This window comes from Carassius gibelio, chromosome B6 (assembly GCF_023724105.1).
Source record: "Carassius gibelio isolate Cgi1373 ecotype wild population from Czech Republic chromosome B6, carGib1.2-hapl.c, whole genome shotgun sequence".
NCBI lineage: Eukaryota > Metazoa > Chordata > Actinopteri > Cypriniformes > Cyprinidae > Carassius > Carassius gibelio.
In genome coordinates this window covers 5,690,920-5,979,277 of record NC_068401.1, presented here as the reverse complement: position 1 = coordinate 5,979,277, position 288,358 = coordinate 5,690,920, and the positions used below count along the sequence as shown (strand labels likewise).

Sequence of the window (288,358 nt, the reverse complement as noted above, 5' to 3'; positions counted from 1 at the left end):
TGGATAGCTTGAATGGTTTTGTCGTGGTGATTTTTGAAATAATAGTAAAAAAGGAACCAGTAAAAAAAAGTGCAGCTTCTAAACACTTCAAAAAAATGTACACATAGAAGACAAGTCATTCTGAGGAAATATGCATAGTTTCATGACTATACAACATTATATGGATGACAGAAAATTAAAAAACATACATCTGATGTCACTCTGTCCCTCTGTCACTGTGTGTGTGTGTTTGTGTGTGTTTTAAGTGAATTAGGTGTGAAACTATCAGTGAGCATTTAGTCTCCAGCGCCAACATTTTACAGAACTGCCACTTTCCTGGAGTCTCAGAATTACAATGTGTCAGGTTCTGAGAGATCTAAGATTCCAAAAAATTATTTAATTAGAATACCATGAAGTATTGTGAAATACTATATATTAAGACTTTATATATAGGCTTAATGAACAGATTAGAGTGACTCGTGAAGGACCAGCACCACCTTCTGTTGTCCGATGGTTTGAGGAATATATCTTCCAGAATCCGGGATTAAGATTTAGGAGCTCATTTTTATTCCACCTCCTTTCCTGAAAGTCTGTCTTGCAGAATTGACTAAAAATTAATCTTCACATTAATTCCTAATTATTTTGCAATTCTTTTTGTCAGTTCTTCTTGACCTGTTTTTCTCTTCCAGCTTTCCTGGACTATTGTATAGCACTCATAAATGATTAAATAAAAAATAATGGTAGTTATTAAGATTGATATGGTTTGGAATTGGTAAAATGTGCTTGGAAAAAAATCACAATAAAACAATATTTTAATGTTTAAGTTTGGAATATTAACTGACATGAATGAATGCTATATAAATATTGTTCATGTTAACATAATGTTTATAAATGAAATCTTATTGTAAAGTGTTACTAAAGTTATATATATATATATATATATATATATATATATATATATATATATATATATATATATATATATATATATATATTGTTCTGTGAATGTAATTTTAAAGTCTAGATGATTCGGATTAACCCTTTAACTGCCATATCAAGTTCAAGTTCTAGTTCAAGTTCAATTTATTTGTATAGCGCATTTACAACAGCCTCCTGGCTGACCAAAGTGCTTTAACATAAGAGCAAGAATATTACACATACATAAAAATAGACCAGACAAAAAATTTAAAACCACCCATTTCAAAATGTAGCATAACACAGTAGTCAGTACACTAAGGAAAATAAAAAAGTTTTTAGCAAAGATTTAAAAATAGACAAGGAAGGGGCCAGTCTGATCTCTAAAGGCAGGGTATTCCAGAGTCGTGGCCCAGCCACTGCAAATGCACGCTCCCCTCTACGCTCCCCTCTATCCTTTAAAACCTCACTGCCAGAGGGATATTGTGAATGCATGTGCCCGCTGGGCACAGTTTACCTGATGCCACCGGGGTGGTGATGGCATTGGTGGCTTGAGCCCGCCATCGCTGCTTGCAGCTATATTTATTTTTATTTTTTATTAAACCTTCCGGGGTGTTTTGGGGGCCTTAACATGCTCAAAAACTCTTGAAAATTGGCACACACATTGGAATCTGCGGCCATCAGGACGCCGCAGAGGCTGGGACCCGGGCGTGGCACAGGGGCTCTACAGCGCCCCCTGGAAGACAGTCAGAATTCTTGAACCATAGCTCACACACACTTGCATGTATTTATATCAAACTCGGTACACTTATAGATCTCATTGAGCCGAACAACTTTCACACTTTATGTGATAGGCTCCGCCCAACAGGAAGTCAGCTATTCAGGGCTGTTTAAAAAAAGCATGCTCTGGAATTTGAAATACTCCTCTGAGGTTTTCAACCCGTTCGCCACGAAACTCGGTGAACATGATCTCAAGACATTGAGGATGAAAAATTGCGAGGGGATTTTTGATATCTCGAACGGTTTGCCCGTGGCGAGGCATGGAACTTATGGCGAGAAATGAGAAACAGGAAATGTCTAATAACATCCACATACATTTCCTGAATTTGATCAAACTTCATGGGTTTGTTCGTTGTATGATACCGATTGTATATATGTGGCTATTAAGAGTCAACGTTATAGCGCCACCAACTGGCAGCAGGAAGTGTGTCATTTTCCAAATGCTTTGAATTCAGCATCTTATTTTTACTCGATTTACTTAAAACTTCATCAGAATAATGACAAAACACGGCCGATGTAAATCTGTTGTGGGGATATTGATATCTGATATAGTGTTGCCATGGCAACGTGTCAAACTTGAATGTTCTGTTATGGTGAGTTTGAGGCAGACAACAAGCTCAGATTTACATGAAACTCAAAACACATATCAGTATTCTTGATAGCTAGACAATGGCAAAAGCTTTTAAAAGGGCGTGAAGGAGGCACTCTATAGCGCCACCTTTTGTCAAAAGTGGGGGGGTTAGTTTCAGCTACAGACACCAAACTTGGTACATAAATTGTTCTTTTCAAGACGGACAACTTTCTAATTCACAGTCATCAGCTACGATCAACAGGAAGTCGGCTATTTTGATTTGAATGTGTATTTTTGAGATTTTACAGTTGTGAATTAATGAATACTCCTCACAGGGGAAGTACACTATACACACCAAACGTTGTCTACTTGAAGAAAAAACATCGAGGAACTTAAATTGCGAACAGATTTTGGTTAGCTTGAACGGTTTTGTCGTGGTGATTTTTTGAAATGACAGTAAAAAGTGAAACATTAATCGTCTTGTATTTTTAAATTGCAGCTTCCAAACCTTTAAAAAACATTTTTAATTTAGAAAACCAGTGATTCTGAGGAAATATGCATAGTTTCATGACTTTACAGCACTGTATGATTAAAAGAAAATTAAAAAACTGTCAGACATCTGATCTCACTCTGTCACTCTGTGTGCTGACTCTGTGTGTGTGTGTGTGAGTGTGAGTGGGGGAGGGGTGTGAGCTGAGTGGCAGACAGACAGAGAGAGAGAGAGAGAGAGAGAGAGAGAGAGACTTAAACATCTCTTTAATCACCAGAAAAAAAACTGTATTTTAAATAGTCATTTTTTTGTTGTTGTTGCTAATTGTGCTGTTATCATTACATCTTAAGAAATATCTTAGGCCTTATCCTTTTCTGACAGTTTCAGGGATTAAAAAAAATCCTAAAAAACCTTATTTGTGCTGCAAATAATAATTTCAAACTCATTTGATACTGACCTCTGTCACCCTGTGACATGACATTTATTTGAATTTACATAATCTCAAGGATGTAACAGTAAAACTGTTCAGCTCACAGATGAAGACTAAGCTTTAATGCAAGCAGAACTATTTCACAAATGCTTATAGGTTAATGAAATCATAACAAAACACTTTTAAATTATTTAAGGATTTGGTAACACTTTAAAATAATGTCTCAATTGTTAACATTAGTAAATGCATTGGTAACACTTCATAATAGCTGCAATTCTTAGCTAAGCATTAGTAAATAGTCAGTTCATGCTTTATATAGCCTTCTCCCAAAATTAATATTTTAGTAAGCATTTTATAAATCCAGCTATAATTAAATTGTTCATGGTTTATATGCACATTTATTTTGAGGAGATTAAAGGCTGTAATCTCCCTAAAAAAATGTAAAATAAAAAATAAAATAAATAAAATAAACAAACACAGAACTCATAAATATTTATTTCAAGATGCAATAAAAGAAAACTGTACACTTGAATTTATATATATATATATATATATATATATATATATATATATATATATATATATATATATATATATATATATATATATATATATATATATATATATATATATATATATACACACACACACAATTGCATAAGTTTATATTTAAAAATGTTTAGCAAGTGTACAGCTAATAATAATAATAATGCATTTTATTTAGTTTTAGCTACAGACACCAAACTCGGTACTTAAATTGTTCTTATCAAGACGGACAACTTTCTAATTCACAGTCATAAGCTACGATCAACAGGAAGTCAGCTATTTTGATTTGAATGTGTATTTTTGAGATTTTACAGTTGTGAATTAATGCATACTCCTCACATGGGAAGTACACTATACACACCAAACTTTGACTACATGAAGAAACAACATCGAGGAACTTAAATTGCGAACGGATTTTGGTTAGCTTGAACGGTTTTGACGTGGTGATTTTTTGAAATGACAGTAAGAAGGGAAACATTAATTGTATTGTATGTCTAAATTGCAGCTTCCAAACACTTCAAGGCATGTTTTCATACAGAGATCAAATCATTATGAGGAAATATGCATAGTTTCATGACTTTACAACACTGTATGGATAAAAGAAAAGAAAAAACTGTCAGACTTCTCAACTGACATGATCTCACTCTGGCCACTCCGTCTGTGTGAGGAAAGGGAGGGGGAGAGGGAGGGGGAGTGTGAGTGTGAGGGGGTTGGTGACTGTGAATCTTTGGTGACTGACAGTGTGTGTGGATTGTAGGGAGGGGCTGTCTGGCAGAGAGAGAGAGAGAGAGAGAGAGAGAGACCTAATCATTCCTTTAATAATCAGGAAAAAAAAATCTATATTTTAAATTGTTATTGTTTTTGTTGTTGCTAATGGTGGTGTTTTTTTCCTTTCATTACAGGTTAAGAAATCTCTTAGGCCTTATCCTTTTCTGACAGTTTTTGGGATTTAAAAACATCCTAAGAAGCCTTATTTGTGCTGCAAATTATAATTTCAAACTCATTTGATACTGACCTATGACAACCTGTGACATGACATGACATTTATTAATCTCATGGATGTAACAGTAAAACTCTTCAACTGACAGATTAAGCTGCAATGCAAGCAAAACTATTTCACAAATGCTTATAGGTCATTAAAATCATTACAAAACACTAATAAATTATTAAAGGGTTTGGTAACACTGTATAATAATGTCTAATTTGTTAACATTAGTAAATGCATTGGTAACACTTTATAATAACTGCACTCATTAGCTAAGCATTAGTAAATAGTTCATGATTATAAAGCCTTTTCCCTTAATAATAGTCATTATTAAGCAGGAATACATCTCTAATTACATTGTTCTTGGTTTAAAAGCACATATATTACAAAGGAGATTAAAGTTTCAGTTGTCTTATAAAATAAATCAATAAACACAACCCAGTTTGATTCAGAATTCAGAAATATTTATTTCAAGATGCAATAAAAGGAAACTGTACACTTGAAAAGGTTTTGAGCGATTCTTGAAGGACTAGCATCACCTTCACTTGTACGATGGTTTGAGGAATATATCTTCCAGATAGTACCGCCGCTCCCTATATGCAGAGTATGCAGTCTTCGTAGAGCACCAACTCCCAGAGGGGGCACCAGTTGCTCAAAAAAAACAAAACAAATATGCGCCATTCTCCCATCCGCGTTCGCGACCACTCAATAGCATTTGAGAAGAAAGACTTGTAGTCACAAAACAATTGTAATGTGTTCATATAGGTGTCAGCTACAATGCACACCTTATACATTTTTTATACATTTTAAAATAAAGTGTTACTAAAGTTATATATATTGTTCTGTGTATGTGATTTCAAAGTCTAGATTGGTCGGATTAACCCTTTAACTGCCACATCCCTTAAAACTTGATTGTCAGAGGGTTACTGTAAATGCTTATGCCCGCTGGGCACAGTTTTCCCGATGCCACCAGGGTGGCGTTGCACTGATGGCTTGAGCCCGACATCGCTGCTTGCAGCTATATTTATTATTTTTAGGGCTCAAGCCCAAAGGGCGAGAGGCCTATTGTTTTCCTTAGGATTATTTTTTATTATTATTATTATTATTATTATTATTATTATTATTTTTTTCCAACGTCTCGGGGGCTTTTGGGGCCCTTAACGTGCTTAAAAAGTCTTGAAAATTGGCACACAGATTGGAACCTGCGGCCATTAGGGCCGGGCAGAGACTGATACACGGGCGTGGCACAGGGGCTCTACAGCGCCCCCTGGAATATGGAGGGCCATATATCATACATTCTTGCTCGTAGACGTATGAAACTCGGTACACATATAAATCTCATCATTCCAAACAACTTTTGTATTGCATATCATAGGCTCCGCCCAACAGGAAGTTGGCTATTTAGGGTTTAGTATTCAAATTTTTCGTCAAAGTTGTGGGGGCTTTGGGGGTCCTTAACATACTCAAAAACTCTTGAAAATTTGCGCACACTTTGGAATCTGTGGCCTTTAGGAGCCTGCAGAGGCTGGGACCCGGGCGTGGCACAGGGGCTCTACGGCGCCCCCTGGAACACAGTCAGAAATGTTGATGTATAGCTCACACATACTTGCACATATTCATATGAAACTCAGTACACATATAGATCTCATCGTGCCGAACAACTTTCGTATTGCATGTCATAGGCTCCACCCAACAGGAAGTCAGCTATTTAGAGTTATGTAAAAAGCGCATGCTCTGGAATTTGAAATACTTGTCATAGGTTTTTTTCTCGATTGCTGCCAAACTCGGTCAACATGATCTCAAGACACTGGGGATGAAAAATTGCCAGGGGATTTTTGATATCTCGAACGGTTTGCTCGTGGCGAGGCGTTGAAATTATGGCGAGAAATGAGAAACAGGAAGTGTCTAATACCATCCACATACAGTTCCTGATTTTAATCAAACTTCATCAGATTATTCGTTGTATGATGTCGATCGCATATATGTGACTATTAGGAGTCAAAGTTATAGCGCCACCAACTGGCAGAAGGAAGTGTGTCATTTTCAAAATGATTTGAATTCAGCATCTTATTATTACTCGATTTGCTTCAAACTTCATCAGAATAATGTTAAAACACAGCCGATATAAATCTGCAAGGGGGATATTGATATCTAAAAAATTGGTTGGCGTGGCAACATGTCAAACTGGAATACTTCTCAGGTGATTTTGAGGCAAATACCATACTTAGAATTTCACAAAACTCTGAACACACATCAGTATTTCTGATAGGAACTTAAATTGTGAATGGATTTTGGATAGCTTGAATGGTTTTGCCGTGGTGATTTTTTGAAATTACCTTACAAAGGGAATCATTATTGTATTTTTAAAATGCAGCTTCCAAACACGTCAAAGAATTTTTTCATACAGATGAAAAAGTCATTCTGAGGAAATATGCATAGTTTCAAGACTTTACAACACTGTATGGATAACAGAAAATTAAAAAACTGTCAGACATCTCATCTCACTCTGTCCCTCTGTTTGAGTATGTGTGCTTCAGACTTCCATTGTCTGAGAGAAATAGCGCCCCTACAGGTTCAATTCCCGGACTTTTACTTTCACTTTTAAATCGGTTAAAAATACAAACAAATACTTAGATTTAATTCACACTGACAAGCTAAACCAACATATCTGATTATTACCGGTTCAGGGCTCATGGATAAATTATTTCTGGCCAGAGATACGTGAGAAATAGGAGAGATGAATCACCGCTGTGATCACGAGAGTCTGGAGTAAAGAGCTCAGAAAAAAACTAATTTATTCCTGTTTTATAATCAACCAATTAGAACACACCAAGAGCTAAATTCAGATGTTTTTGAACTGTTTGTGTGAAAATGAAATATTTGTGGCTGCCTATCTGAAATCACCGCCTCCGATCAGCGCGTACAGTGTCGAGCTCAAAACAAACGAATTTATTCTTGTTTAAGAGCTTTTTTAAATAAAACATTACCACAAATGCACACAATAAACCCATTGTAACACATCAAGAGCTAAATGCAGGTGTTTGTGAAACGTTTAAGTGTGCAAGACTATTTGAAAGCGCGACTGGCAGAATAACATATATCTCTCGAGCTGCAGGATTCTGGCTTTCGTCGTACGAACGAACACATCACGGTCAAGATTATTTCAAAACACATAATAGCTTGGCGAATATAAACGAAAACAGCCACGTGAACATAAACTGTTGAGAAATAAATCTGAAGTGGATCTACTGGATTTTAATATTAAGTGACCGCATATACCAGCTGCTTCTGTCTTCAATTTTAATCTATATAAAAAATTAAACTCATTCATCTTGGCTGCTTTTTTAATGTGTGTACGTATTTATTTATTTATTTATTTATTATTTTGCTCTAACAAGAATTAATCTATATTTAATTAAATCAATTACATTTTATTTTACATTTGATTTGTCCATATCTGCATCTAAACGCCTAAAAACATAAAACATGCTCTATTATACTATTGTTAGCAATTTCTTTATCGTCCAATTTATCTGGTGTACACACTTTTATTTTCATAATAAACTTGTTTGTTAGATTATACACAGTTACAGTGGTCTATAATAAATATTAACAGGTTTTTATTCAAGCTGTTTAGAATGATTGCAGTAGGCTAATTTTTTTTAATGTAAATCAAAAAAAAAAAAAAAAAAAAAAAACATTGGAAAACAATGACTGTTGTACTTTTTTATACATTTTGTATAATTTCATAGTTTATGCATTATAGTTATAAAACAAATAAATGTAGCCACTCACATAGAAATCTTAGGCCTTATCCTTTTCTGACAGTTTTAGGGATTTTTAAAAATCCTAAAAAACCCTAATTTGTGCTGCAAATAATAATTTCAAACTCAAAAAGTAAATAGTCAGTTCATGCTTTATAAAGCCTTGTCCCAATATTAATAGTCATTAGTAAGCAGTTTATAAATACAGCTATAAATAGCTTGTTTTTGGTTTATAAGCACATTTATTAAAAAGGAGAGTAAAGGATCAGTTATCTTCCTATGAAAAATAAAAAAATTAAAAATAAACAAACAACAACACAGATTGATACAGAACTCAGAAATTTTATTGTGGATTTATGATAAAATCAGCCTGTAAATGAATTCATACTCCTCCTCATACTACTCCATACTCCTTTTTCAACATGATGCCAATATACTGAGATGTTAAATTGTGAATGGGTTTAGGATAGCTTAAATGGTGTTGCCATAGAGATTTATTAATGTAACATAAAAAAATACAATAGTTATTTTACTATATCTTTAACATTTTTCATTCTAACTCTTCATAATTTTTTATATAAGTAGAAGTCCTCATTTGAAGGAAGCACAGTAAGTTTCATAGCTTTTTCATTTTCAAGAGCCAGCCTAAAATTAAAACTATCATAACTTATAAATCAAGCTTGCAATTCTTAGTACCAATAATGGTCACCAGAGGGAGCTATAGGATTACTTTTAAATAATTATTGTAGAAACGAGTATGATTTAAATCATTTATAGAAATCTTTCAAATAAAATAATATGTATTTTAGGAATTTTACTGATAAAATGACACTCACTTAATTAGAATAACAAGCTGAAGTATTGTGAACTGTATATTAAGAATAATTCTTTATAGGCTTTATGGACAGATACGTTTTGAGTGACTCTTGAAGGTTCAGCACCACATCCTCTTTTACCACTGTTTAAAGAATTAATCTTACAGAACAGGTGTGAATGAATTTTGGATAGCTTGAATGGTTTTGTCGTGGTGATTTTTTGAAATAATAGTAAAAAAGGAACCAGTAAATGTCTTTTTTATTTTTTTTAAAGTGCAGCTTCTAAACACTTAAAAAAAATGTACACATAAAAGACAAGTCATTCTGAGGCATATTTCCTCAGAATGACTGGTCTCATGACAATAGTTTCATGACTATACAACACTATATGGATGATAGAAAATAAAAAAACTATCATACATCTAATGTCACTCAGTCCCACTGTCACTGTGGGTAGTGTGTTTGTGTGTGTGTTAAGTGAATTAGGTGTGAAACTATCAGGGAGCATTTAGTCTCCAGCGCCAACATTTTACAGAACTGCCACTTTCCTGGAGTCTCCAGAATTACTCGGTGTCCAGCTCTGAGAGACTTAAGATCCCAAAAAAGTATTTAATTAGAATACCATGAAGTATTGTGAAATACTATATATTAAGGCTTTATATATAGGCTTTATGAACAGATTAGAGTGACTCGTGAAGGACCAGCACCACCTCCTCTTGTCCGATGGTTTGAGGAATATATCTTCCAGAATCCGGGATTAAGATTTAGGAGCTCATTTTTATTCCACCTCCTTTCCTGAAAAGTCTGTCTTGCAGAATTGACTAAAAATTAATCTTCACATTAATTCCTAATTATTTTGCAATTCTTTTTGTCAGTTCTTCTTGACCTGTTTTTCTTCTTCTTCTTTTCTGACCTCATGACCCAGTCAGCATTTTTTGTACAATGGTCAAGTCTTAACTTATCCATTTCTGTTATTGCATTTGTGTTTGATATTTCTCATGGGTATTTCATAATTTTCGACTTTACAGTTTGAGTTAAAACTCTTTTTTAGCGCATTTCATCTGTAAAAAAAAAACATGCCTAATAATTCTGCACATATGAATATAAGGAGTTTTTCTCTTCCAGCTTTCCTGGACTATTGTATAGCACTCATAAATGATTAAATAAAAAATAATGGTAGTTATTAAGATTGATATGGTTTGGAATTGGTAAAATGTGCTTGGAAAAAAATCACAATAAAACAACGTTTTAATGTTTAAGTTTGGAATATTAACTGACATGAATGAATGCTATATAAATATTGTTCATGTCAACATAATGTTTATAAATGGAATCTTATTGTAAAGTGTTACTAAAGTTATATATATATATATATATTGTTCTGTGAATGTGATTTTAAAGTCTAGATGATTCGGATTAACCCTTTAACTGCCATATCCCTTAAAACCTCACTGCCAAAGGGATATTGTGAATGCATGTGCCCGCTGGGCACAGCTTACCTGATGCCACCGGGGTGGCGATGGCATTGGTGGCTTGAGCCCGCCATCGCTGCTTGCAGCTATATTTAGGGCTCAAGCCTGGAGGGCGAGAGCCCTATTGTTTTCCTTAGGATTATTTTTTATTATTATTATTATTATTATTTTTTTCTAACGTTACGGGGGCTTTTGGGGTCCTTAACATGCTCGAAAACTCTTGAAAATTGGCACACAGATTGGAACCTGCGGCCATTAGGGTCGGGCAGAGACTGATACACGGGCGTGGCACAGGGGCTCTACAGCGCCCCCTGGAATACTGAGGGCCATATATCATACATACTTGCACGTAGACACATGAAACTCGGTACACATGTAGAGCTCATTAAACCAAACAACTTTCGTACTGCATGTCATAGGCTCCGCCCAACAGGAAGTTGGCTATTTAGGGTTTATTATTCATATTTTTGGTCAAAGTTGTGGGGGCTTTTGGGGTCCCTAACATACTCAAAAACTCTTGAAAATTTGCACACACTTTGGAATCTGTGCCCTTTAGGAGCCTGCGGAGGCTGGGACCCGGGCGTGGCACAGGGGCTCTACGGCGCCCCCTGGAACACAGTCATAAATGTTAATGCATAGCTCACACATACTTGCACATATTCATATGAAACTCAGTACACATATAGATCTCATTGTGCTGAACAATTTTCGTATTGCATGTCATTGGGCTCCGCCCAACAGGAAGTCAGCTATTTAGAGTTATGTAAAAAGCGCATGCTCTGGAATTTGATATACTTGTCATAGGTTTTTTACTCGTTTACCACCAAACTCGGTCAACATGATCTCAATACATTGAGGATGAAAAATTGCCAGGGGATTTTTGATATCTCGAACGGTTTGCTCGTGGCGAGGCGTTGAAATTATGGCGAGAATTGAGAAACAGGAAGTGTATAATACCATCCACATACATTTCCTGATTTCAATCAAACTTCATCAGATTATTCATTGTATGATGTCGATCACATATATGTGACTATTAGGAGTCAAAGTTATAGCGCCACCAACTGGCAGCAGGAAGTGTGTCATTTTCAAAATGCTTTGAATTCAGCATCTTATTTTTACTCGATTTGCTTCAAACTTCATCAGAATAATGTTAAAACACAGCCGATATGAATCTGCTGGGGGAAATTGGATATCTAAAAATATTGTTGCCGTGGCAACATGTCAAACTAGAATACTTCTCAGGTGATTTTGAGGCATATAACATGCTTAGAATTTCATCAAACTCAGAACACATATCAGTATTAGTGACAGCTAGACACTGGCAAAAGTTCATAAGAGGGCGTGGAAGAGGCACTCTATAGCGCCACCTTTTGTCAAAAGTGGGGGGGTTAGTTTTAGCTACAGACACCAAACTCAGTACAAAAATTGTTCTTATCAAGACGGACAACTTTCTAATTCACAGTCATCAGCTACAACCAACAGGAAGTCGGCTATTTTGATTTGAATGTGGATTGTTTTTTACATTTAGCTGTGAATTAATGCATACTGCTCAGAGGAGAGTAACACTATACACACCAAACTTTGTCTACATGATGCCAAAACATTTTAAACAACTTAAATTGCCAATGGATTTTGGATAGCTTAAACGGTTTTGTCGTGGTGATTTTTTTAAATGACAGTAAAGATGGAATTATTAATTTTCCTGCATTTTTAAATTCCAAACACTTCAAAACCTTTTTTCATACAGAAAAACAGTTATTCTGAGTAAATATGCATAGTTTCATGATTTTACAACACTGTATGGATAACAGAAAATTAAAAAAACTGTCAGACATCTCATCTCACTCTGTCCCTCTGTTTGAGTATATGTGCTTCAGACTTCCATTGTCTGAGAGAAATAGCGCCCCTACAGGTTCAATTCCCGGACTTTTACTTTCACTTTTAAATCGGTTAAAAATACAAATAAATACTTAGATTTAATTCACACTGACAAGCTAAACCAACATATCTGATTATTACCGGTTCAGGGCTCATGGATAAATTATTTCTGGCCAGAGATACGTGAGAAATAGGAGAGATGAATCACCGCTGTGATCACGAGCGTCTGGAGTAAAGAGCTCAGAAAAAACAAATTTATTCCTGTTTTAAAGCTTTTAAAAATAAATTATTACAGCGATATCACACAATCAACCAATTAGAACACACCAAGAGCTAAATTCAGATGTTTTTGAACTGTTTGTGTGAAAATGAAATATTTGCAGCTGCCTATCTGAAACCACCGCCTCCGATCAGCGCGTACAGTGTCGAGCTCAAAACAAACGAATTTATTCTTGTTTAAGAGCTTTTTTAAATAAAATATTACCACAAATGCACACAATAAACCCATTGTAACACTACAAGAGCTAAATGCAGGTGTTTGTGACCCGTTTAAGTGTGCAAGACTATTTGAAAGCGCGACTGGCAGAATAACATATATCTCTCGAGCTGCAGGATTCTGCCTTTCGTCGTACGAACGAACACATCACGGACAAGATTATTTCAAAATACATAATAGCTTGGCGACTATAAACGAAAACAGCCACGTGAACATAAACTGTTGAGAAATAAATCTGAAATGGATCTACTGGATTTTAATATTAAGTGACCGCATATACCAGCTGCTTCTGTCTTCAATTTTGATCCATATAAAAAATGAAACTCATTCATCTTGGCTGCTTTTTTTAATGTGTGTACGTATTTATTTATTTATTTATTTATTTATTTATTTATTTATTTATTATTTTGCTCTAACAAGAATTAATCTATATTTAATTAAATCAATTACATTTTATTTTACATTTGATTTGTCCATTTCTGCATCTAAACGCCTAAAAACCTAAAACATGCTCTATTATACTATTGTTAGCAATTTCTTTATCGTCCAATTTATCTGGTGTACACTTTTATTTTCATAATAAACTTGTTTGTTAGATTATACACAGTTACAGTGGTCTATAATAAATATTGACAGGTTTTATTCAAGCTGTTTAGAATGATTGCAGTAGGCTAATGTTTTGAAATGTAAATAAAATAAAAAAAATTTAAATAAATAAATAAATAAAAAACATTGGAAAAGAATAACTGTTGTACATTTTTATACATTTTGTATAATTTCATAGTTTATGCATTATAGTTATAAAAACAAATAAATTTAGCCACTCACATAAAATCTTATAGGCCTTATCCTTTTCTGACAGTTTTAGGGATTTTTAAAAATCCTAAAAAACCTTATTTGTGCTGCAAATAATAATTTCAAACTCAAACAGTAAATATTCAGTTCATGCTTTATAAAGCCTTGTCCCAATATTAATAGTCAGTAGTAAGCAGTTTATAAATACAGCTATAAAAAGCTTGTTCTTGGGTTATAAGCACATTTATTAAAAAGGAGAGTAAAGGGTCAGTTATCTTCCTATGAAAAAAAAAAAAAAAAAAAAAAAAAAACAAACAACAACACAGATTGATACAGAACTCAGAAATTTTATTGTGGATTTATGATAAAATCAGCCTGTAAATGAATTCATACTCCTCCAAGAAGACACAAGTTCACAGCAAACTTTTTTAACATGAAGCTAATATACTGAAGATGTTAAATTGCGAATGGGTTTAGGATAGCTTAAATGGTGTGGCCATAGCGATTTATTAAAGTAACATAAAAAAATACAATCGTTATTTTACTATATCTTTAAAATTTTTCATTCCAACTCTTCATAATTTTTTATGTACGTAGAAGTCATCATTTGAAGGAAGCACAGTAAGTTTCATAGCTTTATCATTTTCAAGAGCCAGCATAAAATTAAAACTATCATAACTTATAAATCAAGCTTGCAATTCTTAGTTCCAATAATGACCACCAGATGGAGCTATAGGATTACTTTTAAATAATTATTGTAAAACAAGTATGATTTAAATCATTTATAGAAATCTTTCAAAGAAAAATAATATGTATTTTATGTATTTTACTGATAAAATGACCCTCACTTAATTAGAATAACAAGCTGAAGTATTGTGAACTGTATATTAAGAATAATTCTTTATAAGCTTTATGGACAGATACGTTTTGAGTGACTCTTGAAGGTTCAGCACCACATCCTCTTTTACCACTGTTTAAAGAATGTATCTTACAGAACAGGTGTGAATGAATTTTGGATAGCTTGAATGATTTTGCGTGGTGATTTTTTGAAATAACAGTAAAAAAGTAACCAGTAAATGTCTTTTATTTTTTTAAAGTGCAGATTCTAAACACTTCAAAAAAATGTACACATAGCAGACAAGTCATTCTGAGGAAATATGCATAGTTCCATGACTATACAACATTATATGGATGATAGAAAATTAAAAAACTATCATACATCTGATGTCACTCTGTCCCTCTGTCACTGTGGTTAATGTGTGTGTGTGTGTGTGTGTGTTTGTGTGTGTGTTAAGTGAATTAGGTGTGAAACTATCAGGGAGCATTTAGTCTCCAGCGCCAACATTTTACAGAACTGCCACTTTCCTGGAGTCTCAGAATTACAATGTGCCAGGTTCTGAGAGATCTAAGATTCCAAAAAATTATTTAATTAGAATACTATGAAGTATTGTGAAATACTATATATTAAGACTTTATATATAGGCTTAATTAACAGATTAGAGTGACTCGTGAAGGACCAGCACCACCTCCTCTTGTCCGATGGTTTGAGGAATATATCTTCCAGAATCCGGGATTAAGATTTAGGAGCTCATTTTTATTCCACCTCCTTTCCTGAAAGTCTGTCTTGCAGAATTGACTAAAAATTAATCTTCACATTAATTCCTAATTATTTTGCAATTCTTTTTGTCAGTTCTTCTTGACCTGTTTTTCTCTTCCAGCTTTCCTGGACTATTGTATAGCACTCATAAATGATTAAATAAAAAATAATGGTAGTTATTAAGATTGATATGGTTTGGAATTGGTAAAATGTGCTTGGAAAAAAATCACAATAAAACAATGTTTTAATGTTTAATTTGGAATATTAACTGACATGAATGAATGCTATATAAATATTGTTCATGTTAACATAATGTTTATAAATGAAATCTTATTGTAAAGTGTTACTAAAGTTATATATATATATATTGTTCTGTGAATGTGATTTTAAAGTCTAGATGATTCGGATTAACCCTTTAACTGCCATATCATTTAAAACCTCACTGCCAGAGGGATATTGTGAATGCATGTGCCCGCTGGGCACAGTTTACCTGATGCCACCGGGGTGGCGATGGCATTGGTGGCTTGAGCCCGCCATCGCTGCTTGCAGCTATATTTTTTTTTTTTTTTCTTTATTCTTCTAATTTTTTTCCAAGGTTTCGGGGGCTTTTGGGGTCCTTAACATACTCAAAAACTCTTGAAAATTGGCACACACCTTGGAACCTGCGGCCATTAGGGCCGGGCAGAGTCTGATACACGGGCGTGGCACAGGGGCTCTACAGCGCCCCCTGTAGTACTGAGGGCCATATATCATGCATACTTGCACGTATACATATGAAACTTGGTACATATATATAACTCATCAAACCAAACAACTTTCACACTGCATGTCATAAGCTCCGCCCAACAGGAAGTTGGCTATTTAGGGTTTTATGAAAAACACATGCTCTGGAATTTGATATACTCCTCTGAGGAACTCCACCCGTTCACCACAAAACTCGGTGAACACGATCTCAAGACATTGGGGATGCTAAATTGCGAAGAGATTTTTGATATCTCGAACGGTTTGCCCGTGGCGAGGCGTTGAAATTATGGCGAGAAATGAGAAACAGGAAATGTCTAATAACATCCACATACATTTCCTGAATTTGATCAAACTTAATTTGTTTGTTCGTTGTATGATACCGATCGTATATATGTGACTATTAGGAGTCAAAGTTATAGCGCCACCAACTGGCAGCAGGAAGTGAATCATTTTCAAAACTCTTTGAATTCAGCATCTTATTTTTACTCGATTTGCTTCAAACTTCATCAGAATAATGACAAAACACGGCCGAAGAAAATCTGTTGTGGGGATATTGATATCTAATATAGTGTTGCCATGGCAACGTGTCAAACTTGAATGTTCTGTTCTGATGATTTTTAGGCAGACAACAAGCTCAGATTTACATGAAACTCGAAACAGATATCAGTATTAAAGATAGCTAAACCATGGCAAAAGCTTTGAAAAGGGCGTGGAAGAGGCACTCTATAGCGCCACCTTTTGTCAAAAGTGGGGGGGTTAGTTTTAGCTACAGACACCAAACTTGGTACATAAATTGTTCTTATCAAGACGGACAACTTTCTAATTCACAGTCATAAGCTACGATCAACAGGAAATCGGCTATTTTGATTTGAATGTGTATTTTTGAGATTTTACAGTTGTAAAATTAATGAATACTCCTCACAGGGGAAGTACACTATACACACAAAACTTTGTCTACATGAAGAAAAAACATCGAGGAACTTAAATTGCGAACAGATTTTGGTTAGCTTGAACGGTTTTGTCGTGGTGATTTTTTGAAATGACAGTAAAAAGTGAAACATTAATCGTCTTCTATTTTTAAATTGCAGCTTCCAAACCTTTAAAAAACATTTTTCATTTAGAAAACCAGTGATTCTGAGGAAATATGCATAGTTTCATGACTTTACAGCGCTGTATGATTAAAAGAAAATTAAAAAACTGTCAGACATCTGATCTCACTCTGTCACTCTGTTTGAGGAATGTATGAGGGCTGACTGTGTGTGTGTGTGAGTGGGGGAGGGGTGTGAGCTGAGTGGCAGACAGACAGAGAGAGAGAGAGAGAGAGAGAGACTTAAACATCTCTTTAATCACCAGAAGAAGAAAAAAACTGTTTTTTAAATTGTTATTTTTTTGTTGTTGTTGCTAATTGTGCTGTTTTCATTACAGCTTAAGAAATATCTTAGGCCTTATCCTTTTCTGACAGTTTCAGGGATTAAAAAAAATCCTAAAAAACCTTATTTGTGCTGCAAATAATAATTTCAAACTCATTTGATACTGACCTCTGACACCCTGTGACATGACATTTATTTGAATTTACATAATCTCAAGGATGTAACAGTAAAACTGTTCAGCTCACAGATGAAGACTAAGCTGTAATGCAAGCAGAACTATTTCACAAATGCTTATAGGTTAATGAAATCATAACAAAACACTTTTAAATTATTTAAGGATTTGGTAACACTTTAAAATAATGTCTCAATTGTTAACATTAGTAAATGCATTGGTAACACTTCATAATAGCTGCAATTCTTAGCTAAGCATTAGTAAATAGTCAGTTCATGCTTTATATAGCCTTCTCCCAAAATTAATATTTTAGTAAGCATTTTATAAATACAGCTATAATTTAATTGTTCATGGTTTATATGCACATTTATTTTGAGGAGATTAAAGGCTGTAATCTTCCTAAAAAAATGTAAAATAAAAAATAAAATAAATAAAATAAACAAACACAGAACTCATAATAAAAGAAAACTGTACACTTGAATTTATATATATATATATATATATATATATATATATATTAGGGGTGTAACGGTTCACAAAATTCACGGTTCGGTTCGATACGATACACTGATGTCACGGTTCGGTTCGGTTCGGTTCGATACGTTTTAGATACAGCAAAATGCAAAAACATCTCAACTTTTCAGAATGCCGCAAGCGCACCGCGGGTCATGTGACAAGAACTAACCAATCAGCTTCATCCTTTCCCATAACAACGTTGAAAACTCAGCCAAGATGAAGGAACAGCTGATTATAGTTGTATATGGATTGCAATTTTGAAATAAATTCAGTAGCAGAGCTACTGCAAGCGATTTTTAGAGCTGCAAATCCATTTATCCTTCGCTGAAATTTCCGCGTCTCATGGTGAGAGCACGTCATTGTTGCTTAGCAAAGACAGACGCCTCATGAGCGCTTCTGCCCGAGCGCTTTGGAAAGGAGGAGAAAGACGCGCTTAGCGTTTTCCACGCGTTTTTAGGAGCGATATGTGAACGGACCCTAAGGCGCTCGCTCACTCAGCACGCGCTGAAGGCTCATTGCAAAATGTCTAATGCATTTAACAGACCAGAAATATAAGATCCTAAAATAACCAACAGGTCTGGTGTTTGGGTGCACTTTGGATTCCCTGTAAGCTATAATACTGGTGTCTAAATGCTGCAGGCATAGTTTGTTGCGTGCATGTTTCTCCTTTTTTTCGTCTTTTCCCAGATACTGACACAATAAGGTGATGTCGGCGTAAATGAGTTGACATGTTTCAAGTATTCACGCTGGTGTTTTTTTTTTTTTTAAAGCAATGAAGCAACCGCGCGAAGCCCTCACTATATAGGATTTTAGAAAGAATGCAGAGCACTAGTGTAGTGTGCAAACTTACCACAGTGTGGATTTCAGAAAGTGTGCAAAGACTTCACGTGCACACTTACCATAACATGGATTTACAAATAATGTTCTAAGGAGGGGCTCTCATGTCACTTTGATCGAGCAGCTCATAGATGGAATCATGCATCTCAAACAATATGTTTGAGAGTCATCTTCTTTTTCTAGTCTGTTAAACGCATTGGCCATTTTGCAACGAGCCTTCAGCGCGTACTGAGTGAGCGAGCGCCTGCTGAGTAGCCTAACATAAACATATAAGATGGTGTTTTTTTCTTCTTCGGGAGTGTCAGGGGCGTTGCCTGTTACGTCGTTTGGGTTATTGGGCTACCTTGTTGAACGCATATCATTATATTTCTCTTTTTTTTTTCAAATATAATTAATTAGTCCAACGAACCGTTCGGTATGCATAATGCGTACCGCGTACCGAACCGAAAGCGTCGTACCGAACGGTTCAATACGAATACGCGTATCGTTACACCCCTAATATATATATATATATATATATATATATATATATATATATATATATATATATATATATATATATATATATATACACACACACACAATTGCATAAGTTTATATTGAACATTTTTTATCAAGTGTACAGCTAATAATAGTAATAATAATAATGCATTTTATTTAGTTTTAGCTACAGACACCAAACTTGGTACATAAATTGTTCTTATCAAGACGGACAACTTTCTAATTCACAGTCATAAGCTACAACCAACAGGAAGTCCACTATTTTGATTTGAATATGGATTTTTGGGAAGATTATTTTGTGAATTAATGAATGCTCCTCACACATGTTTTCTACATGAAGAAAAAACATTGAGGAACTTAAATTGCGAACAGATTTTGGTTAGCTTGAACTGTTTTGTCGTGGTGATTTTTTGAAATGACAGTAAAAAGGGAAACATTAATTGTCTTGTATGTTTAAATTGCAGCTTCCAAACACTTCAAACATTTGTTCATACAGAGATCAAATCATTCTGAGGAAATATGCATAGTTTCACGACTTTACAACACTGTATGGATAAAAGAAAATGTGAAAACTGTCAGACTTCTCAACTGACATGATCTCACTCTGGCCACTCTGTCTGTGTGAGGAAAGGGAGGGGGAGAGGGAGGGGGAGTGTGAGGGGGTTGGTGACTGTGAATTTTTGGTGATTGACAGTGTATGTGGACTGTAGGGAGGGGCTGTCTGGCAGAGAGAGAGAGAGAGAGAGAGAGAGAGAGAGACCTAATCATCCCTTTAATAATCAGGAAAAAAAATCTGTATTTTAAATTGTTATTGTTTTTGTTGTTGCTAATGGTGGCGTTTTTTTCCTTTCATTACAGGTTAAGAAATCTCTTAGGCCTTATCCTTTTCTGACAGTTTTAGGGATTTAAAAACATCCTAATAATCCTTATTTGTGCTGCAAATAATAATTTCAAACTCATTTGATACTGACCTATGACATTCTGTGACATGACATTTATTAATCTCATGGATGTAACAGTAAAACTCTTCAACTGACAGATAAAGCTGCAATGCAAGCAAAACTATTTCACAAATGCTTATAGGTAATTAAAATCATTACAAAACACTAATAAATTATTTAAGGATTTGGTAACACTGTAAAATAATGTCTAATTTGTTAACATTAGTAAATGCATTGGTAACACTTTATAATAACTGCACTCATTAGCTAAGCATTAGTAAATAGTTCATGATTATAAATCCTTTTCCCTTAATAATAGTCATTATTAAGCAGTAATACATCTATAAATAAATTGTTCTTGGTTTAATTAAAAGCACATATATTACAAAGGAGATTAAAGTCTCAGTTGTCTCATAAAATAAATAAATAAACCCAACCCAGTTTGATTCAGAATTCAGAAATATTTATTTCAAGATGCAATAAAATGAAACTGTACACTTAAATAGCTTTTGAGCGATTCTTGAAGGATTAGCATCACCTCCTCTTGTACGATGGTTTGAGGAATATATCTTCCAGATAGTACCACCACTCCCTATATGCAGAGTATGCAGTCTTCGTAGGGCACCAACTCCCAGAGGGGGCACCATCCCAGTTGCTTTAAAAAAAAAAAAAAAAAAAAAAAAAAAAAAAACATGCGCCATTCTCCCATCCGCGCTCGCGACCGCTCACACCTCATGTTTGCGGCTGAATGTTCGTAATTGATGGATGGACATCTATGCCTGGGTATAGGACATCAGCAATCCGACACAGAGAAAAGAAAACTAAAAAAAAAAAAAAAAAAAAAAGGCATAAAGCTGTCTTGACAGTGGACATTCAAGAGTCTCAAATTTAGGGACGGTCTCTAAAGTTACATGTGATATTGTTATACACTTTTCTAACGTCAGTAGCATTTGAAGAGAATTACTTACAAAAACAACTGTAATTGTTCATCTAGGTGACAGCTATAATGCACAATTAATTTGAATGTTTGATATTTATTACAACAAACTGTAAGTCATATGTAAATTTGCTACTTTTTCACATGGGCTCAAATGCAAATTTGAAGCTCAATAGCATTTGAGAAGAAAGACTTGCAGTCACAAAACAATTGTAATGTGTTCATATAGGTGTCAGCTATAATGCACACCTTATACATTTTTTTTAAATATAAAAATAATGTGTTACTAAAGTTATATAAATTGTTCTGTGTATGTGATTTCAAAGTCTAGATTGGTCGGATTAACCCTTTAACTGCCGCATTCCTTAAAACTTGATTGTCAGAGGGTTACTGTAAATGCTTATGCCCGCTGGGCACAGTTTTCCCGATGCCACCGGGGTGGCGTTGCACTGATGGCTTGAGCCCGACATCGCTGCTTGCAGCTATATTTTTTATTTTTTATTAAACCTTCCGGGGGGTTTTGGAGGCCTTAACATGCTCAAAAACTCTTGAAAATTGGCACACACATTGGAATCTGCGGCCATCAGGACGCCACAGAGACTGGGACCCGGGCGTGGCACAGGGGCTCTACAGCGCCCCCTGGAACACAGTCAGAAATCTTGAACCATAGCTCACACACACTTTCATGTATTTATATGAAACTCAGTACACTTATAGATCTCATTGAGCCGAACAACTTTCGCACTCTATGTCATAGGCTCCGCCCAACAGGAAGTCAGCTATTTAGGGCTGTTTATAAAAAGCATGCTCTGGAATTTGATATACTTGTCATAGGTCTTTTACTTGATTGCCACCAAACTCGGTCAACATGATCTCAAGACATTGGGGATGGAAAATTGCGAGGGGATTTTTGATATCTCGAACGGTTTGCCCGTGGCGAGGCGTTGAAATTATGGCGAGAAATGAGAAACAGGAAATGTCTAATAACATCCACATACATTTCCTGAATTTGATCCAACTTCATTGGTTTGTTCGTTGTATGATACTGATCGTATATATGTGACTATTAAGAGTCAACATTATAGCGCCACCAACTGGCAGCAGGAAGTGTGTCATTTTCCAAATGCTTTGAATTCAGCATCTTATTTTTACTCTATTTACTTAAAACTTCATCAGAATAATGACAAAACACGGCCGATGTAAATCTGTTGTGGGGATATTGATATCTGATATAGTGTTGCCATGGCAACGTGTCAAACTTGAATGTTCTGTTATGGTGAGTTTGAGGCAGACAACAAGCTCAGATTTACATAAAACTCAAAACACATATCAGTATTAGTGATAACTAGACAATGGCAAAAGCTTTTAAAAGGGCGTGAAGGAGGCACTCTATAGCGCCACCTTTTGTCAAAAGTGGGGGGGTTAGTTTTAGCTACAGACACCAAACTTGGTACATAAATTGTTCTTTTCAAGACGGACAACTTTCTAATTCACAGTCATCAGCTACGACCAACAGGAAGTCGGCTATTTTGATTTGAATATTTAAATTGAGCTCTGATTTAATGCATACTCCTCACAGGGGAAGTACACTATACACACCAAACTTTGTCTACATGAAGAAAAACCATTGAGGAACTTAAATTGCGAACGGATTTTGGTTAGCTTGAACGGTTTTGTCGTGGTGAATTTTTGAAATGACAGTAAAAAGGGAAACATTGATTGTCTTGTATGTTTAAATTGCAGCTTCCAAACACTTCAAAGCATTTTTTTATACAAAGATCAAATCATTCTGAGGAAATATGCATAGTTTCACGACTTTACAACACTGTATGGATAAAAGAAAATTAAAAAACTGTCAGACTTCTCAACTGACATGATCTCACTCTGGCCACCCTGTCTGTGTGAGGGAAGGGAGGGGGAGAGGGAGGGGGAGTGTGAGGGGGTTGGTGACTGTGACAGTGTGTGTGGACTGTAGGGAGGGGCTGTCTGGCAGAGAGAGAGAGACCTAATCATCTCTTTAATAATCAGGAAAAAAAAAATCTGTATTTTAAATTGTTTTTGTTTTTGTTGTTGCTAATGGTGGTGTTTTTTCCTTTCATTACAGGTTAAGAAATCTCTTAGGCCTTATCCTTTTCTGACAGTTTTAGGGATTTAAAAACTCTTTTTTTTAAAAATCCTAAGAACCCTAATTTGTGCTGCAAATAATAATTTCAAACTCATTTGATACTGACCTATGACAACCTGTGACGTGACATGACATTTATTAATCTCATGTATGTAACAGTAAAACTCTTCAACTGACAGATAAAGCTGCAATGCAAGCAAAACTATTTCACAAATGCTTATAGGTCATTAAAATAATTACAAAACACTAATACATTATTTAAGGATTTGGTAACACTGTAAAATAATGTCTAATTTGTTAACATTATGCAGTATAACATAGAATGCAGTCTTCGTAGGGCACCAACTCCCAGAGGGGGCACCATCCCAGTTGCTCAAAAAAAAAAAAACATGCGCCATTCTCCCATCCGCGCTCGCGACCGCTCACACCTCATGTTTGCGGCTGAATGTTCGTAATTGATGGATGGACATCTATGCCTGGGTATAGGACATCAGCAATCCGGCACAGAGAAAAGAAAACTAAAGAAAATAAAACAGGCATAAAGTTGTCTTGACATTGGACTTTCTAGAGTCTCAAATTTAGGGCCGGTCTCTAAAGTTACATGTGATATTGTTATACACTTTTCTAACGTCAGTAGCATTTGAAGAGAATGACTTACAGTCATAAAAACAACTGTAATTGTTCATCTAGGTGACAGCTATAATGCACAATTAAATTTAAATGTTTGATATTTATTACAACAAACTGTAAGTCATATGTAAATTATGCAACTTTTTCACATGGGCTCAAATGCAAATTTGAAGCTCAATAGCATTTGAGAAGAAAGACTTGCAGTCACAAAGCAATTGTAATGTGTTCATATAGGTGTAAGCTACAATGCACACCTTATACATTTTTTATAAATATTAAAATAAAGTGTTACTAAAGTTATATATATTGTTCTGTGTATGTGATTTCAAAGTCTAGATTGGTCGGATTAACCCTTTAACTGCCGCATCCCTTAAAACTGATTGTCAGAGGGTTACTGTAAATGCTGTAAATTTTATTGTGGATTTATGATCAAATCAGCCTGTAAATGAATCATACTCCTCCAAGAAGACACAAGTAGTTCACACCAAACTTTTTCAACATGATGCCAATATACTGAAGATGTTAAATTGCGAATGGGTTTAGGATACCTTAAATGGTGTGGCCATACCGATTTATTAAAGTAACATAAAAAAATACAATAGTTATTTTACTATATCTTTAACATTCTTTATTCCAACTCTTCATAATTTTTTATATACGTAGAAGTCATCATTTGAAAGAAGCACAGTAAGTTTCATAGCTTTATCATTTTCAAGAGCCAGCTTAAAATTAAAACTATCATAACATATAAATCAAGCTTGCAATTCTTAGTACCAATAATGGCCACCAGATGGCGCTATATGATTACTTTTAAATAATTATTGTAGAAACAAGTATGATTTAAATCATTTATAGAAATCTTTCAAAGAAAAATAATATGTATTTTACTGATAAAATGACCCTCACTTAATTAGAATAATATGCTGAAGTATTGTGAAATACTGTATATTAAGAATAATTCTTTATAGGCTTTATGGACAGATAAGTTTGGAGTGACTCTTGAAGGATCAGCACCACATTCTCTTTTACCACTGTTTAAAGAATTTATCTTACAGAACAGGTGCGAATGAATTTTGGATAGCTTGAATGGTTTTGTCATGGTGATTTTTTGAAATAACAGTAAAAAAGGAACCAGTAAATGTCTTTTATTTTTTTAAGTGCAGCTTCTAAACACTTCAACAAAATGTACACATAGAAGTCATGCTGAGGAAATATGCATAGTTTCATGACTATACAACACTATATGGATGATAGAAAATTAAAAAACTACCATACATCTGATGTCACTCTGTCCCTCTGTCACTGTGGGTAATGTGTGTGTGTGTGTGTGTGTGTGTTTGTGTGTTAAGTGTGTGTGTGTTAAGTGTGTGTGTGTTAAGTGTGTGTGCTGAGTTTGTGTGAATGTGTGGGAGAGGGGATGGGCTTGGTGTCAGAGAGAGAGAGAGAGAGAGAGAGAGAGAGAGGGAGGGAGACTTAATCATCTCTTTAATCACCAGCAGAAAAAAAAGCAATTTTGTGTTGTTGTTGTTTTTTCATCATTACAGCTTAAGAAATATCTTAGGCCTCAACATCAACTGTTGCTGCTTTATATAGCCTTCTCCCAAAATTTAAAGTCATTAGTAAGCATTTTATAAATACAGCTATAATTAAATTGTTCATGGTTTATATGCACATTTATTTTGAGGAGATTAAAGGCTGTAATCTTCCTAAAAAAAATAAAAAAATAAAAATAATAAAAATAAACAAACACAGAACTCAGAAACATTTATTTCAAGATGCAATAAAAGAAAACTGTACACTATATATACATATATATACAATTGCATAAATTTATATTTATTTTTTTTTATCAAGTGTAGAGCTAATAATAATAATAATAATAATAATAATAATAATAATAATAATGCATTTAATTTAAGGCGCCTTTCAAACCACTCAAGGTCACCGTACAACAAGTAACAACAGTAACAATATTAAAACAAAAAATAACAGCAAATAACAATGTCAATAAAAAACCACAATAATATTAGAATAGCACAACATATTGTGGAATACTATATTAAGACTTTATATATAGGCTTTATGAACAGATAGGTTTTGAGAGATGCTTGAAGTACTAGCATCACCTCCTCTTGTACGACGGTTTGAGGAATATATCTTCCAGATAGTACCGCCGCTCCCTATATGCAGAATACGCAGTCTTCGTAGGGCACCAACTCCCAGAGGGGGCACCATCCCAGTAGCTCAAAAAAAATAAAACATGCGCCATTCTCCCATCCGCGCTCGCGACCGCTCGGACATTTGCGGATGAATGTTCGTAATTGATGGATGGACATCTATGCCCGGGTAAAAGACATCAGCAATCCGGCACAGAGAAAAGAAAAATAAAGTAAAAAACAAAACAAAAACAGGCATAAAGTTGGCTTGACATTGGACATTCGAGAGTCTCAAATTTAGGGACCGTCTCTAAAGTTACATGTGATATTGTTATACACTTTTCTAACGTCAGTAGCATTTGAAGAGAATGACTTACAGTCATAAAAACAACTGTAATTGTTCATCTAGGTGACAGCTATAATGCACCATTAAATTGAATGTTTGATATTTATTAAAACAAACTGTAAGTCATATGTAAATTATGCTACTTTTTCACATGGGCTCAAAAGCAAATTTGAAGCTCAATAGCATTTGAGGAGAAAGACTTGCAGTCATAAACCAATTGTAATGTGTTCATTTAGGTGTCAGCTACGATGCACAACTTATACATTTTTTATATATATTAAAATAAAGTGTTACTAAAGTTATATATATTGTTCTGTGTATGTGATTTCAAAGTGTAGATGGGTCGGATTAACCCTTTAACTGCCATATCCCTTAAAATTTGATTGCCAGAGGGTTACTGTAAATGCTTATGCCCGCTGGACACAGTTTTCCCGATGCCACCGGGGTGGCGTTGCACTGACGGCTTGAGCCCGCCATCGCTGCTTGCAGCTATATTTACATTTAGGTTCTTGTGTAAAAGAGTAACACCATGAAACTAATAGAGTCGCTGTCACCATTTGACACGCACTTGGCAAATGGTGGATAAAAGTAAAGGTGAGGAATACTGCTCTTACAGCATTTCAGAAATGGCACGAGGTCTGGAGAAAAGCAGTAAGAGTTGGGATTACGGAACTTTCAATCCATTAATGGCATGCAGATACATGCAAGAAGATTTTGAACTTATAATAATTTAGTAAATTGATTGTTTAATTATGACTAGCAGCTATTTTAAATTGACTTTTCAATGGCAAATATCTAGCAATTTAGCTAAGTGAACCATGGCCACTATAATTTAAATGTATAAAATGAAAATATGAATGCACTAAATAGGATAGGATATTTTATTAAAGATCAATGACACTTTGATATATAACACAAAGACATTCAAATAAGTATAAAGGGCTGTATAAAGTGTCTGTGGGACACTGTATGACATAAAACAGCTTAAATATTATTATAATTAAAAGGTAAAGTAATATTTCCTTAAATAAATAATTCAACAAAAAAAAACATACTGTATGCTGAACTTAAAATAAATGTAATATGTACTAAACTAAATCAATAAATAATAAATACAATTATTTATCAAAATATTTTTAAATAGAAAAGGATGTAGGTAGGTTCTGAAACTAACACAATGGAGAGCTAATATTTCTATTTATCACCCAAGAAGGAATATAGCTATTGACCAATTATTTTAGGCATATCACCATTTATTCATTTAGAAGATAGTTTTACCCAAAGAAACTTGCAAATAAGAAATACAAATTATTTTCATCTTAAGGTGTCAGTAAGCCGTGAGTTTTGAGAGGTGCTGTAATACAAAGTTCTTAGAGACACTGTATACTCTTTAGCAATAGTGCTTAAATATACATTTTAAAATATATATCTTAGCCCTGGATTCTCCGTAGTTTATTCAGGGAGAATTCAACTTTTCACACTTCTGAGACTTTTATTACACCTGCCTGTCTGGGTGTTCTTCTTTTGTTTTGCTTTCAAGATGATAGCTTCAATATTTAGTTACTTTTCCCATCCATTAGAGAAGCATCCAAGGTCAGAAGCTTTCCTGAATAGCATTCGCATCACAGCATCTGACCTTATTGGAAAATGATGGAAGTAAAAAAAATGAAGGTGTGAAACATAAACGCATTGTTTATAAAGGCTGTGGTTTAATATTACAGTACGGTGGATTCTAGCCAGTCCAAAAGTCTCAAAGCTGATAAAATAAATGAAATTATCATATAATATCATAGCAAACATATATGCACAAATACTGCTGAAATGGACAACTTTAATAGCATTTTTTTTGTTATTTTAGAGCTTTGTTCAGTCTAATACCTCCATGAGCAGAAAAATCAGTGTTGGTTTTCCCACGTGTTCATTCATTCCGAGCACATCCTGCCTCTCACACAGTCATGTTTGCTCTAAATAGCATGTTGTCCCCACCCTCAAAGTGTCAGTAGTGTTTTATATCTCACATATGCACACGTACACACACAAACACATACACTCTCCTCTGAGCCTGCAAAACATGACTGACAGGGGAGATGTCATCACACATGCTGCCGTGGTAACAAACAACACCAATCAGCTTCCTGTGCTGTCGTCTACAGACTGAGGTGGAAAGGAAAAGCCCATGAACTGATATAAACAAACTCGATCCCATCCAGAAGGGTATCAAATATAGTGCATGATCCAAACATTACCTGGCCTTTACTAAATGATGATTTATTTGATTAAGTTTTCAAATGCAACTTTTTTTTTATTTTCGAAAGGATCTACACCTCCGAAGGCAATGCAAGTAAGGATGGTTCATCAAAAAAATAACATTTTAATTATTAAATCACCCATAACAAACACATAAAGTGTTACTTTTCCAAGGTCCGGATTAGATTGCCAACCAAAACCATCATAAAACATTCCATGACTATCTCGGACTCATTTAACTACGCCAATTCGGGTGAAGGTGAAATATTGCAAGTACTAATTGTTAATCGGCCAAATTACAATGAGTGTTGAGCAAAGCTGCCGACAGCCAGAGGTGAAATATTACAATGATGAATTCTTAATAGTCTAAATTACTTTAACTGAGGTCTGTTCAAGAGTCATTAACCTACTGTATAGTAGCTGCTGGTCATAATTAATTCACATTGAGAACACCGCATCGCTCCCCGACACTGAACATTTTGTTTTGCATAATTTAACCAGCATCTATTTTCTAGTAGCATCACTGGTCACTCTGGGTCAGCAGTCAGGAATTAGACTGCATGTAAGATATGAATGCTAAATGAATCACTGCAAAACTGATATGCGTCCAGTTGAGACGCATCCAGAAGCATGAGTTGAATTCTCAGTCTCAGACTTAACTATTGTCTCACTCAGGGACATCAAGACTGCAAGATGGAGAAAAAAAAAATTCAGGCAAACAGCACAACAATAATCACATGCAGTAATGCATGCTGGGAGCTTGCAGACCCTTAACCAATCAGTAGCACTGTTCAACAAGAAATTGTTCAGACTCTTTTTAGGCTTGTTGGGACACAATTTGAGGCAATACTGTTAGTCTAACATGTGCTATTATGTAGATTCATGGTAATTCACATTTCTAAGCAACTCTGACTCAAAAGGTTGCTGTATGCTGAATAAAATGTAATTGCAGTGTACAAGATGAGTCATCAATATTTTTGGTTCATTTCCTGGGAAGAAAAAGACATTTACAATTTAAATGGGCACTGTATATCTGCTCTATTTTAGGAGAACCCTCACATACAGATGTTCTCTGAACAAACTGAGAGGCTTATGGTGTAATTCTGCATCCAGGGGTTACAATTATTTAAGGCATATGAATAGAAATGTAACTTCATCAATACAGGACTATTAATGTAGCATCAACGCTGGAAATGTTTGCATTACAAACATAATTCATTTTTATCGTCGTGTCACATTGGTTGACATTGCTAAATGTGGAGCTGTTGAAAAACTGCCTTCTGAATTCAGTTGCCTCAATTGAAGTCAACATTATCGGCAACCAGAAAATAAAAGAAAATGTATTTAATCATATTGTTTTACTCACTAAAAACAAGAAACATTTCTTCTTTGACAAGGTGTACAGATGAATTATGTTCAATAAGACCAATAACTGCTGAGGCATTGCATGCTATAAACTGCCTACATGGACGACATTCAATTTCACTTGGGCCCAACTACCTATTGAGGGTAACTAGCAGAACTTTAACATGTTTGGGGTGAGGTGTAGTGGAAACTAATATAGAGAGGGAGGGAACCAACAACCCACAAATCCACAAACCCTTCGAAGCATCCCTCACAATAGATCTCTCGCCTCGTCTTCTTTAGTGAAGCATGCCTGCTCGTAAATGTCTTCCAGGATTGATATCATATTATTACTTGCACTTATTGAGTGGGTAGTTTCAAAGGGACAGTTATTAAAGCAAATATCTTTAATTTACGATCTGGGGCCATCAATCTGTTCTGGTAATAACAGCAAGGAATTCCTTATTAGAGTTGAGAGAGAAATATTGAGTTTCCTGACATATCCTCAGCTGGGTGAAAATATAACCATGCTCAAACCATGAAATGTGACTCTACTGGAGGTGTGCAAATGAACCGTGAGAAAAAAGAATAGTCTGCATTATCAGCGCCGCAGTTAACTGAGTGAAATCCAAAACTCTGATTGAATGTCATCATGCAAAGGTATTTGTGTGCATTCGAAATCAATTAAAGCGCTTGTTTCCTTGTTTAGCCTTACTATGGAATATTGCTTTCAATATGATCAATATTTCTGACATCTAGTAATAAAAACTGACAAGCTATATATTAAATGGTATACTAAAACTAAAGGTATATTACAAACACTCTTTAATAAAGAAAAAGAAAGCTTAAACCAACTTAAACTAAACTAAAAACCAAACAAAAAGAAAAATACTATAATTAAGAATGTACGATCCGTTTTACATTTACATATTGTATTTTTTTTTGTTGGACAAATCTTACTCAGGATCTTAAGTGAGCTTCTACGTAAATATATTGTATACTAATAATAAAAGCTAGACAGTCCAATAAAATATGTTTCATGCAAAGTGGGTCTTGCAAAGCAAACACAGACTTGGGTCTTCACCTTTAAGTAGAAATGCATGAGGCAATCTTGCATGAGATTCATCCCCCCAAAAAATCCAAAGCTGAGTTATTTACAGTAATTCAGCCAGAGGATGAATAAACCCCACCTGTCACACATATCGTCTCTAAATTGATGGCGAAAATTGCAGGGTCCTAGAACATATGAATGTGAGACTTTAGAAAAAAAATAAAACTGCAGTGAGTAATTTTAAAAGCTTCATGATGCCGATGTTAACACGCTGTTCTCGGCACTGCCCGCTAGACCGCTGTCAGCACTTCCCTGCTAATTGCCTCCATCAGTTAAAATCATTATGATCCCCTTTTATTCCAGACCAAAATAGAAAAAAATCATGTTGCTCGGAGTCACAGACTGACCGTCAGGGAGCCTCAATGGCTACTAATGAGATGCTACTCAAGGGTGAAGCCTTATGTATGAGCAGGGATTACTGTGTGAAAAGTCAGATGAGCTATAATGACAAGAAACTAGTGCTGGAGGAACACAAGCTCACTTACACAGACTATAAAAGGAAAAAAGGTAAAATTGTTAAAATAGTGCTTAATATGTTTCAATATGCTTGCTTTAGCTTATATACTTGATGTTTCAGTCCAGTTTGATCACACTTTGTCAAGCTTAACAATTACTATTTTCCATATTTAAAAAGTCATTTTTATATCAGCACTTTTTACAATGGACAGCATTCAACGCAGCTCTACAGAAAAAATACTGCTGTAATAACAACATGGAAGTTCATTATGTAGAGACCAAAAAATATCTACAGTATACTGTACTTCTGCTTCAAAAGTAGTCACTCTCTCCTCGCCTCTGCACAAATCTGGATGTTTTTTAAACTGCTGGCTACTTTTCCTTCACTTCTTTCACCTTGTCAGGCAACAGTCATCTACATTTATTACTTAAATGTCCCATCCAGTACTTGGGTCAAACCACTTTGAGTCAAACATTTATACCATGTCTGTCTGTCTGTCCTATATTATCTACTGCATTTTATAATATCTTTTAGCATCTGTTTATCTGTAAGTCTATCTATATATAATATCTATCCATATAATCTACAAGTGTTTAGTATCTATATTATTTATCTAAATACTAACCGTCTAATCTAAATTACCTTGCTAGCATATTTTACAGTATCTATTGTATCTTATAGAATACAATCTGTATCCATCCATCATCCATCTAATCTATTGTTTATTGTACATTATAGTATCTATTATATATCTACCTAATAGCACCATCTAAACTATAGTGTCTATTGTATCCTAACAGTATCTATCTATCTATCTATCTATCTATCTATCTATCTATCTATCTATCTATCTATCTATCTATCTATCTATCTATCCGTTGATCTGTTATCTATCTACAGTACAGTATCTATCCATCTTATCTATTGTATCTATCTTACATATATCTAATTTATTGAATCATACAGTATCTATCTATCTATCTATCTATCTATCTATCTATCTATCTATCTATCTATCTATCTTCACCACCTCCTCAAACATTACACATGTTTTTAGCCCAGTGCGCTGTGAAATGTGTTCCACGAGGAGGAAACACTGACCTGCCCTGCAGACACCAGAACGTCACAGTCCGAATGTCGAGATGTCTTCCTCCTCTCTTTCCCTATTACTAGTTATAGCACTGAGGCATGCATCATTTCCCTTGTAGACATGCGAGCCAACTCTAGGTTGAAATACAGCTGTCAGTGTCAAGCTAGGCAACATGTACGACAATATGGAAATTACTTTAAAGATGAGTCTTAAAAGTTAATTTAACTGAACAATGCTGGTAAGAAACCTTATGTAATTTATAATATCATAGAAGAAGACCTATAATACCTGCAGTGAGGTAATGTCAAGAACCTCTTGTGTAGGTACTTGATACTGTACTTGTTCTGGTGTAGTTATGAAATCTACCAGCAGGGGCTAATTGCATCACACGGAGAGACAAGCCTTGACGATTTAATGTCAACTATTATTTATTTAGACAAAGAAGGTAATTAAACAAATGCGAGCATTAACGTGTATGTGGGTATGTGCAAGTTAACCTTGCAGTGTGAAATATTCGGATGATCTCATAGCCTTTTTAATTCAATTCAGTTTGGAGCCATATTTCATCTTATCATCAACAGAACATTCTTCCAGAAACAGTTACATCTCTAACTTTATGACCTGCACAGTGTATCACTTCAAGCCCTGTATCTGAAGAAAAGAGACCAGCTGTCAGATTAAATCTGATAATCAGCTCTTGCAATGTGGTTTTCACGCCTCCATTATTCCAGCATGCGTTGCAGAATCTCCCCCTGCAGCTACTGACTAACAAATCAGAAAGTGCTTGATTGCTGTGTATTAATATAGAGACGCATCTATTTAAAGAGAAGAGGAGGGAAACATTCCATCTAATCAACAGTAAGAGATTATCTTATTGCTCTATGTTTTTATATAAAGAGATTTTACACGGATGCAATGGCTCCTTCAGATCACCCACATAGGACAAAAAAAAAATCATCTCAATTGTTTCTTCTAGACAGCACTGAGTTTACTTGATGAGCAAATGGAGTTTCCCATTCCCAACATGTTCTTTCAGGGCCAAATTATCAGAGCTATCATTTTTATAAATGCCAGTTTTACAGTTCTTAATGTACAGTTTTCAGTAGTATAACAGGTGCTCAACTGATTTCAAAATAGTGTTGCTTTTCCAATAAGAACTTACCCTTTCCAACAACTAGTATTTTTTGCCAAAAAGTGCACTGCACATTTGTTTTTTTTGTCTTGTACTTAAAATACACCTCACCAAATTGAGTGTCACCAAAAAATGACAATGGGTAAGAAAAAATGTAACGCATATTGTGTCATCTCAATATTGTGTGAAAAATAATGTAAACAAATTTTATGTACATTATTTATTTATTTGTGTTTATTTTGTTTTCAAGTTAATATATTTAAATGACTTAATAATTAAGAAAATTAAGAATATTACTTTGCAGTGCATTTTTTTAAGCAGCATCCACAATAAATATCTGAGACAAAAACAAAACAAAAAAAAACACCTTGAAAAGATCAACATTTTCAAAAAAAAAAAATAATAAATAAAAAAATTTAAAATCACAAATTGGCCATGTTTATAACAAGACCTCCAAACCAACAAGAACTTCAAGGCATTTCGGATAATTTTTAATTATAATTATTATTGTTTATTTTTTTTTGAAGTTGCCAGATTTTCATCTGCTGCCATATCTCTCCCAACCTTACCGAGTCTCTCTCTCTCTCCCTCTCATGACTACCTAATAAGTCCTGGCATTGCTGTTGTCCCTGTGGTGTTATTGGGCTGATCTGTGCTCTCTTAAGGGTGTGCTGAGAGGTTGACTCTCTAAAGCAGCAGGAGGCCCACACTCCTCTTAAACAGCAGGGCTAAAGAGGTTTGTTTACTGGGTAACACCTTGGCCTGACCTCCCCGAGCCGTTGGGAGTTACTCTGTGATTAGTTCTGTGCTAGCCTGGAGCCGAAGAACCGGCGTCGGGTGGAAAGCCACTCTCTTCCCACCACAGGGTGAATGAATGGCCAAATCACGCTGTAATCAATCACCCTTTCTACCTCCGACATACCGCACGTATACACATCCACCGGGAGAAGGATGGGGCCTCCTAAACTTGTTGCTATCTTTGTCACTGTGCCTGAAAAGCTGCATGATTTTATTTAGAGTCGGCCTTTGACTCGATAACAGGAGATTAATTGTCGCTGTTGCTTCGCTTTGTCCCCAATGGGTCTCTGTGGCTTTCGGCGCACAGAGAACGGATATACTCAGGTCTGTGTGTGTATGTGTTCAAGCATGACTTTCTCTTTTCACTCCTGGTTGCTACTGTTTGCCACTCGGCCCCTGTGGATGGGGGCTCATTATTGCGAAGTGTATTCACATCTTCCACCTTTTGCCCAGGGTTCTCCTTCTCTTTCACTTTGCTGCTTTCTACTTACAATAAGATTTCTGTGACAAGCCTAACACCTTCTCCTCTGGCGTCCCTGTTGGCCTGAAACTGGGCTTCACTGACCTAACTCTGCCCTACCATCAAGACAAGAGACTTCAGAAAGAAACATCACAAAATGTATTTTTACAGTACTTTTTACAGTGCTTTTATATTTCAGTGGTTTCTCCCAGACAAGAGTGATGGGGTTAAAAAGGAGATCTCTGCAATGGCTTAGGGCTGCATGATTAATCAAAATCCATAATTGTGATATGGCTTAATGCAATGATCAAATCACAAAGGCAGTGATTTAATTCAATAAACACATATGCTATAAAGAGAATCTTTAAGGGCTCCCGGTCTCTGCCAAAATAAAAGCATGATGTTTTTATGGTTTGAAAAAAGATTAAGTATTAAATATTAGTATTGTCATTTTTAAGTAACCTCATGTAACAATAGTAATATTTTTTATTTCATTTATTAATTTAATGATAATCATAGTACCGTAACTGTTTATCAGTTGTTGTTATTTTAAAAAAGGATTGATATTGTGCAGCCATACAAACAAGCACAGAAAACCTGTGAAGAAAAGTTTTTTTTTTATTTGAATGATTTTCTTTAACTGCAATTAAAATTAGATTTTTTTTTTCTCTAAATTATGCAGACCTTATTTACAATGTTTGTTACATTGTTTATATAGACTGCATGATTTTGAAAAATGATTTGTTAACACAATTATCACATTATCTTCTTTTTATAGCTTCATCTTGCTTTGTCAACCATTTGTGTCTCTTTTTAATTCTCTGGAGCTTAAAAAGAGCAGCATTTGGATATTCTGCAGATTCTTCCTGCATCTCCAACATGAGAAAACAAGTGCAGATCTTTTTGTTTGTTTTTATTCAAGGTAAAGCCACATGGAACATCATTTATCCACAAGGTCAGGTGGGTCGTTTTGAAAATGAGTGGCACAAGGTTTTTTTAAAACTCTAGTACAACAAACAGCAAATACTCTCTATGAATTTCCAGGTAAAAATGGACTTCAGAAACTGGAGGTCAAGCTCATTCAATGCTACACACAGCAGCCAAGTGGACAAAATCTCAGCTGATACCCTGTTTCCGCTAATGCTTCCTATTAAAGTTCATGTGTATATGTTTGCATGCAACTCACCAATATGGCTGCGATGTGTTGAGGCCAGACTCAACTGACCCCAGAGAGACAGCAGACAGATGCCCAACAGCAGCAATCTCCTGCCCACACGCTGCAGCTCCCGCTCCCGCATCCTACAAACACACACACACACACACAATACCTGTTTAAACTTAAGAGAAAAAATTAACATACGACTTAATGACATTTGGGAGAAAACAGTCAGTAAACAGCTAATTTATTTTGAATACACAATCAAACACATGGAAATAAGTACTGTGGTTTACTAATCCTATCAAATTGTAAAACTATAGTACTTGATATGATGGAAACTGGGGCTAGTTGTCACAAAGGCTGTAATCAGAGGGCAAGCAAATTATTAGAATTATTTTCTTTAAATCAAAGACAGTGCAAGTGATAAAATCAGATTTATGTGTCCAGACATAACCAACTTGTCAGCATGGGCTGCTTTGGTTATGATGCAGGTGCTCCCATATTTTTTAATGAGGCTTTCAAAACAGATGCATCATCATAATCTCCAAATAAGCACCCGTTGATTCACAAAACTCAGCGATGGAAGTGGCTGGGATATATTGTAATGTTCTGACTTCAGCTTCGTTTGAATCCAGTATGAATACTTCTGGCATTTCCGTCAGCGGTTTTGATGATATCATTGCGTGTTAAAAGTGTTGCAAAAGATGACTTGAAATCTGATTTGAGCAGCCAGAGCATCTAGAATGAGACACATATGTAAAATTCAGATTTAAATCCAAATGTAGTTAGAATCAGATTTGGAAAATTCATCTGGATATGAAAACAATAACAACAAAAAGACTGGATATTTTCTAAACATATTCAGGCAACAGTATAATACAGGTAGATTTTAACAAAACAATTTCATACAGTCTTAAATTTGGAAAAGTTGTCAGAAACATTTTTTTTATTATATAATTCATCATTCAATTTATTACTCACAATATTTGATAGCCAAAACAGTGGTTTGATATTTATGAATGTTACACTAACATTTTTATTGTTTCATCAATTGTATTACAGTCCAAAATGTAACTGAAAAACCTGTTATTGTCGCTGTGATAACTTCATATCATCTCATATCGTGTAGATTATCAGGGCATGTTGTATCAAAAGGTCATGAAATGGCAATTTTGATTTCTAGTTGACTTAAATGTAACACCATACAACTTTTCTGAAGGGAAACATTCTCATTTTACCCTATTTGCCAAACAAAACATTTTACAGTTTCCTCTAATTGGCACAAACACCCAGAAAATAGCCTATTTGCCATGTAAATGTCAGACCAAATATCCCACTTTATTCTGAAATACAGTCAGCATGGTCAAACGAACGACTCGGAAGCACAAAAAGATCCATAAATCCTCAAAAAGCGAGATCGTTTAGAACACTCCAGACACGATTCCAAACGGCCATTAATTTCCTCAAATATCAGCCATCCTTCAAATGCGTTAGCGAGTGACACCATCTCGCTCTTTGGCGGTGGTCCGCTCTTGTCTGGAAAACACAGTAATCTTGATATACTATCAGAGGCTGCAGGCCAGTAATTCCCTCTCTGTCTTTGAGGGGTCCGGAGAGACCAGAACACACAAAAGCAATCATCGCACCGCCACGCCAAGCTTGTGTTCTGATTGTGGAGGGAGGACAACAGCAGTATCACAGCCATCTTTTCATGTCTTTTGCCAGCATCCCTCCTCAAATTACAGCAAAGGCGGGCTTCATATGAGGGGCTGTGAGTCTCCGTCTTTGGCAGAGACTGTGCATATGTTCAGTATTCAGTCTGACTCTGGAGGTTTCTTTGTCCTTCATTGTTTTACGCTAAAAGAACACTGGTTTGGTTTTTGTGGCCACAGCAGAAGCATGTTAATAACCCAATTTGAGGATTTGATTAAGGCAGGGGTTTTATGAATCAGTACTATTGGATTTGAGGAATTCTGGTCTGCATTTTGCAAGCCAAAAAAAAAAAAGACTTTAAACATATTAATGAACAGTACATCAATATATATGTATATATATATATATATATATATATATATATATATATATATATATATATATATATATATATAGTAGAACTACAACAGACTCTAAACTTCTAAGAGAAACAAAAACAGTGAAGAACAAACACGCAAAAAATGAGCTTTTCCAAACTTGATTAGAAAACGCAAGTCTTTGCACACATTCAGAGCCTCATAAGCATCATTTATCAAGCCAACGTCTTTTCTTTCCATCTTTCCCTCGTGCTTTCTTCCTCCCGCCCAAACGCACAATTAGCCTCTCTGCCCGCAATAACCGCACAAAGCCGATGGGGTTCACAAGCTTATGAGGTCGTTGACAAGTCACTGGAGTTGAGGTATTGAAAACACACACTGTAAATAGCTGACGTCGCCCTGCATGCACCCAAAGGGCTTGCGCGTATTGATTGAAGAGAGACATGGGTAAATAGGAGCCAAAGAGGTCAGAATGTTTTTTTAACAAACCCAAGTGTGCAACAGCCCTTTCCTGAGTGGACATGTTATGGTTTAAGGGCAGAACAAACCTTCAATTGCATTTAATCGTGTTAAGAAAAAAACAATGTAGTCTTTGGCAAGCTCTCATGTCATCCAATCAAATCCTCTGCTTCAAAACACATGGTTTATAATGGGTATGATCGAGGTATCTTGTTATTCATTTGGTCAAATAAAATATTGTGCATGATATGCTGTAATGTGCATTATATACAATGCATAAACAATGAATGTTTACAATATTGTTGAAATGTTTGGGATCGGTAAGATTTTAATAAAAAAAAGTTTAAACTTTTATCTAGCAAGAATGCATGAAATTAATCAAAAGTGACAGCTAAGACAATACAAACTGTTACAAAAGATTTATTTCAAACAAACGCTGTCGTTTTCAACTTTCTAATCATCAAAGATTACACAAAAAATATGAAGCAGCGCAACTGTTTTCAACATTGATATAATACAAAATATGTCTTGACTAGCAAATCAGCATATTAGAATGATTTCTGAAGGATCATGTGACATTGAAGACTGGAGTGATGATGCAGAAAATACAGCTTAGCATCACATGAAAAAAAATTACATTCTAAAATATATTCAGATAGAAAATAACTATTTGAAATCATAATCATAATACACTACACAGACAAGTATAGTATACTTTTTAAATGATCCAAAATTCATTTTTCCTTTGTGGACCCACAATTCTCTGCTACCTCTAAGGTAGTATGACTCACTGTTAAAGCATATAAACATAAACCAGAGGGAGAAAAGAACCAACAAGTTATTAAGCGGCTTCTCCTCTGACTCATCATCTGTGTAAAATACTATACACCTAAGGGACACCAACAACAGCAGCTGATTGACAGCATTAAAGACACCAATGAAGGCATTTTATAAGATATTCAAAGAAGAACATGCATTAAGAGTAAAAGTGCAATTGCCAAACCACTCAAACGCAATAAAGCAAGTGAAGGAAAAAAAATAACTCCTCCACCTGTTTTCCCCAAGAAGAGCGAATCACTTTCAAACGAGCAATCCAGCCCACCACGGCTGGCTAATTAGTCCCTTTGGAATGCCCCTCGTGCAGATGGCAAGATGTCTGACATATTTATTTTGGTCCTTCACGTCAAATCTCTCCTTTCTCCAGTTCTCAAACTCACCCTCTTCGTCGGAACGGAGGCGGTAAATGCATTTAATCCTGCAGATGTAGAGTCATGCAAGTTCTCCAGACTCGCTTGACCTTGCTGCGTGGATGTAAGTGCGCTCATATGAAAGAAGCGAAGAGAAAACAAAATTACAGAGCCGCCCAGGTAGGCGCGTTTCCCCACAGGGCTCGAAGGAACCGGGCACGCGAGGCACACGTCTGCCAGCTTGCCAACCGCAGGAGTGCAACTTAAGATCTAGACATCTGTTGGGTGAAGTGGGGAATCAAAGAAGGAGAAGGTCTGAAAGGAAAGAGAGAGGGATAGAAGTGTACAGCGGAAGAAAGGAGGGCCTCAGGTGTATATATGGGTCCACAGCAGCATTGATGGGCCTTGACAAGCAAGAGCCAGGAGGGGAAAACAGACGTTTGGGCACTAGGCAATTTCCACAAATAGGATTCAAAATGGTACTGAATTAGTTTCCTTTTTCTACAAATGCTCACTCAAACGAGGTACTTAACATTAGCTGTTTTATTTTCTATGAGGGACCCTATGAGCTTGTTGTTCAATTTAGGACATTTGAATATAATTAAAGGGATAGTCATTCATCAAATTTAATTAATCCCATGGAAGTCAAAGGGATCCTAAAATGTATAAGTTACTAACATTCTTCAAAATATCTCCTTTTATGTTCAATAAAAGAAAGTAAGTCTTGCTTGCTCAGAACACCATGATGAAGAGTAACTGATGACATTTTAAATATTTGGTTGATTATGCCTTTAAATGGACTATATATATATAAGAATGGATAACATGGCTGCGAATTTGCCTAAATTAAGCTTTCACTTCATAGGAGCTAGTCTACTGTGAACCAAATGTTCTATTTTCTTGAAAGGATTTCAACAACAAATCATTTTTAAATACTAGATCTTTTGTTTCTTGATGCTCCAAACAAAAAACAAGTAAATGAATGTGGACAATACACAAATATATTTATCCAGAGAGCACAGACACTATTATTATCCTTGAATCAACAATACGACAAACAGCATTAAAAATGTGTTTGTCTTGAAGTTAATAGGACAACATATGGTGGGCAGAATGCATTTTCTGACACTGTCAAACATGTTAAACAAACCTTTTGGTTCAGTCGCTGTGAAAACTTCTGTAACAGCCAATATGGAAACTTCAAAGCACAGCGTTTGATGACAGTTGGTGAAATCAATTGCAATATGTGAACATTTTTACAAATGGATTCGACTGTATTTGAGTTCAAACCAATATGCAAAACAATAGCTTTCAGTTGTCATTGTTTTAAAGGAATTAAAGTGGTGCAATCTGTTCGGCTTAAATGTTCATATAGCATAGTTAGCTAAACATCTAATATAAAAACCTATAGATGACCCGACCTCTATTTTCACATAAAATGCATGACATGCAGAAACTAAGATTGTTCTCTTAGTTTGTACTCTGGTTCTGATTCAAAGGACGACTGATGCTGTATGGTTTTTACTGACTGCCAGGTATGCAATACTCTTGAGCAATTGGAGCAATTTGTTGTTAAAAAAAAGAGAGAAAAAAGGAGAGAGAATGCAATATAGATAGAAGGAAAAGAATTCTGCAATCTGCATGATTACACACCTGTATGAATGTCAGAGTTGAACATCATTTTCCTTGCAGCCTCAAGACAGGCTTTTCAAGAAGTGGTTGTTAAAATACAGGGAAAGCTAGTCGAAGTCTTGCATATTTCGTCAGTATGTCAAAGCGTAGACTGATAACCTTCTTGTATTTCACCGAGCTGAGAATACAAAGGGTTTCTTTGTTTTTCCGGGTGATCTTTCCACTTCATGGCACAGCAGAAACTCCTCACAAATACTCCTGTACTCTTCATTTCCAGATGAATGATTTCTGCACTGAACCACTGAAAATCTGTCTTTAGTCTGCCTGTGAATGTGGAATGATTTTCAAAGGTGATGTGGTCGTGTTGGTATGAAGTGGTGAAACTAAAGACATGTTAGCATCAAGTTGCCTTATCTTCATAAGCCAATATTGCTAAACCTAGGCTCAGTTGAACATGTCATGTAATTATAGGAGGGGTCTTATACTCAAAGTACAATGAAACAGTTTACATGCACACACACACACACACACACACACACATTTGTGTCAGACTGCACTGTGGACTCGTCTGACTCATTCTGCAAGTGTCTCGTATTTTCCAGGCCTCTCCTCAGAGGTCCTGCTGAGGAAGAGAGGTCACAGATTTTGGATTTTAAACTAGCACACAACTACAAAAAGAGAAAACAAGAGGAATATTTCAAATATGATGTCATATCAGAGGGCATTTTTTTCTATGGGTGAAAAATACAGTACAAAATATGTAGCCATAATTAGGTTAATTAATTAAATAAGAAATAGCAAAGTTGTTCATTCAGATTACATACTCAGAATTACATTTTAATTAGTTTTTTGTAATGCTGAAAAATGAAAATGGTAGATGGATTAAGAAAATAACCCTTTTATTATGTTCTGACCTGATTTTATTTTAAACCAAATATTACATAAAGTTAGCAGTTAATTATAGAGTTTAATCCTATTATTTCAATTATGTATCCCCCCATTTTTTAATTAGATTTTGCATTTACCAGTTTAACAACTGACCTTATCATGACATTTTCATAACAATTTACAATGGAAAAGGGAAAAAAAATGTATCATTAGGACATTTTGTTACAGTAACACTGTCCTATTTATTCCATTTGATTTTAAAGGTGATGTCATTTTTACAGTATTTGTGAAAAAACCCCACCTTTGTCTATGTCAGACCAAGACCAATGTTTTTAAAGGAAACAAATCAGTCTACAAACAGCCTACTTAACAGCGCTCTCTGCACGTGAACATATAGGATAAAAAAATAAATTACACGCCCATGTAAATTCAGATACGACCTGTCATCTTGTGCATTTTCCAAGCCAAAGTCTCTAGGACCTCAGCGTAGTGATTTCTGAATAATCAGTATGCAATCAGTATGCGACCCAGGCTTCTTTTAACTGTTTCTTTGATCTGAAAATTTGGCTCTGGCTTATTTTAAAAACCTTCCCACTTTCCCTGTTTGCAAACTACCAGTATTTTTCCCCTCATCAAAGCCCAGCCGCTCTCTCCTTCGCCGACCGAGATTTCACTCAAGCAGATGATTGCTAAATGCTAATGCTAAAGCACGAGGGGGAAATCTGACACAAATTGAAAGCATATTGAAGGCCAGAAGAGCCGTAATGCGATCAAAGGCATGCTGAGTGGATCTCCAGGCTTCCCCCTGTGCTTTTCAGCTGACACCGTGTCTGCCTGAGCAGAAAATTATGCTTCTGTTTTTGTCAGTCATAGGAAAATACTCCTCCTTCTAACTGTGAACCCTGGAGTCTGAAAGCTCTAATGCTGATGACAGAAACCCATAAATTGGCATGAGATAAGAGTTAAGAGGCATTAAAAGAAGTCTTGAATTGAAATTCTCGGCACAAAGTAAAGCTTTGCAGTAGAGCGTTATGTAGAAGGTAAAAAAAAACAAAAACAAAAAAACCCTTGCTAACAGAGTGACTGAGCATCACATGACATCATGCTGTTGTTCTTTGCAAGTGTCAATCACCTCACGGCTCACTCGTGGACTCAAACAGGAAACACTCTTTACTGTCAATTAACATCAGACCACTACGCTCTCCCATCACAAGCAGACCACCATAAAGCGTTGGAAACTGCAGAGTTTGTATCGGAGAAATGCCCAAAACAGAATGATGTACTGTGATATTTACTCTGTTACAGCGTGTTCCATCGATAATTGTGTTTTCTGTTGCTCTTGTCATCTGTACAGACAAAAACAGCAAGACATTTTTACTGTAAGCCACAAGAAGAAAGAATGATGCAATAAATGACATACAGTGTCTTAAAAACTGTTTTCGGCAACCTGGTTCCACATGTCTACATGTCTCTATATATTCGAATTAAACCTATGAAAAATACATAAGAATTAACAAGTAGGCCTAGCAGTTCACCAATATAGCAGACACACAAATCTACTGGCCAATGTCACTCCAATTATGCACTTTTTTTGCATCATTTTTGCATCATACGGATCAGATAGGCATTGCTTTCTAAGCTAAATAAAGCACATCACTTTTACAAACAAGCTTACATGTAGCAAGCTTTTTTATTATTATTATTATATAATAAATAAAAAGAAAACAAGTAAAAATAGAAAAAAGAATAGAGCAAGCTATTAGATGCTTTTTTTATAAATAAAAGAAAATAATAGAAAAGAATAGTGTGCAAGTTTTTTTAAAGAATAGAATTAGAATAGAGAGTGCTATAGCCAGAGGGTCAAGCAAAGATGGAGGAGATTTGTTTTTAGCTGATTCCTGATGGTGTCTAAGGACTCAACTGCTCGGATTGAGTTGGGCAGATCATTCCACAAACATTATATTATTATAGCTAACAAAAAATTAAACCATAAAAAAAAAACATTTTCGTTACTTGAAACCTTTATATACAAACACTAGTAAAAAAATCTTTAAAAAAATAAAGTGATAGTAACATAAATAAATAGTAACATAAATAAACACTATCACACTGGTTGTAAATCAACATTAATTTACAAAACCTTTTCACTTTTCATGTTTACTGTTTATATGAAGCCATTTGGATTACCATAGTGTATGAAATGTGCTATAAATAAACTAGTTTTGCCTAATATTATTTGACCTTTAAAAATTATCTTTACAATGAATTACCCAATTGTTACTATGACAGGAACATGCACATGTGCCGCATAGCATGACTGAAGTATAAATACTTATGAGCACTACACCAGTAATCTTGCTCTCCAGAAACTGGTGGACTGTTACTATCAGCTTGTGTTTTATTAAACACTAAGCTTTTAGTAAGTAAACAAATGTTTCACGTTAATGGGTTGAGAACAGCAGAGCTGAATCTAAGCGAAAGAGGGGAAGGCAAACCACGAACTCTCAGTCCTGCTTGGGCTGTGTTAATAGGCCTCTTTAAAACACCTGCTGTGAAGGTCTGCAGAGCCAGAATGCTGATCTAGAATCAGGAATCTTTCTCTCTTCACATTAGTCTTAGTCAGCAAGCGGAGAGAAGACGGTGTGCCCCTGGACCGGGGCTGCCTGGTGAACAGCCTCCTTGCATTATTCACAGTACCAGCAGACAGGTTTCGCTGCTCCATTTGCTGCCCTGCTGTCAAGAAGCAGCGAGCATGCAGTCTTACATTATTGACCAATGCAGCTTGCAAAGAGGAAGCAGGCAAAGGGAGGGAGAGAGAGCAGGAGAGTCCACAAAAGGGTTAGCAGGATAATCTGAGTTTAAAGAGGCGCTGTTTGCACCATTCTACCATGGGAAAAAAACACCACTTGATGAGTAAGCAGAAGGAATAATAGAACGACAAATAAAGCAGAAGAATTACAGCGGCCTACACTTTTGCCACCAAAGATTATTTGATTTCTGGCATCAGCAAGTCATTACACACTAACAATTTAAGTGAGAAAGGATTTTCTTTTTGTGTTTGTCCTGGTCAAGGTTTATATATATATATATATATATATATATATATATATATATATATATATATATATATATATATATATATATATATATATATATATATATATATATATATATATCCTAAAATGGTTTATGGACTCAAACATATTCAACCGACATGGTTTTCTAGAGCAGTACACTCAATCCACCTCGTTCTGCAGCCCACTCTCTTTTCTGGCGTAATCACTAAATAGAGTGCAATCAAAGTCCCCTCCTTTTTAACTAAAAATAAAATCACATTATTTAAAGTCGTGTATGCAATCCATGAACACTCAAGTCAAAATCAAAAAATTGTATCACCTTTCAGTGAAATGCGTGTTTTTCTGCATTACATTTTTTTTTCTGTTTTCCAGTTATATCTCGTATGTGTTATTTTGTCAATATTATAAAAATTACCCCCCCCCCCAAAAAAACACACATCCCTGTATTGTATGTTTGCATCACCAAATCCCTATTTAATCCTATACACTCTTAAAAATAAAGGTGCTTAAAATGTTCTTCACAGCAATGCCATGGAAGGACCATTTTTGGTTCCACAAAGAACCAGTCTTCAACATGTCATTGACTTTAGTCATTGACATATTCCCCCCCGCCCCCTAAGTCTTTTTTTTTACATGGTAATGCAATGTCTGATTTTTAAAGGGGTTTTAAAGGATGAATTTTGAGATTTTAAGTTTTCAGTTGATATATAATTTATGATGATTTCTAAAATGTGATGGAGAAAAAGGCAACGAAGAAGTTACCAAAACATTGGTAAAATATATATTTGGGAATCTTAGACCTTTCCAACGATATATAGTTTGTCAAGATTAGATTAGATTTCATTGTAATATAGTGAAGTAAATGTAGGCGTCCCGTATATGGGACGGGGTGACACTTAAAGGGTTAAAGGTGTAATCTGCCGATTGTCCTGCAGGTTGACCACATAAATCTGTCTTCTTACGATGCACTTAGGGCTTAACGATTACTCCAGAGCACCCGTAGATCTAAGATGATTTTCAAGTGCTACTTAAGTTACGGTGTTTTTGGGAAACAGACCGTAATATTAAGATCAGTCGCATGATCGTTTTTACGAACTTCTTAGGCTTACGAAGCTCTTTGGAAACTCAGCCCTGGATGGTTGCTTAAATCAAGTCAAAAGAATACAAACCCAAGTCTCTGGTTCGAATCTCTGGATTTTATTTATTTATTTACCCATTTTATCATCTAAGTCTGACCACTTAGAAAAGTAATAGCACACCTCTACACAACATGCCACATGAATTGAGGTAATATTCATGTCTGGAGCACAAATGGTGAAGGATGAGTTACACTTTCATTCCTTCGGTGGGACAAGTGTTTCGGTGCTTTATTGTTTTCTTTTCTAAGAAATGAGTAATAGCAATCGTGCTATGTTCCTTAGCAAGCAGCACTAATTTTCAAAGCCTCGGAAATGACATTAATTTGTACTGAATCGGCACAACATTTTTGCTTGTTTGCAAAATGTGAAATTCCTTTTAAGGGCAGCTAATAAAAACCGCTCCAGCTCTTAGCCTTGTGAGACGCTGCTGACATTAATTAGATATGTAATTGAGTTCCCTGGCATGTTTAGACAAGCTAATCCTCAGAGCAATTTTCAGCCTTTATTCCTTTATTTCAGTTGTTAAAGTTCCACAATCCTGAATTCTTTCAAATCATTACGCGGTTTTCACAGACCACTCCAGATGCATACGGATCAGCTCCTCAGCCAGACCAGCACAATAATGAAGCCATATACAGAGTCACTATATGTACCATATCAGAAATACAATCATTTATCCAAAACAGCAACAGAATACTTTAAGGCATAGTAGTATTTAAGGCATTTACTGTACGACCTTAAAAATGAAGGTTCCAAAAGTTTAGAGTCATGCCATAGAAGAACTATTTAGGGTTCCTCAAACTTTTCGGTGAACAGTTCATTTTGTCTTAAAGATTCAATTTAAAGAACCTTTTTCCATTATTAAGAAGCTTTTGTTCAGTGAAAAGATTCCATGGATGTTAAAGGTTCTTAATGGAATCACAGATGCCAATAAAGAACCTTTATTATGTGATCATGCATTTTTTTCAGAGTTGACCGTTCAAAGAAAAAAGCATGTTTGACTTCCTAACTGCAACTTTTCTTCTTTCTAAAGACCCTTTGTAAAGATTTTGGGTCTATCTTTCTATTTAAAGTCTTTTGCACTCAGGTTTTCCACCTTCATTTATGCACATAGTCCTGAATTTGATGCTATGCATATAGTTTAATATGTATTTTGCCTATAGCTGTCTTGCTGCACATTTACACTCCCCTGCAGCGCTATGGAAAAACATTACTGAATATCATCATAAATTAACGTGTTACATAAAGCTGTGTTTACCAGGGCTTCACTAAATTGGTTGTTGCCTTTTTGACACAAAATGTTTTGCTGTTATCACCATCATTCTGAAATAACTAAAGAAATAAACACTCTTTCAATATATTATTCATAATTTAAGACCGTAAGGCTTTATTTCAGCCGCGAGGAAACCACGTGCTAAATATAGATAAAAGTATATGTAGCAGATATGCAAATATATATGTTTGAACGTACAGCTGAATAGTACAGCCACAAATTAATATTCTGTCATAATTTACTCAATCTTGTGTTGTTGCAAATTGCGTTTCTGTCTAGTGTCGAATACAAAATATGACGAATAGACTAAAAAGCACCAGAAAAGTCCATATCACTTGCACACAATATTACAGTAGCTTTGTGGTGGGAGAGACTGTGCTTTATATAATTTTTCATTAAAAAGTTTCTCTCATTTCTGAAAATATGCACATATAAAATGCACATATTCAAGTTTTCCACATTGTGATTGGTTATGAAACTTTTAAGAACCAATGACATTAGGCACATTTTGACATACCATATTTGAATATATGCAAATTAGCAGCGCTGGAAAATGACTTCAATTTATATATTGTTCTTCTCGCACAAAATCTATTTCATGGTCTCAGAAAACCTGGAATATAATGTATAAGTCATAAGTTAAAAAAAGAAATGAAGTCACACAGGTACATACTGGAACAAGTAAATCAACGGGTGAGCTATTTGCCCAAAAATGCCACTGTAGTTTATATTCTGTAAATAACTATTTAGTCAATATGGATATTTAATCAATGCACATTCTTGTATGCAGATACCAACAGGAGTCACATTTAAAAAGGCATCACTATGCATTTCATTTTTACCAACAAACTGAACTTTGATGGACTTCAAAATGCTAATACGCCTTTAACAAATGTATTCCTTTTGAATATCAGAGAACAACTGAGGGAATCCGGGAAAGATTGTGCTGTCGGCAAGCCATCTGCATGAGCCTGTGCTTGCTTATGTGTAAAATGAACAGAGGGAAGAGCTGGGAGGGGAACAGCATTCTCATCGCTTGTGAATAGATGCTCTTGACATTGCATTAAACAGACATAATTGCCAGTTAACCCCTTGCAGGTAGCCTGGGGCAGGGCACTGCCTCCACAATTGCAGTTCCAAAGAGCGCAGAGTTCAGGGGCGTAGCCCAGGGGCCACCCAGGTGAGGGCCAAATGTCTATTTATTTCTGTTTACTCTTTTCCCCAATTATTTTTCCGCTTGTCAGTCCCCTTTTATTTATTCAATTTCAAACTCTCACTCTCTCTATCTTTCTAACTTCTCTGAACCAAGGATATACATAAACGACTGAACTAGTTTATCATGAAAAAACTGTTGAAGAATTTGTTCAGCATAAAATGAAAGTTCTGTCATCATTAACTCGCCCTCATGTCATTCCAAATCCATCTGAAGGTGAAAATATCCACCCACAAGATTTAAATTGGTGATTTAAGTCAGTATTCCTTTGTCTACAACAGTATAATTCAACTAAAGTATGGTTTATACCACTTACATATCCCATTTTTGTACAAAAAGAATTAAAATAGGTGCTTTTACACAAAGAAATTTACAGTGAAATTATTATGCTAATGCAAACATTGTTTCTAACCAATTTAGAGCATCACGTCCCTTTTATTTCTATTGTAAGTGCATTTAACAAACTAAAGGACAAAATGATCTGTGGTAATGTTACTAATAGAACTTAAGTTGAACCCAGAGCATTATTTTAAACTTAATATAGAACAATTATTAATATGTGTATGCAAAACACTGATTTACATAATTGTATCTACATAAATTATCTCTTCAAGGCAATACTGTTGCTGGAATACTTTCAGCACTCCAGATGCAAAAATGGGGCACAAGATCATGCCAAAAACAGAGAGAAAACATCAGAATTGTCCCTATTTATTTGCTCCATACAAATACATGAACGATTCACCAGCATTTCAAAGAGTAATCATAATCCTTCATTATTTTAAAATCATGTAATTTTATAATTATTCATTATAGTCCCTACACTCTGACCACCAGTCATGATCCAAATGATAAAAACAACTCATCAACCTACATTTTCTCCTCATTAAATTTCCTTTTTCACTTAGAAACATGTCATATTATGGGAGCAAAATGGGTTGCAATCATGTTTCACATTGACTTTAAAAAGTTACAGTGACCGGGACAATCAGAAAGCGAGCTACTACCGCTGACCTCTGAATGTTAAAATATAGTCCACTTAATCTGGGTCGAGATGGTAATAGTATGTCACACATTTGTGTCTACCGCAGCCACAATTAATGAGATGAGCTGGTCAAATATATCCCATGCTCTATTAGCTCGACTACAAGGCCCTGTCAACAGAGCCTCATTACTGCACTAAACACAAGTGCCTCCGGCAGACTGAAGAAAAGTATAAACCATTTGCAACCAATTCTATAATTCTGGGGAACGAGCTGCAACCAATTCTATAATTCTGGGGAACGAGCAGAGTCTAGACGTTAAGCACTTGATAATATGTAGTGCCTATTTAGGTTGCTGTCCGTGGTCCTGAAACATCTTCCTCACGTCCTCCATTCCTATTCTTTTCCCTCCAAGGCAGCTTTGACATCATTTTCAATATCACACAGACTTTAACATAGTGGCATTGAAATTTGCCCTTAGGAGTTTTCTAATATATCAGGACACTGAGGTTCAAGGCTTAGGTGTCTTGCATTGCCCTTAAATGCAAGTGAAACAGATAATGCATCTTCAAATGCCTTGTATTGTAAGCAGATTTAGTAAGAAAGTTACATATGGCCTGAAAACACAAGTATGCAAACAAAGATACAAATGTTTAATCCATGTGGTGGTAACAAACCTCATTACTAGAGGGACCACTAAAGTTACCTGTCAGCACTGTTGGGAACGTTACTTTAAAAAAGTAATTAGTTATAGTTACTCATTACTTGTTCCAAAAAGTAACTGAGTTAGTAACTGAATTACTCTATAATAAAAGTAACTCGTTACCAGGGAAAGTAACTATTTGTGTTACTGTAAAAAAAAAATTAAAAAGTTGCTATATATTAAAGATTTTTTTTTTTTTTTTGGAGCAGTTTTCCAAGTCGGTTAAAATGAGTAGAACAGACAGGTATTCGTACATAACTTTCAATATTTATTGCACGTCAACAGACAGCAGGAGTTTTATCCTGCACTTCCAAGTATTATCTTTGTAAGAAAAGTGTTTTTGGCCACTAGCTTTGTAGATACGTGTGTCACATATTACATTTACACATTACATGCACGTTCTTGCCTTTGACCACAATGAATTTGAATTAGTCCTTATATCTCCACCTTGAAAATGCCAACTTTTCATCGGAATACTCCTGACTCGCCATCTCTGCTGCTGCTGCGAATCTCGCGTGCGTGCGTGTGTGTTTGACGCCGCTGCTGTAAAAACACTGGCTCTGATTGGCTACCATGAAACACATGACTCTGTCTTAGCCAATCATAATCGCTTATCTCGTTATTAACTCACCTGCTCAGTTGTTGTGTGAGGCAGGGGTGCATTCGGATTACATAGTTTATTAAATCAATGCAAAGTAACGCACCGCATTTAACGTCCAGTAATGTTAACGGCTTTATAACGACGCGAAAAGTAATTAGTTAGATTACCCCGTTACTGAAAAAATAACGTTGTTACCTAACGCCGTTCTTTTAAACGGCATTATTCAATTCATTATTCCAATAAAGTAATAGTTCACCCAAAAACTATATCTGGCATCATTTAACTAGTCTAAGGTCATTCCAAAGGTCATTCATTTGATTGTATTTCTTCTGTGCAATACAAAAATAGATGCTGTGAAGAATGTTCAAGCTGCTCTTTACAATGAAAGTGGATGGAAACGGGCCAAAAAACACACCATTAAAGCTCAATAAATACTGTGACTTATGCACTATATTTTAAGACTTAAGGGATATAAGAGTTTTGCATAAAGAACAGGCACTGTTCACTGAAAATCCATAGTCAACACCAGTAGCTTTCATTGTGTGGAAAAGAGCAGCTTGGAATTGTGCTAAGAATAACACCTTTGTATTTAATCAGTCTTGTGCATCTAGAAGTGCTTGACTTCACAAAGAGTAAATATCAGGCCTAAAGAAATGCAAATGGCAAGTCATTTAATTTCCATCAGATATCCTGCCATGAAACAGTACAGCCATATATTTACTACAGTAAATGCTGAAGTAAATTCCTCTCTGTGCTGGCAGAAGCTGTAAAATTGTATTTTGAAAATCCATAAATATAATGTGCTCTCTACAGATTTATTTCCAGAGGGTTTATCTGATTTTATATTTAATGTGAAGCCGATAAGCCCTTCCATCCAAAAGATAAAGTAAATGAATTTCATTGAATGCCTGAATCATTTGTCGAGCAAATGCTCAAAATAGCACAAGATCATTCTTATTGACAAAGTAAGAACCTAGTTAAGATCCATAATCCCTGATAAACCGTGCCTGAAAACAAAACAAAACTGATGAGTAAAACCCCAAATCCTCCCTTCATTTAACTTTTTTACTATTATTACAAATGCAAGAATTAGACTAACCCTAAGCCAATTTACTGTACATGAACTCATGAACATTACCTCCTATACCCTTACATCGATGAGTTATTTTGTGTTATGCAAAGACATAGCTGTGTCTGTGATGTACAGCAGGCAAATATCCTTTTGAAAAAGTCCTTTTTTTTTACATTTGCAACACATTTATTCATGTTTTTGACTTATGTAAGATCAAGAGTAGACAAGATCAGAAATACTCTCCATAGTCCAAGCTAAGATATACATTGTGTGCATATTGGCAAAGTTTTAAATGATCAGCTGAACAGATTCTAAGATAACAGTACTAAATGTAAGAAAATATATAACGTAATAAAATAAAAAAATATTTCAACTAGGAAATAAAAATAGTAATTGCCCATGATAAATCCGCTAGCAAGACATTAAAATGATGTGGGTTGTTGCTAGTACACCGCAATGCAGTTCGCTTAACAGAAAATACATGTTCCAAAAATATGTTTTTTCACTGATGCAAGTCTATAGGATTTAACATTTTAATGTCAGCCATGAAAAAACCAAGTCTGATCACTTCAAGTAGAATAAAAGCATTTAAAAAAACAAAGGTATCATTCATGTCTGTGGCACAAAACAGCAAGTTAGGCTACTATGACAAAAAAATAATAGTGAGGGTTATCTTCACAAGATTCACTTAAAATAATACCATTTTAGGAGCATCTTGTGCTTTTTCATCAAGAAGATGATTCATCACGGTTATGATTACAGGGAAGACGTAATACACAAAAAGCCTGCATAGTCCTCTGTTGTGTGTGTGTCAGAAAAATGACAAGGACTTATAGTTTTATAGCAGCTTTCCTTGATTTATGGTGGCATTATTTAATTCAGTCGCATGGCAGCATGAACCTGTTGGACATCTTCATCCATTAGCCTTTCACATTGTATTCACATCTACCTTATCACCGTAAGAAAGCCAAGCTCTGAAAGGAACAGCCTGCGGTTTTCATTACTGTATTGTGGCCAGGCTCAGAGATAAGGTGAGGGAAACAGTTCAATGTGTGACCAACCGTTTTTCATTTCCTGACAGCAACAAACCCCATGCATATTAGCATACTAGCATTAGAATGTATCAGGCATTACATCTAACTCTTTGGAATTGGAGGCAGAACATTATGTTGCTTTGCACAGCAGCAAAATTCCCAACCTATTTTGGAGGGGGGTTTTTTCCTCCAGAACTGCATCTGCAAACAACAGGGGAAACTGATGGATCAAATAAACAAAAGACTGCAGCAAATTTAGCATTCTCCCGCCGTGAACAGTTTGTGTGCCATGGGTTCATTTTTAGCATAATTAGTATCTCTCTTGTATTTTGCAGCACTGTTGTTCAGAGAAAAATCCGCACATTTGTCATTTTGAGCAACTAATTCATCAGCAATTATCACATTTTAGAAAAGGAAGCTTGATTTGAACTTACAGGACATTATATAAAGATGGTTTATTACCAAAGAATACACTGCATCTGCTGATTCTTGCAATTTGAGAACAAAAAAGAAAACTTCTTAGAGGAATACCTGTAGTTTAGCCAAAATTTAATTTAATTTGTACTCTCCTTAAACCTGTATTACTTTCTTAGAAATGTCCCAAATTTACTTAAAAAAGAAAGAATATTAATGCAAGTCAGCTGCAGTAGTACAGAATTTGTTCAACTTGATAATATATTATATCATATATAAAGATGATAAATATCTTTACTCAGAAGAAAGAAAATTAGTGAGTAAAGGTTGACAGTTTACATTTTGGTCGAACAATTAAACTAAACTTAACTTACACTTTGGCTGAACAAATTAAATTAAATTAAATTAAATTAAATTAAATTAAATTAAATTAAATTAAATTAAATTAAATTAAATTAAATTAAGACAGAAACTGGTCAAATAAAATAACATTAAAGCATTATAATAAAGGAAAAATAATAAAGGAAAACAAAAAGGAAAAAATAGCATAAATTAAAATAAAAAAGACCAACTGGTAAAACAAGTTAGTACAAACATAAAGGATAAAAATTGACAAAAAAAAATTACAAAAAGAAAAGAAAAGAAAACACACGATTCTTCATCCACTGCTGAAGAAAGGCCTTTCTCAAGGCTTGCTTTTGACAGCCTTGAAGTTCAGGTGGTACCACGAGGGGTTCATCGAGGCTTACACCACAGGCACTGCTGAATATGTTTCTACAGGACAGGAACGCCCTGAGCCCCTCTCATTAGCTTGAAAGCAGATACTCCATCCTTGCAGGGAAACAATTTTTTTTTATTCTGAGTTAGGCTGTGACCTGCCAGGCTAGAACTGACGGTGAGCTGAATGTTAACCAGTGATGTGATGAAGGAGAGCTAGTCTAGATGATGCTGGAGGTTGGAAAAGGTTTGGAGGTGAGCTTTCTCAAGTTAGAAAAGGATCAATGACCTTTAATGATCCGATTCTTCTTTCAAGACACTGCGCTGCTGTACTCGGATATGAGATCAATGAACTTTGACATTCTTCTCAAAAGTTTGGCCGAAGATTAGACAGCACAAAGCTGGAACGAATAAAGCGGGCAGAACCAGCCTTCAGCCACGGTTTCTGCATGTTCCTGTCAAGCTTTCTGTGATGTCATACTTCTTTTTTGTTTCACATCAGAGGGTGCGAAAACAACGAATCTGCCAAACGAAGCTGTTAATCGGTTGGCAACGGTCCTCGCGGGCTTCCGCCAAGCGCGGGAAAAATACATCACAACGCAAGAAGCCCTAGCATCTGTTCTCTAATCCAGAAGACCCTGTGCTTTCTCGGTTTCTCCGGCTTTTATTTATTAGCTGTCATTTTGGCTTAGCTGTCTACGAGAAGAACGTGACATTTCTAATTATGAAAAGGCAATTCATTAGCGCAAAAACATGCCAGATGCCTGGGCAGGGGGTCAGAGAACGGAGAGTGTCACCGCACCACAATCTGTGTTCAGATGCCACAAAAACGAGAGGCTTTTATCTCTTGACACGACAGGAAGGCGAACATCAGCGCGACATTGTCGAGTCTTCAGCCGGAGCTGTGAAAGAGCCCAGGCCCAGCAGGGGAGACACAGGCGAGATGGCTTGATCTGCGGATGTCTCAGCTTTGGGGAAACGAAGCCGTTTCAATTCGACAGCGGAGAACACGAGCGAGACAGGCTCTCAAATGGATCAAACCTACAGGGAGGTGAGCGTCATCTCAACAAAAGCAAACTCTGTCATCCTACAGCTCCATTTTTACATCACAGGAAATGCTTTAGCCAGTCTACTGTGAGAATTCAGGGAAGTCTTAAAAACTTGAAAGGCCCTTAAAAGCTCAAGTCAAAAGCTACAGTTATCAAAGTAAAGCCACATACTTGTGTGTAGTACTCACTTATGAATCATAATTCTAAATGTCACTACCCAGGGTGTCTCTGTAATAGAGCCCATCTGCAGTTTGCTAGCATAGATATTGCTGCCGTTTTATAGTAGCAGCGTTTACCCTGTTATGATATCATTACTTTGGGAGCACATTTACTCATCCTCATGTCATTTCTTTCTTTAAAGATATTTTAAAGAATGTTTGTAATGGTAACCAAACAACATTTGATTTGTATGGCCAATTATTATTATTATTTTTTTTCAAAAGATAGACATTTTTCAAAATATCTTACAAATGATTACTATGTTAATTTTTGGGTGAACTATTCCTTTAATGTATTTACTGAATTTGACATTTTTAATCTGTAATGGATCTGAAAATCAATTCCAACAACAAATGTAAAATCAGTTTGTACAAACATCTGGTCTGTCCGGTGCATTTTATATAATATGTTCGTCCAGTACTTTCTGCAACATTATCCAAATTAATTGCCAAACTCAACACTTACATTATTTAGTTGTTGCTTAAAATATACCATAATACAGTAGTTTAATTTCATCAGTCACCCAAGGGCATTTATTACTTGGCAGAAGAACTAATACAATACTAAAGAACCAGAGGCCAAAAATTAGTATCAATGCAATCCTAAAAATAAATCCCAGGTTAAAAAAGTATGCTTCCATAATGTACTGCTAAATCTACTATTTGAATCACATGGTAAACCACTATAAAGCAAACCCCTACTATATTACATCTTCATCTCTACAAGGCCTTTGCTTTGCTACTAAATACATTTTTTCCTGCCAACAGAAAAAACAGGGTTTGAGCAACAAAATTGTAGAAAACATTTGGAAACTGTTTGGAGTGTATGTATACTCACATAGCCGCACACGCAGAGAGGAACCCTATAGTCAAGTACAGGTGGACTTTCAAACCAGCGCTTAGCTCAGTAAACAAAAGCTGTTGAATGGGCATTTTGTATGTTTCTAAGGAATAGAAAAGGAAATAAATGCAAGAAAAAAACTTGTGCTGTGCACATTCATAGAGTAATTCCTGTGGGAAAAGAAGACGGAGCCGGCCGAATCAAACCTTGCTTAGGATTTATTATTTTTAGCCTTGTTTACCGGGTGGCCTCTCCAGTGCTCTTCTTCTACAGTGCAGGAAAAAAAGCAAGAAAGTTGCTCGGTGGAATGAACACATCATTATACAATCTGATGCCACATCATTAAGATCAAATCAAGTCCCTAGACAGTGCTAAAATATAAGAAAAAACAACGGAGGAAATACAACCAAATAAAATAATGTTGCTGTGCGAATCCACACTATGCAAATGACTTCTCGGTAGATTACTGTATTTTTAGACGAGGTGATCAACAGTATATGATGCAGAATCATCTCAGTTCTGAACACGCTTGGCAATGCCTGCTAAAAATACCCAGAGATACCAGAACTCACAGGGTAAACGCTAGTGCTAATGAAACAGAAGTTAAATTAAGGGTCTGCGCTGTTAAATGTAATTTTGATGTTTTAGTACACTTACACACCAGATTTGAACATCCGAAGTATGTGTTATACTCATAATATTAAGCAAAAAATATATATAATGCTAGGTGAAAACAAATCTAAAATGTGCAGCTGACTGTCACAGCATACTTTCCACTTTGTACAAAATATATTTATCATCAAAAATCCCTTATACTGGGATGGTAAAATATTATACTGTGTGATGTATTTATGACCTAGCCCTACAAACCATCATAGAGTATGAGAGTATTATTATTTTACATGTAGGTGTGGATTAGCTGATTCAATATTTGTTGTGGCACGCAAATCAAATGCACCTCACTACTAATGCTGAGAATATTTGTTTATTTAGTGAACACTGCTCTATTACATATTCCCTACATAATTCATAAGACATGACAGTATTACAGTTTAAATGGACATAATATATTTATCGTGACACGTTGTCATTTGCAGTTTCAAATGTATAAGCCAAGAACATGTTCCAGTTTACACAAATGAGAGTCTGCGAAGATGAGCGGTAGAAAGTGTAGCGTCTACTGACAGACCACAAAGAGCATTTGTTCATTACATCATGCTTTCACACATCTCTCTCCTCACAGACATTCATTCAACAAACTATAGATCTTAGACGCAAAAGATGCCATGTTAAACAATGCTGTGAGGTATAAATGTAATTCTTTCTTGCTCAACAGCAAAAACGGTGCTAGAGTTGGAAAAATGTATCAATTCATTTCTGAAAATCTCATTCATCGCTAAATGATAAAGGGAGTCTACCTTCCTAAGTAAATAAATTAATTAATTCTACTTTTCCAGCACTTTAGATAAAAAACTAATATCGATTTGAAATATTAAATAAAATATTTAGATATCAAGATAAGCATCTCAAAATATGAATAAACCAAATATCTTGCAAAGAATGGAAAATACTGAGATCAGTTTAGCTTAACTGCTCAGATCTAGGGCTGCACGATTATGACAAAAATCATAATTGTCAATTATTTTCTTAAAAAATGTAATTGCGATTATTAACTATGATTATCACAATTTACTTTGAATGATGTTTATACTACTGTTTGATGCAACTGCATGCTGTATTTTTATATAAAAATAAACAAGCTGAAAACACAAACTGAAAAACCTTCATTGCTCTTCTAAAGTATTAAGCCTCAAATGTGTAATATACATCGTATTGGTTTCTTCTTTAAATTATAAAAACAAGTAAAAATATGAATGGTATTATAATGTTATACTAAAACTAAAACAATGGAAAAACCCTTAAGATAACATGTAGAATGAATAAACATATCTTAAGTGTGCAGAATAACATAAGTGGACTTTGAACAATTAATTGCCGCTTTGAACGATTACGTAATCATGGCTTCCATAATTGTAATCACAATTAGAAATTCTATTAATCTTGCAGCCCTACTTGTAAATGGTACTGTAACTCACATATCAAACTGTTTTCTACAGCAGTTTGATTCAAAAACAGCAGTAAGTCAATAAAAGAGTCACTCAATGGCACAAATTGACCGACTTAGCCTCTCTTTCTTTCACCTTTATCATTATCTCTGCATCAGCTGTCATGAACGCAAGCATACCCATATTTCAGCACTCAGAGATGTCATAACCAAAAATATGAATATTTCAAAGCTCACTGACATACTGGCTATTAAATCAAATAACAACCTTCACAAAAACACACACCGTATGATTTGAGTTTAAAGAGACCTCACTCAAACTTCACCCCTGAATCACTCAAAATAAAACCCCTACCACAGATGTGGGAGGACAAATTGTAGACTTCGGTGAAAATTAATCGTGAATGAATATCACCATTATGTTTGCACACACTAACTGTTTTGATTTATTACCTTAATGGCTGAAGAATTCACTGGTTAGTAGAAATGTTGATGGTTAGTGAACAAAAAAAACATTTTTTTAAGTTACAACTGTCACTTTAATCAGTCCGCCTCACTGTCTTTGACTGCATGAATGGTTCACCAGTCATGTATAAAAACTAAGGTCAAATTGAAATGTAGACAAAAATATTCAGCCCCCTGAGAACACAGTCAAGCCCTTGAGAACTAGTCGTGCTTTCCTGGTCTAATCCGATCACCTGATCTTCCCACTTGGTGTCTTTCTGTCCTCACAAACTCCCACTCGTTCTTTGACAGATTCATCCCTCCATCCTCTTCTTTCTTTCCTCTATTTGCAAGATTCTGTCACACGGTTACATCAGCCAAACCAAAGGGCCAGAAATGCAGGCAGAAAGGGATAAAAAAAGAGCGAGGGAGCATCAGACATACAGTTAGACAGACCCTGTGAAAATGGGAGGAGCCAGTCCATAAGACACACCTCCAAAATCATACATTCCGTCCACTCATCAGCTCTCCGTAGACCGTAAGTTAATGAGTTCATCTTGATGGATCCCAAGCATTCATCTGTCTCATTCTCCGTCCAGCTCGACAGCCCAAAGTAATTTCCAACAGCTCTACCGAAAGTGTAACAACCCAACAAAATGCTTATAAGCTCTCTGATAATTGCCAATGCTGTTAAAATGAAATTCTACAGAAACGGTATAATTCATTCCAAGGACGTACAGTAGGTTCTGCTTTAAGATCAGTAGATATATTATAAAAAACCAATGCAAAAATGCTTTCACTTACACAATGAAACTGCATGTTAAAGCAGATTAGTTCCAGTTGTTTAGAGTATGCTGTTCACTGCCTTTTATACACTGAATAATATCCACCAAAATGTTATATAGCTTACATTACATTACAAACAGCAAACAATTTTGAACTCCATTTCTTTGTTCTTCCAAGCAAAATTTGTTTTTATCTTGCTTTAACTTGGGACTGCTGAGCTTCTAGGTATACAGTAGATCAAAAGGTTTATGTGTGCTATAAAATAAATACTGAAGTTCTCTGAGGACATTTTACTACAGTTGATAACTGCTGCAAAAAAGCGATGCTGTGATATATGAATGCAATCTTGGTTTACTGAAAAAGAAATTATATTAGGGATAAATAATAAGCCCAAAACCTCCTGCACTCAAAGCATTTACCAAAAGATCAGACAAACTACTCTATCAAAGCTTTTAATCATTAATTGGGCATAATCTAAGCATTATTCATAAGATAAGCCATTTCATAATTTCACAAAAGAGTATGTCTATAAAATATCCACAACAAAAAAATGACACCCATGTATGTACTGCACTATATTGGCCATTCCGGAAAACCATTTCAGTCGACCACTGTCACTTGTATGTATGTTGATGATGTGCAAGAATTTGCTGTTCATATATGGTCAGAAAGAATGTTGACCTTCAGAGATGATAAAGTATCATTCACAAAAGATCTACATTAAACCTGGTCTTTTTTAAACTATGCAAACAGTCTTTGACAAATTAACTAGCCTAATTATTGCATAATTCACAACAGACATCTGCAACACCACACTGCAGGTACTGGACAGCTCATCCCATAATCCTCCAAACAAGCAAAAAATAAATAAAAACATTTAAAAAAAAATCACTCCAAACACAACTTAGACCATATTAGCATATGAATAAGCATTCCACTGCAATGAGAACGTAATACCCCAAATGACTCTAAAAATGACAAGAACAAAATTTCAGTTTAAATATACATTTAGAAAGTTTGTTTGTTTGTCACATTTTTGCACCTAAACCCTCCAAAAATTGGTCCCATCTACTACTAAGCAGCTATTAACTCAAGTTTTACTCACATTTTTTTATATCATCTTTTTTAATATTATCTTTGTAATATTTTGCATTACTATTTAATTATTTGTTATTTAAATTATTTAATATGTATTTATTTTTTAATTCACAGTGTCTAGCTATATAAGTTCATTCACTGACATCAACATTTTTATTGTAAAAATATGTAGTTCCCATCAGAAACTGATTGAGTAATGGCTTCTATAACATACTTTGAAGACAGGTTATCTCAATTTATATTATATAAGAAGACAACAATCATCTTTGGAATAATATGTGATGAATTGCTAATAAGACAAGAAACATGCATAAAGACACTAAATAGGATCAAGTTTGATTTTGCATTGACATGCATACTAGAATTGTTTTTTTTTTCTAAAATATAGTCACAGATAGTGGTCGACCAATATATCGGCAAGGCCGAAATATCGGCCGATATTTGACATTTTTTAAATATGTCTCACACTCTCTCTCTCGTTTACTGTTGATGTTAACAGTTCTGTCTAATATGAATAGAAGACTGTCTAATAATCATATAGAATGGTTAAACAAAGGAATTAATGTACACAAGAAGTATTATAATGATTGCTTTTATATTAATGGTTAGAGTGTTTGACTCCTAAACCTAAGGTTGTGGGTTCTGCAATATCACGACTGAGGTGCTCTTGAGCAAGGCACCAAACCCCCAACTGCTCCCTGGGCGCCGCAGCATAAATGGCTGCACACTGCTCTGGGTGTGTGTTCACGGTGTCTGTGTGTGTGTGTTAACTGCTGTGTGTGTGCACTTAAGATGGGTTAAATGCAGAGCACGGATTCTGAGTATGGGTCACCATACTTGGCTGTATGTCACTTCACTTTCATTATTAGTAATAGAAAGGCAAACATTATAATATTTTCTCGTTTGCAATCATCATTATGCAAATTTATATTTAATTTCACAACCCTTGCAAACTTCCAGCTGGGAGATCTTGTGAAGTGTGCATTTTTAAACAGCAAGATCGCATGTTCTTTGTGTGAAGGTCGGTCTGTGTGAATTTAATGCTGCGCTTTATGCATTCGCCCACTGTCATGTTCATGTCATTTTCTCTGTGTGCTGTATTTAAAATGAATGTTACCTTGGCTTTATTTGAAAAATACCCCAATGCACACAAACTTCCCAGAATACTGAGTGAGCTGTTGGTTACAGTGGTTACTTTTAAATTATATTTTTATATTTTACATTTATTTTTTAACCCATTGTCGAATGATTTCAAATTTCTTAAATATGAATAAAAATTGTATATGTATCATCTTTATATCGGCTATCGCCCCCGTGCTTTCCAAGATATCAGCATCAGCATCGGCTGTCAAAAAACCAATATCGGTCAACCACTAGTCAGAAATATCACTTTAAATTTTAAAACTTAACCCTCAGCCAAAGACAAGTAATGCTAAACATCACTTTCCATAAGTTATGATACAACATAACTAGTTTTATTTATCAGGACAAACAATAATGTAGTACATAACTTTTTAAAGGTAACTTTCTACAGTGCCATTCACATATGTCTATAGATGTGTTCCAGCATCTGTTTGGGTTTGAGCGGCTGCGGGTGGCTGTTAGATTCTTAATGTGTCTCGTGTAGTCGCATCTCCTCACTGCTTGCTCTCATTCTCTCTCTTTCATTATTTATTTCTCCTCCCAGCTTCACTTGGCAGTTATTTTGTCAGGCTGTGTGGGAGACAAAATAATTGCCTCTATATTTTCCGAATTGATTTTCTTGTGCAAGTTTAATACAGTTCTCACTGCAGAGTCTGCTGACAGCCATTGTGCTCTAGCCCTCGTTTTATGCCATTTACATACTTGCAGGTATTTACCAAGGCTTACGTAAGTCTAACTCTCATTATAGTGGCCTGATTGGAAGAGAACCAGGCGGCAAGGGAGATCATTTTGCTCTTGTGTTTATTTATTGTCATTTAGCAAATAATTGTGGAGAACAGCCGCGTTGTAAATGAACTATGGCACTGTACATTATACTTGTTTACAGATACAGATGTTATAATACAGCTCTTAATACAAAACCTTAGATGAAACATCATAAATAAAGTTTGGCAGATGCTAATTTGCAACCTATTGCAAACAGTAATCTATATTACTTGCAATTCACATTTATTCTTGCTCATTCCATATGTATGGTGTGAATTATAAGTGGCAGAATTGCTGCAGGAAGGAAATGTTATTTAAAGGCTATCAGCAAAATGTGCATACAACGGTCACTTCAAGAAAGTAATCGTGTGGTTTTTGATCACATGATCTCTGATGGCTCATCAGGGGTCGTTTATTAAGTGTTCACTCACTTTTTTAAAGTCATCTTCTTAACAGAGATGCTAATAATGAACATAAACCAAACCAATCAGATAAGGGATGAGTCACTATAATTCAACCTTTGATTTGAAGCTTAAAAGAAGAATGAACACCACTTGAAAAGAAAAAGGCACTAAACTATTTTATGAATGAACTATAGAAACAGTATCACGCGGGAAGGGTTTATATTAGGGGTGTAACGGTACGTGTATTCGTACCAGACCGTTTCGGTACAGGGCTTTCGGTACGGTGCACGTGTGTACCGAATGACCGAATGCAATATTTTGTATGCTGAACGTATTTTCATTGTCGTGTTTCCAAACTAACATATTAAGTGGCGGAAGTCTCCGCGTTCAGCGCAAATCACACCCTGCAGCTGATTCTAAGGCCGGTGACACACTGGATGAGTGGCGCAAGCGTTTCAGCTGCGTGGCGTGTCGGTTTTTAATTCGGCTCCCATGTTAACAGGTTAGAGCTTGCAGACTGCCTGCGTGAGACGCGCATCTCAGGCACGGCTCAAGCCGTGCGGAATACTCGTGCATGCTAGAAATAGAACCAACGCCTATTTTTCACGCAACTCGAAAGCGTGTTGCAGGCGTTTTCAGGCAAAATAGAATAGGAAAATATGTTTATATGTCATTTTGTACACAAATACATATTAATTCATGACATTTTGATGTTTGAAAGTCTATAGGTTGACATATATTCAGATATAAATGTAATTAAAAAAAAAATATTAATTTGTTTAATCAATTTAAATTGATTTTCAAATATTGCACCTGTCAAACATAGTCTATTTTGCTGTCAATACTGTTGACAGGTGCAGTATGCCAGTGTGTCACTGGCCTAATGTTTTCAATAGGCATCACGCGAGTGTGAACATCACTACAACTAAGAAAAAAATGACTAATTCAAACGCAGCTCGCGTCGGCATTTAAACACACCTTTGCTCTTAATTCTGATTGGTCCAACGCATTAACGAAATCTGAGCAGGTCTAAAAACTGAAACTGCTGATGCTGCACTTTACATTTTTTTAAGAGTTTTATATATATATATATATATATATATATATATATATATATATATATATATATATATATATATATATATATATATATATATATATATATATATATATATATTTCAAATATGAGCAGGCCTATAAGCTGGAATTGGTAATGCTGCACTGTAAACATAGTTATTTATTTATATTTTTCATAATATTTTATTATATGATAATGGTTTGAGACTGAGAGTATTTTATTTAGTGGAGAACTTTGCAGCAGTATTTTATTTCTTATTCTTTTTTAATTGATATACATTTTATTAAAAAGTATTTTTAAAAAGTTCATAGTAATAAACAACTGCAGTTTGCATTTCTTTTCCTTACTGTACCGAAAATGAACCGAACCGTGACTTTAAAACCGAGGTACGTACCGAACCGTGATTTTTGCGTAAGGTTACACCCCTAGTTTATATGCTCTGAGAACGGACACTGCACTAGTAATATAAATCAAACAGGTCTGTTCAAAGCCATACTTTTAATGGTTGCACTTTATTTTTCAGTATGTGTCCTAACATGTACTTATAGTGTACTTACAGTGTATTTATCTAAGAAAGTTCTGGTAATACAAGGTAACTACATTGGGTAGGGTTAGGTTTAGGGGTAGGTTCAGGGTTAGTACCTAGTTATTACAAAGTTATTGTAATTACTATAATAAGTACATAGTATGTACATGGGGAACAGGACCGTAAAATAAAGTGCTACCCTTTTAATACAGACACATTATTATTATGCTGGGCTACAGTACATTTTTTATGACTGCTGTATTCAGAAGTATTTTCCAAGGAAATGAAGTGTAAAATTACTGATTAACATGCCTGATAAAAGCAGTTCTGGGGTTTTTTTTACACCAACAATGTACAGTACTATAGGTGTACTACTTGCAGATTACAGATTTATCAAACCTGATGTGCTGTTGTGGTAGGCCAGCTTCAAATCTCATGTTTGGCACACTTTTTCTGGTCCTCACTCAATTTAAAGTGCTCCCACACAGCTGAGGTCTTCTGCATTTTTTGTCTTCTCTTCCAGATGAACTGAATCATGACGTTCACTCAGGGGCGATTCATATTCAAGGGCGAATGAGAACCGTTTTGCAGGGGATGCCAGGTGTTCGAAAAAATAAATAAATAAATAAGAATATTCAAATCTCAAAATTGAAAATTGAATGCCAACCCACAGACCGAATTCGAATAATCGAATATTCTCATCCAGCCCTAGGGAAATTGCTGCCAAACAATCTATGAACACACTCTTTAAGAAACTTAACAACCAAATAAAAAGTGCATTAAGATCACTACAGTATTCATGATGTTGCATAATTTTACTTTGCCATCAAAATCATCACGACTACATGATAAATATTTGATACAGGCTCAGCCCAGCTGCAAATGTATTAATATATTGGTATTATATCAACAATAAACCACCATGTGCTCTAGATTCTAGATCATTGAAAACCACATCAGTCCATCACTGCAAGATGGCAACTAAAGCTGGATTTCCACTTTGAATTTTTCTGTTTTATCAGCCTGCTGAATGTTGATTAAACCCAAGAATCTGAGAGAAACCTCAGCCCCACACCGTTGGCGGCCGAATATAGGCCCTGGCCCTGGAGAACCAGAAACCAGGACAGCCGGAGAAAAAGCTGGCTGAGAGCAGAGGGAAAATGAGAGGAGAAAAAAAATAGGCACAAATGAAAAAGAACAGCGGCTTTTTTATCCACTCGCCTGCCCACTCTCGTCCCTGCTCTTTCCACTTCATCCCTCCATCTCACATGGGCGGTGCTCCCTGGGACCCGAGAGAATGAAGGTAAAAAAGGAGGTAGGAAAAAAAGCCTGGGAAATTGTCTGTCGAACATCACACCTGTGTCAAAAAAACAGCTCTGTCCTGTCAGGGGAAGGCAAAGGCCGCTTACGGAGAAGAAAGAACAAGGTAAGAGAACGCATTAGAAAGGACTCATGCTCTCTCGCTACCATTAATGAGAAGCCAAAACGACATGTCCATCCACACACACTCTTGCCTTCATCGAACACACAAGCATCCACTCTTCCATTGTCTGAACTGAAAGCCTGCGATACAAGGCCATAAATAATTGAGAATAGTGCTTTTAAATGAATGCGTGTGTGTAGATGCATATGCAGCAGCTACTGCTGGGTATTTCCAGATTTATATATTTCAAATGTTCACCAGAAGATTAATTCTTGTTATCTTATATTGCAAACTATATGCTGAACTAAATTTAAGATAATTCATAGGGTAACGTTACTTAAAAATAAATATGGTTGTTAGAAAACCAAAAGCAACTCTAAAAGTAAGCTACTCCAGTAAACCTGTATTGCCAGCTGGTGTGTTAATGAGGAGAGAAAGTGAGGAGTGGTTAACAAATAAGCCAGATGCAAGGTGAACACACTGTCAAAGACGAATCATCTTATTCACGTGATACTGTTTCTCAAAATACCCTTCAAAACAACAGCGGTGTCACTGCATAGTGATTGCCTTCAATAGTAATACCATGTTTTGCTATGTACTATGGTAAAGAATGATTACCATTTACAGTCATTTTGTTCTTTAATAATTACAGTGTACTTTAAGTCGAAGGCATGCTATACAGAACCACAGTAACATTACATGTCTGAAAACATGAAGCATTTCGCATACTGTTTTGATCATTTTCAGATTTACCTTTGGAGAATGGCGCGTTCAGGTGTTGAACCTTCTTCATCGTTGGTAAACAAAACAATAATACATATTTCCAGGTTTAGTTTCCATGAATTGAAGGTATCTACTTTTGCGATATAAGTTCAAAATGTTTCTTATTTATGTTTTATGGAATGACAAACCGACTCAAACGACTTTTGGCGTGTCAGAGAGCTGGAATTCAAACTGAATCATGAACCGATTCCCATTTGGTCGAGTCATTGAAAAGAACATGCTCAAAAGGATTATTCGGTTACGAATGATAAAATCTTGTTCTGATTCTAAGCAGCTAAGACGCTAAACAGCAAACAACACTATAAAATTATGGTAAATTATTTTGTACCATTACATTTTTCTTGATACTGATTGATTTGGTTGGAAATATCGGGTATAACATATAATAAGATATGTTATTATTTTAAATAAGATAAAGAATATAGCCTGAGTAAACATTCACTTCGCTTGTTTAATCTCTGATGCTTAATCAATTGCGCGTTGTTTTATGGGATGAGTAACCGGAAACGATTCAGTGCGTAAGCGGACCAGAACCGATTCAAACAATGTTACTATGCCAATCAAATGTTTATTAATTTGATTCAGGTTTGCTGGCTGGGATTCTAAACTGCAAAATATCGGCAGGAAAAATAATGTAGTAGTGAGAAAAACTATTAACTTATATAGAAAAGTTTTCAAAGCAATATATTAAAATAATTCAAACTTTTCTCCAGAACCCGAACACTCCATCAGCCTGAGGGCCTTGAGCTTAAGACTGCGCATTAATGGGGCCCTGTCTTTCAATCCATCAGTAACACTCTATCTATATAGCCTAGGCTTGTCTGTCTTGCAGGCTGTAAGGTCTGTATAACCTTCAAATGTAAAGGCTTTTTAAAAAAATGTTTTGAATTTGAAGACTTTGTCAAGTCATATTCAGAGTTTTCCTTGACCAACTTTCCTTTCCTAGTTATCCAGTTTATTCAGTCACTGTCAGCAGATTCTCATTCGGCATACCTCATTTGGTTAGTTCGCTCACAAGCATCATGTCCTAGTTCGTTCAGTGCTGTCTCAAGTTATTCAGCCGCAAACACCAACTGGTTTAGTGTATATGGCATATTCATTCAGTATGTCCAACCAATTATATGTTCCTTCACAGCCCCTAACATAATGTGCTACAGTCAGTCTTTGAGGTGAGTTTGAGGCTAAAAACAGGCCTGTGCTTCACAAGAGACAGAGTTCAATGAACAAAATATAGTTAGAAGGGTTTGTTCAAGTAAAAATACCACCAACGCAAGTCATTTGGACACCAAGATGGTTTGGAAACCAAGCATCCTTTCAAAATTATATCAGTGATGTCAGTGAATATGGAGATGTGGGTTGTAGGTCAGAACCCTGTTTAAAAGTTAATTTAGCCCTAGAAAGATTTTTCTCACTAAAAACCCTCTAAGTGCCCTTTTATGCGGATCGTACAACTTTATGGCCAGATTTCTGTGAGACACATTCATCACTGTGGTCATTAAAGACAAGATTTTCTCAGTTTTATCTCTCTGCATTTTTAATGTTCCATAAAATCTGATAAAACATTATATGTAAAATAAAAGCCATGAGGTTTTCATTGTGATTTATGGATCATTCCAGCCTATTATTCAAAAGTTTGGAGATACAGTAAAGACAGTAAATTATATTTTAAAAGATATTCAAATAGAAAACTTTTAAATTGTAATAATATTTCACAATATTGCTGTTCTTACTGTGTTTAATAAATGCAACCTTAGTGAGCTTATAACACTTCTTTAAAAACTCCAACTCCAAACTTGTACATGGTAGTGTACAATTATTTGACATTTAATTGTGGCCCTCTTGGAAAGACATAATCTAGAAAGTTTTGTATAATGAGTTTTATGTAAGTTCAGGAGAACATGTTCAGTTGAAGACATGAATCAATAGCAACATCTGTCTGTTGTCAAAATTCAGAGTAATTTTGGAAGTGCAGAATTACTTTTACTGAAAGATCTGCATGTGTTCTTTGACATTTAATTATGTTTATGCCAGTGTTTCCAGCACAGCACCATTATGTTTTACCCAAGTTTGAATGGAATTTGATGGCATAGAAAAAAATAGTGTAGACAACACATCTTTCTATTGCATTTGCTTCACTAGCTGCATGCAAAAAAAAAGAATTTTTTTTTTTTTTTTTTTTTTTTTTTTAACCCTCTGCATGGAAGACTCTATTGAGAATAGTCTTTTAATAAATCAAACATGAAATCAAATTGCTCTGATGGTAGAAAAATTACTAATTTTGGCACTGCAGATACTCATCATGGTGCATTTTTTAAGTTTTTTTTTTTTATATATTAAATGCAACCAAATTAATGAGTTAAATTAATTGCATTTATAAATAAATGCATGTGGTTAGGATCAATTAAAAAGGTGTTGCACAGGTTTTTGCAACAAACAAAAAAACTATTTCTGCCGGAAACACTGTTTTGTGTGCATGCTTTACTTGATTGACAGGTCTTCTCCACTTGGCTGACATGCATTGAGAAAGTGGAAATACCGGCAGGGAGAGAGGGAACATCAGGGTTGGCGTCTCGAACACACACTCGCACGCAAGAAAAAAGATTGAGGGAGAGAAAGAGGGGGCGTTCATGTCCGTCTATGATTTGTCCACATTTTTTGAGAGGAAGTAAACACGAATCAGGCTGTCAAACAGACAGGAGGCCATAGAGAGGGAATAGAGAGCATGTCAGGTTCCAGCGATGTGGGCAGCTCTTCCTTCCTGTGAAAAGTAGAGCAGAGCCCATCCAATCTTGGCTTTGCCTCTTTCTCTCACACGTTATCATTTTTTCCCGCTGAACTCTAAGTGATGGTTCCGTAGCTTGGAGAAATTAGTCACCTCCACAGATGCAGAGGCACTGCAGATAAGCCATTGTCTTCTCTCTTCTTACATAATAATTCTTGACACTGTCTCAAAATGTTGCTTCAAAATCCAACCCACCGCAATGTCCTGAATCAAAAGTAAAACATGTGGGACTGTGCTTATAAACTGTTCTTGAAGCAAATCTGGAGAATGTAATGGCAGAAAAGTTTTTGCACAAAGTGACTATGACATAAATATTCAAGATGTCCAACCGTATGTGCCTAATGGGCCTAATTTGTAAAAAGCAGCATTTTTGGTTGCCTGGTGATCTATCAATGAGTGTCTAAAAAAATAAGAATCCAAATATTTCTGTGCATGCAGCAAGAACGTAATTTATAGAGACCAGAAAGCATGTGATAAAATGAAAGCATGTGACAGAACTAGTTTTTTTCTGGTGTTCATATTGCAGAACTCGACTTCATGATGTTAAGATACTGTATGTGGTTGCCAGGGGTTGCTTAGGTGTTATGAGTGTTTTTAGTGCATTGCTATACGGGCGTCTGGATGGTAGCTATGAAGATTTTTCAACAACTTATCCAACGCAAGATGAATATGAGTTTGATTGCTTTAAAAGCAATTTGGCTATAATACCTTTTCTCAATAAGTATTATGTATATTTCAGCACTGTCAGAAAAAAAGAAGAAAAAAAAAACAGTTCTTTTAGGGTTGCATGTGAGTGTGTGTTTTTAGAGTTTGATCTTTGGTTGATGCTGTTCTATAAGCTGCTTAGTTCCCTAGAAAATCACAATCAATGAGATGAATATGCGATTTAACTTTCAGGTTAAAAAGTGTAAAATTCCTTCAGGCTCATTTCCAGAAAACCTCATTTTAACTCAGACATTTAAATTAATATGCAAAGGGCACAAATGTCCTTCCATTACCTTGCATTCCTGTACTATGATAAAAAAGGTAATAGGGAGACAGAATGTTTTCAAATCACCATGAATTTTAAGTACGCACCACATCCAGACTTTGCTTATGTCCCTAACAGTAATAGCACAATATTTTAGCCAATACTGCAATTTACCAGTAGTGCGTGTTGTTACATCAATGCACCAGCGGATGGCGGCCAGTGAGTGTTGTTACATGATTTCACCAGTAGATGAAGACACGCAAAGAGTCTTTTTGAGTATTGTGAGCTATTTTTGCAAGCGTTAATATTTCTTTCTTCTTTTTTTAATCACTGAGGGAAATGGGCTCGGGATGGAAATGCCGTGAGAATTTGAAAACATTTAAAATTGTCGTATTGACTTTACATTGATTCATAAAACTTTAGCAAAAAGCATTACAGTATAGTTTTTCCAACCCACTTTATATTATTCCATCACAAGAGTTTTGAGAGAGAATGCAAAGTTTCTCAAGGGACAGCAAATGTTGTGCAAGAGAATGTAAAGTTTTGTGAGCTAACTCAGAGTTTCTCAGGGGAATGCAAAAGTTTTATAAGAGATTGCAAAGGCATTTAAATGAAAAAAAAATTATTTTAATATAATATTATTTTCCCATCACCACATCCCTTTAGGGACTTGATAAGAAATAGTGGTTAAGCATCAAAAATCTGACTTCTGCATCAAAGCAGATGTATTAATAATCCTCCATTTTGTTAACATAAACCCACTTTGGCTTGACTTTCCAGGCTTGACGTTTAGAGAAAAACAACAGTACACAGCCTAGACCAATGACTTACGAGTTTTAATAATGTCCTGAGATGGTGAAACGATTTACCAATTGTGCTCCAAACCATATTTGTTCCATTTTAGCACCCAAGCAAAAAAAAAAAAAAAAAAGAGTAAATGAAAGACCTGTAAATCACAGCACAGTGTTAGACTGCCATGATGGTCGTAAGAATGCCGAAAACAAGCCCATATTGTGTTTGACTGCTAAAACTGACAGGCTCGATTGGACCGTGAATGATTTGACTTTACTCCCCCGCAAAATGTGCCAGTGATATGGAATCTTTTTGTGATCGCTCGTTAGGTTTTCAAACGGCTCGATTTCAACAGACAAATTGCTTCGATCCTCTAATCTAGTCTTATATCCGCATGTAGCTATTGCGTATTGCTCTGACATATACATATGAGAGAAAACGGCTTGATAAAAATGTCATGTGCCCAAAGCTGCCCTTGAGCCAAGTCCAAGACGTGGGTGGGGTTCGGGACCGGGGGGCGGTGGGGTTGGGGTTGAGATAACAAAAGTGAATATTCCGATATCTGTTTCATATTCTTTGTCACAGATCAAGGCCAAGACAAGGCTGCGTGGAATGAATTTATGATCAGAGACCTCCTTTGAAGTTCTCGCTGTTCTTTCAAAGAATTGTCTGACGATGAGTAACTTGAAGACTTTCTGTGTTAGGTCAGAAGAAAGTGCCCTAGCAGGTGGTGAAAGCGAGAGAGTAAAAGAGAGCGAAATCTTTCCTCTGTCGATCTTTCGATCTCTGCTCTGCCAGCTTATTTATTAGACATGAGAGGGTCAAAAACTGCCAGGGGCGCCCATTTCAATCTGTCAACTCTTCACTGCTGCAGTTTGCACCCGGGGACTCCCGCCCCCAGCCCCGCCTGACAAGCGCAAAACGTGGAAACCTTTCACATAATTGTGCGCTTTATTGTCTCGTATTCCCCTAATTACAATCAGAGAGGGGTCGTTTCAGCCCCGACAAAGAAATAACAAGCATCAGAGAAAAATAACAACCGATTGCCGTAGCCTATAATTGCGATTTTCAGCCCCAAATTGAAGCCTAATGATTACAGGCGTGGGGCGGATCTGGCAGAGGTTGCTGGAATGAATGCATGAATTCAGCCTGAGCGAGAGAGAGAGAGAGAGAGACAAAGAGAGGAGTAGTTAAAAAATATTATAATGCATTTTTCTGTTTATTTAGAACTCATAAAATTATAATTATCCATAATATTAAATTATCCATAGCAAGACTAATTTTATTTCAAAAATATATAGAATGCCATTTCCATTGCTGTCATTTCCAGAAATAATGGTGATCTGAGATGTGGATGGAATTTTTTTTGGTGTACACTGCTGGACAAACAAACTTAGCAGAGAGTTTGAAAAGTGTTTTGAGGAAATTAATTTTCCACGGAGCAAAAGTGGCAATAGTTGAAGAAACACCCAATGACAACAACTTCTGTTCCGTCATAGAACGCAAGAGCAACTGCCGCTTTATCTGAAACCGTAAACCCAACCGAACGTTCAGCGCTGTGTCGAGAGCTGACAGTAAAGGCCTCAGGATGTTCTGCGGCATTGGAGATAATGGAGATTCGGGAAAACAGAAAGGGGAAGGAATAAAGGCTGCCAAACGCCGACACGCTACAACAAGCGTAGAATGGGTGTGTGGCAGGAGCGGGAACCCACAGAAGGGGAGGGCAAGTGGGACGACTCCAGCTTAGATGGCAGCCTCCGAGGCCGGTTCCAGCTCTGCCACGATTATGCTGTCAGGAACGTGGGCGGTACATCCGTGACTTGTAATGGTGGAGCAGAACTCTACAGCGTATGGTCTCCATTTGCAAACACCTCATGTCTCAATTATATGTAGTGCTCATTGTAAACATTATATCATTATAAATATAAATTATATCATTATAAATACGGTCTGTCTACTTGCATTAAATTAGCGCAGCAGAAAATCAGTTGTTCTACAGGTAGTTTAAGGACACAATTATCGTGCAAACCAAATTTTCTTCTCATATACAAATCCTAATTGTTGTTATGATAAAAAATATTGAGTAGAAAATCAGCATATACTGTAATAATGATTTCTGAAGGATCGTGTGACACTGAAGACTGGAGTAACGATTCTGAAAATTCAACTTTGCATTACAAAAATAAAATACATTTTAAAATATATTTAAATATAAAACCATTGTTTTAAACTGCAATAAAATTCATGTTTTTTACTGCATTTTTGTACTTTTTCATAAACACAACAAATCGTACAAACCCAAACTTTTGAATGGCAGTGTATACAGTATATACTTATGTGTGCTGGAAAATCAACCAAAGTTGTTTTATATCTTACAGAATCATGTTTTAACACTTATTGTCCAATAATCTAGTTAAATTCTGTTGATGAAATTTGCCCGGCAACAGAACACGCACACACATGCCAATAATATACTATAAGATTTAGGATTGTGTGTCCAGAATCGACAATCTCTTGTCACAAGGGTTAATCTGAATGACTGAAATGCATTTTTGATGTAAATAGATCTTGCAACCTTATCTAGCGTTTAATTAACAAAAAACGGTTCTGACCCCGGCTTTGAGAATAAAAATAAGCCACCTAGTAACACTGCTGTTAGACCCAGTGATTGAAACAACAGGGCTGTTCCAGAAACATCATTGCCACTTAAATGTCAGCCGTATCTCAATTTGTCCATCCGTGCTTTCCGAGAATGTAAGCGAAAGTAAACTAATGAGAGTGCGATCTGAAATCAGGTAGGAAGGAAAATTGAAAAAGTCACGCTAAGCTGATCATCAAAATTTCAGCCTGGGACGATATTTTTCCGCACAACCCTGCTATATTGAGAGAGCTTATGGTAATATGGTTTGCTTTGAGAGTGGCATATTGAAAATAAGTCCGGTGGGATCGAAAAGAGAGTGTGGAGAGAGGAATCCGGCCCTGAGCAATTTCACTGTGTTTACACAGCGCCTCACAACAAGACTGCCACATTAACTCAGCCTGATGGAGCCCAGGGCAACCGCTGGACATACACAGACCGGCGAGCAGACTGTAAGAATCACATTCAAGATAGAGAGAGCAACACATGCTATTGCAGTAAAACACAATTACTATAGCACATACACCGTTGCATTAAGGATATTTGTGTGTAAGAACAAAATCAGAAGGTGGAGATAGAACTATGTAGATATATAGGAAAACCAAATTTTAACTGTGATCTCCTTTTGAGATCAGTGCAATGAGATTAAATGAAGAACTAGACCCCGGTAGGCTCACATGTATCCACTAGTTTCAGGAGAGAAAGAAAAACAATGTCCCACTGCCTCAGATTTGCAAAGATAAAAAAGAAGAGATCGTAGTGTGAACTCAAATATTTCTCTTCGAATTGTGGAATTAAATTGAATTAACTGTATAGCTCTCTTGAGGGGGGGTTGGTGTGTTTATCTGTTTTATTTCTTTTTATTTCTTTAGGAAAAGCATTGGTCACACTTTATTTTAAGGTTAAATTTTCACTATTAACAAACCATTAACAACAACTTTTGTCTCAATAAACTACTAATTTGCTGCTTATTAATAAGGTAGTTGTTTAGTTTAGGTATTGGGTACTATTATGGAAGTAAAATATGGTCATGGAGAATATGTGCTTTATAAGTACTACTAATAAATAGTCAATAATATGCATGCTAATAAGCAACTAGTTAATAGTGAGAATTTGTCACTCTATTAAAGTGTTACCAAAACATCTGAGAAAAGCTGCTTCTGAGCAATAAAAATTCCCTTTGGAGAAATAAGCACATATGAAAACAAAAGTCCTACATTTAAACTTTTTAATATCTCAATATTTTTAAAAGGTTAGATGGAGATCAAATGTAGAATTATTAAATGTAATATACCGTACTGAAAAGAGTTTACTGGGGTCTTTACTTAGGAAAAAGTCAATTTAGTTACTGTAAAAAAGTGTGAGGTCAGAATTTTTTTAAGAAATAAAACTTTTACCCAGCAACGATGCGTTAAATTGATTTTGCCATTTTTTTAATTACTTTGCAATGTCATGAAATGTCATTTGCAATGTATTTTAATGCTAAATGCTGTTCTTCTGAACTGTATTTATAAAAGAATCCTGAAAAAACAATTTCTGCAAAAAATTATTAAACAGCAACTGTTTTTAATAAGTTTTAAACAGTTTTTAATAAGAAGAAATCAGCACTGTGTATTAAATTAAAATAAATTAAATGTATGCGACTTACAGTGCATCAATTTTTACATATCATGTGTTCCCTGGGAATCGAACCGCCAACCTTGCGCTTGTTAACGCAGTGCTCTACCAATTGAGCTACAGGATCACTATTAGAATTAAATAGTATTATTAGTATTAGAATGATTTCAGAAGGATCATGTGACACTGAAGACTTTGAATTATTTTTGAATTAATAAATGTGTATACTGAATAGGTTTTCACCAACAACTGGAATTTAAGAGGAAATATTTGAGACCGAACTTGGATGAAACATAACTGAGATCTCATGAGCCATGAAAAAGCGATCGCTGAGCAATAACTTTTTACCTTTGGGGATATAAGTTGGTAAAGAGACAAAAAAAAAAAAAGAGCCCAATCCAGACGCGATGGCCAAGAGAGAAAGAATGAGTCTGCGAGAGATGTATTTCCTGTTTTAATCTCAAAGGAACACACCGTGCAGGATGAGGGGATGTTCTTGCTCTGGTGGGAGGCGGCGATGGCACACTGACGACTTCTAGGCAACCAATTTGTTTGTTTATTGTCTTGGTGTATTGTCGCGGTTACAGTTCATTGCAGTCTGCCTCCACTCCAGCACGCTCTTTTAAATGGCATCTATAAAACATGCGGCCTCTTTCGCCTGTCTTCCTCATCCCTCTCTCGTTTTGTAACCCCTTTTCTTTCTCCATCTCTTTATCCCTTCCCTCTCCTTCCCTCCCTCTGTTTCTTTCAGTAACTGGTTTTCTTCCTCTCTCTTTGTCTCTCACTCCACACATCAGTCAAGCATTATGTGGCGGCACAGAAGCTTCCAGGATGCCCACTCACATTCTCTGCGCTCACAAAGCCGCCCTGCTCTCTGCTAAATCCAATCACACACGGAGCTGCATTCGACAAAGAGCACATCGGCACAGGGAATAATCGCTTGCAAAATATCCGCAAGGTTACGCTGTTGCATAATCAAGGTGAAATAAGTTTAGCGTAATGATATCCAACTTGCTCTTTATGTATGAACGATAAAACTCAGTTTTGCGGATGTTTCTGCTTAAAACATTTTAAAGGTGAAGTGACTTCTGCACCACTGGAGTCAAAATAATGACTGTTTTCAAACAGGTTCTCTAGATCATTCTAAATTCGTGTAATTGGTTTGAAATTGGTTGGTTACATTATTGGATCCGCGGATGTCTGGCTGCAAATGGTATAATGTTGTGAAAGCATCATACTTTTATGAGAATCAACCTATGGATAGTTTACTTATAATCTCTGCATTTTAAACTGGAATAGGAGAACATATTTTAACGGAGAAAGAAGAATCAAACCACCTTTAATTTCACAATATAGGTATAGAAATGAAACAAAGCAAAATAAGTACTATTACAATCAGCCCCCCCCAAGAGTTAACATTAATTTATAATTTTTAAAGTGAAAGTTTAATAACACTGGGATTTTAATTGCATTTTCAGTAACATTTGTTTAAATTACGGTAAGATTAGAATTAGTGTTTCAATACAAGGGTGTGCTTCCAAAAAAATATAAGAAGAAATTTAAGTTTAACACAATGATTGTGTTTGCTTGTTTGTTTTTTAATTTTAAACTATTGCTTTTTTAATTTATTTTCAAAATACTGTACAAAGTACAAAATCAGGAGAATAACTACAATTCGTTAGAATTCTTTAAAATATTTAATCTTAATATAAATACAAATATTAATAACCCTTTAATAAATATAATAAATAATAATTCATATTTATTTGTTGGAAATATGCATGTTAGTCTGCTACCAGCTTTAGCAATTGTTGTCTTGAACATATATATATATATGATAAAATAAATGAAACTACATACTGTTCAAAAGTTTGGGAACAGTAAGATTTAAAAAAAAATAAAATAAAAAATAATTCAAATTAGTTTCTTATCCTCACCAAGGTTGCTTTTTCAAAAATTAGAAATAGAGTAAAAACTATTTGCTGAAATATTAATAACATTTAAAAATACTTTTTTTATTTTATGTTAATATATTTAAAAAAATAAAATATATTTATTTATATACAAAATATACTAAGATTTATTCCTGTGACAGCGATATATTATTATTATAATATCTAATATTTCTTCTTATAATGTTGAAAAAAGTTGCACTGCTTAATATTATTGTGAAAACCGTGATGCATTTATTTATTATTTATTATTTGATGACTAGAAATTGGATAAACGCCTTTACTGTCACTTTAATATATTAATGTACCGTAATTTCTGAACTATAAGTCGCACTTTTTTTCATAGTTTAGCTGGTCCTGGGACTTATAGTCAGGTGCGACTTATTTATCAAATTAATTTGACATGAACTAAGAGAAATTAACCAAGAGAAATTAACCAAGAGAAAACATTACCGTCTCTAGCCGCGAGAGGGCGCTATATGCTGCTCAGTTCTCCTGAAGACATAGAGCACCCTCTCGCGGCAGTAGATGGTAATGTTTTATTTTGGTTCTTGGTTCTAAATAAATCCGACTTATAGTCGGGTACGACTTATAGTCTGAAAAAGTGTGTGTGTGTGTGTTCACTGCTCTGTGTGTGTGCATTTCGGATGGGTTAAATGCAGAGCACAAATTCTGAGTGTGGGTCACCATACTTGGCTGAATGTCACTTCACTTCACTTTTTTTTTTTTTAAATACGGTATATAATTCTGTGACCCCCTATATTAGTAATATTCTTCTGTACCTCACTATCTGTGCTGATACTTGACTGTTGTTGTTGCTGTTGTTTTGTTAAGGCTTTGTCATTGTTCTTGCACACACACACACACACACACACACACACAGTGAGATAAGCCCCGGCTCCTATGAGCCATCACAGCTTTCTCAATCGGCTACGCAACTGAGCTTTGGACACATTACGTAGAGAGTGACATCCATCTCAATGTGTGCTGTAGCTGCTATATTTGCAGATTCAGTAGTGGCTCTGAATTGGTAATTCAAGCATGCTGTTTTGAGACTGCTTTAGTACTTTTAATTACAAACCCAAAGATTAGGATTCGAAGGAAGAAAAATCCCCAACGCTGCTTCATTATCCATGCTAGCTCTGTAAGAATGTAAAAACCAGGTGGATGTGCTAAAATGAGTGAAAACACATGAAGCGAAGACAGTAAATAGGAAGATTGGAGCTAGTTGTTGCTAAAAAAATAAAAGGCTTTGGGCATGTTGTCACAATACATGAGGTAAACTGTCACAGTGGAATCTGCTATTAAAAGACTATTATAGGCTTTGCAGCTAAATTTAGAGAGTGAAACATTTAAGAGACACTAAACAATTCAAGAAATGTAAACAGTAACGTATAAAACATTCGTTTTTTGACTGAAAACCTCATAGTTCCTGAGCGTCTGCCTGCATTTCATTCGTTTCTTGCTAACAGAGGCCAGACTGGCTGCATGATTTTAATCTGACACAGCAACGGGGTGATTGCACTGAGCAGAGCCTCATTTCTGAGACAGGAAGACAATGGCGAATCCATCTGGCATCGGTTGCAGTTCCCTCTCGCAAGCATGCACAAGCAATATCTCCAAATTACAGCCTCTGGAATTCGACAGGCTAAAGCCAGAGGACACGACTAGAGCACTCTGTTCCTCAGGAAACAAAACAGGCTGGACGGGCCTCTCGCACCTCTGCCTCGCCTCCGCAATAAATCACCTGCCATCTCATGCATGTATAGTGATCTTAAACACCCCTCCCTCTAAAACAAATCTGCCCAAGTGATGATCTATGATTGGTCGGCGTGGCTTGAAGTATAAGTTGGAACGTTATGAGAGATGCAGAGCAGTGGCTCTCAACTGGTTTTATATAACAACGATAGATAGATTTGAATGGAATAGAAATTTGAGGCAATTGCTTATCTATTCAAATAATAATAGTGTGTGTGTGTGTGTGTGTGTGTGTGTGTATACAGAATGTATGTATTTATACATACTACTTATTGTATTTATTATATAGTCAACACTATATATTATATATTGATTATAATTGTTGTTCCAAATGAAAAATGCACACAAAATGTTATATATGCATTATATACAAATGTATATACTGTATGTAAATTAATGTATTAATTCAATTTTTTTTTTTATAATTTATTTTTAATATAATTTAATATTAAGTTGTTTATATTTTATATACAGTATATTTTGTGATATTTTATATAGCTGTTCATAACTGTGTAATATAACAATTTTAACTTTAACTTGTTGAAATTTGCATTTAGAATTCTTCTTCTTCTTCATTTCTACGCCAGTTGAGAACCACTGACGTAAGAATAAACAAAAAGGCTGCTAGACACCACCTGCTTACCGGAAACTTCTTTTCCTGAAATCATAGTGCAATAGCAGAAGTGATTCATGCACCTGCTTCTTACACATACTTAGGGCCTATACTTGCAGACAAAAGCTAAATGTGATAAAGATATGCTTCATGTGTAGTTCACCGATCCATTAGTCTTGTTCTAACGTTCCTGACCTTAAAAGCAAATGTTAAGTCCTGTATAATTGCTACTGCAAACGTCTGTAAAAAAGTATCTTGTCATCCTATTACCTCTAACGATTGCTGCATTGACCTGCCTTCCAGAGAAAGTCTGAGAGCTCCACCTACGTGCCAGAACGCCATCTATCTATATCTCACAGATCAGAAGGTCACACTCTCAAACGGATAGTACCTGAGCTTGACCACGGCTACAAATGAGGAACATCTGTTCATATCTAACTGGCTTTCACTATCTTGTCAGGTGAACCGCTTGCAAAAGCACTCTTCATTAAAATGGTGTCATTTTCAGTGTAAGATTAGAGGAAAAAACATTGCTCTGTGCAAGAGGAAGGATCTTGTCAAGAGCAATCTTCTGAAATATATGAAAGCAGTGTTTTGCCGCAACCTCTATTTAAAGGAATAGTTCACCTAAAAACCTCAAACCTAGAGTGACATGTCTTGATGTTCTAGAAATCTGAAAAAGATTTCAGTGAATGATAATTTAAATGTTGGTACTTGCGTCAACATATGGCGATTATAAGAATCAATGATTATAGGAGTATGTTTTACAAGAAAACACTACTTCAGTCTTTCTATGCAAAACTTTTACATTTAATTTAGTTTCTATGTAGTTATTTGTAACTATTTGAGTGAAAATATACTGTAATTAATTATAGCAGATTAAACTTTGTTGAGATAACTTAAGTATCCAACTTAACTTAACTAAAGTTACATTTTTAAGTCAAGCATGAATGGCTGAAAAATTATTCCGTATTATTGTAATGCTGCAATCATTTTTATATGCAAATGTAATATATGTACATTAAAAACAATTAAATTTCCACATATGACATAGTCATATGAACATACAGTATATGAAACCAATTAGAAACGAACAATTTAATATATTAATGTGGTGTCAAACAATTAATCGCATCCAAAATAAAAGTTTTTCTTTACATAATATATGTATGTGTACTGTGTATATTTATTATTTATATATAAATAATCACAGTACATATTTAGAAAATATTGACATTTATACATTTATATATTCATATTCTTATATTTGATATTATATATAAATACAGTATGTAATATATTAACATAACATATTTATATATAAATGCATGTGTTTGTATTTATATATCAATACAAGTTACATTTTATTTATAGAGCACAACTTTAACACAACCATCGTGATCCAAAGTGCTTTACAATAAAAGGTTAGATAAGAAGCAGCAGAGAACAAAATTACATTTTGATCAAAATTAAAAATAAAAATAAATAAAATCTAAATATGTATATATACACAAAAACAAACATCAAAAGTACCGTATAAAGCAACACTCAAATGCATGGGTGAAAAAAAAATAGTCTTTAAATTTGATTTAAAAACACAGAGTGATGGAGAGGCCCTGGTAATGAGGGGTAAACTGCTCCAGAGGATTTACAGAGAGAACGAGGGACAGATAAAATAAGCTGGTTACAAGATCTTAACGACCTAGAAGTTGTTTCACTTCGTCAAAACATGAGAAAAGATGCTGTAAATAACTATCATTTTCAAGTTTGATTGGAAGGTAAAGATGGAGGACATCAGTGTAGCAATTATTGTAAATATTATATTTCTGTAGAATGGAGCCTAGGGGAAACATGTACAGCAAGAACAATAAAGAGCCAAGAATAGAGCCCTGTGGAACACCATGAGGGATGGGTGCAGAAGGTGAGGTGAATGACCCGATATTCACTGAAAAAGTCCTACCATTTAAATAAGAGGTGAACCACTGTAATGCCGTGCCTTGAACCCCTACTACACATTTGAGTCGAGTCATGGACGATAGAGTCGAAGGCTGCACTCAAACATAATCAGTACACACACATATATTATGTAAACAAAACCTTTTATTTTGGATGCGATTAATCAAGATTAATCATTTGACAGCACTAATATTAAGTTATATATCTAGCCCTACAAATATGTATATGTGCTACGTTTTTTGTTATATATGTCATTCATCTTACAATTTGTCAATACAAGTTGATATGACATATAAAATATGTTTTTATTTCAAAAACATAAACACAGATTTCTGTATATATATATATAGTTGACACATGGTTGCTACATATAATACTATATACAAATCATCATATAGCTATTATAAACATCCAAATTTTACTATGGGGATTTTATATATTATATATAAATTATAAAATTATAATCTAGTAAGAAAATTACATATCACCTTATAGGTAACATATGACTCTTCATGATATAATATATTTACGTATGGGGACATTCTGCACAAGCTCATCATATGAATTCATACAGGTTTGCATGGTGAGTTAATAATGAATTGCAGAATTAGAATTTATGGGTGAACTAATCCTTTAATAAGAAAAATAACAAAATCTTTCCGTGGTGCTGCAGATAATGATCTGAAATGCCAATATGTGGGTGAAACCGAGCGTCTGTTTCAGTAATGCAATGTGATCTGTCATCAGACTGTCAAATGATGCTCTGAGACGTGAGACAGATTGTGATGCTGTGACCTTTGTTTGCGTGACCCAGAGAGCATAACCAATTTAAGTTGGCCAGCAGACACGTTGACTTAAACTAACAGATCAGCGCCGGGTTTCAGTAAAACAAACCAAAAAAAAAAAAAAACCCCGCTGCCCTTTGGTCCGTCTGTCAGCAATTCCCACAAATAACACAGCACAATAAAAACATCGCCCAACAGGCCCACAGGCGTTTTCAAAGGCTGCTGACGGCAATCTATAAAGCACAGTCATGGGTCACTTGTCATGGGGCGTGAAAGGGAAGATCTACGGCGGCTCTCCAGTCGCTCTCCCGGGAGCGCAATTAATCAAGGACGAATAGTATCAGCATGCAACAAAAGCCGTAAGGTTATTACAGCCACTATTCGGCTGGATGAAATGCGATGATAGTGCTAATTGCAAAAAACAGCTGACCGAACATGAGACGCCAAAAGCAAGATGAAGGGCAGATGACAAGAATGGAGACAAAAGAGGGGGATGTAAAAGGAGGAGAAGTTGTGTGAGAGTTGGTGAAGTTAGGGTCTACCCTGCTGACAAGATAAGCCGGGGTGTTCGCTTTCATTTCAGCTGCTGTACTTCTTGTTCATTTTTACACTTAGGATTCATTACAGACTATAAGTGAATATGCTATCGATCTTGATTACTAATATATAGGTTGTTCTCGAAACAAAGGCAGCCTGCTCACCTAAATGAACAGATATAATTGTTAATTTGGCGAGACCTCTTAAAGGGTTGTTTTGGACCCACTGACTTTCACTGAATAGTCCAAATATCTGTTATTTGTTGAAGAAGTAAAGCCATACAGGTTTGGTATGATGACAGAATATTCATTTTTGAGTGAACTAAAATCAGAAAATTATATATGGAGCTAACACTTGAGTTTGGAAAACACTTCAGTTTTACTTAGAGGCCTAAAGTGAGCGAAAATATGCGGTGCAGATGTTTTTTTTTTATCAAACTGAAGACACTTTGATTGCTTGTAATGTAAATCAATATTTTTATAACAGTATAGCAGACTACTAATACATACATAAGATGTTATCACTCTATGTCTTAGTTTTTTTTATCAAATCTCTGTGTAAAACATACAATGCATTGCAATAAAATAATGATGTATGGATGTATATAGATAATCAAAAAATCTTCGGTAAATGTTCATCACTTTAGTATATGCTCATCTTGAAATATTAATGCACAATTGTTTTTCTTGCAATTATGCCATTAAAAAAACATGAAAGGTCTTTTACTAAAGTATAAATGTATTATAAATCAGAAGGCAGAGGGCATGTAAAAGATGCCAAGTTTTGATCGCATTGATCTGGAAATGTTCTATCCAGTTTAAATTTGTAGGAATATGGGGTAATTTTGATGAAAAATAGCTAAAACCATGCCAGAAAATATTACTTGTTTATATGGTTTATGAGGATACAGGTGTTTGTGACGGAACTTAATTTCCCATCATTCTCTGTCGGCAGCATGTGAATGATAAAATCCTCACGGAAAACATCAGTTATGCTCCTTTGCTTTCCACTTTGCAATATCGCTAAAAAAAATTCCTAGAATCAGGATATGAAAAGAGCTCAAGTTATATGAAAGTGCCTAACTATGTCCATTTACTCCCAAACAATGAATCAAATCACTTGTGAATCATCATCACACGCATAAAAATCTCTCGTGAATCATCACAAACATCAGAATCACTTGTGAATCATCATATCATAATTCCGACTTCAAAACTCAACATTTCTTGGATGTCTTTGAATTCTGATGAACTAGAACAAATGTGCATGAGCTTTAGACAACCAAGTGAATATTTAATCACTGCCATGCTTAGAAGAAATACAATTCGAGATTAAAGGGGAAAAAATGAATTTATTAAATGTTTTGCTTTCAAGTGTTCCGTCAGATGCCACTTTTATACTTTGAACCAAGTGCTTAACTACACACACAGAATTGTGGGATTCATCGTCAGCGAAGGATAAATAGATAATGGCTTTAATAACCACTAGATGGTGCAATATCTGAAGATATAATTTTGAAATCAACACAAAATAATGTTCAAAATGCACATGCATTTTACTTCTGTAATGTGACGTACTTCCGGGTGAAACAGGATATTCACAGACAAAAGGGGGAGGGACTTAATTTGGGGAATTGGGAATTGTTGGGATTGTGAAAAGCTATGTCTGTTTGGTTTTTAGAGGAAGGAGTTAAGGAATGTCAGTCGAAACTTTACACAAACATTGGATGCCAACATACATCACTATATGGATAAGGCATTATTTTTGAAGATTTCGAACAGAGACGTTGAATTCATTCACTTGTGCTGTGGCCTGCAACAGATTGATCTGCAACCCCAACAGCAATCAGCAATGATTCGGTCCAAACAAGAGGATTTTCCTTTAAAACGCCCACCTACACTGAAGATTTGGCATCAGTCTGCTGGATGTTCCACCATATTAGGCAATGGCCAACTTTAGTGGGCACCATCATCTTTCTATTAACCACCCAATCCATCAACATCACCATCAGATCCGGTAGGATCACTACCATCTTCATCTTCATAATACCAGCTCTATATCATCTTTTTGTAACCGATGTTTCCCACAATTCATAAAAAAGACATAAATGTATATCTAGTACTGATACACTTTAAATCAAGCAAAGGTAGAACAACAGTCAATTATGTTCAAGATATGACCTATGATTATGACTGGAACAGTGTTATTTTAATAAAGTGTTACTGGTTTAGTGTTATATTATTAGTAATTCTATTTATATATATTCTATTTATAAATACATTTTCATTGATGTATTTTGTGTCTTTTAAATTTAGAACTAAATTTGTAAAAAAAAATCGATCTGTTTAAAATATGTATTAGAAAATGAATATGATCTCGAACACTAACACGTAGGCTACGTTTTATGCTTCGAGAGTAGCAAGATGTACAAAGCCTTTTTCTTATTTTACAGGCTAATTTATTATATGAAATAATCCAGGACTTACCTGTCGTTGAGCTGTCAATGAAAGTGAAGGGGTAACGCTCTCATTTGCTTTTCATTGTCAGAAGTAAAACCCCGGCAGAGCCAAAGACTGATAATTTCCCTTTGCACAAAAACGATCCCAGGAAAAGCATCACCTACAGATTCAAACAAGAACGCAAATGAAATGAAACCGATTCCTGCACCAGTTCAGAAAGTCTCAAATGAGTCTTCCAAACTCCCACTCTCTCCAAAGTTCCTTCAAATGCGTCTGAACTTTGCGCGCTAGAACGGATCTGAATGAGCGTGTGTGACGAGATCTTTTGTTGCAATTATTATAACGAAGGGTTCACACCTGCAAAATCCCTTTATCCATTATAGGCTTGCATGCGCTTCTGGAGTAAGGGGTTTTGGCTGCTGCAGTCCTGTGTTCGGGATGGCTGCTCTGCTCTCTGTGTTGTGTGGAGAGTGATGGTGAGGAGCTCGACTCGCCTCTCAAGTGTTCAGCTCTTCAGCATCCGCTCGGAACCCATGGGAGCGCTCCGCGCGCGCCGCGCTGTGGTCAGATGGCGCCCCCTGCAGGCTGATGACTCGCTGTGCGTGATCAATGAACGTCAGTGCCATTGCATTACAAAACATCTTACAAAATATATCCAGTGGAAACCATACACATATTAATTAAAAATCTTAATTTACTTAATTAACTTAAATACTATTTCATAATGAATAAGACTTATTAATTTTGATATTTAATATTTGAAATGATAAATGTTTATATATATATATAAACTTCTATTTATATTTATTTTACGATTTGGTTTATCTAAATAATAATAATAATAATACTTTTATGTATGTTTCTATTATTATTATTATTATTATTATTATTATTATTATTATTATTAAATGATTTCAGAAGCAGATGCATATTATTTTTTTTAAAGACAAAAGACTACTGAATAATAGTAATAACAAATAATTAGTATTTACATACTGTACATATTTATTTAACTTAAATGTGTTATCTTAAATGTATGATTTGGTTTATCGTACTCAAAATAATAATAGTAATGATACTTGTATTATTATTATGAGTAGGACAAACAAATAGAAAATTATTTTTATTATTTTATTAAATAATTCCACAATAAATCTAAATCATATTAATTTTTAAAGAGTAAAAGACAAAAGAATACTGAATAACAGGAATGACTCATATTAAATATAGCCTATATTTAATTTTTACAGATTTTATATTAGAGGTACAAATAATAAATAAAAAAATGGTTGAAATAATTATCGTCTAGAAAATAATCATTTATTTGCAGATGTCACTGCTTTGATAATCTGCATATAATGCAGTCATTTAAAGGCATTTTAAGTGTGGTTTAAAAATATAACAACCTGAGAGAAAATGATCATTGAGAACATGTTCATTCATAAAATCACATTGAAGGAAAAATGGAGGGGTGGGGGTCATTTCAGAAATTATTCAGAAGTGGTTATGTGAAAAATCTAGCATGATTTGTTTAAAGTTGCCACTTCATGTGGTATGTTGTGTGTAATGCAATGACATCAAGTGTGTGGCTTAAACTTGAATCAAATATGATGGGATTGAGTAATTGAAAACACATTTGTTAATGAACCCCAGATTGCACAGAACTTTGATCACTTATTATTCCTAATACACTTTGTTCAATCAATTCCAGCGTGATTTGCACTGAGAAGCTTTATTGCGACGAGTTTGATATTCCATGAATGAATCTATTTTGCAAAGATACCCGGAATGAAATGTTCATCTTTACATGTTTTTGAAGAGAATCTCTTAATCTCTAGGTCTCAATCATAAAAGGGTTCCATATAATTCCAGTACTATTATGACTTCATCAGATTGCTCTGGCTTCCCACTTCCATAAGAAGCAGATGGGAAGAATAATCAATGAGGTCAGTGATTGCTTTGGCTCAGGGATGATGCACAGTACATTAGTGGCACCTTTAATGACCAGACACTCTACTAGCATCATAAACAAACCCTCCCGCTGATGGGCCGTGGCCTGCACAAAACCCATCAATGCTTTTTGCTGCTGTTGTACCTTTTGTATTGTTTTGTATTGTTGGTCCATTTGAAAAACGTTTAAAATTATATATATTTTTTAAACAGATGAATGAATCAGAGCATTTCATGACCCAAATGCAGGCCGACATCAAGTAAAATATCCAATGGATAATGTTCAAAAATGAAGACAAAATATTTATTTACAATACATTTTTTATTTTTGCTTTGACATTATTTTCATGACAATTAAATACATTCTCAATACAATAATGTGTTTGCAATTCCCATTATTATCAATGGTGATTCTTGTTATTTATATAAAATACAATTTATTATTAGTAGTATTATTATTATTTAAACCTCCTTAAATTAATAGTACAATAATACCATTATGTTAAATATTTCAAATAAATAAATAAAAAATATTTTTCACTTTTTGTACTAATTAACAGCACATAAATAAATAAATACATAATAAAGTCATATATATTTAAAAGTTTATATATATATATATATATATATATATATATATATATATATATATATATATATATATATATATATATATATATATATATATATAAACTCTTAAATTTCATTGCATTGCATTGCAATCATTTATTTATTACTGTAGTGCAATAATAAATAATAAAAAGTCATGATCATTAGCTGCAGTACCCACAAACTTCAGTAGAGGGCACTCCACTCAGTACCATTCCACCCATCAACCACCCGATGTCACCATATCATCACTTGGACACTAGCACCTCTCATACTGTTGCACGCACCACACCCGGACTACATCTCCCATGAGTCTCTGCCTCACAATCACCTTGCCACACCTGCACCTCATTCAGCAGCCAATTTCCTTGCCACACTTGCACCTCATTTACACAAACATATAAGCACCACAATCACTCTCACTCTCACTCACGGCGAAGTCTTGTTTAGTCTGTCTGCCATTTCCGAGCGGTTTTCCTAGTGTTTGTTCTTCCTGTGTATGATCTTGGATTGTTTAAACTGACTCTGATTCTCTGCTGCCTTCCCTGATCTCTGCTCGTTACCGTTTAAGATTCTGGATATCCCTAACATACCTGACGCCATTCCTGATTTCTGCCTGTATGACCATTCTCTTAATAAAGTTTCTGCACATGGATCCGAAAGCCTCTGACTCCCAGTTACAGATATGAGGGAAGAATATGCTACTGAAGTGTCATAATGTAATGTACTGTCATAATGTAAAACAAAAATCTTTATGGTTCTAATATAGTCTTCGTTTTTCATATAGGCAATGCAAGATTATTTATATAGCACATTTCATATACAATGGTAATTCAAAGTGCTTTACATAAAAGAAAGTAAAATAATCATTTAGAAAATAATCACAACAATAAAACAAGGAATTAAAAAAAAATTAAATGATTTAAAAATAGAACTTAAAACCCCTAAAAACAAGTTTAAACAGAGTAAGTATATATAAACAAAATATGTTCTTGACAGGATTCTTTCCTTAATTCACCCAAATAGATGAGCATGTTAACTATATAAAATGATGAATTACAAAACTTTCAACATTTGCAGCCCTTATGAACAACACTGTTGTTTTATGCTATATGTTCTATATAAAATCAATGAGCAAAACCGATACAAAACTAGTAAACAGAAATGCAGTTTATCTAATATAAGCATCCTCAGCTGTGGTGGTGTAGCCCAGAGAAGATGAAGAACATAACGGAGCTGCATTGTGGAGTAATCTGTCCTCATTATCAGTGATGGATGTGTGTCTGTGGGTCTGTGTTATATAACCTTTCCACTGAAGATGCTTCATCTTCACTGGCCGTGTAATATTCCCAAAGAATTGATGGCAGTGCATCAAAACAATATTGAAGCAGAGCTCTGCTGTATCCAGGTTAGTGCAATGCATGACATGATTGTGAAATAACAGATGTGAATGTGTGCGATAACAACATGCACTGGGGGCATTCGCACAAATACTGAATTCAAATGGGTCACAAGGCACATGAGAACTAGTAACAAGTGACTCGCCGATGACTAAAGAATCATACCTGCATTATGCTGTGGATATGGACTCTGCTCACATTTGTTCTTATTTATTGGGAGCCAGGACTTGTGTATCTCATTAAGTCATTTGCTTAAGGGTGAAACTCAAGCCTCTAAGATGAAATGTATGTTACATGCTTCCTGAGATAGCTTTATTGTTTCAAGACCAAGCAGTCAATCACACTGCTTTGCTTTCTTAAAGTTTAAAGCACATTGAGTGTAGACTTCAACTGTTTGTTGAAGGCTGACTGGTGAATGCAGTATTTTTTGAGTGATATTGAATATGTAATTGTAGTCTTCGAAGAGTATATTTTAAAAAAACTGCATTTGTAGATAATGTAATAAAAAGAGGTACACTTCATGACTAACACACTTGTACACTTTTTAATCATTATGGTTTAATAATGTTTTGTCAAGTTTTTAAAAAGTACACCCATTTTGATGTGTTGAATAACGTACTAAAGCACATCTAAGATGCTTGATTATACCCTGTAAAAATATTGCAGCAATTAGTTATAACTTAATTTAACCAATTTAACTAAAAGAAAGTAAACTAAACATATTATTTTAAGTCACGCATGGACACTTACTTTTAAGTTGAAACAACACATTATTATTACTTATTCTAATGTTAATTTTAAGTTGTGTAACTGTGGTGTCCTTTGATAATAATATATTATATAATTATATGTAATATTTAACTGCAACATATTCATTGTAAATGTGTACAAATACATATAAAAATAATCAAAAGAAATTATATTTTAGTTTACCATGAATGCTTATCAGTTCAATTATTATATTTCTAAGTCAATCTAATTATGAGATTATATATAAAGACGTAAGTCCTGTTGAACATGGTCAAAGGGTGATCTTAAATTTAACCAACTGCATTTTACTACACATACATTTAATTTTAAATGACATGCAATTAAGTGTCTGAAAACAAATTTAGTTCTCAAACACTGTTTAAACTGTTTTAAAATAAAAACTATTATTAGATGTAAAATGTATATCTCTAGAAAAGTAGGTTGTTTCAAATATCAAATGTCTGACACCTAAAAATGTAAAACATTTTGATTAAAATAGCGATTTTGGTCTGTCCCACCTCAAAGGTATATAAATTAAGGTCTATATTAATCTGAATTTAACTTTTGTAGAAGCTGTATCAAACTTTTGTAGAAAATCCATTTTAATAAAACTTAAAATGTATTTTATTTTATTTTATGCAATGCAATGCAATCACACAACTATTGGTTTTTCAGTTTCAGTTTCAGTTTTTCAGTTTTATTTATACATATCCCAAGTCATGGAAACAGGGTTTTAGATATTGCAAACCTCATAGAAAATGAATTTAGTTTATTTAATTTGACCTCCTGATGTGGTCATTCAACATTTTCTAAAGGAGCTCATTTCATTAATTTCATGCATCATTCACACTTTTCTTAGGAAGTGCCTTTTAGAACAGGCAGTAAGCACAAAACCCCTAGACTTTTATTTTTTAAAGATTTTGCACATCCTCACATCCAGGAAGACAGAAGTGTACTGTAGTCTAACAGGGTACAGCTATATCCAATGAGTGTAAAATAAGAAAGCTTGACCACAACCCCAGTGTCCTTCGTTTGAACTTAAAAAGACTTGTCTGTGAATACGATGAGTCCAGCTTGTCATGTGCTCATAAAAAAAAGAAACCTGAAGGCTAATGTAGAGAGAGAATGAGGAAGTAATGGTTTCAGAGGAAAGCAGCAGTGAATCAATAATTCAGTGCGAGCTCCTGTTATTGCCAACATAATGCAACAGGTTCACAGCACACAAGCACTGAGACATATGTTCACATTATTGTGTGCTCGTTTACACTATAATCAAACGATTCTCATAAAAAAAACTGGCACCGGTCAGTATATGGTCGATCCAGTTCTGCACATTTGAATGTTTTCCAGTGGAAAAGAAAATATAACTATTTTAGTTGATAAAATTATATGTTTCATAATTAATGTTTTAACTGAATGAAAAATAATAATGTTTAATTATCAGTACAATAAGGTTTATAGTCTAATCCTGTATTTGTGGTTTGGATGTATGGAAAAGTAACTGCAATTGCATGTGAGAGCCAGAAGATGTCAGTCTTTAGCTTAGAATGAGAAAGTGTCCTGGAACACTTCAGTGATGTTCAGTGAAGATTTGATCGTTTTCTTTTCTTTTTGTTTGCAATGTAAATGTTGTGCTGTGTTAAAAGTACATTTGAAAGAAAAAAGTAAAGGAAAAGTAAACACTATGCATGACCTAGAATTAAGACCTAGATATTTTATAAAGCACTAAACTATCATAATGTACTACCATAAAACTCCATAAAAGTAGGGAAATATATTGTATGACTAAGACTCTTTAGTCTTTTGGAGTTTTGTAATAAAGTGCAGCAAACAAATTAAAAATGAATGAGTGATTCTCTTTCTATCTTTATTTGTTTATGTAAACTATTCCTTCGATATGCACATTCATTTTGCATCCTATGCAGCATTTCCTTAGCCAAAGCTAATATGATGAATGCACACAGAGATATAAGTGTATGTGATATGGCTGTGAAGAGGTTTGAGCTGCTCTCTGCATAGTCAGCCTGAATTAAGATGCCTGCTAGGCAACTAAATGTAAATTACTTTTATGGGCAATCAATGCAAAGATAATACTGATGATAACACTCAAAGATTATTGTTTTCAAGTAGCTGCTTCATTTTGTATTTTAAGAGTACCTGAGAGAGAGAGCGGGGGGGGGGGTGAATGGAGAGAAAGCAACAAATTAATAATACTGAATAACATACATGTAAATAACATTATTTTTATTATTATTATTATTATTATTATTATTATAGATTATGTATTCATTTATTTTTCTGTTGTAGTTTATGCCATAGCTCGGTTTATCCTCTGTCAAGCTGAAATGAAAGAGAACCATTGTGGCAAACCCTGACAGGTTCTCATGATAAAAGTATCAGACATTGAAATGTTTACCAGTGTCACATTAAACAGCAGGGCAGGCCGCGGCCGTATGTTGGGAGTCATGGATGCTTTATGGTCTCAGAACACAGAGAAGAGTGGAGAGAATCCTTCAGAAGCTGCACATCAAGCAACTGAAGACAACTTTGATTAAAGTTTTAGTTCACCCAGAAATTTTAATTAGACTGTGTTTTACTTACCCTCGAAGAATCCTGTATATCATATACACATATGATGCCTCGAAAGAGAGTAAAAAACAAGTTAATTTTCATTTTTGCATATTATACACTTATACACTTTAAGCATATTTCTCTTGTCTTTGATTGTGTTACTGAGAAAACAAAGCCATGGGGTTTCAAAGTTATTATTGCATTGTTTCTTTTCAAGTCATCTCATGGAAATCACTGCAGTCCAAGAGAGCTATTCAAAGACACCTTTGATTCTACATAGATGTTTAATGATGCTGAATCATGTGTTAATGTGTTACATGTGCTATCCACATCCAAGGGAGTGTATCAGGTATTTTGTCTTAAAGAGACAGTACGCTAAAAAACAAACCAACAAAAAAAATCTGGCATCGATTACTCTGCTTTCATTAGGCATCATTATAGGCCTTTATTTTTTCTTCTTATTCTTTTTTTTTACATTTTCAATCAATCAATCAGGCAGTCTGTCTCTCTTCAGTCCATCGGTCTGTCTATCTAAAATCTTTAATCCAGTCCCTTACAAAAGTAACATCCCTTTATACTTTAACACAATTTAAAGCAAGATACGCTTTATAGCCTGTTACTGCAGTAATAGAGGGTGTATCGTGTATTCTATCTTAAAGTAAAAAAAAAAAAAGTAAACAGACGCCTCTTATAAAGTACATATACAAGTTATATATACATATATTACAATACATTTTTTACATGTTTTTATTAATGGAAACTGCTTTCCATTAATGATAAATATTTCGATTTTTAAAGTGATTAATTTATACTGTTCTAATGATAATAATAATTATTATTATTATTAATATTATCCTTGAAAAGACAGAAACAAAAACATTAATTTCAAAATTAATAATTATGAAAATATTAATAATGTAAATATCAATAAAACATGTCAAACATGTTTTATATATATTACAAGAACAGAATGTTTTTGCATGATTTTATAAATGCAGTTTTATTTTATTAATGGTCCTTAATTTGTTTTATTAATATTTCAATGAAGAAATATAAAAATAATAATAATGTAAATATGAATCAAACATGTAAAACATATGTTGGTAGATTATCTAATAATATTATGTTGTTGCTGTTATTGTTATTATTATAAAAAATAATTGAAAAGACGAAAATCCTTTTAAAACAGTCGCCCCCCTGAAAGTGATGGTATAACTGAGTGGTCGCTGTGTACATTCACTGGATGGTCAGCGGAGAGTGCTATAGTACACAGCACTCCATCTTCCCTGCTATAGGCGGATATAAGCCTCTCGTGCGATGATACACACTCTGCAGGGAGAGGATTTTTCTCGATGAGGAAAACACTCTCTATCAAATCGTCACATGGGGTCAATCGCTTCCTGCATCGCGACTGAACCACTGTACGCGTTTGTGCGTTTTGTTTTAGCCGCTGGAGCTCGTATAGGCTCGCATCGTGAATAAGATAACCGTTTCTCGCGCGCCGCTGATGTTACATATTTTGTTGCGATGATAAGCAAAGTTAAAAATGCCATGTCCTCGTTTGTGGGCGGAATGATCCCGCACGGCCACCACCACCATCAGCAGCAGCACGGAGCCGCGCAGAACGGCGGCACGGACGGGCTGCCGCCGCGCTTCCCCTACACCAGACCCGAGTTTCTGGACCTGACACAGGAGCTGCTGCAGTACTCCACCGAGCACGCGTCCAGACCGGTCATCACGCTCAAGAGAGACAGCAGGCTGCCCTGGCGAACAGGATACGCGGAGTGAGTCGTGTGTTTTTGTCTAAGACGCGCTTAATAAATCGATTGCGGGTTAAAACTATACGGCTGGTGTGACGTCATTGCCCCGGAAGGTTACATGTCACGTCTAACCAAGGGCAATGGCTCATCATCCTCCTCCTCCAAGCGTTCTAGAGTCAGCTGGAATGTTGGAATGTTTTCACCGGGAAGCGTTATACCTGCACTGATGACGTAGCATAGGCTACAGTTTGCTGAGCTAATCATTACATCTAAACTGCATGTGCATGTGTCAGGTTATAGCCTACGCGTAGCTTATATCCGTATGAAACTGTAGCACTCATTGAATGCATCTTTACCATAGTACTGAAAGAAGAGTGTACCACAGTACAGTGCATTCCCACTGCCTGTGCAGCTGTGAGAACACACAGTGTAAAAAACCTGCAAATGTCTGATTCCAGGCCCAAAAGTAAATCTTGAATGGGAATTTCTTTAGTCGTATTGCATTACTCTGGTTATACTCAGCTTTAGGGCTTTGTCCCAGGTTCAACTGATGCATTGAGGCACTAAGGTCCTATATGACATTGCTGCATTCTGCTCATGATAAGCATACTTATTACAGTTGTAATTAAAAGGGGAATCGTAGGTCTTACATCTTTCCTAGTCATCGGAAAATAACTCAAATTTAAGATGGACGCAAACTGGCAGGCTACTGGTAAAAAAGAAGCAACTGAACCATATATTTATGTTATAAATGCTATAAAGCATTTACTTATTTATCAACTTATTATTTTTCTAGTTGTTTTATAAAAAAATCATACATTTTAGTATTTATAATTGTTGATATTTTATATAATAAAAATGTAAATATTAATTATTAAAGGTAAAAAATAAAACTATTTATTAAGACATGAGCAAAAACGTTACAGTAATGTTACGCGTTGATATACTGTAAAGTGAATATCATTAATGGGTGAAAAAGAACATTTTTCAAAAAATATTTTTGTAAAATTAGAACTGCATTATCAGTGGATACATTTTTTAAAACTGCATATTTTATTTTGTGATTTTGTGTTTGTATGTTATTTAAGTCATAGAAGTATTGAGTCAGAAAAGTCATGGTCAAAAGGGACGGGAACCCCAAGTTTGTTGAGTGAAGATCAAGGCCATACTTGCAAACGGTGGACAAGATCAAAGCCACGATGATGATGCAGTTTTGAGTCATGCCAGTAATGACTATAATGTTGGGATGTTCGGAAAAATGTTCATATTTATGTAACATAGACCTTCTCTGAGCCCAGTGTGTGGAGGAGCTATCTGAAGGAAGAGAGACGGAGAGAGAACAGGCCCTGACACTGAAATAAGCCCTGTTAGCCTCTGGTTATTTAATCTATTATTAACTGCAGTTCAAGAGGAGGACTTTGTTTGAGGCCTTGTGATGACAACATTTGAAATTGAGTGCTTTCTCTCAAGTGTCGAAACGAACAGACTTTGTAGCTGGTTCTTTAGCATGTGCTCACAGACACGCTATAGGGATAGGTAAATACAAAGGGTTTTAGTGGACATTAATTTAAAGCTGGAAGTTTAAATCCACATGAAACAAGTCGTCACAATCCTTTTTAGTTCTAATGTGATGTATTTCATAATAAAATATGCAACTAGAAAAACAAAAGATCGCATACTAGCCGTTTTCCATGTAATTTCAATGAAATGAGAACGGAAGCTGTAAAGAAGATGCAATAGCACCATAAAAGTATCATGGACATGTTCTATATATCTTCTGTGATATGTTTTGAAGACAGACTAAATGCACCGAAATACAGTCTTCATAGAACTTAATCAGGTTATATGCCTCATCGAATTTTACATGGATGAAAACGAGGCTATGAGGCCATTTTTACAATGGCACGCACTATACAAAGTTCCTCGATCCTGTCATTTTAACTCCCAAAACTTTATGGAGTATTGAAAGCTTTTTCTGAAAGACATGAACAAATCTTCATTATGTTGTTAAATAACGGTATCCACTGAATGCACTGGACTTCCGTTACTCACAGCCTCGTTTTCATGCCTGTCAAAAATGGAATATGGCTCTATACTGACAGAAGTCTATTGATAATCTTATCCTGTGATGAGTTGTTAACCAGATCATGGGTTGAGAGTCAGATCAGTTAGATCCAAAAATTACTCATTCAAAATGAATCAACTGCTTCTTCAGATTCAAAATAGTCTAAATAAAGTTTCCAGCGAATAACGTTTTAAATATCTGTTTCTCAACATGCTATTGTAAGACTACAGCACAAAATAAAATTTTATAATACCTTTATAGTGCTTTTGCACTCTTTTTGAAGTTTTATTGTAACTACAGCCAGCACAATTCTTCAGAATTAGGGTCCTGAAAAGAATTAAATTCCTACAGGTTTGTGATAACATGAGAGTGAAAAGTCCCTCTTAAATTCTGACAGACTCTTTAGATTTTAGATTAATGGCAGCACTAGACTCCTCAGATTGCCCAACTCTTGTCTCTCGCTATCTCACACATACGCACACGCATTTATTATCTATAAGATATTGCTGAGTCATCCACTGTAGATAAAGGAGATTGGCTTTCTATGAACGTGGTGTTGCCAAGCTGGCAAAGTTAAACAGATTCATGCTGCAGCGAGCACCCACGCCACAATACACGAGTTCCTGTCAACTGCAAGTGAATTATGAAGTTTAGTTTTCTGTAGGGATGGGTTGATACTAATCTTTCAGTCGCCCAACATCCAACTAGTCAAATAATGAGCTAGACTTGTTTATCTAGATTTTTCCCCTTCGTGTTTCAGTTTTGATATCTTAAGCGAAAGTGCTTTAATTAGCATCTCACACTGCTATTTGTTTAATGTGTATCGTAAAACCTAGTCATATTTGAAAACATGCACGTTTGCATTGAAGAATCCCCTTCAAAAATAATTTCAGTTTGACCAGAATAGTTTATGGCACATTGCTGTGGCTATTGAAGGTCAGTGCAAACACTATTAATTATCCAAATAATGGGATATACTTTAGTTTCCCTGCCTTTTAGATTTCTGAATCTACTTGACAACTAAGTCAGCAGGCACAACTCAAGATACACCGTGCCGTAAAAAGGAATTCATTTATTCTCTATTCTTAAACACAGTGGGTGGAGGTGAAGAATTGCTCATCAGGTTTGAGTTATACTGAAGCTGTATCCCTTTCCTGAGCTCATAGCTATGTGAAGATAAAACTATACACAATGATATGATGCGCAAACTTTAAAAATACAGAAAGTGATTATTGGGTTTGATTAAGAATACTCTACAGTCGTTTTTATCGCATCAAGAAGGATATTTGTTAAGCACACAGTTCCTGTTTGACAAAGATTATGCTAACTCAGTGTATGTGACTGATAAAATGGATGTTTGAATGTTGTTAAATGAAGACTTTTTGTTTATATAGTCTTGCCTGAAGATGCACTGCATTATCGAAACTCTTCTGAGAGTGTCAGACCAATGATGGGAAACATGATATTTTTCTCATTTGGTATTTACACACAATACCAGCTTAAGTTTTTTTAAACACCATGTAATGAATCACTCAGTAAAATCATAGTATGTTCACTAGCAAAACATCTTCCAAAATGTATGGTTTTAAATGTTTCTAGGAAATATTTCGTTTTTTCATAATATACGTCAATGAGAGAGTAGTTTTTTCCTGTAATTCTGCCATTCCCCCAGCAGGATAACTACGGAGCCCTGCACGTGATCTGCAAGAAAAAATGTATAAATCGTTTACACGTGATAACTATTTCTTTCCTTCGATTTACTAAATCGTTCCCTTGATTTGCTAATCGTGTGCACATTTTATAAATTAAGGGAACGAAATAGTAAATTGTGCACACGATTTAGCCTATGTGCTGGGTTCTGCAGATAACTGCTTCATGCAATCCAACCAAACCTTGAATTTTGATGTGAAGAAACGTGATATTGTTCTCAATTGGAATTTACTATTTAGTGCACAACATTCTGGGTTCAGTTTTTAAAATTCTATATAATTAATCACTCAGTAAAATCATAATATATTCACTAGCGAAAGAAAAAAATAATCAACCAAAATCTGCAAAATATAGAACTAGTTTTTAATTGCCGTCAATGGAGAGAAATTAATTTTCCTGTAGTTCTACCATTCCACGAGCAGGCCCATGCTAACCAACCAAACAAATATATATATATATATATATATATATATATAATTTTTTTTTTTTTTTGTGATGGGTTCACAAATCAATTTGCACTAAATGTGAGTTTCACAAACTGTTAACATCATGCTGACATGTTCATAAAAATGAACTTCAGCCCCTTTCTAATGTTAGAAATGGGGATCTTTTAGAAGACTTAGCACCAGGAATACTGAAAGAAACCATTGTCAGTAAACCAAAGTCACCCGAGACAGGAAATGCTAGTTTTTGACTGGTGTAAAAGCCTTGCTAATAAACGGTTCAGTCTGTGGCTTTAGCTCATTGCACTACTCTGTATTTTGCACAGACAGTGACTTTAGTTCTGCTTTCTTTGCAGTGCACGTATGGTTGTGCTTCTCTTGAAAATCATAATTTTCCATTTTAAGTGGTACTTTCATTTAAAGAAATTGCACTGTTTTGAAACCTTATGTGGCAGAAGTGAAGTAACTTCAGAAGAAGGAACTTGCTGCTAGGAGACATTTCCTCTTTTGAAAGGAGCTTATAGTGGGACTTTATCAGCTGAATCTGAACGTAAAAGCGTGTATCATAATTCAATTCAATGTGCATCTTTTTCTTCCACACTTTTTCCTTCCTCAACTTCCTGTTAACATGCTTGGATACAGCACTCTGTGAACTCTTGCTTATATGGCAATGAATGTTTTTGGCTTATCCTCCTTGTGAAGGGTGTCAGTGATTGTCTTCTGGACAACTGTCAGATCAGCAGTCTTCCCCATGATTGTGTAGCCTAGTGAACCAAACTGAGGGACCATTTTGAAGGCTCAGGAAACCTTTGCAGGTGTTTTGAGTTGATTTTGCTGATTGGCATGTCACCATATTCTAATTTGTTGAGATTGAATTGATGGGTTTTTGTTAAATGTGAGGCAAAATCATCACAATTAAAAGAACCAAAGAATAAAACTAACAGTCTGTGTGCACTGAATTTATTTAATTCACGAGTTTCACAATTGGAGTTGAATTACTAAAATAAATGAACTTTTCCACGAAATTCTAATTTATCGAGATGCACCTATATATATATATATAAAACAAATAGTTATAGTTATCCAAATTAGATAGATCCAGAAATATTATAAATTACTACATCCCTGTCAAATGAATTTCTTACCTTTTTATTTTTTTTGACGCATGGTTGTGTCAAACAGTGAAGGTCATTGTGTCGCTCACTGCATCATATGTTACCTAGTCTCTATGTAAAACCATAATCTTTTTTCATGCTTGCAACTGATGAGGCAAACTTTACATGTTTTTCTCATCATTACATAACATACACTCTTAATGCTACAATTTATGAGACTATACTGCGCAGAATTGCAGTGTAGCACTGATCACGAACCCTCTGACATCTTTTGTTCTTTTATACTTTTGTATAAAATCCATTAATCTCTCACTTTATGCATTCATATATGGATCATGTTTGCTAGCTCAGACCAGCTCTGTGTGGTGGGTCAGATCACTGCGTCATTCTGGGATACTCTTTTCCCTCTCTTCTCTGGTAAATTAAATCCTTACATTTTAAAGCTCCATACAATAGCATTATTTAGACTGTTTAAAGAGGATAATTTAGTATAATGAAAAATAATACATTTAAATAAATGCTGTTCTTTGGAACTTTCTATTCATCCAAAAAAAAAAGATACTTTAATTAATTAAAATTAAGCAGCACAACTTTTTACAACATTGATAATAATAAGAAATGTTTCTTGAGCAATATTTTAGACTGATTTCTAAAGGATCATGTGACACTGAAGACTGGAGTAATGATGCTGAAAATTCAGCTCTGCATCACAGGAATAAATTACATTTTAAAATATACTCAAATAGAAAGTAGTCACTTTAAGTTGTAATAATATTACATTTTTTTTAAATAAATGATGTATTGATTTGGTCTCTCGTTCAGGGTGATAAATGCTGGGAAGAGCATGCTGAATGAAGACCAGGCTTCCTGTGATCTGCTGTATATCAGGAAGATAAGTAGTAAGCAGCAGCGCTGCTCCATGCTACTGGAAGATGGTGGGGTAAGTAAGTTTTAGACACTACATCCTGTAAAGACCAGTGCTGAATGAATGTTGTTTGCATGAAAATATTGCAAACGCCAAACTCTTTTGAAATCAATGGTAATGTGAGTCTTCACTGCGCTTCAATTCTTGGTATGAATATTTATGAATCCACTGAAACATCTATAAAAAATCCCTAATCTACTTTTTAATGGAACTCTTGTGGATCAATTGAACTGAGCTCAGGTAAGATTATGAAAGATTTAGCTTGCTGACGGAGCACTGAACTCACTGATCCTGGAGATCCCATTAAGCTCAGGCATCTGTTGCTGAAACCTAATCTAAATTGAAGGAAAATCCCAATATACTTGGAAGGCCTGGCATTTTGAAACCACATTACAGAACAATAAAGGTCTTGAAATTGACCAAAGTTCAATTCTGAACCGAATCCCTTGGTGATCATTATGAAAGGTCAAATAGCTTTCAACAAGCATACTGACAATTCAGACTTCTCGTGATGCAAGTTTACATCTCACAATTATGACTTTTTTTTCAGAATTGAGTGATCTAAACTCATAGTTGTGAGTTACAAAGTCAGAATTGCATGTTATAAACTAGTATTTGTAAGAAAAAAGTCCCTTTTTGTTTTATTCCGTGGCAGAAACGGGCTTCCATAGAAATGCACCAATCCACCAGTAAACATCTGTTAACTCAGTTGCATAGTGGAGTTTATAGGTTATAAAATGTATATTTCTGGTTCTAGTTGCTGATTGGTCAGTACCCTGCTCGTAGCTATCATGGGAAACTCAATTATTTAAAACTATTTGAAAATATGGATCAGCATCTTGTGCTTCATTGCATAAGTGTTGATCTAGAATGATATAAATCAAGCTGAAGTTTCTAATACAAGCTGACATTCAAAAGGACTTTGTGTCTTATCAAGCATGTTGAAGTGAAACTTCTTTTTTTCCTTGTGAGAGTTTTGATCATGTGATGTGGTATAGGCAGTGTTTTCAACAATCCTGGACGTATGACTTTCAAAGTGTGTGGACATAAAACTGATCTTTCTGATCCTCATCTTCAATCTGAACCCTACGTCCATCTTACCCCATAATAACATGTAATCCTGTGCAAAAGTGGAAAACATCCTCTTAGATAATATTCCATTGACAATTGAATAAGGAGGATTTTGGCATCTGTTAAGAGCCTTTTGTATTTTGGGATCTGATGAAATCCTCCCTGTTACATTTCTCTCTCTTAAAAGGTTCCTATTATGCGTTTTCTCTTTTTTTTAAATGTTGCTGTTTGAGAATAAAATAGCTCTGCAATGTAACCAAGCTCAAAGTCCATTCAAAGAGATATTCTCTTAAACAGTAAACAAAAATTATGGCATTTGGAGCCAGAGTCTGCTCAGTGGTGATTCATTTGGCGTCTGACTCAGGAGCCGTGGTAGCAAAGTCCCGCCCACACTCCTGCAGACCCAATCGCAAACTCACAATCATGACACCACACCCCTTTTTTACACCATTAAATAACTAACAAAAATCAAACTGGTTAGAAAAATGAACACTTGAACTTATTATTTAGCATTTAGCATGACAAAAACCACCAAAAATGACCAAAAACCAAATTTGGTAAAAATTTAATTGAAGTGTAATTTGATGATTTAGTTTAGCTCACGTCCCATTGTTTTACATGGAGAGGGCGGGGTTTATGAGCTATGCTGCAGTCAGCAACTAGATGGCGATCAAGATGTTCTGGTTTTATTTTGCAGGTCATGAGCATCACATTTGGGTGTACGAAGCCCCACACGTGACATGCAGGGAAAAAAAGTAAATTGTATGCATGATTTACTAATTCTTTCCCTCGGTTTACTAATATGTTCCCTCAGTTTACTAAATCATGCACACAATTTTATATTTCGTTCCCTCAGTAAAGCATGTTCACAAAATAATTTGTTGGGATCACATATTTGCATGGAATCACTTTAAGTAAGAAGTATCTACATCAGTTTATGAGAATGCAGACAAGAAGTAATACAAATTATTATTTTATGCACACGATTTACTTAAAACAAGGAAAGAAAATTGTAAATTGTGTGCATGTTTTAGTAAATTGAGGGAACAAATTAGTAGATTGTGTGCATGATTTATGATTTTTCCCCTGCATGTCATGTGTGGTTCCATAAGGGTGCAACATTAACAGACCTCACTCAGAAATGGGCTGGTAATCTCCAGCAGTGTTTACTCATGCGAGGTTGTTAACCAGGACACTGACCTCTCTCCTCTCTTCCCTTCGCTTCTGCTTGCATCACGTGATGTTGCCCTCCCCCACTTAATACCCCTCTCAAAACTCCTCTAAATCAATTACATCATCCTGTCATTTGCTGCTGCCTGTATGCAAGAGTCTATATACAGACAAACGGGGCGTTAAAAGGATAGCAAGGCCACATATTCACTTGACCTGGAGCCCTTGCTCTTTAGAATCAGAGATCCAGCCACAGTCGTTTGCTGCTGCCATGGGCCTTCCCAGCTGGCTGTTGATCTTACATGACTGAGCGAGTGTAAGCTCTCGGAGTTAATCTCGTCAACAGGTAATGACAGGAAACTGAGATTGGAGAGGGTTTCTAGAAAAGCTATGGAATGGGTCCGGATGCCCCCATGTGGTTTTGAAAAGGCTTTACATGTTATTGTGCCACCTTGCTTTGCTTTTTTAAAACCCCTTAACGTTCACTCACAATTTTTAACATAGACTTTATAGTGCATGATTCAAACTTAAAATTTTATAATTCATGAATGAAAAGATTTTGTAACATGATATTGATGTACCATTTACATGGCAATGCAATGTCTGATTTTAAAATGGGTTTTAAAGGATGAATTTTGAGATTTTAAGTTTTCAGTTGATATATAATTTCTGATGATTTCTATACTTTTTAATACTTAAAGTTTTAATACTGATTGGTCGATTGTCAAAAAAAAACCCTGACATTTTCTAAATTACTACTAGCTACTACTAGTTTTGGCTATGGCAAATTAATAAAGGTGAAGTGTGTTTGTTTTTTTTTTTTTTTGAATACTTTGTCCTATTCCAGCTATAAGTAAACCACTGGTATTTTGAGCTCCTAAAGAGTGTTAACATTGTGGTTCATTCAAGACATCACGCTGTTTGTTTGATGCAAGAGGTCAAGGTTTAACTATTTAGCCTGATCCAATTAGCCCCCTAGAAATTGTAACTATCACATTATGAAACATATAAAATAAATGTATAAAATATATTTGTATTTTTTAATTATATATATATATATATATATATATATATATATATATTTTTTTTTTTTTTTTTTACTAATAATAATCAATTATATAAACAAACAATCAAATAAATAACTAAATAAATTTATTCATTATAGATAAATAATAATAGATAAATTATAGATAAATAATAAAATAATCAAATATTTAATATGTACCCAATTGCATAAGTTTAGGATAGGCTACCTGATATTAATTTACTTTTTCTAAATTAATTAATTTTATATATGTTTTTTATTTACATACATTTACTTTTATTATAATTTATATATTTTAATTATATATTATATAAATTGTTACTAACTACTGTAATAGATAAATAATCGAGCAATAAATGTATTAATCAATCAGGTAGACCAGTCCCAAACTTATTCAATTGGGTGTGTTATATTAAATTATATAAACTTTTTTACATTTTAATTTTTGTTGTTGTTTGTTTTGTTGTTACACTATTATTAATTTTTTTATGTAAAACCCAACTGCATTAGACAAGTCTAATTCCATTCCATTAATGGTGCAGAAATGACACAACTTGTCCTCTTTCTCATCCCTTTAGGAATCCTCAGGCATTCCCATACACTTCTGGGGAGTGTTTGATGGACACGCCGGCTCTGGTGCTGCTCTCATGGCATCCAAACTTCTCCATCGTATCATCCGTGATCGGCTTTGTGATGTTGCTCATCTCCTTGAAAATCAAAACAACTCTCCACCTATCTGCCTGGCTAAGAACGGGAACCCCTTCCAGGCTGAGGCGAAGAAAGGTGCCTGCCTAGATGGAGAGGAGCAGGATGGGCTCCTGGATGAGCCGCGGTTCCACATGGAGAAAGACATCAGTGTGGAGAGCCTGGTGATGGGGATCATAGAGACCGCCTTCATACAGATGGTGAGATGAACCTGTGGATGTTTTTAATGGACTAGGACTAGGTGTACCAATTCAAAATTAAATAATGAAATTAGCAGTTTATTCAAAAATAAATTTTTTAATAAATATTTTTTTTTTTTAAATAGCATGTGAAACAATTATTTAATTCATGTTTAAATGTAATTAAATGTAACAAATAATAAATTTATATATAATTATGCAACATTTATATTGTATTTAGTGCCATGAAAATAATTAAATAAATGATCAATGTATTATTTTTTTAAAATGCTCAGGTAAAAACTAAACATTGTTTAAAATGACAAATATTTAAAACAATTTATTAAATTATTATTTAGTAAAAAAAAAAAAATGAATTTATTGAATTCATGAAATCATATGATGCAGCAAATCATATATTAGTATATAATTTTAAGTGCAACATTTAAAGTGCATCTTTCTAAAGCAATTGCCAGCTATGTTTCTTTACCTCTTTGCCAGTTGAGTTAAACTAAAAGTTTGAATTTAACTAACATTTTAAACATGAATTCATGTCACATAGGTATTTTGGACCTAACATCTGTATAATACTGGCACAGATGTTTAAACATTAAGACTGGGCATTATACATAGAATGCTGAATGTTGTGCAGATGTGAGCAAACAGAAGAGAAAACCGAGTCTGTGTCTGTGTCTGTGTGTCCCACTCTACAGGACGACCTGATAGAGAAGGAGAAGGAATCTTACAGCATCTCTGGCGGCTGTTGTGCCTTGATTGCAATTCACTTGTTGGGGAAACTCTATGTAGCAAATGCTGGAGACAGCAGGTAGGAGGACAGCTATTAAATGTGCATGTTACATTATTTTTGTTAAAAAAAAAGACTTGTATTAAAGCTGCAGTCGGTAACTTTTGACGCTCTAGCGGTTAATAAACAGAACTGCTTGCGTCTTGCGGAAGAACATCGTAGCCGGAACTACTTCTCTCTGTTTATGTCTATGAAGAATCACAAAGGTACTGGGTTACTCCGCCGCAGTACCCCTGAAGCAATCTAAAATAGTCTGAATATAAACACTTATTATAGGTGCACCCTAGTGATTCAGGACAAGCCAAAAACACGGTTTGGAAAATGGATTCATGGTTTACTCGCTTATTATATAAATTTTGCTACATTTTGAACACAAAGTTACGGACCGCAGCTCTGATTGGTTGTTTCTTAACCGGGAGCGGATGAATTTCTGCAAATGGCAATAGGACCACTGGGAGGAGCCAGAGGAGCTTGATTTTTTCACAGATTGTCTGTCTCATATTCTACTGCCAGGACATAATGACAGGTTTAATAAATATGTAAAAATATATTTTTCCAAAGGTTACCTACTGCAGGTTTAAATTAGCCTCAGTAAACACTGAAATATCTGTCTAATGAAAAATGGAGGAAATTGTTGTTGCCTGAAATGAAGAGATGACATAAATATGTCTCTAAGGAGACGGTGTGTCTTCTGCTTTGCATTGCATTTCATGTTATTTTTGCAAAAATGTTGGCCATATGACTCAATTACTGTGATGGTTACCCATAATGATAATCTTGGGGATTTTAGCAATAAATGAGAAAATAACTGCAGTAGATACAGTACTTTAAATAGCATATATAACTGGCTATTGACTGTATCATCCATCATTTTATAAACTGCTGCTTAGAAACACACAATTCCCTATGTAATTTTTCCACAGAGCCATAATTGTCCGGAACAATGAGGTCATCCCAATGTCCAATGAATTCACACCAGAAAGTGAACGACAGCGGCTACAGTACCTGGTGAGTCATCTAGTGTTCTAGAGTTCCCATTCTATTTCTAACTTTATTCTAAACCCTGTTCACTAATTTACTGTGTCTGCTCCATTTCTATTAAATCTTCTATTCTGTAACCCTTCCATTGCGTTTGTGCTGTTTTTGTCTAGGGCTTCCTCAAACCGGAGCTGCTCGGGAATGAGTTTACTCATATTGAATTCCCCAGACGTATCCAACACAGTGAACTCGGCAAGAAGATGCTTTTTAGAGACCACACAATGACTGGCTGGTAATTCTAAAGCAGGCTTAATTTTATAACATCCAGTAAATGGTTATTTTATTTAAATATATATAAAAGTTTAAGTCTTTGCATTCATCATCATTAAATGTTATTATTTCAGGGCATATAAGACAATTGTAGAAGACGATCTCAAGTTCCCGCTGATTTATGGAGAGGGGAAAAAGGTAAGCGAATTACTTTGCTTCGTTTTAACTTCAAAAGGTCCAGATGCTGTAAATGGATTTTATTTAAAGCTGCATAGTGGTAATATTTGTTACAGACCTAGCAAATAATTTAATGAAGGTGTCTGAAGCTTTTTTCTGCACAGTTTTCAAGACTATTTATTACAAAGCAGGAGTATTGAGGTGTTGCGAATGGGAATTGCTAAAATGTTCTGCCAGTTGTGAGCCAGAATAATGTCTGTTTGTTAAAGTTTGAATTAATATAAAATAACCTTTTTTCACTAATGGCACAAGAATCTCTAGCTGTGAGTGTGTGTGTGTGTGTTTGTGTGCTCTTAGGCTCGAGTCATGGCTACAATTGGAGTAACGCGTGGTTTAGGAGATCACGACTTGAAAGTGTACAACTCCAACATTTATATCAAACCTTTCCTATCCTGCTGCCCAGAAGTGAGTATATTATTGGATATTTATATGCAAGGCCATGTATTTACTCATTCAAATAGTCATTTAGCTACTAGTTATTAGGTCACTTCTTGATTGAAATAGACAGTTCACCCAAGATGTTTTATTAGATGTTAAAAAGTAAAAGTATATGGCATATGAAGCATAACAGCATTAAAATAATATAATCTCATGCCCAGGTCAAGGTGTACAACATCTCTGAGCACAAACATGGGTGTGATGATGTCCTGATCATGGGTAGTGATGGACTATGGGACGTTACAGCTGACAGAGATGTTGCCGATGCAGTATCGACTTTCTTGTCTGGTCGTGAGCCTAATGATCCCTTGAGGTAAGTCCTTGATTGTTTAATCTAAACTGACCTGATCACATAATGAACAGCACACATTTTCCCCACACACTCACGAAAATGTTCTAAATGCAAATAATAAAATAAACAACACTAACTACCGTTCAAAAGTGTGAGTTCGGGAGATTTTTTTATCTTTATAGTCTCTTATACTTACCGAATTCAGCTTTTATTTGATCAAAAATATAGCAAAAAGAGTAATATCGTGAAATTTTATTGCAGTTTAAAATAATATTTCACATTTTGTTGTATTTTAATATTTAAGATTGTAAAAAGTAGCTTTATAAGTTATGGCAAAACATTATTTTATCAGTTTCGCACAATCATTTAGAAATAATTCTAATATGCTGATTTGTGCACAATTATTATCAATGCTGTTGTGCTTCTTAATATTTTTGTGAAGACCATGATCAATTGTTTTTGCATTTTAAATTTTACATTTTGATTTATTTATTCTTAATTGTTTTATATATATATATATATATATATATATATATATATATATATTCTTTGTTTATTTTTATGTCATTTTATATTTTATTAGATACAATATAATTGTATAATACAAAATTATAAGATGCAATAATTAAATATAAAGCCTATATACATATACATAATTAAACATAATTGAAATAGGAATCTTGTGTAACATTACAAATGTCTTTTCTGTCACTTCTGATCAATGCATTCTCGCTGAATAAAAGTATTCATTTCTTTAAAAATAACTTTTGAATGTTACTATGTTAGTTTGTATAATTATGCATAGTTAGGGTAGCTAAATAAATATCATTGGCGGAATCGAGTGTGCTGTAGTAGTTAGACCAGTAGATGTCAGTTTGCCATCACCAAGGCCCTCAACTGTTATTTTCCATTTACTTTAATGTTCAAATGCTGGTGGCGTTTGTCATTTTGTGTTTTTAAAGGTACACTTTAGCAGCACAAGACCTCCTGATGCGCTCACGTGGAGTCCTGAAGGAACGAGGCTGGCGCCTGCCCAATGAGAGACTTGGCTCTGGTGATGACATCACGGTGTTTGTCATTCCATTGGCCGGGGGAGAGTTAGAGACATGACCAGGTTGGTCCTCCTTCACTGGACAAGCACACCAGGACACGTCCCTGGCTCCATCCCAGAGAAAGGGCTAGGAAAACCAAGAAATCCATTTTCAATCCGTCAGATGGCTCGGATACGAGAGACGTTAAATGCAACTTCCCCTTGTCCTTCCTCTTCTCCTCCAAGTCATACCATGAATATCGTCAAAGCCCATGTCAGGTGTGAGGTGACATCATCAAGTGCCATTCCTCTTGCTCTCTATTTCCTTTCCGATTAGTCGAACGCACCTCTGCAAGTCAGTAAGAGACAGTAGGACTTGTAACCCATGAGTATTTGTTAACATTGGTGGGCCGTTTGAATCTCAGTCTTAGTGTGGCAAAAGGAATGAGCCAATACTTCAAAAAAAATCGAAGCCCTGATGGCCAGAGAAATAAAAACCGAAGCACTTTATATGTAGCAGAATCCATTTGAGCTGTAATTTAAACTGCTGATTTTATTTCTCTAACTGTTCTCTGACTGTCTCCAAAGAATGCTTCTTTCGACTGAGTTTAAGGTTTTCTATAGCAAGATGCAATCGAAAAACAAAAAACGATGGACATTTCCTGTGAATGCAGAGTTTTTTGTTTATTTTAGCTGTTTCGGGTTTAAACAGGCATCCTTTTACCTGGAGGCAATGCAAATGGCTATATTCTGGAACTAGTATTAAACATAGTTCTGTAGAGCTAGGCTCATTTTTCCTAGACCTTCAAAAAGCCATGTACAATTAACCCAAAACATCTAGTACAGTGTAAGTCACTGACGTGCACAAGGCTTTCCATTCACAACCGAGCTGATTGCTTGAACTGCTGTAGATTTAAACATCATAGCTTGAATGGCCTGTTTATTTTGCTGTAGATAAAACCTCATTTGATCTAAAACCGTGTCAGTAAATAATGTCAAATCCAACAGCCAATAGATCCTAACCTAAAACTGGAATTAGTTTAATCAATCATTGGTCTTTTTGTACACCTTGAATGTACACCTTGAATGTTCCTTTACTTGATGTCAGTGTTGTGTCTGTAAAGTATTAAGTAAATATATATTGATTTTCTTCCTTTTGAATGATGATTCATTGTCAAAGGATTACTCTTTACAAATGATGTGACTAATTCTAAATAAATCTATCCTTTTTATAATAACTTTGTTGTTATTTTTTGTGCTCCATTAATTTGCTCCATTGTGCATGAGAAATGAGTGTTACTGGTGCACAGTAGCTTGCATTTAGAATCAATTAATAGATACTTATTAAGACTATAATAAGGATTATGATATATGCTGTTCAATATAGTGATCCATCATATAAAAACATAACATATAAAAAGCTCTCTTAGAAAGAAAATTAATAAATAAATACAACCAGCTGTCACAACGGTGGTACCCTTTCAGAAGATACTTATATGTACTATTTTGTACTATTATGTATACTTTTGGTACTAATGTGTACCCGTAAGGTGCCAATATGCACCATTTAGGAGTAAATAAGTTACAAAATGTAGCCTACCTTTTGAAAAGATACTGCCCCAGGAACAGCATTTGTACTTTTTTGAGATGTGATGTATACATCTCAGTTTCAAGAATTTAACCCTTATGACTGGTTCTGTGGTCCAGGGTCACATACAGAAGAGGAACCAGGCTGAAGAGCAATAGAGCATTGTGATTTAGTGGCGTGTGGTGTGTATGGCTCTCCACAGCGATCAGAATGATGTCATTATTATCGGTGGCGGAGGGAGGGACCGCAGTGCTCCTACTTGGGAACCGCCTCCTCAACATTCAGCAGCGCAGCGGTCGACTGTGATTCCCAAAACAGCGGGCGGGTCTTCTGTGAGTCGAGCCTCGTCTTTTAGCAACAATCGCTTGAAATTCTCCACATTGCGCTTAAAACTCGAACACGAGATCGACTGGGAATTTGAACCCCGCGAGAAAATAAGGTATTTACGTTTCCATTTGCATACATGACATCTTATTTGACATGTCGGACTTCAGGAATGTTTCTAGAAAGCAAGTTTGCTTGGGCGGTGTGAGGAAAGTAACGTTAGGTGGTGGCTGTTAGTTCTCAAACGAGCTCGGTTATGTTTTTAATGACTCGAGTTATTTGTGAACTATGTCAGATTCATAGTTTAAACCGACCAGGCAGTGTGTGACAACAGTGAGAATTCACATTCACAGTTCTGTCGTGAGTTATAGAAGTATTCAAAATGATACAAAACACATTTGCGACGGTTAAAGCTCCGCGCGAGTTTTGGTTGTTCTTCGATATAGTGCGAACTAATTAATTGTTTGCTCGCTTTCGACGTGCCGTTTCTAATCGTGAGTAATCAGCTTCCTTCAGTCACGCAAGGGCGTTGCAGTCGACAGCGCTTCAGTTGTGTGCAAAACTTTTCCCCTAAACCCAGCCGAGTGATTAACTAACCTGTTGTTCCACCGAGTCTTTCTGTCAAAATGACATGTCGGCGTGTCTTATGGCACTGCCTTCTCAAAATGTGCCTTAGGCCAAAGCCTGTGTTCTGTGGCAACCAAATGCTTGGATAAGACTTAAGAAAGGCCTGATCTTTAATCCTTGGGGTGTTGTAGGCCATTTTACGCTCGTTCAGATAGCCTTGAGCGACATTTCATACACAGATTTCAGTATTTTATACAATACAAGGGAAAACTTGTATGCGTCAGAATTGACAGTATTCCCTTGATTCTGGAAAACCTAGAAATGTCAGGGAAAGTGACATCACTCACTCTAATTAACTTTTTAGCAACTTAAATAATTTGGACCGCTTCAAAATGTATGTTTATGACTTTTTGTAATTTAATGTTGTAGGACAAAAAGTAAAAATGTTATCAACACCTTAAATTAGAAATAAAATGAAAAATGCTATTCAAAAACCAAGAACAATTGGCTCAAAAATGTCTAATTCGTATCCAGGTTTTCTGACTACAAACAAAGCTGAAAAATGTAGTTTAAAATACTTTTAGACATGTACTGTAGGACAGATAAGAATGACATAATGTTTGCCACGAGTAGAATTGAAAGACTATTAACAAGGTTTGTCTGGAAATGAAGAGGACTGAGCGCTGCCTAAATCCAAAGCTCATTAACTGTTGGTTTGCACCTTCTGTTTGTTCATTGTTTTTCTGATTATTTAATGCATTTTATATTGGAAGCAATGATTAAGTTGGTGTCAAGACAGACAATTCATCATCCTGCTGATCTAATGACTGAAGACTAAATGACTGCAATAATAATCATACGTTTGAAAAAGCCTGCTCATGTAATAGTTTAGAGTCATGGTATAAATATATTATGCCCATGGTGCATTAACAACAGTCAGAGTCTGACCCCAGACTGAAATAAATGAGCTAATATGGATTGTAGGTTTGCTGAAAATGCCTCATTGACTGCTTTCAGACCAGCTCCGCATTACGAACTGCTCCCAGAATCCTCAGCCTGCTTCCTGTTTCAATAAGCTTCTGGCTGCCTTTGTCAACCTGCCATCTGGTGAACTTTGCCACACTAATGAAATATTTTCCTGGAGCAGAAATGCATTTTAAGGTCCACAACCCCTAAGGCACATACACCATTTTATTTTTTTAGTGACCATGTGGTGTCTTCGAGTCACAGGAGGACATACTGTCAAAACTTTTTTTGGGATAAGACATTAGTTAGTCCAAATCAAAATAGCACAGCACACAGCAGCCCCAAAGTCAATCAAAATATAGTTGAAATACATGAGAAAACCTGGCAGTGAATTAGAAGAGAGGTTCTCCTACACACACTGATGGATTCAAGGAAGGCAAACCTAGACAAACGTTATCACCGTTTACCTAAACCATATCTCTTTTGGATAGTTTATTATCTTCAGCATTGATGAGGTGTTCATGTGGTCGTTGTGTTACTCGCAGCATCATATATAGACCATCTGTCCCTCATGCCATAAAAAAGATGATATAATTTATCATATTTTTGTTGGTTTAATGCCATTTTTAATGTAAAGTTCTCTTGTTAAAGGGATGGTTCACCAAAAAATAAAGATGATGTCATTTAATTAAGCTATGATAATACTTTTTGTGTACAACTAACTATGCGGGGTCAGAAAGCTCTTGGATTTCATCAAAAAATTTCTTAATTTGTGTTATGGAGATGAACGAAGGACTCATGGGCTTGACATGAGGGTGAAAAATGTATGACAGAAATTTCATTTTGGGGTAAACTATCCCTATAAATGCAAGTTGTGACTGATGCTTTCTTGATGAGGTTTTGTCAATTTAACTCATCGTTTTACATCACTGTCATTCTTACAGTTCATCTTGAACGATAAAATGTTTCTAAAGTTGTCAGCCAACTGGTAAGTACAGGACTTTAGTTTCATCCAGTCACACATTAGTTTTGGACTTTGATTAGTAAGCTCCTACAAACAGTTTTTTTTTGGAGACATTTCAAGTGTTGGAGTTTGCATTTGAGCACTTTGCTCTGGTTGTGTAACCTTATAAACTTACTCTAGGTCATGGGCAGTATTTGTCTCTTAACTGCAATCATATATTATATTGCAAGTTGCTATGAAGTTTGAATGGAAAAATAGATATTTTTGGGATTGGTTGGACAGTCCTCTCGTCCTCAACTGGCAACTTGTTCTAGTTTTGTTACTAAAAATGATGTTTGTTTAAAATAACATTGGGACTTGTCCAGATGTGTCACAGGAAGCATATTTAAGCTGGCGCTGTGTTCACATGGATTTGAGTTTCTCTTTTATTCTCCAAAGAACTTCTTTAAAGAAGTCTTTAACAATAGTTTAAGGTACTTAGAGTTCCTTCAGTTTGCTTCTGTAACCTGAATTACCTGTATTTGTGTACTTATCTTTTGTCAATAGTTGTAAAGACATTTTTCAGATGACTCATCTGATTGTTTTGAACACATGAATCACTACATTATTTAAAGGCCTGTTTACAGGAAGATGGAAAACAGCAGGGAATTCCATGCGTTTCAGACTCTGCTACGTAAGCGATGTGATGCTTATAAGTCAACGGTCCGTGGACGTGACGTCCAAGACTGAGACTATTTTAGAAATGGCTTTCTCAGATCAAATGGTTCACACACTTTTTTAAAGTAGTGTTGTGTAACATTTAAAATAACGAAACCCTCTTGACAGAAAAGAGAAAGGTTAGGATTATTATTGGTGTTTAGATGTCAAAGTTACCATGTTAACTTCTTGTGATTAATCAAATATGATGTACAGAATTATATATTATAGTTTCATTAAATTTTGAAAAAATATTAAAATTTGATATAATGTATGAGATCAATTTATTTTTTAGAAATTAATTTGATACTTTAGAACACTGAAAAGGACAAATAGTCGAAGCACAAATATTTTTCCATACCCTGTTCTCATTTTTCCATGCATTTCCTGGAAATTACTTAAATTGATTTTCATATTTCTATGATTTTTAAATATTTATGGATCACGAAAGGTCCCCAAAATGGGACTCGAACTCGCACTCGAAACTTTGTCTATACAAGGGTATCAACCTCGACTGTTAGAAGATATTTAAATAAAAGTTATAATCATTCATTTTTAAACACTGCATATTTGTTCAGTGATAACTATGGAAAAAAACAAAGCTCCGCCTACTTCCGGTTTTATCTGAATACAGATAAAGATACAAATAATTTTGTGATTAAATACTATTTGTGATACAAATACTGATACAAATACTGGTTTCACTGCACACCCATAATATTTATTATTATTATATAATCAATAATTCTTGAGTTTTATTGAACTTAGTTTTTTTTCTCAATAAAATTATACTCAAAGAATGTTGACATTTATTTATTTTTTCTCCAGTAATTATTATATATTGAGCTTTTTATTCCTTTTATCATTTAGACAGGACAGTGGAGAGATGATAGGAAAGTATTGGGTAGAAAGAGGGGAGCGGGGCTGGCACAGGAATACGAGATGGGAATCAAACTCTGGTCGCTGTGAGTGCAGTTGTGGTGTATATATCGGCGCACTCCAGTAATTTCTTAAGTCTTCCCTGTGCTCTCTCTTTCAGTAGAAACTAAACCCCAGCGTTTCATGTGGGTGGATGAAGATTCATGTGAGACAGACAGAAACCCAGGCCATACTAAAAATAAAGTTCTTTCTGCTCCTAGGAAGCACAATCTGATGGAGCTCTGCTGATAAGTGTTAACATATGCCCAGACAGTGGAGAAGAGCGTGAGATTACTAAGGAAGGATAGATGAGTGTTGGGCCGCTTGGAAGGATATGCACAGCTGTGCTTTCCTACTGGCACACATTCATCATGGATGCGTGACAGATCTCCCTCATCGCCCACATAAAGACCCAAGCACGACCTCTCCCACTTCTTCCCAAGAATTATCACACTACCACTAGCTCCTATAAGCAAGCGAGTTAGCGTGGATATTGATGTTGGCGATCAAATGCATGACAGATTAATGCGATAATACATGCTTCTCAGCTAAGTTGATTATGAATAAATGCTTTCCTCTTCTGCCAAACTGACAACTTGAAATTTATAGTGTGAATTGATTTGACCTGTGTAATCAGAGTCTAAAATGAACACTCGCCAAATGGCAGATGTGACTAAAATTGGGTTTGTGGAGTTGAAATCTGACTTTAAGAACATTGTATCCGATTAAAATAAAAAATGATTGTCTGAAAGTTGTTGACAGGTTTGGTTGGGTTCAGAAGACTTTGCATGTATTTTGATGTGTGTTTTGTAGCCATGAGGAACATGTCTGCAGGGTGAGTTTGGTATCGTTTATGTTAAACAGATGTTCATATCATGTTTACTTACAAATGTTTTCCTCATCTGCTTTTGATTCAGCAGTGTTCATGTGCCTTCAGGTCTGTTTTCTGTTATGGTGCACAACATATGGCTGAATGACAAAGAAAAACATTGGGCTACAATAATAATAAAAAAAAAAAAGTTTCATTGAACGACCAATCAAAAGCCGATGTAGTTTTGTGTTTAATTTATGAAGAATTTCCTGCCCACTCTTATAAAGAATGAAAGTGAATCTATGAGATGTTCCTTGGAAAACACCATTAACGTATCCTAAAGTGATCCAAATATGACTTCTGAATAAATAAGATGGTTTGAAGTGACTAACAGATGGAAATTTCTTGATCATCTTTCATGAAAGTGAGGACTGATGCATGAAAGAATCATTTAGACTAGTTTTGTGAACTAATTCTTGGAAAAGATGCGAATCAAAAGAACAATTTGGTTGCAGTCTTTTTGGACTGGAACCTAACATGTTTTATATTTTACACTGAACTCTTTCAAATGTAAAAGTAAAAGAGTTTTTTATGACATGGAGCCATTTGTTGTTATAGCGAATCTTGTTTTTACCTCCCAGGTATGGCAGCAATCAGGAAAAAGCTGGTGATCGTGGGAGATGGAGCATGTGGGAAGACCTGTCTCCTTATAGTGTTCAGCAAAGACCAGTTTCCAGAAGTCTACGTGCCTACTGTGTTTGAGAACTACATTGCAGACATCGAAGTTGACAGCAAACAGGTTGGTATTGATTCTTGGTCACCTTCAACCCCCACAGCCTGTCTTTGTACAACTCTTCTCAACAATATTTCCAGTCCTTGAGGTTTGGGTTGGTTTTGAAAATCTCTGATTGTGAAAGCCAAGCTGAGATCTGTCCGCAAACTAGAACATGTTGCGAGTTATTTTCCTTAGTTTTACTGTCTTGTTCATTCTGAAACCAGCGAAGAATGTGTGACTGTTATTTTAGTGTGTATTTTATTTATCCTCTAGATCCATTGTCCAGATGTTTATTCAAACAATCAAACTAACAAGTGTAAAATAATAGTCATTGTTTCGGAAACATTGTTTTGTGTTGTTATTGTTAACTAGAACTATTAAAAACTATTTTCCGTTATTGAAAAAAAAATACTAAAATCTAAAAAACAATTAGTAATAAGTAAAAATTAGTAAAATGTAATAGTTTTGGAGCAGTGTTGAAATAGCCTGGAAATACCAAACTCTGCTACTTCGCTTTGCTTCGTAGTCTTGAAGGGCATAACTGACAAGCGTTTTCTTTCTCTTGGGGAGGGGGTGTTTGTCTGAAGTTTAAAATCATTGGTTACCCGTAAGCCAATCACACAATGTTTGGTTATGACGTGTGTTATGCGCCGACTCAGCTGCCTCGAACTTCTACTGTAAACTAGAATATGTATATAGAACTCGATATGCTGCGAAAAAAAAAACAAACATAAAGCGAGTTTCGCTGCCTCCTTAACCTGATCCTCCATGAGAGCAACCAAGGGGGACACAATCACAATTATCACCTTGCCGGACTTTGGCCTCCCCAGTTTCTCGCTGACGATCATTAACCGTTGATAAATTAAACTTTTTCCAAAACCTGTCGCGATTAGGGCCACAACATCACCTCCATTCAACATGTAAAACAAACGCTCTGCGAATAGCATCCCGTGTCTCCATGTCCGCTGTCGTTTTCGAATTCCCTAACCTAAACTACGATCTTACATTCGGTGCTTATCGTCCATGTCATGGCTCTCAGCCCACCCTCTGTTAGTTGATTGGCCGGCTGTTTTGAGGCTGGAGGAAAACTGGGAGATACGTCACTATCTCGCACTGAGTACAGAAAGGAACTGAAATTGAGAGGAAGTACGAAGGCTGACTTAGTCAGGCTAGTGTTGAACTTAAACTATTAAAAAAACGATCAAATCAGATTAATAAACAGTATGTAAATAGTATGATAAATAGTAAATAAATACTTTAATAGTATATAAATAATACAAGATGAAGACCATTAGCCCATAGTTCAGATTTTTGAAGTTTTGACCACTCTGAAATCTAAAGGGGACTTTGCAAAACAGGAAATGACTGTTCTCTCTGGTTTCCTGACTGGACTCAAGATATCCCGCCCCTTGTCGCTGTTAAGGAGCAGGATGGCATCTCTTTTAAACCCCCTTCGCTCTCTCAGTAGTGTTATGCTGCTTATTTTGTCAAAATATAGAAGCTTCCCAGTGTTGATGGAGCATAAATCTTTCCGTCCTTTGTGGGGAAAAAAGACATTCGTCTTCATAGTCTTTCTCCAAAATGTGGTCTACAATCGATTTGACGTTCATTTTTGGCTGATGCAATGCACATTTAGAAAAACTATGAGCCATCAAAAGCATTATAGGCTTGTTTATTCTTCACCTGAACAGATTATTATGCAGTAGAGCTTCAGAACAGTGCACACAGGAAAAAATATTCTGGTCTCTGAGTGAATTAAGGAAAGGTTGTGTAATGATGTGGCATCAGGCTCAACATATGACTCAGCAACGCTATAAAGCCGCATTGCTGAGCTTCAATCCTACAGTAGAGCAGAAGGGATGGAGTTTGATTCCCTCTAATCAGTCGTTCAACTAATTCAGTTCATTAGGCTTGTTGTGATTGGATAAGCCAATCCTTGCTGTGGCTCTGTACACATGTGAGTGAAGAGTGACATATGCAAAGGATTGATACTTCTAAATTCATTTGCATTGTCCTTAAGGATCTACAGAAATAGATCTTGAAGAAATAATATTTGAAATTTAAATATTACAAATATTTTAAATTTTGCTTGCTTTATTCATTTATTTAAATATGTATTTAAAATATATTTTAAATTGTACAACAAAATTGTACATGTACATTTCCAACTAGACATTTTAAGCCAGAACATTTTCTGTTACAAATGTGTAACGCTTATTTTGCCTCATTTCTTAGGTTTTACATAGCCTATTCAGACAATGTTTATATCATATTGAAATATATATTAAGTTCACTTCTGCTTTTGTGTAACTTGTTTTTTGATTGCAAATTAGTCATCATTTGCAGTCCAGCATGGTGTACAGATCATAGAAGGCTTTGACTAGCTGTCACAACTGAGCTTTGACTCCTTCTGTCCAATTATGATCCACAGGTGGAGCTGGCATTGTGGGACACAGCAGGACAGGAAGACTATGATCGTCTGAGGCCCTTGTCTTACCCAGACACAGATGTCATCCTCATGTGTTTCTCCATTGACAGTCCTGACAGTTTAGGTAATCCCATTTCCCGAAAACCCAGAAATCTTGTTCATATCTTTCATTTTGGCTTACCCTTTAGGTGAAGGCCTTTCTTACTGGAAAAAGGGATTCACTGGGTCATTACTGTATGCAGGAAGTTCCTGTTTTTGCCTAATAGTCGAGGCGCATCATGATATCTCTTGTGTCCATGACATCACTGTCTTTTATCTCCACCAGCTTCCCGAAAGAACATCCTTGTCCTCTTCTCTGTTTTCAATTTGTGTCTGGAAGCTTGAACAAATTAAAGTCATGCTAGCATTGTATAAAGGTTATTGCAGACAGTTCTGAGATTATGTGTCAGGATTCAGCCGCATGATTCAGCAGAGTTCATAAGATCATAATTACATAACAATTAATCCAACAGTGAAATGAGTGTTGGCATGGAACCACCATTATTCTTCCGAGACTCTAAACATGAGTTACTAATGAATAATAGGATTGGATTTGTTGGGGAAAATCGCTTCTTTCACTCATACTTTATTTGGGTCACACTCACATTACAAAACAACGTTCTGTAAGACCATACATAAGTATTATTTAACATTTTCATATTTTTGTGACCGATATTTTTCTTTTACAGTTTGGAACGTGGAAACACTTGATGTACAAATTTTCAATTATGTACATTTTATATCAATAGTCAACTTTTTTTTTTATACTAATGAAAATTTACTAATACTATACTAATTATAAACTATACTAAATAATATGTACATTTTCTGTTTGTATATATATATATATATATATACATATATTTATTTATTTATTTACAAGCTTGGAAACACCATCTTATGTAAATTTTTATTATTCTATTAATCTGTCTGTGTTATACTCTTTGTATAGCATTTCCAATGTGTTTTTTTTTTCTCATTTGATTTAAATCAATCTAACACGTGTGTGTGTGTGTGTGTATGTTCGTTCTCAGAAAACATTCCAGAAAAGTGGACACCGGAGGTGAAGCACTTCTGCCCCAACGTTCCCATAATCCTTGTGGGCAACAAGAAGGATCTGCGAAATGATGAACACACACGGAGAGAGCTGACTAAGATGAAGCAGGTGTGTTCCCTGGGCCGGCCATGCCTCCACCATGGGGAGTCCCATTAAAAAGCCAGAATTACTGCCACTCTAGAAGCCCTGATCGGTTATCATTTGTCAAACTCATTGCACAATCAGTCCAACCTCTAATAACCAATGACTGATGCCCCCGATATAATGCGTCAGCAATAGTGTTTGGTAATCTGGGCAGACAGCCTCTGTTAAATCGATCCATTTAGTTGGCAGAATTAACATCGTATGTCATAAGTCGGACAGACAGTGCTGCACAATTCTGACGTCCATCATTCAGTAACCGTAATTCGGTTTTAAATCATATTGCATGTAATGATTTAGTTCCCACTCCTCTGTTTTGCAGGAGCCAGTTAAACCGGAGGAGGGCAGGGACATGGCCAACCGCATTAGCGCCTTTGGCTACCTCGAATGCTCAGCTAAAACTAAGGATGGTGTGAGGGAAGTATTTGAAATGGCCACCAGGGCGGCACTCCAAGTCCGCAAGAGGCAGAAGAGGAGCGGGTGCTTGCTGTTGTGAGAGAACTTTCCGGTCTTTTCCAGAATGATCTCAATAATGAAAAAACTAAACACAAAAAAAGAAAGAAAGGTTTTTGACCAAACAACACAAATACACTGGACTGTATGTCACATTTCATGCATACAAACAGGTGGAAGATGGAGGAATGTGAATAAAATATGAATTAAATGGACAGAGGGTGAGCAGAAAGGCAGGTTAGATCAGTATATGATATGTCTTGATTTAGTTTTCCTTATGGCACAATGTTTCTTAGAACACACTTTTCTTTTATTTTTTTTCCCTTCAGTTTGTACTGTACGGATGATGTCAGTTGTAATGGTATTGTTTTTTTGCACATTTATCGATCGACTATTATAGCTAAGTCTGGTTTTCATATGATTGTAATCGTAATTAATATAACAATGTAGAATTATCTTAATAGCACAGAATTTGGTAATAAAATCAGTGCCTTCATCACCATTCCCTCCACAAAATTGAAAGTGCTAGTTTCGAGCTTCTCTGTGAGTTAACACACTTTTCTAGTAGTGAGAAACCATGAATTTAAATGTATTTAGGTAATATTGAGTATGTTTATATCTTTCAGTCCCCAAATAAATAGTAATTACATGCACTTAGAAGGCTCAGTCAGATTAATTAGGAATGTGACACATTTCATTTGAATGATCCTATTTGTCCTCCACACATGCATAAATATACATGCATGCACATGGAGCTCTAAACTGGTTTGACCCGCCTTGAATATCTGGGGTGAGCTCAAGCTGTCACATAATCTGACTATATGGTCCTCACGTTGAGTATTGTCAATGCGAACTTTACATTTTTTAAGTTTGAATCACTTATTCGGTTTCTAGCACTGCAAAACGTCAAATAAATACACCGATGATTGCTAGCAAATGTGTATTAGCTAGAAGAGGCCTTGAGTGCCTTTGCTTTTCCCACAGAATTGTGTGCATTTAGTTAGCTGTCATTAATGCGTTTTGTTTGAGATAAGTTTATTTGCATGCACAAGTTTTGTCACAAACAGTGTTGTAATGTTTCATGCCAGTAAAGTAAAGAGGTGTCCGGGCCATCTGGGAGAATAACCGTTGTGCATCTAGAAAAAGATCCGTAGCTTTTATTTGCTTGTGTAAAATCCATGTAACAATGACACTTCCACTGCTGTCCCCTACTGGTGCCGTGAGATGCCTGACATTAAGTAAATTAGCAACACTACATAACTCCACCCCCATGTTTCCTGTCTGTGTTGACTGTTTGAACGAGTGTTGAATTCAATAGCATGGATTGGCTTGGTTTCCCTCTTCTGCTAATGTCAAATAAGAGGGTGAAAGATAAAAAAAAAAATTTCAAGGTGTCCAGGGTCATATTTCAACCAAAAAAAAAATCTTCCTTGTTTAGGTCCACCAGAAGCACACAGAACATGAAACTAACCATCTGTATAATTCTTGAACACCTGGAACACTATGGCAATGATTTTGAAGTTATTAAACTGGGCATTATTAAAACACTGATTGTAATGCACTGACTGTGCACACGAATATCCCATTAGACCAAGTACAAACTAAACACTACCTGCTAATAAAAGAGGAAGATGTTCTTTAGCTTTTTTTTTTTCAATGTACTGATTTGTGAAATCCTCTATGCAGATGTGAGAACAGACTCATGACCGTTGTGAAGTCATCGTCTGCATGAGTAAATGACTACAGCGTCCAGCTTTAGCATACAGAGCTCCACTCCGGACTCTGAGATCAATCTGCTGTGTTCATATGGTCTCTTCCTTTTTTCTGGAAGTATTAAATATGATTTAATAATCCAGATTTTTATGAGCGCTCATAGTAACAATGCTTTGTAAATGAGACTAGCAGTAATTGTTTGAATGAAGTGAAACCAACCCATGTTAATAATAAACTATTTTTTCAAAACAAAACAATGTTGCACTTTTTTCCTTTTGTGTGAAATTAAATGCAATGAGAACTCATCGATTTTACAAATACTGGACCATTTACTGTTAAAAATAATTAATTTTGCTAAATTTTCAAAGTCTTTTCTGCTTAGATTTGAAGTACAACATACAAAACAATACCACCATAGGCATAAAGTCATGCATTCTAATATTCAAAATATAACACCAAATATATATATATATAATTCTAGAAAGTTAATCAAAAAATAAAATAATTTGCATTGACAATTTTTTTTATTTCTTTATTTTTTTTATTTTAATAGCCATTTAAAATAAAAAAAGCCCCTTTACTTGCAAGAAACATTTTAATTAGGGCTAAAAGGCATTTGAAATAAGTAAATCTGCATTTTCAGTGATAAAGAAAAATAAAACCGATTTATGTATTAAATTAAAGAAATTAAGCATTCATAAAAATTAAATAGTGTTGGCTAATGAAAGCAATAATGTGACTGTGATCTATAATCTACATCAAGTTGCACAAGTGCTACAATCTCTCCAGTTTTAACTCAGTAGTGTATAAATGGACTATTTTGCTGCATTACCAATTGAATCATTCATCTGCCTTGTTTTACTGGCAGAAATCAACAATAAAATGAGTCTGTCAATACTGCTTTACTGATAAAAATACATCAAATTCCCATTTGCTCTGGATGTAAGCTGATGTAAGTCTCATTTGATTGTTGTAAATCTGGTCCTCACTGCTCAGATCCCCACTCTGGATGTGCATGCTGCTGTAGTGGGCTTTCGTCTATATCTAGACACAAACGCGCAATGAGTCATACGATCACATAATATAGTTACACTTCAGGTCTGAAAGTATTACATAAGGCTGCGTACCATCAGAGCTGATTTTTAAAGATGCCAGCCGGCTGACCACATCCTCTTCTCCTTCTGCATCCTTGTAGTCGAAGCCAGTGTAGCCCTGCTCGAGCTCACAGTAACGGATAAACCTACACAAACAAATACACATTCATGAACTAGTCCATACAGACTATCAGTGAGACAACCATTTCCTGGAATGAAACCGAACTCGTTCCACTTTCAAATCCACAAACAAAGAAAATCGAGTATCAATCAAACAGTCCAAAACTGGTGTGTAAGTGCTTCTAAATATAACTGGAAGAAAAACAGGGAGATTTTTTTCTTGGGCATGTGGCCAGTGTAAAGCGAGGTCATTGTTTTGCATAAGAAATGCTAATATGGCATGTTAGAAAAGATGTTGGCAGCCAATCAGATGGTTTGTAAATTCAAAATGGGTTGTACGTGGCCTGCGGGCGTTAAGACTATTTGCCATTGGGTCGGTGGCAGGTTAAGCTTAGAGGAACATACTTTACCTCTGCCAAGTAGGATCCTTGTTTAGGATGACTGGGTTTCCCACCACAATGAGCAAGGCTTTGGCTCTGGTCATGGCCACATTAAACCTCTGTGGGCAACAGAAGAGCTTTACTACAGGGTGGATTCATTTCTCTAATCGAAATCCAAACAGACCTCCACTGCTCTGATTATGAGCTTCTGTGATTCTTGTAGTTAAAACAACTGCTATTCGATTCCACAAATGCCAACCAGTAGCCCTTGTTCAGACTTTTGAACAGTAGTATGTATATATACTTGATTTACTGCATTACAAACGGCAGTAAGATGGTTAAAGGGTGGGTGAAATGCTCGTTTTCACTCAATATCCTGTTAATCTTGAGTACCTATAGAGTAGTACTGCATCCTTCATATCTCCAAAAAGTCTTTAGTTTTATTATATTTATAAGAGAAAAATAGTCTGTGCCGATTTTTTCCGGAAAAACACGAGTCGCTGGAGGCGTGACGTGTGGGCGGAGCTAAAGAATCACGAGCACGAGTAGGCTTTTTGCGTTGAGAGCGTTTGGAAGCTGTGACATTACAGTGTGGAAAAAAACATCATCCAAAACAAACCATGGCTTACAGTCAGATTCAGCCATTTATTTATGATCCAGAATCAGATCCCGAGGCTGAAACTGAACGAGAGCATGTACATGTTATGTGACCCCTCTCTCCCGGGTCCTTTCTTGACGCTCCTCGCACTCGCTCCGAGCGGGGACAAAAATACTCCTTCACACTTACAACTTAATTTTTTTAACTTTGTCCATGTTTAGCATGGGAATCCAACTCTTTAACAGTGTAAAAAACTCAGTATGCATGAAATAGCATTTCACCCCCCCTTTAACCAACTTATCCAATAGAAATGAACTACAGACCTTCTCATTTGAGAGGAAGCCAATGTTGAAGTCTTGGTCCATCTTGACATAGTTGACGCTACTACGGACAGTCGAGACTATGATGACTTTTCTCTCTTGCCCCTGAAACTCTTCCACTGACCCCACCTACAAGAACCCAAAAAATGTAAAGTACAACAGCAAAAACGATGAGCTCGGAGAGAGAGAAAAAAGTTAATAAATAAATCAAAATCACAGGCCAACCTTGATGTCTTTCCAATTGTTCAACTCTGCCACAGTGTTCAGAGCTTTCCGAATTTTTTCCACCTAAAATGAATTTTAAAAAAAAATTGTTAAATAGTATAGAAGGGTATTTATTTCTAATATTTTTTAAATAACATTTTTTAATTCAATAAAATAGCTATAAAAAGAGTTTAATCAAATGTTAAGACTTCAAATTATACATTTTATTCATTACTCATCATAAGCAGATTTTACAACACAAAGTAAAAGGATCCATTCTCAGTCTTGCCTGTTTCCTGTAAGGAGTGATAATGCCAATGTCACTGGTGCTGAGTTTTGGCAGACCCTTCTTGCCCTGCGATTGAATGAGCTTGTTGAGGTAGCTGACGATGACCTCGATCTCAGTCACGTTGAAGAATGAAGGACTGTTGGACTCCCTTTCGTCTTTCCCCATCACTCCATGAAACACGACAGGAAATCCCTGTTCATTACAGAAACAAGAAAAGTGCTTTTTTCATTCATTCTCCAACATTCGCACCTTCCACACATCCTTTGACACAAATATAATACCTAGATAACTCAACTAGACTCTTAAAAATAAAGGTTCTTTAATGGCATCTATGGTTCCATGAAAAACATACATGAAACCTTTCAAGATTCTTTACATTTAAAAACTTCACTTAAAGGTTTCCTTAGGGAACTAAAAATGCAACCTTTATTTTTAAGAATGTAGAAACAAGATCTTACACAGTCACAGTGTGTTCAGTATATTTTCTTATTGGCTCTGATTCTGTTTAAACATTCAGTTATCTACAAAACCAGCACAGGTTTTTGTGTTGTGGTCTGGTACCTTGTTAGGGAGATGCTCCCAGAGACAGAAGGCCTCCCGCTCCATCTGGTTTGCAAACACCTGCAGCTCATTCTCATAGAAGAGCTCGTTGGGGATCTTGAGGATGGCGGGATGAGATCTGTGATGGAGCGGGATGTACTTGACAATAAGTGATCCGTCATCACTTTAGACATTGAAAATGGATGAGAGATAAGATTAGAACCTGTAGTTGCGCAGAAGTTTGGTGACGAAGCGAGTGTCAAATCCAGAATGACCATCCTGGCTCTTCTGATAGAGCGCATTCTGTTTCATTAGCCTCTCCAGGAGGGACAGCCCTGTTTCATATGAGACGGTATTAAAAATACAATTTTATGACTTAACTACAGCTCAAGAAGTTCAAGAAGAAGAAATAAATGAAAAATACAATGGAAGTCATGAGACATCTTTGAGTACCCAGTCCATGTAGTTGTGCCAGTGGAGATCTCAGAACGGGGCCCAACTGCTTCGGGTCTCCGGCCAAAACCAGCTGGCCCTTCTCAGGGTCGAGCAAACCTTGGGCAGAGAGTGTAGAAATGAACAATCTGTTCTTCTAATCGGAGTTCTCCATCTCCTCTCCCAACCTTTCCTCATTTACCCGCGATCCCGATGATACACTCAGGCTCCATGGCTTGTCCGGCCTCATCTATGAAGATGTGTGTGAAGTGACCCTTACCAACACCTCCCGTCACGAGTCTGAAGGGCAGAAAATTAGATATTCATTTTTAGCCAGCATAGCAGAAAATCCCAGCTAGCACAAAGTAAATTGACAGAGAATATGACAGGATTATTGTGGTACTGCACACAGCCAGAATGGACAGAGTTTCAAGTGTTATATCAGTGTTACGACTGCTGTACCTTCCTGCGGTGACCAGAGTAACAACAATGACACTGTAGTCCATCAGAGCTTGTCTAGATGGGAGCAGGAAGCTGTCTTGAGCTTCATTCCAGTTACTGTGTTTCTGTAGGGAATGGATATAATCTATAATCATGTCATTTAAATAAAACATATATATATCAGTACAGTAAATTAATATATTGTGGAATACATAAATCTATTGTGCAATATATATTAGGTAAATGTGAGTGAACTTTATTTATTCTATGTTCTATGTTAATATAGGTAAAGTATATTTTAGTATAGTAAATTAAATAAATACGCACATTTGATTTCATTTCACATATTTAAATAGTATTATCACTTTTAGTGAATTGAGTTAACAGATAGACAGATGGATGGATGGATGGATAGATGTTACATATAAAAAAATTACATTACATTTATATAATATAGTGCATTCATGATATTTACATATATAATATAAATTATCACACATTTTTGTTTTATATATGTAAATATTATTATTCATATAATATTATAACAAAAGGTCAAGCTGAGTGCAGTGGGGTAGAGTATTCTGCGCAGTGTGCTGGTGTTTCCATATGCATATTCCATGCATCCTTTTGTAATCTAAACTACATACAAACAATAAGAGTAATGGTAGTATGTCATTATGTCCAGACACTCCTCATGTATATGATATCTCACCAGCAGTTTCTGCGGTAAAGTGCGTGGGTCTCTACTGGGGGCACAGAGTCGGTAGAGGCGATGGCCATCCACATATCCTAACAACCTCTCACACAGAAGGTCACAGGCACTGTTTGAGGGAGCGCAGGCCAGGATATGGGTTGTAGCCTTGGATTTATTCACCTGGAAGCAATAAACAAGCACAAAGTCATGCGTCACATGGCTGTTTAACGCTGTAATAAACACATGAATGAAGAAGTCCTTATGATTGCCTTTACCTGCTTTATGGCTTCCACCACTGTGACAGTTTTGCCTGTGCCAGGGGGTCCAAAGATCAGGTAAGGTGCTGGTTTGGATGCGCCCGACAGGATGTGCTGCACTGCTGCCTTCTGCTCAGGGTTGTTCTCTAAATCTTTATTGAACATGCTAGAGGATAAGCACCAAAAGGTTTGATAAAAAACACACGGGAAAACATACAACTCAGGTTAGAGTATCTTTGTGTTCCTATCATCATCATCTCAGAGGACATTCCTAATATATGTGCATGTGCGCGGATGTACTGTAGATGTCCATGAACAGATGTGTGTGAGTGTGTGTGCATTCAGACCTGAGGTCTGGTAGTGCAGTGTGTCCAGTGCCCTTATCAGAGGGGAACAGCACATCTCCCAGTCCGTGCTGACCAGCGAGCTCCACTGCCCTGTGCTGAAGCCTTATGGGGAAGCGATTGATGTTGAACTCGACATCGAACTTCATGTTGCTGACAAACTTCTGGAGAAGCCTACAAACACAGAGCCAAAGACATTCGATCATGTCCTTAAAGAAGGTTTATAATTATTATAGGCCTATACTTATTATTAAGTAGTATTTCTTTAAGTCTCTTATGCTTACAAAGACTCCATTTATTCATGTTAATGTTACATAACTACTTTAAAATGTAATTTATTCCAATGTAATGTTTTCCTGTATCCAGCATCATTACTCCAGTTTTCAGTGTCACATGATCCTTAAGAAATCGTTCTAATATACTGATTTGATGCTCATAATTACCAATGTTGAAAACAGTTGTGATGCTTAATAGTTTTGTGGAAACAGTGATTCTTTAAAGTATAGAATGTAAAAAGAACACCATTATTTGAAACTGAAATCTTTTGTAGCCTTATTAAAGTCTTTACTGTCACGTATTAGTGTCTTTAAAATAAGTAAATAAATAAATAAACATCTCGCTGACCCCAAACTTTTAGACAGTAGTGTATATATAAAATTAGGTAGTCAGAACAAAAACGTGTTAAAAACATGTTACAGTGAGGTTACTATCCATGAAAGCTATGTATCGCGTTATCACTGTTTGTAATATTTCACATTTCTTACTTCTTGGAGAAGCCAAGTTTAACTTTGTCAAGCTCTACACGATGGACGTAGCCTTGATAGACAGTGATGGGCTGGTTCCTGTCCTCTGACAAACAGAAGTTCAGTGTATCTCCTCGTAGTACGGACGGTCTGTTCTCTGCCACCCCTGGTACCTGAGTTAAAGACAAGAGACAAAGTTGACAGAAAAATATAAATTTCAGTCCATCTGGCATGAATAAGAACACATCTGTGTTAGATAATTGTGCTTCTCACTCACTTTGAGAATGAGCAACTTTTTGTTTGATTTGTCGAGGGTCATGGTCTTGCCGTAGAGATCGTACTTCTTGATGTCCACCTCCATCTGAATCTCCTCCAGGTGTAGGAGGAGGTGAAAGCGCTCGGTGTAGTTCTTCATGCATAGCTGGCTGTCCAGAACTTGCCTGAGAACATACAGATACATACTCATAGAGAGCTGTGTGGCTAACTTTAAACATCAGTACATCAGTTCAACACAGTTTCCTTGCTCTAAGAAAGTCCATGCTTGCTTGCCTGACTCTGGGAAGCTGCTGTCTTACTGGGGGTGAAAGGCGCTCAGAGTCCTCCAGCTTGTGTTTGGCCAACTCTTTCAAGTAGGCTGGGTACTTATATTGATTCAACTTCACCATAATCCTCAGAGTGTGTGTGATGAAACTATACAGAGGGAGAAATACTGATTCAACAATATTGAACACAGTAGACAGACGGAAGGACGGATGGATGGACAGACAGACAGACAGATAAAAAGTAGACAGATGGATCGATAGATAGGCAGACAGACAGATAGATAACAGACAGACAGACAGACAGACAGATACAAATTGACAGATGGATCGATAGCTAGACAGACAGATAGATAACAGACAGACAGACAGACAGACAGACAGATAAAAATTGACAGATGGATCGATACATCGATGGAAAGATGGACGGATAGACAGATAGATAGTAGGGGTGCTTTGATCACGATCGGCCAATCATTATGCGCATCTCGTAAGTAAAGCCGGTTCTCTAATCAGCGGTAAATTCCCTCAGGTGCGTGATTTCTCATAGAGCCCGCTGTTAACTGAGAAGATGCGCAAATAAACGCTGAAAAGGAACGTGGATTTGCGCATCTTCTCAGTTAACAACGGCTCTGTGTTGTTTCTTTGAGAAATCACCGAATCAGCCAATCGTGATCGGAGCACCCCCCTAATAGATAGACAGACAGACAGACAGATAGATGGACGGACAGACAGACAGACAGACAGACAGACAGACAGACAGACAGATAGACAGATAGATAGATAGATAGATAGATAGATAGATAGATAGATAGATAGATAGATAGATAGATAGATAACCTCTCGGGGGGGACCCCTTCTTCCACGATCCTGTTCTCCGGCCGGAGTCTCCTGCTCTGTTTGGGGTTATATGGACTCTCTGGGCCCAGTGTCTCAGCAAGCCCAGATTGAACCACTGCCTCCAGTTCCCGGACTATACAGAAGGGCTTAGCAGAACCTGGTGGATCTGCCTCTGGACAGAACTCAAAGTACATGGTGGCTGGAAAGTGTCCGTGGTGGTGGACTTTATAATGCACTTCAACGGCATAACTCTCACCTAGCAGAGAGACATCAATCTGACAATGTTGTGAGCATCCTAATTTCATTTGAACATCTATCTATTTATCTATCTATCTATCTATCTATCTATCTATCAGATGACAGTCCCTTTTTCTCACCTGGACAGAGCAGAAGAGGAGAAACACGGTTCACTCTCCTCTCATCTACGAGAGTGAAGCAGCGCATTTTGTGCAGAGCTGTGTAGTATGTGAAGTGCACACAGTTCTCGCCCCGATTTACGATATGAAACGTCACCACAAACACCTTCCCCTGCTCCTTGATGATGAACATAACTTTCCCTTTGGTGGCCTTGGGGTCAGAGGTTATTTCAACATCTCCTTTGTCCTTGATGAGTTCATCTCTGAAAGAGAAACATTTGACAAAAAGTTTTTAAAAGTAAAATGTGCCACTGGGAAGTGATGCCTGTGATCACACTCATATTATACATTTTTCACACATTTAAAGGCGATTTTGTTCAAACAAGCTGAATTATATCTCTGATGATCACCGTTTCGTTCTGAGTTTGTTGAGGATTTCTGAAGCAAGCTTCCTCTTTGGGGTCAGGACAGGTTTGGGGGAAGAAGATGCTGGGACAGTTTCTGGGGCTGATGTGCTGGTGTTCTGCTGTGTGAAGGACTTCCATTGATCGCAGTAGTACACACGCACCTGTCAGAGGAGGGGAGTGATGAAATGAAAACATGCAATATGAGTTTCTTGACAAATGGACTTAAAAATACAATATATGTTCATTTATGTTGATTTCACCTTTGGTTTTCCATGAAATATAACTTTTCCAGACCTTATACTGGCTTTATTAAACATTTTTAAGGCATAGATCACATTGGAAAATTTGGGTTCTTGGCTTCCATCCCTGAAAAAAAAAAAGAAAGAAAGAAAAGAAAAAGAAAAGGGAAATAATGACATGCTATTTAAGCTATAGCATCAATGCAGATCCTGGACAGTGATATCACACAACACTTGCATGCAAATGCCACAATGTTTTATTCAAAACTTTGTAGATAAAAAGACAAAATAAAGCAAAACTTGTCATGAATGAATTGTGTAAAACAGACGTGCCAGATACTGAGTGGATGACTCTGAGTCATAATAACGTTAGTGGCAAACCTTTTAAACTCAGAGTTGTAAATATCCCGAAGCTCGTTTCTGTCTGTTTTCGAGATCCTCTGCCCCAGAAACTCCATAAAATCAAGCCCTACTTCGTATGATTTTTTGAGAAAAGGCATTGTGCTGTTGTTTATATGTCAGTAGTTTAGGACGTTTAGGACGTCATCTGCACTAAGCGATTCCGGAATCGAAACTGACTGAACGCAGTCTAATGGTGACCAAGCAGGGGTAGGCTACATCAGTAAATTATCGCATTGGCTCTCAAACGAATGAGCCCTGGCCATTTTTTTCACTAACGTTACTTATATAAATTACTTGACTGTTTGAATGCTGAATTCTTAAAACAATGCCAGTGTATAAACAACTTAAATATCAAAATGAGGCAATGCTTTGCAAACATTGCGCAGTTACCGGTCATAACATTTTATTATGAGAAAGTCTCTTTAGTGACACTCCCTAAATCTGTTGCGTTACACAATATGCATAGAGGAGATAACGCTTTTTATCTGGATGGGGTTATTTAATTAAAAATCTAAAACTTAGAAACTAGACATCTCTTTTTCCGTCAAATCGTAACCAAATATGGCCTGATTTAGTTTTTATTAAGTAGAATATATTAGGAAATGTATGCATTAAATATGAACAGTTAAAGTTAAATAAATATACTAAATAAAAATAACTAAATAAAATAAATCGAAATAAATATATGGTATATCATACTTATAGGGAGAGGCTTTATTATATTTTGTATTGAGAGCAAGAAACATTATATAGCTAATAGAAATTCAATAGCATAAATAAGATACAAAATATATATTATATCCCTGGATAATAGTGTAAAGATGATATATTTTGATACAAAGCCTTTGCAACATGAATGACAACTTTTTAAGTTATAAACATTTACTGAATCAAAATATGTAAAGAGAAAAGAGGCCAGTGGGAGAGCTCATATGGTGTACAAAGTGTAAAAAACATTTCAGTGGCAAAATATAACGTTAAGTATGTAAATATGTAATTTTGAACTCTTTTGTCAAGTTCCTGATTGTTTTCCCGTGATGCAATTCGACAGGGCAGGTCCAGTTGAGCCAAGATGGCGGACTTTGAGGAACAGCTTTCCGAAGAAGATAAGGTATGTGATTATCAATTCAGGCTTCCTGGTGTATCTTCCCTCTTTTGTTACCGGGACATGTACGACTTATATATTTTCATGAACGTGTCATAAGTGTTATTACGCGCATTGGATGTTTTACAGTTTACAAAATCCGCGATGAACAGGGTGCTAAGGAAGCTAGCAAGCTAACTGAAACTCGATCTAATCGATCGCACTCCTCACAGACGCTAGACTATGTAGATATTACGGGACTGAGATTGCAGATGAATATTAATACTTACATACTCTATGTAGAAAATGTATTTTATTAGATAATATTCATGTTTTCACGTGAACATTGGAAGTATTATTGAGTTCACGGACTATTAGAAGAGGTTCGGACGTGTGCATAGGAATCAGGAAAAATCACTTCATCAAAATGATCAACTTAATTAAGACAACATCATAAAATATGTTCGTTTATATTTGCGTCATTTTTCACATAACTTAGTATATTATTACAGTTAGTTTGAATACAAAAACTTATTTAAGATCGTTTTCCCGTGATAATATATATTTTTCGAATAGTATCCAATATATAAATAACTACATTTAATTATCGTATTAGACTCATTTAATGAGATCAAGGGGAAGTGTTTTTCTTGCACTTAAACGGGCGCAACCTCGGCTCTGGTCTTGTTTGTATTCTCAGCTGAGTTAGTGTCGCTGACCCAGCCCTCTTTCTGCATGCTCTTACATGCGAGCGGCTCTTCCGTTCTCACGCTCCCACCCCCTGCCGCTGAGCTTATGCGAGTCAAAGGCTGTTCTAATAAGTGGGCTCGCCCCTCCGCCTCTGCAAAGTCGAAACAGTCGTGTTGAGGCCAGTTGAAGGAGGGAAGAAGCATTTCAGAAATGCTTACATATGGAAAGTGTGTTGCAGCTGCAAACTGCTCAAGATTGGCTAGATGTGATCTTTAGATTCCACTGTTATATTATTCAGCTCTCCAGTGGGAGATAAAAATAAAAACTTGGCTTTTGCTTCAGCGCAGAGGTTTTCCATGATTAAAACAAAAACACAAAAAAATGATTAGTCGTGCAGGATAAAATACGAAATGTATCATAATATTGAGCAAAAGTGTTAAATACGCTAATTAGTATTTAGATGTTTTGTCATATTAAGCAGAAAGCTGTTGTTAAAAATTAATTGAAATAATAAAATAATACTTCAATTAAAAGTTGTTATATGATGTGTCAGTAGTGACACATTTTCTTAAGATCTTACAGTTTGATTTAAACCATTATGTTGCATTTCCATTGTGATTTCTTTCTTTATCTTACAGCTTGACTATAGTTGTTTGTGGTCAGAATGCTCTACAGGTGGTCTTGACTGTTGTTGTTTGTTGTCAGTCTGTTTCTGTTACTGAAGACAGACCCTGTACAGGTTTCCACATTCAGAAGAGCTGGAATGGGTCCAGAATGGGAAACATCCGCAGAGCCAGAGCTGGACTCAGTGTCACGGCCCTTAATGCGTACATGTGCACTGCTAAGAAAAGCCTCAATTCTGCAGCCATCTAAGGAGTGGCACAGAGAGGGGCCCAGTGTCATCTCAGGAAGCATTTGACCTGGTTTCAAAGGAAGCGCAAAGATATACCAGCTTCCTTTAGTTGATATGTGTTCTTTAAGTTGCTTTTGGCAAATAGTCTCTGGAAATATGTGACCGTGGCATTAGCCTGTGGTTCATAAGAATCGCTTGTATGTGCAGAACACCCCATTCCACCTGTTCTTGGACCTGACAGGTTTTCTTGGGTATTTTTGAGATATTAGATGTTTTCTGCATGGCTTTGAATAATCACTGACACCTCAGTTGTGAGTTTTGCATGTGCAAACATCTCTCTTGTTTTCTTCATAAGTGCTTTTGTTTTTCCTCAGGTCCGCATTGCTGCAAATTTTGTCATCCATGCTCCACCTGGAGAGTTCAACGAAGTCTTCAATGGTAAAATATTCATGCATCATATGTACAGGCATTAAAAAAATCAAACAATTACTTATTGAGACAAGATTTTTTTATTGTTACTATATAATAATGTGCTCTTATGCTCTCCAAGGTTGCATTTATTTGATTGAAAATACAGTAAGAGCAATAATATTGTGAAATACTGTTACAATTGAACAGTTTTGTTTTCATATATTTAAAAATGTAATGTATTCCTATATATATATATATATATATATATATATATATATATATATAAGTCTGCATGAATGTCTTAATTTTCACTTTGCATCCTACTGAATAAAGTTTAATTTTCTTTAAAAAAAAAAAATCTTTCAGACCCTAGGTTTTTGAACAGTAGTATATTGTATGTTAGTAGGATGTATGTATTATGTTTTTTTTTTTTTTAAGAATGTTCTCATATCATCACATGACGTCTTTTCTTTGGTTTCAGATGTGCGGCTACTGCTCAATAATGACAATCTGCTCAGGGAAGGGGCGGCTCAGTGAGTAGTCTGTATTTATTACAGTATATGAATGCGTATTATATTACTATCCTCCCTGCCGGTTTTCTGCTAGCAAAATAGATAAATCGAGATTCTCTTCAAGAGATGCCATGAGTACGCAACCCGTTTTCAGTGTCTCTTTCAGTTTAGATTCCCCTTCACAATATGAATAGTTATATGGAGAAGTGGTATATTTAGTTCCGTGGCTGTATCAAAAGCCCTTTGTTTAAATTGAATCAAATTCTGTGAATCATTAATCAGGGTTGAACTGATGATGTTGCTAATTTTGAATACATTACACTAAAAACTTTGTTTCCTGTTTGTAACAGTGCCTTTGCCCAGTACAACATGGATCAGTTCACACCTGCTAAACTTGAAGGAAGTGAAGATCAGGTGATTATAACAAGTGCTTTTGAACTGAAAATAAACCCCAAATAATTTCTTAACATACATTCACATAGTCAGTTTGTGCAAGATGTAACAGTGCACATTATTCCAAAGAAACTAAACCTTCTTGTCAGAAACATGTTCACCCTCTCAAATAATGTTAGTAGGAAAGAAGAGTCTATTGACTGAATTGACTTAAACTGCTTCCAATCTGCAGGTTTTGATCACAGAGCATGGAGACCTTGGCCATGGACGGTTTTTTGACCCTCGTAAGAAACAGTCATTTAAGTTTGACCACCTGAGGAAAGAGGCGACTGACCCAAAGTCTCACGAGGGTGAGGCGGCCCTCAGGCCGTGGAGGGATGCTTGTGACGAAGCTCTGAGGGCGTACGTCAAGGATCATTACCCCACTGGAGTCTGCACTGTGAGTTCACTAGATCTCGTTTTCTAAAGGAAAGGCTCATTTAATAAAGCGAGTTCTTTGTGTTTTTTGCAACATTTTTGTTGTTGTTGTTTAGGTTTATGGGAAAACCATCGATGGACAGCAAACGATCATTGCTTGTATCGAGGGTCATCAGTTTCAGCCCAAGAATTTCTGGTACTTTCTTTATCCTTCTCTGTTTAATGGTATGACTTGAGCTTTAAATCGCATATCAGAGTAGTGGTGCTCACGAAGGTGCCTCAGGTTTGAGACTGACCTGCAACATCTACCAATATCATTCCTCACCTCCTCCATTCCCTGTCCCTCTTTGATCTTTCTGATAAAAAATCAATCAATAACTTCTAATAATAATAAGAACAAGCACATACTCCTAAACTGCTTTCAAAATGATGCACTTATGCACATGTAGAGTATGAAGGATATTTTGTCATTAAAGGGTTAGTTCACCCCAAAATGAAGATGATGTCATTAATTACCCACCCTCATGTCCAAATTCGTAAGATCCTTTGTAAATCTTTGGAACACAAAGATATAAGAATGGATGAGTAAATTGTTTTTGGTTTTTGCGCTAAAAGAGTTCCGATAGCATCACAAAACTGAAGTTGGGCCACTGATGTCTCCTGAACTGTTTTATTGATGTTTTTGCTACATTTCTTGACCTGGGAACATTTCAGTTGTGTTGGTGTCTATGGAGGGTCAGATGGCACTCTGATTTCTTCAAAAATATCTTGCTTTGTGTTCCGAAGATGAACAAAGGTATTAGGTGTTTAGAACGACATGAGAAATAAACACCTAAGTAAATCATTTTCATTTTGCATGCTTTTTAATCCTTTAATCATCGGAGTCTGATAGCCCCTCCCCCTTCATGATGTGATTAAACATGCGACGGTTGAGTGCATGAAATGCTAAACATTCCAAACTTTGTTTTTAAAAGTTATTTAAGTGGGTATTTAAAGTGTACTTTTTCTTTTTGGAAATGTCATCAGGAATGCACTACTCGCACTATTTATGCTACATATCATCAATAAATAGTGCATACTGTAAGACTGCGATTTGGGATGCTCCTCTAGTAAAAAAGTTTGGATACTGCAAAAAACAAAACAAAAAACACTCATGATTCAATGTATTTGTTTTAATACATTTTTAATAAACCACATAAAAATGATGCCCTATTCAGACGGGAATCGTTTCTCATGCAGGCATCTGTTCAAATATTTGCATGGCTCCTCAGGGCTAAAACTGATATGTTTAGATGATCTTCTGAAGAGCTAGTTTTGGGATCCTGATTTCTGACATGTTCAGTCACAACACAAGCGGTGGATGGATATCATTAATTTTAAAATGTAAAAAGTTAATGCATTTAATACAGTTACCGGCTTTGTACCAAGTATGATATATGATCTTTAGGTGTGGGGAATGAGCTCTGCCCCCACACAGATCATGACCCTACTGTATGTAGAGACTGTTATGTGTCTTTGAATGGAGAACAGGTGCACCAGACTGCAAAGATCACCTACTTGTAGCACTGACAATCTAGTTTCGCTCTTCCACACATACAGATAACAAAACACATGGCTTAGTTGCACAAAAGAACATCATCTTTAAGCAATGTGCACAAACACTAAGATGTCATGTTATATCCCTGACAATGAATGGGTTTTGCATACTATAGTAATTATGATGGATTGCATGCAACACTGGCTTTCGTCGTACAATATAGCTACTAGAAATGCCATCAGTCTCGTTCTTCTTGTCCGTAAGACCTCCTCCATTTGTCTGCATACAGGAACGGCCGCTGCCGATCAGAATGGAAGTTCACCATTTCTCAGGCCACTGCTCAGGTGGTGGGAGTGCTGAAGATCCAGGTTCATTACTATGAGGATGGCAACGTGCAGCTGGTCAGCCACAAGGATGTGCAAGAGTCTCTGGTCATCTCTGTAAGTTATTTGAGCCCGAGCTGCTTGGGTTTTGGAGTGAGTATGCTTCCTGTTAATGAGTCAGTACAACACAAACAACCTGCCTGATAAAGGATCAGCCGACTGCCCTGTGAATGACTTCTCTAGTGACAGTGGGTGTGGTGCTGTCTTGATAGATGAAGCACGTGATGCCTTTTTGGTACATCTGTTTCCTGGACTTTGAATTGTTGCTGCCTGGCATGGCAGAATGATATTTACTAGTTAAGTTTAGACTACCATTCAAAGGGTTTGGTGTCAGTTTTTATTTTTTATTTGTATATTTCTTGTGTGGATGTACAGTTTGGCTTACCAGAACTTACTCTTCATCTAGTCAGCCTGCTGGCTCAACCTTTGACAACAAATCTCTTTTCCCAATATCCCAATGCTCGCTTATGACAGCATGAGAATGATGCATTAGAAAAAGCATCAGTTAAACACCTGATGTTCTTCCTTTTAGTTTTGTTGAACTAACACCATATGCTGCTGCTTTGAGAGAAAAGGAATATGAAATTGAAATTAAAATCCATTTAATTCTGACCACAATAAAAATGTATACACAAAAAGGACCAATCACTGTTTAAAACTTCTTTTTAGGAATTATGAGTGCACAAAATATCCACTTTTGGTAGTTAAGTGATTATTATTATTTTTTTCGACAGAATGAGGTACAGACTGCCAAGGAGTTTGTCAAAATCATTGAAAATGCTGAGAATGAATATCAGGTTTGTTGATTTTGATTGGTTAGTCATTATTTTACAGGACTGCGATTGCAGGTTAGTCTTGAAGTATTTTATAGCACCTGATCATATCTACGATGTGTGAAAAGTCATAGAGTGCGATTTCCCCTGCCGTTTGCCTTCCAGACGGCCATCAGTGAGAACTACCAGACCATGTCTGACACCACCTTCAAGGCCTTACGCCGGCAGCTTCCCGTCACCCGTACCAAGATCGACTGGAACAAGATCCTCAGCTACAAGATCGGCAAAGAGATGCAAAACGCTTAGACACACGGCATGCCTCCGCTCCTGCTCGCGTCACAAGCAAAGAGACAAGCTACGAGGGGCCCATATCTAAACCTGAACCTACACCTGAATCCAGGGTGGGGCCAAGGCGAGAGGGTCCTTCAAGAAGTGTGCTAAAAATGTGTCTGTCCTTTTTTTTGTTCGTTTGTTTTCCAGAAGCCACGGTTTGACCTCAGCTGAAGAGACTGCCTCCTTTTCTGTATTGTAGGAGGGCGGCAAGCTTGTTTTAATGGGTTTAGCAAAAGTTTTTGCTGTTGAACAAATACCTCCCATGACACCAGTGTACAGCGTCATTAATGCCCCCCTTAAATCCCTTACACCTCCTCTAGATCAGCGTTCCCAATGCTTGACACACTGAACTTTTTATTGCACTCAGCCCATATGATCAATTGAGACCATTTTGTTTACTTTTTTAACAACTCGACAAAGTTTTACTTCATGTTGAGTCGTAAAATAAGATACGTAGCCCTAGCTGGTTATAAAGAATGTCTTGACAGCAGTTATCATCACTGTGTTGTTTTCCAACGTAAAGATTGGTTTTTTTAAAGCGTTGTAGGTGCCATCATCTGAATGTTCAGTCAATTGATCACAGAGAGGGTTGTGCCAAAGTGAGCCTTGTATTTGTACAGGAAGTCATTTCAGGTTACTGTTCTGTGTGGAAATGGTCCCATCGTCGTACTCTGGTGTCTAAGAATGGTATATATACTGTATGCAGTTACACAAAATATTTGTCAGCCTCCTACCCTAGCTTTTATTGCTAACTATTTTTTACAAATTGTAAGAACAAATATGATCCCAGAGGAATAAATGATTTGCACCAAACTGACTTCATTACTATTATTTTTAATGTATTGGAACATCATTTAATGCCATATTACATATATATAATATTAAAAAGCCGTTTTACTTAAAATGAGGGGTGTACATTTTCAAATTTAGCTCTGAATCAGTTTAACATTAGTTGCTTTGGTGTCAAAATTATTCTTATTTTTTAAATTACTGAGCTGTGTTTTTATGGTGTATTATTATTATTTCAAATAACAAATTCCGTAACTGGTACATTATAAATTAATTGTTAAACTGGTGCATTTAAACACCCCTATTTAAATTGCTAGGATATTTGTTTGGTTCTTGCTAGAAAAATAATTTTAAAAGATTAAATAATATACTATACCTATAAACATAAGCCTCAGAAATTACCTTTAATTGCATTTTTATTTCATGTTATTTTCCAATTAAATTTTATTTGCCAGATGGTGATTTTTTTTTTTTCAATCTGAATGGATTTTAAGTTTAAATTTGAATATTTAAATGTTTTTTTTTTCTGTTTTATGTTTTTTTCTATTTATTTTATTGTTTAAATTATTTTTCTAACACCTGAATATCCATTAATTAGGTTCACAACAGAAGATTTTCAATTAAGTTTTTTTGTGTGTGTGTATAAAATTGTAGTATGTTAACGGCCTAGTTTCACTTTTAAAAAAAAGTATACAGTATATACTGCATTATGCTGTTCTGTAATTCGTATAGGTTTGAGACAGTTGAGTATATATATATATATATATATATATATATATATATATATATATATATATATATATATATATCAAATGAACGAGAGCTGCGCCCTCTGATGGAGAGCGTCGTTACTGCACTCTCTCCTCCACTATCCCACAATTCTAATGTTTACGGCTAGTCGGTGAAAGATGGCGGACAGCAGTGGCCGTAATCCTCAATCACCCGGTTTCACGGATAAATTAAAATCGTGGCTGTGCTGGTCGTGGACGTACATATGTGCGCTTTGGTTCGCCATGGTCTTAACGATGGTTTACGTGCTGAGGAGCCCTCTGAAGCTGCAGGAGACCGTCAACGCAGGTGTGTGTTTATGTTCAGCTGTGTGGATGTATCCAGCTCAACACAAGATATCTTTCTGTCCGTTTAAGGAAAAGTTCACACAAATACACTAATTCTCTCGTCTCCATGTAAACCTGTGTGAGTTTAATTTGATGTGGAATATGAAAGGAGTAATTCTGAAGTGAGTGCTGCTCGGAGTTTTCAATGCAATGTCAATGAATGGTGACTGAAGATGTTAAGTGTCCAACATGACTCTAAATTGCTGTTAAAGATCATAACAACACTCGAGTCGTGCAGTTGTTTGAAGCATTGTGAGAGAAACAGAACTGCATTTAAATTCATTACTGAATCATTGAATTTTAACGATTACTTTAGATAAAAGCAGCTGTCAAATGCAAGTCTAAGAAATGTTATGTTTTGTACATTTAACATAATTCTGAAATCAGTGCACTTAAGCTGCACTCTTATGTCTCATATTTGTTTATCCACAAATGTTTAAACTTGTACATAGTGCAGTGTGCATGTGGTGTTTGTGTAGTAGCATTATTCAGAGAAGTAATTTACTTAGTGTGCTATGACAGTAAACAAATGAAAATATGTTGAGGTTTTATCATCAATATTTTCTATATTAAATGTATGCATTTAGCAGACGCTTTTATCCAAACCGACTTACAGTAGATTCGGGCTATCAATTTTTACCTATCATGTGTTCCCAGGGAATCGAACCCCCAATAAGCTACTTCATTTTTCAGTTAAAAAGTTTAAAATATAATATATAAAACGTATATAAAATGTTTAATGTTTTATAAGTGCAGTGTGCATGTAATGTTTGAGTAGAAGCATTATTCAGCAGTTAACAAAAAAATTGATTTTAGTATAAATTGTAAAATTGTAATTGTTATTTACGCAGGATAAGAGCGTAATCATTATTTCTGTACATTTGTTTAAAAGACAATACATTTCTGGCCATTTTTTTAATTATTATATATTTAAAATCTATAAATACATTTCCACTATATATATATATATATATATATATATATATATATATATATATATATATATATATATATATAGCTATTTTGCATTGCTTTAAGCTAGTGCTGTCAAATGATTAATCGTGATTAATCGCATCCGAAAGAAACATTTATGTTTACATAATATATGTGTGTTTATTATGTATATATAAATACAAACATACAGTATAGATTTAGAAAATACTTAAATGAATTTACATGTATATATTTATATTAATATATTTTATATTATATATAAATATTTATTATATAAACAGCATATTTGACTGAAATATATACATGCATGATAACCATAATTAATGTACACAGTACACGCGCACATTATGTAAACAAACACTTATTTTGGATGCTATTAATTGTGATTAGTCGCGATTAATCGCTTGACAGCACTAAGCGTTTTTCAAGATTGACAGGTGTTACAGTTTTTTCTTAATATGAGTAAAAATGTCTATATTGTTATACATCCACAGCATCTGTGTTTTTAAACACTCTTACGCCTAAATTCTATGTTGCGCTGACTGGAACCTCCTCGCTCATCTCGGGCCTTATATTGGTGAGAATTTTTCTTGGCTTTGGTAAATTGGTTGTCAGATAACTTAATACTAACTTCAGTTTCAAAGCTGTTTAAAATCACAATCTTTGCGTTTATCTTCAGATATTTGAGTGGTGGTACTTCAGGAAGTACGGCACGTCCTTCATAGAGCAGGTGTCTGTCAGTCACTTGCGCCCCCTACTGGGAGGAGTGGAGAACAGCAGCTCTGTGGGCCTCTTCTCTTCTGTAAACGGCGATGCCGAGCCGAGAACCAACGTTGCAGGTTTTTGAAAGTTACTACATGTTTATCTTTCTAAATATTATAAAGTGAATGGAATATACAGCTCTTATTTTATTTTTCTTTCAGAATGTAAAGTGTGGAGGAACCCACTGAACCTATTCAGAGGCGCAGAGTACAGCAGGTATATTGTTGGACGTTTCTAAAGGTTTAATTTAATTTGAATATTTGATTTTTTTTTAAATATGACAGTTTTCTGTTATTTAAAAAAATCCTATTCATTCATGATCCTGTCATTCTAGGTACACTTGGGTGACAGGAAAAGAGCCCCTGACATACTATGACATGAATTTATCAGCACAAGATCATCAAACCTTCTTCTTGGGAGACACTCAGCAACTTAGACCAGAGGACTCTGGTTAGTCTCATGCTCCTCCACTTAAAAGAAATACCTAAATCTAATCAGAATTGATGTTTAATCATGATTGTTATCCCTCTTGTTTGTTCTGCAGTAATGCAGAAGGCCTGGAGGGAGAGGAACCCGCAGGCACGAATTCGAGCAGCTTACCAGGCAATTGAACTGAACCGCGAGTGAGTTCCATCCATCCTTGTGATTTTATTCAATTATAGCCACAGATGTCTCATCCAGTCAGACTTTACAGCTGAAATGGTCAATTAAAAAAAATGCATAAACGAGGGATGCACAAAATGTTGGTACCATTTTACGTATTTGCTTATTTTAATTTTATTTTATCAGTCAATATAAGATAATTAGTAATGCATGCTCTTACTTTTACAATTAGTCATTTAAATTTAATTGTATTTTTCATAATGTGGATTATAACGATGACGCCTGAATTGACTTGTAAATTGTCATTTTAAAATGATCTATTTAAAATTTTTGTTATATTTTAAATTATTTAAATATACAACAGCTATATAAGACATGTATCGTTATTTAATGACTCGCTTTCTGTTTCAGCCAGATGTGAACATGGATTTTATTTTTTTATTTTTGATTCTATTTATATCTATTTCATCGTATTAGATATTTAATTATGTATGTTATTTTCTGTCACTTAAAGCTAACCTTAACACATAACAATCACATAATCGTAAAAAAAATTATAGCACTATTTCATGTAATATTTTCGAAATTAATGTATACTGTACTAATTTTTCACACTGTGCATTATAATGTTGATGCCTACTTTTTTATTATTTTAATACACAACAGTATCTTATTGTAACATAAGCCATATATTGTTATTGAACATAACATAAGTGGAGTATTTACTGGCTTTTCTGTGTCGGCAGAATTTAATCATCAGTGCATCTCTACTGTTGGCATCAAATTGACTTCTTCTGACTCTCAAGCATATGACTCATTCTTTGCAGATGTGCTGCAGCATATGTGCTCCTGGCCGAGGAGGAAGCCACAACCATCACAGAGGCTGAACGGCTTTTCAAACAAGCACTTAAGAGTGGTATGAAACTTTCACACTGTCACACATGTATGCTCAGCATACAGTAACTCACACTGTTGCTTATTCTCGTTGCTTTCACAGCCGGAAAAGACACCAATCTTGTGGTCTACATCAAGCGCAGACTGGCCATGTGTGCAAGAAAACTGGGTCGCATCAAAGAAGCTGTAAAGATGATGAGAGATGTAAGAGGAGCAATATACCACTTACCATGTTTAGGTGTTGTGGCTGTAAAAAGTGGGTGTTTTGGTGATTTATGTTATGGGACTTATCCCTTGCCACATAGACTTTTAAAGAAATAATTTTACAGTAAATTAGGTTTAAAGCTGCAGTAGGTAACTTTTGTAAAAAATATATTATATATTATATTATATATATATATACATTATGTCCTGACAGTAAAATATGAGACAGATAATCTGTGAAAAAATCAAGCTCCTCTGGCTTCTCCCAGTGGTGCTATTGCCATTTGCAGAAATTCATCCGCTCCCGGCAAGAAACAACCAATCAGAGCTGCGGTCCGTAACTTTGTTTGTGTTCAAAATGTAGAAAAATATATACAATAAGCGAGTACACCATGAATCCATTTTCCAAAATGGATCCGTGTTTTTAGCTTGTCCTGAATCACTAGGGTGCACCTATAATAAGTGTTTATATTCGGACTATTTTAGATTGCTTCGGGGGTACCGCGGCGGAGTAACCCAGTACCTTTGTGATTCTTCATAGACATAAACAGAGAGAAGTAGTTCCGGCTACAATGTTCTTCCGCAAGACCCAAGCAGTTCTGTTTATTAACCGCTAAAGCGTCAAAGGTTCCCTACCGCAGCTTTAAGTTTTAGATTTTTGAGGATCTAAATTACTTTCTGTGGTTTTCCACAACTTGATTGAACATAACTATAACTTTAGTGCAGATATAAATAAAATTCAGCCTTTCTTTATAAATGATAAAACTCTGGTCACATGACTCTAAAACGTGTTGTCACTCCATGTCTATAGATATCCTCAGGGCAAGTTTACATTCAACATTTACCTGAACATACCTTAATATTTTCTTTGATACTGATACTTTTTTACTGAAAGAGAAACTTAGAATTTGAACAATAGATGTAAAAATGTCAAATCATATATTGCATCTTTTATGCCCAAAATGTTTATGTTCTGTAATCATCAGAGAGTAATTTCTGGTATAATAATTGAACACTTACAATTGTTTATGAATAAATTGGAGCTCAGCCTTTACTTGAAATTCACATTTTCATTTTATTTTATTTTAAAGTTCATTATTTTATTTCATTTTGTTTTATTTTTGTGGTATCTTGCACCTGAAGTATGCTCTGTTGCGTAATATTGTCATTTTCTTGATTCCTTGCACAGTTAATGAAAGAATTCCCCTTACTGGGAATGTTAAACATTCACGAGAACCTTTTAGAAGCATTATTAGAGCTGCAGGCCTACGCTGATGTACAAGCAGTCCTTGCTAAATATGACGGTAAGCTCATTCATCTCTCAGTGTCACTGTACATTTCATAGACGACAGGAAGAGATGCTAGTATCCTTTATATCAACTGTCTGATGTTTTTCCCTTCAGATATCAGCTTGCCAAAATCAGCTACTATATGCTACACATCTGCCTTACTGAAAGCCAGAGCAGTGTCAGATAAGTAAGTCTTCAGCATCCTGGAAATGTCTAATATTCAATAGCATATTACGTATCATAGCATAGGTGATGTTTATGGATTATAGTTTGCTGAATGAATCTGTGTGTGTGTTGTATGGCAGGTTTTCGCCTGAAGCAGCGTCTAGACGAGGTCTCAGCACAGCAGAGATGAACGCAGTAGAGGCCATACACAGAGCCGTGGAGTTCAACCCACACGTACCAAAGGTTTGAATGATTTGTTTCTTATACACTACTATTCAGAAATTTTGGGTCAGTAAGATTGCTTTTAATGTTGGCAAGGGAGGTCTTTCATGCCCACCAAGGCTGTGTTTTTTCCATTAAAACAGTAATATAGGGAAATATGATTACAATTGAAAATTGAAAATTGAAAATCTGAGTTTTCAGCATCATTACTCTAGTCTTCACGGTCACATGGTCCTTCAGAAATCATTCTAATATGCTGATTTGCTAAACAACAAACATTTCTTTTTGTTATAAATTTTGGAAACAGTTGTGCTGCTTAATATATGTTGAAACCTTGAAACTTTTTTTTTTGCTTTCTTTGATGAATATAAAGTGCAAAAGAACAGCATTTATTTAAAATGTAAATGTTTGTTACATTATACATGTAATTACTCATACATTATACATGTAATTACTTTCCATTTTAATAAATTTAATTGAGCCTTGCTGAATAAAAGCATCAGTTAATAAAAAAAAAAAAAAGAAGAACTTTTGACCGACAGTCTATATGCAGTAGCATTTATACAATCGCTATTGTGTCACCACACGGAGTTCTGGAATTGCAACAGTAAAATGAAACTTTTTATCGAAATTTCTGAAACTAAATTTTGATTGGATTTGCTAACATCCAATAATATAAAAAAAAATAGCAATTTCAAGTGATCTTACCCTAGTAAAAAAGTAATATATTTAAAATATATTTATTTCATACCAAGTATAGTTCAAATCTATTAACATACTTACTGAAATCGCTTTAGACTTACTGATATAAAAGGTCTAATTCAACTTTATTTGGAGTACTACTTGTGCACAATGCACATTTCTTAATATTAAGCTTAAAATGTGTTTTAATGTCACTTGATCAGGATTGTATGATCTTTTAATAATATCAGTCTTTGCATGCAAGATATTTAAAGTGTAACTGAAGCATATTTGCAAATGTTCCACTTTAGCACAATCAAACATACTTCAGTATATTTTTAGAGTAAACTAAAGTGCTTAAAGTACAAAATTACTTGTTCCAATTTAGCAGATTTTAATCATACCAGATTAGTATACTTATAGTACAATTGGAGGATATTTTTATTTAGTACATAAATATATAAATGGATTTGTATTATATCTAGCATGAAATAAATGTATTTCAAATACATTTAAGTATATTTATTTTTTACTAGGGTATCATGATGTATAATGCAATTTTTTTAAGTTACTTGCCCACACATCAGCATTATCCCACTGATATTCGTGTGTGCGGAGACACATTGTCATGACCAGGAGGTGATGCTGTTGAAGCACACTGCAGTCCTCTTCACTAAACAGAAACTTTTCTAATATTCACATCAGAAGTGCATCGTTCAAAGTTTTACATTAAAACACATAATTGCAAGTGGGCTTGTCGACCCATGAATCCCGTGCATAGATTTTAGTAAACCGTGTTTAGGGCAAAAGTTGTATCACCTTTGATTTCCTTTTTGCTCTTTAAAGATGTTTTGACTCTCATCAGCTATTTCTTTCTTTGTACCTGGTTCCAACTTGCAACATTTCAAAACACTAGATCGGACTTCAAAGCGCTTAACTTTTTCACACCCAAACATACCGTCTCAGTATTTACGCACATGCATGCAACTCAGACGTGCTGTATCAGACTACAAAGTGCACCTGTTTGAGATGTGCAGCAAATATCAACACACATACACCTGGTCTTTCATTTGCCAGATCTGCCCCTAGAGCAAAAAAGACTCTCCAGAATGAACAAAGAGTGTGTTGGATGTCAGTAGTATTACTATTACATTTGTGTGATCATTTCAAACAATGACTTGTCTGTCCTAAGGTTATACCGCCAACATTATGTATTGAATATTAAAGATGTGGACTTGTAGTATTTGGGCAATGCAGTAATATTTTATGCTAATATTAAACAAGCAATAAGATACAAGAGACCCAAATCTCTGTCCTTTATATTTTTATTATGTATAACAGTTTAATAAAAGTGAAAGGCACTTGATTATTTGCTCAAATTCATGGTCTCTCCTACTTTTTGCTTATGTCGGTGGTTTTCAAACTTTTTGATGGAAATTTCCCCCAAATGTTATCCCTCTTGATAAAATATATAATCAGCTGCAAAGCGAACTTTACAACAAACTTTGATATTCTAAAAAGATGCTTCATAAATACTTTGTCATTGTACTGAAGCCAATGAAATTTACTAAACTATTCTGTATGGTTTATAAGCGTTTTAAAAAATGGGGACATGGGTTATGTCCTCATAAGTCACCCTCTCCTTGTAATACCTGTGTCATACCCATGTCATTATACAGAGTTGTGTCCTGATATGTCACAAAAACACGCGCCCACACACAAACACACACACTCATTGGCCACTTTACTTTCAGCTGCACATCCATGAAGCCAATCTCCCATTCCACCACATCCTAAAGCTGCTCTGTTGGATTGAGATCTGGTGACTGTGGAGGCCATTTGAGTAAAGTGAACTCATTGTGTGGCATTTAAACGATGCTCATTTGGTACTAAGGGGCCCAAAGTGTGCCAAGAAAATATCCCCCACACCATTACAACACCACCACCAGCCTGAACTATTGAGACAGGATGGATTCATACTTTCATGTTCTTTACACCAAATTCTGACCTAACCCTCTGAAAGTTGCAGCAAAAATCGAGACTCATCAGACCAGGCAACGTTTTTCCAGTCTTCTATTGTCCAATTTTGGTGAGCCATGCCTTGTCTTGCCTTCTTAGCTGATAGGAGCAGCTCCGGGTATGGTCTTCTGCTGCTGTAGCCCATCAGCTTCAGGGTTCGACGTGTTGTGCATTCAGAGATGTATTCTGCAGACCTTGGTTGAAACAAGTGGTTATTTGAGTTACTGTTGCCTTTCTATCATCTCTAACCAGTCTGCCCATTCTCCTCTGAACTCTGACATGAACATGGCATTTTCATTCCCACAGCTGCCGCTCACTGGATATTTTCTCTTTTTTTGGACCATTCTCTGTAAACCCTAGAGATGGTTGTTCGTGAAAATCCCAGTAGATCAGTAGCTTTTGAAATACTCAGACCAGCCCGTCTTGCACCAACAACCATTCCATGAGACTTAAATCTCCTTTCTTCCCCGTTCTGATGCTCGGTTTGAACTTCAGCAAGTCGTCTTCACCACATCTAGATGCCTAAATGAATTGAGTTGCTGCCATGTGATTGGCTGATTAGCAATTTGTGTTACCAAGCAATTGAACAGATGTACCTAATAAAGTGACCTGTGTGTGTGTGTGTGTGTATGTATATATCTATATATATCAGTCACTTGAGATCAATTTAGTGCAACCTTGCTCTATAAAATCTAAAAAATAAAAAAAATTGCCCCAATTTTTGAACAGTAATGTATCTTTTTTAACAGTGCAACAGTGGTAATATTAGTTTTATGGTATAAACATATCATCTTAAATGTTAACTTTGATATCCTAGAAAAATTATAATGCATGATGTCATCTGTCAGTACCTCGCCTTTGCATCTCCAAGACCACCACAGTGTAATGTCATCGTACAGGGTCTGTACGGTCAAGTGAAAAGAGATACTAGACAGACTGAGACATGGGCTTATGGGAGTTCAGCAGGAGCTTAGGAGGAACCTCCACATAAAAGAGACCCATCACTGACACTTGATCCGCCATTAAAAGAGGTGACCGTGATTGTGTGCGGGCGTGTTGTGTAGAACAGCTGCCTGTCGAATGTCAGCCTGATCATAAAGCTAAATTACCCATGTCATGCGCGCATATGACATATCCAACATTGTGATTGTTACTGAAATATGTTTGGATATTTGCTCATAATTCAGAAGGTGCACTTGACACGTTGCAGAGGGAATCTGTCGAATTTAGCTGTAATGTACCATAATCACAGCCAGGGGCATTTGGGTAGGTTATCCTCTGGATAATACCATTTAATCCTGTTGTATTGCCCTCAACAACATTCACCCCGGGGCCCAGAGCAGGGGAGAATTTAAGTATACAGGCTCAGTGTGAGTATAAAGCTCTCATATGTACACTTAACAAAATAAAAAAAATAATGTATAGTGTTATTATGAAATATTTTTTATATATATTTTTTACAGATGTTATACCAGTATTATTTTTTATTATTATTATTGTTTTTTATTTTTTGAAAGATCTATTTCTGTGTTTTGCCTTTTATTATGATAAAAAGCAGACAGGAAGCGAAGTGTGAGAGAAAAGGGGGGTGGGATTGGGAAAGGTCCTCAAGTAGGGATTCGAACTCGGGACGCCTGCACTTGCACACTGAGCTATCTGCGCCAACATTTTACCAGTATTTCGATTTATGCATTGCATTTTGTAGTGTTATATGGTCGAATGTCTGGAAAATGTACTAGTAATTTTCTGCCAGGAAGTTTTTATTTTTATTTTTATTTTTTACCGTGTATGTGTAAATATCTGAGTCACACTTCACCCCAATATTACAGGGGAAAACAATACCTTATATTTTGCATTAAGAAAATTAAGAATAATTTTGCATTTTTTTAAAGACCATTAATATTTTTGCCATTGTAACATTATTTTCATGACACATAATTGCCTTATTAATTGGCCATAATTGCCTGCATGCATTAGTTTTGATAGTTTTTATGTATGTATTTAAATACTTTACCACATTAATAATGTAATATTATACATAATTTATTTATATTTTGAAAGTAATTGTTTCTATAATAACTTTCTGCGTTATGGTAATAAGAATTGAGAAGGCTTAATTTATTTTTTTTTGTTTTAATGAGTTAATGTAATTAAAATAGGTTTGTTTTGTGTGTCGTTGCAGTATTTATTAGAAATGAAGAGTCTGATTTTGCCACCTGAGCATATTCTGAAGAGGGGAGACAGTGAGGCGGTGGCGTACGCTTTCTTTCACCTGCAGCACTGGAAACGGGCAGAGGGGGCGCTCAACCTGCTACACTGTACCTGGGAAGGCAGTATGTACAGTGCACATCTGTTCTTTTTTACATTATATCATATTCATGTATATATAATATGATGAATACCATACTCATTTACCATGAAAATTACAAGGTACTTCAGAAGTACTTAAAAGCATGGCATGCTATTATCACCATGTTGTATCTGAAAAAACAAATGTAATTTTTGTAAGCTGTTTACTGTAAACAAAATGTAAATCATCTCACTTGATATCAGTTGACACCTTTTGACTCTTGTAGCTTTCCGGATTATTCCATACCCCCTGGAAAAGGGTCATCTCTTCTATCCTTACCCAGGATGCACAGAAACTGCAGACAGAGAGCTTCTGCCTTGTAAGTATACACTATATAGTTTTATATATCTGTCGTTATGTTGTTAATGTGCTGTGACTGTCTTATTAGGGTGATTTAAAAAAGAATTGTACATGCAAAAAAAAAGGGCTATTGTCAGTAGTGTAGAGAAGAAGCAGTGCTCACACAGAGGTCACTTTCAAACAAAGCAGCTTCCTGTTGGTCAGTGTGGCAAATTCACAACCTGACACAAGTTTTGCATGCTTTGCAAACTCTAAATTGTATAGATTCTCATTGGAATAACAGGATTTCGCCCCTGAAATTTCCCTGAGCAATGCTAAATGTGACCATACCTTTTGCATAAGGATAGAGTGTAAAATGATTAAAAATAAGAATAAAATAGGGTACTTACTGACCTGTTATAAGATAAATAAATGTCTTTATCTCTCTCTTCCAGCATTTCATGAGGTTTCAGTGTATCCGAAGAAGGAGCTTCCTTTCTTCATCCTCTTCACAGCGGGCCTGTGCTCCTTCTGTGCTATGTTGGCCATGCTCACACACCAGTTTCCAGAGCTCATGGGGGTCTTCGTCAAAGCCGTGAGTATCTGCATGCCTCACCGAGCCCAAAAGTGTGTGTGGGTTTTATTTTTTTATTTTTTGGTTTTCCTCTTGTCCCCCTGTGCCCTTATTTATTTCTTTTTTTGTTTAGAAGAGAAAGTACACAATCACTGAACTCCCAAGATAAACATTTCTTTGTGTTGCAATATAATAATGAAGTCTGTCAATGGCATCCTAGATGGTACAAAGTGCAGCTCGTTATGAGACCACATATATATATATATATATATATACACATCTTCTCATTCAAATAGTTTTCTTTATTTTCATGACTATGAAAATTGTAGATTCAAACTGAAGTCATCAAAACTATGAATTAACACATGTGGAATTATATATGGAATTATATACATAACAAAAAAGTGTGAAACAACTGAAAATATGTCATATTCTAGGTTCTTCAAAGTAGCCACCTTTTGCTTTGATGACTGCTTTGCACACTCTTGGCATTCTCTTGATGAGCTTCAAGAGGTAGTCACCTGAAATGGTCTTCCAACATCTTGAAGGAGTTCCCCGAGAGATGCTTAGGACTTGTTGGCCCTTTTGCCTTCTGTCTACAGTCCAGCTCACCCCTAAACCATCTCGATTGGGTTCAGGTCCGGTGCATCATGAATCCATTTCCCAAACTGTGTTTTTGGCATGTCCTGAATTAATCCGCTACACCTTAGTTTTTATATTCTGAATATTTCTGGTAGGAACCGCTGTGGAGTGGCCCAGTACCTGCGTGATTCGCCATAAGCAGAGAGAAGTAGCTTCGGCTACTGTGTCCTTCCACAAGTAGACGAATGCAGTTCTGTTTTGTTAACTGCTAGAGCGACAAACAAATGTAAACTAGTTTAAAGGATTTTATATTTTGTTATTTTTAATTTGTATATAGATTAACTTACAATACTTTGCACAGTAACTTATTTACAGTTCTTAGTCAATGAGGTAGGGAGCAGAATGGAGAAGGGAAATTAAGGAGCAGAAGAGAAGCTAAGCCAAGCGGGCCTTTGAACTGTTCGTACAACAACATTTAGCCTCTCCGAAGGCCAGGATGCCCTTTTCTGTGGCGGTGCGTTCTTCTCTTATCGTTGTTTACATTCATTTGGGTGAATTAAAAGCGAGTGATTGATTTCAGAGCAAGTTTGAGTTGTTGCACTAGACGCCACGGAAGGGCCTCGCGTCTGACTTGCATTCGAAGTCGCTCTTTTTCCATTATACTCCCTCGCTTGCCCGCGCACATCCACACAAGCTTTGTTCCCCGTCCACTCCAAACATCTTGTTTTCCTTGGGGAACAATGCCCTGATTTGTAATTGCAATAAACTCCTGAATGTGAAGACATGCAGCCTCATTGGTCTTTATCTTTTTATCAACCTCGTTTGTCATGTTACAACATGTATTTATGCTAGCACTATCTATTTCCTGGATCTGGGTTAAAATGGATGATACCTCTCCAGCCTCCACTCTTCCCGTCTTCCTCCCTCTGCGACACACGGCCCCGGGCTTCCTTTCCCATATTCCGTCATAAACATCTGTTCATCCGTGAAATGTATCGCTTCATAAACACATTTGAGGCTTGTTTATGGTGGATTGAATCGTGGAGGTTTCAGTGTTTTTCAAAGGGACTGATTCTCGCCAGTTTTATAGTCCTGAAGTTGGTTGCCATCCAGAGTTTTTTTTCTCCTTTTGTTTGTGTCTGTCAGGACCTCCATGTAGTATTCCAGAGGGACAAGCTCTATCATACTTATGTCTAGCACTTCAGGCACTTTAAAGGCAACTTTCTGACAGCATGTGGCTCAGTCAAACACTGAATAGTCTATGAGTGAGGTAGATAAGATGAGCAAAAGCACTGCTTTCATTTTTTTTTCTTCAGGTTGGACATGCATTTCTCATAGATTTCCTAATTTCAACATCAGCTTAAAGCGGCAAGTTTAGGACTGAAATTCATTAATTTCACAAAATTGTTGTTTGGTAAAAAGGTGTTTACTGTACTATAACACCAAACTACTGTACAGTCGCTACCAGAGATTGGAAATTAAATATCAAATATTTAATATTCAGTTAATAATAAATTTAAAACTATAATTTTTTTCTGTATGTTTTTCTTAATAATCAAAATCCCAGTTTACTTTAGATTTTATTATGAAATTTTTATATTTCTAAATAAATCCTAAATACAAAGTTATCATTTTAAATGTATAATTGTAAATCCAAATGTATGCTTAAGTCTATGTATACATATGCATATTTGCATTGCAGATATATATTTAAATATGTCAGTGTTAATCATGACTATATGGATGTAAATCTGGATAAATGCAGTTTAATTAATCTGAAAATATGATTGTGAATCCATATATGTATATGTTTATTTATTCAGAATTAAAACAGTTTTTATTCTGTATAGATTAATGTAAAATCCTGAATATATATATATACACACACAGAATGTAAATTTTATATTTTAAATATAAAAAAATGTTTGCTTTCCACTCCAACATTTGTTTGGCAAAGTACACCCATTTATTTTAGAAATGTAAAAGTCTGTTTCTTCAATATTTTGCATGGAATTTAAAGGGTTACTCCACCCCAGAATGAAAATGTTGTCATTAATCCCTTACCCCATGTTTGTTCCAAACCCATAAAAGCTCTGTTCATCTTCAGAACACAATTTAAGATATTTTAGATGAAAACCTGGAGGCTTAGACTCCATATCACTGTGCTGTGTATACTCTTCTGTGTCCTCCGTGCCACAAGGATGCACTGTTTTATTTCAAATCAAAGCTTAATACACGTAGTAACAGCGCCTCCTCGTGGTGCAGAAGACACAGAAGAGCGTACGCAGCACATTGATATGGAGTGACACAGAGGAGACCGTTGACAAAAGAATTATTGAATAAAGTCATTATTTCTGTTTTCTTCGCTTACAAAAAGTGTTCCCGTCACTTCATATACACTTCATATTGCTCGTTTGATGGCAGATGGAGTGTCTGACCAAGACTTTTCATACCTTTTATGGACCTTGACACTGTTATTTACTTGACAGTCTATGGGACAGTCTCAAGCCTCCAGGTTTTCATCCAAAATATCTTAAATTGTTTTCCAAACAGAGCTTTTACAGGTTTGGAACGACATGGGGGTAAGTGATTAATCACAAGATTTTCATTTTAGGGTGAAGTATCCCTTTAAGATGTTTGTGATTATTAATTCCGATCCATCTGACTGTTTCTCTCTCTCTCTCTCTCTCTGCAGTTCTTCAGCACCCTCTTTGCGCCACTGGGCTTTTTTGCAGACAAGATGGAGAGTTTTATGCCCTCCTGCCTGTGGCATCAACTAGCAAACGTCTGACGTACACACACAGCTCAGACAAACTTGCACTTGAAAACACTACTGTACATGTGTAACGTGCCCGTTAGCCACCTGTACTGACAATAAAAATGTTATGGCTCTTTGACGCACTTTGCCTTCTCTTTTCCTGTAGTAATTAATGCCTTCTGACATGGTTGAGTAGAACAGTAGAAGTCAATCTGAACATGTTGATGAAATGGCCGATTCTCAACCTCTGCGCCGTGACTGGCTCTAATCCCGCTTAAATATGCCTGCTATGGCCGCAGGGCAGGTTGCCACAGTGATATAGTGCTGATGCAATCACTGAAGAAAAAGACGGGCCTTGTGTACCCTGAAGATTCGGCAGTAAATCATGTGTCTGTTTTTAGAGGACCTCACTTAACAAAAGTTCAGATCCACAGCATGAGGTTGAGTTGGTTGCACAGATGAAACTGTGTGTTCATATAATACTATTATAGTCTTATAGTCATGCATTGCGGTTGTGGTCATGAATATCTATCGGTTTATATATGATGGTATGTTGTTCTACAAATGGGCCAGATTTGGATGATGTTTAAGGACAGTTCACACTATGATAACTATATAACAATGAAGATAAAGGTTTAAAAACCATTATGTTAGAAAGCTTTTAATAATCCATCCTGCTTTAAAGAGCTCAAGTATTTAAAGCGGGAGACTGCAAACCTTCAGTACTTTAATAATTAACAACATTATTGTGCGTTAAAGTAGACACTAATGTAGTTACACTATTGTTATAGTTCTCTTTATAGTTATAGTTCTTGGTTTTAATGGGCAATCTGTTCTGGAGACAGTTGATGAATTCATGTTGCATATGTTCACATAATTGGCCGGCAGAAAAGACTTATCAGAATGTTTCATCAAAATACTGTTAAAAACATGAGCAGGACATGCCAATCACACTTATAAAAAGACTTGCACTATAGGAAAGTAACCAAAAGAATAACAAAGTGCAGTTAAATTGTTTGCGCTACAAACCAGTGTGTTCATAAATAAGACAGTACATTAAAATATGAAGAAGGAATTTGCAATATCAAGCAGCGAAACTAGCTGTTTTTGGTAAATCTATAAATAGCTGGAGACCAGAAGCCTGACCCATAAAATGTACAAATGGCTGTGCCCATATTACGTGAAAAATAAAATGGTTAAGTAATTCTTGACTATTATATTATATGTATCATCTTTTTATAATGAAAATCCGCTTCAATGAGATAAAGTCATAATTTAATTTTACAATCTTTTATGCAGGAATCATGTTATTTGTATTCCTAAATGTTTTTTTTTTTTAAGATGTATACAAGGTAGGTTTGTTGGCGGGTTTTGTTTTCAAGGTGGCAAATGTACAGTATGTTACGCGTGGGGTGGGAGGCATGTGATGCAGAAGGTAGGTCAGTACAAAACATTCAAATAAATAACGTGTTACACTTATGTTTAATTTTTTTTATTCTGTATATATGGCTACTGTAAATAGTAATCATCACTAAGTGGGTTTTACCAACCTGCAAATAAACACTCTTCTCCTTTAGTTCCTGTCCTGCTGTGAGCACTATCACCTCTGATGTGGGGATGGATTCATGTAATTGGGTAATTACATAATCCTTTCTGCATATTGTACAGTAGGCATATACACTCAATATGGCATATGCATATATATATATTTCAGAAAAGCAGGGCAAAGAGCAAATAACAATAAGAAAGATTTCTTGAGCATATTTTATCATCTGCATCAGCAGAATTATTTCTGAAAACTTAAGAAATAATACAGAAAATTAAGCTTTGCCATCACAGGAATATATTAGTTTTTAAAATATAAACTAGTTAAAAAATGTTTTAATAATATTTAACAACATTACAGTTTTACTCATAAAAAAACAAAATAACAGTTTTTATTAGCCTAGATGTTATTAGCCGAATGAAATCACATCGCTTCATACTAATTTTATACAACAGTATATATATATATATATATATATATATATATATATATATATATATATATATATATATATATATATATATATATATATATATATATATGCTCAAGAAATCTTTCTTATTGTTATCAATGTTAAAAACTGTTCTAATGCAAAATAACAAAAATAGAAATACATGTAGTTTTGTTTTTGTTTTTTAACATTAGTTTTATATTTTCTTAAAGTTATGTGTATTATTGTTATGTTCCTGTAGCTCAAGGGGTAGGTCATTGCATTAGCAAGCGTAAGGTTTGGGTTTCGAATACCAGGGAACACATGTTAGGAGAAAACTGTTAGCTTGAATGCAATGCATGTCGTTTGGATAAAAGCGTCTGCTAAATTCATACATTTTATTGCCAAATATGGCTGCTGAAGTTACACGCTGTTGTTCATAATCCAGTTTTTGCTCCAGTGTCTTTAAAGCACAACTATTCCCTTTCAACATATTTGGCATGGACATGGATGTTCACAGCTACATATGAGACGAATGCATAGTGTCTGATCATCAAAGGTCCCGATACCACCTGCTTTCTTTGGCAGTCATCCATACAACGGTCAGACGGGGTCATGCAGGGTCTGTATGAAGCTCCATAAGGTACTGCATGTAGAGTAGAAAAGAGCCAAAAAGACTGGTGATGTTTATCCAGTGTTTATAATGTTTATTCAGTGATATATTTACAAAAAACACTGAAGATGTTAATTGAAAATGTTAATGTACCAGAAAAACAACCTGGCGAATGCCTGTGAAGGATGAGGGCATGCTTTGCTTGATATCATCACAGGTCTTGACAGAGCTGGTGGCCTACCGCTGGATTAAGTGTATTTGGGGCTGTCTTAACTGGCGCTCTCCAGGGGTCTGGATTTGTTCAGGTTGGCAGTTTACTGAAGGTTTAAGCCTCCGAATGTAACGAAAGATAGTGACAGCCAAGCAAATAGTGTTTGCAGCAGATACTGTCGCATCTGCAAGTCTTTGCTGTATTAAAGCTGTGTCTGTATTACAGCATATCATGCCTCTCTTATATTGCCTTAGTGCTCACTAAGGGGGCGTTTACACGACACAACTGAAATTTAAAACTTGTGTTTTAGACATTCATTTACACAACAACTGCATTTTTGGGGAAAACAATAGCGCAAACGTTTAAAAACTGGTTTGAAAGTGCAACTTTTTGAAAACTATACCATTATTGCTTGTCTACAAAAATCCTAATTTGTGAAAACAGTGTCATCATGCATGTGTGTATTATGTGTTCAGTCAAGTACTTGAAGAATGCATTTGTGTTTCTTTAAAGGGGTCATATGACACTGGCAAAAAGAACATTATTTGGTGTAGTGTAGGTTTAAGGTAAAAAAAAACACTATTTTCTACATAGCATGCATTATTGTTGCTCCTCTTTGCCCTGCCTTTCTGAAATGCATGGATTTTTACAAAGCTCATTGTTCTGAAAAGCGAGGTGTTTGCTGTTTGGCCAAATATCCAGTGCATTGTAATTGGCTGAATATCTCAAGCGGATGATGAAAATGTTACGCATCTTACCGTACTGTGATGCTCTGTCCTGGTGCGATGAGACAAAACCAATAAAGGCATTTGATGCATCCAGTGGGGACATAATTATGGATTATAATGACTAATACTGTGTTTTTAGGCGTTGCGTTATGTATCGCGTCATGTAAACATAAAACCATGTCTCCATTTGTGATCGGAGAAACAACAAACAACAAGCGCTACTCTACAATGATCAAAACTCACATTTGGATGAGCAGTGGCAAATTCTTTAATTATGAAAATGTACTTACAGGCTGTCAGTCAGAAGCACCAGACTGTGCAAAGTTGGAATTGCCCCGCTTTATAGAAACAACAGCTTTGTAGGCAGGAAACAGTCCACCGTAAAATGCGCTGCAAACATCTGAATATTTGGGTTGAACTGTTCTGGAACAGTGTTGTAAATACAACTTAACCACTGATTTCTAGTTGCATCCTCCTTTAGAAGACCAAACAAAGGGAAGTCATGGCCTAGTGGTTAGAGATTTTTCTCCTAACCCTAAAGTTGTTGGTTTGAGTCTCAGACCTGCAATACCACGACTTAGCTCCCAGGGTGTCGCAGCATAAATGGCTGCCCACTGCTACGGTTATGTGTGTGTGTGTTCACTGCTGTGTGTGTGCATGAATTCTGAGTATGGGCCACCATACTTGGCTGTATGTCACATCACTTCACAAGTAGTTTTGCTTTCATAACGAAACACAGCATCTCCACGACATGGCGGTGGCAGCAGCAACAATACTAAAGTAAGATCAAAGTTACGCCTTGTTTCTTTGTGTGAACATTCGGGCGGTGTTAAGTAAATCTTCTTGCACAGTGACGTGGGCTTGTTTAAATGAGGCGTTTTAGGAGGGCGTGGATGAGTCTTAATTTTATAAAGGATATCTCTTTGGGTTTGAGACAAGTTTAGGAATCTTATCTATGCACAAACAGATTGTAACAATCCAAAGTATAAGGAAACATTGAAATTGCATCATATTGACATTGCCAGTTACAGCATTTTTAGTCATTTTTGCAATGATCATTTTGACAGTGTTGCCATCTGTTTGTCAAAATTTTCAAAAAAAAACTTCCACCACAAGTTTTTTTCCCCAGTAAAATTCTTAGGGTATCTGATTTTAACAGTAGCCTAGTTAAGTATTTTATTCATACTTAATGTAAGGTCAACTGTGCACAAGTCCTTAAACACCTCAAACTTGCAATAAATCAAGGTCGACACAGCTTCTTAAACTCTGGAGTCTCGGTTAAGCTCAAGTACTTAAATGGGTCATCGGATGCAAAATTAAATATATTAAATATTATATGATGTTTTATTATCAAATTTCGGGAGCAGCATGAACCGATAATCAGTCCTGTCAATTCCCTATCAGTAATCACATCATCTTTCCAACCACCATGAGAGAGAACCACTATAAACAATAGAAGCAACCTTACCTTCATTCTCTCTAGTCATTCAGCATCCCTCCACCACCCCGACGCCTAACCGTCGACCCATTACTATGGTGGGGAGCATTCTGCATTCTGGGCACTTGCCGAGTTTGGAGCTCTCTTGCCGGACAGCACGCCAAATACGCATACCATTCTTTCATGCTTTATTATCTGCAAGGCGAACTCATGAAATGTTGTTTGAACTGAAATGTGTCTTGGCAGTGTGTGTACATAACCATCCTAAAATGATAAAAATCCCAATAAATCATAAGTCTCAGATCAAATCATTCACATATTCTTGGCAGAGTGACATCACACAGACCCAGGCCACTCCCACAATTGTTGAGTGACACTGGTGTTTAAGCATAGACCCACCCATAGACCCACCCTAAATGAGCTGTCAACAGTCTGCCATTGTTTCTACGCCAGAGCAGGTGTAGAGAAGAATGTCTCCTAAGCAATGGAGGTGTTTTGTTGTAGGATGTAATAATGAACATAGCAGTCAGTATTTAACTCTCGACATCTGAGCCACTGAAGATGCAGTGGATTTCTTTTGCTTTTGAGGGTAATGCACCCCCATTCTACTTAATTAAGTCTATGTTCACATGAATCATTTGTGATCCAGCTTTATCTACAGAAGCAGTGAGTATAAGATTCTCTTAAATGAATCTTTGCAAGTCGCCTTTCCTAGTAATGTGCTAGTTAGCCAGTTCCATGAGAAATGCAGCTAAAGTATACAGTCTCATGAGAACGCCTGGTCACCCCAAGGAAGAAAAGGGTGGGGTGAGCAGAGCTCATTAGCATTGAAAGGGACATGCACCGAAATGGGTCGCTGTGAAAAGAAAGCTTTTGAAAGTATCCTTCCAAAAGCTCTCAGCCATGTCCTCATCTCATACTGTATGAAATACATGTGTTTCAGCAACTACCTGGTAATGCACTAGCATTCACGTAAAGTAGCCTTATTGACCAGTTTGGGTCAGTAAAGGCAAAACACAAGATGTAATACCTCCAATGCTGTATAGATGGCGATATCACTAGTTTGTAGCAGAAATACATTGTTGCAGAAATAGTTAGGCACTATTTAAAATGTTACTCATCACAAGTGTATTGGTGTAAAGAGTACATCAAAAATCAAGTCAAGTAGACAGTAAAAGTGGTGTATATTTTTAATTATCAGTAAAACTACAAAGTAGCCAGAATATTGAATATTGAGAACTAGAATACTGTAGACACTATGGATGGGCCTGTCATCTTGTAACTGCATAGCAACTCCCTGACAACTACCCACAACACCCTAGTATCTATGTTTGGGTAGTTGCTAAAATGTTGCTTGCTATTCCAAAAGCATATAATTAGCTATGGTCGTTAGTTCTGTTGAACTTAATTGGTAATGATGGAACTTGCAACCATAGTTCCTTTCGGTTAACACACCACTGGCTGGTTGCTAGAGTACTGCTATTAGGAGTATTTGCAGTTGCTAAGGCGTTTCTCATATCTCTTCACAGATCTCCATCTCAAAACGCCTTTAACAAAAATAAAGAGCTCTGTATTTACTCCCTGTAGTGCTGCTGTGCCTCTGTTTTGGAAGTTTTGGAAGAGCTACATTCTTGCCAGCTGACTCACAAGATAAGAGTTTTTATGTGTTAATCCAACGCCGCCGGCCTGTAAGCTCCGTCTGACAGCAAGCGTGCTAACGCTTCCAACCACCCGCTTCTGCAAGCCAAGCCACACTCGTCCCCAAAGGTCACGTATATATAACGCTTATCTCCCCTATAAATCTTCTCTCAAGACCAAACACTTGCTGCGAATCTGTGGGCTAAAGCATGCAGTGGGAAGTACACCATTCCCAATGCGGCTTTTTCCTGTATGAGCAAGAGTATTCGTAAGGACGCAAAAATATTTCCAAAATGGTGTAGTAGTTACCAGTTCTTGGTTTGGAGAATTGTGAGGATAAGAAACTAAAATAATACTTGCTTATAAAAAATCGAGTGAATGTCATATTTAGTATTGTTTACCATATGAAAATTTTAATTAAAATTGCTTAGAAATGTAATAGCACACCTCGACTGAATTCGCTCATTCGCTACTCTATTTTTCATCTAAATTGCTTCATTTAATTTTTACCTCAATATTTTAAAATCCAGTTGTTCACGTTTTTTTTTTTTTTTTTTCATTTATCTATCTCTGAAACAGCTGGTTTATTATTTTTAGCATAACAAGATCAGTATCTTAGACAATTGACTGAAAATGAATCCAGTTGTAAAGACCACACACATATTGGGCTCTGAGGACATGATCACGTGACTCAACGAATATACACAAAGTCTTCGCCAAAGAACAAAAGTTTTGAATGCTATGTTAGCTTTCAGCGCCTTGACTCTATCAATACGTCCTTGTACGGATTAGTGCGCTAATTAAAATGTTAGCCGATTCTGTTTAGGAACATACATAAATTTCAACACTAACCACAAAGTGGCTAGTGTTGCCAAGGGGGTAATTTTACAATGTTCAAAAGTAAACATACTCTGACATGTTTTCCACAAGTCTTTCTCAACACAAGTTTTTCTGGCAAAGATGAGGTGTGAGGTGGAACAACGGAAAACATAATCAGACTAGCTGTGGGAAATTTCTGACATTCCACAATTGGAAATATGTATCTTTGGATGAGATGCTGAAAATGAAGCAACAATAGAGAGTTATTGGCGCCCTTTGAGACTTCAATCTTGATATAAGAATTACAGAGGTGAAAGCAAATCCGGTCAAACAGCTACAAGCAGCTCTGTCTTACAACGTGACACAAATTAGAATGGCTCGAGATCAGAATTGCTTGTGCGCAGGGGCCAAAATTAACACTCATCGAAGGCCAAAAAGGAGTAAACATTGGCTTTGGCGAATTAATAAATCTAAACAGGTTGGGGTTTTGTTTTTTAGGAACTGCAACATAGTACATGGCTGTGATACATAATACATCATCTGAATTTTGAATATGGCAGGGTTTTTTTCTTCAGTTCTAATAATCAATAATATACAGTAAACTAATGATTTAGAAAATTCTTTGGAAGTTCATATATATATATATATATATATATATATATATATATATATATATGCTGTTTGGATATTGTTTATATAGCAATGGCTTTCCTTTTGGGCCTCTTTCGTCAATTGCAATTTGTACAATGACAAAATGAACTTCCACAGTCTTTACCTGACAAAGTTTCAGGTTGCTTTTGATTAATGGTGCCACCATTTTGGACATGCATTACTGACCATTGTGACCACTCAAGCGCTTCATTCACTCATCCATCATAACAGCAAATTTAGAAACAACCATGTTGTCAAACCAAGGTGCTTCATTCAGTGCAGCAAAATGAATGGGGAAGAATGCCAGTCATGCTTACCTGACTATTTTTGCTGCTCAATCTCAGTAAGCTGCTGTCTTATTTTAGCAATGATTTGACATTTAGTGTGGGTTTTACACAAGGACATATATGAATATACAATATATATGAACACATATATGAAGCAAGCAGTAAAACTTTCAGAGAGGCCATTTAGCTTCAGAGTTTTTTTTTTTTAATGGTTGTTATTTATTTGAACGCATTTAGAAGATATGGTTTATAGTTGCTACTAACTACCTCAGCCTAAACGCAAAGCATTTCAGAGATTTTAAGCAACACGTATTGAAAACCGTTTCATTCAACAAGTTTGTTGTTGCAAATTTATGCCTTTTTTATTCTCAGAAACTGCACAGGATCTATCAGATTTTAGTATGCAATTTTGTATGTTGTGTGCAAAAGTTCATCTAACTGTGTGCAAACAGTCTGTGGTCATGGTATCTGATGGTTTGGATTCTTTATTTAAATAAACATCAAATGTCAACGAAAAATCCATCAGGGAAAATATTGAGATACTGATCATAGACAAGTTTTTGGAACCAAACTTTACCAAACCAACAAAAAAGTGCTCATATTCAAAGGGATGTTTAAGTGCTTAGATATTTTAAAAGATAACATGAAAGATATATTTCTCTGATATACAATGACAATGGGATGTTACAATAGACACTTTTGCGTCACATAGTTCTATTGAACTTTGTTCTAGGAACAAGCCAGCATGGTGGTTCCTAGAGAGCCAATTTTTCCCTCGGGCCGTTTTCCTGGTTGCATTTGCACCAGCAGCAGGAATTCTGAAGTGGCCAACAGTGACGTCCTTATTCATGGTAATTTACAAACATCAACAACTGGTGAATGGACGATGAAGTGTTCGGAGCTGTGTTGTGGATTGCGGGTTTTGTGATAACAGAGATGGAATGTAAACGCACAGTTTACGCAATTAAAAATGCATGAAAATCTGACCAAATCTCCTATGAAAACATGCAGTGTTAATCATTGAGGCTGAGAAAATAACTCTGCAGACAACAGGTAAACGACGTTATGGCTGTTTTCCTGAATATTTTCCAAGGCTTTTTAAAAATGTCAGGTAGCCTGTGTTTTGTATGTTTGGCCAAAGTTCCTGAAACAACGTACGTTCTAGTTCCTGTGATGTGAACACACCAAAAACCGGGAACTTCCACCAGTAGTTCTAGGAACTATGAAAAGGTTATTCTGGTGCGAAAGCACCTAATAAATTGATCATTGATCAAATTCTTTCATGCATAAGTTGTGTATCAAAATGATGGTCCATGAAGTAAATGAGAAGTACAGTTATCACATTTTTACAGCACCCTTCAAAGTATTATTTTGGACCATGAAGTGGAATTGTTCTTGTAGTGAAATGCGACTAAATGTGACTCGCTATGTTCTTTGGGAATTTTGAACTGATGCTGTATATTGTTCTTTCCCTAAAACTCTATGCATTTATCAAAGCTGTCCAAAAACATAATTTGATGTATATAGACACAGATATTATCAGCCAAATGTGTTTACAGTTTGAAAACAGTTCACAGTTGGTTCTATTAAACACCAGACAATATCCATTGTGTGATTTCCCATGACACCAACCGTCTACCAGTGCTCCAGACTGGCCTGTAATCTCTGTACTTGCATCATTGAAGGCGGGTAAAGTTCAGGGTTCTGCAAGTGGAGATCAGAGCGTTACAGTCAGAAACTACACATTCCACAATGCGTTGGCCCACTTCAAAAACCTGAGAACGGAAAAGCACCAGTAGCTGCTGATTGGTCATGGTCATGGCAGTCAGGTCAAATCAAGCCAGTCGGGTTTCTTATGTGGTTTACAGGTGTGGACGTCCACAGTTTCCTCACAGTCCCTGCACTCCACAGCGCAGCACCACTTGAACTTGCACTCGCATTTGCTCACATGGTTTACACGCGTGGTGTCATACCCACGGCCGCAGCACATGACCTCGCAGCCGTCCATGCCTCTGGAGGACTTGTTACACACCCGTCCTGCTGTACCCAGGGAACCTGAAATATAGATGCAGAAATTTAATAAATCAGGGTCATTATTTTACATTAAACTAAAATGGTTCCATTGTGAGTCAATAGGCCATTCACTTATTCAGATCAAGATCTTTTGCTTTAGAAAAGTATTTCAAGGTAACTATAGTTTTTCCATGGGGCAACTGGGTATTTTCAAGTCTGGGCCATATAGTTGTTCACCTCAAAACCAAAAAAGACACAAATGAATGATAATAAAATAAAAATATAAATTGTATTTATTTTTAATAAACATGAACATTTTTGAAGCAAACAAATGAAGCACATTTTACTTACTATTATAAAAGTTTTTTTTTTCATGATGATTAAGCACGTGTCTTGCGTAGTTGCGCAGTTAATGTGTGCTTTATCTTGGATATTTAATTATCTATGTGTATTTCAATAATCTGGTGGTTCTCATTACTCTCATAATTGTAATAATTTTCATTATTACTGTATTACAAAAAATATACTTGAAGGCAATTAGTTTTATCTAAATTGCCATCAGTTATTGGCAAATACTACGATGTATAAATACTTTAGAATTTAATGCATCTTTTTATTGCACTGCATTAAACTGCGTTGTAGTAGTAATAAATTATTTGAGAAATGTGTTTAATTTTCATGAAATGTAACAATGCAAAATCTAAATAGTACTTACATAAGTTTTCTATTCTTTAAAATGCAATATACAATTTCCTATTTCTGTCTTGGGACTACGGGGTGAATATGTCTCAGATATTTTCTTTGGCAGAATTTTGCCCAATTACTTTTTGATATCCCAACTATCATGGTATGAAAACATTTAGCATGCTCTTTATTCCTTACCTGCCAAACGGTCCATTAGACAATAGTCTGGAGAGTTCTCAATGTATACTAGATCATTTTTGGTCGTTCTCTTGTAATTTCGGTCAGCAACCATGAAGCCTGAACCGTCCTGGTTCATGGTGACCTCCACAGCAGTATTGTACTTCTTTCTCAAGTAGTCCCCTGTTTGCCGGAAATCAGACATAGCCAGCCAGCATGTCCTGAGAGCACATGACCCACTTACTCCATGACACTTGCATTCAGTCTTCATAAAACGCTTTACAGCCTAAAGGAAACAGAATTCAACCCATGACCTATGAACCACTCAATAACATGCTTACCTGTTAGGGTGTATTTTGCAACGATCAAATGTGATCATCTTGACCCTTACCATTCTCCCACAGCGGTTGTTGTGCAGATTCATCAGTGCTCTGGCATCTTTGACCATCCTCTCTCTGGCATCCACAAAAGCTTTGGCAAACTTGATACCATAGTTGATGTTGTCACTACAGCCACCCCAATCAAAGTCGCCTTCTTCATCGCTCGCCCGGCCTCTCCTGTTGATGTCGCAGCCACAGATCTTCAGCTCTCCTTGACTGCACGCTCTGGTGATGGCATAAACCACCCCGGCAGAGGAGATCGCATAAACAAATGCTGCTTCACGGCTACCTGATGAAAGAAAAGTGGGAGATTTTTCATAATAGCGTGTTAATTTCTGGGTTAAGCACAGGGTTTTATGTTGACTTTAGCATCAGCCAAAGAATGGCTTGCTTGCAGTTGTCAGAAAATGTTTTAACTTTAAAAACTTTGCTTTTTAGTAGTTTAATAGAGCCAAGCAAGTTGATGAGGCGTTAGGCTGTTACTATGGTGTTAAATCCACTGTGCTTTTGTTATATCAACTCTTTAACATCATCCCTAGGTTTAAGCCCCTTGGCTGGCCTAAGTGCGGGAGGCCACCCTAGAGCTTTCAGACATTCGACTGATTCAGGCTGACACCCCTTCACCTTTAGTTTCTTTGGTCGATTGCACTCATAGCCTTGAGGTGTGTTTTTTTGACCAAAGTAGTGCAAAATGACCCCTATTTTGCTCATTTTCCTCCTCCAGCTCGCGCACTGAGCCAGAACAGAGGGTGATATGTCAAAAAGAGCAGCTTTGTCTGTCTGCCAGAGTCATCTGCACAAATATTTACATCTCCTATTACTGTTTATACATCAGCCTGTAGCGAACCCCCCTCCCGACTGGCCACTTGTATTTGGAGAATATCCACTCTCTGTCAGACTTTCGCCCATTCTTGGGAAGTGGAGACTTAAAAGCACTTTTTCCCTGATATCTATCCAACAGACATATTGACGGCATTGTTGTCTTGACTTAATGCTTTACACCGATTTTGTTCTTGCAGCAAGTAAAGCTGTAATGTTGCACCTTTTACTGTACAGTTATATGCCAGCACCTCAAGCTGATTGACTAAAGCATAACCTTATAGGCAAATATGCATGAAAACATAATGTTTCCACAATGGACAAAAAGGCTATTTTAGGACATTTTTGGTCAAAATTCTGATTATTATTATTATTATTTTTTTAAAGATTTTGTTTGTTTGATTGTTTTAATGTGTTTTTGTTTTTTCCATTATTCTCAATTCTAGTTCACATTGAACTTCCATTTAAATATTACTTCATTACAATATTTTTATATTTAAATCAGTGCGTAAACAACCAATATTACCATTCCAGTACTAGTGTAAAATATTTAGCCATTTAAATAGTATATTTCATATAACTTTTGTATAATATTATATATTTATTATATATTTTTGTTACAATACTGTACTTAAATTGGCTTTTTCTTTGTGCAAAATATGCTTCCTCATGTCTTTCTTTTTGGCGGTGGTTCTACTAGCTTTGGTGGCTTATAAAATAAGATTTTTTACATGATACAAGGTTGCATGCTGTATAATTTTGATGTCAGCCATTGTCAGGAATAAAGTGTAACACAAACACTTACTGCGCAACATGACGCGGCCAAAAACAGTATGGTCTCGCTCCAGCGTGCTGCAGTTCCAGCGATGGTGTCGGAACTGGTGCTGGCATTCTCGGATCCACTCTTTGGCTCCTTCTCCGATGGACTGCATGAGATCTGGGTGTCTCTGACAGAGCTGCCTCTGCTTGTTCACCAGCCCTGGAATGTTGTCACATATGACCCGTGCACCTAAAGCACCAATGTACCTGCAGAAACAGACACATTATTTGACCTAGCATTTGCTAAATTAATAAATGTAATACATAAATATACATTACTGTTGCAGTAGTTGCCCAATGTCTTGTGATTATAACTCAATTGAATGCATAATTATCAAATCAAACACGCTGAACATGAGAAACCCACTTTATAGTTGATCCAGTCTGCCTTCTCTTCTGGGTCCATCTCTTTTAGAGGCTGAACCTTCAAAGTTCATGTCAGCCAAACTTTAATACACATTTTTCTGGAATGCTTGATTCAGTCTTGTCAATCATTCTGTGGTATAAATATTTTTGCATAGCGACCACTAAACTGAATAATTGCCCATCTTCCCAGCCAGTTGATTTCCTTTAGCTGTGCTAGTTCCATGTCTCTGTCTGTTTCTTCACGCATAATAAAATAATTTCAACTTAAATCAATTTCGTGTCCCTTAATTTTTGATATTTCGCAATAAATGATAGCCCTTTCATACTTTACTGTGTCAGCAAAAACTAGTTTGTAAATACATAGTTCGCCCAAAAATGAAACTTCCAACCCAATCTCATGAGAAAACATAAAACTTTTACAAGACGGCCATTTCATATGAATTTGTATGATATGATTCATGAAGAAGTGTACGATTTTTAGACCAAGGTCCACCCCAACTTCATTTCATTAAACTGTCAGTGGAGCAAAAACATGTGAACAAACAGTTCGTACAAATTTATGAAACATAAAATAGTTGCAAATTTCCATGAGGTCGCATTGGAAAATTCTTTCATCACAAACTCAGGTCATTCAAAACCTGTGTGACTTACTTTCTCCTGTAGAACACAAAATAATGTATTCTGAAAAATGTATTTTTCAAAAGATGCAATGAGGTCCAGTGTTGTTTTTGTGTTCAAGAAATGAATAAAAAGTCATACAGGCTTAGAACTCTAAGAAAGGGAGTAAATGATGACATAAATTTCATTTTGAGACAAACTATCCCTTTAAGAGCTACTTATTTCTCCATAATTTAGATACACCCCAATTTGTCCTACATCCCATGGTTCTCTGATGACAAATATCTACAAGAGTGCAGCAACAATTGACAATCTTGCATTAATATCTGTCATTATGTTGCAGGTTTCTTGTTAATTAGGCTGACAAAAACCTGGTGGACCCTGTCTGTTCAAGCGCACCACACAGACACCCTGGGTGAGGTTTACACTGTGCTCACACGCCGTTGTCTCCTTCCCGGATCTCATTATCCAGTCAGTCGTGTCTGGGTTTGTGCGACAGCACTCCGTACAAACCTACCAGACAATTTCCACTCCTCTTATGGCTGTCTCTATTGCTCTATCTCTCTCTCTCACACACACACACACACACTGACACACTAGTGCAAACATACAGCCCAGCGAAAGACTTATTCCTCTCGCTATAAAGCATCCATGGGAGGGCCTGCTGTTGCCGGCTTTGCACGGTTGCCCTGTTGATCCCTGACACACAGAAACACAATCTCGCTCTCCCTCTCTGTTCCAGAACACTTATCAGCTGTATGCGGCTGGGACTGGGAATGGCCACTGCACGTGAGCCAGAAAACCGCTATGCGTGAATTGATTGCAACGATGACAACAATCCCCATAACTGTATAAATTACCGTAGGAACTTAGAGATATTTATCACCACTGGCTCACACGGTTTTGGGCATGCCGCCACGGCTGTCTTGCGGACTCACGCCGTCGAATCCCCGCTGCCTTATGGAGAGCAAAAGGGGCCATACGTATAGTTATTTCAACATAGATGATACAAACGATAACCCTTCTTTCCCCATTCATGAAATACGGTATTATTGTCCATCCTGAGAGAAACCCAGCATTCATTTTAATTGAAAGTATCAAAAAATAGCATGGTCTGAGATTATGCTGTTTACTCAGCTGTGGGGCACTAGGCAGTGCGCTGACTATGTTGATATTGCTACCTCTGAGACGTGATGGGGAACTTATGAATGCTGCAATTAGAGACATTTTTAAAGGCGAAGGCTGCCATTGTGTCATCATGTCTGGTGTTATGCAGTGAAGAAATGGAGATGAAAAGCAATAACTTCAGAACTAAGTCACTTCAAATCTCTATCACCCTAGCAAGTGTGTTTATATGGTGCGTTCAGCACACAAGTAGGTCTGCTGATCCAGCCAAGACCTGTCATAGAACAGTCTAGAATGTGTTGATCAATGTCACTTTAAGACATCAGACTTCTCTGTCTTTACTAACAATTGTCCTGAGAAATGATTAAACGTGGTTTATGGATTTCTGCCATCACCTGCCATCTAGAGCTATTTTTTTCTTTCTGATTGTATCATTTTATCTTTTTTTTCAGTAATATTGGTCTGATTATACTTATCTTTTTGCTATTTATTACAATTTATTTGCTATTTTAGTACTTTTCATCTGTGTCATACTTCACTAACTGTAAAATACTAACTGCTATTCCTTTTATCGTGCTTTGTAACAAATTAGTCTATAAATGAAAAAAAAAATATATTTAAAGAGGACTGAATTACATGACACACACACACACACACACACATATATATATATACATATACATATACATATATATATATATATATATATATATATATATATATATATATATATATGTATATGCTGCACAATACACACACATTATATACTGTACCTTTTCCATGTTAAAGTCAATTTAGAATCTCAAATGTATATTTATATTTGCTGAAAATTTGTAATAATATTATTTTGACATAGGCTTTTTTTTCCCAAACTTTTAATCCATTATTTCTCTACTGTAGTCTGAAATGCTTTTTTTATTTTGTATTCTACTTTTCTAGATGATCAAATGCTTGATCCTCCTGCCAGAAAAAATATATCATAATCACATAATTAAAGGGGACCTGAGTCATATCTATAGTGATGGACAAAAGTTGGAATTAGTTTATTCAGCCGTGCCATATACTGCATTAAGGAAAAATACGTGTTTCCCACCCTTGTACAAAAGTGAATGTATGTAGGTTTACTATATAAACTAAATTCAAATAAAAAAAAAAATTATATGGTTTCGTCCCAAAAAACTTTGCTTTTCTAGTTACAGTCATAAGAAATTATCTGATCTGCAGTCATAATTTGGAACCATACCTGAATTAAACGAGCTATTACACTGAAATCTCTTTTTTTTTGTGTTTTATTTGATTCGAAATTAATTATTACCATTAATCACATGATTAGTCACATATTGGACACAAATTAAATGCGCGTAGGCTACTTGTTATTGGGAACAGTTCTGTTAGTTTAATTTAAGTCTGTATGCACCTAAATTCGATTTCTAAAAGAAAATGAAAATGAGCCAATGAGTAAAACACTTTAGAAACACCTACCACCAGGACGAGTCCACACTGGGAGTGAACGTGAGCAGTAAGATGAAGGGCAGGTAGATCCTGGGAGCAGAGCCGCTAGGTTCACGGCGTGACTGAACTCCAGCAAAGCCTCGCATGATTTACTCGGTCAGTATATAAACACATACAATTAAAAAAAAAATTAAAAGAAAGGAAAAGAATAGAAAAAGTCACAGGTTCATAACAGCTCTTGAGATACTTTATCCTTCATAATTCAAATAGTTTATCTTTCCACGATATAATCGATTAAATCACTCAGAATGAAAACAGACGCATCCATATAAAATACTGAGCATTCATGCGTATCCAAATTGAGTTCCTTTAGGTCGAATCTGAATGTGGTGGTTTATAGTCCAGTGAGTGAGGTACAGTATCTGTCCCGCAGAATTAGATCCAGAGGCAGGTCTCTGATTGGTGGGGGAGTCTGCGCGCTCATTGGCTGAAGTCAGCACGAGGAGACGAGATGAATGAGCGGCGCGCGCGATGCTGTCACAGATCAAATCTGCGCTTCTCAACACGCATTACTCTGACAGCTTACAAAGAAGTAAACCATCGTTCTAACACGATGGTAATACCATGTTTATTGTAGTACCTTAGATTAACATAAAAAAAATATATAATTTTATGTCTATTTTAGTGAGGTAATTGTTCTCTACCCTGGTATGCAGTGACTTATGCCTCCGACAGGCTAACGTTAACTGTCCCAAAGTATATTTAGACACTTTAGAGTTTTAGGTTCATAAAAAATATCAAAACAGGTTTCATTTACTTTTAAGACAGCATAAGTACAATTTTAAGCCAAAAATTGATGGTTGGATAGGTTTTAAATGATAAAACGACATATACAAGGCTAAAATGGAGGCAAAAGTACAAAAGCCTACAAATAGGCTATCTATCTATCTATCTATCTATCTATCTATCTATCTATCTATCTATCTATCTATCTATCTATCTATCTATCTATCTATCTATCTATCTATCTATCTATCTATCTATCTATCACATGCTTGATTATAATATAATACCAGGCCAGATGTCCAGTGTTTGTTTAGGTATCAACATGCCAGACTGGTGTATGCTAGTCTATGTATAACTCAATGAATACCTTCTAAACAAAGATAGAAGCCATTGCTCATATATTTTGGGACGTGACATTGTCAATGTACATAATCACCCCAGCTTGCTCATAAAATATAGACCACTGGTATTGGACGGAGGGGGGACTGCTTTTCACACAGTAATACAAAGTAAACAACAAAGAGCTCCAGAAAGAATGTATCTGGCCACTTTGACTCACACTCTGTCCTTTAGCTTCCTGCCAAAGATCATTAAAGGAGGAAATACGCGCATTAGGGAGATAAGATGTCGGAGAATCCACTTTGTTTGCTTGCCATTTATTTACTCATATTGAATTAATATAATAATGAATTTAGAGTCTTGAAAACAGACACACACATATATATACTCTCTCTCTCTCTCTCTGTTACTCTTTGTTTATTTATTTATTGTTTATTAATAGTTAGTAAGGTAGTTGTTAAGTTTAGTTATTGGGTAGAATTAGGGATGTAGAATATGGTCAGGCAGAATAAGTGCTTAATAGTAATACTGATTCATGCCTTAGCAACCATTACTAAACACGAAAAAATGCCAAATCTAACCACCACTGGGGCTCATACAGTGGAGAGCATCACCTTTTGTTGTCTCTAAACAGTGTGTGACTAGAATACTTAACCCATTGGCACCAATAATTAGTGAAGTGTCCATTCTGTACTTTGAGGTCAGTGCCCTCCCCTCCCCTGATTTAGAGGAGCTGGTGATTATAGCAGTGTGTGGGAGACAGATTTCACCAGGCCAGGCATGCGTCCCTGTCGGCCTCGCAACCTCGACCTACTGTCCCAAACAGGAATGTTAATTAGCAGCATCCACCAGAGGGGGTGACCATCCACTGACACACAGGACATCTACAGATAAACCAGTGTAGTCAGCAGAAATAGCAGCACTGATATTTTAGGGGACATTAAATGAGTAGTTCACAAAAAATTTAAATACATAATTATTATATACAAATAATAAAATGGATTAAAGTTCATGAATATATTATTATATGAAAAGGTTTATATATTATAGCAATATCAATATACTAATATTGCTCTTGTGGTATTGCTTATCATATGATATAAATTGTGACAAAAACTCATAGGGGCATTTTTTGACCCAATATTTTGAATTTAAGGAACATAATGTATGTTCTGTATAATGTACATTTCATAATATATAATTTTTCATAACAAATTGTTAAACACTAGCCCTAATTATTCCACTTGTTGTATCAGACTTTGCTGTGAATTTTCAGTACATGTAAATAATGACAGAATTTTCATTTTTCTATTTTATATATATATATAAAATAATTAAAATTTTTAAGTAATTTGTTTTTAATGTTATATTTAATTTATATTATTTTAATTTAATTTATAATTTTTTTAAAGATTCTAATGGATTTTTCAAGTGAAGTCCAGCTCTAGACTGTGTAAGCTGTGAGTTTGCGCTTGATTGGAACCTGGTAAGACCATTGTGACCGGGGGGCAGAGTGGCACATACTTCATGCGTGTTTGCCTCTCTGTTTCCCGGGCCACACACACTCACACACATATACACACACATAAAGAAGGGATTTAGGATTTAGGGAGAGGCTCCTGGCTGGTTAAACTGTGATCCCCGCTCCTGTTAGTCTCACATGGATGCTTGTGATGCACACACATTTTTCAAACACTTTCCCCCGAGTTTGAGACAGCAGATGCTTTAAGATCTAAGCGTCGGTTGTGCTTTCATTTGTAACATCAAAATGAGAATCATACATTGACTAATTTTTGTGCTTTTGAGCTTGTAGTTAGGGTTTAATGTTATCTGTTCATTAAAGGTTAAAACTTTATAATAACATTCATTACTAGACATCTTGATTCTGATTGGTCAGTTTAATGTTAAAATTAATACTGCAATGCAATAATGACATTTTTAGTGTGATAAATAAATAGGTATCTGAATTTTTTTTTTTTACATAACCACCATTTTTTGAGCAGACTATCACAAAACTACCACATTTATACACAGAAATTGATTATATCTCAAAATAACTTTATTTCACATACTATTTTTAAAATGCAGGGTATACTGTGCAGTAAGCTAGTCTACTAGTATTCCTTTCCAAAAATATAGCCTATGAATGGCTGAGGATGGGTGATACTATGCCCTCTGCTGGCTGGATTTAGGCAGTACAAATATTCAAATCTTTTGCCCATGTCTACAAGTGTATCAAAAAAATTAAAAATTATACTGGTTATAAAAATAACATTCATATCAGATCACAAAAAGAATACAAACTTAAAAGATAAACAAAACAGAACATTATAATGTGATACAAACATTTGTAATATGATTCTGAGCGAGATGTAAATATTAGGCTAAATATCCAATACATTTAGATATACAAAACAAACTGCTATGTGAGAAAGCAAAGGATTATTCGCACATGAAATTTGTTAAATATATAATTCAGTGTAAAAACTAGATGACGGTAAAATGTTCAGTTACACAATCATGTGAACTATTGTTCAAGATTTTGGGGTTGGTAAAAAATTTTTCATGTCTTTTATGCTCACCATGGCTGCATTTATTATATTATTAACAATACAGTGAAACAGCATTATTGTAAACTATTTTTACAATTTAAAATAACTGAAATCTATTTTTTTTTTACTGTACAGACCCCAAACTTTTGAATGGCAGTTTTTATATAAATATTTGTCTGAATAACAGTATATAAAACTATTTATAGAAGCTGGTGATTGTCAGTGATAAACATGAAAAATGAGTTTTCTCATGGTAAAATACAGAATACATAATGTATTCATGCACACAATCAACATGCATCTGACTGAAATATGGTAACATTGCAAAATTACTTAGAAAAGATGTTTCAAAACTTCTAAAATTATTTAAAAAACCTGAAATGTCCCTCACAAAAAAATTCAACAGTGTTTGACACGATCAAGTTCATTATTTGTGCTTGCTAGCCGCTAGAAGACAGCACCAGGTCTGGTTCTTTGCCGTTCTCGGAGTTGCTGCTGCGTCCGCAACTGGCCACCGTTTGAGCCAAGCGAGCAGCTCGGAGTGTGGCTGGTGAAGGCGGCGTGTCGGCGAGGCCTGGTTTCTTGGGTGGGATGGGAGGTGGGTTCCCTCTGTCGACTCTGGGAATAGTTGGAGACCTGAGAGTGGGAGAAAGCATCCCAGAGTGGGCCAATGTGTGGTAATCTGTGCCGAAAGAGGAACTGTTGGGAGAAGTTGGTTTGCTGGGACTTTGCGGAGAGCTGAGACGATTCAGGGCTTGTGTGACAGTGCTGCGGGGTGCTTGTTTAGAAATGCTGTCTAGTGGAACCACATGGGCTGCACAGGGTGAGAGGTCACATGGAGAATTTGGAGGAGAAGAGACGGTCTGAGAATCTTGGTCAAAAGTGCCTTGGAACTTGTGACGGGCTGCATGGAAGCGCTGGTTGATGCCAGCCTGGTACGCCGCTTGTATACTGGGTATGTCGAGTGAATTATTGCTGCTTGTAGGGCTATGAGCTTGTGGATTGGTCTGAGAGCTCCCATTGGTTAACAAGCCTTGCTTCTCAACGTTTTCATCTTCCTCCGCAGGAATGTGGTGTCCGTTTATTTGGGTCTTGTTTGAGTCCTCCTCTGCTTTGTTCTTCTCTCTCCTCAGTTTCTCCAGTTCTTCCTGTAGTGCTCTACAACGTGCTTCCTCCTTTCGTAATCTCAGCCCAAGCTGCTCCCGTTCAGTGTCAAACTCAGCCAGCAGCTCCTCTCGCCTCGCCTCCATTTGCATAGCCCGCTTCTTTTCCTCCTCGATCTCCGCTCTCAGAGCCTGATTTGAAGCTCGTTCACGATCGAGGCGGTGGCTGAGTTCGCCGGCACGCTGGGACTCCTCGTGTGCGCGCGTGCTGGAGCGTTTGCATTCCCGTCTCAGCGCCGTCATGAGCTGTTTATGCTGGGTTCGCTGCTCTTCTAACTGATCATTCAGTCGTTTGTTCTCCCTCTCTATTCGGGACGCCTTTGCCTTCTCAAACTCCAACTAAACACAAGTATAAAATATACACAAATTAGTAAGAAATACACTGATAGACTGATAGACATTTTTTTTCTAAAATGTTTGATTTGGAAGTTTGGAGTTGTTTTTAAGTATTTTATGCACCCCAAGGATGCATTTATTTGTTCTTTGCTTTGTTATAATAACAAAGCAAACACTAATTTTGATTAAGACAATACAAACTGTAGCCCGTTCCCCTATAGTACCTCAAATTAAGATCACTATAATATTTTCAGTTCTTTATACCTGATGCAGGAGGCGCTCTCTCTCCTTCTCCAGAATGTAAGTGACATCATCTCCTTCTGCAGTATCCTCAGCATGCTTCCTCTTCTCCTCCTCCAGATCAGCAATGACCTGAAACCACCACAAAGGGGCGACAGAATGAGATAAAGATTAGCCTATAAACCAATCCAATCTCAGCTTGACCTGATAAATCCAATTTAAATGATATGATGCTCGCATCAGTATCGATGTAAGTGGCTTTCAGTTGTTATACAGCATAAACTCACCCTCCTGTGTCTGTTCTCAGCAGCTGCTAGCTGTTTCAGCATCTTCTCCTGCATCCTCCTGCAGTGTCCGACCACCAGTTTCAGCACCGTCAAAGGATCCGAGCGAGCTGTGGCCCCACAGACCCCCTCTCGTCTCTGGGAGGAACTTCCTCCATCGCCCCTGGTCTGGCCGGAGCTCTGGAGGACCTCACTGTCTCTCTGCAGGGCCAGGAATGGGTCGCTCAGGTTGTATTTGCCATATCGCTCCAACATGTAGGAATCTCTACGCTGGGCCTGTAGAAAGACAGGGATTTATTGGATTATTTTATATGGATTTCTGCACATTTCACTCTAAACAATTAAATCTAATTTTGCATAATTTTGATTAGTGCTGTCAAAATAAGTGTGTTAACACAGGGACGGAGCTAGGGTTGGCTGATGTGATGTCTGTAAATCACAGAACAAAAGAAAAAAGAGGAAATCAGTAACTTTTGTAGCTTTAAGGATTCATCTATATTTAATTTAGAATTTAATGTTTGATAAAGCTTATTCAATTTTTTAATATTTCCTACTTGCTGAAGGGCAAAGGTAAATATGACATTTAATATAATGGTTTTATGTGAAGATTGTTTTAAGTTAATTTAAATGAGAACAATTTTTTTTTTTAATTGATAGCTCACAATTATACTGTAATGATAAATGAGTATAATTGTATAATGAAAAAAATAACAATTTCCTAGAGACATCAGTAGTATCGGTATCGGTGATATTGGCCTTCAGTCATAAAAAAGATGCCTTTAAACAAATACTACAATTATACTGTCTTTATGTTGTTTCTACATTAATTTGAAGATTGAATGTGAAATTAATGTTCATAATTCAATATTTTTTTATTGTCTTGGTAGTTTGCGACTCATTTTTGTAGCTTCTATTCAAAACATCTCTGCAAGCCGCTCTGCAAGCGGCCTCCACTTTTCTCTTTCACAGACACACTCACTACATACTTGCTTTCTAAACAGGAAATGAGATGATACAGAGCACATGACCCTGCCAAAAGCAACATAAACCATCCTCTTAGGCTCTGTGTGTATGTGTGTGTGTGTGTGTGTGTGTGTGTGTTCGTGTTCAGCTCCTGGTGTTTGTTGTTTTAAGTAGGAGGTCACGCAAGGGTTGCATATAGAGGTGAAACAATCGCTACAGTTTAGGTAGGGTCAATGCAGCGAATAGGACACCAAAAAAAGTTCCAGCTGGAGTAATTTAATAACTCCTGAAATGACTCCTGAAATGACTAAAAGAGCTCATTTGACCCAGAAAAAAACCCCACAAGGATAAGGAACCGAACGGAACTGTTGAACAGTGAAGAGAGAGTAGCTGATTGCTAAAGACAGTCTTAAATTACAGCATTCAAATAGTGTTGCCAGGTTATGGCTGCATAGGTATCCTGGGTGGTTACTAAGGAGTTACTAGAGTGTTCTGAGCAGTTCTGAGTGTTCTGGGTGATTACTCAAACTAACAAATGTACTTGTTTGCAACAAAAGAGGTTGAAGCTTAAACATAAAGAGAAAGGCGTGATGAAACACTCCAATCTCATACAGGGTAGTTTGGAATGAGTGAGTAGGTTTTATGAGTCCAGCTGAAAGCTGTAAGACTGGGAGCTTCTGAAAAAATGACTAGACGTCTACAGGGAATAGTGGTATGAAAATGAATCTCAGGAGGAGGGTAAAGACACACAGATGGACACACATCAAAACACATACTAAGGGTCCAAAATTAACGTTTTGCCACACCGGTCAATAAAGGATGAAAATTTATTGACTGTAAATAATCATTAGCAGCCACAAAAACTGTATTTTCCATTATTACCCTATACGCATTGATGTTGTTAAGACAACTCCCAAAGAAGGGAGTATATACAAGGGCTGGGTAAAAAAAAAATTTCTCTCTCATTTAAATTGATTGTCATTTTTTACGAAATGATTGTGCTTTGTTACTTTTTTTTTTTTACTTTGTTACTTAACTTTGTTATCATAAAAACTTAATTGAGTGTAATTCAAGTGCTTGTATACAAATTAGTTCATTTAAGCCTTCAATATAATAGAATTGTAGTACTACAAAATGACTCTCATGTTCATTTTACTGCATTAGTTGAGTTAATTTTTTCCTTGAGAAAATTTAGCATGTACTGCACCTGATAAATATCCCAAATAATCGATAGTGCATCAAATCAGAAATCGAATCGAGTCGCAAGTTAGTGAATCCAAATTTAATTGTGAAATTTGAGCCAAAATCCAGCAGCCCTAGTATATAACGTACATATACCATGTTGAAATAAAAAAGTCAAAGAAACGTAGATAGAATACATGGCTCGATGCTAAACTAACACAGAGATGCCTGACAGAATGACTGATACACCACAGGTTCACTGCATTGTCAAATCACTCGGCTCATAAGCTCTTTAGTGACAGATTCAGTTTGGAACATGCATGTCCGTCTGGTAAGTGTGTGTTAGAGTTTTTGCTGTTTAATGGTTTACTCAAGTTCAGCAACATAAAATCTTCTAAGATTCTGCTTCTCCAGGAACTTGAGATTATCAGAAACTCACACATTAGCCATGATGAAAGCGGTAAATGAGTGTAAGTCAGTACACTTTGACTCTTTGTGAACCTCTTTGGCACTGATGCTGGAGCAGATAAACGTGCCATGCAGACGTGACACAATGAATGAGTGTTTTATAGTCTGAAGCAGAAGTGGTGAAAAAGAAATAGAGTAAAGGCTATGTTTTTGTCTAGAGGAGGCCTGCTGGAGGTGCTTAACAAGAAAATGAGAATGATGGTGGGTGACATTACCACCAATACTTTAATGAAAGCTTGGGGTTTTAAAAACACTGTAAAAGTGACACACAGCAGCTTTAAAAATTAATGTTATTTGTTGCATGCAACCTGTAACAAAAATGCATGTCCTGGGATTTGTGGGATTTCATAGTTTTCACCAAGGTATCCAATGACAAACTGGAAATAAATAAACTTTCACTGAGTTAATTCCTTGTTTTAGGAAACATCCTGTGAATTATGTAAAAAAAAAAAAAAAAAAAAAGCGGTAAACTTCAAGGGGGAAACATATAATTTAAGGGAATGCATTTCTGAAGTAGACATCTTAAAGATAGGTATCTAGGAGTTGTTATATAATAAGTCAAATCTTTTTATATTATATAACTTCTTTAAAGTATTTTCCTTTCTCTTTGGAGTGTTACAAGCTCTTGGTGCATGAAGATCTGTAAAGTTGCAAAGACTAAAGTCTCAAATCCAAAGAGATATTCTTTATCAAAGTTAAGACTCTGCCCCCCCCCCAACAAAAAACGGCATATTTAAACACGCCCCCACGTTTACGTCACTATGTGGAAATATTTGTGTAATGCTGCCCAAATGTTCACGCAAAGAAAGAAGATGTGGTTCCAATGAGAGAGGCGGGGCATAGAGGACCTACAATAATGTATAGTATTTAAAAATAATGTGTTTTTTGAACATTAAAGCATGTCAGAATATTCTGTTACACCAAATACACAAAATAATGATCTTTAAAAAAGATCCATTTGGCACAAAATGTAAACTAAAATAAAAGGACTTAAAAGTATTGTATTCAAGCTAATAACATAGTAATTTAAGCTTCAAATAGCCCAAACAATCAACAGCTGCATGTACTGTGTGTAAAACCTTTTGTTTATCAAGTTAATGGAGGTCTGCTTTCCATTCTATATTTATGATGTTTTAAATTTTGTGTGTGTGTGTTTAGGCTAATAGCTTGAGCAATTATGGGGGCCTTGGGAAGATTAACCTTACTAATGACTTAAGATAAGTCAGCCAGTCTGGTGCCTTCAAACAAACTCTATGTGTGTGTGTTAGTTATCTGATAGATAAAGATACCATAAAGAGTATCTTCACTGAGAACATTAGAGAGACCAGGGATAAAATAGTGAGATACTGTTGGTATATGTTACCTGCACTCTCAAAATCATACTAACCACTCATTTGATAGTACAATATAAAAAACTATTTTTGATAATACATTTACTTGCTTAACTTTGAGCTGAACACCTGGAAGGCATTCTTTTTGAAACTCAAAGTCTATGCACTTCTTAGTCATTAAATGTTTTCAAGTTTTCCTGCAAAAGTCAACAGCTGCTGGGGGGCAGAAATAAGCATGGAAATGATTATTTGTGCAAAATACCATTTAGTTCCCCTCTATCTTCAGAAAAAGCACCATGAACAAATTATGAATAGTGTTTGCATGTACGATTAGCATGACTAATGAAGTTATACAGAAATTAGAAGCTGCCTTCTAATGTGACTTCTGCCCTCCTGTTGATTTCCCCCTTTACGTTTGACCAAAATGCATAAGGGAAATTTGCAATGTGTATGTGAGAGAGTCAAAACAGAAAAGTCATGCCTTAATGACCTCATTCAAAGCAGGCAATGAGTGACAGAGATTGTAATCCCAGCATGCCAGAACATCGCCCCTAAAAACCACAGAGAGCTTTAGAAGAAATATGCAGTTGGGTTAAATATAAGCTTTCTACCTAAGTCACCTAAAGTGTTTCAGAGGAATGGTTAAAACCCCAAATCTACAGTCTGTGATGCTGACATAGCCCCAGTCCAATGCTTTCAAGAACAGGAATGCAGCAGATTATATCAGTTCAGCCTTCCATAGAGATTTACCACAAAAACATGATCTGAGAGCACAGATGTTGTATTTTATCACCATGATAACATGATCAGATGAACAGACGACACTACAATAGAGTTTAAAGCTAAAACTAGACAAAAGGAAATGTGCGTAATAATGTTTGACATGTTTATATGTGGCTTTGAAGAGAACAAACAACATTCAAAGGTTTGGTCGGGGCCCAGAGAACTGGCGTTTGTATGGACGCAAATGGTATGCTCAAAAGGGAAGTTGTCTTGCTCACTGTCTGGCTGATTCTGAGTCACTCCTACATTGCCAAATCAGTGTTTTAGAAGCAACTGTGGTATTTATAAATTTAAAGAAAACTCAAAACATAGTTTCAGGCTACATTTCACCACATCTCATTTAACAACTTCATTTAAATAAATTTAACAATGAATTTATTAGTTCATTAAATGTTCATACTTATTGTGACTGAAATATGATTTAGAGGACTAAAATAAGAATTGAACATGTTCTTTACAGGATTTTTGTGAATTGCACCATTATAATGGTGCTGAATGATTGCTATGTATTTACATAGTACTCAAAAGTGCTTTTTAAAAAAAAGTGAGGCAGATTTGATTGTTCATCCTGAGATTAGTTCAGCCTGCTGGATCTGTATGCCGTTTGGAAGCCCGGTGTCCACCAGAAGTGTGGGATGAGGCCCAGCAACAGCGCTGGAATGTAGTAGGAGACTCACAGAACAAAATAAATAAATAAAAATTAAGCAGAAAAGAGTTTGCTGAAAAAGCAAAGTAAATGAGAATCCAGTAAACTCTAATTAAATCCTGCTGAACGCAGTTGAACTGGGAACATAGCAAAACACAGGAAGTACAACAAACCAAGTTTTAACAGCAGTTATGATCAAATATCAATCATTTTTGCATTTAGTGTTGGTTCTTGGCAACAATTCTAAAACGTGTGAATTTGGAATCATTTTAAACCAGCAGCAGCATTTTTAAGGACAAGGTTTACAAAAGCTAAAGTTGTTTTGTTGTTGTTTTTTTAATAAATGTATAGCCTTTACATGTCTTGAGTTTTGTCCAAGATGATTTGTACACTGAGGTTTCTTAGTGTTTAATATACTAGTTTTTATTGTGTTAGCGTGCACGATTGAGCTCTGAGCCAGCAGACATCTGGCTTTCGTTGAGTGATACAGCTATAATGTCTCTCATGGGTATCTAGTCTGCTGTGCAAAGAGTTAAATGTGTTTGACAGCAAACTACTGACTGCCAGTACACAATTACTGAAGCATACTATTACTGAAGTATTGACTTATTAACATTGATGTAATTTCTCATTAACAAGCAAAACCCCAGCAGTAAAACCATCACGAGAACCAGAGATGGACTTAATCAATCTCAACTATCTAGGTCATTGTAAAATGTATTCAGGACAATCTGGGCTTGTTTATATATTTGGTTGATGGGAACTCTCCAAGGAATACCAAAAGAATACACACCACAAGATCATAAGAGCCGCGTATTAGCTCCCTAATGGTGTAAACTGATGTATGACTTGGGTCGCAGCTGCTTGGATAAACATGCAGCAACAGCGCTGTACAAAGCTGAACATCTAAACATCTTGAACGGATAAATTAGTCCAGATGCTCCTGAATAAATTGTACATGACACAGGTATGATTTTATTTTTATTTTGTCAAGTTCACTACTGGCCCACCAAGCCAATTTTCTTTCTGTTTCTCACAAAACTATCCTATAGCTTAGTAAGACTTAGATATGTAGTGCACAGCTCATTTGTAGTGCTCTCTTATGGTCCTTTAAAAGTGTTTTTAAGGGCTGTATGAAGATTCTCCAAAAATTCCACAGAAAAAAATAACACCATATGTGTTTAGAATGACATGTGGCTGCGTAAATAATGACAGAACCTTCATTTTGGCAAAGTGTTGCTTTAAGAACCAAGAGTAGCATGATTTGCCTGTTCTGCTATAGACTGCTGCTTACAAAGAAACTCTAAAAAACATTATTATCCATCGACGGGACTGGACTAACCTTGAGTGCCTGTATGACAAAGTCTCTGGCCTCCAGCTCTCCCTCAAGAACACTGAAGAGCAGCAGCACATCTCTCTTACTCAGAGCCTCCACATACAGCCTCGACTCCTGAAAAGACAAAAAATGGAGCATGAGTGGGTGACTAAATACGAAATATAACTTCAGCAAACTATACACAACATTAGCACAAAGTCTATTCTAAATAGTTTGGAGAACATGCAGTCAGGCAACAATCTCCATGTCCACAAATCTTCTCCCCCTCTTTCCATCTGCAGACCAAATGACTGCAGTCTGCTGTATTCTCCATGTGCTTGTCTTGATTATACAGTGTGCTGCTTATTCAGTGCATGGGATCATAAAATAAACAATACAAACCCACAGTAAATAATTGTTTCTTTATGTTTCCAGTATGGATGCACCATGCAATTAAACATCAATATCACTTGCAGGCATTTTTGACACGCATGCATGCACACACACACACACACACACACACTATCATTCAAAAGTTTGGGGTCAGTACGATTTTTTAAGGTTTTTGGAAGCAACATTTAATGCATCCTTGCAGAATAAAAATATCGTATTTTTTGGACTGTAAGTCGCACCTGAGTATAAGTCGCATCAGTCCAAAAATACATCATGATGAGGAAAAAAACATAAATAAGTTGCACTGGACTATAAGTCGCAGGACCAGCCAAACTATGAATTGGGACTTTTTTTTCTTCTCAGAATTGCATGATACAAACACACAATTCTGACTTTTTATATCTCACAATTCTGAGTAAAAAATAGTTATAAAAGCTATAAAAATAGAGTTAAGAATAGTATTATTTCTTAGAATTTTGAGTTTATAGCTCACAATTCTGACTTTAAAACATGCAACTGCGAGTTATGTCAGAATTGGAAGAATTTTTTACAGCCGTTTTTTTTTGTGTGTATAACTGCCAATTGCTAATTTATATCTCACAATTATGAGGAACAAAAATGGAAATAAGTCAGAATTGTGAGGAAAATAAAGTATTGTGTATTGTGTTTTTATCTTGCAATTCTGACTCCATTTCTCGTATTTCTGAATATATATTATGGAATTATGTAAAAAAAAAAGAAAAAAAGAAGATTATCTCGCAAAAGATTAAAAGTCACAATTGACTTTTATTTTTTTATTCAGTGACTTCCATAATAAACACTTGCTTTGATTATTAAAAAATTACATACCTATAAGGCCATGATTAAATGCATTTTTGCTTTCATCTTTCATAACTATGTGGACTAAATCAACAGACTGAATTAAACCCATCACAATTTTTCGTCTCTTTATCTTTGAGAGGTTTGTTTGCAGCCATTATGCTTCATCAAAAGCTATTTATTTTAAACCAGTCCTCCTGGAGCAATCAAAGGGTTAACAGGCTTGTCCGAGAACATAATGGCTATAGATCACAGCTGTGATCTCAGAAAAACTCCCATTCCCATGTTGTGTTTCTTTCAGTGCAGTTCACAGGAAAAGAAAAAGCAGGTCATTTTTTTCCATTTTACTCTTATGAGTCAAAGCATCTGTCACACATCAAAGCTAAAGCAGCATTCCACGACTTTTCTATTCATAGACAGCTAGAGAAAGAAACTTCTTGTTGGTAGACTGAAATTCCTTCCTAAACTCTTGATTCTAAATAATCAGTAATTGTGCATGGATAACCCTGAGAGTATCGAATTGCACTTTCCCATATACCTTCGCAAACATAAATGCTTTGACCCTGCGCTGCAAACTTCAACTGGAATAATCTTATGAAACTCAATCTCGATTTCTGCCTTCTGACCCCACTTTAATGGCGCTTCGTGTCGAGATTTGTGTGGTTAGCCAAAGTTTCCACATCATCAAGTCGCGGAGGAGTCTCAGAGTGTTACATAATATGCCAGAGACGGAAGACGTCCAGCTACTGTGCGCCAGCTGAAATTTGGAAGCTCGACTTCCACGTCAGAGCTGAATAAATCGCATTACTGTACTTTGCAGTGAATGAATTCAAATTCTCCTTTTCATCTGTGCTGTCGTGCAACCTTCAGTCAATCTGTGCTTGTAAAAAGCCGTCACATGTCTATTGATGTATTGTGCACCGATGGGAACTGCGTACTAGATCTGAGGCCGTGACTATGCAAGAAAGCTTTCATGGTTTGTGGTTTCCCCGTTCAAACCGTGCTAATTTGAAGCGTGTTCCTAAGCAAAGCCATACTTTATAGACGTGCTAATTTCACAACTTCGCCTTTCATAAAACCCAAAGAAAATTATTTCATGCTTCAGTAAGTTCAACTAACTAACAGTTATATAGATCACATGAAAAATACAGTGGATACACTTGCTTTTTTTTTTTTTTTTTTTTGCATGCATGTGTCTCTTTACTAAAACTTGTGATTTAGAATGAAACATTATAGGAAAAGGTGATAAAAAGAGTCAAAACATTCTTAGAGATCATTATATGTCTTCAAACCCTTTCTTTTATGTGCACACTTGAGGATTAGCCAATGGTGTTCTTCATGGTTGACTAATTTGGCATTTCCTTTGTAATGGTGCCCATGCCTTTCTGAATTAAAGGGTGCTACACTATTCAACATCGGCCTGAATGCTTCTTAAATTACCCAGCATTTCTCCCTGGAGCTAGACTGAAGCAGGCAGTGTTTGAGTCCAAGCTCACCAGACATGTCAGAGGGTAATTAATTTAATCCTCAAGCTGCTTGTGAGCTACAAAACAGATGGCCCAAAGTCAACTGCCTGTTGATGTGATCAGCTGGACAGACTTCATAAAGTGTCATATATTTTCCTGTTTTAAGCATTTAAGCAGTTAAATAGAATATTCTCATAGATTCTGTTTTATTGTCTTACATATTTCAAAATCCTATTTTTTTTTTTTCAGGTTGATTTTTCCCCTGACTTTCTGGGATGTCATGCATCTAAACCTAATGTACTGCAGTTTTGGGCTCATTAGAGTTTATCCGACTCGGAACGCGGAATATGTATGATGCCCAAAAATGATGAACGCCTATTGATGCAGAAACGCTACTTAGGTAACAATCACACTACGTTTTGAGACACAGCATCTGGCTATCTGGTAAAATGTTACATTTATGCAGACCTCACAAGCTAAAAGCAGTAAAATAATACTGCTTAGGCTACTTTAAAAAGCGATTTTTCGACTATATTATTTTTTACGTATGCTTCTCATATAACTAAAGAAACTCCATGTAGTAAGGACGTGTAAGTTACTGGCTTAAGCTGCTGTCAGAACTGTTGGCTATTTAAAACTAATTCGCATTATGGATTAAACCTATTCATACAATCATAGGAAGAAAAAAATACTTTCTGCTCTCGTGCTCATTTTCTTCACCTTTCTTACTTTATAAGTATAAAGCGATATAATATAAAGATAACGTTCTCACCGTTGTGGGTGCCATGCCAGGTTTGATCAGTTTCCAATATCGCTCATCGAGCAGCACCGTTGTTTAAGATCGGCTTCACCGAAGCTCATCTGTGTAAAGGAACGCTAACAGACATCCTACGTAGCCAATAGGGTGTAAGCGTTTTAACTCAATAGACCAATTAGAAACGAGACGCAGGGATAGGAGGCGGGACGTAACAGGAAAAGTTTTATGAAATGGGATTCTTTGTGCAGCGGTTAAAGCACTCTTCAGTCAAGAGTTACCAACACGCCTTAATCACGACATATTTGGACGGGTTTCTGTGAAAACAAAGTTTTTATGGTATCAGGGTCGAGTAAGATGAATAACCACTCTTAAATTCATCCTTAATGTTGAAAATATGTAGACGGTTGGTTAAATTTGACGAAATGCACGTGTGCCACCTAGTGGTGTCCTATTGTAATTCCAAGCACACAAAATAAAGGCAGCCCCAAAAAGTATTTGGACATTCATGTCAGGGTTTAAAGTACAGTAGTAAACATTTGAAGTGGATCAAAAGTTGTTCTAAAACCAAAATGCGTTCTTGTCTTTGGACAACTTTGTGATCCACTTCAAATGCTGACTACTGTAGATAAATGCCTTTAAAATATCAAACTGGGTGACATTTTATTTGAAGAAAAAATAAAGCAGAATGTTTCACAAAAATAAGTGTGTTAGGTTTTAAATTGCAAAAATATATATTTCTTTTCAGGCTTGGTTGGGTATTTTATGAAAAAAAAAAAAGAGTTAATAATAAATTAAATTAATAAGTTAAGCCATGCAAGAAAAATGTGATATAGGGTCAACAAATTAAACAAGCGGACACAAGAATCCTTCCTTAAAAAATGTTATATTACAAATTTCATTCATCTGATAAATACAGGCATTTCGCAAAGCATTGTACAAAAAACCCAATTCATCATCACAATCTTTTCTAGCAACATACAATGACAAATCTGGGCACAATTAAAATTAAACATAGCGTCATTCCCAATATCCAAGACAAATACAATTGAATTTGCATCTCAAAACCAGAGCGTCTGTACGGACACACATTGATTAAGGCGCTGTTGACAGGAACTTTTCAGACTGGATCCCTTCTTACAGGTTGTATCGTTTTTCAGGTTTAAAGTTGAATATTCGGTTACTGTGCTTCTGTTATTCAAGTCTTCTCAAAGTAAATGTGACAGTGAAATAGCACCAGTTTTTTGTGATTCAACTCTGTTGCAAATACTCACACACACAAAGGTAAGAATAATTTACTTACTTTTAAACATATTTGTACTGTACAAAATCATCTCACATGTACAATAGGACAAAATTATACCTGAAAACAACAAATGTTCAATCCAGAAAAATCTGGGCCGAGATGTGGGACTGTAAAACCACATGATAATATAAGTTCTGTTTGGACAGAATTGTTTTGATACATTGTCCAAAGATTTCTTCCAAGAACCGATACTAGTAGTTAAGTCCAGTCATCTGTGAGTCCCAGTCAGAATTCCAAATCACTGATTCATAATGCCTTTCTTTTGGTGTAAGTCGCTATTGTGTGATTTTTCATAGGTAGTTGGGTAATTTTCTGATCCAGCTGAATTTATTTCAGTTCTTTTCTTGAAGAGGTGCAGTTTTGGGCTTTAGCCCCAATATGTATTAAGTTTTTAAATATTGATATTGATAAAAAAAAAATTTGTAGTGCAGTTGGGGTATTGTAGTCACTAGGTTGAGGTCAGTGACATCAGAGGACACACACACACACACACACACACACACACACTTGCTGCCTTTTCAAGGCTTGGAATCTTTCAGCATGTTTATGCGAGCAAAGATCTTGAGGGCGGGTCCTAATTTAATATTCATGGCACTCATTAGGTGATCTTCCTTCAGAAGCAGCATGGCCTGTCCATCAATCTCCTGAGCACGAAACTCATCTGCAATCTCCTGGCAACCTAATTGTGAAGTCAAACAAATTTGCACCATTAAACAGCATATTTTTCAGTCACTTAAAACCTGGTTTTCATCATAAATTTCCATTTATCTTTATATTATATTGTAATATTTAATGAAAGAATATCATATCAAGTGCACATGCATACATGTGTATATACACTACTGTTCAAAAGATATAAAAAATTTTTTATAAGGAGTCTCTCATGCTCACCAGGCTGCATTTATTTGAATAAAAAAAACAGTAGTAAAAACCGCAATACTGTGAAATATTATTACAGTTTAAAATAACTATTTTAATATATTTTAAAATGTTATTTATTCCGTTGATGCAAAGTAAAATTTTCAGCATCATTACTCCAGTCTTCAGTGTCACATGATCCTTCACAAAACATTATAATATGCTGATTTGCTGCTCAAGAAACATTTCCTATCATTATGTTGAAAACGATTGTGCTGCTTATTTATTTTTTAATTTTTTTTATTTGATTAACATTTTTTTATTTTCCTTAAGAAAGATCAAACTGAGTACAAACTTTTGAATAGTAATGTCTTAAGAGCACTTGGAATATAGTACAGAATATACATATACCCAAATGATATGAGCGACTTACCTGGCAAAGAGCGGATGAACTCAAACACCTCCTGCACATTCCATTTGGTGGGGTCAATTGGCAGGAAGTGCTGACTGAGGAGAGGAAGCTCTTCGGGATCGTTAGCAGCGACCCCACATTGAGAAACGATTGGGCCAGAACTGGCTGCAGAGAGCGGGGAAGTTGCTTCCTCATAGCTGGAGATATCCGAGCATGGGCTGGACTCTCCTTGACTAGGCTGAGATTGGAGCGGTGAGGATATAGATTCTCCCTGAGATTGCTGAGACACAGAGAGCCGCTGTGGGATCAAACAAGAGACTGTATGAGGAGGATTTACTTTATATATTTACACAAAAACATTGTGGGATGAACCACTAGCACATTGTACTGAAGTAGCTGTTCACCTGCTTTTTGGCCTCTCTGCCTCTGGGACTATGAGACCTCCTCCTTCTCCACTGATTTATCTGATTGGTTTTTTTAGTTCTGTCAGGGTGGAAAAGACCAACCCGCTTTGTGCAACTTACACTGTATCTGTTCAAGAGGGTTATAAATTACAATACAGATAAAAAAAAAAAAAAAAAAATTATATATATATATATATATATATATATATAAATGATGCATTTCTATATATTTTCATTATATAAAAATTATTTTGAATCTCTAACCTTTTAGCACAGACCATGGAACAGAAGCGTTTTGAACGTTTGAACTTGTAGGCAAAACCGACCCATCCACAGAGCTCACATGTGAGCTTGGGCTCCTCCGGTTCCTCCTGGGTCCTCGTGCCTGATGAAAAATGATAAAATTTTATGTATTAAGTTACAGTTTATTTATGACTCTGAAACAGAGTTTGTGTGTAACCGTTGGAATGGTGAGGCAATACTATGCTGTACCTTGATTACACAAAGTTTCAATGGTAAAGTTCACAAACAGGAAATTACATATCTTATGACACTCCCTTGTTCATAACAATGCAGGTTTTCAATCTTTCAAAACTGGAAATCCTGACACTTAAAAAGGTCAAGCATTTTAGAAAAACAGTATTTATTTGAATCTGCTAAATTAAATGCCTACCTTGTTGTCCAGCCTCCTCCATGTCTGAGTTTGTGGCACTGAGGGAATTACTGCTGGCCGTTTTTTCTGGATCTGAGGGAAGCTGCGTGTCTGGTTTCTTGGGGCTGTCTGCTTGCACCGGTGGTCTCTCCACCTGAAAATACAGTATACAAACGTAATGATGTCAGGCTGATTACTGGAATACTGCAGGCCCTTGTGTTGGGTGGAATAAGCAGATCAACAGACATTTGTAATCATTTGGATAAAAGTGTCTGCTAAATGGCTAAATGTACTGTAAGAGACAATATTTTTTTCTACACTAACATACAATCAAATACATGATGTAAAAAACAAATAAAAAATCATAAATTCATAAATGAATAATAATAATACAATGATGATGATAATTATTACCGTAGCACTAAATTAGTGAATAATATTAATTTTGGAACTACAACAATAACAGTTGTTATTATTATCATTAAATTAATATAATTGTATAATTTTTTTATAATCCTTTGAAAAAATAATAATGTTTTACTGTGTTGCATTAAAATGATTATGAATAATAATATTATATTTTAGAACAACAATAATTCTTATTAACAATAATAGCAATTGCTATAATTATTGAGTGAATTTTCCTGTTTAAATTTACATTAGTATATATTTATAATTAATAAAAAAAAAACGAAACAAATAATAATAATACATTTATTATTATTGTTGGTGTTGTATTATTATCAGATTTAATTGTTAGATACATTTATATACGTTAAAATTTAACATTATAATGAACAATTCATTATTATTAATAATAATAATGAATTCATTATTATTATTTAGTTGTTGTTGTTGTTATTATTATTACTGTGATTATTATATTAGAATTACTATTATAAATGATTCTAAAATAGTTAGCTATTCTAAAAGTATTAGTAGTAGTAGTAGTAGTAGTAATTTTATTACAACTCACAGGGAATGGCTCAGCTCCCTCCTGAATGACAAAACCCTCGATGACGTGGGTGAGGACGTGAGGCTTCACAATGGCTTGGGGTGGCTTGTTCTCGCCGTTGTGTGACACACTTCCCGTCACAGCTGCCGGGGGCGGCTCGCTGGGGGCTGCCGAGGTCATGGTCGGTGTCACCGGTGCTCCCGTGGGCTCGCGCGCTGTCTCCACAGACCCTGGCGGCGGTACAGAAACAAAGCGTCGGCTCATCACCATAGCAACAACAACATCGGCAGCACAAACATCAGTGTGGAAAAACAGCTGCTGGAAATACTGCTGTAAAAATAATATCTCTCTTAAATAATTTACACTCCCATGCCATTACAACCTATCATCATCATCATCATCATCATCATTATTATTATGTATGCCACCGTTTTTTATGTATGCAGTTGCTTTGTATGTAGAACATCAGACAATTGATTTTTGAACGTAAATCGCGTAAAAATCAATCAATTGACACTCTTGGCGTTTGACGTCAATGACGTCCAATTAGAGCGGCGCGCCATTTTTAATATCTTGACGCAGTGATATCTGAGGGGAAGATTATCAGCCAATAAAGACAAAAGTTTTCTGTTCCTTAGACAAAAACTAAATATTATTTCCATAACTAGATGTTATTAATATATTCTAACATCAGAATACTTAAAATCTTGAAGTATGGAGTACTTATTTGAAGTGTTTTAAATGGCATCCACCGTCACCGTATGGACAAGATGACAAATGACATAACCAAGTTCAGTGAAGAAAGGACAACGACATGAGGGTGAGGAAATTATTTCATTTTGTGAGAACTGTTACTTTAAGAAACATCCCATCATCGTTAGGCGTCGAAACTTAAATCACTTAAACAAGAATACATCTCCCGTTGTATTTTGTACTGCGTTCAGTCTGCGCTGTTTCAATGGACCATGTAGACACTGTTGGCGTCAACTGCGTCGCGTTTTAAAACAGCGCGTCAAGTCTACACAGTTCAAAGAAACGCGCCTAAAGACCGCTGCGTTTTTGTCTTAAGTCCACTACCGTTAACCAAAACAACTGGCTCCAAAACACAAGACTGTCAAGACGTGCTGTTGCTTACCGACAAAGCGCAATAAAAAGTCATTTCCCCCAGGGGCGCTCTTCAATTCCGTCTCAAAACACGGGGGGAGCCTCATTCCCACACGCCTGTTGTAATTATATTAATGACAGAATATCCAGAGTCCGCCACGCGTGCGATTCTACGCAACATGCAGTGTGCGCTGCTCCTTTTCTAGCACTCCACTCCCACGCACGAGCACGGCACATTCTGCCAGAGAGGCGGTTCACTCTTTCCCTGGAAGAGGCAGGTCACATGACTCTGTAGACCAGAGGTTCAGTAAATCTTTCACAGGCTGGCAGCGGTTGAGTCTTCTATGCAGGCTATATTGGGCATTATCTGATGGTAGGAAAGCACCTTGGTCCAAAACCAGTTTATCTGTTAAGTTACTGACAGATTAGACAGCAAGGCTGCTAGTGCCTTTTGCCAGGCAAGGAAGTCATGTGACTGGCCCGGAGTAAATTCTGGTCTATATTACTGTATGTGGGAACTGCATGGCACCCCTCATCCTACTGCATTCTTTTTTGGCAATTCTGGTTCTCAGTGTGGGTGTCAAAAGCTTCATATTTTAATGAAGCTGTGATTCCTTAATTCCTGCCAGCTGCGTGGTATTTAATACAGTGCACTCAGAAAATATTGGGACACTTAAGTTATAGCCTACACACAATGTATGAATGTCACTGCATTAGATGAGAAGGAAATACAAAACACACTAAAGTCAGTTTGAAGTCAAACAGCAGCACAAGCACACATTTCAAGCAAAACGCTGTACAAAAAGTGATTTGATGCATTGAAATGTATACATTTGTATTCCAACTGTATTTAGTTTTACTGGTTATTGTATTACACTCAGTCTTTATTGATCTCTCCAAAATATATATTATAATAAAAAAATATTTGTTGGATTATAACATACACAATTAATCAATTTAGACTTCTTTGCTCATTAAAGAGGTATCCACCTTTTTAATGAGCACAGAAGTCTAAATTGATTAATTGTGTGTGTATATTTTCATGAGGTCTTGCGCCTTGTAATTTATCATCATCTCTGTATCTTTAATTCTTTATGACTGCATTGTTTGATTATGAAACTGTACTTGTAAACTTGCATATTTAGACTCTTTGGCCACTGTACCTTGAGTTTGAGATGTATTGTTAACAGTGTCGATTTTGGATTGTCCAGGGGGATCCGTGCCTTGGGTTGCAGTGGTTGGCTGCATTTGTACTGGCGGACAAATCTCTCTCACCACCAAAGAGGTGGGCTTCTCCTTGTCATCCTGAGCAAGTCTTGAAGCCTAAATATTATGGAAGAAGTTAGTTGCTTCTGAACTTTATAAATTGGGCCTCATTCATGAAATGTACATAATATGAGTAAATTCGGCGTAATTCGGCCCTAAAACAGACCTTCCCTAAAACTCTCCCCAGGATTCACAAATGCTTCATAAAGCATCATATTTGATAGTTAAACATGCATATGTTAATGAATTCCAATCCTTCGTAAATGGGGTGCATGTGCACGCTCATTCACAGTTAGCATAATCGCCGCCTATAAATTACAACTACGTAAGTTACACGTAAGTTATGTCCAGGAACTAAGTAGAATATTATGGACTCCCTTCTCAGGTTTGGATCCAGTACGTTTCATAAATGCAAAAAAGACTAATAGGCCATTTGCCTAACAATTAATATTTAATTAACATAAGTCCACTAAATCATGTTTAGCCTGGCACTCTTCTGAAAATGGCCAGTTGGTGGCGTTTGAGAACACTTTGTTGGCGCATTTTTCAAGGCGCTTTGGTTGCTATGATTTGTAATATCCACAGCAGTTACATATTACTAGGATCTCATTTTGAAGAATATTACAGAGTATAAAAATGCTGTAACCAGCAAAATTAGCTTCTTCACTGACGTTCAGTCGTTGTTCAGAAGGATAGATGGTCGGTGAAGTGTTCGTCCCACTCCTCCGACATTGATTGGCTGGCTAGGTAAAACATTTCAATTCTCGGTTACAAAAAAAAAATGTAAATAAAAAAGACGGGGCATACAAACTTGTGAAACCCTTGTGAGGCCCATTATCATCATAATCTACAATCTGGCTCTAGTAAGTGAGTCGCTTACCTGGCGTTGTGCTGGTTGGATTTGGAGATTGATGGCTGTCAGTTGGACCGGTTGAGCTTTAGCATGGGCCAGGCCTGTGTGTGAGCAGTGCTGGCTGAGTGCATGGTGGCTTACGGTTGAATGGAAGATGGTGGCCTGTTGATTTTGAGCCGATCCCTGGTTGTGAAGTGCTGGTTTAGGCAAAACCGGAATGATCCCTGCTACCGATGAGGTCTGGGCAGAGCTCTGGATGGCCAGTGAGGCTGTCTGTTGGTGGGGCTGGACCGAGGCGGTCTGCAGTAACTGAGGCTGGGTTCTTGAGGTGGGTGGGGCTTGGGGTTGAATGACAAACTGTTGCGGTTGCTGCTTAATCAGGGCCTGCGGCTGGATTTGGGCATATGCTGGAAGGAGAAACCACAGACAAACACTTACTATTACATATACTGTTTGACATGACTACACATTACACTGACAGTTCCAAATTTAAATGACAGTAAAGTTTGCATGGAATTTCATGCATTTGGACAATATGTATATATATATTTTTTTAATTGCATAGGTAAGCTCCTAAACTGCACAGGTTTCCCTCAGTAATGGGAATATTAAAATTGTGTTTTCTAAAACACAGTTTCTTTAAACGTTATTATCAGTATGCTCTTATTTTTAATTAAATAATGCTCTTGTTAAAATGACATTGCAAGCCATAAGGGAATTCATTTAGGCTACGTTTTCACTGTCAGATTTTGGGACTGACAACCTCATTTTCTTTTCAGGTATGAGTCTTGAAATGTCCCGCTCACACAGCAGCATGCAGTTGTGTTTAGAATACAGTCTGTATGAACGTGCAATGGGAGTCAAGCCTGTATTCCTTAACATTAACCATAGCGACAGTGATCAAAGTAAAATTGAAGATGGTGATGTCCATAAAACTGAAAGTCTTATCATTTTCTAGAAGAGTCCAATCGAGCCATGAGTTTATCCATCAAATCTTCATTAACAGACAGCAACTTTTAAATTTGGGTGGAGAGCAGAGCATTTGAATCGCGTGCAGAAGACAAAACTGACAGGAACAGCTTGGGTGGAAAACTGACGGCATCTAAATTAAACTTTTAGATTAAACTTTCAGATGACTCACAGCTCTTTTCTCTGTCACTGTAAATTACCGTAAACACACATGAAAACACACAACACACAGTTTGTCAAGTCCTGTTCCGTTCACACAGCTCGTGTGTTCTGAGAATGTGGTTGTGAGTCCTGAAAATTTACACCTGTGAGTTCAGTTACAGAATGCGGTTGTCACACCTGTAAATAATCAAACTGTGTGTGAACATAATCATATTAAGGACTCAAATACAAGACTGACAACCGTATTCTGCTGCTGTGTGAACGTGGCCATGAATCCATTTCGAACCAGTTCACAAATCCATCTGATTGATTCAGTTGTGAATCAGTCTGAATATAAATGATTCTTTAAAATAATTATGCAGGAAATCAAAAAAACATCTGTAAAGAACATGGAAAAGTCATTTGCAATTCCTTGAGTCCAATGTGTGGGAACCTTGATTACATCTCAATACATTTAATTTAATTTCAGTTTGTCCTTTTTGCTGTATCTAATAACATTTGTCTCTGTGCTTGGGTTTTCCAGTACAAATCCTGTATCCAGGACTACGACATTGGAAACTGGATGAGTTTTAAAACTATGATTAGGTGTTTGACTGGAGGACTTGCAGGAAAGTGTGTTAAAATATAATATTAACTCAGCAGGAGAACATTCAAACACAAAACCTTAAGAGTTGGGCAAGTTGAGATCACAACCTCAAAGTTTATGAGCGGTAAAAGAATTTGAAGAACTCCAACTGGCTGGAAAGTTAGCTAGCATGTGGTTTTTATGTTTATATATATGTACGTGTGTGTGTCCTGTCACATGAAATGCACACCGGATATGGGAAGCAGACGTCAGGAACAACTACAGTCTTTCTTTAAAACTCTTAATAGCAAACAGAAAAGGTTCAGTGTGGGAATGTTCTTCCATCTTAATGTGAATGGTGTGGGATGGTGTGTTCGGATGACTCAATCCTCTGTGCTCACTTTCTCTCACTCTGTCTTTCTCCCGGATGTTCAGAATAAGGAGTTGATGAGTTACTCCTTGCATAGCGCAACCCTGGAAAACCCCGAAATTTCCTGCCGAACGTTCAGCTATATGCAAAGCCACAACACATAACACATTAAAACAATGACATATATGCTTGAAGACATACAATATCTGTTTTTTTTTCTCACACGTTGGGCCAAATCTCATCATATGTTTCATCAATCACAATCATCAGTTCCCTAAGCCATGAGAAGCCATTTATGAGCAAGATTTTCCTGTGTGGGTGCATTTTCTCTACATTAAGTAATGTCGCTTTTACTTTAGTAATTTGAGTGCAGTGCAGTATTGGGTATGTTAATATCTGTGGCTCTTTTATTTCCTACTTTCTTTTAACAAGCCCTCTAGTGTGTGGTTGTATTCAATAGAATAATTTCAATTATTTGATACAAACAAAAGTATCAAAATAGAGAATACATTCAACTTCAACTTCACAACAAGTTATTTTTACTGGTTTTGACTTTGCCAGTTCCTACATCTTCTAAAGAGATGTGTAAGCAAGTAGTTAGACTTTTTATAGCAAAATCTCCAGTCCAGTCTCCTCCAGTATCCACATTCACATAATTTTTAATCTAATATTCAGATTTTTATAACATTGGGCATTTCTTAAAAGCAAACTAAATGATTCATCGAAGAGAATAATTCAGGATGAGTTTGTGAATATTGGTAATGCACAAGGGGAAAACAGTGAATCATAACACGCATCACATCAACTCTCTGGAGCACACTGCTATGGAAACTACATCCCAACACACATGTCAGGTTTTTACCCTTCCTCTCCACTGAGGCTCACTTGGACCCTCTCAAACACACTTGTTCAGTCAAGTTGAAGCTTGTTTGAACTTCATTCATTCTGGTTATTTGTGTGTATAAACAGTGGCATAAACCTTTAACCTGCAAATCTTTATGGCTTGTATTTAATTTGGTCACACAATACTCCACAAAAGGCTTATTTGTTATGTTTTTTTACTTCTTTTGGCACTTGACTAGTGTTAATATTAGACCCTGGAGCTAAGATACTTTTAATTTTTTGTAAACCAAATCTGAGGCTTTTACCAAAGTACAACTAAACACATAGCAAAGTCTCTACTGGCCTTGACACGCACAAGTACCTGCTTCTAAATGTGCAGGATAATTGCCCTGTGTGAGCTGTTATGATTAGAGACCAGTGGAGTGATGGATGGCGTGTATGTCAGATGTTGACATGCACTGAAAGACTTATCTGAGAAAGTGTGTGCCCTTCAAATGCAATGCATGCTTTAATGCTCCTGAGCATAAGCCATGTAGAAGAAATGTAGCCTTAGGTGCATTTCTCCTTTCTTTAGTACTTGGTGTGTGACATGATGGACAGACGAGTAAAGCTAGATCTTATTAGAGTGCAAAGTAGATTGAAAATTTTTAGTTTGTTTAAAGGCCAAATGTGTGCATACAACAATTTCTGGACCACTTCTGACAAAAGGTGTTTGATGGCAACATCACTGGCTCAAATGTTAACCAAACTGAGAGATGTCACTGTAACTTCTTAAATCCACTAAAAAACACTCGTCATTGCAAGAAATGCCTCAGCAAAGTGGAATAATTTACTTTAGGTTTTGTAAATAGCATAAGTGTTGCAATATTTTTGGCAGCATAAGCCATATGGGTCTGAGCTTACCTGGTGCAATCAAGGGATGTGAAGAGGACACATTACGACTCATGTTAACTGCTTTCATCTCTGTTTGCTCTCCCGTCTTCACTCCATCCGAGGAAGCAGCGTTCACGTTGCTTTTCCCAGTGTCTGAGCTGGAAGCACTCTGGCTGGGTGTCTTGATGAGCGGGGTGGGCTGAATGGAGACAGGGGTCTGCTTTAAACTCAGTGCCTGGAGGCCTGAGGACTGAGAGGTGGAAGACGCCCCCTGCTGGTTGCGCAGGGCAAGGTTCTGCACCTGTGACAGACATAAATCAGGCAATAAACCTTTAAATTAGAATATAACAAAACATTTGAACTGTAGTAGCCTATTTAAAGTTATATTGTGCACCGAATCACATAGGTTAAAGATCCTAAAGTAATATGCACAATATTGCTTTTGGAATTGTTTTTATAATTTGGAGCCAGTCATAATGATTGTAATCCTAATCAGATGAGAAGCATCTCATCCTTCTGACAAACTAAAAGATCAAAACATAAAATATAATTTTGTGTTAAGGTATATTGATAATGTATAATATTCCTTTTAGGATCTTTTAGCGTTGATTCCTTAAAGTATTTCTGGATAAAAAGTCTGCTGAATCAATATATGTACAATCAATGTTCAATATATTCTATATTCTTTTAGGATTTGTGATTCAAGAAATCCACAAATTTATGATTGTTTCATGAAGATAAATAGTTTTAAGCACAGCATATTCATGAATGCAAATAAGGAATGTTTGTAAAATTGTGGGTGTACTTTTGAATGTGCATGTATTACAGTAGTGTATATCAGCATAGGTGTGTGTACCTGTGCAGAGGCAGACTGTGTGTTATTGGCTGTGTTAGTGTCAGACTGTAGAGCAGTTACTGTAGCTGTAGGAGCCAGGATCAGCTGAGGGGACAGAGGAACGGCTCGGCCCAGGCTCCTGGCTACATGCACAAGATTACTCTGCTGAGCCTAAAATAATCACACATAAAGACGCTCATTAACACCACGTCCTCAGGAAACTCTCCATCATACTGCGGTTGGTCTAGAGAGAGTGTTCACAGGGGTCAACAAATGCTTATGCAGCATCAACCATCATATGTATAGCAGTTTTAATTATCACGGTCCGCTGGTTAATACTACAAAAAAAAAAAATATATATATATATATATATATATTAGGATTCCTTTTCAGGATTTTCATTTTTAATAAACTATTAATTACCGGAAACAGCCAAATATCAGCCATTTTCTGTAGTACATTGATAGCATGAGTTGGCTATAACACAAAAATAACTGTAATCATCATTACTGATCAAACAGCTTATCCCTAGAAAAACTGTGGTACCACTTTACTTAAAGCCTTTATGTATGTAACACATTATAAAGCTATTCATAATGTACATCCTAATGCATGATATCTTTTTATAAATAATTGTAACCAAAGATAAAATGCATTATAATATTTGAAGATTTGTTTGTCATGAGTTTTAATGCTTTATATTTTCTACAGGTTTAACAATCAGTAGATTAGTTAGTATTAAATTAAATTAAATTTCTTCCTTTTGACACTAGAATAGCTATGTAATCATTAATTAGACTACAACAGTATAAACATGCATTACGCATATGTTTATTGATTATTAGAACTGTTGTTTATGCCATTATATTTGTTCAATAAATGTAAAATAGTTGCAAATGTATTTTCATTTTGTACTGTTTTATTGTGTACGTTGAAAAAGTTTGGAGTAATTATCTAGACAGTACATTTAATGTTACTTTAAAAACACAGACAAAATGATGTTCACACCAGTTATCAGTGTCTTAATTTAGCTGAATTCATCCTACTTATTTCTAGCATTTAGCAAAAAAGCAATGACTGATTAAAAGGGAGTATTTCACTCCTTAAATATAGATAAAATAGGGAAAGCAACCTCACAAAAGATTTCTTGTGTTTGTGGCTATACAGGTGTGCTCACCATCTGTGCTCGCAGGTACATTTGAGCTTGGCTGGCTGTCAGGGTGGAGCTTGATGCGTTGCCTAGCAACACAGCTTGCTGGGAGATCCCAGAGGGGGCGGAGCTTACACTCTGGGCACGACTGATCAGCTGAGCAGCGGCAGGGGACGTGGTTAAATTAATCTGAGAGACAGAGTTGTGACATGAGCAGCTTGAATGTTCTGTCACATGCAAACAAAGATCTTGAAGTGATTATAATGTGCTTGTTTTTAGAGGCTGCTTCCAAATAAAAGCTTACTGTGGTCTGTGATGGCCCATTCTGCGTAGATGAGGTCCCATTCTGGTTTTGTCTGCCGGCTGCTAAACTGGCCTGCGCGGGAGTAACATGACAGAGAGAGTTAAGAGTATATTTGGGAGTATTATGCTCGCTGTAGGAGACTATGGATGCTAAGTGACCTGCTGCACTGCTGCGAGGCTCTGGAGCTGCGCTGTGCTGAGGTGCTGCTGCTGTAGAGCTGCTGTTTGCAGCATCAGATGCTGCTGCTGAGCTGCATACATCTGCTGCAGGTACTGCGCCGCTGTGCTGGGCTGCCTGTGTAGAGCCTGCTGGATCACCTACCATTCAACAGAGACAGAAGAAAAGTGAGCAACCTGATTCTCACTTTTTTCTTGCTTCATGTATAAAGAGCGATGAGATTAGATGGAGTGAAAATGGAGACTTGATTTTAGAATCTACAGATTCTAAAGATTTTTTTTTTTTTTTGGTAATCGCAATATCAGTATTGTCTCAAACTCTGTTCATATTTGCCAAGATACTAATAAAGTCAGAGATTTCAATATATATATGGAGATGTGTCTGCTTTTTTATAGCTCTGTCTGAACCTTTGCTTTGTGTCAACAATTGTCTCACATTTCTAATTGTATTCATCTTTGATAAAAAAAAAAAAAAATTGCGACAAAGTTGATATTTAAATCATAAGTAGCTGCAAGTTGCAAGCTGTGATTCAATGTTATAGGTCAGATTACAATCCTAATCTTTTAATGTTTATTTAGCAACTTTTTCTTTCATAATATGCATTTGTCTCCTCCTTTTGGTCTGAAAATGAACTGCAACAAGAAAAAGAAGCAGATCTCTAATTATTCTGTTGTTTTTATTTCCCATATTGCTTTCAAGGTCAGCCTTGATGTTTAATATGGTTATATTATCATAATATTAATATTAATAGGAAGATGTTTAATATTAACCACTATATTACAAGGCTTCTTTATGCACATATGCCATTGCAAGTCTAATAACGCATAATAACAACAATAATACATTGACATTGTATAGGCTAACAGTTACATTTTACACTGTATTTGTTTAATGACAACTAAATAGATCCAATATAAAAATAAAATGTTGTATTGTCATAATCGCTAATAATAATGTTACTTAACAAAGATTGCAAACCTTGTGGACAAGGAATAGATTAAGATTTACTACTGATTCTGCTCTAGCATGCCTTAAAAAGATGAAAACATTCAGCACAAAATCAAAACAAGATGCCAGAATACCTGAACAAGAGCAGACGTTCAAAAAAACATGTTCTGTATTAGATGACAGTGTAGATAAGTGCATCGCTCTCATCACTAATGATACCTTCCTATCTTTTTCTCCCAGCTATAATATGTTCTCCGTCATCCTGCACTTCCTTTATGTCCTCACTGAACTGCCCACAACCGCACAGTTGCTAGGCAACAGTATTCCTGACCCCTGGTCTTGGTGTGAGTAAAGTGCAGCTTGAACTGAGTTTAATGAGCAGTGCTGCTTGTGTCTGATCATTTTCACGAACTGAGAAAACTGAATGAAGCAGCTGGGTCTTACCTTTTTCCAGTACATTTTATGTCACTACATATTATGCACCACAATTTTTAAAGATAGAAATGTAGTTAGGTTTCTTTACACAATTAAGTGAACAAAGTGGGTGCAGTTTAAAAATTTAACTACTTTACTTTGGATTGATCGGATGTTGCCATTTTTGCCATTAACTCATGTCATGCGAATCAATTGTGTGTTATACTACATCATCATCATTATTAATAACAATATTAATATTAAAGGGGTCATATGATGCTGTTAGAAGCTGTTTGTGAATAGATAAGATTCCTAAAGTTGCAAAGAATAAAGTCTCAAACCCAAACCTGGTAGAGTAGCCTACAATGCCGTCTGTGCACAAAGGCTGTTTCTATAAAGTGGGGCAATTCCAACTTTGCAAGGACAGTGTGGCACTTCTGACTCACAGCCTGTATGTTTTCATATTTAAAGAACTTGCCACTGATGATTTAAACATGAGTATTAAGCAGTGTAGAGTTGCGTTTGTTGTTTCTCCAATCACAAATAATGGCGACATGGTTTTATGTTTGCGCGGTGTGATACGCAACACAATGCGTAAAAAGACAGTATAAGTCATTATAATTCAAATGCCAAATGCCTCAGGTTTTATTGGCTTTGTCTCGTCGTGCCAGGACATGGCATCACAGTATGGCAGTATGGGGCATAACATTTCCATCATACGCTTGAGGTATAAAGCCAATCACAATGCACTGGAAAGCTGGCCAATCAGCATACACTTCACCCTTCAAAAACGATGTGCTTTGTAAAAATCTAATCGTTTCAGAAAGGCAGGGCATATAGGAGCAACAATAATGTACATTGTGTGAAAAATAATGTGTGTTTTAACCTTAAACCACATAAACATTGCATTACACCAAATACACCAAATAATGTTCTTTTTAGCAACGTCATTTGACCCCTTTAATAATAATAACAACAACAGCAACGTGTATAGGACCCTTCATATTGCTCTAATTTTTTTTTTTTTTTTTTTAAAGAACAAAAAAATCAAAGACTTACTCATAAATGTACTGCTATTACTGTGTTTAAATAGTATAAAAGATTATTAATATTACATTCGACTGGAATCTTGCAACAGTGTCTAATTCCCCAGCCTCTTAATTTATTATTAGGGAGAGGTCAAAGGTCAATCACTGAGTCAATAATAAAAAATAACACTTCACAACTGAGGAAAAAATATGAAAATGAAGCATGGAAATCATTGTCTTTCCTCTTCTGACTGCAGTAATAAACACACCAGCAGATGGCAGTATGGATTAAAAGTCCAATTATTAAAAATCTAAGCAATAAAAAAGTGATGGTGCAATGCAGTGAGTCATTATACAAGAAATTTTGATAAAGAGATATGTGGTGAATCGCAAACATGCATGCAATATTATCAACACAGTAACTATGCATTCCTGAACTCAGTTGTTGATGTCTGAAGTGATGGTAATGTTTAGGTTGAGTGTGATGCGCACCTGCACAGTCTGTCGGTCAGGTATGCCGCTGTATACAGATATCTGTGGAATGGCTGCTCTTCCGCTGCTTGAGCTGACAGTGCTGGCAGTGGAGGCACTGGTGGTGCCTGTGGAGTTTGTGGTGGAGGTACTGGTACCTGTACTGCTGCTGGCACTGGAGGCAGGAGTGCTCTGCTCGCCCTCCATTGTGCCACCCCGATGCCTCACCTTTGAACCACGACCACCCCGCTGCCACACTCGACGCAAGCTGGGAATAAGAATTGGTAAATTCCAGTTACTAAAATTGCCTTCTTTTGTTGAGATAGTTGAGACACTGATGCAATTTCTACCTGGTAGTTATGAAATTAGATGTTAACAAAAATAGTACCAAAGTACTATCACGTTATTTACACAGTACCAAGGTAATGCCTTTTTTTTTTATCGCTGCATGATTTGGTTGGAAAAAAGTTTTTTTTTTTTTTTCATTAAAAAATTAAATAGCAATTGAAAATGCACGTTTTTTTTTTACTGTGCTGCACAATTTGGCCAGAATCTTGTGCACAAACACAGAAGATTGTACACTGCTTGCATTCAGATGGTATGCTCCAAAATGGTGATGCGGAGAGACACAGAGGAGACGAATTGTTGAATAGTGCTTATTTTTTTTCTTCACATACAAATAGTATTCTCGTCAGTTCATAATGTCACGGTTGAATCACTGAAGGCAGATGGACTATTCTGGCGATGCTTTTTATACTTTTGACCTTGACAGTGTAATTTACTTCAGTCTATGGGACAGTCACAAGCCTCCCGTTTTTCATCCAAAGTATCTTAAGTTGTGTTACAAAGACAAACAAAGCTTTTACCGGTTTGGAATGACATGAGGTAAGTGATTAATTACAACATTTTCATTTTGGGGTGGAGTATCCCTTTAATAATGGTAAAAAAACAACAACAACTAATCTATGCAATTATCATTTATATATACACTTTTTTTCATGAAATCAAGTCCTTGAAAATCACAATTAGCCATATCAGGGTTTCTGTTTTACTTATATTTATAGTGCATCCCTAATGGTAGTACCATAGTGTTCCTTGAAATACTTTGAAGTATCTTGTAAATACCATGATCTATAAATACAGCAGTCATTCAGTATCATGGTAAATAGCAGAGTATCATGGTGTTACCATTTGATACCATCTCAGTGCTTTTTTATAAAGTTAATTTACAAAAGAAGGTCCAAGTTGGTAGCCTAAGATGTAAACATCACTTTATTTGCATACTGTACTTTTCAGTAAATGATAGTATAGTTGCATTTGAGTTCATCCCGGACATTTGAGTGTTACATTTCAGTAAACCTTTTTTTCTCAGCAGTCTCCAGTTACCCAGTACATGAACGGCCATGGAAGATGGATTACACATCCAGTCAGAAGAGTTTCCCATGTCAATATGCGATACAGAACCACGCTAAAGGTTGTCAAACAATACTTGCATCAAAACAGTTTCTTTTTTGGTTCAGTCTGCTTTTATACAGAGCGATCAAATAAATTATATTGGTTAAGCTTTTTCAACATGCTCTTGATTGCCACAGACAATAATTTCATCTTTTAGTTCTGTTTACAGTAATGCACTTATTCATTGGGCCAAGATAATTGCACATTTGTTTATTTCCCTCTCTCTCTCTCTCTCTCTCTCTCTCTCTCTCTCTCTCTCTATATATATATATATATAGGATTATATATATAATTTAGGGTATGTAATTATTATTATTATTTTTGGAGAAAGATGATGTTGAGAATGTTGATCAAAAGTTGTTCAATTACTATTGTTACAAAACTTTCCAAGTAAAATCTGTTCTTTCAAACTCTATTCATCAGAATTCTGAAAAGGTATCACAGTTTACATAATAATATGAAGCAACACAATTCTGCTTTGCATCACAGGAATAAATAACATTTTAATAAATATCAAAGATAATAGTTATTTTGCATCGTAATAATATTTCACAATATTACTGTTTCACTTGATCAGATAAATGTAGATTTGGTAAAAATAAGAGAAAAGTATTTTGAAAACACTACCAACCCCACTTTTCTAGAATTATTTTATAAGTGCATTCTAGAAACATGATGCCTGTTTTTAGTCCAACTAATTTTCTGTGATAATCAATAGCATGAGTGCGGTGGACAGAGCTTGTTTTGAATCTGAAACATTGTTTAAACTTAGACATATGTACAAGTATCTCAAGAGGGTCCTATGTCGGTTCATCCCATCATATAAACATGAAGCATGTAATCAGGGCTAATGAATGAAAAATAGGTGCCTGGGCTGAGGGTTCGCCATAGGCACTAATGTTTAAATGACTTCTCTCCTTTCCTTTCTGTATTCTGGGGTTTGTTATTCAGGGACAGAAAGTGTTAATGGGATTGAGATGGGGGACAGAAAGAGAACGAGTGCAAGGACGAGGCTGGGGGGGTTTAGAGGGGAAGTGTGGCATGGTTTCAATTATACTCATTTAATTACTCACGCACATGGTTTAGAGCCACTAACCCCACACACTCTTCACCCCCTCCCTATCTACCCCGAATCACCCCCTCTTTACCCACAACAAACCATTATGCCTCCCCTCTTTCTCTGTCTGTTATTACGCCAAGAAATGGTGTAATATCAATGGGCCCTCCCCCTAAGCCATTTCCTGCACTCCAAAGAACTAATGGAGTTGAGCATTATAATTAGATAATCTAAATATAAGTCCTGAGTCTCATTAATATGCATTAATGGAAGGACCATAGGGATATCTGGGAACATGGTTACAGAATTAGAATATTACTAAACATTGTACAAACGCGAAGACACTTGGTTTTGCACAAGTTTAGTTTAGTGTGTATGCAGTGGCATCCTAGAATGATGATTACTGCAAACTGTGCTCATATAAGTGTACAGTACAATAATGACAATAATATCAAACAGTATGCTAAATGTCACATGACCACCCTACTTTGCATGTTTAATTCAGCAAATAATCAGTTTTTATCTATTTTTGTGTCATTTATACATGCATTTGATGTTGATGAATTCATAATTTGAAACTGGAAAGTGAAATTGGGTAATTTTGGAAAGAATGTAGGTATATCATGCATCTTCAGAGTTTGTATACTGCATACTTGTATGCATACTATATACTGCATAAATAGTACACATAGTACTATGGTAGTACTCTATCGCAATCTTTTTAGATGTTACCAGCTGTGTTCCTTATAAACACTAGAATGTGCTATGGTGGAAATGCATCGTGGAATGCCATACACTCATGATTAAAGCCTGCTTGGTTCATATTTAGCACTTGAGTGGGTCTGCTAATGAGAGGGAAGCTCTTATGTTGAGTCCAAGTCCCGGGCCCCTCTGAGGCTTCCGGTCCAACCAACCATATGTATCCAGCCAGTAAGAGGCTCTCTACAGCGTATAGTTTAAACTACTATTAAATGCACTGTCACCTTTAGTAGAGCTAAAAAAATAAGTCTGTCAGTAATTCCAAAACAGAGAACAAACTCACAATCTGTTCCAAAAATCAAAAAAAGTTACAAGGATGTTAGGTAAGATGGAAGGATGAGGATGGAAATGGAAGACGTGCATCAATATGCATGCACTGAGAGATTTCACAGACATCCAGGTTAGCCAAGGGCCCACCTCCCAGACAAAAGCCCAGCTCCTACCTTTTCTGAGGGGCAGCACGAGCTCCGTTTGGCCCCGTGGTGAGCCCCATGCCTCAGGACCCTAATGCTTCTTTGTCTAGTGTGTGTTCTGTACCCCAATCCTGCCAGATCACCGCTAGCATCCACTGTCCCAGTCGTCAGGCACAGACGTACTCTCTCTCTCTCTCCCTGTTTCTCTCCATCTAACGCACACATGCGAACACCCCCGGTTCTGTGGTTTCCTAGCAACAGCCAACTGGGGGTGCCTTTTGGAGCCCTATTGCAGAGCTGTGTGCTGATTGGACAATTGGTTCTTCTCTAATGAGGATGATGGTAATGATTTTTTATCCCCCTCTATAAGCACCACCACCGCCCCCTTTCAGAATATTCACTGGTGATGCTCATCCTGCCAAAACAGAGGAGAAGGCCAGTCCCGGAAAATTAGACTTTGATGGAAGTCATACTTATATTTAGTGTTGTAATAAATGTATTTAGAAATGCTGTTTTCATGATACTTAAGGTTGTGGACTTCAATGAACCTCAATTCTGAGTAATAAAATTGGGCAGCTCAAATCATCAATGTAGCATGATCCTACATTAAAACACCCTAGCCCTAGCAACCACATAGCAACATCCTGGCATTGCGGCAGCAAATTTTGGAGCAACAGCTATCTTTTTTTATATATATATATTCTATCAAAGATAAGTTGTTATTAAAGGTGCAGTATGTAAAATGGACAGTTGAAATGGGAACTGCAGTCCAAATTCGAAATATTGGAGAGCCTAGTTTCTCTTGCCCCTCCCACTCAGACTCGTCACTCATGTGGGTTGCCAGACTAAGGATACGCAACAGGAATGATCGGAGTTAACAATAGAAGGAGACCGGCTTTACACTGTAAATTGATTAGTTAAAGAGGTCATACGATGCAATTTTATTTGTATAACGCCACCCAAATGTTCATGCATGCAAGAAGGCATGGTTTCAGTAACCACAGTAAGGGTTGAAGCAGCCATGTCAGGGAGATGCTGTGTGCATCTAGGTGAAAGCAAAAGCACTTTATTTGGCATTCCGAAAGTAGATGCATTTAGGAATCTTTAAGATTACTTACAACAGAACAGCAACGCATTTTATGGATGATCCTTTTGTGAACCTAGGAGAGGAGGTCATTCTGACTTTGCTACGACAATCTGGCGCTTCTGAATCAGATACTGTACGTCCGTGGCTTGTGTACTGCTAACAAATACGAGCTTCATCACTGTGTCTGTCACGCAACTCTGTTCCCCTTTCAGCTTGAACTGATGGTAAAACTAAGGACTTAATTCACTGTCTTTACATTTATTTTAAAAGATGAAGCTCGCCATTATGGAAAGGGGTGTTACATTTCCAAGAGTGCTTGCAGTGTTTGGCCAATCACAACGCACTGGGCCAGTTGGCCAATCAGAGCAGACTGCTCTTGTGGAAGGAGGGGCTTTGTAGAAAACTATGCATTTGAGAGAGGCGGGGCATAGAGGACCTACAATAATGTACAGTATTTAAAAATAATGTACAAAATAAAATAAAAATAATACACAAAATAATGATCTTTAAAAAAAGCATCATATGAACCCTTTAAATTAATCTGAGTTTTAATGCGCTGCTAGGTACAATCTGCGATCTCTGATCCAGATGGTTTTCTCACTTCGATGGCAGCAAAATGCTATGTTTTTAGACAACTGGCAACCCGGGGTGTCGAAATACTGTTGGTTAAATGGGTAGTGGGTGGAGTCAAACAGACCAAAACAAAAACAGACATTCTGAAACGGAACACACGTATGAAACCAGAATAACTGGCTATAGCATTGTTTTTCAGAGAAATTGCAAACAGTATTTTTATGCTTTAGTACAGTCAAATAATTACATACAGCACCTTTAATGGCAGTGCTAAAAACAAAGAAAAGACACCAAGAACAGACACAGTGAAGTCAGAAAACACTGCAGTTCTCAGTTGTTGGTTGATGAAGTGTTGTGCTGATGAGGCTGCCTCTTAATAATCAGTGCTTAGAGCATCACTTAGCAAAGGGTATAAACCCCCAACCGCTGTGGCAATCACAATGAAACCACGCACTCATGAGAAACAGACTGCATGTGGCTGATGTGTTATTCAGATTGTGTCTGCTACAGGAAGTAAAATAGGGTTTTGGGACCCGCTTAAATCGGGGCACAACAAAAGACCATTCTGGTCATTCTGAAGAGGCCCTACTAAATTGAAAATATACATACAAGGGGGTCTTTCTGACCTTGGAGGAGGAGATAAGAACGGCACTGTCCTGAAAAGTAAATTGAGGTACTTATCGTGTAACACCTTTGGGCTGTGTGATTCTGAAATGTACTCTCTCATATTGATTGCACACAGATGGGCATGAACGTCATTGATTGCCATCTACTTATTAGCATATAGATTAGCTTCTGGTGGGGCTGGATAAATTAAGGTGGAAGAAGGAAGGTTAGAGAAGGAATTGGGAGGATGAAAGAAGATAGGCAAGGTGGAAACAGCATGAAGAGAAGTAACGGACAGAGCAAGGTGACTGCAAACACAAGATTTTTATATATACAAGGGATGTAAGTAAAGAGAAAATTTACTCTAGTCAATGTTTTTAGTCTATCCATTCTTTTTTATTATTATTTTTGGCATGATTGTTTAATCCATTCCTTTTTTTATGTTGTCTATCACCTCCCTCTTGTTTCATTGTCATTTTCACATGTGCTTCATCCATTCAGAAGACATAGGACAGAAAGAATGAGAGTAAAACGAGAAAAAGACAAACTGGGAATAAGCGATGATACAGGCAAAGATATAGATGGAAAAATCAAGATGGACAGATGAGGAAGAGGCAGTAAACTGGGATGGGATGGGATGGGATGAGATGGGATGGGGGTGCTGCTGTCTGTCTGGTCTGGGTCTGATCCATATTAGTTACTCACTCATCCACTCAGCATGAAATGAATGGGGGGCAGGGAAATGAGGCGGGGGTGGGCAGCCACCGGGAGCGGCGGAGGGGGTGAGGACAGATGCGAGAGCATTGAGAGATGGAGGAATGCTTATTTTATGGTCTCTCCCATCACTAAATTTGGCCTTATTTAGCGAATTTTAATTAACTGCAGTAAATACTCATAGTAACAATCAGTCTGTCAGTAGTTACTAGTCCGGTTATTATGTTCATAACCGTGCATCTCATTTTTTTGCTACTTTATCCCTTAAATGCTTTTATCAGCCTGCTGTGTTGGTTAGTGAGTTTACTGACAGTTGCAGAATTTTTATAAAAAATAATTCTACTTATTTTCTATGATTTTTTTTAATTTTTAAATTAAATAAATGATTAAAATATACTTTTTATTTTTATATTTTACATGTATGCTTATTTTATTATATTTTATAATAGTTGTATTTTTATATTATATTTTTTACTTTAATCATATACTTAGTATTTTTGTTTATGTAAATGTTTTTTAATAAAAGTAGCTTTTATTATATGTTTTACATTTTTGTTATAATCTTAAGCTATTTTATTTTAGATAACTTCAAATATGAAAGCCTGCACTGAAAAAAAAAGAAAAGAAAAAACACTGGTGCCAATAAATTAATGATGGATAAGAAATGGTCACCTATTAACTGTGTTTAAATTAAATTGAAATCAAGCATCAATCTGACTGTATTCATTATGTTGCATGCTATTCAACTTCAATTAAGATTTCATTTGGAAAAATCATGGTTAATGTTTATATCTTCATGCTTTATAGTTGCATTAAGCAGTTTAGAGTTGGGTGATAATATACTTTACATGCAGCAATACAAGCAATTAAGCAGTTGAGATATGTACACCATGCTATATGGCCTGAACAACAAATCACAGCTATAGAACACTTGCCGGTGGGCTTCACTTGACTAATGGCAGTGCATGACAGTGAAAAGTCTCACTGTAACCCTTTTTCACCTTCTTCCTATCCTACTCTCTTTTCTTTCTCCTCTGAGACGCCGTTAATTGGTGTCCCTTTGGTACCCCGTTCTGGCAGAAGAGCCGGTACGGCCCCAGACAGACATTCCCAAGTGACTCTGTTTCCCTCTGCAGAGCTGCAGCATCAATGCAGCGGACATGGATTAACTCTCCCTTAGAAGGTTGTGAATATAGTACACTGATGATGACCACTGAGATGGGCTACAGAGGGGGCCCCTCATACTTATTAATACAAAGGAGGATATGAATGTCAGTAATGAGCACCTTTGGAACCAAAAAAAAAAAAAAAAAGAATAATGATGTTGGCATTTGTTCTTAGGCATTCATTGATTTTTTTTTTTTTTTTTTTTTTTATATAGCCCGCATAGTTTTGGCTATTTATCAAAATTTTAATTATAGACACACTTGAGTAATTTTTCAATAATAATATACTGTCATTAGAGGAAGATTCCAATCATATTAGCCTATTTAAAGTTACTGTATTTTTTAATTTCATGAGAACCAACATAAGATGAAGATATGAGCAGCCAAATATTACTAACTTTGTCTTAGTTACCCCCCTGTTATTGGACACTTTTGTAGTAAATTAATTTCAGTGCATGCAAATACCACATTTGTGCCATGGCTTTCTACAGTAAATGAACATTCTTGCCTGATGTTGCAGGTATGTGTGTGTTTCAGTTGTGAGAAATAGCACTTTTAGTTATAAAAATAAATAAATGTTGCTCCAGGCAGCTCTTTTTAAAAGTCCTACTTAAGATGCCAGTATTAATACATTTGAATTCAAAATGTCCTGCCAAAAAAGTAGTTTATGGAAAAACTGAGCACTTTTTTTTTTTTCAAAGATTTTGGGCAAGTGTTTGAAAAATCAGCCCATTTGTTGTCTTCAGTGTCACAATGCTACAAAGCAGAAGACCTCTATGGCTATCCTGGAGAATGTAGACAACGCAGCACACAATGGACATCATGTGGACACTTAGACTTGTCAGTGAATCCAAGAGCACGTAAGTTACATTTGGACTACTTTAATTAAGCTAGGCGATCATATCTGGGGGGACAGCATGGACTGCACAAACCCATAATTTAAGCCGGGGAAATGCACGTTTATATGCACACCGAGGGATCCGTCTTTGACTCTGGGTTAAAACTGAGACACTCGAAACTCTAATTCCTTCAAGTAATCGGCACGTTAGAGTAAGCGCACACAATCAGGCTCCCGGTGCAATTAACCTTCAGTCCCACTCACAAGAATTCTGGGTCACTGCACAGAGGAGGGAGGTAAGATGGTTTATTTAATAAAATAGCACTTTAACAGACAGCTTGAGAAAAAAGCTTTTGTATTAAAGTATGGGTGGATGGGCAGACAGACAGATTCTTCCACTGTATTTTCTAAGACAAGCATAGCTATTATTGCTCATATTAGTTGTGTTATGGACGTGAATGATACGTCAAATCACGTGTCTTGTTGAGGAGAGGTTTGCTATTTATTTTCTAAACATTCAGACTAACGATTTACATCTGTCAGACAAAAAAAAAGTGGGTGGAAAAATCATTAAGAGGGACTCGAGCCATATGTAATGACTAGAATATCATAGAATATCGCAAAACTAGTATAAATGCACCTAGTGAAAGTCCAGAACACGCTAGCAACAAAGTGGTGAGTTTTGCATGGCAAATCAGCTCTCACATTTCCTTCTGAAAATGTATAGCTAGTTTAAATTCATTGGTTTGAATCTGTAAGAGTAATTTTAATCATTTTAGACAACGATTTCATTCATTTTACAACAACCAGTCAGAATGTAAACAACACTGTCCTCTGGAGCTGCAAACCTTATTATGATTGAAAAAACAGTGTAATGATGTTTATTTTATTCTTTCATTTGGCTAGCCTAGTTTTGTTTGTTCATCACCTTAATAAACGCACCAGCATTTAAATTAAAGGTGCACTGAGTAATTTACTGTTTTTGTCTACAGTTAATAGATTTATAGTCATGAGATGACTCCAATCACATATTAGCCTATTAAAAGATGTTGTATTTTCAATCTCATTTGTGAGATTTGTTGCTTTGAATCTATATGCATGATTTTATAATGAGTTTAGTCTCAATTAGTCACTAATTAAAACTCAAATAAAACCGTCCCATCAGAGATTGATGGAATGGCGAGGCAGATGCTTCGCACCATGTGAAACTGTTCATGTACTGCGACAACAAAAAAAGGCCCAAACCCACCTACCATAAATTCTCAACGAAGTAATCAAAATAAGGTGAGCGTGTTTATTATAAAGGCAAATAACCTGAACCAAGTGGCCCCATTCTAATTCTATGAGGCAGAATGGAGTTTTGCATGTTTGGGAATCTGCAGATAAGAACATTATGGATTTAATACGATGCAGAAGTTGTTTTTTTTTTTTTTTTTTTTTTTTGGTCACAGGATCTGGTTTGGAGTGCTTTGCGCTTCTCGTTCTAATCCAGCTGTGTTGTTATTTGGCTGAATCACCAACTTGGAAGTACTAAAGAGAGGAGCAGTTTAAACGTACACACACATGCACACAATCATCCAATTGCACTGTGGTCTGGCGCACTCATTCACATGCTATCCATTCTATATAATCTGTCCTAATGTGGGTCACATGGAATGCCAAGGGCACAATGACCCGGCCCTGACCCCAGACTCGATTCACATACATACTGTACTTGGTGTGATGAAAACTGACCTTTTAAAGAAATATCCTTCAGATAGACTTATTTGAAACCAGTTCTTTATGCTTTTGAAAAGGCTGATAATATTCCTTCCATCCTTAACATTTGCAGTTAATCTAAGATAAGTAATGTGTTATGCATTCAAGCTTATCACTATACACAAGAATGGCAGGTTTTGTGTTTCGAAATAGGATTGCTGTCTTATTAAAAGTGTGTTTTGTCTGTACAGGTTTGCCAGCCGGCAGGCCAGTGCCCTCACATCCACATTGACGTCCCTCGAGCTGTCAGATCTGGGCTGGCTGGCTTTGAAACCGGTCTGGAAGCATGCAGTAAGAAAACAAACACATTCCCTCTGCCTAAATCCTTCCGCCTTGTTTAAGAACCACCAGAAAGAAGGAATTTCACAACATGCATATAAATAATCCCTACCTTACGCTTTGGTTTTGCCTTTCCTTTTCTTCCTAGAATTGGATTACGTCCTGCTTTCCTGCTATCCTACACCATTTCTGGGTTGTGTTTGTGCTGTAAGCTTTACCGCAGAGCAGAGCGAGAGAAAGTAGGGGGTGAATCTGGGCATTAGCATTCCAAAAGTCACATGTGACATGGCTTCAGCCAATCACTGGACGTTATGCTTTCATGACCCTCCCCCTTCTTCCTAAATCCCTCCCCTGCTTCTTGTTCTGTCAGTCTACCAGCACCATGGCAACACAAAGGGCTTTAATGCCTCTTTAGGATTTCATGGCGGCTCGCTTGAAATGCATGTTGAAAAGTTTACTGACGCAAGCGAGAAGTGTATGAATGATGCCTTCAATAATGATCTGTTTACTCATTAATTGTTTGACCTGTGACCTGTTTGGTTACATTTTAAGGATTTATTAATCTTGGTTAATGTTACTTTTGTAAATACTAATAGATAAACATCTGGAGTTATGTTAACTAACCTAAGCTAGTGTATTATGAATTAACATAATGCATAATAACAATAATTATTTATTTAAAAGATTAATAATTACTGTAAAAATAGCTGTTCTTTGTTCGCAATGCATGTCCTAATATTAACAAATTGAATCTTGTTTTAAAGGGTTGCCAAATAATGAAATAATGACGCATAAAATCTTTTGAATTTATTCCATGTTTGATATTGTATTATCTTAAGTAATTTTTTCTTCAATCTCTATCTCAGTTTTTTTTTTAGATAAAGACAATGCTAACATCCCATGAGCCGCTGGCTTCTGTGTAGGCAATTGGGTTGCAATATATGCAAATATATTCAAATAATGGAGCACCGAGATCACAGTAAAACACAGTCCTCGGGGGCCTGGGGTTAAGCTGATTGGTTGCAAGGCTAATTCCGAGTGTCTTGATTGGTCCAGAGGGTGATTGGCCTTAATGTCAGTGGTCATGTGTTTGTTCCTCATCATGGGGGGAGGTGGAAGCCACTGGAAAATATCTAGCATGTCCATGTATTTTTAAATGCAAGGCTGCAATATTTTATTACCAAAAAATACAGTACATTTATATACCCTGATATGAACGCCTTAGCAACTGCTACCCTAGTGTTGTACCTTAAGGTGTTGAGTTTTAGACCAACAAGCACTGCTTATATGTTCTTAAGAACATTTTTAAATCTTGTGTATTTTTCAACACTTATGATTTATCATAAGGCAGAGCAGATGGATCCAAAATAGCAATTTATTTAACATAAAATTAAATTGATTGTAGCTAATGAGAAGAGTTTGTGTATTACATGCCTTGTCTTTTTATCATTCTCTTGGAAATCATTATTATAATTCAGCAATATGATTGCTATGTACAAACCATATTTTACACTTTATTTTAATTTCACACACCTCCCTATCTAGCATCAGATGTCTGATATTCACAAATCTCTGCATGCATCATAAGGATTATTCTTAAATAATTAATCTGCAATATGACTTATCTGATTTGACCAGCACTTAATTATCTGGTCCCCAACAGCTCCCCTGATACTCTGCTTCCAGACACAGTGACCCACCGCCTTAACCTGTTTTCCAGTAAAACAGTAATTCCCATAAGCCCCACAGCGGAGAAGCAGAGGCATCCGGCGCTATATCACATTTCACCTGAGAGGTGGATTTCATAGCCGTCACCCTGTAGAGCAATGGACCTCCAAATTGACACGAGCATCATATTATGTGGGCGTGTAATAGAATATGCATAATTCATGGGCGAGAAGATGAAATATTTATGTGGGGTCCCTCTGTGCTGCTGATGTCCTGTTGTAGCACTGAGAAATACCTGCAATGGTTCCTTTGATGTCCCCTGAGTATTTTCCGCGGTTTGATCGTGTGTGGAACACAATAGGCTTTTAATTGAGGAGAACTACGGGTTTAATTTGTTAATCAAATTAGTAAGTAGCTATTTTTATACTGTTTGGTCGAACCTTTGCAAGCGGGGGTATATTATTTGCTTGGTATGTCATCACCTCATTTGACCTCAAAGCAAAGAGGAAATTTAACATTAAATGAGATCACAGCTAGCAAAAGTGTTATGCCATTTCTAATCTTGAAAGAAAGACCGATTTATTTAGCATAAAGCTTCTCCACACTGTCGGCTAATTTAAATTCGTATCGTTTTTCTGTATGTTGATTAAGGATGGAGTCTTGTGTGGATTGGTGTGATATCAAAAGTAGGTCAGTGCAAGAAAACACTTACTTAAAATATGTTATGGCTGCCATCTAGTGGTCATAATTAGTTTGACATCTTGAGCTATTTTCATAAGAAAGTGAGCTGGAATATTGATATGCCTGCTTTTCTACAGTATAATGATTATAAATATTGTATAGTTTGAAAATAAATACACTTATACATTTAACCACTGTGCTTTGCTGTCTGGATTAGACATTCATCCCAACCAACATTTTTACATTCCACTAACCTGATTCACTTGATCCATATTACATAGTAGTAGAGGACACCATTGGTTTTTCATTTTAAAACACATTTTTTAATTGATAAATGATGTTGTCTCCCATTCTCGGATGTGACAGGTCTCTGACAGGTGCCATTATTTATATTGCATGTGTTCTGTAAAACTGTAATCCATCATTGCATTAATGTGGCAGGTTCTAGTCTGGTAGTGCATGCTAAGCTCCTCCCTCTGCCGTCTGTGGCATTGTGGGATGGATGTGGCAACACAGTGCCCTCTAATGGTCTAGTGTGAAATACCAGATGTACAACAGAGGAAAGATGTGACGTTAGTGAGGACATGGGTCAGAAATGAACAGGCAAGTCTCAGAAGGCCGCTGGCTCACGAGGTTGTAGGAATCTGAAGATCTGAATCTTTTATCCTAACAAAAGATTTGTCCTAGCATGCCTTATTCTGTTCAGCAGAATAAGGCATTGTTAAAAAAAGAACAAAAAACTCATTCTTCCACAAGGGGGCTTGCATGGGTCCTTTTCAGTTCTTATGCACAACCAAGACTTCATACAGTAACTGAAATATGTAATCAACTGTGAGCATTTCTGTGCATTGGAAACGGATATAATAGTGGTGCATAGTTACTTCAGTGAACATTTCTCAGGACGAGTTTAATTTTGAATCTGTTTGTATCTTGACCATCTATTTTACAAAAAAAAAGCTATTGAATATTGCCTGAAACAATTACACTCTAACTTTTGATCTTTTGTAAGTTGTTGTGCATAAAATAAAATAAAAATCTCTGTTAAAGCTTTTTAGCAATAGCTTTTTTAGATAGTATAGTGTATAGTATTTATACAATAATGTAAAACAATCAAACATTAGTTGAACAGATGAAAACCACAAAAAATAAGACAATCTGTGTGTATGTGTTTCCGTCTAGATGCGCTTTGAAATAGTAACAGTATAAAATATCACATTTAACCACAAATGAAAAAACTCTGCCCTTCTTTTCATCTAATGTCAGTGACTTAACCTCTTCCTGCCGACTGAGCTCATATGATATAAGATATATACTGTATACACACACAAACACACATATAAATACATGTACATATTTGTGTGTGTGTGTGTGCGCGCGTGTATATACAGTAGTCAGCATTTGAAGTGGATCAAAAAAGTTTTGGTTTTAGGTTGTAGGACAACTTTGTAAGGTTTTGATTCACTTCAAATGTTGACTACTTACTGTATTTTCCGGACTATAAGTCGCACTTTTTTTTCATAGTTTGGCTGGTCCTGCGACTTATAGTCAGGTGCGACTTATTTATCAAAATTAATTTGACATCAACCAAGAGAAATTAACTAAGAGACCTGAACCAAGAGAAAACATTACCGTCTCCAGCCGCGAGAGGGCGCTCTATGTTGCTCAGTTCTCCTGTAGTCTACACTGAGCAGCATAGAGCGCCCTCTCGCGGCTGTAGACGGTAATGTTTTCTCTTGTTTCTAAATAAATGCGACTTATAGTCCAGTGCGAATTATATATGTTTTTTTCCTCATGACGCATTTTTGGACTGATGCGACTTATACTCAGGTGCGACTTATAGTCCGAAAAATACGTTATAAATAATTTGATCTAATTTAATATAATATAATATGTGTGTGTGTGTGTGTGTGTGTGTGTTCTCTAAAGGGTTAATCTGTCAGTAGGAAGTGGTTAAGTCACATACATATAAAGTTAGTTCCAGTCATCTATGCAAAAATATAATAACATTAATTTGAACACATATTATTACATTTCAGTTCGTTTTCTCTTCCTTTATCAAAATTGCAAGGGAGTCTCTCTCAAAGGAAGTGTGGATGGTGCTTTGATTCGGATTATTCACTGAGGTTGTATATTTACATAATAGTTGTCAGTATTCCTCACTCATTGTTACTTGTTTATTTGTCTAGTTACGTGACTGACTTGTGACCTTTGCATTCAGGATATTTAGTCTGACGCGAGAAGACGGTTCCCTTTTCCCTGTAGCTTGAATGGCCATGTATGTTCTTCAAAGAGCTTGTTTGATTCTTTGCATGGTGATTTAGAAAGGACTGTTTCCAGGTGGGATTTGGTGTTGGAGTTTATTTCAAGTGCAGGCTGACCATTAGTAATCACACAAAGTGACCAAAATAATATTATCTTATCTATTATTAAACTAAAGTTCCTGGATCTGAGAATAATAGATATTATACTACATTATATTGATGTATTATTCATAAATGCAGGAAATCGAATGACCATTTAAATAATTATTGCCTAGGAAAATGATTGATCATTGAACCACATTCTGACCTTTTGTGTTGACCCCTATAGCAGATTTTTTTTTTTTTAATGAGACCCTGCAGTTTATTTGAAGTATTTTCAGAGTAATGCTCTATTTGAATGTTTAATTTCTGTTAACTGATTAAATATTGTTATGTGACTCTTAGTAAAAGATTTCCTTACTTTTAAACTCAAAATAAATTGCTAAATAAATATATATAATATTATTCATATTCATTAATTAATTAATATCATTAACCTGTTAACTGTCACTCACGTTTTTGAAGATAGAATGTGCATGATACAAACCCACATTTTTATAATTCATGACTGAAAACCTTTTGTAACATGATTTTGATGTGCCATTTACATGGTAATGCAATGTCTGATTTTAAAATGGGTTTTAAAGGATGAATTTTGAGAATTTATGTTTTCGAGTGATATATAACTTCTGATGATTTCTAAAATGTGATAGAGAAAAAGGCAACGAGGAAGTCTTTTTTTTAACAAAGGTCAAAGCTCCTTTTGTAATGTAGATTTCTGAGGGTGCACTCTTGTCATAAATTAATCTATTACTTTTCCTACATAATTTTTAACAAAACATATTGGTAAAATATATATTTGGGAGTCTTAGACCTTTCCAACGATATATAGTTTGTCAAGATTAGATTAGATTTGATTGTAATATAGTATAGTCAACGTAGGCGTCCTGTATACGGGACGGGGGTGACAAGTTAACAGGTTAATATTCATTATTTATAGAATAAATAAAGTACATGGCATAGGAAAGGTGAAAAGATCCCGCTGTACCTGTGGAGCCAGTCAGTCCACACTGCAACATTTTACCCACTAAATAAAAAAGAACAGTGTATTAACAAAGAGTGAGATTAAAATGATGTAATGTGAACTGGCCAATGATGAGCTAATATTAAGCTGCGTTTTTCTGGCTATGCAGTTTCCACAGTCACAGTGGAAATTAACAAAGTATTAAAGCATTCACGGCATGCTCTCTAAGCTTCTGCAAGGATCAGTGAGCAAGTACTAACACTCACTGAATGCTTTTTATTCAGTCTCTTGGCTTCTGGTCTGAATGTGAAGTTTTGCAGACATTCAGTGAGCTTTGAGTTTGTTTTTTGGATGTGTGTTTGTGTGCTTGAAAGCGAAACCCAATCCTCCCCTTTCTAGTGAATGTGTTTGTGAGCAGGTTATTCTGCATTTGAACCAGTATCAGGCGGTTCGTGCCCATGCCATCTAACACAGACTGTCTTACACACGATGCTGCACATTTCCCCCGTGGTGGTTATACGTTTTGCATTTCTACATCCTGCGTTCTCATTTTCACTTTCAGAAGTGTGACTGTGTCCTTAGACAACATTTGTGTACAATAATGAATTATGGTTGTGCATCCCCTTTTGCAAATAATATGAGATTATTAAAGATATTACTTTTACTTAATTTGAATAACAAAATATGAACTTAATAAATGACTAAATCTATTTATGAAATTATTGAATTATATAGTGATGAAAAATACAAATACAAAAATAATTTTTTTTTTTTTTTTTTTTTTTTTTTTTGCTTTTTGTTGCCATACTTTCTCTGAATAGCTTTCCACATTCTTTATTTGCTGCTGTAATCGTAAATTGGCAAATTATTTATAAATCATATTATTTATTGATATGGTTATTTCATTTATTTACTTTTGTCTTAATTAAGCATTTAGTTAATTAAGAAATAAATGCTCTCAAACGAAGTTGTATTGAATGCTTTTGTGACTATTTTTAAAAAATGCTTTGTGTCCTTTTTATTTTATTTTATAAGAATTGCATGGAAAAGAGCAACCAGCTCCATCTTTAAAGTCTCTTCTCTTATCAGTCATACAGGTCTGGAACGACATGAGGGTGAGTAATTTATGAAAGAATTGTCATTATTGGTTGAATTTATTATTTTAATTCATTCTCTAAAGCAATGTTTTGACTGTACAGTACTTAATCTGCTATTTCAATGAAAACAAAGCAACTGAAATAGACATGTATGTGCATGTGAAAGCCACACATGTAAAATTAAATGCAGAACCTTGACTTGCAGAAGGTTTTATTTAGTCAGTAAATCTTAATTTGTAAGCCGTAGTGTTAGAACTGCTGACTATTCCAGTGACAAAAGGTTTTAAGAAAACAGAACGATATAGTATGTGATGCTACCATGAAAACCTCACTGTTTCCATTCAGCTGATTTTGACTGAAGCTGGGCTGATGCTACGAGGTCATTACATTTTTCCATGGCTCTATAAAGCAGGATTAACAGTCATAACAGGTTGTGGTTAGCACTTCAGAAGCTGAGCTGCTGTTTCATTCAAATTCCTGTTTAAACAAATAGATGTGAGGTGGGACGTGCCATCAGATGGCAGACGTGCATGCTCGCAGACACGCACACATCTACCGGGTTTGGTTTTCAGGGTGTTTATGTGTCAGTGAGAGAGTATTCGCTTCCCCAGTAATGGGAATTAGGTTTAGGTAGAAAGAAAGAGTGTTTGTGAGTGTGTGTGTGATAGAGTATAAAAGAGGCTGAGAGTTTTTCAAATTAATGAGAACTGAAAGAAAGAGAGGGACCAGTAATGGAAGTAAACCAAAACCAAAACTAAAAATAATAATAGCAATTTCTTTTCTTTTTTTATTCTTTATGAAGAAAATGTGAATTGCGCTTGACTTCCCAAGGCGAATAGAGTAAGTCTGATTGCATAAAAAAACTAGTTGTATGATTGGAGGTGTCATTTATTTTTTTTATTTTATATAAAAAAGTATGTTTATAGCTATTTCAAATGTAATTTTTATGAATGAAATTAAAACAGAATGATAAAATTAGTCAGCATTTTGGTCAAAAAATGTATAATGTTTATTAATTAAAATATATATTTTTTATAAAAATGCACTTTGTTAATTCTTTTATAATTATTGCACATGCAAAATAAAAATCTCAGACAGTTTTAAATGTTTTATTTTGATCAATCTATAAATATTGAACATGCAATTTGAATGAATAAAAAACATATTATGTGATATATATTATCAAATGCGTCCACATGCAGATTCACTTTTATTATATTTTTTAGTCATTTATTTTGGTTGTATTTGCAGTTTTTTCTTATATTAATTAGAAGATTTAAAATGTTATATAGTAAAGAAAAGGGATTACATGGGATTACAAATTGTTAAAATCTTAAAAGTATAAAATAAATGTATAAATGTATAAAATCTTTATACATTCAGGAAAGTGTAACCTTAAAAATAGATGCACGTTTTATTCTAAATACAATCTTAAATCTCTCATAGTCCATGGAGGGGGCCATCATGAGAGAAGATTTCATACTAAAAGGCTGAATAGGAGTCTTTGATGATGAGATGGTAGGATCACTGGGGGTTGTAATAGAAGGAGAGTAAAAGAATAAGAGATGTGATAGGTGGCACACAAGCGTTACACCTCAGCATCATGTGCTTCTAAACCAGTCTGATCCAGACTGCAAACACAAACACACACGTATTCAAACCCAGTTCTAATGAAATCCTATGTCTCCCACACGGAGAGACGGTGACACCTAATGACTCAAATTATAAAGTATGTTACTTCCTATATAATCACTTGACTACTTTGCATTAATAAACCTGACTTATATTTTCTGGTATATCCACAGGCTTTCAAAACACGTCACAAAAATATTCTGTTTACTAGTGGAATGCTAATATGTTTGTAATGAAAGCTTATAAATGCTCTCATTCGTCCTGTGCTTGTCTAAAGGGAAGGAGTTGTAGATCTTCCTCTGTCAAATTGATCTGATGAAAATTCTGGTTTATTAGCGACATTGACAAGCATTTTGAATTATGCTCAACACCTGGAGAAAACATATAGACTCTACACAAACAGATATGTGGAATTCAAATATTCAATCAACTGAATGGAAAATGCAACTATTTTTTACATTTGTTTAGTCTGTCTGCATGCTTTTAAGAAAACCAGGTTGTTTGGACTACAAAGTGTTCTTTTGACCGAGGCAGAATGGTACGCTGATGCTCTGCTGGTTTGAAAGTGCTTTGGCTTAACTCTGGCTGACAGCCTGTTTTTATATTGTGCCCAGTTGCAGAGAAAAGCTGGAGTGGCAGATGCTTAATGGGACATAATGAATGCCAGAGCGGATGAAACATGACTAGGTTCAGTGCTCGCTCACTATTTCCTCATCAGTTTTACTTATTCAGTTTTATTAAAAAATAAATGAAGATGTTCAGTGGTGCCAAAAAGATTATCATCTTTTTGAAAAGTGCATTATGATTCAAAAGTTTGGGGTCGGTAAAGTATTTTTTATGTTTTTGAAAGAAATGCTCAGCGATGCTTATGATTTTTGGACAAAATACACTAAAAATTATAATGTTGTAAAATATTGTTGAAATGTAAAATAGCAGTTTTGATATATTTGTACTTAATTACAATATTTTTATTATTATTATTATTATTATTATTGTTATTTTTCTAGTCTTTAGTGTCACATGATCTTCAGAAATCATTCCAATATGCTGATTTGGTGCTCATGAAACCAATTGTGCTGCTTAATATTTTTGTGGATATTGTCATGCATGTTTTTGGATTCTTTGATGAATAGAAAGTTCAAAACAGCAAATTTAGGCCTAACTTTTTTGCATCATTGTTAACGTCTTTGTCCATTTAAAACAATTGAATGTATCCTTGCTGAATAATATTATTAATTTCTTTCAAAAAAGGTATTTATTTACCCCAAACTCTCCAGCTGTAAAACCTTTGAAAGGTTTGTGGTACTTTTTTTTTTTTTTGTTAAATGAATGTCTTTTGGTTTAATATTTTATTTTGTATTGCAATAACTTTCATACATTTTTCGGTCTATAAATTCCTGTCAGAGCTAACAGGCATATAATGGCATTCTTCAGTGTAGGTAAAATGTATAGGCCTGTTGACACTGACTGTGCTGTTTCACATTTCAAGGCAGTGAATAGAGCCTAGCAATAATTAACCATTGAATAAACAAAGGAATAAATGTATTTTGACATTTAAATATTTATATAATATATAAATTCATTTTTAAAAATCTAATTTACAGTAAATAAAGTTGGAATTTATTAGATTAAACCTTTTTTAAAGATAATTTGTGTGCAATTCTGTGTTTGGTAGTGTCTATATATTCTCACCTCTCTACAGTCAAATGCTATAAAAACTCTTTACAATTGCATCAGCCAATAGAAAATGTTGTAACCAAGGTTACTTTTTCAGAAGGGCGGCATCTACCTACTAAATGTCAGGTAGGATGGATCTTTAGTGGCCCAGCCAAGAATAAGTTACGGCTTTCTGTATACCACCCTTACCAGGCACTACCTTTTTATAGTTTTACCAGAAAGTCTTAAGGAATCCACAGAGAACCTGATGATGCTCCATGGAGATGAACCGATTGAAGAAAGCTTGTATTACAGAATCCTTTATATTTAAGTTGGAGCCAAGAAAAATGGCACACTACCCCCCAAAAAATAGCTGCACATAGCAAAGGAACCCTGGGAAAATCTATAAAAGGGTTGCATGTTTACAATAGACCTGTTTATTTCTGACTGTCCCCTTTCTAATGCCGCTTTTTAGTTACTGTGAGATTAAATGTTGCCTGTAAACCCCTCTCAATCAATCAAAGTGGGCCCCCCGGTCCCAAGGGATTGAAAGTCATTGGATTACCATTCTGCACATGAAGATTTGTGGATTATAATCAAGAATCTGTGGAATTGAGGTCTCACAAAGATCCCTACTGAACAAGCTCTTTAATAAACAACAGTAGCAATCGATGTATGAATGCAAGTACACTTATCACAGCTGAGCTCCTAAATGATCTTAGTAATTCACATTTCTAAACACAATATCCAGTATTATACGCCAGGCAGTTGATATAGTAACCCATGGTCACCTTCCAAGCTTCTTTCTATCAGCCAGCCTGGACGATCATTAACAATTCAGGCCCTGTTTGCTCCAGGCATGTTCCAGTTAAGTATTTCCTCCATAGTTGCAGTCGCTATAGGCTCCTGTTTACACTGCCACAAAAAGTAATCCTCATGGGTTACTGTTCGTCTGTAGTGACAGGTGTCAGCTGCTGATATGCAGTTAGGAGTGTTTTATTATTATTATTATTATTATTATTAATTATTAAAAAATGATACATTAAACCTATTTAAAGGAATTGTTCATCCAGAAATTAATGTTTTGTTTTGTTTGTATCATTCCAAACCTGCATGAGTGCTTTTGTCCATTAAAAAAAAACTCTTATACGTAACATTTTATATAGAGAGAGAGAGATAAACAGATGGCAGCACTGTAAGCTGTAGCTCATATTAAATACAGCACTCTCTATGAGAGAAAGAAAAAGTTGGCAAGCGCAGTTTATTAAATTGTTCACATATTTCTCTGTCTGTGGACAAAACAAAGCAGAATATATGTGACCCTGGACCACAAAACCAGTCTTAAGTGTACATTTTTCAGAACTGAGATTTATACATCATCTGAAAGCTGAATAAATAAGATTTTCGTTGAAGTATGGTCTGTTAGGATAGGACAATATTTGGCCAAGATACAACTATTTAAAAATCTAAATACTGAGAAAATCGCCTTTAAAGTTGTCCAAATTAAGTTCTTAGCAATGCATATATCTAATAAAAATTAAGTTTTGATACATTTACAGTAGAAAACTTCTTAAATATCTTCATGGAACATTATCTTGATATACTAATGATTTTTGCCATAAAAGACAAATGTATCATTTTGATCCATACAATGTTTTTTTGACTATTGCAAAAATTATTCCCCAGAGACTCAAGACTTTTTTTGTGGTCCAGGGTCATATAGAGTTGTGCTTGAGGATATCTTGTTAACTTGCTCCTAACTCTTATCTTTCAGGGATTTGTTGAAAGGAACCTTGCAGACTTCACTGAAGTGTCACTGAAGACTCCCTCAGAAGTGCTCACTGCAACCAGGTAACTTGTCAACAAAACTTTGCACCCCAGTGAAATGATAAACCTTTGCATCATACTGGTGTGCCGTCTGAAGCTGACAGTGCTCAAAGTGGATTGAGTAAATAAGCAATGTAGTCATTTATAGTTCAGGGGTCATACAATTACAGTTCACATCTGTACAGCTACTAAAGTAACCATTGCATCAGCCAGGCATTTCCAGCTGATATCAATATAGAAGGTGAGTCATTGACAGCAGGAGCCTGCCTTATTGAGTTATCTTGCATCTCTTTAATTGAATCAAGGAAATACTATGGCAGTAAAACAATCAGACATTTTTTTATTGATACCAGGCAATCCTGAGTCTATGGTGGCTCAGAACAAGGTATGAACGACCATACTAAAAGTGCACCACCTATTTGGACTCCCCCACATTCATTCTGAATCAGAGAAGATCTGGCAACTGTGTAAGGATTTTCAGCAAAGCACTTTTACTGTTATGTCATTGTTCAGTATTTGCACTAGATTGACCTAATAAATAAGTTATGGTCATCGTTTACAAAGTGAAACACTTCACATAGGGACTTTTAAAATCAAATCCTACTAGTATTAATATTTAACATACTGCTGTGTTTCTCAAAGTACAACAACAACATTTATTTTGCAGTCAGTTTCTGATTGGTTGAATTTGAGGAATGCTGGCATTAGATAACATAATAATAGATAATGGCATAAAGCCAGCAGGACCATTTTAGGAGGCTGTTTGACCTATGGATTAATGTACCGTGTGTTGATAGGAACTGTCAAGAGTGAATGCATTTGAGAATTTTCTCAGACCTTTTTTATACATATAGAACTACTGCTGTTAGGTTACTGTTTAGATTATACATGTTTTTACATGAGTATTATTTACAATAGAATTAAACTTTGGCAATGGGGCACCTGTCAAGACCATGTGACAAATCCCCTTTTAGAGTTTTTAAGCTCTACGAAATGAACTTTGCTATATGAGAATGCAGCATGGCTTGGTTTGCATTCTCTCAGACAGCGGATATGAGATGTCTTGTGGGAATTTTTGTTGCAATATTACACATTCTACAGTAACACAAAACACTCCGGGCCTTCTCCAGCTGGCCTAAATGGGGCAGTGACTGGCAGAGAAGGCATTAGACATTTTGGTGCTGTTGTAACAGGCTTGTCAGTTCTGCAACCAATGTATCAGATTTCACAGCTATGAAAGCCCTTGCCTCAACTGTCCTGGTGCTAAAATGTCATAGGTAGAGTGTAGTTTAGATTACCAGTAAGAACGTGCAAATGCAAGGCCAAAGTATGAGCTGGCCAGGGCTGTGTCTGGATTCACTCCCAGTGACTCAAACGACACAAAGACATACTGACCAGGCCATTCCTCCATCCTGTGCATAAAGGCAAAGGATGCCAGTGGACTGGGCATTAGTTTGGACAGCTAAGATATATAGATTAAAGGTCAGTCTGTGGCCTTGACCGCCCAGATTTTCTGGCATGTTGCTATGCTAATTCAGCTATACGACCTTTTGATCTTAGCTACACATCGTTTTTGGTTCTAAATAAAGCTGTTACCCGTATCAAAATAGATGTCTGTATTATATGCACTGCAGTTACTCCTCCTCTAAAGTGTTTTTTTTTTTTTTTTTTAAATTGCAATTAAATGCTACAGCTAGAAGTGATTCAAAGCTAGAAGTGATTCAAAGAAAAGGTAAGATTTCCCAAATGAATGAAACTTTTGCGTGTGTATTCTTGAAAGAACTTGTCTTTAGGGCTGGGGAGTGCCACTTATTTTCTGACCTCTTAACCATTACTATTAAAGCTTACAATAATCATTAAAGATCAGTGCATTTAGTGACTTCTGCATTCTAAAATTATATCAAATGCCACAAAACAAACAATAAAACGATGATAGATGTAGATGTTTGGTTAAAACCCTCTTAAATTTCAGTTTTTCACACAAATCTTGTATAGTTTCAGAAGACTTGGAATGTAGTGCTATTGGACCACTTATTGGACTATTATATTATGGACTACTTTTATGATACTTTGTTGTTTTGGCAACTATTTGATGTTGGATTGCCACAGTAATTTGTTTTAATTTTTTAATTTTATTTATTTTGGGGGGAAAAAAAGGTCAACATTTTATTACTTTATTTATTTATTTATTTTTACAAAAGTCGAAATAAATAATGAAAATGTGCTATTTCTTTCTGATTCTGAAGTGTATGGAATGCCACGTCTGCCAAAATAAAAAATACATAAATACATAAATAACTATACAAATAAATGTAAAAAAGAAAAAATAAATAAATAAATATATAAATAAATATACATGGAAAAGCAAAAAAACTAAAATAAATAATTATTTATACATTTATTTCCTTATTTATGTATATATTTATTTTTTTCCCATATTTATTTATTTCTTCTTTTATTTATTTCTACATTTATTCATTTATACATTTATTTATTTCTACATTTATTTATTTTTACATTTATTTATGTCTACATTTATGTATTTCTACATTTATTTATTTATTCATTTTTTTCTTCCTACATTTCTTCCTGCGTAGGGTAATGAGGAGGGCGTGGTTTACCTCAGACATAGCAATCGAGCTCAGAGTAAGCGAAGGCGAAGGGTTGAGGTCACAGTGACACCCTGTGGTGAAATACAATAAGTATCACTGACGTTGATACGGTCTGTGACTGCGAGGTATATGGTTAAAATCTTACTGTGTGACATGGATATGCTCTTCTTTATTCCGGACATGGCCGTAGAATATCGTTTGGTGTGGATTTGTAAAATGTCCAGAGCTAACAAACATGAAACAGAGGCTCTGAAACGGAAGCGCTTGATATTTTCAATTTTTCGGTCAAAACTCACGGAAAGGAAGCAGGGCACATAGGCTACAGTGAAGTCTATGCAAGCATATTGACCAATGCTTTTGAAACGACACCATTGCATTTGAATGTAACCTAATTTCCAAAAACAATACTGACAGCAACAGCCTTATTAAATGTATGAATGTCACGTTAATCCACATCGATAAATTCAGTAAGAGGATAAGACTGCCTATAGGGCAGTTAGCCTACCACTAAAATCCAACCAGAGCTTCATCAGAGCCATCAATAGTACAGAAGAGATCTTAATGCGTTTACAATTAGCCTACAAGTGCATACAGATATTATGAAGTGTCTTAGGCCTACATTTTGAAGACATAAATATGATGGAATCAATGAAGTGATAGCCTACGTTTAATATGAAACTAAAACAGACACCAGGTGGCAGAGAGTGCGTTCAATCCACTCGTTTGATACACCGAATCAAAAACAACTCGACGTGTTGAAGCCATTTTTTTCTGATCATTTATATTTAGGCCTTTGCATTATCTAAATAATTATAATAGCCCAATAATAATAATAATAAATAAATGACCAAATGTTCAAAAAGTTGGCAGAGAGGGGTCATGTTCGGGGAAACAACATAATTGTTGATAGGCTATATTTTTCGGGGCCATGGGTTTAATGCGCAAACCTGCATGACCATATAGCAACTATTCAGAAATGGAAATTACGAATGCATTTATATTTTGTTTTGAATTTAAGAAAAGTCGATTGAATATTTACAGGTTTGTATCTCGTTATTATTTTCAGAATAGTAACGTCTTTGTAACCACAGTGATCAAATGTCGACGCTATCTCTAATAGGCTGCTTCAAAGATCAAATCAAATTATCTATTGTAAAAGTTTGTAAAGATTTCTGTAGCCCAAAAACTGCCAAAACCAAAAAAAAGATTTTAACCATATACCTCGCAGTCACAGACCGTATCAACGTCAGTGATACTTATTGTATTTCACCACAGGGTGTCACTGTGACCTCAACCCTTCGCCTTAGCTTACTCTGAGCTCGATTGCTATGTCTGAGGTAAACCACGCCCTCCTCATTACCCTACGCAGGAAGAAATGTAGGAAGAAATAAATGAATAAATAAATAAATGTAGAAATACATAAATGTAGACATAAATAAATGTAAAAATAAATAAATGTAGAAATAAATAAATGTATAAATGAATAAATGTAGAAATAAATAAAAGTAGAAATAAATAAATATGGGAAAAAATAAATATATACATAAATAAGGAAATAAATGTATAAATAATTATTTATTTTCGGTTTTTTGCTTTTCCATGTATATTTATTTATATATTTATTTATTTATTTATTTTTCTTTTTTACATTTATTTGTATATTTATTTATGTATTTATGTATTTTTTATTTTGGCAGACGTGGCATTCCATAAAGTGACTGGCGCAAATTTAGCACTTTGTTTCTAACACTTACCAGAACCATTTCTTTGCCAGTAACACTAGATTGCTAGCTAAACTGTGTATTGGCTTTTCTTTTAGCATTGACTGGAGGCAAAAGGTCAGACAAGGAGCACCCCTTTTCACAGTTATACATGCATTATTCTGTTTTATTATTTGTATTTCTGTTGCATAGTGTAGCATTTATTTTCAACTGTAGTCATGATGACGTTTAGATTGAGTCAGCATTAAATATATATTTTCCTTAAGTAACCCTTAAGTCATCTTCTTCTTGATTGCTTAATTCATTACATGTTATTGTAAACTAAAATGCCCTATCATGGGGGACTGAGAAAGGCCTTTTGATACTTGTTTTATAATAAAACATCCTCTTTTGAAGACCTGAACCCAGGCCTGAGGGGGTCCCAAGAACATGTGTTCCAGCAGAGCTGAAGGAAAACCACCCGCTTAGATGCAAGGTATGATTATTTGTCTGTTGTATCTCGATGTTGTAAGATACATACTTTACTATTGTCCAGTTTCCGTATTCAGCGGTCAATTTTCACAACTCAGTCAATGAAACCCTTCACCACTTGCGACTTACTGAAAACCCAACACAGTGTAGATATTCAGATCCCTCCAAGATAATAGTGTCTACTGTAAAAAAAAAACATTTATGTTGAATGTATCCAAACATGCATGAATGAGGTGGAAAATAAAAACAACCCCAAGCTGATTTATATTAAACACATGGCTTTCTCCGTCCAGGCCTGCAGATCTGTAAGGAAACATTTAGTTGTCAGCTTATCCACTGATCATGTTTATTATCTAAAATATGAAGTTATATCACCCTCATGAGCAGCTTTTGTGTTTTGACAACAGTCCGAGATTGCCCTGCCTGTTGTTTGACAAGGAGAATGAAATACGAGGCAAGGTTGTCCTACAACTGAGTACTGTTGTTTACTCACAAAGATAAACAAACAGTGTTCAAATTCCCTGAAATACCCTGCTTACTCCTAACCAGACTTCTCCTAGTGAATGAAGCACAGGATTGCTGGTTGGTGCAGTTGATATGCACTATGGAATGAGTGTAGATGCCGTCTAAGCACATTAGCGCAACAAAAGAGCACATTAGCTAGCCCTTTACGTGCAGGAGTCCACAAACCCTGCCTAAAGGGTGTATGGCTGCTTGTTCTGCCTTTGACAGATTGACTGGGCAGTATTTCTGAATGAGGCCAACACACCACTGCATGATAGCTGCAAAGGGAAATCCAAGCAGGCACAGATTTAAGGAACAATGAAAAAAGTATGACTTATATTAACATTTTAATTCTTAAAACTTAAATATTAAGTGTCACCATTTAACTTAAACTGTATGTGACTAGAAATATTAGTTGGCTTTAAATATACAAATGACAAGGGGTTTGCATGTTCTGATTTAAAGTATATATATGAAAAATTCTACAATTATTTTTATATATATATATATATATATATATATATATATATATATATATATATATATATATAATTTTTCAAATTTCAGTAGTATGAATCGCATTCATTCCATGAATCTTATGCAACAAGAGTATATTCTGATTGGAAATCTTTTAATTTTAGCACCTTCCTGCGTTGTATTGTTTCAGAACATGATTCACTCCTTTTACGCTCTTCTGAAGACTTGAGATGACGAACATCCTGGACTGTCACGCTTATTTTCTTATTTTCTTTTCTGTCTCCCAGGTTTAGAACATCTATCATTGATTGTTCAGAAATGTCTGTTTTTGTTTTTCTTAGCATATCAAAGAAATGTAACATTTCTTTTGATTACTGTGCCAATGCTTTGTTTTTCTTGCTCTTGCAGGTTGATTATTTTACTTATGCGATAAGCAGATACTTCCCCACCATCTCGAACAAAACCTCTGTTTCGTAATGAGTTGTTACGTATTACCCCCCTCTCATCTCTGGCTTTCCCACGATCCAAAAGGAATTGTCTGTAGGAGTGAGACACAATCGCTCTTTGAGCTTCTCTACAAACACTTGTTCAGTCTGACTGGTTTAATCGTTGATCTGGTACAAAGGGTCCTGAGTAGGCAGCCCATGCAGCACATAGTTACCTGGACACCCGTTTCCTCTCTTGGCAGGATATGATGTCTTCGCATAATGATTCTGCCATATAAGCCTGTATATCTAAGACTTTAAAAAAAAATGTGTTTATATTTATTTGCCAACACCTTTAACCTAGAGTGGATCTGGGATCAGTATTTTTTTTTATCTTTAGAATCTTTTTTTTTTTTTTACTATGCTATATAAATAAGTTTAAGAGTTGAGAAAAGGTGTTAAGCCATTATAAAATATTAGGATGCAACAATTATAACAGCAATAATTAGCATTTTGTTTGTATTTTAGTTTTCTTTTTCCTGGATACCCAGACTTTTCTGTCGCCAGTACCTACTTTTGTTTTCATTAGATTTCAAAGGAACAAAACATGAAAGGTTTCTTTCTATTTTGATTATGCGAAGAGTTTTCTCCTTACACACTTCCTCAAACGCTTAAAAAAACAAAACATTTTTTTTAAGAATCAGAGATTTTCTATCATGCACTGCATTTTCTGCAATGAAACCGTATTTTTGTTCTATTTTGGGATGCATTTGCTAAATATTCTTAGCATGCCACACAATTATTTTTGTTCTATATATTATTCTAGTCTATTAAGTTAGAAAAATCTTATTATGAAACGCAACTCAACATTAATGAGAGCATATTTTTAACACTGCTGAATCGTGGCTTAGTGGATATTGATGAAGTTTGTATCAAGAGTTTTTAAAATGCACGTGTTTGTAAAATAATGGTAATAAAATAAACAAAAAATGTAAAACTAAAATATTATCAGAAATACTGACTGCATTCTCCAAGGGCATGCTAACTCTTATACGTTTTAAATCAGAAGCGTACTATAGTTATTATTATAAAAGAATGATTCTTGATGTGTAACGTTAGTTCTGCACGCTCTTTTACGCATTCGGTATGAGCCAATCACAGATCACTATTCCCGTCCAGCCCACATCACACCCGAGTTTGTTGCGTCATACATATACCCGGTGAACACAGGCGGCATCTCAGACTCACCGGGCCGAGCTGATAAGTTTAGTTTTGTTAAAATAGACCAGATAAGTAAAAGGGGAAGAAATAAACTTATTTAACAACTTAAGGAGCTGTCAGAAGTGGTTGAAGAGAGGCATCTGAAGCCATTTACTAGGTCTCCCTTTTAAGCTACACCGTACTTGGCGAAGCTATATTTATTTATTTATAGTTTTTTATCGTTCATTTTATTTAAAAGTCGAATTCTGAGGAAAACCGAGGGAAAAGGGCGAAGTTTCAACCGAGTCAACGTACGTCGAGACGACATCGAACATTTGACAAGACGTGATGGGGGACGGAAAGGTAACGCAAAAACAAACAAAAAAACTTTGTTTATTTCATATTATATCCTAACAAGACATTATGTGGAAAATGTTATTTGTCTGTAATGGTATTTCTGTGTAGTTTGGTTGTTCTGTTTGCTGCATAGCCTCGCGAGCCTTAATCTCGAACTCTAAAAAAGTTGACAAACAAGTTACGTGACAAAAAAAAAAGCCAAAATAAACCCGTACCACGTGACGAGAGCTGTCAGGTGGGTAAGAGAGTTGTGATGAACACTTGTCAACCCGTTAGTGTCCTAAATACTAGTATGTGTGGATCGAAATTAATCAGTCAATACAAGGAACTCGTTTGTTTGAAGACAAAGGCCGTGTTCTAAAACCAGTTAAGCTGCCTACATAGACAGCAATTGTGGGCAGCGCGTTTTCTGGCTACGTCACTGTAGCACAATGAGCTGCCTGTTAAGACATCTTTAGGTATCAGTGGTGGCGCCTGTGATGCCCTAAAGTGCTGTCTTTGTAGGTAACATACTGGGTTTTCACACAGCCAGAGATCCGTGGTGTACGTGCCCTCTTTAATCCATCAGTGGCCAGCGCTTTTCTTTTTTTTCTGTTTTTTTTTTTTGTTTCTTTACTTTTTTCTTTTCTTTAATTTCAAGTACTTTGTTGGCATTTTTGGGTTTACACACAATATTACCATTTATTACAACATTATAAAAATCCAAAATATACTATTTTCTATATAATACATTTGTTTGCTTTTTGCATTTCTTGACTAAATTCATCTTAAAATTCACCTTAAAATTGATAATAATGTTTTAATTTGAAGGCATCTCTGGCTTTATTTTGGGCACCATCCAAACTAGTGACTAACACTGCTAGATCTAGAGACTCATACGTGACTAGTAGGCTGTTATACATGGCTAACCTAACCACTGCTGCATAATGATAACCCATGATAGATCAAGTGTCTTGTCAGTCTTCCTGCACTCACTATCTTTACATGATCTTGAGGGTTTTATTTTTTCTTTTGTCATGATAAAGCAAACCATAGAAGAAAAAAAAAATTGAGATGCTTTAGAATTGAAGATGACTGAAATGCATTGGTTTTATACTAAATGTAGCAAGTTTCTTTAGTTAAATTATACCTAAAGTATTAAGAAATAAATTCAGCTGTTTTATGTTGTAGTCTAGTGTTTGGTTGACGTGCTGGAAACAATGGAGATGTCTCTAGGGAAAGGAGAGCTACAACTGGCTTCAAGCTAGGGAACATTTAATATAACCCCGCCAGTAAGGTCGTGTTATTGACCCGTTCCCAGCACACTGCCTAGTATATTGCCTGTGTTGTACAGGGCTGTTCATTCAACGTGCACACTTGCGTGCCTCTCTAATGCCAGAGAAACATGCACACGCATTGTTGTTTGTTAAGACATCCCTCGTGCTTAGTCTTTTCATACCAAACCAGCTTCTGATATTAAACAACATGTGAAGAACGTAGGCTTGATGGGAAGGTTTTAGATATTACAACCGACCATAGAAAACTTGCTTAGACATTTAATGTACATTTATCACTCTCTTGTATGAATAGACAGCAGTGCCACACCTGTCACTCACCTGTCAGGTTTCTATTATTTGTGTAGGAGGACAACTTTGTCATTCTATCTCTTTATTTTCTACTACTTTTTCCCCAGATACCGTGGTTGTGTTCTAAATTGAAGGAAGCATTTTTGCTTTTATGAATGTATCTCACCAGGAAATTTGTTTCATACAGACTTCCCAGGCACAATGTTGTATCTAATGATCTACAAGGCATTCTAGATAACCAAGCAAATATTTAATGACTGAACAAAGATTATTTCCAGGTAAAGATCTGATAATTTAAGAATTTCATTCTTTTAATTCTTCCAGTCACTGAACTGCATGCATAAGACTGTGGGATATTATTGGCTAAAAACATTAAACCAACCAGATTAAGGCATCCGAGTTAGAAAGACATTAATTTGAGACGTGATTTGATATCTTTATCATCATATACTTTGTACGAAGGCAGTGTTATTCAGATTTCAGATATGGTTCAAAACATGTTATTTGATCTAATCTCTTCAAACTGTTGAAAAATGACTGCTGAGCACCAGAACAAACTTAAAATCAAGTAATTGGGGGCAGGTGTACAGTTGACCTGTACTGTATCAAGCAGAACTAACAAGCTTTTAGCGGAAATTACGATTTTTGGAAAGACATTTAATGCTTTTGATTAAGGATTAAACCTAAAGCAGACTGTCAAAAGACTTAATTCTATTTCACTCTCTCAGGTTGGTCTCATTTTCTTATTCACCCCTGCATGACTGCGTCTCTTGTATGTACTTCCCTGTCAATGTCCTTTCAGCCTAATGGGTGCTAATAAAGGCATTTTTAAGCGGAATCGGATTATGGTATGATAGAATTCTAGTAAGGTAATTTATTTCCTTGAAAAATCAAGGAGCGAATCGGTGCGGAGTTATTGTTAATACCAGACATTTAAAAGAGATGGCAAAGTTTTTGCTTGAGGTCATTTACTGTAGGTTATGTAATATTGTTTTTAATACAGCAGGGTTAAATCCTTGAGTGGCCCCATTCCAGTGAAGGATAGCATTGTTAGCACTGACAAAAAAATACAGAAATCTATGTGTTGCAGTATGTAAAAGTAATTCAGTGTAGTCGTGAGTGGCTTATGTTAAACCATGATATTAGTGGAGTGACTCCCAGACTTAACAGAAGTAGATGCTGCTTGAGAAAGAGGACGTGCCAGTCAGAGCATCACCTCAGAGAGAGGCAGAAAGAGAGAGATCTTTGTTGCTGGCTCTTCTCCTTGAATACGAACCAGACAGCTTATCTTCCTCATCTTGCAGGCCTATATTCATCATTAATTGGTTCAAAATATATTTGGACACTTAATTTGACTAAATTCGTTAAAATGTTATAGGAATGCAAAACCAAAGTGACATGACAAATACTGGATTTCTCAGATCTAATATACCTTCTCACCAATAGTCCCAGTTGATTTGAGTGATTTTTAGTGGCAAGTTAGTTCCCCATTGACACATCAAGTTTGCCAGCAAGAAAGTGTTCTAATACTTTAAACAGTATATTTATTGTTTCATTGTTTAAAACTATATTTCTTTCTTTAAGTAAGAAATAATGTAGAATGCACAAAATATTGTGTTGAAAAGTTTTAGTAGTCCGATAAAATCTAAACGTTTAACCCAGACCAGACAAATGAACAAGTTAGAACTAGATGAACATAGGTGTGTTATACATGATTATTAATTAACCATTAAATTAAATAGAAGAATAAATGGGTGAATTGACAGTAAGTGCCAGCACAGACAATGATTAGTTCAGCTTATAATAAGGTTATTGAAGTTATGATGGGAATCGTTGTGCCATAGTTTATTGGGAGAACAAACAAAGCTTGTCCGGCAGGCATAATATATTTTAATATTCTCATCGGCTATGAATGCATTTCAGATGACACGTAGCATGGGTTTTTAGATAATTAAATAAATAAAAACAAAACAGAATAGAACAAGCTAGTGTTAGAGGGCTTTACACACACACACACGCATATATATATATATATATATATATATATATATATATATATATATATATATATATATATATATATATATATATATATATATATATATATATATATTAGATTAGATTAGATTCAACTTTATTGTCATTATGCAGAGTACAAGTACAGAGCTAATGAAATGCAGTTAGCATCTAACCAGAAGTGCAAGAATATAGTGTTTTATATACATAAAAGTGCAGAGTAAGTAAAGCTATGATATACAGATATATATATATATATATATATACATATACATACATATACATACATACATACACACACACACACACACACACACAATTGCATAACAAATGAAAAAATAGAAGTCGTTTAAACCTTTGGTTCTTTTTGGCATACATTTATCAAAACCCGACCAATTCCATCTCAACAAATTAGAATACTTCATAAGACCAATAAAAAAAAATTTTTTAGTGAATTGTTGGCCTTCTGGAAAGTATGTTCATTTTCTGTACATCTACTCATTACTTTGTAGGGGCTCATTTTGCTTTAATTACTGGCTCAATTCGGGATGGCATGGAAGTGATCAGTTTGTGGCACTGCTGAGGAAATGAAATCGGCATCTTCAAAAAGCTGGTCAGCAGAAGGAAGCATGAAGTGCTCCAAAATTTCTTTGTAAATGGGTGCGGTGACTTTGGTTTTCCAAAAACACAATGGACCAACAGCAGATGACATTGCACCCCAAATCATCACAGACAACACTGGACACAAGCAACTTGGGCTACGAACTTCTTCACCCTTCCTCCAGATTCTAGGACCTTGGTTTCCAAATGAAATACAAAACTTGCTCTCATCTGAAAAGAGGACTTTGGACCACTGGGCAACAGTCCAGTTCTTCTTGTCCTTAGCCCTGGGAAGACGCCTCTGACATTGTCTGTGGTACAAGAGTGGCTTAATAAGAGGAATACGACAACTGTAGCCAATCCATTAGGGATTCTAAAGAAATCTTTCTCTTGATGCCTTGACCCCAGCATCAGTCCATTCCTTGTGAAGTTTACTAAAATTCTTGAATCCAGTTTGCTAGACAATCCTCATAAGGCTGCGGTTCTCTCGGTTGGTTGTGCATCTTTTTCTTCCACACTTTTTTTTTTTTTTTTTTTACCCTTTTCAACTTTGTTAACATGTGAACAGCCAGCTTATTGGCAATTAATTTTTGGGACCTATGTTCCTTGTGAAGGGTGTCAATGATTGTCAGAGACCATTTTGAAGACTTTAGTTGATTAGCTGATTGGCATGTCATCATTTTCAAATTTGTTTCTAATTTGAAATCATGAATTGGTGGGTTTTTGTTAAATGTGAGCAAAAAGTCATCACAATTAAAATAACAAAAGACTTATGCCGTGTTCCAGGCAACCCATAACCCGTGTTTTTCCAACCTTAATCCCGTGAAAGTGCACTGGAATGGCAGTCAAACCCGTGACTTCCCACCCGTGAACTCGTACTAGATCGATGTACTCCGAGTTATGACATCACACAGCAAGCGAAACAACAATGGCAACCCCTACGAATAATAATGCCTACGGATGCAGTGTTTATGCAAGTGGTACACGTTGAAAAAACTATTTTAGGACAATGTTACGTTGCAATAAAATTAATAATCTAGCTACAATTCCTTGCGCTCAGGAAGTTTGATTTTAGTTTGATTTTCTTACAGATTTTCTGTAAGAATAGGTGTACTGTTATACCCTTAGTATGTAGTTTATTGTGTTCTTTACCTGATCAGAGATAGATGTGTTGTTGTGGCTTTATTTCATGATACTTTTGCTACAAAACATGCTACAAGATACTTTTTTTTTGTTGTTTGTTTAACTAAACGCACAGATCCTCACACCACTGGTATTAATGTTAATGAGGCTATTGTCATGGTTCTGTTTAGTTTCATCCTGGACTTAGTTGTGTTTTCATGGACTTGATCATGATCACGTGACTTCCTTTTGTTCAGTTTTCCCACCACTCTTGTCTTGTTGTCATGGTAATTCATTTAATTTACTTTGTTGTTCATCGTTATGGCCCTTACTTGTCTTGCATTTAAGTTGCTGCTGTATGATCTTGCATTTGTCTGGTATTGTCTGTGTAATACACAGCTGTCTCGCAGTTTGTCATTCTGTGGCTTTATTTAATAAACCTAGTTTACTTTTCACCATTGTCTTCATTCTTGGAATATTCGTGACAGAATACCAGACCCAAAAGAATGAGAAGAACAATGGACATTGCTTCCATTAATGTTGCCCCTACGTGGGGTAACAAGTTACTGGAAGGAGGAACAGTGTTTGTGTTCCAGCAGGGTAGAGTCTTGGAACTGTGTACGTGGAGGAGTTCCTCGACATCTGCCATCTTGCCACCTGTGATGATGTCTGTCTAATGGAGGAATTTAGGTGTGGACTGGATGAAGATCTCTGCTTTGTCATGCCCCGCGATGCTCGCAGCTGGACCCTTGAGTCTTATTAACTTTGCGCTGTGGACATATGGATCCAGGTTCACAGTGGGTGAAGTGGAGGATGATAACAGCCTTGTCCAATCACACAGGCATCACAAACTCAGACCCAGAGCACAGCCCACCAAAACCTCTCACAAGAGCCGAAGCCCCTATGTAAGTCTGACCAGGGGTGAGAGCCGGCAACAGCCGTCCCTGTGGGAATTTTGGTGGACATTGATTCTGGGGAGGATTGGCTCATTGTCTGGGACACAGAGGCACTGCTTCCCACCCTACCCCACCCTGATATTGCTACACTTTCTTCATCACCACCAGTTTTAGCCAGCACTAAGACTGATTCTTCATCCGGTATGAACTGCAAATTATTATCTGGGATCCCAGCCAACCTCACTCTCCTACGACCACCACCAATCCCAGCCAGTCCTCCAGCCCTTCCTCAGCTGGATGCCTGCAGCCCTTTGTCTTCCCTAGTGATGGCTTGCATGGACGTAAAGCCTCAGGTCATGCAGTCATCAGCCTCGGTTGAGTCAGTGGATCTTTTGGCTCCGCCTCTGGCCTCTGATCCCTTCCATCCACCTTGGCCCGTCAACCTTTCGGTTTCACCATGGCTCCTCCCTCCCTCGGATCCACCAGAGACCCTCAGCCTTACGACTTCACTGGGTTCCATTGTCCCTCCGGCTCCACCTTGTTCAGTCATCCCTCTGCCTGTGCCACGGAATTACAAGCCCTCCGCTGTGATCTGTCTCTCCACCCCTACGGCTTCGGTGTGCTCCTCCTTCCCTATGACTACACCTCAGTCCTCGGTCACACCAGCTCAGCCTTATTCCTCGGGCACTCAGGCGCCACCTCGGATGCTCGTCACCACGGCTCCACCTAGGTTTTTAGTGCCAGCGTTGTCGCTTGGTTCCATAAACTCTCTGTCGTTGCCCTGGGATCCCCTCACATCAGCTCTGTCTCCTTCGGTCATCCTGCAGATGTTGTCGGCCATGCGGAAAACACCTAGGCTCCTTCCTCCATAGACTCCGTCATTCTTGCTGAATTCTGGGGCTGCAACATCGGGCCACAACTCCCATCAATGCTCCTATGGTTGCTCCCACCATAAATGTATTTACAGATATTAGTCCATATCGCGATTTGATGTGAGTGCAATGACCTACTTTTGATTAATTAATTCAAAATTTGACAAATGTGTTTTCTGCATTGCGGAAAATCATAGGGCCCTACAGTAGACATCTGCCTGCTGTTTGTCCGACGCCTTAAAACCGAAGTATCTCCATATAATGGATACAATTGCCCTTTTTTTGAGACTAGTTCCGGGGTGGTTGCGGATGACGCCATGTTCAATGAGAAAACATGCGAGTGGAGGGGGAACAAAATCAAGGAGGCGGGGGCGAACACAACACAGAGAAGGCAAACAAGCAAAGTGGCGGAATCAGAATTAAATAAAAACACTATATCGATATATACGATATGTCAAAATCCATATTGTGTTTAAAAAATATCTCGACGTATTTTAAATATTGTTATATTGCCCAGCCCTATCCCACCATCTGTGCCACCATGGAGTTTCTGCCTATCTGCCTGCCTATTCTCACCACCCCTCTGCCTGCTCCTCCTTTCCAGCCCTTCTCCAACTCCTCACACTCCTCCAAAGCCCCCACCATCCCTTCCTTACCTCTTCATCAGCGGCGCAAGGTCGCGCCTTCCAGGAGGGGGCGTTATGTCACAGTTCTGTTTAGTTTTATCCTGGACTTAGTTGTGTTTTCATGGACTTGTCATTGGTTTTCTTCAGTCCCATGTCTTCCTATTGTTCAGTTTTCCCGCCACTCTTTAGTTGTCACGGTAATTCATTTAATTTACACGGGTATTCATCGTTATGGCCCTTATTTGTCTTGCATTTAAGTTGCTGCTGTGTGATCTTTCATTTGTCTGGTATTGTCTATGCAATACATAGTTGTCTCGCAGTTTGGCATTCCGTGGATTTATTTACTAAACCTCGTTTTATTTTAGCACTCAAAGACACACTTTTTTGAGAGGGTAAAATTAAATCAAAATAAAACGTATAATTCAATTTTTTTTCATGTAAAATACAATGTATAAAAAAATTTAATCAAAGCAATTTTAACCCAGCTTCAGCATCAGCTGTAGTCTAGAATCTAAGGCGTTAAATGTCTTAAGGAATGCGAAGATCAGTTCAAATGTTATGTAACTCAGAGCCCCCCCCCCCCCCCCCCCCCCCAGAAAAATGTCTCAATGAATAGCGAGGTTTATTTGCATGCCAGTTTGGTTGCTACAACAGAGCCAGCATCCAATTGCCTGTTGTGGAAAATTGTGTTTGCATTTTTTTCTACAGGAAATGAACAAGTTATTTTGCCTCTACTGTTCATGTAATCTTCTTCTCACTTTATTATTTTATGCAATGGTGACATTTAAAATAGTTAATTTTCACTCTTATTATTTGAACAGCGAAAATAAGTCCTAACTTTGCCCTAACCTCAATATAATACACTTACATAGAATGAAAGCCTTGAGGCAAAATATGTGTCCCAGTCAACTATCAGTATGTGTATCAGCAGAAAGGTGTGACTGTTTATGGTGTGAGTGGCATGAATTCAGAATGACAAAGCTAAAATTATTTTCATATGTAGCACCTAAACCATTAACCATTATAACTTTTACAAAATTGTCCAAGTAAAACACACATTAATATATTTTGTGGAGAGGGACAGGCTGACTTTATATATCTTTTTACTCCGTGTTCATGTAGTTACAGGTATTCAGTGTGTAACTAGGCATGTCTGCGTAGTAGTATAGGGTAAAGGAAGGAATCTCAAGAGAAAGGTTTCATAGCCAAACCAACACCCTACCCTCAAGTGAGACCGAGGGCCAAATCTTTCATAATTCGAGGTTTCATCTTTCTTAAAGAGATACAGACCCTCTCCCTGCATCTGTTCTGAGTTGTGTTTGCCATCAGAACTAATGTTTCAATAGCAGGAAGGATGTAGTTAACTCCTGAATGAAGTCAGTTGTGACGAGGCTACTGTTTGTTGCCTTTTCATTTGTGCGGCCTTGGCTTGGTTAACATGTTCCTATGCGTGTGATTCTGACTTCATTTAAACTACAGAATGAATATTGAAAAACCTCCTAGAGGTTTTGTGATTGTGTGTATTTGGCTTCCTGTTTCAGGGCTGGTTAAACAGCATAGTCATGACCTCTGTTGAAATGCAGGCTCTGTACACCAACATGAAGTGAAGGGGTGTGTCCACTTCACTCCTCCTGTAAGCTCTTGTGTCTTGTGCAGAGGAGTGTACACAATATGCATGCGTGTGCAAATGAAAGGAGTCAACAACTGCTTTCTCATCACTTAAAAAAAAGTGGAATACAAGCTTTAAAAATTTTCAGTTTATTTTCTGTTTATAGTCTCATCTAGCATGCTAAATGCTAGCTCGAATAAGAACAGCCTGACATTTAAAGCTTCTTTTTAGAGTTCTTTTAGCTTTTTAAATGAATCAGAGAACTTTAACAGATCCCATTTTCAAATTTAGACTCTAAAATTCTTAAGTAATTACTTTTTAGGTTGATTTCCTTAAAAAGAATACAAAAAGTGTAGAACCTGTTGATGCTATGTCTTTCAGGTTTGAGTAAACTTTATTTTAAGGAGTGCTCGAGGCTCTTTTTGAGTTCTGTATGTATCAATGATGCAACAACAGTATTTGAGCGTGAGTTTGTCATCAGACATTCATATTTTCAAAGCTGTTAAAGGCTTGGCTTATGGGTCAAGTGGCTTTTAAACAGGAAACTAAACAGCAAGCTTTAGATGATGTTGTTTTAAAGATGTGGATGGTTTACCATGTGGAAGAAAATGTCCATCCGAGATCCTCTCCATGTGAATAATCCAATCCAGTGATTTTTGTTTTTGTATAATAGGTAGTCTAATAGACTTGCATCATAGACTTTCACAAGTTCGGGTTCAGTCTTTGTAGTTTGCAGGAACAGTTTGTTTCAGGTCAAGAGGCACAGCCTCGCTCTAATGTCATTTCACCCAAACTTGGGTTGATAATGTTGAAACAAATATAGTAAGAGACTGAATCATGTGAACCCTTTCATTTCCCAGTCAAATTTTACCTCTAAAAATAGGTAATTATATTTTTATAAGAAAATAAAAGCTATTTCTGTACCTGAAGACTCCATCTTTGCACTGTGACATGTATTTTCATGATAATTAAACCTCCTCTGTTTTTTTTGTAGTAAGTAAATTATTTGCTTAAGTTAATGACAATAATGTAGAACAATATTAAATCCTAAATCACATTTGTAAAAAAAAATCTTATTTGTATCAATAATGTTTTTTTTCTTGTATTCTTATTCTTTATTATTATTTTTATTATAATATAATTTGATTTACTCACGAATGACTAAGTAGCATTGCATTATCAGACGATACTGATTTAATGAACTTTCAGTTCCCTTTTACCCTCAAAGTTTCCTGGGTTGCAAACATATTTCAGCACATTTTGTCCAGTCATTTTTAAACCAACCAGTCTGAAAACAAATCTAATTCAGCTTGTTTCCCCCCCCCCCCGTAGGAATGAGGAAAGTTATTTATTCTCTGAGCACTTCCCTTAAAAATTTATTAAAATAAATCTTTCAAATCTTCAGACATATAAACAAAACCTCTCAGGAGGTCATCCGTGCGAGTGAATACTTCTATTGTATTAAAAAGCAAAGGAAATGCTTGGCATTTTGCACAACACAAATCTTTAAAGTCCTCCAGGTAGGGGGTGATGCTGGAATTTGAAACAATAGAATTCTTTTGAGAATACTGGAGAATAAATATGTATATGGTTCTTTTTTAATCTTTCGGACAAAAGACTCTCAAACAGCTGTGAGACAACCGTTGTCATCTGAGCGGTAGCCTAGCAGTTAGCACAGTTTGGCTAAAATGATGTGCTGTTTTTCAATTTTAAGGAAGTACAGAATGAAAACAAGCTCTACAGCTACCATGACACTTATCAGAATGTCAAACAATAGGTCGCCACTCCTCTGAGAATAGTTCAGATTATTGCAGTCAGGTCTGGCCAATCTTCACTTTTGTCCTGAGTTTAATAGAGCTATATTGGACATTGAGAGATGATGGAGATTCAAAATAATTAATTGAGTAGCACAAAATGACTCACTCTGTTATATTCTTCCCTCAACAGCAACTGACCTTGCCGCTGATGCTGACTGTCGGGACGGCTGTGATCGGCTCCCTTCAGTTCGGCTACAACACGGGTGTCATCAATGCCCCGCAAAAGGTGAGTGACGAGCACATACGAACACATGCACAAACTCTGTTCACCCCAGTATCCCAGGTGTGCCTTTGAACTTTGACATTATCAAAAGCTGCCCCTTCACTCAGTCTGTACTGCTGCAGCTGTTTCCAAATCCATGTCTGTCAGTAGACACACGCACATCAACATAACACAAATGTCTCCTGTCCTAAACTCCAGAGGCACTGCAGAGTTACTCTATACATCTCCTCGGAGAGATTTTGCCTTTCATTCACATATTATAAGGCAATTTACATTTGTTAAATAATAAGTGACTAACTGTCTCACACAAATAGCACAGCTTGTTCAGACATTTGTTAAACTAGGATGTAAATGGTTTTAGCAAATGAGATAGGGCTGTGCTGATGCCTTAGTAGGAGTAAGATGTGTGGGTGTGGGTCTGACGCAGACCCTCTCTATAAATAATCGCTTCGATAAGATTACTGCCGTTGTCCACAGTCCCTTACTGAGACTGCACTCGCAAATCAGCAAGACTATACTGTGTTATAATGCACTATCTAGCGTGAAACTCCTCAATGAATAGGCTGTATTATTTCTGACCGGGTGTAGCTTTCTGCACTCCTCAATGCAGGAATACATTCGGATAATAATCCTTTAAAGGTCTCATCAGAATGAACAATTTTATCTGTTTGTCACTCTCATTGTTTTTCCAAACCCATTTGGCTTTCTTTTTTCATACACTGGCAGTGGATTGGGACTGTGGACAACTCTAATAGTGAATCTATAAAAACAAACAAATAGGTGTTGCGTAACAGGTTTGTATAATGACCTTGAGGCACATGACTTTAACCATGAATGATATTAGTCATGCTGGTGTGCTGGAGGGCTTTTTGCATAATTAAGGTGTCAGACAGCTGATGACGAGAAAGGAGAGACAGGAAGTAGTACAGAGAACTGGCTTCCTGACCTCAATGAGCCAACGGATTATACAGAACAAACTTAATTTCTTACCCTTAATAACGCAGCTTGAATCTTACTGGGGGACATTCCTTTTAACTCCACAGCAGACAGTCACAGGGACGCAAAGATCCCAGAGAAATCGGACTCTCTCCATGGGTCTCGGTTTCCATCATAAAACCTTGTTACCTAACACTGAACGAGACCGTGCCACCTGCTGGACACAAGTGCTCAGTACAACAATAATCTCCAGAACTTACATTTTGTTAATATGTTAGTCTTGACGTAAAATAAATAAATAAAAAGTAAAGAATTAAATTTACAATTAAAAATTAATATATATATATATATATATATATATATATATATATATATATATATATATATATATATATATATATATATATATATATATATTAAGAGTCACACTTTAATGATTAAGAGTCAGAATACTTTATGTGATTTAAACAATTTTTTGATGATTCAAATTTTGATGTTTTGCTCTCAGATTTTTATTAACAAAAACAAAACCTCTTAACTACATTGTCAGAATTATAACAATAACTATATAATATATAAAGAATAGGTTTTTGCTGTAAATTATGTGCAGTCATAAGCAGTCATGTTTTTTTCATATTTTGAATCAGTTTTTAGTTTTATATTTTCCATTTTCTTTTTCTTTTTGTTGTTTGTAATTTTGTTGTTAGTAGTGTTTCCCCCCCCCTCTGTATATCCCTGTATATTTTTGTTTTCCTGTAAAGTCCTATATAGTTTTTGCAATTTAAAAAAATCATCTTAAACTAAAATAAAATGAGTAAACATTTGTCTTATTTCAAGGAAGTCTCAGTTTTAGTAACTATATCAACCTTGGTAATAAGTGACTCTATTTGTCTTGTAGATCATTGAGAACTTCCTCAATGAGACATGGTTTGATCGATATAAGGAAAGCATCTCAAAAACAACCTTGACTACCCTGTGGTCTCTGTCTGTGGCCATCTTCTCTGTGGGTGGCATCATTGGATCCTTCTCCGTCGGGCTGTTCGTCAACCGCTTTGGAAGGTGAAATACAGTTGTAACCACTGATATTGTTTTAACATTAACTATGGCATTGTCTTTTACATTTTTAAAATTCCTTGTATACTTTTCCTTGTATAATTCCTTGTTTCTGTTGATGTTAATGTTGTATTCTAAATCTCGTTCTATTTTTCTCATTTCAGGAGGAACTCCATGCTCATGGCCAATGTCCTGGCTTTTGTCGCTGCAGCACTGATGGGCTTCTCTAAGATTGGGGCATCCTGGGAGATGCTCATTATTGGGCGGTTCGTGGTGGGCCTTTACTCCGGTCTGACCACTGGCTTTGTGCCCATATATGTGGGTGAAGTGTCCCCCACAGCCCTCAGAGGAGCCCTGGGCACCCTTCATCAGCTGGGAATTGTTGTTGGCATCCTAATGGCTCAGGTACATACATACTCGGGAAGTTATTGCTGCTTTAGTCACCATTTGGGTGTTTCTCCATATTTATGTGCCGTTTATTGTATTGTAGATCTTTGGTATGGACGTAGTCATGGGTAATGCCACCATGTGGCCGTTCCTCCTTGGCTTTACCTTTATCCCAGCCCTGGCGCAGTGCTGTTTACTGCCCTTCTGCCCCGAAAGCCCACGATTTCTCCTCATCATCCGCAACGAGGAAGACAAAGCCAGAGCAGGTGAGCACAGACCCACAGCACCTAAACATCTCCATTCATCCAGCGTAGGAATGTTTTCATCTGTGTAAACTAATGTTTTCATTTGCCTGTAGTGCTTAAAAAGCTGCGTGGAACCACAGATGTGAGCACAGACATGCAGGAGATGAAGGAGGAGAGCAGACAGATGAAGAGAGAGAAGAAAGTGACCATTCCTGAACTGTTCCGCTCTCCGCTCTACCGACAGCCCATCGCTATAGCCATCATGCTGCAGCTGTCCCAGCAGCTGTCTGGAATCAATGCTGTGAGCACCTGCACACGCACACGTTTACTACTACAACTAAGACAAACCTTGGGCCTGTACCTTTTATATAAACTTGATTTTCATGACTAACTGGTGTTTACACATGGTTGTGTAGGTATTCTACTACTCCACAAAGATCTTCGAGAGGGCCGGTGTGCAGCAGCCGGTTTATGCCACTGTTGGAGCAGGAGTCGTCAACACAGCTTTCACTGTTGTGTCGGTGAGTATGGGTATGCAAACAGACATCAGCATGAACAGAATACAACAATTATTGATTTATTTACATAGCATATTTTATTAATTATATATATATATATGTGTGTGTGTGTGTGTGTGTGTGTGTGTGTGTGTGTGTGTGTGTGTGTATATATATATATATATATATATATATATATATATATATATATATATATATATATATATATATATATATATATTAGTAGACTTAGTGCATTTAGGCTAAAAATTTTAGCCAACATGTGTTCCCTGGGAATCAAACCCACAACCTTTTGCGCTGCTAACGCAAACGAATAGTGAATTTACGTTTACTACAATTTAAGCATTGTTATTATTTTACATAATTTCACTCAAAATTCACTCCGTGTTGAACTAACTGAAAATGTGCCCAGGTAATGGGTATTGTATGATATTTAATATTTTTTAAGTAAATATTTAAAATAAATAAATGCCATACATTGAATTTTCATTCATTTATATATACTCTTTATAAATTTCTGATATATGATGTATAAAATCCATAACGAAAGTGTAATAAAATGTATTTAAATCTTTATTATTATTTGATTTTTTTTACACACAATTTATTTACATTTAACCTGTTAACTGTCACTCTGTCACTGTTAACACGTTTTTGAAGATAGACATGAATGTGCATGATACAAACCTAAATTTTAATAATTCATGACTGAAAACATTTTGCAACATGATTTTGATGTGCCATTTACATGGTAATGCAATGTCTGATTTTAAAATGGGTTTTGAAGGATGAATTTTGAGATTTAATGTTTTCAAGTGATATATAACTTCTGATGATTTCTAAAATGTGATAGAGAAAAAGGCAACGAGGAAGTCTTTTTTTTTAAACAAAGGTCAAAGCTCCTTTTGTAATGTAGATTTCTGAGGGTGCACTCTTGTCATAAATTCATCTATTACTTTTCCTACATAATTTTTTACAAAACATATTGGTAAAATATATATTTGGGAGTCTTAGACCTTTCCAACGATATATAGTTTGTCAAGATTAGATTAGATTTGATTGTAATATAGTATAGTCAACGTAGGTGTCCCGTATACGGGACGGGGTGACAAGTTAATAGGTTAATTAGTTTACATTTTAAGACTTTGCTGACTCTTCTGATAATTATTCATTCAGACAGTTATTAAATGATGAGCAAGTATTAATCGTGGTTTTGCATCATATTAATATGATCTGGTATTGTTACACAGCTGTTTGTGGTAGAGCGAGCGGGCCGCAGGTCTCTGCACCTCTTGGGACTGATGGGAATGGCTGGATCTGCTGTACTGATGACCATCGCTCTTGCCTTGCTGGTATGTAAATAATATTTCACTGCCATGGTGTCCATGTTTAGAGTTACTAATCATGCAAATAGTCATCCTTGAGGTCTAAAGGTTTATAATATATTTGATCTCACGGCTTTATTGCCCTTCTCTCTAACAGGAAAAGTATGACTGGATGTCCTACATTAGCATCATAGCAATCTTTGGATTCGTGGCCTTCTTTGAGATCGGACCGGGCCCCATCCCATGGTTCATTGTGGCAGAACTGTTCAGTCAAGGCCCAAGACCCTCTGCTTTTGCTGTTGCTGGATTCTCCAACTGGACAGCGAACTTTATCGTGGGCATGGGCTTCCAGTATGTGGAGGTAAGAGGCCAGGGATAATTATCTCAAGAAAACAGACACGTTTGTATCTGGCTGGGTTAACTTTATTCTCTCTGTGCTTTAACAGGAGCTCTGTGGGCCGTACGTGTTCATCATCTTCACCGTATTTCTACTGTGCTTCTTCATCTTCACCTACTTCAAAGTCCCAGAGACCAAGGGCCGGACGTTCGATGAAATCTCCGCAGGTTTCCGCCAGACAGCATCAGGGGCTGAGAAGTACTCGCCCGAGGAGCTCAACAGCCTGGGGGCGGACTCTCAACTTTAAACCCCTCCTTCAGCCCCGCCTTCCTCACCGATCACTGATCTGCATGCAACTACTGAGGAGAAGGGGTCAGCAGGCTGTCAATCAAACATTTCCTCCTTGCCACGGCTGCACTCGTCTCTTAGTCCCTGATACACCTTAGTTTGAAAGGCAGGGAGTGAGAGTAGGCATCATATTCCTTTTATCAGAAAGATAATCGTTTGAGGTGATGTATTTTGCGTTGGAATCGCTTTAGCCTTGTCTAACTTGGTTTTATGTTTTTCTAAACTGTTACTTTTGCTGTGCAATGTGAGTAAAAAATTGATGGTCTTCCGGTCACTCCTGACCGAACCGTGACACTGTTGATGTCACAAACCCAAAGGCCAAACATATGCAGATTGACAATTCAGTACTGTATTCCATATAACTGTATCTCCAATATAAAAGGTGTGTGGCCTTGACAAGTCGAAGTTAGATTAGCTTAAAAAAAAATATATATATATATATATATATTTTTTTTTTTATCCTAAAAATACAGTTTAACTAAAAGCCCTATATGATGTCATCCATTGAAACAATATGACGTCATACATGTATGTACATTTAACTTCTGCATAACAAGCATTTTTTTTTTTTTTTTTACTCATTACAAGATATTTTGTCCCTATATTCATGTCAATGTCTTCTGTTCTAGCTTTTCAAGATGCGTTTAAATGCATTTATATTTTGTAACAAATTCTCTTGCTCTATGAAATGCAGTTAGTTATGATCACTCCAGGGGGAGACAAACAGAACATTTCGAAGTCGTTTCATGATGTTACTTGTCACTGAATATTACATCAACCCAACTTTTTAATGAAAGGTCGTCACTTTATAATGCACAATCAGATGTTCTCTTCAATCAAAGTATTAGCATCAGTGCAAGTGAATGTTGATCATAAAGTACAGCAAATATCTGACATTCATAATGTCACTCATGAGTAATAGTTCAGATGTCAGTAGTTTATGCGTTTTGCACAGTCGAATCCCTCCAGTTGAGGGGAAATTATCGAGTTGGGGAAACACGGAGAGCGACCAAAATGCACTGTGACTCGTGGCATGATTAGAGTGCACTGAACAGCCTTCCTCTTCCTCTTCTTCATCAGACCATTGATGATGCTGTTAGTACAAACCATGTGTCTGCTGTTCAGCTTGCTCTGACAGACACGTTTGGAAACACAGTATGCCTGGCTCCAATGTGCCTTGTCATTTTTTCAGACTCGTAGTTTTCTTTTTTAACCTAGTATGTTCACCCTTGATAGTTCATGCATACAGTAAGTATTTGAGATTTTTACGCACATCAGTCGTCAAATGCGGTTTTTAAACTTTAGAATAAATTATAGTTTTTAGGTAAAAAACCTAAATGCTTGCTATTCACATCTAATAAATCACCTATATTATTTGTCACTTTTTAGACATATCAGACACCTGTAAATTAGTTTTTTTTTTTTTTTTTTTACTTTTTAGTGCAGTTTGAGTGTGTGCATGAGATATTTGGCCAGCAATACAAACAGGTCAAATTAATTTCTGTTTCAACACCAGCATCCTGAATACATGTTCACCCTCACAGCATTCCATACGAGTGTTTGAGATTTTGTACACATCAGAAAGACACGAGTGTGTGTGTGTTTCAGATCATATGCATGTACGTGTGAACTCTCAGAATGAGCGTGTCCCACTGAAATCACTGATGTGTGTTGTGTGGAATTGTCAAAGAAAGAAATATTTTAAAGCATATGGAGAGTTTGTTGATTGTAACTGTAAATAATGAATGTAAAATAGGTGAATTTTATGTCTAAGAAATTGTAGTTTTATAGTGTGATTTTAATAGCTGTACCGTTTTCATCTATTTTTATAATGTAGAATAGATTTCTTTTCTTTAATGCACTATCATGGTAGTAAATACTGTAAGACAGTGTAAACACCTTACCTTTTTTTGTTTACCATACTGTATTTATTAGTTCACCTAATTTATTTAGTTTTTTTGCTTTCAGTTTTACTTCTGTTATGGAAATAAAATTGTTAGAAAAAAAAATCTGTTTTTGTGATTGAACTGAGGATCGGTGTGGGTAGCTGTAGCACTGGGGTTTCCAACAAGTGGTTCTGATTAATCAAACACACCCGATACAACTTTGATCAAACTGAAACTGGCGAGTTATTTAGAAGGCCTACAATAACCACTGTCAGAAATCAAGACCCTCGAGAAAAAGAAGTTGAACAGTTTTAATTTCTAATTCAGCAAAGCAAATGAACCCTGGTAGTGTTGTGTAGTGAAGGTTTGAGCATTTGTGAGGGTGAGGTGAACTTCTCTGGTCAGCCATAGATAAAGGACACTGGATTCTTCTCATTGTGTTTGATACTATAGATGATGTGTCCACACTAAGGAACGGAGATGCAAAACAACTTCTGAAAAGTGTGGATAAAAAAATATTACCACTTTATTAATATTAAATGCATGCAACTGATATAGATAAATTATATGTGTGAAGTCACATACAGCAGTTTAAAATGCATGTGAAAAAAGTGCTTTTTTGCATGTATAAAAAGCATTAGATGCTGGTAGAATTTGAAGTCAAATTCAAATTGAGCCAGGTCTAAAAAAAAATATGTTGCTGAATTGCCAGTGTATAAAACAGGCAAATGATTTGGATGAACTTTGGCCATGAATTATTAAATGAAGCATGGAAGGATCAGTGCAGTGCTGTACATGCAGATCTGCATGAAAATGTCTTGTGCAGCTCATGCATTCATATTGGCATTCACACAGTATTATGTACCATTTCAAATTTATTTTATTATTTCTTACAAAACAATATCAATCATGTGACAGAAACTTCTTGTAAACTTGCCAAATTAACATTGAAGCTCTACAAAGCTTGACAAGAAAGGATGCCAAAATAAATCAAATAAGACAATGAAAATATTTATACCTTTTAAGTGTGCATTTGAAAAACTGCATCGAGCACATATATACATATACAAATAGAGGACAACAGAACTACTGTATATAATCTGGGACATTCAAGAGCACTTTGGTTTGAAAACCCAAAACCTGAGTTTGACTCCAGCCCTCCCCCGTCCCGCAGAGGAGACGTACACCATCTAGTACCCATTTATACTCATGAGCTGGGGCGGAAAATAATAACATCTCAGAGTACAATCAGAGCTGCTGCTCATACCTAACAAGGACATACCTAAACAATATAATATTAGAAGCTTCTTAAGAGGTATATGGTTCAATGATGACGTGAATAAACACGTTTCGTTGCAAAACACATACTGAGGATAAACAAATACAACACAAATGCTGTGTTATGTTAATTCCAGCTAAGCATGACATCAATATAAGCCTGTCCTTCATATGAAAAAAAAAAATCCAAAAATTTAATTCAAAACTGTATAAACAACTAAAAATGTACACCTTTTCATCAAAACGTTCCTATCAGCACTTGAAAATCAATGTTTGAGGAATGCAAAAGTGGAATATTTTTTGAGAGTGTAAAAAATCGGATATCAATTCTGATATCAGTCGAACGTTTATGTGTGTTTTTTGGTATCTGTAGATGAGTCCAGTGCATTTGAGCTTTACATTTTTTTTTTTTTTTTGCATAGAGTAAATCAAAGCTGAAGAATGATTTCAGATCTTCTTCCTGTCAGACGAATGAAGGTTCTCCGTGAACTCTGAAGCGATACACACAGGTGTACTCCAGGTGACCCCAGTTACTCAAGATCCTCAGCTCTGTCATGCTATAGATCTCTGACGCTTCCTACAGCCAAGAAGAAAGGTTACATTTCTCAAGTTTCACACCTAGGTAGCCCAAATATATATACATTTCTAATAAATGTAGAATTAATTTATATGTATATAAAAACTATATTTTACATAATAATTTATTATTAATGTGTCCAGACATTTTATTATTATTAACAATAATACAACTATTTTGTTTAAACCAGTGTAAATATAAAATACTTTTGACAAATTTGGGGTCAGTAAGATTTTTTTATTTGTGAAAGTAATTCATACTTTTATTCAATAAGGATGCATTGATCATAAGCGACAGATGGAAAATACTTTTCTAAGGTTTCAAATTATTCAAGTAAATTGAAAAAAATGGCTGTTCTTCTGAACTTTCTATTCATCAATAGAAAGTTCAGCCTAATTATATGATGGCATGCACTAGTCACTTGTGCAGCATTGGTCTGCTCACTCACCGCTCACTACCTCATTCGGCATTCCACTACCTCATCAGTCCGTTAAATAACTGCTCTTGGTCACTTGTCACTTTAATCAGACTTAATAAGATATTCTTAATAAGTGATTTTTTGCACTAAAAAATCTTTTAACTGCACTGTTGTTCACTTCATTGATTTGCGCTATATCTGTCATTTACCTTGCGCTGCTTTATTTAACCTTATTTTTAACTTTATTTTTAATTTGTATTATATGTCTTTTTTTATATATATATATATATATATATATATATATATATATATATATATATATATATATATATATATATATATATATATATATATATATATATATATCATTCCCTTATTGTATAGTTGTATCTACATTTTATATTTGATCTAGTTATGTTTTTTTTTTTGTTTTTTTTAGGCTTTAATGTTAATGTTATCTGTATGCACCGGGGTCTGAGAGTAACGCAATTTCGATTCTCTGTATGTATGTACTGTACATGTGGAAATTGACAATAAAGCAGACTTGAAACTTGAAATAAAAATGTATCGGTTTCCACAAAAATATTAAGCAGCACAACTGTGTTTAACACTAATAAAATGAATAAGAAATGTTTTTTGAGCAGCAAATCAGCATATTAGAATTAGTATTATATTAGTAGCTTTACAATCACCGTCATAAACTATATTTAAAAAACATTCAAACAGAAAACAGTTAGTTTAAACTGAAATAATATTTCACTATATTACCGTTTTATTGCATTTTTTAAAAAACAACAACAGTAATATTAATATTAAATACAGAAATACTACATGTACTACCATGATGATGATAGATAGTCTATTTGGACTCACCGCAAGCTTGAAAGTCTGAATGGGCTCTCCATCCTGGTCATACATGAATGTCCCAAGCAGCTTTCCATCTTCAGTCTCATCAGACATACCCTGAACACACCACAGCCGAGGAATCTCAAAGCTTTTGCTTCAGTGTTATGCAGATGATTAAAAAAACACTGAAATAACAACTCACATAGACAGCAAAATCCTTGGGGGCGCTGTCAATGCGGGCCGTCGGTGAGAGCTCTTTGGGAAGGTGTTCGAGTGTCACATGAGTGATTCTTACTGGGTAAGACAGCGCGATTACCAGGAAACCCTGGGAGCCTCGGAATGCCCAGCACTTCCCGGGATACAGCTCGGGCTACAACACACACAGAAGCTTAGACAGTCAGATCTGTGTCTGCTGTATGGGTTAGTGTTTGTGTGATCTGGTACCTGTATAACAACCCGAGGGCTTTCTGAATGATACCACAGAGGAATGCCGAATAAACTCAGACACGCAGATCTGGTCTTATACGTCTCTGAGCACCGGGTGTTGAGCACACTGGCACCTGCACAAACACACACACACACACTTAGTCATGTCCGGTAGCGTTACATATATACACTACTGTTCAAGAGGCTGCATTAATTGATCAATGGGAAAAGAACAGTAAAAACAGTAATACTGTGAAATAGTATTACATTTTAAAATAATTGTTTTCTATTTTAATATATTGTAAATATATTGTAATTTATTCCTGTGATATAAAGCTTCATTTTCAGCATCATTCCGCCAGTCTTCAGTGTCACATGATCCTTCAGAAATCAGTCTAATATTCTGATTTGGGCTCAAGAAATACTTATTATCATTATCAATGTTGAAAACAGCTGTGCTGCTTTTTTAATCTCTGTATATATTTACTGCGCACACACACACACACACACACACACAAGGGTAATTATTACCAGAAGATTCCAAGGCATAGTCGGCCAATCCAATCCCATCTGCCCTGTACAGACTAATTGCCCTGTGGACCATTTCTTTCACATCCTGTTACATCCAAAAAACAAATTCTCATTAAAAGACATCATGATCCTGATGTATACTTCAAACTAAGACTAAAACAGCACAAAAACACTATAGTAATTCTACATTTGTCATCCCGTTACACACAGACACACACTTGTATAGTGACAGCTCCGGCTCCTTCCTGTTGCAGCGTCTCTCCCACGGTCCTCCAGGCGTCTCTCCTGCTCTCTTTCTCCTGCACTAGTCTGTCCAGTATCCGTTTCTCCACATCCTCCAGCGCCCTCTGCAGCTCAGGACGGAGCACGATGGTCGATTCCAATGAGCCTGGATCTTTCAGGAGTTTTATCAGCCAATCGGATAGCTCTGCTCTCAGCTGCAGAGGAAATGACATCATCAGTCCAATAATACTCAACCACATTCATCACAACATCAAAGGAATTTAAATGAGCTGAAAGCATCCTTACGTTAGTGTTGAGAGAGTCTTGTGCATCAACTCTTTCCTTGAGGAGGTCTTGGGTCGACTGCAGGTTTGAGATGCTGGACTTCAGATCAGAAACCTGCTGCTCGTGTTCAGACTCTGACCTAATGAATATTAAACATATTTATTACATCACTGCAAAAAATCATGATGCAACATGCAAAAGAAGATTGAACCAACTCCACAAAATCAAAGCAAAAAACTGATAAGACACTCACTTCCTCATCTGATCATTCATAGACTTCAGATCAGTTTGAATCATCTAGGAGACAAGCACACAAATACATAATTACTGTAGGTGGATGACATCATTTCCTGTTTTGCGCTTTGTTGCTATGGCAGAAGAAACAGAGGTGGTAGAAAGGAAGAGGGAACGTTTGGTTTGGTTTCCTCACCTCAGATTTGACCTTCTGTCTCATGCTCTCCATCTTCAGCAGTTCGATGTCTTTCTGAGATAGACAAAGAGAAAGACATTAGGACACTTCCTCCTTAAAAGACACAGACAAACCTGACTGAGATTAGATTTGAATTACCATCAGGCTCGCCTCTCTTTCATGCAAGCTGACGATCTCTTCCTTCAAGTTAGACAAGCTCGCATGTTGGAGATGATCCTTTAGAGCAAAAAAAAAAAGCCTTTAGTTAAATAATTAGAGTAATTTAAGAGAAACATACAGTAACTGAGTATGAAACAGGATCCTTTCTGAGGTCTAATTAACCTGGAGACAATCTACTCACAAAAGTTTCTTTCACAGGTCTATCTGTGTGTTTAACAGACGGAGTCTTTGTAACAACTTCACGAGGAGGAGAACGAGAAGCAAACGGGAACCAGTACCATATTCCTGTAACACAATATCAGGTCACTGCATATTAATGTTTATTACTCATTTTACAGCTACATGTACTGTACTGTATGTAGTCTTCAAAGTGGGTTATTTTGAAATACTGTACACAGATTTAGTTTTCGATATTTAGAAGAGTCACTATCTGCCGTCTCACCAAAAATGAGAAAGATGAGAAGGAGGAGCAGAACAGCGGTCTTTCTCATATCTGATGTGCATCTACAGAGAGGGGAAGAGGAAATGTGACCATGTGTAAAAAAAATTAATGCTCCTCAATGGTTCTTTGATATGAACAGAAATACATTTGAGTGCATCTAGAAAACTACTTAATTCACTTCATTTATTTTTTAATTTTCTGAAGTCTGTGAGACTCTTTAAAACATTTTGAGGTTTGAAACAATCTAGACAATAAAAAGGTTCTTATTAAGGTTCTATTTTAAGTGCATGAAAGTTGCAGTTAACTATTACACAACTATCATACATATTCTTAAGGCCAGACATTTGTAATTATGACACACACACACACACACACACACACACACACACACACGTTTGTTTTTGTGAAAATTAGCGACATCCCATTGGTGTAATGGTTTTTATAATGTAGAAACTGTATATTCTATTGCCCTTCACCAACCCTACCCCTAATCCTAACCCTCACAAGAAACTTTGTGCATTTTTACTTTCTCAAAAAAAACTAATTCTGTATGATTTATAAGCGTTTTGAAAAATGGGGACATGGGTTATGTCCTCATAAGTCACCCTCTCCTTGTAATACCTGTGTCATACCCATGTCATTATACATAGTTGTGTCCTGATATGTCACAAAAACAAGAGCACACACACACACACACACACACACACAAAGAGCACTGTACCTGCTGAGCAGAAACACATTGATCAGAGACAGTCGAGAGGTCAGGCTGTACCATGAACTTCCCAGCCACCAGTAGAACATGACCAGAGCCTGAGCTGCAACACACACACGAGCGCATGACTACTGGAGGAAAAAAAGCCTGCTTGTTCATGTTAGTGAGGTTAGTGAGGAGAGGGTTTATTCATTTAATACCTGGAGAATGAAACACGTCCCAAATGACGAACGGTGGTTCAGATACAGACTGGGCAGAACCTGGAGAAAAGGTAAAACAAAGAGTAGATGTCTTTCAACCTTCTTTGCTTGACCAACCAACCAACTAGCCAGTGATTATTTTTCTCCCCATTTATAAAATGTATATTCACACTTACTAGGGTTTGATTTTATGGATTGTTCATAATGCTCCTCAGCAGAGGAATACCCAGAGGAGAATCCCTGAGTAGCAAGGGACATGCCTGAAAAACAGAGACAATTAAAATAAATAATGCTTATATGAAATGACTATTATATATTATTTTTATTACAAATTGTAATTACATATACATACATATATATATATATATATATATATATATATATATATATATATATATATATATATATATATTATATATATATATGACCATTGATATGTATATATTTTTCTATTAATATTATACATTACTTATAATAAATGTATCATTTAATAAATAAATAAAATGTATATATATACTGTATATATATATATATATATATATATATATAATATATATATTTTTTTTTTTACAGACTCTGTATGTTTAGATACTAACCCTTCTCGTTCTCAGTGTGCTGTCCAGTCAGTATTTGACTCACACTGCTCGCGCGACTTGAATTGCGTGAAACATTTCCTGTGCTCTTGCGACCACTCCTCTTCTTGAAGATCCTGCAAGAAAACATCTGCATCAGCCATAAATGCACATGCAAACTATCTACTGTATATGATGCACTGAGAGCTCCAGCAGAAACACACCTGTTTGGGCTCTCTTTGTAAGAGATGAGGCTAGTGGATCCGGTGGAGCTCGTGCTGGCAGCGTCATCATCAGGGATGGACGGCTCTTTGGTCACTAACCTCGTGCTTCTCCTCGACATCTCTGCAGAACACATATATATATTTATTATGAAAAAAGTACTTTAACTCATTAGTGGTGACAGATAACCCAAGACTAGTACTACTGCTCATGTAATGTACTATTGTACCATTTTAATGTACTATTGTCATTATTTTTGTTTATATATATATATATATATATATATATATATATATATATATATATATATATATATATATATTATTTTTAATCTTTTTCAGTTAATTACCAAGGCAAAATTTCTTTTTTTAATTTAATTAAATGTTATTCTTATTTTTTAGTTTCAGCTTTTACTGTATCTCAATTAACAACAACAACAACAACAAAAAACACACACAAAAAAAGTTTTAAAAGGATTTGTTTTAGTTAATGATAATAACCCTGATTAAATGTTCCCTCTTTATTATTACATTTACTCATTAAGGAACATCTTTACTCACTGCTCACAAGAAAACCAGAAAACATTGTGAATCAGAACACCAAGATGAAAAACACGACAATAAACGTGACATTTCATAATACGCTGTCCACAGCTTGTTGTTGCAGTCACATAGTGTAGTCAGATACTGATCTTTGAGTAATTCCTAATCTCGAACGGCAGCTTTGAGCAGCAGATTATGTGAAAGAGAACACGTGGAGCAAATTCCCAAACCACGGAGCTCCAGTTCCCCTTCAATCAGTTACATTAAGTCTCTTTAGTTAGATAATCTTAACAACAGACTGCACTTTAAACTTAAATTAGTTAGGAATCCACCATTCTGTGCAGATGGAGAAATACAAACAAACTCTCATTCGAAGCTCTTGTTTGTTTTAAACGAGCATTCATGCAAGCAACTATTCTTTTTTTTCCTACAAATCCTTAATCCTGATTGAGCTAATACTCTCACGCAGCATTAAAAACATGCCTCCACATTTACAAACTACTCAATGACCAATGTTAGAGGAAAACACTAAGATGAAACAAGATGCAAAGTCTGACCAAGTTGAATCTGTAATCCGAATATATCAGTATCTCTGCTGAAACCTATACATTTCAAATAAGTAACAGATGCTTTCAATGACGCAAAACATGCTGATTGAGAACTGAAGTTATTTACACCAACTTTAGATGCTGTTTAATGCAACACATCCAGCTAATAATCCCTCTAACAGCTATTTTAAACTAACAGTCTTTTAGTTGTCTTTCAGATCAGCTGTGTTCATTAAATTCATCATCTTATTTATTTCTTGATTTTTTTTTATTATACATGATTAAGATATTTTTCTGTTAACTGTATGCAAATTATAAAAAAAAATTTGAATACAATTTTCTATTATTAACGTTATTTGTAGTTCCAAAATGTAACTGGTAAGAGACCTGTTTGGAATAAATATGGTGTATAGTCTGTATTATTATTTTGTACACTTTATTTAAGGTGAAAGGACTACTAATATTCTACAGATATTCGTGATATGGCCAACAACAAATGTGTCCCTGAACCACAAATCCAGTCTTTAGTGGCACAGGTATATTTGTTGCAATAGCCAACAACACATTGTATGGTGCAAAATTATTGATTTTCCTTATACGCCAAAAATAGGACAGGATCAGGTTCCATGAGGCTACAGTATTTTGAAAACTTCCTACCATAAATATTAAAAAATTTCATTTTTGATTAGTAATATGGATTGCTAAGGACTTCATTTGGACAACTTTAAAAGTGATTTTCTCATCATTCTGATTTTTTTGCACCTTCAGATTCCAGATTTTCAAATAGTTGTACAGTATCTCAGCCAAAATTTGGTCTAGGGTCACAAAAAATATAATTTTACATTATATTAATATTATATATTTACTCCATCATTTTAAATAATATTAACTAACATGCATAATCATGCAACAAACTTTATATCACTTTATAAACCACGGTAATGATTTGGAGCTCACAGAAGGAGGCAAAGTGAGTTTCCGTTTCTAACTTTGGCGGTTCTCTTGATATCTGCGCCAATTTTAACCACAAAGACATTTTATTTCCTTCCCGACGTGGATGCAAATTAAATGTTTTCTTGGATGTTCTGTGATGAATAATTACAAACAGACTCTCCAGATGTGAATACAACTACACATTATGTAGCTCTGCAGCCTTTGCGTTGAAATGCGGTTATTTACTAGCGCCACATGTCTATAAAACGCTCGCGCAGCATCATTTCTACAGCACGTAACGTCATGTCGACTAGTGCTCTAAACAGTCAACGCTGCTTTTGAAAATAAAAGTTAGCGTTCATACACACTCGTGGTCGTCTCACCTTCTCCGTGGGTCTCCAGGAAGACTTGCAGTCTGTCAAAACCTGCTAAAGTGCGAACCGCTCATCCGAAACGGCTCCGCAATAACGGAATAGCGACAGAGACGTCGTTAAACTCACGAGATACGAGATACTCACTTCAATCACGTGGCTTATAACGGATTCTAACGCGCTACGACAAGATGCTTTGAGGACGGAAGGGCTCGGCTCTTTGGTCTTTTGACAGTTGTCAGCAGCTCCACCTCTCGTCGTCGTTTCTTTGGGGTTGTTTATAGAAAGATGATGTAGGCAGTGAGCGCTACTGTGTGTGTGCTGCTCGCTGCGCCACCCAGAGGACTCACGGAGTTATGTAGAAACTCCAGCTCGTCAAACGGGAGCTCCGTTTTACACCATTCATTTACAACATGACCCTTATATGTAAACTTTCTTCGTCGTTTGTTCAAACACTTATTTTAAACATGTTTTAAGCACTCACCTTCTGTCGACCAGCTGACTTTACGTAACCGCTGCATTAGTGAACGGTTTATGTGCGAAAATTCAGAAGTAAATAACAATAATCGTCACTTCATCTCGCGTCGTAACGAAATCTTATGTCGTCTTTTGAATGATTTTGCTAGTTTTGGTAAAATAATACGCCATCAAAAAAATTAATACAGGCAACATATATTTGTATAGATATTTATTGTTTCAGTGATTTTACCAAACGAAATTTAAATAGAAATGAATAAAATAAAAATGAAATGCTTCAGATTCATCTTTGTCCTTTTGGTCTACCTCTTGAATAAATTTTGTATTTTTATTATTTTTTTTAGAATTATTTTTTTTTTTTACTAAAAACTTTACTATAGTCAGCTATGGTCCTTTTATACACACACAAACACTCGTTTGAAAGGCCTACTTGTTTATGCTACATTGGGGAAAAAATATAAAAATAGTAAATTATATTTATCTGAAAGTGTAATGATGCAAACAGGGTTTCTATAAGAGGTAGGTTTAGGGTTAAGGGATAGAAAATATCATTTAGTCAGTATAACAATAATAGAAGTGTATGGAAAGTCCCCCAAATTATACATTAACTTTAGTATATATTACAGTATATGTACACAAACACAAATACACATACACACACATATTTATATGAATAAATTAATGCTTTATAATCATATTTAAAAATCCTATTTATCACAGTTTCCAAAAAAAAAAAAAAACTGTACACCTGCTTTCAACACTGATAATAATATGTAAATATTTCTTGAGGATCAGCATATTGATAAGAATAATTTATGAAGGATTATTTGACTCTGAACACTGGAGTAATGATGCTCAAACGTCATTGTTGCATCATTTATTTTTAATTGTTATAATATTAGATTATTACTGGTTGATTGTGTTTTTGACCAAATAAATGCAGTCTTGGTGAGCATAAGATATTTTACAAAATAAGAAAGACTTTTACGACCCAAGTTTTGGAAGGGTGATGTATTTTAATATTTGTTTATATTCGGAAGATGGCGCCATCGAGCCTTGTTAAGACTGAATTGTCTAATGGACCGTGCACGAAACAATACTCAAATTCATTTAAATCGTAGTCTACATTTGTTTGCCCGTGTCAACCATTTTCAGCAGTTGTTTGTCCACCTGTCGAATCTCATTCTTCTTTGCGGTTCTTAATGGAGTTTTAACTCAGAAACGCATTTGCCTTCCTATTCAGTCAAATTCAAGGGGCGTTTAAAAAATATTACATTAAACACAGACTCACACTGAAAGAAAAAAGTTATAGGCCTACTTAAAAAAAAGTTTGCTCTAGCTGAACATAGAAAACTTATTTCAGAACAAACCAAGGAAATTCTCATATCATTGGCCTACTGCTTTAGATTCATCAAATCCGAGTTTAACTTCGGCTGTGATGACAGAAGCATTGTGAGAGAGGTTTTTTGCTTCAGGCAGGGTTACAGATAGACAGGGTTAATGCATTCATAGCACTGCTACCATCAAGTACAAGACAATTTGTAGGCTACCCTTCTCAACGAGTCATTGGGGGTTAACTGAGAGCTATCAACTCTAATCAGGTCTAAGAGGGATTGGATGAATGTTTAAAATGTCACACACGCCTCAAACTGTGTTCACCTTGAAGGAAACATTCTAATCAATAGTACATCCTTAAGGGCTTATCTTATCCTTATTTGCATTTAGAACAAATTTAAATTTTGACCGTGTCTGATTAATGAGACATTAACAGGGCTTGACAAACACCCTCAGTTACAAGCTTTTACAATACAATAAATAGGTTACGTACAGCATTGGTTTTCTACATGCTATTGCTTGTCATATTAAATTATATTAGGGAATAGGGACTTTCTCATACTAGAGAACATTTGACAAAAAAAAAAAAAAAAAACACCTTACCCAGGTTGTACTATTTGTAATTCTGGTCCATTTTGCTGAAATGTTCATGTTGACTTTAAGATTGCAGTGCAGTAAGTTTACAATCTCTTATTACCAATCTGTGCACCTTGATTAATTAAGTGAGGTGACATGCGGTGATCATTTATTTTCTGCCCGCTCTATAGATTACATTGCTTTATCAGACCCAGATGTTTTGCTCAAGGTCACAGATATGCACTGTAATGTCAGGCCCAATTTGAACTGAAAATGTTTATCACTTATGCAAGGTACAATGACATAAAGGTCATCTAGAATGAAGAATGTGAGGAAACGAGAAGCACTTGCCAAAATTTGATTTTTAGTGCCTTTCTGCTGTTGCCAAGGAAACCAGTTGCACGTGTGTGTGTGTGTGTGAGTGTGTGTAAGTGTGTGTGTACATGTGTGTCAGTGTATAGTTTGTGTATAGCTGCTATAATATCACATAATCAAAGGAAAGACTTCTCAATTTGCTCTTTTTGTCTCTCACATGCAGATGCGCACAAAAATGAGAATGAAAAAAAAACAGACATCCGAGCATCCAGACTCAAAAGACATCAGGTTTTAAAAGCTTATGTACTGGACATTCTTCATTCGAGTTTAACCTGCTGCTGATTTATTCATTATTCAGAAACCAAGTCTGAATAACGAAGCAGTTTTTCAATTGTATGTGAAAGGCAATCAAGCTCGCAGACTATTATAGCTGTGTAAGCTAACTGATAAAAGCTTAAAAGTTTTTTCATTTATTAAAGTTTTTTTATTTATTATTTTACAAATATTTTTTTATTTTAATAAAAAAAATATTTAATTGACATTTAATATTAAAAATATTTGTAAAATATTCATTATTAATATTTTTCATTGTAATATGTCATTAATTTCCCATTTAATTTTTTTTTCTCTAAAATATGCTGTTGATAGTGCTTCATGAATTATTAATTGATAATCAAATATAAATCAAATTTCCTGAAGAAACTGTAGTGCTCTAACTATAACTATAGGAAGAGGTAATAATTGAAATGCATGACTGATTTTAACCTAATTTTAAAACAAAGTGTGAATTGGAGTATACCATGTGTGTTTGCATGTGCACCGTCAAGTCAATATATGACTTTATGACATAATTTCCACTCTCCTTCACTTTAAATTTTAATTCTGAAGTCAAATTTTAATTCTGAATTGTGGAGAATATCACCCCCCCCCCCCCTTCAATTGAGCTGCTCAATTGCTTCTCATGTAATCATTTCATGCACTACAATTACAAACATTTTTGAATCACTAAGGAGAACTTTAGCTTTCTGTTATATAATAATTTAGCTTTCAAATTATCAACACTATACTTTGCTGTATTAATGTTCACAAAGTAGGTCTTTAAAAGGCCCTTTGACACAAACAGTATAATACTGCACAATGAGATGTTAATAAAGCTTTAAATGTATTCAAGTACTGTTTTAAAGTGTATTTTAGGGGGTCTATGTGCCCTGTACTTGGCAAGAGACTTGTCTATGTGATTATTTGTGCCTGTGACAAGGGAAATGAAAATATATGGTTTTCAGACTGATTGCATCTTTTCACGGCAGAGTGATTGCGTGACAGAAATATTTTTTCTCCGAAACTGAAAATTTTATATGGATTGCTGACTTCCTGTGAAACAAATTATGCAATATAGCTGTCATAAAGGGCTCCTCACAATTGCTTGGCAAACCAGACCGACTGTCATTAGGCTGATCACCAGAATGACAGAACAGACTCTGTTGGAAAGGGCTCTAGGGAGAGAGAAAGAGAGGGAGGGAATATATGAGGGAAGTGAGGGATACGAAATGCCAGTCTGAGAAAAATAAGCAGGCCAAATGGGAAAGACAGAAAACAGATTAATTATTCATCAGTATTCAGAACCTGGTGGAGTCCCTGTGGGGGGATGTTGTATGGAAATATAGCGCCACGCTGTCATATGTTTCCTTTCAGCCTGAATTCCCCATCACACTCAACCTTTGACCTAAAGCATGCTAAGATTAGTAGTATTTGAGCTCTCAAACACTACTAAACATTACCGCTTCATCCATGCAAAGAGAGGCTTTCTTTAATTCCTGCATGGTCCTCCACTTCAGAAGATTAATACCTGGCTTAAATGCACCCAAATATTTTCATACAGAAAATCAATATGTAGGATCAGCTTCTGTTCCGAAGGCTTATAGCTGGAAATGAATGGGCCACTGCATTTATTTTCAAACACTCAGATAGAACTGCAGCACAAAAGAAACGCCTTTTTAGACAGCTTTTAATGGTGATAATGCTGTCTGGAAACCACTTGTGTGTGTCAGTAGAATTTGTAATACAGAATAAAGTGAAAACTTTCTGACTCCTATATTGCTCTACTTTGATATATTTTATATGAATAACATTAAACATTAAACTTGCAGCAGTCTATTTTAAATCATGTTTTGCTCATCCTGATTTAGTTATGACCTATTATGATGTATTATGTGTGTAAAAATTTAAAGAGACATTTTTATTTGATTTAACCCTTAAAAAGTAGTTTTGTTGGTATAAATTAAAGTGTTTAGTTTGATTCAGTGATACTGAATTATATATCATTTAAAATATAACCTATTAATCCAGATTTAATTTAGATGTCCATTGTTAGTTTTTCATTTTCACCAAATATTTTTATTGATTAATTACTTTCCCCATCATTTCTTACATATATTGTGCATTATTATTATTGCTATCATTATTTTTTTTTTATAATTTCATTTACATTTAAATTAGTTTACATTTATTTGATCATAGCTAGATGCTACTTTGTATCATTAAAAAAATACATTTAATAATAGTAGTTGAATAGTTATTTTATTTCATTTTAAATTGTTGACATTTATTTGTTATAGCTAAGATGGAAATCAAGTTCTTTCTTGTTTATCCAAGTCTGGAAAAGTTATAGACTGTTTGGACAAAACACCATATCGTGTTAACAGCTTTCTCGTTATGTTAACATGGCATCTTGTTGTTTCCATGGAGACGAGAGTGTGATAAACGCAGTCTGTCTTTCTGATTCATCTGTCCATTTGTTTATCCTCCTGTCATTCATCATGTACAAACACTACTTACACACACCTTTAAGTTGAAATTTGCCCATAATTATGCGTTGTTGTAGTCAGTTTAATTATGATTCAATAGTGACAAAGGCTTATTTCATTTTTCTCAATTTTTTGTCCAAGATCCACACACATATACATCCTGCCCTCCCCTCTATGGTTCTGTAGATCAGATTGTATTGATCAGTACAGTCCAGAGAAAGCAGATCTCTCCCACATAGTCAGGCTGTAAAATTTATCTCTGCACATTATCCTCCCGCAGGAGTGTAGTTAAAAAAACAATTTTTTAATCTCCATCGAAGTGCTGCCCACTTCAGACACTTCACAAACACTGATGTCTCTTTCCACAGGGCTCTAAACTAGTTTGAACCAGCCCCCACCAACCTCAAAATCCTCTCACATGATTATTCTGCAGGTATTTCATTGTACATTAAGCTGACTCAATATCAAAAACTCAGAATATGCTAATAGAATAACATAAGGGAGATAAAATGTGATGCAATGAAACGATCTGGACTGGTTGGTCTAAAGAAGGTTTTGAGGTAGATTCCAAGTTGCTAGTGGTCCTGATGTCCACTAGAAAAGTTTTAATGTGAGTTTGTCTTGCACGTAAGGATTTTTCTGCCTAACATTGTAAGGTCTCATATGATTGTAAATTTGCAACAAAAGCAAGTCCCAGAATGCACTGGAATAAGTTCAAATATATAAATACTATTATACAATATTTATATTATGTAACATCTTAGTAACTTTATGCGTGTCATGTATGAATCGTGAAGTATTGTGACTGAAACCGGCCACTTTTGCGGTTATATTTCCAATTTCATTAATGTTTGCAGTTTTTACGAATCAATAATAATAATTATTTATTTTTTTTATTTTTTTTGCTAATTTAAAAACATACTATAAGCGTTATTTAATTATTGAATGAATGATTCTTCTTAGGTAAATTTTTTTTAGTGAATCAAAAACATACAGTGCATTTCAGCTCCCAAACAAATGACAAACTTACAGTATAAGCAAAAACATGCAACACTATGGAATGCAACCAGTGTAGTCGAAGAAATTACTCTAATGAGCCGATTCTTTTTAGCGAATCTAACTCATACAGATAATATCTAATTGTGAGCCCTCATTTTTGTTCATATGGCAACATGTTAAAGAAGTAGGTTAGTTAATAGTTAAATGTATGCCCTCTCTCTAAAAAGACTGTCTATAAAAAACTTATGCAAAAAGAAAAAAAAAATGTTTATTATTAAAATAAATAAATATCCCTAGTATTTATTCCTTACAAAAAAAGAAAAAAAAATCTTTAATGAAACCAGAAAGATTCCCATCCCTATTTTCTCATAAGAGTCATTATGAATGCTTACTGCACTATTTCTGTTAAAACCATTGATGACTCTTTGTCAAAAGGTTAAGACAACATCCTAGTAGTGTGACTCACAGAGACATCATTATGTGCCCTCCTCTCTCTCTCTCACTCTGTTCAGCCACAGCTCCACTAACAAGCATGCTCTGTGTAGATCCAGGTCACAATGACTATAGTGCATCCCCTCGATTATTGCACTCTGATGTGACCATGCTCTGGGACTGAAGGTCATTACCCCTACTGGAGCTTTTTTCACTGGCCTAATTATCTCATTTTGAAACCAAAGTGGGCTCTTATGTTCCTGCTGTGCATTCTGGGTCACTGTATAGTGTGTGCTCTGTAGAGCCTGTGGACAATTTAACCACCTCCAGATTTTATGGAATAAGTTGAGAAAGTAAAGGTAGCTCATTGATTTTACACAGTGTCAAATGCTTTAATTTGTGCTTCCACACAGCTCCCATCATATGCTTCACGTGCACATGCTTTAGCTGACAATGAATAGAGTATAAATACCTATGCATTGATTCAATCAAAGTTTTAAAAACTCTTAAGTATTATACTTTGGAACTTACCTTTCATTCATCGTTTGTGCTACAGATGTGAATGAGGTGCTAAATTATATGGTTTGTTGAGGAGAAAGGTATTGTTACTTTTGAAAGCAATCAGACGTGAAAAAATACCAGACTCAGGATCTCTCCCATATCTGAAAGAGAGAGCAGGAGGAGGTTTCTCTAAGAGTAACCATCAAAAGAGAATAGCTACCGCATAAAAACATGATAAAAAAAACTCAAACGTAAGCAGCTGGATAGAAACACTCAAGCAACCATTACTAGCATCATGTCAGTGAGTTTTGCATTTCTGCTGTTCTCCCTATATTGCGTTGTTGTAATTTAATTCATTTCATTGCAATCAAATTCCAACTCACAATGTCTTCAGTACAAACTCCAAGAATGTTTGAGTTCACTTTGGTAACTGGCAACGTAACCTCAACATTGTGTGCCCGCAGTTTCATTACCATTATATTACCAACTAACATTTGCCAGTATAGACTCACAGACAGTACAGGTTATACAATAATGAAAAAATGTTCCAGTTACATAAGTGTACATACGTTACATACATATTCATAATTCTTTGGTAATTTCAAGACTTACTGGCAAAGTAACTGCAGCATAACAGGTCCATAATTTAAAATCATCAAAATCCACAATCTTTTCATTTGTTCCAATAACCAGAATTATAGGCAGTTCTGTGAAAGTTCCCTTGTATGTGGGAGCATTGAGCTACAGCAATGTTATATGTTGAAAAAAGGTATATGATTTACTTTAGGGTGACAAGCTTCAGTCTTGTATGCCCTTGACATATTATAAAACCCATTGCAGAGTTGTGATTGATTGTTGACAGATAGATCTGCATTGATCATTTTGAGAGCTTCTCTGCTCAACTTGCATAAGCAATCATTTACTGAGCTCTTGAACGATTGAATCTCCCAACTTATGCCTCTGTTTATTTCTCTAGTATCCTCTCCACAGCGTGTATTCATTGCTTTGTTTTCCTAGAGCTGCTCTCAGCTGTGAACTCTATCTTGCAGGCACCTATTGATCTGGATCTTACTATGATTAGAAATCTGGACCAGGCTGCCTACACACTGCTTCCAAACTACCTGTGTGTGGGGGAGCACACAGGAGGTGGCAGACTGCCAGAGAGATACATGAAGGCTCACAGATTGTGAAAAAGCATACGTCTTAATGGTTGGCAGTTGTTCGGCGCTGGTTGGATGGTCGGTCTGTCGACCAGATATATTGGGGAGGCGCTGAGCTCTTTGTTAGATCCTCAACACACATATAACTACACAATATAGCTACACATACTAAAAATACACACGCTTCAACTGAAGACTAACAAATGCGAGTGTGGAGGATGCTGCAGGGCAGATATCTCTGCAGGATCCAGCTGAGAGTAAAATCCTGGATTTGTTCTGTCTCTTGGCAAAACCTGTGGTGCTATTTTCCCCTAGCCGGCTGTACACTTGGACAATGGTGCACACATTAAAGTAGGCTTTGCAGATGTTTTTCATGGCATGCACCTTTGTTCTTTTTCTCTTCTGTTGGTTTTAAATTTACCCAGAACCAAACAAGCCTAGTAATTATGCTTCAATTAGGCTGGCAGTAAAGCTCACTAATGGGTGCCACAACATGAGCAGAGATTTCATTGCCGGAGGCTCTTTTGCATGTATTTAACAGTCAAAGAGACAGTCAGCAGGAAATTATTTCTAATACAGGGTCTCCCATTTCTGTGTAAAAATTGCTCAGAATGTGTCATACATGCAGCGACCGATGACTGTGGCAGAGATGACAATGGCAAAGCCATTAATAATGGGTTTCTGTGTGTGGTAGTTAACAGCCTTTTAGCTGTTGCTCGGTGGACCACGAGCTGGTGAGAACATAATTATACTTCAGAATGAGTGGTTTCCTCATGGGTTAAAAAATGTGTTCTGGACCATGAGAGTAAACTATAAATGGTTCTTGTGTTTGGAAACATTCAAAGTGTAATGAGAGAACTGTGAGTTATTGATAATGGTTTTTGTGTAAATTCATTTGAAGGGATTCACTTGAAAATCCATGTTAATACAGTCTTTGCATTCACATCTGTTTCATATTTAAATAATGTTAAACATTTTCTGCATTAATTTAGATTTAACTACTTTTTACGAAAAGCTCAAATGGTGTAACCATCAAGTAAACACCTAAAACTTTTCCTTTTATTATTTTTATTATTATGATTTATGTACGCATTTCACTTAAATAGTAATGCACTGTGACAAATTAATAAAAAATAGTTTTCAATATTTAATTCAGTCTCGCATTTAATATGAGAATTAAAATGTGCATATACGAGACTAAAACGCATATAAATATATATCAGAGTATATGTCAAAATCTTTATCAGATTGGAAAATGTTTTCATTGTGTCGTCCGCGTGTACTAAGGAGGTGATGATCACGTGACGCGCGCGTTCTGTACTGTAGCCTCAGCTTGTTTCTTTGAAAGGGTAAACGCGCCGCGTTCATTCCTCACTTGCACAATCTCTGTCTGAGGGGATAGAGCTCACAATATTTTCTTTATTTGCACTACTGTTCACCAAGAAACCTAGGCAACGGTTCGTTTTTTAACCACTGTTTCGCCCAACAACATTAGAAACGCCAAGCTTGCTTCGAAGACTCCACCTGTCCCAGCATCATCTGAATGAGATTCAGCACAGCTTCTGGTAATTCGTATTACTTTATGATGCTTTATACGTCTTTTATGCATCGATGTGAAAGTTGCATGCTTTATCTTAAATGCCTCATTATATTATACGTTATGTGAATTAATTAACTACTGTGCATGTTATCAAGCTGCCCAATTAGTCTCGTATCCAAAAGCACTTGATAACAATTTAAAATGCTTCTTTAAATTTTCCTTTTCCTTGCTTAATTTTGTCTTTCCTTATTGAATTCGGAAACCCAGTCGGTTGTTGCAGCAAAGCTTCATTGTACCAAGTGTTTGTATGTGAAGAGTCGAGTAGCTTGCCATTAAAAATGAACCATGCTGCTTTTTGTGAACCGAGATGAGAGGAATTTTGAAAGATGTGCTCGGAAAATAACTTAACAAGCTTGCTGTTCTGAGCCTGCCTTTGTGATTCAGTCAAGTCCACCCCTGCTTTATTATAAGGGTTCAAACTGTGATGCTTTTCCAGTGTATTAGAAAGAAGTATTACTCATTTTCTTACCTCATGTTGTTTCTTTTTTCTGTGGCCCACAAAATAAAATATTTTTCAAAATGCCCAAACTGCATTTTTCCATATAATAAAAGTGATTGTTGCTTTCAAGCTCCAAAAAGTACACAAAAAGCTATGAAAGCATTTTTAAAGTACCATAGTATGTGATTTAACCAGTGATGCAAAATTTAATTAATCACATTTCTCTTGTTTTGAATGAACTTTAAATCCAACGATTAAGAAATTTTTCAGCCGATAAGAATACATTTGGACTATTTTTCTGACAGAGCAATGGATGACGACAGAAGGCTTGGAATATAGTGGAATACAGACTACTTTTGTGATGCTTGATTAGATATGCAGCATATGTGTTTAATGTAAGAAAATAATAATTTGGGGTTTGGCATGAGAGCGATTCCATACTTGGGTGAATTACTTCTCTAAAATATGTTTTTTGTTGTAAACCAATTCATATTGGCTTGCAGCATTATTATTTTGCTACCTTGCAGCTTTACTTCTATAAGTCACTGCTGTTAACAGCCTTGATACCAGCTCACACAGGTCCATTATAAAAGGATTTCTGAGCTTTTCTAAACACTGTCACTAGCCTTTCACTAACCGCCTTTTACATTTGATAATGTGTAAATGAGAAGTGTCTGAATCTTAGTTGAGCCTGTAGTGGGACGTACGAACAGTTTGCCCAATGGTCTGGTCCTTCCACCCTGTTATCGCCCGTGTTCCACCCTCCCTTCTGTCCCCTCAGTGTCTCTTATCTGCTTCCCCCATTCCTCTCGCTCTCGATCTTACTCTCTCACCTTCTCCATCGCTCTCTCTTACTCTCTCTCCCTCCTGTCCCCCCCCCCCCCGCCCCCCCCGCTCTGTTTCTTTAACACACTTCGCCCCCTCTGCTTTTTCTGCCTGTGGCTTGCATTTTTCTGTGGTCCGTCTGTTTAAAGAGATGGACAGCTGTCGAGATGCCACGGAGGGCAAGAGTTCCTGCAGCTATTTCCTGCTTGTTGGCTTTTTCCCCATCTCACAAGTCTAATGACCCTGCAGCGCTTTCCACTAGAGAACAATAACACCATTAGATTAGTCAGAGCGAGTGGAGGAGTATTGACTGTTCAGTAATATTCAGTCTAGCTGCCGGCCAAGGCTAAAAGTTCAGTGCTGTTGTACGTTTTAGGCCTGGCTATAGACGAGGAATAAATGGATGAGAGGGCAAAGATGGATGAGCTGAACGGTAATTGAGCAGAATCCATGAGCAAGGGATAATATGTGTATTTTTAAACTTAGATGGGAAATAGAGTAAACCTGAATGCAGTCTTTTCAAAATCAGCCTCATGCATGTAAAACTGCTGTTATAGAACAAATCAGGTTGATGATTTTAAAAAGATCATGCCATTGTAGAGTGTTTGACAGAGCACACTGGTTGTGAAGTTCAATGTCTGCTTAAGTCACTTAAAAAAGTAATGTAAGCAACTTGACAGAAAAGACAATCTGATTTTATATATAACAATAATTTTGAGGTGTTTCTGAGTTGCGTCATGATGGTCTGTCATGATTGATTAGTTTTTGTTCATGTGAGATGAGGATGAAGCAAGAGAGATACTGTCCATATGATTTTATTTTTTTAATCATAGATTTAGTTTTTCCCATTTTAAAAGTGCTGATCAATGAAACACAATGAACTCTAAATACACAAGGCATTGTAAAATAAGCAAAAATAAATTATGAGGACATGATTAAAATATTCCAAAATGGATTTTTATATACTGAAAAGGATTAATTCGTTTTGAAACATAAAACACGCTCTAATATCTAGCACTGAGTTGCAATGGATTACATATGCTAGCCCAAAAAAACTCTTAATAGTTTGGGACAAGGACACGTTTTTGTGTTGAGAGCTTTAGGCAGCTAGTATTTTCAGCAAGGGCAAACCAGGCCAAGGATGTGGAGTGTACACTGCGTGGAGAGAGTGATTAGAAGAGCGAGAGTGAATGTTTCCTGCAGGCCTAGGATACAACAGCGAAACCTTTTGTGATCAGAACCACTTTTAGGACTGAGATGTTCTTACAATTCTGTGTTGTTGCAAAATCGCACCTGCTGTACTTCTTATAGCACCATCTTTGCAAAACCTGTACTGCATTCTTTTGTACAGTTAGTGATAGAACAGTTGCTTTTATCTGGGGCAGTTGTGTCAAATCTTTTCTACTCATTTTTTTTAGACTGCTTTTCATCGGGGATTGCTTTGAATTCATTCTTTTTTCTTAGTGCTTTGGGATTCTCAGTGCCTTTGTTTTCAAATCAAATGAGTTTAAAGCTCGAGTCAGTGGGTCATGTTGTGATTAGTTTACCTTCAGGATGTTGCTAGTTTCATACAAAATCATAATAAATCTATTTTTAAGACTGATAAATTTATCTCCTCCAAAATATTGAATTGCTTTTATTCCTTTTCCTTTTCTTTCTCATAGAAGTAGTTTAGATTTGAGATTGAAGCCCTAGCATCTGTTTGAATTTGTCGATTTGATTATATAATGATGTTGTGTTGTTAAGAGTAAATTTTATCATAAGTGAATGCAAACTGGAGATCCTAAAAAGTAAGATGATCTTAGTAATTTGTGGCTTTGGTTCATGTATTCAATTGTCTAGAATCTTTTAGAAATCTTTGCATAGAGGCATCACTCAGAGTTTTAAGTTAAAATCAATGCATATTACTAGCACTAAAGTACTGACATAAAGCATACTGGAGCTTGTAGCCTTTAGGTGACACAATATGGTTTGAAGATGAGACGTGTGACCCATGCTTTTGACGTGAGCTGATGATGGACTCTCTGTCGACCTCCAAGAAATAAGAGGATGTGGGCGGTAAAAAAGATAGATTGGATAAAGCAGAGGTTATAAAAACAGTTCATATCACTTGTGCAGACAGATAGTTGGATAACACCATTGTAACTCAAGGTAACACACGAAGGATGGGTTTCTTGTCAGTGTCCATTAAAGATAATGTGCTTTTACCAGATTCTCAGTGTCAGATGTCTTTGCAGCATACAGCTAGTAATCTACAGTAAATGCCATCACTGTCATCCAAGATGTTATCTGAAAGCCAATTGGTTTCACATACATAATTATGAATGTTAATGTAGACAATATATAGTATAAATATTCAATCAGACACTTTTTCCCATTTCTTTCATCTGCAGACAAATATTTCAGATTCTAATCTAACGTATATCCCTGCTTTAAAAATGTCACTGATCTGTGTGGGTGTGTGTGTGTGTGTGTGAGAGAGAAAGACTTCAGAAGGAGGGAGTTGAATATGTAATTGTCACTGGGACTAATCAACTGAGATATTACATGGTTATTTCTTTCCTTCCTCTCTCTCTCTCTCTCTCTCTTTCTCTTCATCTCTCTCTTGTTCTCCACTGTCGCTCCTCTGGGGGAAAAGAGACAGGCTCGGTAAAACAGTCTATTAGTCATAGTGCTGGGGTCAGTGGGGACGCCTCAAGCACAATATGAGTAATGATTTGTCAGTGTGAAAGATTTAAACAGGGGTCTTTGGGGGGGGACACCGGGCCCCTGCAGGGGTCGGGCCAAAGACCCATGTCACACTATACGTGTTGCTTTCGATTTAGAATTCTATCTCTTTGGTTTTGTGCTCCTTTGTCTTCATTTCTCACTCTCTCTGTGTAGTTTGTACTCTTATCTCACTTATCTCGCAAATGCTGTTTCCTATTGAAAAACTTGAAGCCGATATGCAGATAAGTGTCCAGTAATATTCTGATCCCTGCCCTGTGTGCCGCTGCTTCTGTCACTGTTTTCTTCCCTCTCAACATGTGCAGAAGATCAGCAGCAGCTGTGTCTGTGGACGACTCCACCCCATGTTGCTACTGTTTGTGGAAATATTTTGAAGACAACAGATGCTTTGCATGTGGGGTGTTTTGTATCAGCATTAGATCTCGTAGAGAGAGAAAGCTGCAATCTTTTGATTTAAAAACAATAAGTAGAATTTTAAACCTTACAAATTTCACTTTTTTTTTATTTAGTGCATATGATTGTTATTGCTGTTGTTGTGTCAGTGCATTTATAAGTATGAAATGGAATTGCATACTGTAAATGCTTTGTTCTTTAGAAAAATTGTTGATGACGCATTCATTGTGTCTACAGAAACTATTTGTGTTTGGCTGTGTTTTGTCTTTCCAGTGATTGTAATAGTTTAACTGCAAACTGTAGTGCTGGAATGTGTGTGTGGGCTTGGCTGTGCTTATTTCACTGTCCGTTGGTCCAGAGCTAAAGCAAATGCATGCAAATGAGGTACCAGAATCAATGGTTGTTGGTTATGATTAAATTTTTCATTTTTTCTTGCTCTTTGATTGAAACTAAAGCTTGCAGACAGTTTAAAAGCAATTCGCGTGAAAAAACATAATGCTTGATGTATTCGTTCTCATGTAAACCAAAAGAAAACCTTTTAACCAAATCACATTTTTAGTTGTAGAATTGAAAGGGCTAGTTTGAAGGAGCACCTGCCTCTGAAAGAGTGATTTTTGCGAGAGCATTGCTCTGAAGGATGTTCCTGGTCGGCCTTGTTCTGTAATTGCTTTTCTCATGTAATTCCCGGTGGCTATGATTTTTTTTTTTCTTTTTCTTTCTTTAATTTTACATTAAAATTTTATTACATTAATAATTTTTTTTCAATACTCTGAAAATAAGCAGCACAAGACAATATTTTCAACTAATAACTGTAAAGGAAATGGTTGAAGGTTGCCTGTGTGTTTAGCCCAATCTTCTGCTAAAGTCAGACAGCCTTGACATCTGCCATCTTAAGTGAGTTGGGAACAGTTGTACTACTCTATACCAACGACATTTTTGCCTTTTATGATTTGCCTTTCATGTTACTTGTATTCTAAAGTAAGTTTGGAATACCCATATGGCATAACATACTTAATTTCTACTATTTCTGCAATATGCAATATATATTACTATAAAACAATATAAACAACAATTTTTAACGTTCTTTTTAATTATCAGACTTGAGAGTTAGGACATTTTTGCCAAAATATTGTATAGAAAATAGGCCTAACCATTTTTTCCGGAGAGGATATCAGTTCAGAACTCTGAGTTCACTGCATTGCATCAGTGTAGCTTAAAACATGAAGTATTGCATAATACAATGGTTTACACATCATTTAAAAATATGGTTGACAGTACACTGTGCAGTATGCAGTTCCTATTGCCTTCTCACTCCTAAAAATGTAAGGTTCCTGTAGCAGGTTTTCTAAAAGTTAAAGGTTCTTCATGGAAAGAGCCTGTTATTTTTAAGAGTTTGTGTAGAAAGGAATCATATATTCAGTGCTGCAAAATGGAGGTCTGTTGAGCATCTCTCAGATTGTGAGTCATTGTGCACAGTATTTGTACACTAGGTGTCCATGCTGAAAGGACAAAATAAGCTAAATTTAAACAGTTCTAAATGGCTTTTTGAAAGGCACAAGAGATGTTTAAAGAGGCAACATTTTAAATGTCAGTGCAGGTCAGGGCATCGACTCATTTAGATGCTTTTAATGATGCATACAGCTAATATTGCCTTTTCTTCAAAACGGTTTTCAAATTTTCTAACAAACGTATTGAAAAAGTCATTTTTGCAGTCTAATAGGATCAGCTATTAGTCAGTCAATCTGTTGGATGCCAGTACTTTCTTTGCTAGTTCTCAAAACGTAAATCTTCCCTGAAATATAAGTCAATAAAAATATAGCTTTTTCAACGGCATTAAAATATGATTTGCAAGGCCAACTTTTGTAATGTCTGTTCATTCATTTTTTTTTTTATTAAATGTCCTGAATATTATATATGCAGTATTGCATGGCTGTTTAAATCACTTTGCAGTATCTGTCCTTGCTGTATGTGTGTGTGTTGGTGTGTGCGGTCAGTGGTCTAGACAGTCCTGCTAAATATGCTTCAGGCGTGCTGAGACATGCTGTGGGCATGAGGTAAGACGGCAAGGGCGGGCGAGAGATATGCTCCCCCAGACACATACAGGCCTTTAGGATCATCATGAGTCATGGTCAAGACAAACATGTGTCATCAACATTCAATCACACAACTTTCATCTTCAGCTCTCCTTTAAAAATGCCAGTGTGCCAACGATCCTAACCCAATGATCTTTGGGCTGTTAGATTGGCATTGCGATCATTGCTACTTCTGCCATTGGAAACTGCTGTATTTTTCATTTGAACTGATGCATACATGTAGTGTGCTTGGTGTATAGCCACTACATCGAAGCATTTCTATGCCAGTCTGGATGGAATTTCTAAATCACTATGATTCAATAAGCATTTGATTGCAGGAGTGCTCTGAATTGTCAAGAGGTATTAGATTAGCAAACTGCACTCCATCAGACGCCTCCTGGAACACTTCAGCTAACGGTTGCTGTTTTAACACAGCTTTTCTAAATCACTTCTCTTTTTTTCAATATCTGTTTTGCATTATTCATTTTTGGTGTTGTATTAGGGATGGGAGATTTCCATATTTAACTTCTACAATCTCAATTAGGTTCACTTCAGTGTACCCAAGGCAGCGTTTTTTAGCTTTGTTTCAGATTTGTGTGACCAGAATTCAGACATCATTTCTTAAAGGGACTGTTTAACATTTTGTCGTCTATGCACTTTTATTTCTAAAATATGTTAGAATTTTTTTTCTTTTTTCTCTTCTTCTTTTTTTTATTTTTATTTTTTATTATTTTATTTTTTTGTCTGATGCTCTTTTTTTATGTGACCATGGCAGACAAGCTTCAACATAAAGAATAATTAATTATATTTTGTGTGAGGAAGAAAAAAAAAAAAAAAAAAAAAGAGTACTTGTTGACATACACAAGTTGAAACGAAGATGCTATCTGCATGATTTGGGTAAAAAAGTATCATGTTTTTTTTTTTTCTGATAAAAATTGTGATTCTAATAAAAAAAATGCTTAAGTCTTCAGGTTTGCGGTGTTTGTTTTTAGGCCTGCACAGTTTGCCAATAATTTGATCATGTATCAATAATAATAATAATAACAATAATAAAATATTATTATTATTATTATTATTATAAAAAATAAAAATGACCTATAATCAGAATGATTATTACTGTAATATTTCGCTGTAAAAAATTAGAATAATTTATTTTACTGTGTAATTGTAATATTACAAAACTAATATATATGGTGTCTTAATTTATAAATGGTAAACTATCAAGCTTTTATTTTTATGCTTTGGGAAGATGATTGGCACATATTTTGTTTCCATATCGATGCTTGCTGCGTTCCCAAATTCCCATGTTGTACTTTTGGTTTGACTTTGAATAATCATTCTGCACTAGAAAATATAACCGTATGTGTCTGTATGACATAATATAAATATTTGTGTGAGCTGTTCCTTTAATCCCTTTAAAAGAAATCTGTATGTCATGTTTTAGTACGTACATGAATCCTAATGCTTAATACACTGTGACATTTGACAGAGTGATGTAGACTACAAGAAGGCTTAGCCATGAGTGCCTGTGTGAGCGCACAGTCCTGTTCCATTAAGTTAGTTCTGATTAGATCATTAATTCTGATCTAGTTGATATGAGGAAGGCTGACGGCCTGTCCTCTGCTTCCACCCCCACAGTTCCCTCCGAGCACAGCCTCGGTTTGAAAGACTTGTCACTGACAGATCCTTGATCGCCTCTCACCGTCTGATGGAATGATAGATGATGAAAGGACAGGGCTAAACGAACAAGAAGAGATTAGATTCTCTTATCATGTCTACTTTCCCTGACAGAGTGCTTCAGAACGGATGGATGCGTGGATGACGGGAAGAAAGGTTTCAGAGGAGGGCGAGCAGATGGAAAAGATGCTCTGGGAAAAGATGAAGAATTCATGTCAACCTCGGGTGTTTTTGTGAGGACGGGTTTGGTTACGTAATCTCAAAGAGATCTCAAACAGTCTCTTGGAAAGGGTGCATATGTGGTGTCTACTCCCACGCAGGGTTTTGAAAAGTGTATTTTTGAATTTCAACTAGATTTGGCAGAAATGTGAGTGGTGCTTGTGTGTCGCTGTATTGTGAGTGGTTATCTGGTTGCTAAAGTGTTCTGATCGTGTTTTAACAGAATTCCAGGTGAATGTTTACTGGCAAGTTAAAAGAGTCCCCTTTAAAAGAGACCCATTATGCCCCTTTTTACAATATGTAGAAAATACACACACACAAAAAAAATTCTTAAGACGCTTGGGGTATATTTATAGCAATAGCCAAAAATACATTGCATTGGTTAAAAATTATAGAATTATTTTATGCCAAAAAGCATTACGACATTAAGTAAAGATCATGCTCCGTGAAGATATTTTGTTAATTTCCTACTGTAAATATAATAACTTTATTTTTGATTGGTAATATGTATTGCTAAGAACTTCATTTGGGCAAATTAAAAGGCGATTATCTCAATATTTTGATTCCCTCAGATTCCAGATTTTCAAATAGTTGTATCTAGGCCAAACATTGTCCTGTCCTAACAAACCATACATCAATGAAAAGCTTATTTATTCAGCTAGTTTCAACAATGTTTTAGTGAAGTTTCCGCACTTTTTTTTGTTGTACTTTGGATCAAATAAATACAGGCTTGGTGGGCAGAAGAAAATTCTTAAAAAAACAAAAACAAACAAAAAACATTGAAATCTTCTTTTTTTTAATTAATTAATTTATTTTTTAATCGTGTGGAAATCGGTGTATGCTCGTATGATCGTGGCTCGTATCATGTGCGAATTACGAGCTGAGCAAAGTGCCTTGCGAGCACTTCCTGACCTCCTGATCATTTTTAAAACATGCCTAAAAAGTTTGTGAGCTATCGGTTTTAATTCGTGATGTGTGCTGTTGAACGATCCGATCGGTGTCAGTCTGCTTCACGCTGAATCACGCATGCGCAGTATCATCAGTTCCTCGGTTCTTGAATCGGATGCGTCTGACAGAAACGGTTCTTGGTTCAGTGTACTGGTGATCCGAAAACCGATGCAACCAGTTCTTGACTCGAGAATGAGAAACTCTCCGGTAGTGGGCATGTACGTTCGTTATTTGACTCTGATGATTATCCACACAAATTTACCCCCGGCCTTTATTTAATACCGGCCTTTATTTGTCCATGTTGACCACGTCCCCGGCCAGGGCCGGCCCGCGGCATAGGCGGTATAGGCAAATGCTAAGGGCGCCACTCATCCATAGGGGCGCCAGAATGAGTGAACGAGTGATTTTTTTTTTTTTTTTTTTTTTTTTTTTTTATATAATAGGCTACTATTTAAAAACCATTAATTCGAAATACTACCAAATAAAGCAAAAAAAAAAAAAAAAAAGTCCGGCTCTTCAATCTTCCCCCGCCCATCGAGTGCTTGAAGTGCGACAGAAACGGGCCTGGCAGCTCGCGCCAGTTCTAGACACGGTGAATGTTTCCTGATTGTGACGGAAGGCCGGATTTAAATGACATATTATAAACGAGCATAGTCTGCGATCGATACAGTGCCAAAAAGAAGAGAAGAGGGATAAAGACAGAGGTAAAGAGATGTAGTGAAAGAACAATTTATTGCATAGGAGTAAGATACTATAATTTCATGGCAGTTATTTTTACCTTAAACTTAATGTTAGCAGTTGTTCTGAGTTCTGAGTCCCCAGACTGTGATTTTGTGCAATCATGTCAGTTTTAAGACGCATTTTTTATTATAAATTTTTTATTCATGTTTTACTCTACAGTTGTGCAGTTTTGGGGTGATACAGTACAGGCCAAAAGTTTGGAAATATTACTATTTTTAATGTTTTTGAAAGAAGTTTCTTCTGCTCCTCAAGCCTGCATTTATTTGATCAAAAATACAGAAAAAATGTAATATTGTGATATATTATTACAATTTAAAATAATTTGTTTTCAATTTATTATACTTTAAATTATCATTTATCTCTGTGATGCAAAGCTGAATTTTCAGCATCACATGATCCTTTAGAAATCATTCTAATATGATGACAGGGTGAAATGGGCTGTGATGCATGGGGCGCCAGGTAAAATCTTGCCTAGGGCAGCAAATTGGTCAGGGCCAGCCCTGCCCCCGGCCACTATCAGAGGCCCGGCGTTTATTTGAATACCGGTTTTTATTTGAGGACTTACGGTATTTACAATGAAGTTGATTGCTTAGAAAAATTATTACACAGTTCTACACAGCAAATTGCATTATTTGAGGCAATATTCATGTCCATACATTACAGTTCGCAGTTTAGGGTTAGTAAAAAAAAAAATATATATATATATATATTATATTATATATATATAATTGTTTTTATATATTTAGCAATTGCAATTAAATTGATTAAAAGTTACAGGGAAAACGTTTTATAATATTACAAAAATAATAATCAGCACAACAGTTTTTAAACATTTACAAAAAAAATCTGCATATTAGAATGCTTTCTGAAAAATAATGCAACAGGGAAGACTGGATTGATGATGCTGAAAATTCTGATATCCATCACAGGAAAAAATGACATAAAAAAACTAATAGAAAACAGTTATTTTACATTTTTATTTTGCAATTATACTATTTTATGATCAAATAAATGTAGCATTGGTGAGCTTAAGAGATTTCTTAAAAAAAAAAAAAACTAAAATATTTTACTGATCCCAGTGTTTGAAATGTTAATGTTTAACACAAGTGATGAATTAAATAGTTGTGTAGGCTGTTGTTCTGAAGTTTCAGAAAAATTACAAATGGAAAAGATTGTGTTTTGAGAGCTCAGATCAGGCCTGGGAGCACCATAGATTAACCTTTGCATTAACTGTGAGCCGTATAGGTCAAAATCTTTATGGGTCTTGGGGGGAACAAACACAAATACAAACCGTACACACACAGACACTCATTTATACTCTAACAAACAGACAAAGTGCGTCTGGCAAAGTGAAATGTCAAGGAGATAAGTGAAATTGTTTAGTTGTTCCCGAGAGAGTAGAAACTGAAGCAGAGCAATTATCTTAATTGTATTCCAGTGGTGTTAATACCCATCATGCTTTGTCGCTGTATACCTGTTCTGTTATTCTCCGTCTCTCAGTGTTTCCTTCTGTGTGCTAATCTGTTTCTGTGCCATTCTGTCATGTTGTATTTTTGGTTTATAACAGTCATTTGTAATTTCTCTACCATTACTTGGCTTTTGCACTTGATTTTATTCTTCTTGTTTCTTTCAGAGACTCTTTCTTTAGACCAAAAAAGTATTTTTTAAAGTCTGTGTAGTAAGACTTTTGACCATCATTGTCTAGTTAACGTTTCCAGCTTGTCGGCCCACTTTAAGCAGCTTAAACGGTGACCAACCACAGTTCAGTTTGTGAACATCCTTGTCAAGTTTGTGTACATATGAAAGTGTTTTTGTGCCATTTAAGAGCAGAATAGACGATACCCCAAAAGTAGGTTGTAATTTAGTTGATTTGGTTTTTCTATACATCCAAAAATAATGACGATTATGTCACAGACTGAAAACTAATATATATAGAAGTTGTTTTTCTTTGGGTTTTACATTTTCAGTCTGTGGTTTCTGCTGTCAGTCGTCCCTGCTGTACCTTTTAGGAGAATTATTTGGAGGCATAGGGAGCACAACATGATGAATTCATTAAACATTGTCATTAGTCTTAGGTTGCTGCTGAGTTATCTGAATAATTTATTTGCTGTAAGCTCTCCTCTGTGTTATTGTGTTGACTTAATTGCCATTCAACCACAAATACAATATTCCTGATTGGTTTAATTCTGACATTATATTAGAATTGTCCACAGGTTGCTGTTCTTCTGATCCCAACAAAAGCACATGATGTAATAAAAGGATGTTTGCAGCTCAGCTTGGTGTTTATAGTGAGAACAAATGAACTTGTTTCACTTGCCGGGCTTATTCTTCAAGCCCTTTTCTCTGATGGCACAACCCCAATTAGCTTCCAGACGGTTCAGACGGCTCCTCAATGTTAAACACGAATTGCAGCAGATGCTGTTCTAGTTGTCACGTTGAGATGGAGCGCGAACGCACCAAACAAACATGTTTAGAATCAGGAAAATGCCAACAGTGATGAGAAACACTGCAGACTAACTGCAAATAGAAAGGAAAGATTTTAACATCTAAATTGTTCCTACTAGAGTAAATGGGGTGCAAATGAGGTGCTTGTGAAAGTTGCGTGCTGCCAGAGGAAAAAAGAAAAGAAAATGTCTTGTGGAAAGTTTCAAATGTCAGAGATTTTGATTTGCACTCCAACATTTCACTTTTCTTTCATTTGTATTTTTCCTAAGGGATTTGTGGGATGAAAATAAAAGTAGCCTATAATTTATTTTTTAAAGTGTGACCAATGAGTAGTTAATCCCAAAATTTTTTTTTTTTTTATCATTTGCTTGTCTTAATGCTTTTCTTAAAGGAATATTTGACCCAAAATGAAAATTAGCAGGAAATGTACTCACCCTCAGGCCATCCTAGATGTAAACGAGTTTGTTTCTTCATCGGATTTGGAGAAATTTAGCATTTAGCATCTCTTGCTCATCAATGGATCCTCTGCAATGAATGGGTGCCGTCGGAATGAGAGTTCAAACAGCTGATAAAAACATCACAAATCCAACAAATATTCCACAGGACTCCAGTTCATCGGTTAACATCTTGTGAAGCAAAAAGGAGCATGTTTGTTATAAATCCATCATTAAGACGAATTACACTTCAAAATGATTCGTTCTCTCTGTGATGCGTTTGAAGTGGTTAACAGCTCAGGGAATAACACTACTTTCATTTTGGTCTGTTGGTGGCACAAAGGTATTGTCTGGCTTCAATAGACTTGGGAAATACTACACCGGTCTGATGGTGCTTTTGTGACATACTCCATTCATTGTAAGTGCATGGAAAAGTGATGTCACGATCAAAGTTTTCTACAGAATCTTTCCTTTTATGTTCCACAGAAACAAGTAAGTCAAACAGGTTCGGCATGACGTGAGGGTGAGCAAATGATGACAGAATATTTATTTTTGGATTAAGTCAGCTTAGATATGAAAGCACACAATAAAATCCTCTTCTGGTGAAGTTGATTAGCTAAAACATCGGGCTGAACCAGGAGCAGTGTGTAACCTAATATGTGTGATTGTAAATGCATGCAGTCTTTGGAGACAAAGTTCAATTCGAGACTTGAAATTTCACTAAAAGAAACTAGAGGAGACCACAAGTCTTATGAGCTTTCCGAATCTGTCTGCTCTCTCTAAAACACTGTCTATGCAGGGCTTTCATTACAGGAAGAGACACACACACATACACCTACATCCAGGAAGTGGTGTGATTGAATCATTGATCAATTTAATGGAGGCTCTGGACAACCGAAAGTGTCTTACTGCAGTCTT

The 288,358-nt window shown here is 36.0% G+C and overlaps 12 protein-coding genes and 2 long non-coding RNA genes across 20 annotated transcripts in view; 8 read left to right on the top strand and 6 right to left on the bottom strand.

Annotated features, from left to right (window-relative positions):
* Positions 1 to 87,012, bottom strand: part of LOC127960132 (chemokine-like protein TAFA-2) — a 105,766-nt gene extending 18,754 nt beyond the window's left edge. Inside the window, exons 1-3 of the mRNA XM_052559712.1 lie at positions 86,851 to 87,012; positions 86,521 to 86,653; positions 36,617 to 36,729 (exon numbers count right to left, since the gene is read on the bottom strand). Coding sequence (XP_052415672.1) covers positions 36,617 to 36,728 — 112 coding nt within the window. The 5' untranslated portion in view covers position 36,729; positions 86,521 to 86,653; positions 86,851 to 87,012. The remainder of the gene's footprint in view (positions 1 to 36,616; positions 36,730 to 86,520; positions 86,654 to 86,850) is intronic.
* Positions 6,881 to 15,771, top strand: LOC127960133 (uncharacterized). Its single transcript, XR_008154333.1, has 2 exons — positions 6,881 to 7,268; positions 12,663 to 15,771. It is a non-coding gene; the product is annotated as an uncharacterized LOC127960133 (long non-coding RNA).
* Positions 87,013 to 95,040: 8,028 nt separating the features above from the next.
* Positions 95,041 to 111,249, top strand: LOC127959971 (protein phosphatase 1H-like). The gene is made up of 10 exons (XM_052559480.1): positions 95,041 to 95,557; positions 101,689 to 101,806; positions 105,656 to 105,982; positions 106,675 to 106,787; positions 107,690 to 107,774; positions 107,918 to 108,036; positions 108,149 to 108,212; positions 108,549 to 108,656; positions 108,851 to 109,002; positions 109,944 to 111,249. The coding sequence occupies exons 1-10, from the start codon at positions 95,301 to 95,303 to the stop codon at positions 110,089 to 110,091; spliced, it is 1,491 nt and encodes a 496-aa protein (XP_052415440.1). The 5' UTR covers positions 95,041 to 95,300; the 3' UTR covers positions 110,092 to 111,249.
* Positions 111,250 to 111,869: 620 nt separating this feature from the next.
* On the top strand, positions 111,870 to 123,003 carry LOC127959167 (rho-related GTP-binding protein RhoA-D). Its single transcript, XM_052558174.1, has 5 exons — positions 111,870 to 112,038; positions 117,487 to 117,644; positions 120,052 to 120,172; positions 121,122 to 121,252; positions 121,608 to 123,003. The coding sequence occupies exons 2-5, from the start codon at positions 117,489 to 117,491 to the stop codon at positions 121,779 to 121,781; spliced, it is 582 nt and encodes a 193-aa protein (XP_052414134.1). The 5' UTR covers positions 111,870 to 112,038; positions 117,487 to 117,488; the 3' UTR covers positions 121,782 to 123,003.
* A 1,094-nt stretch (positions 123,004 to 124,097) lies between these two features.
* Positions 124,098 to 132,903, bottom strand: LOC127959164 (putative helicase mov-10-B.1). Its single transcript, XM_052558172.1, has 22 exons — positions 132,670 to 132,903; positions 132,310 to 132,415; positions 132,053 to 132,210; positions 131,664 to 131,905; positions 131,287 to 131,542; positions 130,457 to 130,597; positions 130,185 to 130,347; positions 129,929 to 130,080; positions 129,168 to 129,338; positions 128,839 to 128,986; positions 128,582 to 128,743; positions 127,891 to 127,994; positions 127,631 to 127,728; positions 127,450 to 127,548; positions 127,220 to 127,331; positions 127,018 to 127,135; positions 126,457 to 126,648; positions 126,189 to 126,251; positions 125,967 to 126,092; positions 125,076 to 125,164; positions 124,579 to 124,691; positions 124,098 to 124,495 (listed from the first exon to the last, which is right to left on the bottom strand). Exons 1-22 carry the CDS (start codon positions 132,786 to 132,788, stop codon positions 124,437 to 124,439), a joined length of 2,991 nt encoding a protein of 996 aa, XP_052414132.1. The 5' UTR covers positions 132,789 to 132,903; the 3' UTR covers positions 124,098 to 124,436.
* A 794-nt stretch (positions 132,904 to 133,697) lies between these two features.
* LOC127959166 (F-actin-capping protein subunit alpha-1) lies at positions 133,698 to 140,889 on the top strand. The gene is made up of 9 exons (XM_052558173.1): positions 133,698 to 133,801; positions 135,692 to 135,755; positions 136,210 to 136,261; positions 136,591 to 136,654; positions 136,866 to 137,072; positions 137,167 to 137,246; positions 138,877 to 139,027; positions 139,705 to 139,767; positions 139,909 to 140,889. Exons 1-9 carry the CDS (start codon positions 133,763 to 133,765, stop codon positions 140,047 to 140,049), a joined length of 861 nt encoding a protein of 286 aa, XP_052414133.1. The 5' UTR covers positions 133,698 to 133,762; the 3' UTR covers positions 140,050 to 140,889.
* Positions 140,890 to 141,728: 839 nt separating this feature from the next.
* LOC127958986 (suppressor of tumorigenicity 7 protein-like) lies at positions 141,729 to 156,455 on the top strand. Its single transcript, XM_052557981.1, has 15 exons — positions 141,729 to 141,942; positions 143,429 to 143,511; positions 143,614 to 143,773; positions 143,858 to 143,912; positions 144,031 to 144,146; positions 144,241 to 144,319; positions 145,127 to 145,215; positions 145,297 to 145,397; positions 146,587 to 146,701; positions 146,801 to 146,873; positions 146,992 to 147,094; positions 151,956 to 152,106; positions 152,350 to 152,442; positions 152,858 to 152,997; positions 156,254 to 156,455. The coding sequence occupies exons 1-15, from the start codon at positions 141,774 to 141,776 to the stop codon at positions 156,347 to 156,349; spliced, it is 1,623 nt and encodes a 540-aa protein (XP_052413941.1). The 5' UTR covers positions 141,729 to 141,773; the 3' UTR covers positions 156,350 to 156,455.
* Positions 156,456 to 165,144: 8,689 nt separating this feature from the next.
* LOC127959898 (protein Wnt-2b) lies at positions 165,145 to 173,540 on the bottom strand. The gene is made up of 5 exons (XM_052559319.1): positions 173,161 to 173,540; positions 169,556 to 169,776; positions 167,943 to 168,220; positions 167,573 to 167,837; positions 165,145 to 166,732 (listed from the first exon to the last, which is right to left on the bottom strand). Exons 1-5 carry the CDS (start codon positions 173,274 to 173,276, stop codon positions 166,503 to 166,505), a joined length of 1,110 nt encoding a protein of 369 aa, XP_052415279.1. The 5' UTR covers positions 173,277 to 173,540; the 3' UTR covers positions 165,145 to 166,502.
* A 2,752-nt stretch (positions 173,541 to 176,292) lies between these two features.
* On the bottom strand, positions 176,293 to 189,093 carry LOC127959897 (CTTNBP2 N-terminal-like protein). Its single transcript, XM_052559318.1, has 5 exons — positions 188,969 to 189,093; positions 185,546 to 185,653; positions 178,834 to 179,106; positions 178,571 to 178,678; positions 176,293 to 178,309 (listed from the first exon to the last, which is right to left on the bottom strand). The coding sequence occupies exons 1-5, from the start codon at positions 188,981 to 188,983 to the stop codon at positions 177,248 to 177,250; spliced, it is 1,566 nt and encodes a 521-aa protein (XP_052415278.1). The 5' UTR covers positions 188,984 to 189,093; the 3' UTR covers positions 176,293 to 177,247.
* Positions 189,094 to 189,817: 724 nt separating this feature from the next.
* LOC127959346 (polyhomeotic-like protein 2) lies at positions 189,818 to 248,689 on the bottom strand. Of its 5 annotated transcripts, none has more exons than XM_052558456.1 (16): positions 248,563 to 248,689; positions 205,891 to 206,137; positions 202,990 to 203,148; positions 202,832 to 202,903; positions 202,555 to 202,716; positions 201,399 to 201,548; positions 200,573 to 200,843; positions 198,858 to 198,965; positions 196,788 to 197,167; positions 195,805 to 195,964; positions 193,559 to 193,767; positions 192,604 to 192,736; positions 192,195 to 192,315; positions 191,931 to 192,057; positions 191,548 to 191,824; positions 189,818 to 190,935 (listed from the first exon to the last, which is right to left on the bottom strand). In XM_052558456.1, the coding sequence occupies exons 2-16, from the start codon at positions 206,074 to 206,076 to the stop codon at positions 190,775 to 190,777; spliced, it is 2,676 nt and encodes an 891-aa protein (XP_052414416.1). In that variant the 5' UTR covers positions 206,077 to 206,137; positions 248,563 to 248,689; the 3' UTR covers positions 189,818 to 190,774. The 5 variants fall into 5 exon arrangements, with proteins under 5 accessions (XP_052414416.1, XP_052414414.1, XP_052414411.1 ...); XM_052558454.1 differs by lacking the exon at positions 248,563 to 248,689 and adding an exon at positions 216,687 to 216,830; XM_052558451.1 differs by lacking the exon at positions 248,563 to 248,689 and adding an exon at positions 209,584 to 209,742.
* Positions 214,410 to 218,097, top strand: LOC127959350 (uncharacterized). The gene is made up of 3 exons (XR_008154245.1): positions 214,410 to 214,559; positions 216,487 to 216,586; positions 216,723 to 218,097. It is a non-coding gene; the product is annotated as an uncharacterized LOC127959350 (long non-coding RNA).
* Positions 235,874 to 254,712, top strand: LOC127959349 (solute carrier family 2, facilitated glucose transporter member 1). Its single transcript, XM_052558458.1, has 10 exons — positions 235,874 to 236,232; positions 247,480 to 247,575; positions 249,407 to 249,567; positions 249,726 to 249,966; positions 250,052 to 250,214; positions 250,307 to 250,494; positions 250,610 to 250,714; positions 251,962 to 252,063; positions 252,194 to 252,397; positions 252,483 to 254,712. The coding sequence occupies exons 1-10, from the start codon at positions 236,218 to 236,220 to the stop codon at positions 252,678 to 252,680; spliced, it is 1,473 nt and encodes a 490-aa protein (XP_052414418.1). The 5' UTR covers positions 235,874 to 236,217; the 3' UTR covers positions 252,681 to 254,712.
* Positions 254,713 to 255,464: 752 nt separating this feature from the next.
* LOC127959348 (SUN domain-containing protein 2-like) lies at positions 255,465 to 264,623 on the bottom strand. Its single transcript, XM_052558457.1, has 18 exons — positions 264,334 to 264,623; positions 261,930 to 262,050; positions 261,730 to 261,842; positions 261,310 to 261,393; positions 261,134 to 261,193; positions 260,943 to 261,036; positions 260,222 to 260,283; positions 259,961 to 260,064; positions 259,759 to 259,836; positions 259,621 to 259,674; positions 259,444 to 259,487; positions 259,212 to 259,329; positions 258,902 to 259,120; positions 258,684 to 258,768; positions 258,171 to 258,286; positions 257,929 to 258,096; positions 257,754 to 257,843; positions 255,465 to 256,462 (listed from the first exon to the last, which is right to left on the bottom strand). The coding sequence occupies exons 2-18, from the start codon at positions 262,046 to 262,048 to the stop codon at positions 256,349 to 256,351; spliced, it is 1,722 nt and encodes a 573-aa protein (XP_052414417.1). The 5' UTR covers positions 262,049 to 262,050; positions 264,334 to 264,623; the 3' UTR covers positions 255,465 to 256,348.
* Positions 264,624 to 274,239: 9,616 nt separating this feature from the next.
* Positions 274,240 to 288,358, top strand: part of LOC127960249 (rap1 GTPase-activating protein 1) — a 70,794-nt gene continuing 56,675 nt past the window's right edge. For all 3 annotated transcript variants that reach the window (XM_052559887.1, XM_052559883.1, XM_052559884.1), the window contains exon 1: positions 274,240 to 274,485. The gene's annotated coding sequence lies outside the window, so the exon portion shown is untranslated. The remainder of the gene's footprint in view (positions 274,486 to 288,358) is intronic.

Excerpts from the sequence above, each read along its gene's own strand:
- LOC127959971 (XM_052559480.1), top strand. The coding sequence starts at position 95,301 with ATGATAAGCAAAGTTAAAAATGCCATGTCCTCGTTTGTGGGCGGAATG. Across the intron at positions 105,983-106,674 it reads AGACCGCCTTCATACAGATG|GACGACCTGATAGAGAAGGA; the intron begins GTGAGATGAACC and ends CCCACTCTACAG. Across the intron at positions 109,003-109,943 it reads GAGCCTAATGATCCCTTGAG|GTACACTTTAGCAGCACAAG; the intron begins GTAAGTCCTTGA and ends GTGTTTTTAAAG.
- LOC127959167 (XM_052558174.1), top strand. The coding sequence starts at position 117,489 with ATGGCAGCAATCAGGAAAAAGCTGGTGATCGTGGGAGATGGAGCATGT. Across the intron at positions 117,645-120,051 it reads TCGAAGTTGACAGCAAACAG|GTGGAGCTGGCATTGTGGGA; the intron begins GTTGGTATTGAT and ends TATGATCCACAG. Across the intron at positions 120,173-121,121 it reads TGACAGTCCTGACAGTTTAG|AAAACATTCCAGAAAAGTGG; the intron begins GTAATCCCATTT and ends GTTCGTTCTCAG.
- LOC127959164 (XM_052558172.1), bottom strand. The coding sequence starts at position 132,788 with ATGCCTTTTCTCAAAAAATCATACGAAGTAGGGCTTGATTTTATGGAG. Across the intron at positions 130,081-130,184 it reads AAAAGTTGCTCATTCTCAAA|GTACCAGGGGTGGCAGAGAA; the intron begins GTGAGTGAGAAG and ends TCTTTAACTCAG. Across the intron at positions 127,549-127,630 it reads GTGTATCATCGGGATCGCGG|GTTTGCTCGACCCTGAGAAG; the intron begins GTAAATGAGGAA and ends TCTCTGCCCAAG.
- LOC127959166 (XM_052558173.1), top strand. The coding sequence starts at position 133,763 with ATGGCGGACTTTGAGGAACAGCTTTCCGAAGAAGATAAG. Across the intron at positions 137,073-137,166 it reads ACCCCACTGGAGTCTGCACT|GTTTATGGGAAAACCATCGA; the intron begins GTGAGTTCACTA and ends GTTGTTGTTTAG. Across the intron at positions 139,768-139,908 it reads ATGCTGAGAATGAATATCAG|ACGGCCATCAGTGAGAACTA; the intron begins GTTTGTTGATTT and ends TTTGCCTTCCAG.
- LOC127958986 (XM_052557981.1), top strand. The coding sequence starts at position 141,774 with ATGGCGGACAGCAGTGGCCGTAATCCTCAATCACCCGGTTTCACGGAT. Across the intron at positions 144,320-145,126 it reads GCAATTGAACTGAACCGCGA|ATGTGCTGCAGCATATGTGC; the intron begins GTGAGTTCCATC and ends CATTCTTTGCAG. Across the intron at positions 152,107-152,349 it reads ACACTGTACCTGGGAAGGCA|CTTTCCGGATTATTCCATAC; the intron begins GTATGTACAGTG and ends TGACTCTTGTAG.
- LOC127959898 (XM_052559319.1), bottom strand. The coding sequence starts at position 173,276 with ATGCGAGGCTTTGCTGGAGTTCAGTCACGCCGTGAACCTAGCGGCTCT. Across the intron at positions 169,777-173,160 it reads AGTGTGGACTCGTCCTGGTG|GTACATTGGTGCTTTAGGTG; the intron begins GTAGGTGTTTCT and ends CTGTTTCTGCAG. Across the intron at positions 167,838-167,942 it reads ACAACCGCTGTGGGAGAATG|GCTGTAAAGCGTTTTATGAA; the intron begins GTAAGGGTCAAG and ends TGTTTCCTTTAG.
- LOC127959897 (XM_052559318.1), bottom strand. Across the intron at positions 178,679-178,833 it reads CTGAGAACAGACACAGGAGG|GTCATTGCTGATCTGGAGGA; the intron begins GTGAGTTTATGC and ends TGGTGGTTTCAG. Across the intron at positions 178,310-178,570 it reads GAGAGCGCCTCCTGCATCAG|TTGGAGTTTGAGAAGGCAAA; the intron begins GTATAAAGAACT and ends ACTTGTGTTTAG.
- LOC127959346 (XM_052558451.1), bottom strand. The coding sequence starts at position 209,633 with ATGGGGCTCACCACGGGGCCAAACGGAGCTCGTGCTGCCCCTCAGAAA. Across the intron at positions 192,737-193,558 it reads AGGGAGCTGAGCCATTCCCT|GTGGAGAGACCACCGGTGCA; the intron begins GTGAGTTGTAAT and ends CTGTATTTTCAG. Across the intron at positions 191,825-191,930 it reads GCAGAGAGGCCAAAAAGCAG|CGGCTCTCTGTGTCTCAGCA; the intron begins GTGAACAGCTAC and ends TTGATCCCACAG.
- LOC127959349 (XM_052558458.1), top strand. Across the intron at positions 249,967-250,051 it reads TTGGCATCCTAATGGCTCAG|ATCTTTGGTATGGACGTAGT; the intron begins GTACATACATAC and ends ATTGTATTGTAG. Across the intron at positions 250,495-250,609 it reads AGCTGTCTGGAATCAATGCT|GTATTCTACTACTCCACAAA; the intron begins GTGAGCACCTGC and ends ATGGTTGTGTAG.
- LOC127959348 (XM_052558457.1), bottom strand. The coding sequence starts at position 262,048 with ATGTCGAGGAGAAGCACGAGGTTAGTGACCAAAGAGCCGTCCATCCCT. Across the intron at positions 261,037-261,133 it reads GGACGTGTTTCATTCTCCAG|CTCAGGCTCTGGTCATGTTC; the intron begins GTATTAAATGAA and ends TGTGTGTTGCAG. Across the intron at positions 258,287-258,683 it reads CTATGCCTTGGAATCTTCTG|GTGCCAGTGTGCTCAACACC; the intron begins GTAATAATTACC and ends GTGTTTGTGCAG.